This window comes from Pezoporus wallicus, unplaced genomic scaffold (genome assembly GCF_028554395.1).
Source record: "Pezoporus wallicus isolate ANWC-B61680 ecotype Strahan unplaced genomic scaffold, APGP_CSIRO_Pwel_v1 contig_2870, whole genome shotgun sequence".
Lineage (NCBI taxonomy): Eukaryota > Metazoa > Chordata > Aves > Psittaciformes > Psittacidae > Pezoporus > Pezoporus wallicus.
In genome coordinates, this window is record NW_026636990.1 from 1764917 (window position 1) to 2053274 (window position 288358).

General features: G+C 38.7%; 1 protein-coding gene across 2 annotated transcripts; it reads right to left on the minus strand.

The window, feature by feature from the left end:
• Nucleotides 1-38229: 38229 nt before the first annotated feature.
• Nucleotides 38230-179461, minus strand: LOC130595706 (cAMP-specific 3',5'-cyclic phosphodiesterase 4D). Of its 2 annotated transcripts, XM_057402688.1 has the most exons (15): nt 179257-179461; nt 158965-159156; nt 143170-143206; nt 138128-138201; nt 136944-136993; nt 84630-84742; nt 50647-50740; nt 47160-47332; nt 46060-46158; nt 45814-45978; nt 45393-45492; nt 40558-40712; nt 39937-40059; nt 39284-39466; nt 38230-38674 (listed from the first exon to the last, which is right to left on the minus strand). In XM_057402688.1, the coding sequence occupies exons 1-15, from the start codon at nt 179382-179384 to the stop codon at nt 38264-38266; spliced, it is 2097 nt and encodes a 698-aa protein (XP_057258671.1). In that variant the 5' UTR covers nt 179385-179461; the 3' UTR covers nt 38230-38263. The 2 variants fall into 2 exon arrangements, with proteins under 2 accessions (XP_057258671.1, XP_057258672.1); XM_057402689.1 differs by lacking the exons at nt 84630-84742; nt 136944-136993; nt 138128-138201; ... (1 more) ...; nt 158965-159156; nt 179257-179461 and adding an exon at nt 57347-57961.
• Between the last annotated feature and the right edge of the window lie 108897 nt (nt 179462-288358).

Here is a 288358-nt window from a genome sequence, read left to right on the forward strand (position 1 = left end):
AACAAGGAAAAAAGACTCCAAGATGCATCTTGCTACAGCCACACCTTGCTTATACTGCATTGCAGTGAATTCCAGACCCCACCTGGTGACCATGCAATGAATTCTGGGACATCCATGCCTCTTTATGACCCTGTAGTCTCTAATTAGTGATGGCAATAGCCGTGTTAGCATGTATCTTTTTAAACAATTTGAGTAATAGATAAATAGCTCTTAAATAGGATGAATTAACTGCTTTAATTTTGCATCAAGAGCCTGGGCAGAAGAGGATCAGCAAACTCAAGCAGGGAGAATCTCTCCTTTGCATTTCTGAGACAACCAGCCTTCAACATGTCTCCTGCATGGGATGGGGAAAGCAGCTGCTGGAGTAAAACTGTTCATTAGAGTGCCAGCCATGTGTTGTAAAGAAAAGGCTCATCTGAAGTACAATAGCAGAACCAGTCAGTATTTAAAAACTCCTAGGATCTTTGTATTGGCATTCAGACATGTCATAGACTTCAGAATTAGTCAGATTAACTTGTTAAGTGTTCACATCAAATCCTGGGAGGTTTTCAAGACCAGACTGGCTGAAGCCCTGGGCAAACTGCTCAGACCTCTTAGATGACACTGTTTTGAGCAGGGGGTTGAGGAGGATGACCTGCTGATGTCCCATCAAACACAATTTATCCTATTATCTCTTCATCTGTAATTGAAAAAGTTGGAAGTTTAACTAGAACTTTTCTTAACAATCAGGGTTACCTACTGAAAAGTAGGCTTTGATTTCTGTTACAGGTTGGCTTTTGCAGCCATGTGTCTCACAGCAATATTGAGATTTCTGCTAAAAAATCTGCTCACATGTAGATCATGTACCTCTCAGATGGCCATTGCAGAAACAAAAAAAGACAGGCTTTTAAGTAACTTACTATTCCTTCCCCAGATATTTTAAAGTCTAGTTTGAATGCTGAGGAAACTAGCAGGATTGGGATTTTCATTCTATTAAAAATGGTGTCTTGGCCTTTTTATCAAATGCAAAAGGCCAAAAGCAGCCTGTGCCAGTCTACGCTGGCTTCTCTTGGCTTATGTGGTAGAACTGCAATTTTCTTAAATGCAAGTGAAGTTAGGCTGAATACTTTTGGAAATCCCATCTCTAATCAAGGACCAAAATTTAGTCAATCAATGGCACATTATTTACACATATCTAGTAGTCACTGATTATGAATTTTTGGAGGAGACAAGCAGGATTTGGCTAGAACCCTGATTTATCCACTGGTGCAGCATAGCTCCATCAAGAGAAAGTAACAGGCTAAAAAGCATTGTATTCTAGCAATGGAAGAGGACTGTATGATCAAATTGAAAACGGGGATAAAATAACCAAAACTACTTTCAATCTCATCACAATTCTTGGTGAAAACATACTTGCACACTGTACTAATTTGTTGTCACTCTCAGGACAGAAATAACACTGAATGTGGTGGAACCTTGGTCCAGACACAGACAGCCTCTTCAGATTTAGGCCAAATGGTGAGATATAGTGGGTGACACACCAACCACGTTAAATTTCCGATTGATTAGATGCCTTTGGGCAGAGGCTTCAGAGCTCCATAGTTCCAGCTGAATTAATACTACGCAACCCATTTTATGAGTTATGACCTGGACTAAAGCTTTTAGCAGCAGGCTAATCCAGTGCATGAGTAATGCACCACCCGTATGCTCTGACAGTGTCTTGCTTGCTGCATGGTCAGCCTAGGGCTCAGGAAATGCTTCAGGAGCACAGAAGCACATGGGACGTGACTGATTCCTGCAGTGCCTCCTGGCACTGATCGATGTGCCGAACAGCTAGCAAGCCGTGCTGTTTGAACCTTCAGATGCATGGTTTATTTCTGATAAGGGTTCATGTTCACAAGTGTTCTGGTCCTTATAGTGTAACTGACTGTATCTTTTGTTGCTGTTGTTTTGTTTTGTGTTTGAAATACATATAAGCTAGCCTGACTTTCTGTCAAAAAATCACTCCTTCTCTCTGAACAGCTGTGTGACTGTTACCTGAAACTGTTTGTTCCTTCTTGCTTATACTTAATATAATGCCTAGAGGAACTACCTGATCAACTGCATCTATGTGGCCTTTCCAGAGCACCAGTCTGAAGGATTAGGTTTTCTGTCCAGTCTGCTCAACTCTGTATATTCAGCCATACCACCTGCATCTTCTTTATTTTAGGAGCTACTTCAGGGTGCACAAAATCTGCTGGAATTTGTTCCTAACTTTGAGAATGCTTTATCATTTTTAGGAAAAAAAAAAAAGGGGCACAAATTCTACATATGGTGATGATGCCTTTGTTTCTCCAATAGCAGATGAATGATGCTGCAGCTGCATTCTAAAAGAAGCCTCCCTCTCAAATTCCACCCGTCCCCAGCTACCCGTTTCAGTATTTCTGAGAAGCAAGTTTTAATACTTGCATTTTTAAGGGCATCAACCAAATTACTGTTCTGCTGATGGGCAGATTCCTCCTTGGCCTGTTTCATATAGACAGACACATGCTGCATGAGCCTAGTTCTTCTTTAGGATAACAGATTTGGGAATATGAGACCATGAGTATGTAGATCCTCATAGATAATTCCTCAAGTGATACAAAGCAACATGTCTTCACTTATGCCAGCAGAGGAGTGAGTTGTGTTGATTTGCACCATTTAATTTTTACCTTCTAATTCTAGATTTTCCAAGGTTCATTGTTTGTCAAGTCTGATTTAAAAAGGCAATTTGTTTCAATTATTTGAATGATTTCTACCAGTTTTCTTTATAAGGGGTGAATGTATTTGACCTTTGCAATATGAGCTTTCTTTTCTTATTTTTTTTTTTAAATTTTTTTTTTTTTTTAATTTGTTTATCAATGGATGTTCATTGAAGCAGAAATTGCAACTACACGTGTATAGTATACATATATACACAGCAGTGCAACTTTGGCGCTTATTCAGTTCCCACTGTTACTTATTTGTGTTCAGTGCAGACTTTCCTAAATGCCACAGTGGAATTCATCTATTTATCTATATTTATTTATAAATTCACATTAGCACCAGAAACCACCTGGGTAACATCTGCAGACCCAAATTAGGTTTATTATCAGTGGTTCCAGCAGATGTAGATGACTTGTCATTTGTAGAATAAGGTACCTCGTATTTGAATGGGGGAGGAAACAAAAGTCCTAATCTTTCAGTGACTTCAGGATCATGCATAACATGCAAAAAAGAAAGCTAGTAATAGCTCACCACTTCTGGTGATAAATTTCCTCAAGTAATTCTGACATGTACCTGCAACTCATGTTAAATGAAATGTTTGTGCTGTAACTCCTGTTTAATATTTTGTCAGTAATGTCAGATGTGTTGTGGCTCAGTTGTACTGTCAGAATGTGTAACCTATATACTAGTGCTTGTGGAATTCACGTCTTAAATGTTGCATGAAAATGTGTTATAAAAATAGTTATGTTTTCTATTTGTTAATACCTCAAAACTGAGGAATTATGGGCCAATAAGTGCAATATTTAACTATTTACTCAGTGTATATAAACTTGTGTGAATGGGAGAAGTGTCATGTCTGTGTGATGAGCTGTTGATGATGTCTGTGTGACTTAAGATTTCCAGTAGATATACATGTCTTGTAGTAAAATTTGTATAGTAAACACTTTACAAGTGCAGTGTAAAAATAACCTTAAGTCATTTAAACTATTTTCCATATATGAGCCAGCGGTTAAAGATATTTCTATGTTTACTGCAAGTGCATGTCAATTTTACTTTTAGAGTTGTGTCCTGTTTGAATATTACCATGTTATACCAACACAACTGGGGATAGCTCTTTCAGTAAGGAGATGGCTGTAAACTCTCTACCTATATTTTTAAAGCATGCTCTCTAGAAGCATTAGAAGAACCTTCTATAGCTCAGCAATTATGATGAGTTATTTATTCTTAAAGAATCACTTATATTTTCCTCTGATGGTATTTCATATCTTGTAGCATGTATTCTCTAAACTGACACAGTTAACTCATAATAATTTCCTGAAATATTAAATAGGGGTACTCAGTGCTCTTGCAGATGACTCACAAAACTTCAGTTGATGCCCTGAGTTAATATTTTTAGGAACAGCTTAAAGGTCACAGTGAAAATGGGCCATCACAGTGTACAGTGACCTTAATCAGTCACTTCTGACAGTTAAATTTCTTTACTTTTCTAAAAAAAAAAACTTAACTTATTCCTAAAGATGGAAGATATATCCTTAAATATATTGACCCAGACTCTTCACACAGCTGTTCAGTAGCCCTCAATGTTGAAGAACTCTGCTGTTAGCAGTAAACTCTACTGTTAGCAGTAAAGCTGAGGTATAAGCTCTGCAGCCCAGAATCTAGCCATAAAATTAAAAGGAGACACCCCATCATTTCTTTTTCCTTCCCTGTTATCCTTGCATATTTGTAATAGTTCTCTAAGTACGTTACTGTTCAGCAAAATCCTTGGGTACATGTGTCACCTTAAACCCTGACTCACTGATCTGCTATGGGTTCCCAGCTGTGCCCACTGACCCTGCAGAAGGGCAGCTCATTCTGATAATTCTTGCTACATCTCTGGTTTCAAAGGAAAGTGTTATTCGCCTTGGGACTTTGCTAAGTAGAGATGTGCCACTGAGTCAAGGCCAAGGGGCGCAACTCGTTTTGCTTAACAATCCTGACATCAAATTATTTTTGTTAGTACCATATTAAAGGGTACATAAGTAGATTTTCAGTTTTATCTGATGCATTTATATGACAATGTACAAGGTTGATTTAGGTTTGTTTGGGGTTTTTTTAGATTATCTTGGTCAGGAAAAGAATTAAACTCTTAAGGCTCACTGGAAACTAGTACAATGGGTTTCCTTTCCTGTCATCACATAGTTTCTCCGAGAAAGAATAGCCAGATTGCATTAAGTAGCGCAGGATGGTACTTGGAGTAACCTGAGCAGCCCATAAAATTCTCCCCGGTTTTGTATCTTCTGCCATGAAAACTGCAAAATTAGACAGACCAGAGTGAAATCAAAATGTGGAGAGAAATTTGGGATTGCCTAATAAAAAAAAAAAAGTAATTCTTGGTATCTTTGTAGCTGAGCAGCAGACAAGTAACAGTCACAATAGGATGTGCCACTTAAATACAGATATGCAGACTGCTACAGGGCTGATGATGCCTAACCTAAACTTTCTATTGCTAACTGACCTGAGTGTTCAAGGGCTGGCAGATTATTTTACCTAGCATTTTTATTATTCCTTACAGACATGTGATTACATACGCAAAGAAAAATGCTTGCCTTGAAAATATGTAGCTGTTCTGGCTCCCTCAAGCTAGGTTGCTTACTGACTTGTTCTTGAAGAAAAGTTGAAGTACTTGCTTAGGATACATTGTGAGGGGGTGAGACTCAATCTGTCCCTCCTCCCCCGACCCTTACTGCAATATAGTTACTGTGTTTCTAAAAAATATATTAGTTTAAAATGCTGCTGGGTGACAAATTTTGTGAATCTTCCACATACATCCACGGGAGCTCTTGTCTGAATGTGAAGTACAAGTTTTATCCATGTGCAGAGTTTTAATTCTATGTGGAACTAGAGACCATGTGTATTCCATTGGATATTCTGTTTGTATGTGACTTCTGTATACCAAGTGGATTTTGTTTGTTTAATTTTTTGTTGGAAGTTTTATTTCTTTTTGTGATTACAATAAATATTCAAGAGACTATATTCATGAATATCTCAATCGTGCTGACATGGTCTTACCCCCCCCTTCCCCATCTATTTCCTTTCACTTACTAAAACCCAGAGAGAATAACTTCAGTTTTGAAAAAATAAAGGACAACAATACTACATCTGCCATAATTAGTTTCATTAATACCCTCTCAGTAGCACTGTTGAGTCGTAGTTCTATCTGAATCCCGCAGAACTCACTAGGAACTTTGCCCTAGAAGACTTTTCCCTAGGAGAAATGCAAGAGAAAGCATTTCCCCACCAAAAGTACACTTGTCTCAGCCTATACAATGACACCTTAAAATGGAGTGAAATTTTTTCTTTTGATGTTTCACTGTATAAACTGTTGAATAGTGTCTGTGCCTTTTGGATGCTGTTACTAGTTGGTCAAGTGATCTTAGCCTGAATGAGCCATTTCAGTCGTGGTGGGTGGTATTTCACACAAACTGTGATGTATCACTGTCCAGGTGCTGCTTTTTTCTAGGTGCAAATACACACCTTTGTGCTAGTTTGAACCCTGCTGTGACTCCTGAATTTATCTTCCTTGCACACACTGTCCTCTGTGCCCCCAGTTCCTGCTCACAGGAGTCCCACAGCTAACTCCTTTAATGCACGTTCCCTCTGATAGCTCTTCTCTGTCTCAGTCAAGTCCCCTGTTCTTCTAGTGTATTTACATGTCATTTACAGAGTAAACATTTCCTGATTAATGGCTAGTTCTCACGCAATACCAAGTGCTTCCTATCTTATTGCTTATGATCCTGTATCTCTTGGCAGGTTTCTGTGCAGCTCACTGCCCTCAAACATTAAACTTCTTTCTGACTCTTGTCATCAAATCACCTCTGAGTATGAAATGCTGTCGTTCCTTCCAGCTTCCAGCAAATGTAGTGTCTTTTCCATCCACCTTCCTTATGCCAGTGCTTTGTGAGATTGGCCCTGATGTACTTGCTGTGCACACAGAAGACAAAAGAATGAAGGATAAGAGGGGGAGGATAAACAGGGAAGAAACATGATTTCTGACAGATAGCTTGGAACAGAAAACTTTTGAATTACTGTAATTTTTAATATATTTGGGCTTCTAACGCATAGGACTAGAGTAGAGAAAAATCACAGATGGCTAGATGAGAATGATGATCTAGGATAAAACATGTCTCAACAGCAGGTGTTTCTTACTCAAAAAAAAAACATTTTTATCTTACTTCCAGTCAGAAGTCTGGAGACAGAGACAGGCAGTTCCTAAATAGCAAAGAAAAAGACGTCAGAAAAGATGCAACAAAGGGGAGATGTAAAATGGCACCGAAAAGATTCCCAACTTTCAAGTATGAAAGGGCAAACAGGCAAAAATATTCCAATGAGGTGAAGGTGGATGACTCAGCAATGTGGTCCACCAAAATCAAGAAAGAAACTGTGGGTTTACACCTGATTAATGGGATTCTGTAAGTGGCTGAGAAAACTGAGGCAGTTAAGTGAGAGGAGTTTTAACTGGGTTTTGTGCAGATCTGTACAGCTCTCAAGCTGTAAAATTGATGACAAAGATACCTTCAAAAATCTTACGAGCTCTCATGCAAGATCTTGAAGAATGAAACTGTAAGTCAAAAGATTTACAGCTTAACTGGTTGACATCAGGAAAAGATGTGCTTTAAGCCATGGTGAGCTCAGGTAATTGGTGGCAGGCACAGGCAATGTGAAGCTGGTGTGAGGTCCTGTCCTCTGTAATGTCCTAGCCAAGAGGCCTGCCTAAGGTCTGGTTGCAGTGCTTCACTGGAGCTGGAGGAGATGGAGATGCTGGTGAAGTGGTAGGATGAGGAGATCCCCCAGCCAAGTGAGTAACCAAGCCTGAGAGTGGTCTCAAGCAGCTCTGTAATCTGCCACAGTGGGGTGAAAAATGAGATCAAGCATCATAAAAAAAAAAGCCATGGAAGGGCCAAAGCCCACCCAAACCTAATGTTGCGAAGATAAAAACCATCATCTTGGAGAGTTAGAACCTCCAGTATTACACTCTTCACTTTCTAACAGCTGCCCCAAGGGAGGGTATCTGGGGTTTTCCCTAAGCGGGAGCATACTGTCTCAATGATACACTGTCTTTTCTTCATACCCAAGCACATAAAAACAGTTACCTTGGGCAGGCAAATTATCATCACTAATGACTCAGTGCAGCTAGCCCTATACAACTTGGCCATGTATAACATGTGCAAACAGAAGCATGTTCATAGCAGAGCAGCCTTCCTCTGTGACCCGTGGTGGGTTTTCTGAGGCCCCAGGAAGTGCATATGCGCTTGATTCAAACCAATGCCTGTGGTTAGAAAATAAGCATACACGTAGCTGTAGAGCATCTGAGGATGCCACACAGGATGTCTGCCTCTCACCAGCCGCTTAAAGTTTTAAAGCTTCAGTAAGGTTTTAGGAATATAATGTCAGGCAGCCAGCAGCTTGGCCTGCTTCTCTTTCAAGAATTTGTACACAAAGAGATACAGCACATGTTCATTTTTACTGTTTTCTGTGACACTCAACAAAGCAAATGAAAGCTCAGACCCTGACCCAACACTAGCAGATGCCTCATGGGTCAGCATAGTGCAGCTTGAGCTGCTCCCCACACTCCCAGCCAGCCTTGCCCTGCAGCAGCTCAGGCAGCATCTGGTGTATGTCTCAGGTGGAACTTGCCTTTGGGCCATCTCTTTATTTCTGTTGTGAGACAACACCAGAAACTGTGTAGAAAATAAAGCCCATTTCAAACTACAGTTTCTCTCTTCAGTGAGCAACAATAGGAAGACAAGTTTTATGATGTCTTCCCAGCATGAGGGCACATAACCCTCAACATGCCACCTGGCAAACCAGAACAGAACCAAGTTTTTACTATGTAACTATAGTAAACATGCAACAAATGATACCTTGCATCTGTACAGGATAGAAACACCTGCAAAAGCATTACTGACAAGCTGGTTAAATGGCCTCCTTTCACCTTGAAAGGAGTGGGGACCATCTGTCAGGACGGACGGAGGTAACTGGTGGCCATTTCAAGGCTACAGGAGGTCCCTTAACCCAGCACATACTTAGGATTTCGGACACAGCCTTTCATTTCTTGATTCCTGTGCTTTTGGTCAATAGGCTGGCTGCTATCTACTTTTTTAATACAAGTGCTTTCCATGCCATGGTATTACAGCACATAAGCACCTTGCCCTGGGATGAGAATTCCCCTTCTGCATGTAACTCCCAGTTTTCTTCTATTAATTACTTTCTTGAAATATGAAAGCAGGGATTTTTCCTACTACATTAGGAGATAAGGTCTTCACCATTACATTTTGGGGGGAGCCAGAAAGACAACTTATTAGCCTTCTAAGCCTTCTCTCTTGCATTACCAGTCTTGGCTAAAGGTAGTTCACACCTGCACAGTCCCATAATGCAAAAATCACTAACTCAAAGTGCAGGTGCCTGGCAATTGCTTCCAAAGCAAAATGGAGAAAACATGTTTTGGGAATGTGCTAGCATCCCCCTGCTAGCATCCCATGTTTTGGGAATGTGCTAGACTTTCCCCCTGCTTTGAGCTCACTAGCTGGCTAATTCTAAGTGAACTTTAAGCAGCCTTTGTGTCTCAGTTCTGGGGAGGCAGATGCTTTTTCCTCTATTCACCACTTTTATTCCAAAGAGAAACTGTGACCTTTTAATGCTTGGATTCTCGGAAACAAGCCTTATTTTTTGAAAATCATGTTACATAACCAGAAAAGCCATTCACTGTACCAGGAAAGGTGTGGGTAAATGATGCTCTCAAACAATAAGTCACAGCATATGTGCATGATGATGATTGTGAGAGACAAGCCACAGCAGGAAAAAGCAGCTGGGCCTGGATGGTTTTGACAACCACAGATACTGTGCAAATCCACTTCCAAGTATGAGCAATGGAAACTAAGATCTCGTGGGCAGCCTCTTTTGTTGTTCTCTGTTTGCCTTCAGCCACCCTTTTACGACCCAGCCATGAAGTTTCTGAGCATTGCATTTGTTTGGAAGTTGCTGCTCCAACCCAGAAAGTGGAGAGTCACACAGTTCAGCTAATGATTTCACCTCATAGTGCTGAAAGAAGGTGTGGGAAAAGGGAAAGAGAAAGGTGGGTCTACGAGACCTTCACAGAATCTTGGTGTAAAAACAATACTCTTCAGAAACAGGAGTAAAATGAGTAAATCTGGAATAGCCTACTCCCTTTGCCCATTTTGAGGTGCTAGGGCTTCTGGCAAGTCAGAGCCACGATGTGTGCAGTTGGTAAAGATTGACACGGGTCTTACACCCTGGGCTATACATGACTGGGTACAGAGATCACAGGGGTTAGTCACCAGGACTTGCTGCTGCAGCCCCACACTGCTGTGGTCAGCGCGGCCAATCCCCAAATTGGTTAGCTTAATTCAGCATAACATTGAACAAGGCAGAAAGGAAAATTTTGCATGAACCCATCAGCACTCATCAGCACCATGAGGGATGGGCCCAACTCTCATGGTGCTGATGGGTGCTGATGAGCTCATGCAAAATTTTCCTTTCCCCCTTGTCCCTGTGTACTTTTCTTTGCACTGAAATGAAAATCAGATGCCAGAAATGCATTTTAATTGACTGTCACTTCTGGTCTAACAGCAAAAACCTGCCCTTGTGTTACCCAACACCCCATACAGGTGCTACAGCTCAAATCTCTCCCGGCTTCTTCCCAGCCCTTTTTTCCCCAGGTCCCTTGGGACAGAGCAGCAAGTGCCTTTCTGCTCTGCGGTTTTTAATTGCGTTAGATAGCCCTCTAATGTGTGTGTGCCGCAAGCGCACCTAACTGCGCATTGCAGCGGCTCAGGCACCCATTCTGGGACCTGTCACCTGCCAGACAGCAGAGGGCACACACGAGGGGAAAAGTAGCCTTTTAGTGTTGAATTGCCTAAGAGAAGGCAGTTGAGAGCAATCTGAATCAGGAAGTGACATTCCTGACTGCGCCTTCAGGCTAAGGGGTTGCTGCTGGCCTGCTTGTTAGAGTGGCGGTTGTTGCTACCTTTGTACTTGCTATGGGTATTACTGTGATCACCAGACCCCCCACCCACATCCCCACCTTATTCTTGCATACCTGAGTGGAAGACACTTCAAAAGGAGCTGGCCCAGAAACTGCGACTCTAAGTGTCATGTTTGGGGTTTTTAGAAACACCACAGAGACCTGTACTAGAAGGATTCAGGGCAGAGGGTAGAGGGCAGAGGCTGAGGCTGAGGCATGCATGGGGCAAAGTGGTCACCAGAGGGGACCCTGGGCACAGACAAGAGGCCACTCTGGGATATGGAGCTGGAGCTGGGCAGCAGCAGGACAGGTGGCACAGGCATGCAGAGCTGGTAAACACCAAATCAGGAGAACGTGGACTTTAGGAAATACCTGACAAAGAGAGGACAGCAAAGAGGAGGAAAGACATGGAGGAGCTAGCAGAGTGCCCTGCTGATGAGAAGCAAGAGTAGAGTCTCATGACAGAGCTGCTCAGGACACTGCAGCTGCAAGTGGCTCTGAAGCTGAATGTCACATTGAGATGTTGATAGGGGTGTCTGATTTGATTAAGCAAATGTGTGTAAAATGCTTTCATTAAGACATGACTTTTTAAATTTTACTTAAAAATGAGGACAAAAGAAGCCAAAACACTGTAATCCTTTACAAAGGCTGGGTCTGGGGAAGAAACAATCTGAACCTCATTTGTTCAGTGAAGAAATTTCTTTCTTCAAACACAAATCTTGATTTTTCAGAGCATTTTGCCTTGGGAGCAGTTTTTATCGTGTCAGCTTTCATGGGAAGTAGTTTCCATTTTTAAGCCACTGGCTCCACACCAGGCTGCCACTCAGCCTGGTCGATACATCGAGCTGCCCCACGATGTGAAATTCTCTTTTCCCACCGCTTTGATCTCTGTAGTTGGGCATCAAGCCTGAGCACCAGGGCAGGCTCCATTTTCTGGCTCTGCACTACCCCATTGTTTGCTGCAAGCTGCAGGCCAAGCCGGCATGTGACACGGTCCCTCAGTACAGGATAGAGTGATGCTGAAGAGCATCACTTCATCAAAGGGGCTCAGCGAGCCTGCAGTGCACACTGCTGTGCCAGTGACCACATATAGCTGCTTTCACCTCTCCCCTCTGCCTCAGCGCACAGCTTTGTGGTACAGAGGGTATGCATTACATACTCCAGGAGCAGCCCAGCTCTAAACCCAGAAGGGATTGTGCCCGGTGAACGCTCATTTTGGCCCAGCCCTGTTCCGGTGTTTGCTGCCTCTCGGGCAGCGTGTCGGGGCTAATTCACACCCTCCGAGCTGGCCCGATGCGGGCACCAGAGGGAGCGTCGGAGCTGCTCATCGCCCCAGACCTCAACGGGGCATGGCCGCACCAGGACGGACCCGCAAACCCTTTCCGCCGGCAGGGCTGCTATCCCTCTGTTCTTTGCTGCTGCTTTCATCTGTAATTCCCTGCAGCTTGCCCTCAGGCGTGAGCGCCGCGCTTTGTCTTCCCTCCTTTCTCAGGAGCAGAGGGAGAAGGGCCGAGCTCCGCACGTCGCAAGTGAGCGGCCTCTCTTGGCCACGATGTGGCGACAAGGCTTTTCCTTTAAAGCTTGCAGACATCCGTGTCTGATACCCTTTACCTGTCCGGATCCAAGCCTGGGAAAGGTTTCTTCTGCCCCTTCCCCTTTCCCACGCGGACCCCTTCCTGCTTCGACCGCAGCACGCATTTTGACGGCAGCTGCTAACGCTTTTCAATTCTGTCTTTAATTATAGATTTCAATATTGTTATTCCCCTCATTTCCCAAACTATGAGTCTGACTCCAGGAAAACTGTGAGATAGGCGCCTAGAAGCTATATAATATATTGGCTTCATTCCTTCTATTGTCTGGTGTGTAGGGTTTTTTGTCTGTACTCCAAGTGCGTCTGTGGTGTGTGTTTAGTGCGTTAAAGAGTTGCTGCTTGGGTGAAGGGAAGCAAGAGCAAGGAAAAGAAATAATTTATGCTGTCAGCTCTCCTGTATACATAAAGAAAATTGATCAAAGATGCTCTCCCACCATCCTTCATGGGCACGTTTCTGCCTCTCATGGGAGTCTCTGCCTTCCCATTCAAGCTCAGCACCGCATCACTCCATCTGCCCTGATGGAGACCCCCATATTACTAGCCTTGCTCTGAGCACCGAGGGCTAGAAACTCCCAGGAGAGTTCATGCCAAGAGACTCTTTAATCATTTCCTACCAGCTTCAAGACAAAACATTATGGTTCCACTGACAGAAGCACCTTAGCTTTGACAAGCTTTGAGGTTTACCCAAAATTCTGTATTTTTTCAGACAGCAAGGTTAGTTGTGCAGTTGCCAACTGTTCCAGGTGGGCTCACAGGGACACCCAGACAGGCTTTCCTGTTCAGGTTCTGCAACACAGCCAGAAGGACAGGATGCTGCTACATGGCACCCACAGCCTGTGGTGGCTCAGGCAGGGGCCTGGAAGGCAGAGAAAGCTTCCCACCCACAGCTGCAGAGAGGGGGAAACACACAGCTTTAGAGTGGGTCTGTGATGCACAGTGTACTGTTTGTATGTGCAGAGGTTTCATGTCTGTCTCCACCATTTCTTGTCCCCCTTCTGACCCCGGGGATGGGAGTGGACAGTCAACTTGGTCCCAGTGGGGACATAGGAAACACCTTACTACCCTTGCTTGTAACCTAATGCATCCCACTCTTCAGTGGAGAAAGCATTCTGACATGCCATGGGAAGGGGGTTTGCCAAGATAGCAAACCAAAGAAACCTTACACAGTGTATCAGAAATGCCTTTATCACACTACAAATGGTCTCTTGCCACCTTTGCTTTGGCACATGGCAGGCATGCCCTGCACGAGGCTACAGACTGCAGAAATGGTGCGCTCCAGTGCTAATTCGTATGGTATTATTGCAGTTCACACACTTCCTAGGGTTTCTCTTAAAAGCCTAGCCCTAAGACTACCTCATCAGGATATCTGTGTAGTTTTTACAAACCTGTCACCCAGAAGAAGCCGGGTCCCCTTTGAGCTGTGGTCCTCCACGTGGGCAGTACAGTGCATGGGGATGTGGAGCAATCAAGGACAGAGCAGCACTACCCTGCACTGAGCAACGGCTATGAATGTCTCAGTTCTCCGCATTCTTCCATCTGCCCCAAAGATGTGGGCCACCAGGTTTGGAGGCTTTGAACTGGCATTTAAACTAGCTGGAGGTTTACAACTTTGAGAGAAAGAGCAGATGCTCCTAAATCACAGACCTCCTCCTAAGATACCAGAGCAACTTGTTCCATTCCTGTATGGCAGAAGATGCTGCTTCTCTCCTTGCATCCACCACACCTAAAATATCACACCCTACTGATCCAGAAGGCAGGGTGAGGTCAGATGCTTGATGCTCCTGCCTTCACGAGAGAGCCATGTGGGTTCCCCAGCCCCAGTCTCATGGTGTTGGTAGGGCGGGTGGCCAGGAGCACAAAGGCAGGCTTCATGCAGTGCCTGGTCTTGTCCCATCTTAACCTCTTTTGCAAGCAACACAGAAATATTTCTCAGCAGGGACAGACACAGGGCATGAATCCCAGTGCTGCCTTATGACTCCAGACAGGATGATGATCTAATTTCAGAAGACTTTTGGGGGAAGAACATGTGCTCTCGCTCTTTGTGTGCCAAAGTGGCCAGGAAGGATGGCTGAAGATGCCCTCATGGAGGGCTAAAGGAGGGGAGGATTTATGTTCCATATAAAAATCTACTAAAACTATGGTTTTCTCCCTCCCAGTCTTCCCCATTACTTTATATTTAAAGTTGTGACTCCTTTGTACTCCTTTTTCCCAAGGGAGACAGCCTGGCCCAGCACACAACCACAGACAGCTCTGCCAATGTCTAGATCTGCTGGGGCTGTGCTCCCAGATCTCAACATCCTGCCTTCATATGCCTGCAGCCAGTAATTAGGAGAAATAGTGCAGCTCTAATTTATACAGCAATGACAGCAATCATTGCCCATGAGAGAATGAAGCATTAAAAAATGGAAAGGCAAAACCTAGGAAATGATGGTGGAACAGAGCAACTCACTTGAGGCATGAATTCACTGTGCAGCGGCTTCTCCTGGGGAAGACTGCTGTGACCAGAACAGCCAAGGGACTTGCCATGTCCACTTGCGCCCTCTTATGACCCTGCTGCATCTTGGCCATCAGTTGGTTTTAGTACCAGTCAACGATTTTTTCTCTCTAGGAAAGAGAGCTGTGTTGTAAAAACCTTGCTTCCCTGGTGGGCCAAGAGCATCCTGGGAGAACTCATCCCTGCTCCCAGCATCATTCTGGTTCTGCTTCCCCTTCAGTTTCCACCCACAATCAGTTTCTTGGCTTAAACTAAGACTGAAGACTACTGGTGAGGCCCAAGGAAGCACAGCGGGGCATCAACACAGAGCAGGGCGGAAAAGGTCACAGGTACCTGACAGAGAGAGGCACTTGCAAGTGTAAGGGGTAGCATGGCAGAGGTTGCAAACTTAGACCTTACTGAGATATGCAGCAGTGAACAAAGCCATGTGAGAATTAGGAATTAGCAGGTGCAGAGCAGGTTTTGAAAGTTTGCAGATACTGTGTGACGAGTACCAACAGTAAGAAAAAAGGAAAGAGAAAATGGGAGCTGCTTCAGACCATGAAGTCATCTTAATTTTTGTACAAGGCACCTCTGTAAATACTCCTTTTTGACTGAGAGGAGATGCTGCCCTGCTGATCTTCTGCAAAGGGAAATACAGCTTTTGCAGTCCAGGGAGGGCAGAGTGATAAAGACTGCACACTGCATGACCTGTCATCATCCACGGTCATGTCCTGTGGCTGTCTCAATAGTCCCTACAACAGAACAGACCCCCAGGGATGACACCATGCTCTCATGAGGTCAGCTGCTCCCCTGCTGCTTGCTCTAACACTGAGTGATGGCTAACATAATCCAGGTCCAGGAATCCCAGTAGCCCAGGAGTGACTTTGCACAAAACTCTGCAGCAGAATCCAGCAGTCCCAAGGAGTTAGAGGGCCAAAAATACCTTCTGGAGATCGTAACTACATCCGCAAAGGGAGCATAATCTGCTTCTGCTGTAATGTCTCTGCAGAGAGCCAAAGGGCACAGATGAAATCGTGTAGTGTCCTCAGCAGCAGTCCCTCCCAGGGAAACCCTGAATGGAGAAGAGCCTTACAGGGTGAGAAAGACATTTCGTATCATTTTAGTGGAAAATCACTTCCTTGGGCTCATGGGTTCTGACTGTTAGCTCTCCCACATTCCTTTAAAGCTAGAACACACACTGACATAGAAAGGAAAAAAGAAATGTCTTGGATTTGCCATGACATAATGCTGATTATTTTGCCGGAGCCTTCCAGTTCTTGATGCCCTAACAGATTCCTCCATAACACACCACTTCCAGCAGGTAGTGGTTTCTCACAGAGTTCCAAGTGACCATGATCTCATGACAACTAGAGCATAACTCTCAAAATATAAATTATTTATTTCAAACATCTGATTGCGATCTTCTAAATATTCTACAGTCTCTTTGATTCTCCAGTACATAGGCTGAAGCCTCTTTTTTATTTTGTAGTTTAGGCTTTTGGAGATTCAAGTTTTACCTGTTATATAGCCAGTGTTCACCAACAAATGACACTTTTTTCAGGTTTAAAACAGAAGGAAGTCTTCAGTGAAGATAGCTGTGTTTTTGCTATCAGTTATCATGATGTCTGTCTCTGGAGCAAGTTCACAGTGTGTAACATTTTCACTTTTCAGCAAAGCAAAAAGCCTCCCGAGAGAGGCAGCCTCCTCTCTGCTCTGCTCCTCTGGCTGATCAAACACTTTTCATATAGTCATGGTGGAAACAGAAGTTTCCAGAAAGAGCAATTCTTAGCATAATCTGATGAAGCCAAGTTATTTTCCAAATTTTTAACATTCTTACATGACTTTTTGCTCAATTTGTTGGTTTGGGTTGTTGTTTTTATTAAATTTTGAGTCATCAAAGCAGCACTAATTAAAGTCTACTGTCATTATGTGCTAACAAAGGTTGCCTTGCTCCTGTAAACAGGTCAGAAACTACATGAAAAGAAAAACAGCAGAGTGTATAAATAGAGGTGTTCAGTACAAGACACTGGTAATTATCTAACATAGCACAGCATACCAATGAGTGCATATTAAATATGTGAAGTTTGATTCACCTTTCATGCTCATGTTAAACAAGAACTTTTCAGTAAAATTGCAAAATTTCCTACTGCAAGGTTATTGGCTTGCAGTGCTTTATTTCCAGAAAGGGCTTTTTAATGCTGCTGCATGTAGAATGAAGGCAGGAGTGTGATGACCAGTAGGTGTGTTACTTGCTTTGGGATAATAGTGGTATAATGGTTAACCACAAAATGCTTATTAATGTAAATGCTGAAGAGTACTTTGACCTCTTGATTTGCCTGCATCGAGATCTGTGGGTGTGCCTTTGTTGAAGATTTAGGAAAACAAGCGTGCACGGGGGAGAGGAAAGAAGATTAAAAGCTAAGCCCTGAGGAAGAAGCACTGCCAAAGTCTGTGTAAAAACAAATGCACAGAGAGAGAGACCAGTGCAGGTGGGTCTGATGTTATCATATGTGGTTTTGCTTGGTTTGGAGAGGAAGAGGGACTTGAGCAATAGTGAGGAATCACTGCAAGAAGGAGTCTGCAGTGTATGTATTCATAGAATCATAGAATAGTTAGGGTTGGAAAGGACCTTAAGATTCTTTAGTTCCAACTGCCCTGACATGGACAGGGACACCTCACACTAAACCATGTCACCCAAGGCTCTGTCCAGCCTGGTCTTGAGCACTGCCAGGGATGGAGCATTCACAACTTCCTTGGGCAACCCATTCCAGTGCCTCATTGCCCTCACAGTAAAGAACTTCCTTCTTGTATCTAATCTAAATTTTCCCTGTTTAAGTTTTAACCCATTACCCCTTGTCCTACCACTACAGTCTCTAATGAAGAATCCCTCCCCACCATCCTTATAGGCCCCCTTCAGATACTGGAAGGCTGCTATTCAGAGCCTTCAGCTGCTCCTGCTTAGACCAAGGACATTGATATCAGGTCTGCAGCTGTCCAGAGGAGTATCCATGCACCATAACTTCACAAAAGGCTGAAACTATTTGTGTTCTGATATTGTCTCTCCAGTCAACCCAGAGCAACCACAAAAGTACTGCTTTTCAAAGATCAGCTTAGTGTATGTATCAGCTCTACTTTGTCACACAGATAGGATCAGGTACCTCCACCAATCACTTCCTTCCCAAGACCACTTGTATGTATAATTGCCTGTATGTGCTTCACTGTGTTCTTCCCAAGCTCTAACAAGGCTTTCTAAAAACCCACATTGTCACCATGCTGTCCTTTAGGGTCCTCAAAGATCTTTTCCCCATAGAAATGCCCTGTTAGATGTAGGGAAGGTGTTGACCATGCATATATACTCTTTATACAAATAAACCCTGCTGTTATCAGGCAGAACCATGATAGCTGTACTGAGCGATTCCTCACTCCACATGAAAGCCTGAACATTTGTCCAATGTAGAGACCTTAGGGTTGGGTTTCCTAGTCCTCAGCAGTGTCCTTGTGCCCTTGCTCAGACACCCACAGCTCTCCTGTCATCCCAGCTCAGACAGGGCTTGTGCATATAAGCAAATTTCACTTCTGAAGATGAATAGTAAGAGAATGATTCATAGTGCATCTGGGAAGCCTGTCAGTCCATTTCTGACAAAAAAAAAATACCCTCTAGAGAAAGAAGAGTCTTCAGAAGAGTCAGTTCTCCAAAAGAAAGATAAAACACTTCAGCATAAGAGAGTACAAGAAAAGTCTTCCAGCTACTTCAATATCACACTGAAAGATTTTTTTTTAAGTCAAACACCACTTTGAGTAATCACATGTGATTCCAAGAGCTGAAAAGGTCAGGTTGCATGATCTAATTACTATCTTCAAGGTCTGTGTGTGGATAAGTTAATGAGGAGGGAGGTGGGAATTTTAGCTCTTTTTAGGTGGATGACTTCAAAGTTGAAACTGCAAAAAATTCCTGCCTCCACTTTTGGTATCTATAACATTTCTGTCACCAGGAATGAGTTTCTTCCCCACGAGATCATGTCACTGGCTTTCACCGGAGGATTCACACATCGTCTGGTTCGTATGTGCCACACTAACTACAGCCTGTCTTTAAAATAGGCATTTATGAGTCACCTGTCATTCCACTGTGCTCCGCAAAAACCACACTTTAAAGACGTAAGACAAGGGCAGGAAGAAGCATACTCAAAGCCCCTGAATCATTTCCTCCGATGTTATCATTGTCAGGGAGCCCAAAGGTGCTGCACATTCCTGGAGCAGTGCAGCCTGGTTTAAACACTGTGACCACACCTGAGCGTGGGTCAGGGCTACTTTACTTTCCTTTGGGACAACAATTTTGCTCAGAACCTCTGGAAGCAAGAGTCAGATCTCAGGGCAACGTGCCCAGATTCCCACTGCTGCCTGCCGGGCTGGAAAGCCTCACATGTTTTCCTACTGCAGCAGCTGCTAAAACATGGAAATATCTGAAGGGGGATTGGAGGGGAAGAGGGAGAAGAAATCCCCTCATGTGCCCACAAATGTGCAATTTTGTTTCACTGTTCTGTGAAATCCTTCTGGCTTTTAGCTTGTTTTCACATGGTAACATGTTAGAGCACACGCTTTCAGTACTGAGAGAAAAAAAAATCGTGAATGAATTTACTGCCTCAGCTTCCCAAAAGCATGCCTCAATCAGTTTTCCATTGCATGCATTTAAAGCTCTCCATGTTTCCAAAGAGGCCTGCTAGCTTCAGATGGAAGAAAAGCCATGCTTTGGGGGTCTATAACTTTTCTACACATGCCCCCTAGGGCCTGTATAGCAAGATTTTTACTTTAAATTGATGGAATTATGTTAGGATCAGGTGACACTGCCATGCATTATTGCAATGCAATACTGGTGGTGTTGGAGGTGATTCAATAGAAGCAGTGAGCTTACAGTATAATATTCACTCTCTAGTTCCTGTCATTTTCATTAGGAGCCCGGATTTCAAAGGCACATTTATCAGTCTAGTTACAAGACAGTGTGATGAAATTTGCACCTGCATGTGTGGTCCAGGAAGACCAGTGCTTCACTTACACTCTACTTGTAAGCAGTGTTTTGAACAGCTTAGTAATTTGTATTGATTTTGGGGAAGAATCACACCCGTCTTTGATATCAATCAGAAGTGAAGCCACTGTACACATGGTGGTTTACAGTTATCCTGCCAGGTCACAGCATGGATTCAGCCCTAGCCATGGCCTCCTTGGGAATGTCATGAAGATGTCAGCTTCAGATCCCTTTCAGTTTCTGACATCCTAAATGTGCTGGGTGGAGGACAGGGTGCAGGTCAAGCTGAAGAGCTCAAGCTTTTGCAGGAAAATGAACACATAAAACCAAAACATCTTCTTGCTTATGCTTTTTTATAGCATTGAGCCATGCAGAGAGCAAACAGACACTTATGGCTGTGTATTACCTTGACCCTTTTCACCTTTCCCCTCCCCAAAAATCTTTACGGTGCTGGAAGTTGTCAATAGAGCAGCCCCAGGAACAATTTTTGTTTTCATACCAGGATCTTCTCTGTGTGGCTGAATAAGAATCTGGGTAAAGATGCAACACTGCTACAGGAAGTGAAGTCTGGGGCTGTTGGGGAAAATTATTAGTGAAGTTGGGAATTGGATTTCAGTCCAGAAACCTTAGGAGTTAATTTTATCACACAGAACAAGGGAGCTGGGTCTGGCCAACACTAAGTGTTGCTAACATAAGCAATCCAGGATTATGCTTTGCCTTGGTCAGACTGATAACCATATGTTGTGGAAAAATGGGGCAAGGGAGTATTGTAATTCTGCCTTGGACAGGCTGGCACAGCTCCCGCTGCTTTATTGGGCACTGCACACATACACCTGAGATCCTCGCATGACCTTGTGCAGGCTAAAGAAGCTATCCATGCTTGCCTCGCCCTGCCACTGCTGCTTCTATTCACAGGTATTTGTATCATTAGGTGTCACAGTGAGAACGCAGACAACCAAACACTGTCTTTTTTTTTAATCCCTATAAAAACTTATCATTTCATGAGCCCCCTTTCTTGACGAACTACACATACCTGACCAGAAGATACAGGTGAGAAAAGGGGTGGGGGACATAGCAGTCATTGCTTCACATGGTTTAGCATCAGCATGTCACCAACACGTCAGGGGACTCAGCAGAGGCAGCAATAGCAGGTGACTCACAGGCGCTGTGTCTGTGCTATTGTACATCCTTGGTTCAGGTAGCATGTTTGCTCATAAGATTTTATGTGTTATGCAAGTGAGATGGGGGATTTGTCAAGGATGAATCTAACTGGGGTTGGCTGTCAGCATGGGATCTCCACCACTTGGTTCACAATCTGCTTCCCTCACTTATTGCTGGGGCTGGGTACAGAGCAGAGAGGCTCTGCATGGGCAGTTCCCTGAAATGATGGAGCCCAGAGGTGGAAGTCCTATTTGCAGGTCTGTACAGCTGCATCCATGACAGAGAAGGGCAGATGCCACAGTGTGCATCACCCCTGGAGGAGCACCTGCGCTGGTGTGCGGCTCACTGCATACACATGCCCCAAGGAGCTTGTTTGGCAGTCCATGCCACACAATTCACATCTTAATACATGGACTCTGATCTAGGTCAGCAGTCTTGCTCATTAGGGCACTAGCTGACACAGGCTGCAGGGAGAACTACTTTGCAGTCATTGCTTTTCTACATCCCTAAAGGCAAATAGGTCTTATGACCATCTTCCCCCCTTCCCCCTTTTGCTTTTCATTCCAGCGCAGCAGAAGGAATCTTTTAAGACACAGGATTTCCCAAGGAGTGTCCTCCTCTCTGTCAGGTGTTTTTCTACAGAGTGAGTCACGAGTGTCCTGGACATCTGGTGGCATGATCTCTGCTAGGTTGGTAGCCCCCTGTTCATTTCATCAGTAGAGAACAGCATGCTATTTTCATTACTGTCTCTAATTAAATACTGGCAGGATATCCAGGAGTAGCACTGAGGCACCAAGCCAAATTTGGCTACTAGCACATGTTTTCCCATGTTCCAAGGGAACTCGGGCCGCAGAAGAAGTTTCTTTGGTTGGGAGATGCCTCTATGAGGAGGCATCTCTTACTTCTCCAGGGCCTTTTAGGTCCTCTTCCCTTGCGATGTAGAGATTCCTGTAGGAGCCTACAGCCCTGCTGCCAAGCCAGCCAGTGTCCTGGGTCTCCATTTTCTGCTTGAAGTTCAGACACTTGAAAGTGATTTCTGCAGTTATTCAGTTGGCCTCATCTGCATTTTGTCTTGGTGTCCATGTAACACTACTTGCCCAGACACAGTCCATGGACCATTTTGCCAGGCCAGAGGGCTTATCTGACTGCCTGTAGACAGTGCCTTCCCCACAGCACTTCTAAGGAGTCCAAGCTACCTGCCTTAATGACCACATTCCTGGTGCCAGCAGGGCCGGGCTCAGAGCTCACACCCAGACAGTCCACAGTAAGGCATGGTGTCTGAATGAACGCCTCTTCTTTGCCACTCAACCCCATCTGGTTGGAGCTATCTCTCCAAATACAGTATAAGGAGAGGTAGAATCAATCAGGATTTTGGAATATGGTCCAAGTCTATAGCCTTAGTTTTAATACGTCTCTTTGCAGTTAGTGGTAAACCTCTGCCCTGTCCCTCTTCCAGGCCAAAGCAAACAGCTTTAATGCAGGCAGAAGATGCTGTTGCCCCACCAAACAGATGCAGGCCAGAAAACAGGCTTGAGCTCAGGTTTCACCCCTTTCCAAGTGGACCACCAGCTTCTTGTTCACTTAGAGCCAGCCTTGACAAATTTAGACACTGCTGGGCCTCCTTGAGCCATCCCATAGTTACACCTGGGCACTTTGGGCTGTACTACTTTTTTGTTTGTTTTCACCTTACTCCTATGCTGACATCTGCCAAGACCATCCCTCTATTTTTTGTTCTGGTTGAATTTCTCCAGGTAACAGAGAAGGCTTCTGGGTGTTTCAATGCAGTGTTGTCCTTTGCACTGATGGACCACAGCCCTGTGTTCAGTGAACAACAGAGAGCCCATGTGCATGCACAGTGAACCAATCCCCTCCATCCTGTATGGAGCTGTGGATAGAGTCAGTGTGACCACAGCTACACCCATCTGGGTGGGTAGGAGCATACAACGACAGCATGATATTTACACTGGGCAGGCTTCTATATTCTCTGATGACCATCCTCTCCGCTGTTTGAGAAGCTGCCTGCCCATTTCCTCTCCAGACACAGGGGAAGGGAACGGGACCCAAACGTTAGTCATTTCAGTGCACATTTCCATGTCTTTGTGCAAATACATGTTCAGTAGTGGTGTCATCAGTGATGCTGGGTTTTGCATTGCAGTGATTGAGTCATGGGCAATGTTCCCTGCAGGTGACTGTGCTGTGGGAGAGGCACATTCCCCAGGGTTACAGCAAGCTGGTCAGGAATCCAACATGCTCAGTACCTACTTCATCCAGTCACCAAAGGGAACCTTGAACCTCCTGGTACCTGGAGTAACCAGCTTATGCTCTGATGGGAGAATGGGGCCAAAATCTTTTTGCATAAATGCTGCAAGGGTTTATTTCTAATGCAGCATCAAAGATACGCTTTATGGTTGAAAATGCTTGCTATTGAATTGTTTACCAGGCAGAAATGTCTGAGGAGGATGTTTCTGGGAGAGTGAGTGCCATGAGAAATTTGCTTAGTATGTATTTATTTACCTATATCACTCACTATATGTGTCCATTCCAAACTAGGTAATATGGTAGAGGTGAGTTGCCACATCCTAGCAACAGTAAAAAGAGCAGAACAACATCCTTTGCAGTGCTTAAGCAAGAAAGTTGAAGGTATGAGAGTATCGAGGTGGTGACATCTGAAGTACAAAGAACAAAACCTTCCGAGACCATGGAAAACAAGAACAATTGAATGTCCCAGCCTCAAAGGAAAAGACTCATGTGCACAGCAAAATTGTGAGAGTGAAGGGAGTTATTCAGAGAAAAGGTGAGAGAAGTGATAATGAAATATCATGAATATGATGAAATGCAGTTGAAATACGGATGACAAGCGTATTAGTTCTGCACAGCTGCAAGACAAATAGTTTTGGAGGGAGGGCAGACTAAGGCTGAAGCTCCTCTGGCTCTGCAGATACTTTCAGCCCCTTTCCTCCTCACAGAGGCCAAGTGTTGCTCTGGGGAAGTGATTTTGTTGCAGCCTAGCTACTGGAAGAGGAGGTTATTTAATCCCTTTATGAGTGCCCAACAGGAAAAGGAGTGAAGGTTGGACGGGTAACATGTTTGGGGGAGAGTGCAGAAGCTAGGAAAACGCATATGCTGCCAACAGAGCCACAGACCTTTGTCCATAGAAGAGCCTTGGTGGTACAAAAAAAAGCACTGACACTAAAAGTGCTCCAGCTAATGTGCATTATTTGAGCTAAAGGGAGTTGGAGTCAACAAGGCCTTGAGCTAAAGGGGGTTGAAGTCAACAAGGCCTTGAGCAGCAATACTGGCAGTGAATCCCAGGACAGCAGTGGTAGAGGAGTGTCAGTCCCTTTTACCACAGCCCCTGCAGTAAGTTCCAAGCTCACATGGTGTCCCTACTGACAACCCAGGAATGCACTGATGATTTCAGATGAGCACAGGATTAATTCACTTTTGTCTTTTGACTCATTTGGTAGTTTTTAAGGTGGCCCTATTAAAACTTACTGCCAATGACTTTGTTACGAACAAAAACCAGACATAATCAATGATAGAGTTCTGCAATTCCGTTTTAATCAGATCCTTCTCTGCTCTCCTTCTTTTAATTTAAATTTAAATTAAAAAAAAAAAAAGAAAGAAAGAAAAGATGACACATTATTTTATCGCTCACTCTAGCCCGCATAGCCAGCCTCTGTGCCACTTTGACACTTCTTCTGCAGCTAGGATGAACACACAAACAACGGGACTGTGAGCTTGCTCCATTCCTCTCAACTGAGTGTTAAATTCAATCTACTTTAATCACTAAAATGCCATCACCTGTTTGATCCTTGAGACTTTCCTGACCACCCCCATATGCAATGTATGAGATCCTTTTAAAGTTCAAGGCAGAGTTAGTTCTGCTGAATGATTTCCCCATGGCTCTGTGATTGTGCGCCATTTTAAGGAGCTGTGTCTGAGCTGTGTTCTCAGGTAAAATGAAAGAACATCTTAGCTTGTGTGCACATGTGTATGTGTAACTCCTTAAGGGTCTTAAATCCTTCTTCTAAGGCATGAGCATTTTGCTGCTTGTGTCTGGAGCAAGGGGGATCATGGCTCAGGACTGTGTTCATCCCCCTGCCCCTTTGCAGCAGAGCTGGAGGAGTGAGATCAGCCACAGCAGTGCAGGGTCCTCCACTAGATCTTGCAGAGGTGACAGGCAGAGGTAGTGGGCAGAGGTGAGTTCAGTCAAAGCCTGCAATTTTGTGTTGTAGCTCTCAATAAACACTCATATGTTCCTTCTCGTTGATGCCTTTGCAAGGATGGTCTCTTCTTATAGACAGCCTGACCAGATGTTCGCTCCAAGTACCAGCTTGAATTGCTCCAGGTAGACTCCCTACCCTTGGCACTAATGATCTGTGCAGGGCATCTGTTTTCTGCTTTGTGCAATTGCTCCACAAGAGAAACATGTTCACCTATACACCCATGGAGACCTTCACCTTCCCAGCAGGTAACAAAGGGATATATGTATTCCTTTACATATATATGCTTTTTCACACCAAACATAGATTATTTCATATGTGTTTCACTGATAGAAACGTAATTAGCTTACCTAAGATACTAGTTTAAAGAGCTCTGTAAGCAATAGTGATTTCTGTACTGTAAAAGCCTTTTGGAAAGCTTTAGCACACAGACATGCACAACAAACTCCATGCTCAACTAAAGCTTGCTAGCTGATGCCAAACATCAACCCACTACCTTGACATGGACATTTGCTCAAAGTAAGCAGACATTAACTTCCCTCTGGATTGGCAGAAGTTGCTACTTTAGTCTTGGTGAGAAGAGATGATAAAACAAGTTGTAGAGGGACTAAAATAGGATCCAATCTGCCATGCCCACGGTGAAGCTGTTCACAACTGCTGTTCACCAGAGCATGACTCATTCTATGCAAGCTGTCCGGTAGACATTCCTCCAAGAAATTTTTCCCTCAACATCCCAGAACCATAAGAGTAGGAGGTCCCTCCCTTGCACTATGAACAAGGCATGACCCCTCTCTCAACCTTGCTGAACACGGAGCTTTACCCCTACTTTAAGGGTGCTCCCAGCATCCCTTAGTCTACTGTCTCCCTCTCTGCTCATACACAACCTGGGAAATGATTCCTCAGCCAGGATTATGCCCACCCTGCACTGCTTTGCCCCTTCCATCAGCCCTCTCCAGGAGGTGGCCAGGTTGGAGGTGACAACCAGGCAAGCATTAGACACTAGAAATTCTTCACTATGAGGGTAGTCAGACACTGGCACAGGTTGCCCAGAGAAGCTGCAGCTGCCCCATCCCTGGCAGTGTTCAAGGCCGGGTTGGATGGGGCATTGAGTAATCTGGTATAGTGGAAGATGTCTGCCTATGGCAGGGGATTGGAAATGGATGATATTTAAGGTCCCTTCCAACCCAAACCATTCTATGATTGTACAATTCCATGAAGCAACAGAGCCAGGCACCTTCACAAAGCAGGTCTGGGATGTTGCAGAGTGCCAGGGCTGGGCACTTCATCTTGCTGTAGCCTGCTTCATGAACAAAACTCAGGCTTTTTCAGCTGATAATTAAGGGATCCTCAGAGGCCTCGTGCTTCTCTCTTCTCTAACAAGCATGGTTATGTTACTGCGAAAACCTCGCTGCAGATGTCAAGGTTGTCTTTTCTATCATGTGCTTGTTTTCTCCTCTTAGGGAACATTTGTTTCACCTTACATGGTAGGCCCACCTTTTCTCACACTTCTGGCTACAGCAAGAGGCACAGATTCCGTTTACTTCTTTCACACTCAGCTGTCCTTTACAGACCTTTGGTGTAAGAGCTGCTGTGCGGATCTGCAGACGTGCTCTCCCCTTTGGCTGTGACAGAAAACAATGCAGCCCAGCACCACTTCCCCCCTGTATTAATTATTAATAAAGCTGAACACTGGAGCAGTTCAGCTGAAGCAGCACAAAGGAGAAAGGCATGATTCATGCCCGCTCTCTCTAATGCCTTCAGAGTAATTCCCTGGATTCCCAGTGACCCACAATTAAATCCCCTTTCCCCCCCCCCCCCCCCCCTTTTTTTTTTTTAAATCAGAAACAAAACTCTTGCCTGAGAAAATTTTTATTTAGCAGTAGCAGAATGGTCTGTTTATGACTCCATCAGGCCACAGACAAACCAGCCCCACTGTGATACCTGAAATGCAGTATATAAATGTAATATAAAGCCTGCTTCAAAGGTGATTTTTTTCATGTGTTGATCTATTTTTCACAATAATACGTTGCTTTATATTGCATAGAATACGTAGAGACTAGCATGTGCCCAAACCAGCATCACCATCAGCACACAAAATACCATTGTGACAGCTGGAGACCAGCCCAGCAGCTCCTTCATGGCAGTGGGCTATGCAGCCCATGGTCATTGTGCAGCCCATGGTCATGGTGCAGCCAGCAGCACCCCTGCAGTGAGAGTGGGAGCCCACTTCATGCTTCTGTGTAGCTGCTGAGAGGGAAAAAGGGGAAGAACTGGAGTTTCATCTCTATTCTTCCTGAGTCCAGTACAGCAGAGGAAAGCTTGGGTACCACCATGAAGATACCTTATGCCAAAAGGAGCCAAACCCTAATGTCTGTTCCCCAGGAAAAAAGACACCATTAGTGCTGCCAGGGAGGGCTGTAACTACAAAGGAGAGCTGCAGGACTCCACAGAGGCGGCAGAAAACTGTTCAAGCATACCTAAAATAAACCTCCAGGCTTTTCAGATTGTCTGAGAGTAGAGTACCTGTCAAGGGCTTTGGGTTACCTGTCATGAGCACAGATAGCCCAAAGCCTCACCCTGCTCTCCACGCCAATCCCCCCTCCTCACTGCAGCATCGCCATTGCACTCATGGTGATATTTGCTGCTCACCAGGCACGAAGCCCTGAGGATTTTGCCAGACTATCAACCTGCCAGAGAAACATCCTGCATCACCACACACACTTCCTCCAACCTGGCAGCTCATGCAAACAGCCCATCTGGAGCAGATCAGCTCCAGCACTGCCACCGCAGGTGTCCCACAGGAAACAACACTGGGGCCTTGACACCATCCCCACTCGTGGAGCTCCAGGACCAGCAGATCCAACAAAGCAGAAGACCTGAGGCTTGGAACCACCTGAATAAGACACGAAGGCAGAGTCAATCTGCAACAACATATTTTAAAAGGGCATCCCTACTAGTCTCTCTGGACAGTTGCAGGCAGTGAGAAGCGCTGGCAGGTTTTAATACTTATGAAAGTGGGGCTTGCACAGGGAATTTTGGTGGGGATAAAAGGGATAATGCTATCAAATGCTTCTAATGAAGCCCGAATTTGAGGGTGGCTTTGCCGACCCGCAGGAATAAGAAAACAACCATGACCAGTTCAGTCACAAGTCATGCTGCTGGAGGCTTTTTCAGCTTAGACAGTCTAATGGATAAATTGTTTGTACACTAATGGTGTTCACTAATACTAATTACTGACTGTGGAGGAGGGCACTAGGCAACAGCCTGGGTCTTATGGCTCCCGCAGGACGGCTCCTACAGCCCTGCTGGGGACACTGCCTGGCACCATGTCTGGCCTGGCCTTGCAGTGCTGTCAAAGGCTGCAGATCAGAGGCTGCAGTTTGGTGCAAACAGCATAGCATCTTCCTCCCATTTTGGGAGACTCTTTGAATTTACAGACTGCTCAATCCAATGCTGCCTGGCTTCAAGTGAGGGGCAGTGATGCTCCACAGCAACCCATAGGAGCACAGCAGGTTTCCCTCCTGCTGGCACCACCTGGGAGACTTTTAGGGGTGCATTTCAGCCTCAGGGCACTGGCAGTTTCAGGGGAACCTGTCCCTTTGATGACTGCAGAGCAGCTGGCACCCACCCCGTGTGCTGCATTCAGCAATGAGCAGCTGCTCTGGATAGGTCCAAGCAAGTCTGCTGCAGCACTGTGAGCAAGAGAGCAACTGTGCAGCCCAAACAGGTACATAACTGCCTCAGAACACAGTGGAGTGTTTTTGTTGAGATTTGTAGTTCTTCTATCCTCCCCAGAGCAGCAGAGCGCCTGTGGTTGAGACATTCCTTGAGGGAAGCTTTCTTCCTCCATTCCTCCCATTTCTCCCTCTCTGTCCTCAGTCCTTCCAGCCCCTCCGCTACTTTTCAGCACAAAGGCCCAGGTACCTACAGTAGTGAGGGACTTCAGAGATCAGAGGACACAGCAGGAGGTTGTGTCTCTGCTAAGAAGGGTCAAAACCCTGGGCCAGATTGCAATAACTCCTTTCCAAGCTGTTTCCCTTTTTTCCTATAAATTTTCTTGAAACCTTTTCCTTTTCTCCGATGTGTTTCCCTGAAGGTTTCATACCTGACTTCAAGGCAATCACAGACAGAGGTTTGAAGGGTTTCAGTGAGATCTCATTAGCTAATTGCACCTGAAGGTGACTTACATGAATAATCTTCAGCAAAGCCGGTCGTGTTACAGAAAGAACTTCTAAACAAAACCCCACTAGCACAAATAAAAGAATAAAGCAACCCCCAGCAGACACCCACTGTGAGCTAAGCACGCTCCTACACACAGACACTAATCTGTTCAATTAAATGTAAGTGTACTGGAAGGTGGCACTCACTACCTGCACTTCTCCTCCTTCCACATAGCACCTTGACCCTTTCCACAGGCAGCAGGAGGGCGGGAGGCAGAGCCCCGAAGAAGGGCATCTGCCACTCATTTTATATTTGGAACGCATTGAGCCATCATGCTTCTCTGATTGACAGTACTCACCAGGGAAATGATGCCTCTGGCAAGGACACTTTTCCCTCTGTGGTCCAGGAGAGAGCTGTTAATTGTAAGCGGTGGAGTCCCCGTAGCCCCCCGCCACCACAAAACATAGCGCACTTATCAGCTGCCTGCATGGCTGATCTCTAACTCTGGAACCTATGAGCCAAATTTTACAACATCTAGGGGCCTAAATTTCTAGTAGTTTCACGAAATAAAACCCAGCCAGCTGGAGGAGGAGAACCCCACACGTGCATCTACCCATGCAGGGGGAGGCTCAGCTCGGGTTTTTGACTTTAGGAAACACACCAGCGCTCTGGCATGTGTCCAAAGAACTGCCTCTCCCTCCGGGCAGGGAGCGTTTCTTGCAGCACCGGCAACACAGTGCTCCCTGCTGCAGGGGTTTCAGCATGGGGTCACCCAGGGAGCAAGAAATTGAGGGAAGAGGCCAGGCCTCCCTCCAGTTATTGTTTGTGGGGAGTGTCTAAACACTAAGCACAGGAGGGCAGCTTTGCAGCTCCTGCCTTCCTTAGGGATGGGGGAAAGGTGATACGTGAAACACAAGCTCCAGGAGCTTGTGAGGTCATCCAAGTGCAAAGTATAGCAAATAGCTGTGTGTGGACCTGCAAGACACATGTTTGAAAAGGGACACACACATCTGTGTGCAGCTTAGTTATGCCACAGAGCAGAAAGCAGGAGCCTGACTACATGAACTGCACCCACTCCTTTCTGAGGCAGAGGCATCCCCTGAGGCAGAGGCATCCTCTCTCCTAGCTGGGCACAGCCACACTGACCAACACAGTGAACCATCCCCATCACACTCAGCTATGTGGTGATGGGAGAAGGAAACCAAAACCCAAGCGTATTTTGGAGTAAGAGAAAGAAGCAGACTAGCCCAGTCCTTTTAGATGTCCTCACCCCTCCGGCAGCCTAGTTGATGAAGGCTATTAAAAAAATGGGGTGAGACACACATGCAATTACACCCTGCTGCATTAGTTCAGCTGAGGAAAACAGGGCCAGTTCTGTACTGCTAATGCAGGATGACACTCAAACTGCTGTCATGAACAGCACAATGCAATGGTCAGAGCACTGCAGCCCCATTTCTGCTTCCTGCGTGGCTGAAAGACCAAACCCCCACATTGGCATTAGGAAGGACATAACTGCCAGCACCCCTAAATCCAGAGTGTCCTTTCCCTCCTGCAAGCATGTGGGGAAGGACAGTGCAGAAGGTTAACAGAGAATATCAGCTCAGACCGGAGGCTGTTACTAGAAATAGAGACAGACAGAAAGCTTTTTGCCTGCAAATACTTGGCTATTTTGCAATAAATAGCCCTACTGCTTTACGGTTTGACAATTACTGTAATAGGAAACGCACTTTGAAATAGCACTTCCCTCTTTCACCCCACACCCAAATCCCGTCATTTGCAGAAAGGACCAGCTCATTCTCAGGCAGAGCTAAACCAAAGTGGAATGCACAAATCATTAAATACCCTTAAGGGTAGGACCTGTGGCTGTAAGCAGTGTGTGGCTCCCAGCACACACAGCACACTGCTTACTTGTAACAATGATGTGTCCCCGGGTCCTGCTCCCCAGTGAGGTACCTTCAAGCATAAAGAATGAATGAAGACAGCTGATGCAGCTGCTCGGTCCTGCAGCCTGAATTTGTCACACATCAGCATCCACTGAGTTGGCTCCTTTGACAGCAGCTGGCTTTGCTGGCTAGACAAAAAGATAGACTGAGGGACTATGAGATTCCTACCCCCACACGGTCAAACCTTCTCTTGGGTAAGATCTTAACCTGATCTTAACCTTCTCTTGGGTAAGAAAGATAAATAGGTCATGTTCCTGGGATCCTGCTAGACAGCAAGAGTCCAGGTTGTTAATATATTTTTCCATGGCATTTTTTTTCCCCATCAAACTGAATCCCCAAGCATCACTGCCAATCCTGAACACCGTGATTCCAACAAGATCCTTAGCAGTACTGAAGTTTGTTTAGACAGACTTCCATTTACTGCTTTTCAAGCGTTTTTTTTTAGCCCTTTTACAGGCACAGATTTGTAAACAACATTTCTCTGTGGCTGCCATCAGCACAGCATCATTGCACATGCACTGTTTCACTTACTCCTTTGGCTAGGACTGCTTCTTTGCTTGCTGCAAGCTTTGTCTTTGTGATATATGCAATAAACAAACACATACAATTTTAAAACCTCACAGAGTGCTTCTGCTCTCCTTCCATGCCATGGCAAAGATCCTAAAACCGAGACTGCTTGATGTGGGACCCTGTAACAAACCCAGGAGATCTGCAGTCAGCTGGATTTTAAAGGTATCTCTACATCAGCTAGTCCTGCTCTTTTCATCAGAGGGGCACGTCTCTGCACTTAAGCTATCCCCTGTATCAAACAGGCTTTGTAGCAGCATTCAAACCAACACCACAGTTTAGGAGGTCTACCCCTAGCCACGGCTGGGACAGTCAATGCAAGCCACTAACCATAGGCTGAGAATGTGATGGGCTATGCACAGTTCTTAGTCTGTTCAACACTTCAGCCAGTCAAAGTTTTGAAAACCGAAGTTCATAAGAGATTTGGAGTATTAGTTTTATGGGAAGTTTCAACCACCAGAAGGGACTGAAGTTTTTAAGCCACCTTTGACTCTGCCTAGCTCCATGTAATGATGGCTTATTGGCATTTGCCATAAGCCAAGTCCTACATGCGTGCAACATGTGCCAGCTGTACTTTGATTACTATGTGCTGCATAACCTGTGCTTTCTTTTCCAGCTTCTTCAGATAAAAAATGGTCTCCAATGACAATGAGTATAAATATTGATACTGTACTGAACCTTATGAAATGAGACAGAATCAAACTCCAGGCCCAGGGCTGCCTTTAATGTTATTTTAGTTGGAGGTTATTTCCCTCTGCCCAGGTTTTGTTCCCAATTTGTCACTGATTTCTGACTGGACTTCCTATCCCCCTTTATTGTCTCTGCAGACAGCTCAACTAGTTTGACAGGAGGAACCTGGGTATTTTCTTCACCCTGCAAGCTGAACTCAACTGAACTAACTAAAGGCTTTTAAGGCTTTTACAACACCTCTGAGCAATTTTTTTTTTTCTTTTTTTCCTGGGAAATTAAGCAAAGTTATTCTCAGCTGGTAGAGAAACTGGGCTGGTCATTTCAGTGAACACAGCGTGTCCTAGCAGCTGTGACTTTTGCTTGATCTCTCTGCTGCATTGAAAACAAAAGAAACTCCAGCTATTTAGACTATTTCTCTCATTAGGAAATAGAGGAGTCATTTGTTCAAAAATGCATTCAATTCCTAGAGCAGCATCTGGCTGCAGTGAAACACAGGATTCATTTTGGCTTTGCTCTGAAACTTGCCGATTCTGACGCATTTTTGCCATGCACAAAGACTGCTGCCTGAGGATGTAGGAAGCAGCGAGTTAATCTTGCTAGTTTTAGGCTTACCATGTGCGCAGCTGTGGTACCTGAGCTGCTTACTGAAAAGGTTGTAGTACTGCCAACACAAATCTGAGATTTCTTCTTCCCTTTATAATAGCCATGATGTATGTAAATCATTTTCCCATTAGGTCTGCTGGGAATACGTGAGGATGAGCCTGCCAAGAGTGACAGGCACTACCCAGTTTATCTGCCTTCCTGTGCCCAGCAAAGCATTCATCAGCCTCTTCTGCCACCACGGTGTGATTAAAAAGGGTTCTAAGGATGGGTATTCCTTGCAAACTAACTCCAAATCAAAAGAAGGCTCTAAGCAACTTGAGGAAAAAATTGACATAATCTTTTTTGTATTCAATCAGAAACTATTTTCAGTTAAGCAAACAAACAACAAAACCCTCACTCCTCTCACAAGGAGACGTGCATGAAACTCACTTCAGCAGCTGGACCTGCATTAAGACCACTTTCTTACTCAAGACAACTATAATTTATTAACTTTATTTTAAAAAATAATTTATCACCAACTTACTTAGAACCAAGGTTGTCTGGTCAATATTTAACTATGGTACTGGTGGGGTTTTTTTTGGTACCCCAGAGTATTGCTCCTCTAGGCAATCTGTACTCTTTCAATTTCTTTAAACCTGAAGTTTTATTCTCTCAGGGTAGTCTGCTTTTGCCACTGAAGACAATGGTAAAATTTCATGAAAACTGAGACCATATGCCTTTCTTTATAACTATACAGCAGCTTTATGGATCAGACTTCTTTATGAAATACTACATTTAATTGACTTTGCTGATTTGCCCCTACATTTATTTTGTATTATCTATGCAAAACAGTATGATGACAATTATTCTGGAAATATGCTGTCTCTTCAGATGTCACAACTATGCAATGTATGTAAAAAATATTTCACTTGCAAAAGAAAAATCAATAAAGTAACTAGGCAGAATCAAACCATGCTTTTATTTCCATTGCATATAAAATTTCATATGAAGGTACTGATGTACATTACTATCCCCTATGCAGTAGAGAGGCTAAGAAACGAGTGAAAGAATAGTCATGTGCAATGTTCACACAAGTTGCCACTCTCAAGACATCCCCAAAGAAGAATGAAATTCTAAGAGTAACAAAAAAAAAAAAAAAATTGTTCAGGACTTCTGTTGTTGCAGTATCCATTTTATACCATTATAAACATAAGCAATCAATTTCCTTTGGGCCAGGGCTGCTAAAATCTACAGTTTGTGTCCAATGGGAGGCTTTGTTTTTCACTGAAAAAGACTTTTTCCTTTCCCAGAGAAGTTGCATGCTACAAGGGCTGGGCATCGCTGGAACGGAGGAGAGGTGTTAACCTCACTCTGACGAAGTCATCAGCTCCAAGTACTCTGGAGCAACATGACAAGTCAAACAAACAGCAAAAGATGCTCAGTCCAACCCGCAAACTTAATTCTAGTGTTATTGAAAGATATAAAGGTTTACCACACTCCTGTAGATCTAAGTGCATTATGCTCTACACACCTGAACAAAGCCTTATATATATTTATATATAATAAAACTTCAGCTGTTTTAACACTAATATTGGTGTTGGAAAGTATTTCGAAAATTAAAGCTGTCTTTTGTTCTGCTTTATGGATTCTGTATATATGTGATAATTTGTGCTACTGAATAAAAAGGGATATTACAGATGACTGTAAAAGTGTACGAGTTATACCCTTATGCATTAAAATCAAGTGCTTATTAGAGATGCTTTCCAAAGCTGTTTCTGTGAAATTCAGTACCGAATACAGCATCAATTTTTATTTTTTTTAAGGAGCAAAAAATGGCTGCAATTATCCCCAGTGATAGGCTGTAAAAGGATAATTGGAGAAGCAATACAATCACATTGCCAGGTGTCTGGAAAACCTTGAACTTCCAGTAGGCTCTTGAATTAAAGCTCATTGTAGTATCATGCATATTAGCTTGTACAGGTAACCCCATCAGTCAGGAACTAAAAATATGGTAGAAATGCCCAGCCCTAGCCCCATGGCTACCTTACTTTCAAATGCAGCAAACAGAAGGAAAATAGTTTTTAAAGTTAAGGCACAGCCCTGGGACCAAAGACCTGCAGCTTTTTTAATCAATACATCTTTACATACTTTATACTTTTCTTGAATCTTCCATAAACAAGCTCTAAGGTGACACTGAATATATTAAGAAGAAACAAACAAAAAAAAGGGAATATGTATAACACAATCATCATTCTCTCGCCAAGAGTTTCCAAAGATAGCAACACCATCCGGAGAAGGATGATGTTATAGTAAGAACTGATAATTTACAGTTAACATTACAGTATATACATTACAATAAATACATGGTTGTAAACAGACAAACAAGACTGTATTACAGGTAAGGTCATTTGGTGAGAAAAACTCATGGCACAAATAAAATAAATAATGGGTTTAGAAAGAACTGTCAAAGCTTTCTGTAAAATCCATTTCAGTCAAGTGTTTTAAACTTCTGAATGCTATTTGTTCTATTTATATTCTTTCATTATCATTTTAATAACACAAAACAATTTAAGAATTCAAATACAGCATTATTAAGTACAGTAACTTGCAAGCTAAAGTGTACTGTTACAAGCAAGGTGAATTTTCTTCCCACACACACATTCAATAGCTACTCACTGCATTTTTTTTTATGGCAAAAATATTCAAAACACATAAAGCCACTTGTAAATTGTTTTGTTTTAAAGCAGTGTACAATGCTAAAACACACTTTGGCAAAAGAGGAAAAAGATTGTACAATGCATTATATCCCCAGTTCTAAGAAACGTTATCTTTTCTCCGATTGTCCGTATACATGGATGCATTTCTCACAATATAATGTCATTCTCTTCATTTACTTTCAATTAGTGCAGATACAAAACGTCTTCAAAAAAACCCTATTGGTATTTCAGAATTCATATTGCTTTTCCATTATTAAGGTTCCAGGCACTCTTGGGGACTGAAAGGACTTTTAAATGGATCAGGTTTAGGAAGAAATGATGGAGAAAAGTCAAAAACTGAGAAAAAAAGCATGAGTTCTCTATATTCTCTTTCCTCCTTCAGTATCTTCTGTGCTAAAGCCCTGTGAGGGCTAAAAAAACTATGATCTGGATATAGAAGAATGCAAAATACATTTAAAAACTAAATTATTAACCAATCACTTTTATTCTAGATCTCAGACACTTAACCGCCCTTCCCCCATATTCGTATCTGCTAACTTATTACAAAATGAATCCAAAGGAGAAATAATGGCTGTTGCTATCTTCTTTTGTTAAGAAATCATCTTCACATTAACATTTTACAAAAATTTTAAAGAGTAGGAGTCTGCTAGCTTCCCTAAGCTACTATTTCCCGTCTTATATGTTCAAACCTGCAAGCAGAGGAAATGACAAATATGAACTCCTACCTCTCTTTAACTTTTCAAGTTACAGAAGCTTTCAGTACCCACCAAACTGAAAAGCAGGATTCCCAGCACAAGCTGGGTAAAGGATGAAAAGGTCTGAGATTGAAATAATGTGGAGTAAACAACTCTCCTGATGCATTACTCATTATTTAAAAACATAAAAAGACAAGACTGACCTGGCTCTTCTTGCAAGACAGACATGAAAAAATAATGCTATCATTACTATTATGTTATACACAGATTAGCAAATGGTTTACTAGATTATTAACACATAAGAAGTCAAGAACGAAACAAAATTTGAAATATTACACTAATGCGCTTTTTTTGCCAGAATAAATATCCCATACATTATATTAGCCTGTTCTGATTTAGCAGTCTACAGATCCCAGCCAAAAACAGTCTGGTAATCACTTTTCAGAGGGAGAAAAATTTTACAGCAGAAGAACTGCTTTTTTATTAAGATGACAATTCATTACCTTTCTTTTCTAAGTCCTTGACTGCAGGACTAGAGCTCTAGTCCTGCAAATCCTAGTCTTAGTGGTCCAACATGGTTTTGGTGGGACCACTTGTTGCAATAAGACAGAATTGGCAGGATCAGGCCACTACAAGGGCAAAATCAAAACATAAGTTCCTGTAATACATTTGGGAAAATTGTGATGAAAAGCAAACACACAAAACAAACTATCATCCTGCAAAAGTTTTATGTAACAAAGGATATTAATGGAATTCACTAATATATAAAATACTTTTACAGCTGAATATTACCGTGAGATTCTAAGGTGCAAAAAATATAAGGAAAGGAGAAAAAGTATCATCCAGTGTAGCACAGATTTGTACTGAAAACTCGCAAGTTACTCTTTGTGAAAAAAAACAAAACAAAACAAACAAAAATGAAACCAAAAAAGAAACCAAAAGAAGCCCAACAAAACAAAACAAACAACAACAACAAAAAAGTGGCAGATGAAGTCTGAAAGTGTTTTTCTTTAAATATAATACCTCAGTATAATTAATAATAAAAGCTCTACAAAAGGCCTCTCTTCTACATAATATACAAAATGCAGAGGTTAGTGCAACCCACTGGGCACACTTTTTTCAATCACAATCAGGAAGATTCAAAATCACAAAATTAAAATTTTGCAATTTTCATAGCTCATCTTCCTGTTGGTAACAGAATCATGTTGTGTCTCGTTATTTATGACATTTGTTTTCCAGTAGGAACCTCAGTTTATTTTTGTCTGTTTCCTTTCATGACAAACATCCAATGCTTTGCTTGAATTCAAAAATTATCAAAGCATATTAGCATTCGGTTGACAGCTGCTACTCCTCTGAAAACATTTGCTTTATTTAATCCTACCTGACAAATGGAGAGCTTATGAAGATGTAGTTTATGGATGTTCCCACTCCTGCTTTCTGATGCCATGCAGGTGAAAATTTCTTTTTCAATATTCCTGAGTGCCAAACTGAATCATCAACATCAGTTTTGATCAACAAACATCCCTGGAGATGACACTGAGTTGTGACTACGATTGTAGTCTATGTCATATGACATAGGCTACTGATGACATTCCAAAATCCATTACCCAATTAAAAAAAAAATAAAAAGAGAAAAATGAAAATAAAAAGAGAAAGAAAAGAAAAGAGAAGGGAGAGAGCAAGAGAGAAAGAGACTGCATCCTCCTTGCTACGTGTTAGGAGTATGGTCTTCTACCACACAAGGTTCTGTCTGGTTCTCCTCCTCTTCTACTTCTTCCCCTACTTGCTCATCAAGAGGAATTTCAGTGGATTCTGAATCCTGGGTGCAAAGAGTCTTGGAGTCACTGCAGCTGGTGTCTTCTTCTACTTGACTTCCACTGTCCTTTTCTGTGTCTGACTCACCATCTTCCTCCAGTGTTAGTTCAAACTGGAATTTTTCAGTTTGAGTCTGCTTACTCTCTTCCTGGTCATCAGCTGCAGGAGAAGGACTTTGAGGGATTGTGCTCTGGTACCATTCTCGATTGTCCTCCAGTGTATCTAAGATTTCCTGGGCATCTGGGTGAACAAGATCTGCCCATGTCTCCCACAGAGGATGAACAATATAGTCTATAAAACCCACCTGTTTCAAATAATACAAAATGAGGATAAGCTCTTATTCACAACCGTGCTTTTAAATCACATAAAATATGAGAAATACAGCACTAGTAAGGCACACTAGATATGCTACCCTAAGGTGGCTGAAAGGAAATCATGCTGGTTTTACGTAGTAAATAGGGTCTTTTACATTTACGTTTACATTTTACATTTACATTTCACATTCAAAAGTCTGATTCAGGATATTGGAAAAGGACTTGGAAAGCATTTGCTCTCAAATGAACTGTTCATTCCAAACAACTCCACTGCATTTACTGAGCCAAACTGTTTTGTATTTAATTCTGTTTCTGAAGGAAATCTTAATGAGTGGCTGTACAACAGTCTTTTGACATGTATACTACATTTGACTTATGACAGTGATGGAATCTCTTCAGCAAGGGCACTGTGATGCATTATATTTTCATAGTAAAAAAATCTCAGCTCCCCTTTCTTACTATTCAGGAGCTGAATTAATTTACTAGGAAGAAAAAAAGGATATAGTGCATTCAGAAATCAATCAAAACAAGGCTACAGACCATGATTTTCTGTTAAAATGTCATACTGTGTTATTTAACTACCTACTCAAACCAATTACCTGTGATTTTTCTACAGATGCATTGTGCTTATCACACATGGGACTTATCTCCATTCCCCTCTCTCTTTCCCGATCTCCTTGCCGAAAAAATTCCTCCATAATTCTGTCTGTCCATTGGCGGTAGAGATCAAGTGGCTTAGTTGGATTGCTTAGATCTGCACAGTGCACCATATTCTGAAGAACCTAAAAAAGATTGAACACTGTGGTGTTATTACACTGGAAAAAGAAACAGCTCCATTTACACTTTTGGTGCCTGTGAAACAGAATCTTGAAAATATATGTAGTGCAATATTTATTCTAAACAGCAAAAACTTGGGTATTTAGCTATTTTTCACACTTGCAGTAATAGTCACGAATGACCTCATTTCTGTTGCTTCTGCCTGTATAAGGCACAGAAAATCTTTGAGAAAACAACCAGTCAAGTGCCAATAATTTGAATAGAAGGCCAAAGCCTCATTTAGTCCAGAATTACTCTAGTACCTCATTACTCTCTCAGAGTCACACTACAGGGAGGAGTCACTGTCAAAGGGAGTACAGGGAGTCATGGTGTAAGAAAAGACAGCTGATCTAATCCATGCTGGAGAATGGGCAGGCCAATGTTAACTGAGGATGTAAACTGATATAAGTGACCATTTGCAGGTGAACTTTCTTACCTGAATTCTGTCTGAATAGTTATCAAGAAGTAGGACACCAGAACTGGTCACTTTTTTGGTTTCAACCATGGTTTTTAAATCAGCCAACAGATTCATATGCTTAGACATGTCTGTTGCAAGTACCTTGAAGGAAAAAAACAAATAAACATTACATAAATTACTGATTTTTAAAAATATCTTTAAACACTTAAACAGTTCTGGGGTGAACCCATATTTCCTGTGTCTTCATAGACTATAAAAGTGAGCCATGTATGCCACCAGTGTTGAAAACAGTAAGTTTTCATTTTGGTTATTTCAACAATACGACAATATGATTGTTCAGAATGATGTGATCAGCCTAAATTCATCATCAGATCAGCAGTAAATTTCTGTGGTGGTGAAAGAGTATACATGTCAGAACAAAATCAGCTTGAAGGAGGATAGTGTACGTTCTGAAAAGGTATAGATAGTTGTTGAAACTGAAAACAGAACACACTATTCATGTTAGGATAAGACAATATATAACTTCAAACTTTTACTCGATTGGCTATGGGTCTAATGACATGCAATTTGTCATAAAAGCTTCTGTGCTTTATTCAATTTGCTAGCACTATGCAAGAGGGACTCTCAAACAGAACTCACAATGTCAATGACCATTTTCCTCAATGATTGCCTCTGTTTTTTGCTCAAATTCTGGAAAATGTCACAATTTTCTTCCTGCAGCAGCTTGAAGCCCACAGCTAAATGATGATTCTCCAGTACCGATGAGTCATTGTACATCAAGGCGAGTTCAGAATCTGCAATAACAATTGCAGGGCAGAAAGTTACTATAGTCTGTGCTTCTCTGCAGCCCCTTAAGATTTTTCAAATTTATTACATTCATAAAGATTTACAGAAGAACTTTTAGAAACAGAGTTCTTGTAGTTCACACAGTATCAAAACTTACAGATTAGTAACTGAACATCTCAACAAATAAAGGCAAAGTACTTTGAGGAAAATAGAGAAAACTCTTTGCAGTGAAGCATGTATACATGTCTGGAGTAGCAATAAAAAATACAAGGAAGGTATTTTTCAGAATGCATTTTTATATCTGCATGAGGTCACATGGAAAATATATGCTTAACTACACCTGAACTAAAACAGATACTGAAGTTTTCTCTTCTCATGCCTTTCTCCACCCCAACTACTAAAATTCCATTGTTTAAGACAAGTTGCAGCTATCCAGCACGCAGACCCAGAAATACACAGCTAAGGCCTTGCTGCAGGTCAGGCACAGAGCACACATCTAGGTTTTCAAACCACATTTTTCTGCAGTTAGCGAGGGCACTCAGATGCCTCACCAATTAAGCCAATGGGTCATCAGTCCATGACAACTGGATATTTTGAGAGGAGGTTGGTAGGATGGTAACAGCTATGCTTTTTGTCTTTTTCTTGGAAGGTCATGTGGCTTGAAAATGCAAGTAGTGGCCTTGCCTACTGCCACATATTTGAGTGTGGTCAGCACAAGACACTGTGATGCTGCCTTCTCCAATAGAGTATTCTTAACTCAGGATGTTATGAGAATAACATACATCTTCCTAGCAATGCTTACGCTAGGCACACAGAGAAGGTCTGCATTGGTCTTCTAGACCTGCTGAAGATCTAGCTCTAACAAATAAAAGCAGCTACAACAACTTTCTGCACAGCTTTGGTTTATACCCAGGGATACCAAAATGTCAGCTTACATATGTTTTAAAACACAGCTTGCAAATGAATCTGCCATAGAAACCAAATACTTTCAATGCAATCACACTTGTCATTTGTGAAACTAATTTCTATTTATTACAGCTGTTCTATTCTAAATCTAGCCATATGTCAGTCTATTCTACTCTGTCCTCTTCTTCAACAGCTTTGTTTTAAAATCCCTCTGGCTCAATGGGGTGCCTCTAAAAGCTCTACTCTTCAGATTTCATTAGTCTCATTATCCATTCTCCTGCTGTCTTAGATCGATCTTTTGAATTAGGAAACCTTTCCTCTACCTTTCCTTATCCTGATGGCAGCAAAACCATAACAGCAAAAGGAAAAAGAAAGTGAATTTGTCAAATGATCTTTCATTTTTCACAGAACATTTACAAAGCTTGCCTACTTACAAATATGTCAGACACCAGTTTATTTTCCTCTCAAAACAGCCTTCTGATGAGCCCCAACTGCAAAACACTAGACACTGCCAAAATACTTTGGAAGAGCTGGAGCTACAGTCAAGAGCTAAAATGTGCCCAACCTTGTAATGGAGGTGAAAATCAAAGAAAATTCCCCCTTAGTAATCTCTGTAACACATTACAAGCTTTTCAAGAGTATTTGTCTGGAAGGTCAGAGTCACACTGATCATATAAGCATCACCTCTGATGCTAATATCTTTGTTTATTCTTTAATACCATTCAAGAGAGATCTGCTTTTCAGACAATTGCATAACAGACTAAATCCTTAAATAGGGAAATAATATTCAGAAATCACATGCAAGCAATTATAAAAAATAAGCAGAAATATGACAAAATGTACATACTTTAAAGTACCTGTAAGTCTTTCATGCTTTCTAAAAACATATTCTTAATGAAACATCAATACATTGTGTGGTTCACTGGAAAACAAAACTCATTGGAAGCAAATTATCTTCTACAAGTTAGGAAATCTAGCATTTAAGAGACCTAGGTGGTCTTTATCGGTGTCCCTACAGTTTCCTCCTTGCACACAGGACTCAAAAGGGATAAAATCCCTTTGTCTTTCAGCCTGGCAACAGCAGTTCCAGTTAGTGATGTTACCTGATTAACCGAGAAGCCTTCTCTATCAAAAGCTGAATTGAGAAAAACAAGGCATTTCTTCTAAGGCATTAAATGAGTAGCATCAGAATCATCCCTAACATAGCTGAAGTTCAACTGTCTTCATAGAAGTGAAAGCTTTATGTACCACTACTTGTTCCTTCCAATAGTCGGTCATCCTGCTTAAACTTAAAAAGCTCTGCTGTTTCCTCACAGCACCTCAGAGCCACCAATATATCCCAGTATTCAATCTGTGATTAAACAAATAAAACTTTACTCAAACATTTAGGTATTACACACTTTCATGCACAAGGCTTGATTCACCTCTCTTCCTAGACAATGCTGTTGAACTGTACTGGTTACCAAGAAATCTAAAGTCAATCCCAAGCCTTCTCCATGCAGGTGAGTCATCAAATCGAATTTCACTATAGGGTGGCCCTTAGGCCATTAAGGGAAATAAAATTAGATGCCAGCTAAACTGGAGTAAAGATCTCATTTGAACGTAGAGCAGCAATGAGTCAGAAGAGGAGCTCCCTTCAAACTATACCACTGATTCAGGTCATGTTATTTTAGGACCAGGGCAATAGATTCACCCAAGTGCTGAAATAACAGTATCTAAGAATGTGCAACCAGATGGGCCAAATACACAACCCTAGGTATGCTTCCATTTCTGTAGTTTTTTCTTCTTATGTGCTTGGATTATTAGTATCCAACTTTTTTAATTCTGGGTCAGTTATAAAAGGAGTTGTCAGACAGCAAAAGTAACATCATATGACAGAACTTGCACTGACCTACAATGTGTTACCCACTTACACTAGTAATATACACCACTGCAACCAAATCAGGTTGCACTGGGGCAAGAAGCCCTTCAGTGTGCCATGGCCAGGTTCAATGAAGCTATAAGTGTTTTCTTCTAATAGAAGACTAAAGAGGTAGGGAGGTTCCTGTAATGCTGCAGAGAACAGCCTTGAGGAATGCAGAACAAGTACACTGGTTTTCAACTTCAGAGATGACATTAGGGTCTCATTTCATTAGGGCTTTTTCCCTGCACATACAGAGTGCCAGCAAGAGACTCACAAAAGAATAAAAATTAAAAAATAAGTTTGCAGGGACAGGCTGAGAAAATTCAGTCCACAACACATGAGTATGTAGACATCAGAAACTAAGTACAGCAGCCAGGGAGAGACAGAGATGCATCTGCCAGTCTGCTTGCTTCTGAATTTCTTAAAAATGTATGGCTATCCTTGGCTGTATTATATAATTCCAATATAAACACAAACTGTTGTCTTCCTTTTTGGATTTTTATTTAATTGCCCCGCATTTTTCTCCCATTTCTCTCCTGTGTGCAAAGCATTCGACACTGACCCACATGACATCCTTGTCTCTAAATTGGAGAGACATCAATTTGATAGGTGGACCACTCAGTGGACAAAGAACTGGCTGGATGGCCACACACACAGAGTTGTGGTCAATGGCTCAATGTCCAGCTGGAGACCAGTGACAAGTTGCGTCCCTCAGGGATTGGTGTTGGGACCGGTCTTGTTCAACATCTTTGTCGCTGACATGGACAGTGGGATTGAGTGCGCCCTCAGCAAGTTTGCCGATGACACCAAGCTGTGTGGTTCAGTTGATACGCTGGAGGGAAGGAATGCCATCCAGAGGGACCTTGACACGCTTGTGAGGTGGGCTGATGCCAACTTCATGAAGTTTAACCATGCCAAGTGCAAGGTCCTACACCTGGGTTGGAGCAATCCCAGGCACAGCTACAGGTTGGGCAGAGAAGAGATTCAGAGCAGCCCTGCAGAGAAGGACTTGGGGGTGTTGGCTGATGAGAAATTTCACATGAGCCAGCTTCAGTGTGCACTCACAGCCCAAAAAGCCAACTGTGTGCTGGGCTGCATCAAAAGGAACGTGACCAGCAGGTCGAAGGAGGTTATCCTGCCCCGCTGCTCTTGTGAGACCTCACGAGAAGAGAGCAGAATTTGGAGCACTGTGTGCAGTTCTGGTGTCCTCAACATAAAAAGGTCATGCTGCATGAAGAAGGCTGCATGGAGACCTCATAGCAGCCTTCCAGTATCTGAAGGGGGCCTATAAGGATGCTGGGGAGGAACTCTTCATTACAGACTGAAGTGATAGGACAAGGGGTAACGGGTTAAAACTTAAACAGGGGAAGTTTAGGTTGGATATAAGGAAGAAGTTCTTTACTGTAAGGGTGGTGAGGCACCGGAATGAGCTGCCAAGGGAAGCTGTGAATGCTCCAACCCTGGTGGTGTTCAAGGCCAGGCTGGACAGAGCCTTGCGTGACATGATTTAGTGTGAGGTGCCCCTGCCCATGACAGGGGTGTTGGAATTAGATGATCTTAAGGTCCTTTCCAACCCTAACTATTCTATGATTCTATGATTTAATGTAAGCCAACTAATTTCCAGGAGAGAGCACATCCAATACACCGGAACAGACCCAGGCTTATAGTTCATATCTTAGTAATTCTTGTTGTAGTGTACTATGTTAATCCTTCATAAAGTTACAAAAAATGAAAATAATATCCAGTTTAAAATACAAACACGTATCTATTTACTAGTAAAGTAACAGCAGCAAACAAGGACTGAACTATGTATTTTTTAGGTGCTATGTGCAGATCTTGCAGCAAATTTTTGAGAAAAATCAATGGACATCAAACTTACTTGTATTGATAAGAAACTGGTTTGAAACCCCGGGATGATCTACATCATGTATCGCACTCGCAAAAATGGCTGCAAGAATCTCCAAATCAGTGAACACTGCCTAGAAAATCATGAAACATAAATGGCAATCACTAATCAATGAAAAAAGTGTTTTCAATCTGTACTATTGATCCCTATATTGAGGGAATCCCATTTTAACACTATCTTTCATGAGAAATCTACTAACTGTGGTTAGTGAGAATCCCCCATGGGAAATAATGACAGAACAGGATGTAAATATCTTTAAGAGAACAGAATTCATGACAAAGTGTTAAGATTTAAAAAAAAAAAAAATATTGCAGAAACTAAGATCTATAATATTTAGTTTAGAAGAGTCTCAGTATGTCCCTTTTTCTCATGCCTGCGTCTTTCCCACTTTTACCTCTAATGCTGGCGTTGACAGCAGGACATGGGTTGACTGAACAACATCTGCAGCATGTATGTTGTTGTGATATGCCACATCTGAATGGTAATGGTCTTCCAGGGTCATTAAGTAAGTTATTAATGTGTCCACTGGAATCTTAAATGTTTTTAGCAAGTCCCGCTCCTAGAAAAAGAGAGACAATTAAGATTTCAAAGAACAGGAAAATCACTGAGATAAGCAAAAAGCAGCACATCTGCTACTTGCCTGAAAAATGGTATGCATGATGACTGTCAAAGGTCTGTTTCCAGATAACTCAGCTACTCTGAAAACCTGGAGGCCCCATTTATTCACATCTTCTAGTTCCTAGGGCAGAATCAAGCAACAAACACGTTGAAACGTAACACAGATTCGAATGATTTTTGATTGAAGCAGCTACAAACAGCAGACCCATCAATATTCAGACCTTGTTACTGTGGAAGTCATATGCTAAAGCTTGGATAGGAGGAAAAGCTGATGCTACTAATTTTGTAATACTGGAACCCACAGCTACTAACTTTTCAGCTTTTAATTCACAGGCAAGACTGACTCGTAAGTGGATTGTATCAGGAGTTAAAACACCACACTATCTTGAGTGAGCTGAACTGACACACTTTGCTATCTCACTGCCCAGTGACAACAGAGTTCAGAGAGGAAGATGCGGTTCTGCTGCTGCCTCCCTGGTTCTCAGAAACACCCTTCAAATAAAGGTGAGATTCCTGAAAATACAGGGATAGGCATATTCCAAAATGTTCTAAAATTAAATGAATAATCACTTTATGCCAGTTTTAGATTACTGCCAAATACTTAGCTGCTGGTGCAAAAGTCACAGGGAATGTCACTAAAAATAAAATCAATAAAAACCAAATGAACAGAAAAATACAGCTAAAGAATGAACAATAAAAACCAAATGAACAGAAAAATACAGCTAAAGACCAGACCTTTAAGAATAGCTTTAATTCTATACACCAGTTGTGCCTTTTCAAAAAACATGGGCCTACCATGTATTTTCATTCCTGTAACAGTACATGGTGGTTTTACTCTTCATTCTTCAGATATTATTATGGATAAGCAGCTTTAATAATGCATACACAAATGCTAACTTACATTCCAGATGTAATTCTGTTCATGTGGAAACTAACCTTTATGGCCTAATTCTGATTTTACTTATTATTATTATACTTCACCCAATTTATATTACTTAAAGTAAGGCCTTTGGTGCTACAGGTAGAAATCAATGGTTATAAGCAGAGGATAGAATAATACTGACAAGTTCACCCTCCATTTTAATTCAGCCATTTAAATTCAAGGTTTTATATATTCTCTACCTTGGCAAGACTCTCTTCATGATCTGTTTTAACTCCAAATCGGGGAATACTAGAATTAGTTAGGCTGGTGCTGTGCATGAGCTTTTTGACTCCACTGATCTGGGACATCGGCCTCTTCTTTTTCTCTTTCTCCTTCTGTGCCGGAGATGGGATTTCAACTTCATGTTGTTTGTCTTAAAGAATGACAAATAATAATATTTAAAGCAAGTACAAATATGTCTGAGTTCACCACTGAGTTGTATCTTACGGATATTTTAATTCTTACGAAAACTTTTTTTATGTTTGGAGATTTTGCAACAGGTATTTCACATCAAGAGCAGTAAAACCATGAACAGATAAACAAGACCTATACCTCAGTAAAAGCAGATCTCAATTTCATTAATTGCTTCATTATTTCTGAACTGGCTTTAAATTGGCTGATTTCCACTTCTCCTGTATCCCCCCTAGCACTGTAGGGAGGGTCAAACTTTTCATGATAAAAATGTTACTGCAACTAAACAGAAATCTAAGTACCCGTTTTGCAAGGAGATTCAAAATGTTTTCTTTTCCAGGAAAAATATTCTCTGCAGACCTATTTCAAAACCAATGAAAACAGTATTTCATGTAAACCTTTAGAAAACTTCTTCAGGACTCAAAGGACCCAATATTTGGGGACTGGTCCTGATTGTGCTAAGACTATACAGCTTGGAAAGCCTTTTGCCAGCCACATGTACAAGCACTCTGCATGCAGATGCAGTTTGCGCCAGCAGCACAGTGCATTTCTTCACCTCCCAGCCAGAGTAAGTAATAACAACAAAAGGACTGCTTCCCTAAAACCCAGTGCAATTGCTGTGAGCTTTTGCTTCCATAGCAGTGTCAGCAGCACCACTCCATACACCTCATCAATGTACGTGCCAGCAAAACTTTAGACAAGGATTAAACTGAGAATACATTTAGAATGTTTAGGGAATTGCCTGCTGTTTGCTGCAGAAACAGTACAGGGGTACAGACCACTGCAGATATCTGTAGTCCCCAAAGAAACCCAGGAGAGTGCAACAAAGGACTCTCCTGCCAAACCTCCTAGGAATTTGCATTAATTTGGTTCTTATTCATACTACATTTCAACATAAAAGTTTTAATGACTCCCTCCAAATGATCTCTTCTTTGCTGAGATGCATCAGCATCTTTTCTGGTCCTCAGGAAATAGTCTAGAAAAAAAACAGGAAAATCCAGAAAAGATGTTTCTAATGTAGAAGCCAAGAAAAAACTAAGACTTAAAAAAAATACCTTAGACCAAAAGGAGTACATCTTAAATTAAAAAAAAAAAAAAATTGGTGTCTTTAAAACATGTCTATTTTTTCCTCCTGCAAATACTAATTTTTAATAAAGACACTGAAACCAGACAAAGGTAGCAAGTCCATCCCTAATTACCAGACTGCTATTGTGTTTGCTTCTTCACGTTTTCTTTTTTTCCACCTTTATTTTTTTTTTTTAAATTACCCTTCAGCAGTCTCATTTACTGGGCACTCCAATCCCAAAGAAATCACAGTGAACAAGAGACTGCGGAAATGTCATCAAGCTTTAGCCTGCAGCACTAAGTTTCCTGATTGCCCCCACCAAGCTCTCCTCGCACAGACAATCAAGAAAAGGGGGAGGCGGAGTGCTGCAGCTCTTGGCTGGTGCAAACGGCCAGCAGATGAGGATCAGTGACTCGTGTTCATGCTTTGATGTTTATGGTTTCAGTCATATTCACAAAGTTTAGGCCCATCAAAGGGAGGTTCATAAGCTGAGCTGTCAGACCAACTCAAGTGAAAGGAAGTGTCTGTCTGAATGACTTTAGATCTCCAGAGGAATTCCATGGGACTGCCTCTGCTTTTGTAACTATGAGCACAGAGGGGAAAGGATTGTTCACCCGTCTGAACATCTGGGAAAGACAGCTTGCCATTTTGACCCCAGTTGCGCTATGCTCATTGGAAGGTTCTCTTACATTTGCCATTCATAGGAAAACAGATTAATTACCTGAAAAAAAAACTTATATATTATTATAGTCAGTGTAGGATCCTTAGTTCTTACACAAGGAATATATTTGTTGTCATTATTAATAACTTCATACATGTCATATAGCCCCCTACTTGGGAAAACAGTTGGGTTGTGGGGTTTTTTTGAAGAACAGAAAAACCTGTTTTCTCATAATGTTACTAACTTCCAAATGTCAGCAAGTCTGTAGATGTTCAGGAGATAAATTATGTATTTAAAAAAACAGCTAACTTGACTCTACAGTTTTCTATGGAAAGAATGTTTTCCCTCTTCACATTGTGGCTCAGAACTTACGTACTTTGCATATATTGAAAATACTCTATTTAAACAATAACTCTGTAGATGAGGTGTTTTTCCACATTGTATTCCTCTTGTACCTACCATTCTAAGTATCCTATTTTTTTCACATAGCCTCAAAACAGTACCCATAGCTCAGTAACTTAGAAGTGACTGCCTTCCGGGCCTTTTTCTGCTCAAGGCTGATGTCTCATGTGAAAGGCTGACAGATGCATTTCATTACCATGTCAAAATAAGCCTTAAGCTTTCAAGCAAAGGCAAGCAGAAACTGGTATCTCAGGCTTTCCAGCTTAAGTGTGTCATCTTCTAAGGCAGCTGTACACTGTGACTTTCAGGATTCCTGAAAGTGAGCAATAGTGGTTCTCCATGATGGAGGCTAACCCCTTCCTTATTGTCTGAAACCCTGCTGTGCCACAGTGCTCAGGCATGCCACTGCAGTCATGGGTAAATTCAACAGACACAGTAAGTGATCCATTTAGGATACAGTAACAAGCAGGGGGTAAAATGTAGTTTAAAATAACTTCTTATTAAGAGAAAAAAAACGCAAAAATAAGGAGATAAATAAACATGATGTATCTTAACATGTATGACTGGCACTTTTTAAAGTACTTGTTATCCTAATTTAGATGTACTTTTTAAATGCTCATGAGCCACACAGATTCTCCTGGCAGCAGTCTGTTCAGATGTTGACTTAGTCATATTTATCTACCTGTTTATGGGCAAGCATGGAACACCAAAGCATCAGAACTGAGTGCTACAAGATTTTATGAGGTTACTTGTGCTTGTGTGCTTCCAGCACACTGAAACCTCTTTGCAGTAACTTCCATAAGGGAAACAGAGTGGAAGAATTCTTTTAAATATACAATTAAATCATTATAAATTCATTTCTTAATGCAGTAGCAATATAGTAGCTGTAAAATGAAAATACGTATCTGAATATTTATCTAATTACACACACAGAGAAACCACATATACAAACTAATTGAGCTGTAGGGAAATGGATCTAATATGATCTTTCTGCTCAAACACTGAACAATGAAACACACAGTCTCTGAAAAGAGAAATTAATATGGAAAGCTACTTGCTTTTAAGCTCTACCCCAGCCCAGATATTTAAACAAAAAAAGAAAAAAAAAGAAAAAGGGACAAAATATTAACTTCCCTTATAGTCTTACCTAAGAAAGTGTTTGATATATATTCTGAGACCTGGTTGCCTGATCTGCTCATTTCAGATAGGTGGGTTAGCTCCCGGTTCAGCATTCTCTTGAACTGGAAAACAAAACATAGCAAAAAAGCATGAAGTTAGTGATCAAGATGCATTTCAGTCAGGATGGGAAAACACAGTCAATTTGTAATTGGGGAAACGACATGACATGAAGAATACATTCTACATGAAGAGAACTATGAAAGCAGAAAAATAACATGCAGAATTGTTCTACCCTACTAATTATTCAGGAGTTGGACAACATAATTTTATACCTCCTAAAATACTCTACAGTGATTCAATTAGGCACAGGATCCTTCTAGTAACTGAAAACTATAAGACATATGTATACACAAATAATTAACTTTACTGTCTCACAAGTTTCTTATTTTAATTTGGAGAGAAAATACAAACATACTTACATAGGACCATTTCTTTACTATCATTTTCTTATTGTATTTGTAAATTAATTTATTTGTGCATTTTTTTGCTACTCATTTTGTAATTTTTTCAAGTTTGTTTTATCTCTCATCATTAACCTATTCAAATATATTTGACAGCACTGCTCAAAACAATCAAAATATCTTACCGATTACCTACATATCAATATGAATAGAGGTAGGTTTTGTTGCATCTGACTTAAAATTATTACACTGGATCAGCTCAACAACTTGAGCATTGCACAATCTCAGAAAATTGTGAGTATTTTTATGAGGCACTGAAGTATAAAACACCCATCTATGGAAACACCATCCCTTCTAAGTCTGCAGTTCACTCTAGGCACTCTATAGGATAGAAGTGGACATGAAGGTTCGCTGAAACATGTAACTGGATTAGGTACTCATTACTGAGCCTTTCTTGATTCCTCCTAGATTTCAGAGTTAAAGAATATTTTGTGGCATCATGTTAGACAGGTTAATTGCATAATACAGTTCTAGTTATCTTACATGCATTTTCATTTACTATAGCTTCACCTTGGTTATTAATAAATAGAACTCAGCCCTACTTACTAACTTTCAAACAACTACTGCCAGTATAAAGAGTATCCATCACTACTGAATTTCACCTCCCATTATGCTATTCTTTCATTTTGTTATTAACAGTTCTGTCACCTTTTTTTCTCTTAACAAAGCCAAATGATTTGTGCTATTTTCAGAGTCATCTTTCACCTTGTTCACCCAGTTATGACTATTCATTACATCAAGCAATAGCTATGCTTAGTATATACCCCTGTAAAAATTCCTCTATGTTGAAAACTGGTAATTTATTCTTCTTCAAAGGAGATAAAGCAGTAGACTAAACATTAACCACCCCCTTTCCATCCCACTGGAATCATCAAAGCCCTTTCTTCAAAGAGGTCTTGCATAGTGAAAGGTGTTATTTTCTTCACAATGTCTTTGTAAGTCACCAATTACCGTATTGCTCACAGTGTGCCAAATAAAAAATACCTTTAATATAACACTCTAACCATTATCCACTGCGTTTTCCTGCCATCTTGACACGCCATCAGCTCAGGAAGCTCCTGAGCTACAAAGACTGAATCCTACTTTAGTCACAAGCCAAAGGCTCAGCTTTGATCTTGGATATAACTGTGCTAGCAAGTGCTCAACACATTTCTGAAAATTAGAACCATACCGCAAATACAGCTATACATACTATGAACTATAGGGCTATACATTCCGCATGAAACCAGCATTAACCTATATACTGAGACCTAATGTTTGTCACCAACGTCAAATGTTAAAAAAAGTCAAGCTTGCCAAATAGTAAAGTGACTGGTCCAAAAATCGTATTTTTAAAAGCCCATCTTTAAACTTTTAACACATACTTAAGTCACTCTTGCATGCTTTTTCTCCTGATCCACAATGGTGAGAAACTGAATTATTTAAGGCAAAAACTGAAGATCTCACAGAATGACTCGTCTCCAGATGGTATGCAGAAGTGTCAGCTTTAAATTAAATATTGTGCATACAAATCTTAATATAATGTAAGAAGTTGATGAAATTGCATTAACTTCCACACGTCATCAGTATATCCATTACCACTCCAATGTTCTCTCTTTCTTAATTTCATACAGCTAGTTCACTGGATACCAACTGAGCAGTCTTGTCTGGCTGTTTCCTAGTAAGCCATTTTAGATGATGCCCAACTTTGCCATGCTGGTTTTGCTGCACAGCAACACCCCTGGGTCATGTACCAGACTTTGGAAAAAGACCATCTAGCCACCAGTGATATGTACTCTTCAGGAAATATCCTTACAAGTTTACAAACTTTGAAAGGAGAACAAATTCATGTTTGTTTGCAGCTACTCAACACAAAAAACAGGAAGGATTTTTTTTCTTTTTTCCCCTCTTCCAAATCACAAATTTCACTGCGGGGACAAAGCAGGTTTGTTATTGCATACTGGGAATCATCTCTGGGAATCATCTTATGAACTTCTTGAATTCTTCAAGATTTTCCAACTAAGTACGTATTTTACGGATGTCCACAACAAGTGGAAGATGCACGTCAGTTTCTTGTAACGCTATGATCCCCACTAGTCTGATGCAAACCCTTGACTTTCCATCTCCCATCACTCCTTAAGTCACCAGAACAGAAAAGCTCAACCATCATTACAAAACCTGCAGAACAGTCTGTGCTGTTGATGAATATGGGTGCAGAGCGGAACAAGTCCTCCAGCTTTTGCAAGGCCTTCCTGCTAACAGCAAATTCAACAGAAGTCTTTGCCTTCAAAGAAATACAGCAGCATGATTTCCTCACCCTCTTGCACATGTTGCTGATGCCACAGCACCAAGACTTTGACATTTATTTTGAAAGAAAATCTGGACTAAGCAGGAGTTTAGAGAATTTTAATTTTCTAATTATCTGACAAAGCCTTACTACTCTCATACACACTGAAACAGAGGAAGTTGAAGACCAGACAGCAGTTCCTGATGCAGAACACTGATGCTCTTTGAGAACACAAAAAAACACCCAAAAGACATAAACAGTGATCAAGATATTGAGACATTTTTATTGATTATACCCTACTTCAGTGCATGTGTATGTTACTTAACCATCTGATGTTTAATAATTTGGCCTTTGGGGGAAAAAAGTATCTTTTTTGCTAAGAACCTCCCCCCAAAAATAAAACAACCAAAAAACAAAATCAATACCAAAAAACACAATAGAACCAAACCTGAAGCCCTACTTCTTCTTGATTTATTTCTCAAAAACTTCATTTGGGCTCAAGTGCACCTACATATAGTTTCTGCTTCAAAGAGTGTCAACTCTTCACAACTACTTTGTAATGAAATTCTGCCTGTCACATGGGTCTCACAAGACCTTGCAGCAAATCACAGAGAAACTTGTTACATCTGTGAATCAACCTTGCTTCAGTTATCCAGCAAGCACGTTTTAAGTTCTTAAATTTGGCACTTAAATACTTATAATACTGATAATTACTCTTATTATTTATCCTCTCTTTGCACTTTATTCAAAAACATATCAAAGAAGACATGAAACCACCTTCTTGCTAACTGTAAATGTAAAGATGGTATTTTAAAAAAGAACTAAAATAAACCACCCCAAAACCCAAACAAAACAAAAAAAAAAAACCAAAACTAATCACAATACATGAAAATTCTTGATAATAATAAGATTTATACCATACTTTATTTATTGATATCAGCAGCTCAGCATGGGGAGGAAGCAGGTATTTTTGGTGGATCTGTGCATATACTGTATTCTTCCTCAGAAAGAAATATGTTCCCACATTAAGACTAGGCATTGTTAGATTGAAAATGACATATATATCCCTTTGGAATATCACAGTCCTTGACTACAGTCTAGGAAATCCCCCCCCTGGAATTTAAGAGGCTATAAAATGTCCATTAAAGCAATCACACAGCTCTTCGCTGATGAATACTGATGTCACAGCAACACAGCAGCAAAGTATTGTCTAAAAAAGAATCCTAAAAACATTTCCTTAAGCACAATTTTTTTATTCAGTTTGACTCCATCTGGAGTCAATTCATGGCCATGAAAAAGCTTGGACTACATGCTTAATATAAATGAGGTTTACTGATTACACTGTACACACAAAAAAAAAAGTAGAATGTTCTTAAGTTTTTGACTCAGTAACAAGAAGCAGAAGTAAATATGCAGCCCGCAGTCGTGTTGTGAGACAAAGCATGCAGAACCATTTTGTCATGGATGCCCCACCCTGGCAGGGCCTCTTCCACCTAGGCTGCCTGTTCCTGAATGTCTGATGTGCTTCATTCCAAAGACACTCCCACTACAACCTTTGGCACCAGCACAGAAGGTGAAGCTAAGGCTAAAAGATACACCATGGACCAAAAGGCCCCATCTGGTCTGTCCTTCAGTCTGGGTATTGATCAAGCTCCAAGGCCATGCAGGCTGGAACCACAATGGTCAAGAGCATCTGAGCCTTTCATTGTACCAGCTCCCAAACTCACATGGTGATAAAATTCCAGTTTCTGGCTGCCTCTTCTAGGTAACATTTCTAAAAGCTTACATAAATAGAAAACATCCATGGAACATTCATTCAACACCTGGAACATTAAACTTACATGACTGTATTTTGTCATTGCTATATACCTATCAATGTGATTTGAAAAAGATGTTTTGTAACTCAAAAAACAAATAAACTATTATTTTACTGGATGTGAAAAGTTTTGTATTCTACAAAACCAAGAAACTTAAAATAGGACAGCCTTACAAATGAATGTAAGGCTTCTGTCTATATTGCTTATCAATGCAAAGCTTTTTTATTTTAGCATCATTCCTGCTATATAAACAGCAGTCTTGACTGAAGATCTGAGTTGGAAGCTTATATATTTAATTAATATCAAGCTCATGCACTAGTTTTTATACATAAGCCATTGCAAGGTACATTATCTCTAAGCTTTGCATTGTGATAGTGGTGCTTCAAGGAAAGTTAGTGAAAGACAGGGATAAATGTTCCATATGACAACCATTCTCCAAGACATAATTAGACTAAGAGCAAATAAAGTACAGCCTGTATCATACAGAAATATATGTATGGTAAGGGATGTAAACATCTATAATGATCCCTCAGACTAATATATTTCATTATTTCTTAAGAATAAATACTCTAAGGCATTGTTTTGAATGTCACAAAAGGCAGATATTTGCCTCTCAAGAGTTTTTCTATAATGCGTATACTGTGAACTCAAAATGCACTGTACTAAAATTGTGTTAACTAAATTCATTGTGTATAGACAATATCAGAAACTGATATAGAAAACATTTTACCCATGTGTAATCAATTTAAGCTACCATGCTCTCTTCTGAACTTCAATTGGGAAAAATCTATCCATTTTAAAGGCTGAACTGTAAGAGTGAACATTTTTTGAAGATTGCTGATTGAATTTCTCTAATTTAGTAAGTAGGAACATGACACAAGCTGCCTGGAAATGCAGAAAATACTCCATGGTAAATTACAATAAATACCTCACTTTTAACTGAATGGAAAGTAATTTCATCTTATTTTTTGGTAAATGACAAAGAAATCCACCTAGCTAGCATATTGGGATTCAATTCTTTCTCAAATGACTGATCAAAATCCTTAGGAATATAATGTAACAATTCTGCATTAGCAGATAATGGTCACAATGACCTAATTGGATACAATGACCTAATGAGGTGGGGTTATTTCTATTAAGAAAAAATAAAATAAAATTATAAAAGTAGATATTAATACAAAAATGCATACGAGATTGAGTTGTGTTAATATAATTTTTGCATTATTTTTAGTCATTCAATTCAATACTCCCATTATTAGTTCAGGAGAAATCAAAATTATCTTTTAAACGGGATGACTTGGAACAATTATTGCACGTCAAGCATAGGATGATGTTTCTTTTTCCCTCTTTACACACTTGAAGCAGTTATAAAGGCAACATAATTTTTTAAGTACAAGCACTTAACTAGGGCTAAACCCCAAACATGGTTTGGTATTAAGTAAATTTCAGTTCTGTATGTTGACATATTAATTCCTTGGTGCAAAACTTTTCCACGGAAGAAATAAAAGCTTATTTAACTCCATTTTCTAGCACTATTGCAGTTTCAAGCTAGTTCAAAGATGCTCTATATAATAATGTAGATCAATATTAGAAGATTACAGTTTCCAGTGTTTTAATCAATACGGTGTCAGAGAGGCTACAAAAAATGCTGCTGGAACATACTGTTGACAATTGCACATTTCTTCAGCTATTAAAACCAGTATGACTCATGCTTTCACTCATTATCCTCAGCCTCTTTACCCATGCTGTCCCCTATTGCATAGTATTGCAGTTTTGAGGTTTTGTCATTTTTTTTTTCTTTTTTTTAATCTTTTAATGTCTAGAAATACAAATTTGCAGCAGCCTTTTTCTAAAAGCAGTTCTAAAACTTTTGAATTTATTTGGCTTTAGACTTGGTCTGATTACCCAGTGAAGCAACATTTTTTTAAAGTCCCAGCACAATTTCTAAGGAAGACTGTGTACTGTGCAGTTCATTCTCATTGCTGATCAAAGGCTTGCTTTTGTTTTTGATTTTTTACTTTACGTTCATAGGACTCATATTGCCCACAAATAATCATGCTATCCAGTGACCATGCAATCATGCACTGTAAATCAAGGTTCTTAAAAGGTAAAACAAAATCCTACCTTTATGTAGCCCCAGGAAACTGAGAGCAAATAGTTTGCCTCAGGCATTTTTTTTTGTTTGTTTTTTTCGATACTACCAATCTAAGCTAATCAGTTCTTTGCTGATACTGCAAAAGACTTCCAAGAAGAAAGATTCCTTCTTTTCTCTCTAATTCTCGTTGCTGATTTTCAGGTTCTCAGCAACTGTGTGCACAGGAGGCGCACCGAAATGAAATCCAACCGCGTGGTCTTCCGATTGTACAAATGCCATTTGTAAAACTCCAAGCATTCAGAGGCAACGCTGAAGAGACATATTGTATGAGCTGAAGAAATATCTGAAGAGCTAGGGATATGCATATTTCCTGAACACCAGCACTTAATGAATAATGTATGTCAAGATGCTCAGCTGCTGGAAAGACTTGCTCTATCAACAGCTACCAAATAAGGACCTGAAGGGGAAGCCACAAACGGTGCCAGTAATCCCTCCCATAGAGCCTAACTAGCAGCCAATAGTATGTCACCCTAAAAGATATAAATCCAAGCCGCTGGCGACATGATGTATGGTAATTTCCCATTGGCCAGCGCTGGGGAGTCTCCTGGGCATAGGGTATTTTTTTATTAAACAGCAAATGCCATTTAATAATGGCATCCCCGCCTGCAGCATTCACACGCCATTCAAAAATAATTGGGTTAAGGTCTCCTCAATTCCAACAGCATTTACCAGCTCTTTTCAACAGTTTCACCATCCAAGCAGTGCGGGGGGGCGGGGGGGAACTAGATGATCTTTAAAGTCCCTTCCAACCCAAACCATTCTATGATTCTATACATGTGGATTGCCTAGCAGTTTAAATTTTTCATATGGAAGTGCTTTGGTTTTTTTCTGTTTGTTTGTTTCTTGGGGGAGGGGGTTGTGTTTTTTTTCGGTTTTCTGTTTTGTGGGTTTTTTTTGTGAGGAAAACCCAGCAGAAATGGAGCTATCATGTTTCTTGAGCAGTCTGTGAGGTAGTTAAATGTTTTTGGCTTTTAGATGAAAATGTTTTGGCCATCTGGATTAAAAAAATACCTAGTTAGATCACTGGGCAAGTCTGTCAGTTTCTACTGCTTTTTTATTTTAGGAGATAAAAGCAGTTATTATTAAGACAAAGTCATTCATGTGTCTTAGTACCCAGTAAACAATTTTATATGGAAAAGCGAAATGAGTCCTCAAATCCTCTCTGTATTTATTTAATTTTTGCTCTTTCTTGGCAGGCTAATATAATCAATTAAAGCTATACTTCATAAAAAAAAAAGATTAATTGAAAGCACAGTGTGTCAGTGAGCTGACTCAGAGCCTTAAATAAAATATCCCACCGTCTGCCATTCAGAGACCAAAACTTACAAAGAACGTGTTATCTTGTACCACTTTATGCAAAGCACATATACAATGGCAGCAAATTTCTAAGTCTTTGTTGCATCAAAAGGGAAAGCTTCCCAATACGATAATGGGCAAACATCTATGGACAAGCTGAATGAGGTGTGGCATTCAGGATTAGCCCACACTTCTGATTCATTAGAAGATGCTGACTGACAGCGGTCATAAAGTAGGTTTGGCTGAAGTGGTTTGTACTTCTCTGGGTGATGCTACACAGCAGTGTCAGCAGTGCCAGTGCTTGAAAAAAAATAGAACCTGCAAAAATCAATAGGGCAAAATATGATATTAACACATTTCTTCCTTACAGGAGAGAAATGTATAGCAATGTGACAAGTCGATACAGTCAACAGATCATCTGCAATTATGTATTTTCATACAGAAAGCATACTGGTTTGCTTAGAATGGGTAACATAAAAACGTCATGAATAAACACATTACTGATGCATTTTCTTTATAATATGCACCCTGGATCTATACAGGTAGATGAATACAGAACAATTACATTTTTAAAACAGACATGGGTGATTAGAGAGCAGGTAGCCAAAAAGGTAGTTCTGGAAAGCTTTTCTCCTGACTCTTCCAGCTCAGCTTTGTAACATTGAGCAAAGCTTGTCTATACCTGCGTTGCATTGTTTTCTGGTCATCTGCAAGACAGCACGGCTGCCACTTACACAGCATCTGAACCAATAACTGAAAATGTGCTGCCTTCCTTCACAAGGCAATTTCAAACACAATGTAGAAACTGGTGAAATAAGAGCCCTTACATTTCTGGCTACTTAAGAAGTGAAGCATGTCGATATGAAAGTTTGGTTGCAGTAGGTACTACAAACAGATATTGGAAAGCCAAGTTTTTAACTACTTCTCTTTGTTCCTTTAAAGGCAGGTTCCTCCTTGAATTTTAACTGTCCCCAAAAGCACAGAACTTGTTTCAGGTAACGAACATTCAAAATGGCTGCTATGTAAATCACAGTGGTTGTTTAGCATGCATATAAAAAAATCTTCCTAGATTACTTTTTATTCCCCACCACTGTATGAGACAGACACATTCACAAGAATGACTGAATTACAGTTCATTAGTTCAAAGATGGTATTTACAGAGCTATTAGCTAGATAATTTTGATGTAAAAACATTTTCTTCCCGTGTATGATATTTTAGCTGCATATTAACTACACTGATAATAGGAAATTACACCTGATATTGACAATCTATTATTAATTTATATGATTTTTCAAGGACCCACAGCCTCAACCTCATAAAACTAACATTTGCTGTGATACAATTTACTAGTCTGACTTCACTGACTCAGAAAGCAGCCCTCTGACTCCAACTACATATAGAAGTATGACCACAGAAATTTATAGTTGGGAAATTCACACCAGCTCTGATCTACAGGAATAACTTTGGCTGATTTTCATCTTCAATTCCCAGATTGGAATAAGTGAATAATTGGCTTTAGAGAAGGTTATGCTGGATGAGTGCATAGCAAACAGCTGCCATGCACAACTAAATACCTAAAGTAATTAAAATAAGAAAAAAAACAAGATAGAGATAAGTGGAAATCCAGCAATGTGAAAGAGAAGTTCTTGTTTTCATACACACATCACCCATGAAGATAAACATGGGTAAAGAAGAGAGTAATGGCATTTTCTACAATAGTTCCAATCAAGAGACAAATATGGAAATAAAAATGGTATAATTTTAAATTACAGTAACTGAGAAATGAAATAATTCAGAAACAGGGAAGTTTTTTTATGAGCAATTTTGGGTGTTTTGAAAGAATCAAGACAATGACCTTGAAAGGCAGAAAGATGATAAAGTCTCTCTTAATACCCACAGGAAATCTTAGCCATTATTTAATCAACAAGGCTGGACAACTTTCTCCAAAGGAGTTGTGAAAAGAGGTGGCAGAGATCCCAGAAGCTGTGCTGCTCAGCTTCAGTAAAATTTGGAAGACTGCAAAAATTGTTAATTTTGTGCCAATTGAAGTTTGCAAGTAGGAGGGCTCAGTAACTTCAGGTCACCTCACAGAGTATCAGTCCTGGGTAAAATAACAAAAAAGCTAAATGCAAATACTGTGGTCATTTGCTTGATACAGAAGTAAGACATGAGAATGTAATTAATGCCAGTCAGTATTGGTTTATGTCTTTGAACATGTAATATTCTTGGACTGTTGCAGGGCATTTAATTTAGTACCATATAATATTCTGCCACATCACTCCCAGTGTTGAGAGAGGACACATTAAATGGGTTAAGAACCTGACTATCAACCCATTTCTAATAAACATCAATAGGCTGTCTTCATCTAAAGGGGCTGTTTCAAGTCAGGCTCTGAAAGACCTGAGACCACTTTATGAACAGCCCCAACTTTCTCAGCCTGTCTTCATACAGGAGGTGCTCCAGTCCCCTGATCATCCTCGTGGCCTCCTCTGGACTTGTTCCAACAGTTCTATGTCCTTTTCTGGTGTCCTCAACATAAAACGTTGACCTACAGTGACCCCCCAAAATTGGCATCTTCTGTAATGCTAAGTTAAAAGAGAGATACTCTAAACATACCATTCTGGCCACTCTGGTGATGGAACAGGGCATACAGATCTAGTGTGTCTCTTCTCCTAAATGTTACTATATATAGCACATACAAAAGAAGAGATGAAATCCACTGGTGGCTGAGAATGGATAGCTATAATCAGAACACATGCCTAATTCTTTTGAAGGAGCCTTAGCTTTAAGGATCCTAACTGTAGTATAATTATGCTGCTTTAAAAAGGCTTTAAGGTAGCCTCTTACTCGTCAGAATTACATTCATTAAACACACTGGAATACCCTAACTGTACCATTTTACAGTTCTTTTTATTTGGGAATATAAAATTCTCATGTATCAAATGTGAGAACTCTATGTTCCTGAAAAGACTGAAATGACAATGTTCATCAGAACTATTTTAGGGAAAATACATAGTAAAACCCAGGAGCTGAGCTGTTTATTAAAGAATTAGGCTCCTTTACTAGTTAAAGGGAAAAAACCCCAACCAAGAAAAACACAACAAACCAACCAACCAAACAAAACAACAACAACAACAAAAAACCCACACAAAACAAAAAAGTACTTTCTGGTAAAATACCTACTTCAGTGTTTGTATTTACTGCCCTCTAGCGATGATAGAAGCAGTAGCTATAAATATCTAGGAACGTATCAAACTTTCTTTAGACAAGAAATTCCACAATGTGATCCTCTCATTTTCAACCACACCACAGCAGGGCTTTTATAGGTATCCTCTGCAACTGCAGTATTTTCAATAGATACTCCTGAGCAATTGCACAAGCAACAAAAATTACACCCTATTTCAACCCTTGTTTTGGAGACCACTTGCAATCTTTAAAGACACAATAATCACCGACAGTTTTCTTAAAGGAATGCTTCTGCATAATGATAGAATTGTATGCATATACTGGTTTCTAAAAAAAAACTGCAGTAAATGGAAGATGAATTTCAACAAATGCTTTGCTGTTTGTAATATTCTGGTATTTATTAATATTCTCTTTAATTCAATGCTGTCAAAATTACATAAATCTCAAAAAAAAAGCTACCATTAAAAGCTAATTTAGATCAGAGCAAAGTGGATTTGTGTGATGACTCCTGCAGATTTGACAGCAGATTTGAGGCAGCAGTCACCCTAGCACAAAGCAGTAGTGAAGTGTAGCTCACTACGTTCTCTCTCTATACTGCCTGGCAACCAACAAAATCAAATGTGTAACCACAATCCTATTTCATCTGTTAAATTACTATTGTGAACTTGATATGAACAGAAGGCTTCCTAAGTTTTGAGTTTTGCCCTAAAAATATTGATAAAAAAACACCACCTTTACATGGAGATATATATACTTAAAACACCACCATAAAAACACAATACATAACATGTTTTTATGCATGTGTAAATATCTACAGAATACTGATACAAACATACAACACACCTGCATCACAAAGGGAGCTGTGAAACAAGACCAGAGTTGTTTAGATTTCCAGCCTGGAGATGTTTCAAATAAATATCCTGGGTTAAGGCAGTATTTTTTAAATTTAAAATCATGCCTAGATAACTGCAATGTTAGTAGAAATACCTACTCCATTCAGTTAATTCACCGTATCAGCATATTTCAACAGACATGAAACTGATTTGCTCAACATTTCTCTCTCCATATATAAAAGATGCTGGCACACAAATCAAATGTGTGCTCAGCCTGCACTGGACATGAGCTCGGGAAACTTGGAGCAAAACATGATATTCATATTTTTTATATCTATTTGATATGCACAAGTTTACTGCAATTATGCAAGCTATTTTAATGGCACACATCTCTTACTATTACTCCTCCTACCACCTTTGCAGGGAACAATCTAAACCAAATCTTTCAAAACAGCTCCTGGAAGAAACCACAAAATACCACCATAAAGGGCCCTAACTTGGATTCTTTGTAATGATCAGTTCCCTTACAATACCCAGGCAGCAATTTATTTGTTTTAGAATAATGCACATATTTTATAGAAAATATAATTTGGATGGAAAAAAAATGAAAAGAGAAGTTAGTTAATTGCTATTTTGCTTCCAGCCTGCTCAGACTTTAGTGCGACCAAATCTCAAAACCAAGTAGTTCCATACTTCATCAGTATACCAACTCTAAACCATGCCAGACTCCTTTTAGGAAAAGTTCTCTCTTGGAGAAGCAGAACTAAGACTGGTTACATATAGAAGGGTAAAAACATTTACTCCCCTTCCATTGTTATGTATGTATGTTACTTATCTAGGGCGACATACAGGAGAGTGAGTTAGTCATAACAACTCCCAAAATAAAGAAAAAAACAACCCTAAGAGAAAAATAAAACAGACGTGGGACAAACTAAAAAGATTAGACTTCCTCAAAGCTGCATCCACATCCATTCCTCAGTCACATACTTTTGTCCGTATTTGTCTTAGAGATTGCTGCTGGGGTGGATCTGCTACTGCCATGTCTGGTCTTTACCCTCAATTCTTTCCATTACAAACATCCATTCGAGTATTGGGTGTAACACAGCATAACAGCCAATCCACTGCTATTGCCTTCACTTCTTCCCCTTACCCACCAAAAAGTCTCATCTTTCCTCTTCACCTCCTTCAGGCAAAGTGCAGTGAGAAAGCTGGGTGGAAACCTCAGCCTCAGATCCAGCTGCACATTTTAACTTATACCACAGTTTGTGTTTCACTGAGCTGCCACTTTTTTGTCATGCTTTGAATCTGGACATTTTCAAACAACATACTGATACCCACGCCCCAATTCCTGAAGTGCAGCATCAGACAAGTTTTGTCAGGGCGATTAATGTATAAAACCAGTTAAGTTTTGCTGTAAGTGGAGTCTCAGAGCTGCTCCTATGCTCCTCAGGAGTAAGCTCCTACACTTGATAGACTCTTTAACATGCCTCACAAAAAGCAAAGAAAAAAATAATCTAACTTGAAAGACCAGTGTGATCTAGTATATACACCTCCTTCACATGGCTGTGCCTACTTCAATGCAGCTGGGCTGAGACTCACAGTCCAAAGGCATTTAAGTAAATGTGTCAGAGGTACTGCAGAGAGACAACACTTCAATAATGGACCTAAAATTATGCAATACCAATGTTGAAGGAATGCTACTGTTAATAAAAACTACTGTGCCATGGAGATACATGTGCACTTAGCTCCAGCTAACCAACCATGCCCTGTGGTACAGAAGTTCTGACAACCTGTGTTACCCCAGCTATCGCAACTACAAATGCCTTTTCCGTAGCTTATTTGCGTTAAGTAAGCTACATCAGTGTTAATGCCTTAAAGGATGCTTGTATTACAGCATAATAACACAGTTTAAGCCTTTTCCAAGACAACTTGTGCTAAATCCATAAAGGTATTCACACTAGAGAAAAGATAAAGGTGATTTCTTCTAATATCAAAATGTTCCTCTGTAAGCAAGTATTTTATCATGTAAGTATCTTGAAAAATGAAATGGATTTTATTTTTAAAATCTAAATTCTAATAATTCACTTCTTAATGCATGGAAAAGATTAGGCTTTAAACCTATCTGACAGTTTTTTATCCCTTTTCCTAGCTCATACCCAGTTAACATTTGCCTAGTTAACACTGGCAGTGACATCTTACAGACTCAGTAGGCAAAAAGTAGAAGTAAAAAATTCCAGCTTGCCACCAATTACAGAGGAATACTGCACTTATTCTGTGATCACTCTGCAGATCTCATGCAATTCTTAGGCTGTTACTCGCAAAAAATTCAAAGATACCCAGAAAGAAAAACTTTTGCAGTTTTCCCCTCCTTTTGTCCTTCATGAGGGTGTTTTGTTTCAACATAAGTGTCCATTTGGGCTAAGAAATAGGCTTGTAATAAAAGGAATATAAAAAGTAGAACAATCTGTATAACTTGTTTATATGTATAGAGGTATGTATATGTACCCTGCAAGTAAATACCTACCCTGTAAGTATCTGCCACAGCACAGCCACAAAAGGAGTTTGTCTCATGTTACTCATTTTTGCAGACAGCTATGTCTAACAAATGTGCAAATGGTAGCAATATTTCACTCACAGAGCTGTGTAGCACATCCACCCTAAGACTGATATGGTTATACCAGCAAAAACTGAGCTTTATGGGTATTGCCTGTTTCACACAGAATACTGGATTGCTATGTAAGGACAAAAAACTGCTTCACTGGTATCCTGGATTAATCATACTTCTATTGTAATGTGACATTATTTTAATGAGGTGTTCCTCCTGCAGACCTGGCCATACACGTGCTTTAACAGTTCATCAGAAATCTTGTTGAACGGTTGCCATTTCATACTAAAAAGAAATGAGCCTTTTAATCATCTATTTTAAAGCTCCAGACATGCTTAACACACATACTGTTCTTGTGAAAAAGCAAAAATTAAGTATTACTTTTCTTCTTATATGAAAACCAAATATGAGCCAAATTATTTTCTATACTATTGCTCCATTAAAAAAAAAAAAACAAACCCAAAACACCAAAAAAACCCCCCCCCCCCCCAAAAAAAAACAAACAGAAAAACAACAACAAAAAAAACAAACAACCACCAAAAAAACCAAACAAACCCAGAGGGTAAAAGCCATCCTGTGAAACAAAAGCAATGATACCAACAGACAAAGCCAGAGAACTATGGACCGCAAATTAACAGTGCAGTGAGCTCGGTACAGCTCAGATATAAACACACCCTAACAAGTGCCTGTAAATCATCCATAGATACTAACCTTTCAAAAGCAGACTGCAAGTTGTCTCACACAATTTTACTGGTTCAGGCTCCAGTTTTTATTAAACCATGGCTGTTGTACTTCTAACTGAAGCGCATGTGTCATTGATAGTGTCATAGTGTCACTGTTACTTCAAGGAAGAAACTCAGCAAGGGTTATTCACCAAGTAATATTCCTTCCAATGTGTCCCCCATACCTTTCACTTAGATGCTCTAAACATGCTCTAAATCTACGCAGATTCACAAAAAAAAAAAAATTACGAAGATCTATCCATCCAGAACAGGAGAAACAGCAGCCTCATCCATTTTAACCTTGTCTCATGCATACAGGGGAAGCACACAAAAATTAATGCTTCTGGGTTTGTCCAAGTGAGCTTCTGGTTTTGTTCAAGTGAGCACTTCATGCAAGTGCCCCTAGGTCAAATTAAGCAAACAGTCACTTAACCCAAGTGGTTCCTCGATTAGACATAGACAGGTGTACTGTGAGGTTGCATTTGTGGGTACACATGAGGGAGATGGAGACAAGATAACAAATCCAGGCCAAAGGCAGCTCTGTAGTTTCCTGAACTGCATACTTATTGTCTGTGTGATTTAAACCTCTCTCACAAGAAGTCTCAGTGTTTGCATGAGGAACCTCGTGGTATATTCATGTCTATCAATACTAGTGATTTGCCTCTTACCCCACTTGGTTGGAGAGCCGTAGATGTCTGCATTCCTGGCTGGGGTTTGGCAGGTTCAGACCTGGCCTCTCTGGGGAGGTGCTGACCAAGTGCTGGTAAGGGCGAGCAACACACCCAGGCCCGGCAGCATATGCTCCTTGCTGTCCCATGCCAACACGGAGGAGTTCCTTTGGGTTTGGCAACCCTGTTTAACTTTGTGCTGGAGCAGCACGGCAAGTGCTCTGACTGTCTCAGCTGAGTCTCAGCTGGGCAGCAACCAACAACTGAAAGGCAGCTGAGTAAACAGACTGTTAGCAATCTTCATCTCTAGCTACCAGAGTTCCCACATAGCCTATCATCCATAATGAATGTAGACAGGAAGGAATATAGAAAGTATTGGACTTGCTCAGGAGAGCATGCTCTTGGAAACAGAGCAGCAAGAACAATGACTGAGAGTCAGGTGATGCAACTGGATGCCTGGTTCTTCCACAAGTGCCTGCTTTTTCCGAGCTCAAGATCGGAGCATCCCGACACGTAGGAAGTCAAGGAAGAGGGCCAGGACACCTGCAGGGCTAAATAGGGAATTGCTGGGTATGCTCAAGTGGAAGAGGAGAGGTTACAGGTCATGGAAGGAGGGGCTGGCCACTTGGGAGGAATATAAGGCTGCTGCTAGAGGATGTAGGAAGGCACCGAGGATGACTAAGGCCTCCTTAGAATTAAACCTGGTGAGAAGGGTCAAGGACAGCAAAAAGAGCTTTTTCAAATACATGGCAGACAAAACTAACACCAGAGGCAATGCAGGCCCACTGATGAACGGGATGGGTGCCCTGGTGACAGAAGATACAGAGATGGCAGAGTTACTGAATGCCTTCTTTGTCTCTGTCTACTCTGCTGCAGGCAGTCCTGAAGAGCCCTGTACCCCTGAAACCTTAGATGAAGTCAGGTCAACGGAGCGGTTTGCCTTAGTCGATGAGGAATGGGTTAGAGACCAGTTGAGCAATCCGGACATCCATAAATCCATGGGTCCAGATGGGATGCACCTGCGGGTGCTGAGGGAACTGGCGGAAGTCATTGCTAGACCACTCTCCATCATCTTTACCAAGTCTTGGGAAACGGGAGAGGTGCCTGAGGACTGGAGGAAAGCAAATGTCACTCCAGTCTTCAAAAAGGGCAAGAAGGAGGACCCGCGTAACTATAGACCGGTCAGCCTCACCTACATCCCTGGGAAAGTGATGGAACACCTTATCCTTGGTGCCATCTTAAGGCATATCAAGGATAATAGGGTTATGAGGGGCAGTCAACATGGCTTCACCAAGGGGAAATCATGCTTGACCAATCTCTTAGCCTTTTATGAGGAAATAACACGGTGGATGGATGATGGCAGAGTGGTGGATGTGGTCTACCTTGACTTCAACAAAGCATTTGACACAGTCTCCCACAGCATCCTCACAGCTAAATTGAGGAAGTGTGGGCTGGATGATCAGGTAGTGAGGTGGACTGTGAACTGGCTGAAGGAGAGAAGCCAGAGAGCTGTAGTCTATGGGGCGGAGTCTAGTTGGAGGCCTGTAACTAGTGGAGTGCCTCAAGGGTCAGTACTGGGACCGGTATTCAATATATTAATCAACGATTTAGATGAGGGAATTGAGTGTACTATCAGCAAGTTTGCTGATGACACTAAGCTGGGAGGAGTGGCTGACACGCCAGAAGGCTGTGCTGCCATCCAGCGAGACCTGGACAGGCTGGAGAGTTGGGCAGGGAATAACTTGATGAAATATAACAAGGGAAAGTGTAGAGTCCTGCATCTGGGCAGGAACAACCCCAGGTTCCAGTATAGGTTGGGGAACGACCTGTTAGAGAGCAGTGTAGGGGAGAGGGACCTGGGGGTCCTAGTGGACGACAGGATGACCATGAGCCAACACTGTGCCCTTGTGGCCAAGAAGGCCAATGGCATCCTGGGGTGTATTAGAAGGGGGTGGTTAGTAGGTGGAGAGAGGTCCTCCTTCCCCTCTACTCTGCCCTGGTGAGACCCCATCTGGAATATTGTGTCCAGTTCTGGGCCCCTCAGTTCAAGAAGGACAGGGAGCTGCTGGAGAGAGTCCAGTGCAGGGCAACGAAGATGATTAAGGGAGTGGAGCATCTCCCTTATGAGGAAAGACTGAGGGAGCTGGGTCTCTATAGTTTGGAGAAGAGGAGACTGAGGGATGACCTTATTAGTGTATATAAATATATAAAGGGGGAGTGTCACGAGGATGGAGCCAGGCTCTACTCAGTGACAAACAATGATAGGACAAGGGGTAATGGGTACAAACTGGAACACAAGAGGTTCCACTTAAACTTGAGAAGAAACTTCTTCTCAGTGAGGGTGACAGAGCACTGGAACAGGCTGCCCAGGGAGGTTGTGGAGTCTCCTTCCCTGGAAACATTCAAAACCCGCCTGGACACATTCCTGTGTAACATTATCTAGGTGTTCCTGCTCTGGCAGGGGGATTGGACTAGATGATCTTTTGAGGTCCCTTCCAATCTCTAGCATACTGTGATACTCTGTCCTCTGTCTACTCTGTCACTCTGTCCTGTGAACATTGTTCCTTCCCACCCCACACCATGGACAGTTGTAAGATGGGGGCATTAACCCAGAACCACTCTCATGCTATGTGGCTCACCTAACCTTCAGGCTGGAGCTGCCTCTCACCTTGCCAGCTCAGAGATCGCAGGCTACAGCCAGGAACCCTACCAACAGCCAGTTTTGCACTATGTTTTAGGAAGGTAGGGAGCTGCTGAAGCACAACTCCTATGCCTATTAGTCTCCAACGCAGTCTCATCACATTAGCTGGAAGGGTTTGTAGAAGCCCTTGCACCTGGGTGAATCTCACTTCTTATGGAATTAAACTATCACCGAACAGAGCAGCAGGATTATCTCTAGTATAAACATATGCATTTTTCATTATCTTTGCATAACTGGCTATCAGGTGAGAGGTATCCTTTAAGTAATTGTCCACCTCTTCTTTTTTCCTTTTATACATTTTTTGCATTATTCACAACTGATTTTTCAAATACAGAAAATGTTTTTTAAGCCAACTTTTCTAGAAGAACAAATAGTACAGAATATACAAAGAGTTATCAAAGTTTTCTTGACACATCAATGAACTCACCCTTCAGTAATGTTACTGTGAGCTGCCCCTCAGAAATCCCAGTTGGACAGAGGGGCAATAAATTGACATTTACAAAGAAACATTTTCATTGCTACATCAGTATTTTTTTTTGAAAATGCTCAAATGCATCTTGTATTTAGCACTTACAGTATGTACTGTAACACCATACAGTAATCACCTTCTGTAAACACTGCTTTTACTCAGGGTTTGTAATTGTCGTGGTTTAAACCCACCCAAATTTAAACTAATATTTTATATTCATCAAGACTTAAATGTACATTAGTAATGAATTAATTAATATGCTTTAGCTTTGATAATTTATGTTACTTGTAATCTTAGATAGCAAAGCATTAAGGATAATTTTGTTTGAAAAGTAAGATCTCTGTTTGACCAATGTTTAATCCACCGTCAATCATTTTCTTTTCTGAATCCTAAAGTGCAACAAATCCTGCCACTCATGCAAAATTTGAAACCAAAGGTAGACTAATAAAAAGAAATCATGAAAATAACATCACATACTGGAAACTAATTAGGTTCCACTTAACAGAAGTACCTCATTAGATTGGTATATATTCTCTGAAGAGCTTGTAATATGGATAAAACATATGAAGACATTATTCAAATAAAGGATTATCTACTAACATTTCATTATTACTAGATATTTTATCAAGAAACAAGGTAATTTTTGTATTTCAATCCTCTTAAATAGATACTTTTAAGTCTCCACAAAAAAAAAATCATTATCTCATGGTTTGAAAAACATGTTAAAAATCAAACAAAATCAATAAGCTCTAAATAGATATGGCAACATCTTAATTTCTGGCTTGCATTTTTATCAGTAAGAAAAAGCTGGGAAATTCTGGCTGCTTTTTGCCCATTTACATACACTGTTTGGAGCAGCTGGAGAAGCTCTGAACAGTACATGAAACACTGGAGGGACCTCTGCAGATGCAAGAAGAACATTGGTCTATTCATTTATGTGGGGGCTTACACATATATAAAAACCCATTTCTGAAGTCTGGACAGAAACATTAAAAAGGCTCACAGTCCACAACAAATTAAACTTCCTCCAGGCCTCCAAAGCCTGTGCTTAACAGTCAGTTCTACTAACTCTTTATCAAAGTGATAACAATGCTAATAAAATGAGCTATGGGATCCATCCATAGCATGATGAAGTACTTGTAAAGTTCTCACTAGCTCCAGTAGGCATTAATTAGATCAAGTTCCAGTTGAATACGAACAAACTGTTCCACATGCTTCAGGCAACGGGAGTAATGCTCTACCTTCCAGCCCCTACAATGCCATACTTTTGCTCAATCACCAAGCCAAGAGAACAAAACTGAAAGGGTTTAACAAGTGTAGTTCACCTGTTTAGGACTGCACAGTTAACAAGGGCATTCATGTATTGCCTCAGCCAATTTCTACTAAAAATGAGATATGATGCAACCTTTGATAACTTCAGTGATTTTAATTTTCATACTCCAAAAGACTGAAATGCCTATTTATATATGCTTAATTTGCTGGTACATGTGTAAAAAAGTGTATTCTTTTTATTCCTGCAGTTCTATTTTATCCCATCAGCACAGTTATATTTTGTATCGTTATACTATTCTTATAACCAATCTAACTTTCACACCTTTGTGAAATAAGTATCTGAATACTTGTTATATTCATGACCACCAAAGAAAAATCATTATTCCCAGATGCCAAGATTTGTTTCTGCACAAGTTTTCCAGAGCACTTTGTCTTCTTGTACTTAAAATTTATTCATTCCATTTTAAAACTCAAGTTCTGTAAGCAGGGATGTACTGAAAGCTGTGCTAGAAATGCCAACCTCTATGTAACAATCAACTGCATTATCTTCACAATGGTGAGTTTTAAAAGTTTTCCTGTAATACCTTCTGAAACCTTCTCAGAAACAACCAAAAAAAGCTGCAGAAAATACCCCAGCTAGAAAATGTGCATATTTGCTTTTACTGATGCAAAGAAAAGAGGAAAAAGCAACTAATGACCAAATTATGAAATGCAATCTTATATGGGTCCAGTATTCAGACATACAAAACTTTGGCTATGCTTCATAGTACAAGAAAAATACAGTCATTTTACTGAGAAATCTGAGCTCTGGGCTTTAAAGTTCATGCAGCCTAAGATATTTTCTATGATTTGGCAAATAATTCATCACATTATTTCAGGAGTGAATGTGATTATTAATTTTCCATATAAACTTTCCAATGCAAGGGAAAAATAATTTAATTTAAAGATGCTCTCACATAATTTAAGATTTTGGGTTTGTTTGTTTGTTGTAAACTGTCTTCTTGCAAGTAGTGCATTTCAGAAAACCTCTGATATGCACATACAGAATAGCTTTGTAAATCCAGCAAAGATACTTTCTGGTTTCTTGTTGAACCACGCTATCCTGCACTGACTCTAAAATGCCACCCTCATCTCTACTTGTTGCTATGGACACTCCATACGTCAGGCTTGCATTTTTTTGCCCCAGACATGTTTGTTTATGACAGGCCTACGTGCTTCCTATTACGGTGCCTGCATCAGCACGGCATGCATTCACAGCAGCAACAGGAGCTGGCTGTGATCAGCATGCAACACAGGACAGAGATACTGAGAAATCTGAGCATGCTTCCTCCAACACCACAAGGGGGTTGCTTTGATACACATTACATGACATGCAAACAACACAGCCAGAGTTGGCTGAAGTCCTTTTAACTCTGGTTTTCTGTGGCAGGAAAAGCTCAATACAGATAAGCTCATGCTAAAGAGAGAATCCCAGGGAACCACATATTTAGAAAACAAAATATATACTGCATTTTGCAATGTCTCAGGTAGCACTTCTCTGTTGCCCTAGCTCTGTGATGCTGCTATTGAGTATCAAAGAGGCAATCATTCTAACTCATATAACGAAGTTAAACAGATCTTTACAAACCTGCTCATCATTAACTTTCAAATGTAATGCTAGTATTTTATAGCTTGTTTCATTAATTTTACACACTAAACTGAAAACTTTTTGTCTGTTTCATGTGTATTTGTAGGGGAGGTCAGTCCCTTTGTGCACAGGGAAAACATGGCCAAAACCAAAGGTGTGGGAACTCATACTACCCACATATCTCTTCTAAGGTATCAGGGCTTACCCACCATACAGTAGGAAACAAGGTCACCAATGCCACATTTGTGGCAATAAAGCTTACCAACAATAACCAAAGATTCATGATACTACTCACATAGCCAAGAATACAAGCCACCTGAAACCCAGCAGTAGCAATATCATTTGCAGAAGTTCCCAACTAAGCAAAACTTTCTTCTCAAAAAACAAAAACAAAAACAAAAACAAAAACAACAAACCCACAAAGAAAGAAAAAAGAATTACTAAATCTTTAAAAAATAAAAATTCAAATGTTCTTTGTGTTTGCCATTACACAGTTCAATGAAGTTTCGCAAATTCCAAGCACAAGAAAAATAAGTTAACTGCTCAAACAATTGCATGAATAAAAAGTCCATTTTTCTAGTCCATCTTGTCCAGTTTTCATTAAAACATACTCAAATCCACATTGTCTACTTGGCAGCCTACTTTCTAGTTGTTTCTGTTCTGCAAACTCTTGCTCTATTAATGAAACAATACTATCTTGCTATTTCTTTCATTCTTACACTAACCCTTATTGTGCCTTCTGCTCACCACTCTTTTCTGCTGGAGCTGGATTACTTTTTCAGTAAACACTGCTAAAGAGCACAGCCACAATGTCACCTTGCTGTTTAAGCCTTCTTTGTTCAGATTGCCTCTGAAAACTAACAACTGCTTCCATATGTCAGTGAGTACACACGAATCATATCCTCACTTAGCGAAAGTTACACTGTATTTAGACCACACTTTGAAGCTCTAATGTATTATGAAAATCATTGTTTCTACATATAAGAAACCTTCACGGAGAGCTACCTTTCAGTTTATATTTTACAGCATCTGCTATACACTGATACCTTGAGAAAGAGTAAGAAAAAAGAAACTTCATTTCTAGGCTCTGCAGTTACAGTAACTTTCAGTGCCAACTGTTGCAGTGCTGCCTTCCTGAATATACTCACTGGTTTTAGCATACAACAAGAGAAGAGTATTTTATGATAAAATTCTACCTATCCACTTGGTGGTCCTCCTCTTAAAATCTGAAATGATAATTAAAATATCAGTATTGTTAACCATTCTGTTCTTGGCCGTTACAGTAGGTATGTCTGTTACAACTGTTCATTCTGAATCACAAAAATCAAGTTTATGAGAACAGCAGCAGCTCAACTGGCAGCATAAGGTGGTCTGTAATTCTGGGTGAAACTATTGCATTAAGGCTGCACAGCCAACCTTGGCCATAAGAAGATCAGATGGTCTGGCTTAAATACATTAACACCTGCTTGAACAGGTCCTTTCAATTATGTAAACTAATTCAATTAAAACCCACACATCATTACATCCATCAAAAATGTTCCTGGCCTTATGTATCTGAGGAATTGTTACAAGGTTGTCATTAACCTTGTAATAAATATTAATTTCCTCTACATGTACATATACTTTTTGTTTAAGGTTTAGTTGTTTATTCCAGAACAAAATGAACACTGACTTTGTTTTGATTACTTTATGTGCCTGAAAAACTTGCTTGTGAATTTCTTCAAAAAGGCAAACTTCAGCAGGAAAGAAGATTTCACTGGTTTGCATATGGTGCTTTATGAACACAGGCAAGTAAAAGTTACCATTAATACACGAGGCAGAATAGTAGAGGTGCTTGAAAGCCAGCCTGGACGCATGCATATTAAAGTAATTGCTGCCTCATTAACTTTTTTGCCAGTGTCTAGTGTTAATGAGAGTGGACTGCATTCTGATGTTCATGAAACCTGCTAACGATCTTTCCACCTGGAAAAACCTAACTTGCTTTCTCTCCCAAAACAAAACCAACAGCAAAATTGCACAAAAGAGCAGCCTTTTCTATAGCAGGTATGAGTGGAGCATTTATTTAAATGTTGTCTTGCTGAGGGATCTTAAAGAGGCATTCAGTCAGCTCAATCTCATTAGCTAATCATGTATCAGTGGGTTACAACTTAATTAATAGAAGTAGCAAGCTCTTTAAATTTTATTTGTGGATAATCTTGTAAACAGGCCCTGCACATCAGCTTAATTCAGTGTTGCTCTGCTGCTTGTGATTTACAGCATTTTGTCGGCGCAGCTCCGTCTCAACACTCAGAGCAGGCAAGCCGAGCCAACAATAGGCAGAGCTTGCTCTAGCCCAACAGCGTCCCTCTTGGTTGGAGACAAAGCGGCAGTCTCCATCGCAGCACAGCTCCACCACCAGGCACCTAGCAGAGGAGCCACAAGGAAGCTGCAGGTGAACTGCTCAGAAGCGAGCCCCCAGCTCAACAGCGGGTGCTGGCCGCTGTCCTACTCACACGGTTTCAAGGCAGGATGAGTAGCATCACTTTCCATCACGCCTTAGTTTGCTTACATTCTGTTTTGTAGCTACACAGCGGACTTGCTGCAGTTAACTAGAACTAGGACTGATCACTTTCTACTGAGATATGCTCTATTTCTGGGACAGATCCAGGACATATCCATCCATTGCACATGTAATTCTATGCTAGGTCTCCTAAACATGGAAAGTTTTGGCAGATGATACCAAAACCCCTACTTACATAACTGAGACAGGAGAACAGTTTCTTAGCACAGTTTCTTTATGACACAGTGGCTTTTCAGTGAACACCACATTCATTGCACCAGCACTTCATATAATAGCAAAGGCTTCCTCCTATTGGAAAGAAAACTTAGAAAAAAGAAAAAATGGCTACTACTCTCCCAAATGCTTTTTATCTTGCTGCATAACCTTGACTACAGCATGACCTTACAGCATGACCTTGATAATCTTACAACCTTGATTACAGTAGCATGCTACTGTACACACACTGCATGAGTTCTTGGGTCTGAATACTGTCACAAGCAGTCATAAGTATTTAGACAGTTAACATGCCTTTCAGTGGCCATGAATTTCATCTTTATTACTGAGCACAGACTTAAGAAATACTCAGGTCCTTGAATCCTTTTTGAAATAAAACCTTTGGAAAAAGGAAAATTAGGGGTTTTTGTAAATGCCACAAATAGGCACATCTATGTTTGCATTTTAATTTCAAATAATTCAACTACTGGAAAAAAAAGTTGTAATTTACAAATTCTCTATTGACGGTTGAAAGTAAAGTTATTTTCCCCACAGCAAGTCCTAGATACTTACTCCGCAACATTTTGTCCATACTATACGACTATGCTAGAAGAAAAGAATCTTTCATACTGTAGCATTTCCTATAATTAAAGAGCCTACAAAAAGGGCTGTTTGTGAGTTGGTATGGAGCATTTGCTTATACTGATGGAAAAACTTATTCAGTAATTAGTGACTGGAAAGCTATGCACTCCTAGAAGTATCTGCAAAGCTGGAAAGTGTTAAATTGTAGCAACTCTTAGAGAGGCATCATTCCACTTTATGCAGCTCTCACATAAGGACTTTTTAAGCAGCAGGAAATGAGAGATGTAGAAATCAATTATTTAAAAAAAAAAAAATTAATTACAGAATGAATCTGTGAGATTAAGGGCTGCAAACTTGTTTTCGGTCCTTGAAATGACAATGTTCTTTGCATTGACCAGTATGGGTCAACTTTAGGCTCCTTTCCACTGACACAGAGCAGGATGGCCCGTGTTGTGTACTTCCAACTGAGAACAGTGACAACAAACAGAACAGCCTTAGTCTACCACCCAGTTTCGATGTTTCCAAAGCACAAATGCCCGCTCATCATGGCCCAGGGAGGCAAACGTCTGCCATCATTTACCCACACAAGGAGACAGTGCTGCTCACAAAAGAACACCTTGACCCTCATCCACCATGTTTGCTTCTTTCTTAGCAACAGACCTACAGCTCTATCATACCACCAAACTCCCCACTTAATATCTTGGAATCATAGAATGGTTGGGGTTGGAAAGCACCTTAGGATCATCAAGTTCCAACCCCCTGCTATGGGCAGGGATACCACACACTAGATAGACCATGTCACTCAGGGCTCTGTCCAATCTGGTGTTGAACACTGCCACGGATGAAGCATTCACAACCTCCCTGGGCAACCCATTCCAGTGCCTCACCACCCTCACAGTAAAGAACTTCTTCCTTGTATCTAACCTGAACTTCCCCTGTTTAAGCTTAAGCTCATTACCCCTTGTCCTATCACTACAGTCTCTGATGAAGAGTCCCACTCTGGCATCCTTTGGGCCCCCTTCAGATATTGGTAGGCTGCTTAAGAGGTCTCCATGCAGCCTTCTTTTGTCCAGGCTGAACAGCCCCAACTTTCTCAGCCTGTCTTCATACAGGAGGTGCTCCAGCCCCCTGATCATCCTCGTGGCACCAGAACTGCACACAGTGCCCCCAGGTCTCACGAGAGCAGAATAGAGGGGCAGGATCACCTCCTTCGACCTGCTGGTCACGCTCCTTTTGATGCAGCCCAGGATACAGTTGGCTTTCTGGGCTGCAAGCGCACACTGAAGCTGGCTCACATTAAGTTTCTCATTGACCAACAACCCTAAGTCCTTCTCTGCAGGGCTGCTTTGAATCTCTTCTCTGCCCAACCTGTAGCTGTGCCTGGGATTGCCCTTACCCAGGTGTAGGACCTTGCAGTTTGCTTTGTTGAATATTATGAGGTTGACATGGGCCACCTCTCAAGCATGTCAAGGTCCCTCAGGATGCCATCCCTCCATATGCTTTTTCTCATTTAGCAGCAACCAAACAGTGCCTATGGAAGTAGCACACATTTACACAAAACAGATTCAGCCACTGTCAAAATGGCACTAAGACTTCATACACTTGTTTCTGGGAAGATGGAAGTGTTCATAAGCAGTAAAGAGGGGTTTGTGTAAGCCATCTGCACAAGAGCAAGTTCTACACATTATCTCGCTGCAGCATGTCCTTGTGTAATACAGCCAGCAAAGTGCCATGTCCTGGTTATATACATACACACCTCAGTCACCACTGTGGTAACCCGAGGGCAAGTCTGCTGTTCTCCGAAGCATGACTAGTCTTACATGGGAGAAAGTAACGTTAGCATAGGGCACTGCACTCCAGTCCAGAGGTCCTTTTGGGCTGGCTTCAATGCACAAAAAGGGAGAAGTGTGCTTTGGAAGGCAGTCCTTCCTTACCTCCACAATTTTCTTTTCCTTTTCTCTTGTTATGAAGGACAAGAAAAGCAGAGAACCTGCACAAATATGCATGAATTCTAATTCAGGGTCACCAAGTACCAATATCCCTTTACTCAGTATAAACTAATCCTCAATGAATAAAAAAAAAAAATCCTGATGCTGCACTCTCTTTTTCTTACCAACAGCTGCCCCTTAATTATAATCTTCACCAAAAGCAGCACTCTAAACAGCTAACAAAATCCTCGTATTTTCCTAGAAAGATCTGGGAACACAAGAACCAATTAAACCATCACACCAGCCAGCCAAGTGGAAGGCATTGCCAAATGTTATGTAACAGGACTGTCACACAGCAAACTCCAGGTTTTTCATCTGGCTATCCAAACTCTTCAAACCTGACAAGCAAAAGAGAGATGCTGCTTGCTCTGCAACAATTTACTCACAACTAATTTCTCTTTCCTACTGTTACGTTTTCAGCACGTATTTCTCATATGCAACAGGTGAAACCCAAGAGAATGACTAATGTTTAAATCCTCTTAAATGGATATGACAACGTTATCCTGTTTTTTAATGGGAAACAGGTCACTAATCACCGGCTATGGCAGAAGAGGATACAGTTTTACTCTGGCTGAGCTTCCACATTTGGAAAAAATATTGCAAAATTTATGCTCTTTTTGTGTAATTTCTGAAGACAAACTCCTAACCATGCGATGAACCTGTCCCCAAAGGTGGCAGCAAGATCTAAAAAAAAGACAATGCTAAAAACTAGTCTGTTAATAAAACACTGAGCCAGTGTCATGAGCCATGTTTATCAGTTCTAGACTCAGCCTACCTCAGCTCCTGCAAAATCACTAACTACTGCAACAACTGATCTTTTCCAGAGAGAAGGCAAAGATAAAACAGATGAATGGACTCAATTAGGGGTCAGAGCCTGCCGTCAGCTCCATATATTCTGGGCACAGGGAAACCCGGAATGCTGCTGTCAGCCTGAAAGGCTGGAACTGTCTTCTGGCCCCACTCCTGTCACCCCAGTGAGGGTCACATGGGAATGCGGGCAGCAGGACTCTCCCCTGTCCCTCAGAAAACCCAAAGGTAACTCACTACTACTGTTCAAAGCTTGTTAGGGAATTTATAACATGATCTATTATTTGAACTAAAAAATTACTTTAGCCTCATTCTTTTCCCAGATAGCACATTAGTCAGTCCCCCCTTGCCTGTCTGAGCTTTTTAGAACCACAAAGAAGTAAAGGAAAAAATACTTTTTAGCATGGGAAAAAGTGATCACAATAAAGCTTAAACTGGCAAGGGACTTCCAAGAGTGAATGTGAAAGTAACTGAACAGATTTCAAGTTGTCTTTGTTTCCGTCAAATGTGATTTTAGTTTACATTGAATATTTACAGGTAGGTAATTAAAATAAAGTAGCATTAAGATTATTGTTTGAGTGTATGTAATGGGTGACAAGTACAGGACCATAAACACAAACCAAAATCCTGCTAACATTTGTGCAGAGTGTTACATTAGCATTCTTTGGAAGTTAGTTAGTTGATAACATTGATAGTTTGGGCATCTTAAAAGCACTCAAGCTCAGAAAGGTTTTTTAATAGTAACCAGAACTAATGACTGTTTGTAAATACTTCTGCTTTAACCAGTGAGCATTTGCACATACTGGCATGCAAGCTGGATAACCAAAGTTAGTTTATACTTAGGAAATTCCACAGTTAACATGGTCTAACTGGATAAAACCTGATTTTCTTACCTTTGATACAAAAAAAAAAAAGAAAGCTTTCTGGCTAACAGGCGTTCACCTAAGTTTGTGGTGGGAAATAAATACCCCATACTTTTTCCAAATTCTTCCTCATTACTGTTTTTCAGCAAACCCTGCAAAAATGCAGTCATCTGCAGTAGACTTAAAACCAAAACAAAAGCAAGATGGAATTGAAACTTTTTGCATGTCTAAAATCAGATACTCAGACACACAAAAGCAACACACTAGAGATGTTTGCACATGATGACAGAAGTGAAAACATACTCTTGCACATCGGTTTCATTATAAGTATGCCTTCATGTTTGACTAATCTACAATTAATGTTGTCCAGCAGAAAGTGGTTGCTACTTCTTTATTATTGGCATTCTTCATTTATTGTCTGCCTAAGAATAGCTCTCCGATCCAGAATCAGGGACTTAAACTTGGTACTGTCAAACGACATATTAGAAGAAGATAGTCATTATCCCAGACAACTTAAAATCTATTCATTTTTACTTTAATCTTGTTTGATAGGAAAGAGAAAGGGGGAGGAGGGAATGTTAGTCATTAAAAAAGGCAAATTATTTAAAAAATGCAAAACATTACTCTGCAGCCTCAATATCTTCAGAAAATCTTTGTGCAAGTGTATCAATGGGTACCTATGTTAGAAATCACAATCAGCAAGCTAGGACCCACTTAAAATCTGTTTTTCAACTACACACAATTCAGTTTAGCAGAAACTGATACGAGTTAGCATCTCTGGAAATCACAACTGTTAAACAGAGGCATACAATTATGCCTTGGAATCTTATATTTTCCCAACATGAATTTATTTCTGCTCAAGTAAACATCAGGCAGAAAAACACAATAAAGCTACAGTCCACTGATGTTAGACTATACTAGCAGTACATGGTATAGAAAAATCATAAAGTTTTCAGAAACTTCTGCTTCTAAAAAGAAGCCAGGATTCTCTTGTAAATACCCAATTCGAGAAGCTGGTAATTTAAGAAAACACCAAGTATTACAAATATAACAATATTATAACAAATTCTAATACTTTTAAATACTATGTCTTTTTGAAATCAGATTTGTTTATGAGCTATGCCAACAGGTGCATCACAGACCTATCCACCATTTACTACACTTGCAATGGTTTCACACACTTTGAAATCTTATCAGAGGGATGGCTGGGAAAGGGGACATCATTTGGATATTGCAGTTATCCTGGTATAAATTCAGTAGCTAAGCACTGTGGCTTGCTTCCCACAGTACCAACCTAGGGCATGTTTTCAAATGATTTTGGGGTTTTACTTAATGTCACAACATGCTGGGGCTTATCCAGAGGCTGCTAAGAGTACCCCAAGCCTACTGCTTCAAGCAAGCAATTTTAAATGGGGAAAAGAAGGATCTTCTTGTGTACCTGCTTCATCCCACTTGTCATGTAAAGCTTTGAGCTGACATGTCAGACTACTGCTAACTGAGAGCAAGGGGCATTTAAACAAAATAAATACCCTTCAACTGGGATATGCTAACGCAAGTCCTATGCAGGCATTACTAACAGTAAGGGGATTCCACACAGATGCAGTCAATGGCTCATACTGCCTACTCACTGCACAGAGAGGAACTGGAGATAGGGATCACTCCCTAGCCTACTTCAGGTGTTCAGGACACCCAGTCCTGTTTCCTCCCTGGATTTTTTTTTCCCTGTACTATGGCAGCCTTTGCATAAGGGGCAAAAGATCTTACCTAGTGCAGAGCTGAATTCTGGCATCACCCCTTATGCCTCTCACCTATTCACATCTATAAGGAAAACTAACACTAATTAAAATGTTGTTATACATAAATAAAAGGAGGGGGAGATAAATAAGGGAAGTACCTGAGAGGATGGGCTGGGAAACAAAACAAGAAAATCCTCAATGATGCAGGCTAGTTCTTAGTGAAACCCAGAGAAAGGGAATGGGGGAGACAAGGCGAGAAGCCATGTTCTAGACCAATAACACCACTTTTCCTGCTTTTCTTATCTGATTTAACAAGACTTTCTCTGAGGATAGAGAACTGGGTACTCTGGAATATTCACTGCCGTACTGAAGTCTATGTCCTCATTCTTTACCAAAGTTTCTCTCCTTCAGTTTCTCTATAAACTAAAATAATATAGTTTATACATATGCCTCACTGAGATGTCACAGTTCACATTTATATTACAACACGAGGTGTTGTATTAATACCAGGTCAGAACAACCAGAAATAAAATCATTTAGAACAACCTGTTACACACCTACAATTAACATCCTCTGGCATTAAATTCTCTCACATTAGTATACAGACTTGATGGTTTATATTCAGGACTGCTCACAGTAGGTTACTGGCACTGGTTTACTTCTCCTAATTTCTTAAAAAAATCCCAAACAAACAAAACCACTGAAAAATGTCACAGATTTATATACAAGGGTACAGACTCCCCCAAACAGGGGGGTAAAAGTTTACCTTAAGAAGTAAGTATGACCTGCAAAACCAAACAGCAGCTATTACTTTCCAATATTGTAATTCCGTGCTCTTCCTAAATATTGCAACACGAAACACTAAATAACAATGAAGTGCTTTAGACATATACATCCATATTTGATACATCAAGCAGACTGAGGCAATATAAAAGTTACTGCAATGCAAAAAAAAAAAAAAAAGTTCAGTTCCAATGTAAAGCTTGGCATCATTCTTATTTGCCTTTAAATTAACTACGACAACTAGGCTTGCTGTGCATCCCGCGTCGATCCCTTGTCTGCATGATCTTATGTTGGAAACAAGATGAAAAGCTTTTTTTGAATCACATTTTCTTTTTCATTTGAATAAACGTGTGAAGAATGTTTATCTTGTAACCTATGGCAAAACAATTCTTTAACTAGTTCAAACAAATACAAACAAAACATAGTATCAGATGTAGCACCTTTGTGTTTATTTTACGATGCAAAGCAGTTGCCATGTTTTATTCTAAAAACAGATCCTCTTCAGGTAAAAATCTGAATATACTTGGCAAAACTTAAGACACATAGATTTGTGATTAGTTTATCTTACCTAAAACCAGCTCGCCTTCATTGTTCATAAAACGGACTACCTATCTGTTATACAGACATAATAAATAAACCCTTGAAAAAAAGTTCTTGTGAAATAATGGCTTCACAGACACCACAAGTGAGGGAACTGATAGGCGTTAAACTTGTTAGCAAGGAAAGATCAGGCTCTACATGTAGGTCTGATCTCACTCCATTTGAAAACAAAGTCCCTAGATTCAAACAGTGCTAAAAACAGAGAGACTCCTAAATTCTTGACTTTGTAACTTGCAGGTACATATACAATATGCCCTGAATAATGAAATTTTTCAACCTGGCAATAAAAACTGAGAACACAGTTCTGAGAAGAGGCCAGTGCCAGGTAGGTAAGTCTTAAAGCAGCAATTTAATTGCTGCTAAATGTTTCTAAATAGAAGAAAAGCAGAAGGGTTATTATATTATGGTACTAAACCAAACAAAAGGGCAAACACCTCACATCTTTCTCACATAGTTAAACATGGACTTAAAACAGTAGATATTTGGTAAGGGCAGTCAAAGCAAGATAGCAGAATTTTATGAAGGCATAAACTGAGACAAAACTATCTATTATTTAGATTAGATAATAAGAATAAATTTTTGACCATGAGGGTGTTAAGACACTGGAACAGGCTTCCTGGAGAAGCTGTGGCTGCCCCCTCCCTGACAGTGTTCAAGTCCAGGTTAGACGGGGCTTTTGAGCAACCTAGTATAGTGGAAGATGCCATTGCCTGTGGCAGGGGCTTGGAACTAGGTGAGTTTTAAGGTCCCTTCCAACCGGAACTTTTTTACGATTTTATGATTATTTTCTGACTTTACAAAACATACTAATCGGAACCAAAATGGTTAAAAGGTTCTAAAATATAGATTATCGGCTGCTTCTGCAGACTTAAGACAGGCAAAACCAGCCTATTAAAACTTTCTTTTTGGCTCTTATTGAGCATGTAGCTCCACAAATACTCAGTTGACGACAAATAAAAATTAAATTATGAAGCAAGGCACCAGGTTTATTAGTTCAGCTTTAAAAATTACCTTCAGGAACATAGCAACATATGGTTTGCAAACCAAAATCAAGAAATAAAGTGTACTTACGAATGGACCACGTGCAAATTCATATTTCAGACTGCAAAACACAGAGATCACAGCAGATACCAGCACACAGTCCCTGGCTAGCACGCACCCTCAGCTGACAGCAAAGGCGCACTCTCAGAAACACACCTCTGGGTCTGGGCACCTATCGTGACTACTGTGATGGCCTGTCGTTTCTGAGCGTGTTCTTTTACAGCAAATACTGTTAACATTACTGTTTGCAGCTAAGACTTAGCCTGAAGCTCCCCTTGGATCAAGAACTATCTTTATCACCTTTTTGATGCTACTTTCTACACCGTTTTCTAGGAGCAATCCCTAGTTATGAATGGGATGCAGTGAAAAGAAAGAGCAAGTGACAGGATTACCACAAGCCCCCCAAAACGATGTCCTCCTGGTTTTAAATCGAGACACAGAGGGGAACGGTGCATCTTGTCACGATCTGCATCACAACTTGTTTCACAACTTGTGAAACTGGAGAAAACTGCATAAAGCACAGCAAAAGCCCGCCCTGCACCCGGCTGCGCACAGGGAGCCTGTCACCTCCCGCGGCAAGCTCCTCAGCTCGGTGCTGCCCCGTTTAACGAGCCCCCTCCTGCCGACCCGGGCTGCGCGACGGGGACCCCCTGGGCTGCATCTGCGGTCCGCCTTCCCCCCCACCCCGCACACGGAACAGCCGGGGCCGGGGGCTCCCACCTTGTTCGAAGCCATTTCGCTGACGGAGTGCCTGGTCTGCAGGGTCTCCAGCTGGTCGAGGCACCAGTCCAGTTCCTCCAGGGTCTCGCTGGCCAGTTTTTGGTAGGCCTCCTCTGCGAAGAGACAGGGAAAGGCGCACTGAGCTCGCAAGCGTTTCACTGGGCTAACAGCTAGCTCTAGTGGGTCCATGCTCCGCTGCCTGGTGCCCACACACGAGAGCTGCTCCCTCATACTGTCAGCCCGGGCAGCGAGCAGAGCGGCGCAGCGCTCCGTCTCGGAGCCACCGAATCGGCGAGCACCTGCGCAGGCAGAAACTTTGCTCCGGCCGCGCTCGCCGCCCGCCTCCCTTCCCTTCCCTTCCTACCCTCCCTTCTCTTCCTTTCCCTCTCCCGCCCCGGGGCTGCTTCGCCGCCCCCTCGCGGGCAGCGCCAAGCGCCGAGCTCCGCGGGCGCGCACGGCTCCGCGGGTTGGGGTAGGTGAATGAGCGCAGCCAAGAGTCTGCGACCACTGCGACCACCGCGCCCCCTGCTTCGGCTGCTTCGGCTGCTCCGGCTGCTTCGCCGCTGGCACAGCTGGCGGGACCCACCGCCTTCCCCGGCACCCCAGGTTTATAGCGAGTCGCCGTCCTTGCACTTGTTTACATACCCTCCCACCGGGGTATCATGGGAATTAATTGGTCCGCATTTACAAAGCGTGGTGAAGATGCAACAACACGTGAGCGCCTGGGATAAGGATGACCCACGAGGTACCAGCTGTTTGCGGAGTGCTCTAGTAACTGCTCTAACCCATGAGTCTCTCTGTATTACTGACTGTATGCACGAAGTATCATATGCTGGCTGCAAGATAAAAAAAGTGCCGACAAAAGTTTTATACCTGGACCCCCCCAGCAACACAATAGGGGATGTGGACCCAATACAAGAAATCATAGTTTAACAAAAATCACTGGAGCTAACGATCTTAAAATCTGCTTTAGTTTCACTTACATTCACTTACAGAAAGACATTCCCATCTTCAACAACTTTTCAACAGTAGGAGATCTGCTGTTGAATAAAATCCCATTTTGCATCTCCAGGGTGCAAGCTTCACCTACAAAGCCTGGCTTTTTTTCTTTTATTTGATTTTTCTGGTGCAGATCAAATGAGGAGAATGCTTCTCCACACTGAACTCAGAGCAAAGTGATTTTCAGCTGTCTTGTAAGCTGGGTACCTGAAACATCAAGTTCTGAAACTCCTGGCATGGATGCTTCTGGATCAGCTGAGTGAAACATAATTCCCAGGTAGAGAAAAGTTCATTCAGTGGGCTTGTTACTGTCATCTGAAACATCTCCCTTACCTTGTTTCACATCAAAGTAACCTGATTTTCCAAATGTCAGATAAACAAAAAATCAGGCAAATTAGCTAGAACTCCTTTTAAAAACACCCCAGCATGGACTACTATCTAATAGCTCAGTGCATTACTATTCAGCGTTCAGTATACTAGATTTGTATCTGCTCAAAAACTTTGGGATCCTTCAGAGCTGTTAAAATTTGCATATTTGTGGTTATTGGAAAAACGCATCACAATTTTGCATAATGTCCATTCACCCCTGGGAAGAAAGGCAATGCAAGAACAAGAAATCTGTATTGAGATTAATTGGCAGAAAGATTTAAAGACAATTTTGCAGTGCCTGCCTGTATCATGGTTAACCTGTCACTTCAGCACAGACACTAACCGATACTCAACAAAAAAACATCCTCACTGAATTGTGAACACTGTCCTTCAGATGTGTCATACTTACTATAAACAGTATCTGATCCAAAAGAATTCCCTTGGCAAATAAAGTCAGGCTTTTCCAGCCTGTTTATCCATCAAAAGAGAATATGCAACGTTCTGCAACACAGCAGACATCACAGCTCACTAGTTCTTGAACATGGCTAGTTCACTGAAGTCACAGTGTAGATTTCATCAAAATCAGTACTGGAAATAGAAATAACTTTGCTTATAATATGTTTGTAAGTGTACCATGTTAAATGTGGTTAATGTATGCATAGCTATCTTGATGACCTTATAAAACGATTTCATTGAGGATAAAACACATAATAAAGTGAGGTGAAATGAATCTGCATGATGTTATTATGCTGCTAGCCTGCAGCCTGCCCTTCAGCAGTTCTTGAAAATCAGATATGGGATACCTGTGTTTTTATTCACAAGTAAACTTCATCCCTTCTAGTACTTCAGAGAGTAAGAGGATAAGGTTTTTCCAAGAAGTATGAAAACAACAAAATAAACTTGAGGAATACCATAATTAGGTAAAAGTAATATAGGTCTCCAATTATTATTTAGTCTAAAACTTATTTTTCTTGTTATCCATGTAACAATAATCTGTATCTACCAACAGCATCTTCCATTCAGAAATCCTTACCTACTATGCACCTTCCCAGTACATCTCAAAACACATTAGAAAGCAGAATAAATAACTCACAAAGAAGTCCCATCAGTCTTAGGACAACCTGTTTCTCACAATCCATCATTTCCAAATCCCACATTTTCACAGTCTGTGGCTGCTGTGGGGACCCCACTTACCACTCTTACCAAGTAAGCTTCTGACGACCAATGCTAGGGTAAAGCCTTGCTGGACTCAGCCTCTCCTGCTCTTCCGAGAGTTCTGTGGTGGAAGAGCTTGTCAGACCAGCTTAAATAGTGTATTAGATAGCTACCTGGTGTTGTGGAAGGTGTCCCTGACCATGGCAAGGGGGTTGGAACTAAATGATCTTTAAGGTCCCTTCCAAATCAAACCATTTTATGATTCTATGAAATGGAAATTAAAGAGTTTCTAACTGGTGACAAAGTACCCATCAAACAAGCACACCACTTTGCTCCTGCAGTTCTGAATGGCAGAACAACCACAGGAAAGCTTTTTTCTCAACAGTACTGAACTAAATTTGGGCCACACTTTTGTTGTTAACACAGTATGGTAGAAAATGTTGTCGAGGTAACATCTTTTCCAGTATAACACTTGGTCACCTAAGCTAAGAATCAAAAAATAATTATCGACAGTGCAGCCTTGACAGCTTCACAACACTATTCCTGACCTCTGTTATCTCTAAGGTAGCACCCTGTAATTATTCCCAGCCAAGACTCACCTACTGATCAGTTTTTATGGTATAGGTACCTGATGGAAGTTCCCTCCAACCCTCCAGTGATGAAGTCCTAAATCAGATTTATTTCTATTAATAAGAGGGGTTTTTAAAGGTTCTTTTTCTATCTCATTAGGCTTTAATAACAGGTAAATACAGTTTAACACCAGTTACTTTAACAATGTGCATGCTATTTCATATCTGATTTTTACAAAAAAAAGAAGATATAGCAAATGTTCTCCTTACAGTTCACAGATCAGTACAAACAATTCCACCACATGTAGCTTTTAAGTACAGTGCATAGAGAAAAAAAAAAAAAAAAAAGCAAATGAAAGGCTAGCAGAAAGAAAAAGCTCAGCCATAATCACCTGGCACTGCACACTTATTTTTATTTTAAAGGGTGTTCTACTGTCTGTTCTTATAATAGACTTGATTCTTATCACAGTTCCTAACACAGCCTTCACACCCTTATTCACGAACAATTTCTGTTAAAAATTTTACATGGGGAAAATTACTATATGGCAAGAATTAGGAAGAGTTCCTTCTTACAGGTTCATAATGATTTTCATATATGGTGTCCTATTATTCCCAGAGAACAAAAAGCAATACTAGACTTTTCTACTAAAACTCAAGTGTATTTGTACTAACTTAGCAGCACTTCAAGGAATTTCAGCACAGCAGAAAGAAATAAGTACAGATTCTTCAATGTTGTCTGATCAGTTGATATTATCTGAGTGATGTGAAGCAGCTGAAGAAAAGTTGACTCAGCACATGCACAGCCAAGGCCTTTGATCACTGTGTTGCCTTAAAATTGGATTTTGTTGGGGATAAGACAAGGCCACTGCTGAGCAATGGCATGATCCAGACAGATAGGATTGGCATGTGTTTTATCTTTTGGGGGACAGGCAGCTGGAGGAAGCTCTGGAAATCTCCACCCTACTGAAGGTCTACTGTGAGACTTGGACCCTGGATATTTTCCCTGAATTTTTTGACTGTATTTTTGCTCTTTACCCAGTGTAAAACTCAGAGTTTGGAGTAACAGAATTGCGGGGTGAGGAGTTTCAGTTTATCTTACTACTACAGCATTTAAAAAAAAATCCTCTGCGGTTTAAACTAAGAATTTTTCTCTAAATGAGGATGTTCCTACTTACAGCCTTAACTGATGGCCTATTGAAGTGACTGACATTTTAGTCAATGCTGGCACCTTCTATTAAACGTAGCCATATTAACAGTAATTCAGTGCAGAAATAGCATCTGTTTTCTCAATCACCCATTTTACAACTGAAAAAAAAATCATTTTTTTTTTTTAGGTTTTACTGAGGAAAACATACACATTGTGATTTAAAGGCTATCTATGTCTTACTACTGATAAAATGTGATTATGAACGACATTTTTGTTTAACCTGTAGAGATTTGCAGACATCCCTCCACAATCAAAAGTAAAGCAGAATACTCTTGATCAGATTTGGAATGAGCGTCTGCGAAGAGAACTCAGCTGCAGCAGATTTCTCAGAAACTGTTTTGATGGTCCCATTCTGAACATCACTTTCTTCCAGGAAATCTCTCCAAGCTTCCACTTTAGTGAAGAAAAATCCTTTGTACTGTAAGGTTAGTATTAGTAGCCTTGTGCATAGACAGACTGTGTACAAATGACCAGGACTACTCTCCTTCCAGGATGTGATGAGCTGCAGGACTCCCCCCACATATTGTTTTATACAATGCCAGTAGCACTAGCATTAGGCTATGGAAACTGCTTTATCTCCTTGAACAGAGAATGTAGGAACTTCCAGGAAATAATAGGAGCAAAATGATAAAGTCCAGTTATGCACAACTTGTCAAAATACTTGATTACACTTCTGCTATAGAAAAGGACTGTTTAAAGATACACAGAGGCAAAACACACATTAAAAGAGGATCTAGGAAAAAAGGTAGGCTTTTCCCCCAACATTTTGTATTTCTCTCGTGGCCTCAGAGAAATCCACATATGCCATATAACAATGTTTCTATACCCGAAGACTGTACTTCAAGGGCCAAGGTATGAACAACATGCTCATACTCTTACAAAACAAAGTAACAGGAAGACTGCAAATATCTGTGAAGAAGTTGTTGGGGCTCTTGGAATACATCTATTACAGTTAATTCAGAGTAAATAAAGCATTTTCACTCTTTTAAATGTAGAGGAACTGTAGCATTAGGCTCTGAATATGTAGTTCAGTTTCGCTGCTTGGGGAGAAGGATGTTACTTGTGCTGGCTTCCTGTTTTTTCTCTGCTAAAAATTTGGTTTACTTCTTGGAAAACACTTTGGTACAAAGTTACATCCTGATATAATTTGTTCTATAGTCTAGAAGTATTTCTGTATTAAGTACTTGCAAACTCAACCATGAAACAGTCTTTTAATGCCGAAGTAGTACAGCAGACTATCAGAGAAGTATCCTTCATTGAAGCCAAGCAGTAAAACACATATTCAGTACATACAGTGTATGCTTTAATGACAGGGCACATTAAAATGGTTGCAGTGTGAATGTTAAAAACCACTCTTTGCTCTTATCAAATATCCAGCAAGGCCAAATGAATGCTGTTCTGCTAGCACACATCCCTACCAAGTGCTGCTCCCTTCCCCTCTGACCACTTTGGCAAAGACTAATACATTCCTTACTCCACTGCCTGTAAGAATCTGCCAGAAGGACCGCTGTCTCTCCCTCACTGTTGAAAGGAAGTAGCCCCTTCCATCAAGCAGTCTAGCTCAAAATAAAGAAAAAGAGGAAAGCTCTTGATTTTCAAGTAGCTCTTGATTTTCAAGTAAAATTGCATGCAATTTTATTGCTTTCTTTTAATGAACAAACTCTGTTTTGAGAAAAGGTCTGTTTCTTTTTTAAATCACTTTTTTACCCCCAGCAGTTGTACTTGCGTTGATTCTACATTCCAAGGCTTGTGAGCAAGGAGTTCAATAATGGATTCATTGCTCAAACTGCTTTCTTACCCTATTTCTTGTACCATAAAAAAAATATTTTTCTAGGATAGATGATGCATCCTCAAGATCAGTTCCCCCGGTAGCTGTAAAACATTTTGTGAGGATACTCCTATCGATTCAACATAATGACAGAAGTGATTGATTTTCAAAATAGAACAAAACTAGAGGCAGTGGGCACAAAGTGAAAGACAGGAGGTTCCCGCTGAACATCAGGAAACACTTCTTTATTGCAAGGGTGACAGAGCACTGTCACAGATTGTCCTGAGAGGTTGTGGACTGTCCATCCTTAGAGATGTCCAAAAGCCCTCTAGACATGGTCCTGGGCAATTCAGTCTGGGTGGCCCTGCTTGAGCAGGCGCATGGTACCAGATGACCTCCAGAGGTCCCTGCCAGCTTCCAACAGTCTGTGATTCTGTGATTAAATGAGCAGTTGAAAAAAAATAAAAGACATTTTGGCAAAAAGTGGGTCATTCAAATAGCCACACGGTCATATTTGCTATTCTGTAACAGTTTCTGACCCTAGTAGAAGGGCTTACGTTGTCCACATCAGGATTCTGCTGAAGAGCTCAACTCATAAATATTATTCTGGGCATTATGATGAAAACAAGAAACATATCATTGAATTTATATGTGTAAAACTTTGCTGTTAAAAAGAACTATTAACAATTTTGTTTTCCTACATTCTTGGAACATACGATCAATACACAAGTAGCTCAAGTTGTCAAAAACCACTATACGAGCCCATTAAAAATGATTAACCTCACTTTTAAGTAGATAATGCTGGTTTAGTCTGAGATGCCATTAGCTGCTAGACTCAGAGGCTCTGTCACAATACCTTCATTACCAGCTGAAAATTGTTTAGATTAGGCCAAAATGTGAAAATTGGAGACAAACCTGGGAAAGAATTTCACAATCCCCGGTTTTGAGGTCCTCAAAAAATTTATAAATGCATATTCAGAAATCACAGCAGAATAAAATAAAAATAAAGATGTCTACAAGTACCAGAACTAACAAAGTCTGTTTCCCTAAGCATTTGTGTCTCCTGTCTGATTTGGAATCTGAACTTCACAACACCCAGCAGTGCAGCCTGAACAAACACTATATTAAAAAATTCTAAACACCAAAGTTTAGAAAATGCTTCAGTTAGTTTTTGCCAAGGAAACCTCAATAGAATTCCTGGTGTTTGATAAAATGGGAAAGCTGAATGAGAGCTTTCCAAGAGATGAGGCATACATATTGGCTCTTTTCCATCTAGATCCTCTGGTGTCGAAAAAGAAACTACAAGGTTTTTCTCTTAAAAGCGTTTTCCCTAAAACAGAGTTAGGCTCCTCTATGAAAGCTGCCCATTTTAAATAATTTCTATTTGATAAATTTCGTAAATCTCTACCTCTCTATCAGATTTAAGGGTACAAGTCCAACGGATCTGACAAGATGCACCCGTGGATCTGGAGGGAACAGGTAGATGTAGTTGCCAAGCCATCATCCATCATATTTGAGAGGCCAGGGTAGCCTGGAGAAGTTCCTGGTGACTAGAGAAGGGGAAATATAGCCCCCATTTTTAAAAAGGGAAAGAAGGAAGACCTGGGGAACTACAGACCAGTGTCACCTCAGTGCCCAACAAGATCATAGAACAGATCTTCCTGGAAACTGTTTTAAGGCATATGGACCATAAGTGGGTGATTTGTGACAGCCAGCATTTCTTCACTAAGGGCAAATCATGCCTGACCAATTTGGTGGCCTTCTATGATGGGGCCACAGCATTAGTGGATAAGGGAAGAACAACTGATGTCATCTACCTTGACTTGTGCAAGGCACTGCCCCACATGACTTCCTTGTATCTAAACTGGAGAGGCATTGATTTGATGGATGGACCACTCAGTGGGTAAGGAATTGGCTGGATGGTCACACTCAGAGAGTTGTGGTTAATGGCTCAATGTCCAGTTGGATTCCAGTAACATGTGGTGTCCCTCAGAGGTCAGTGTTGGAACTGATCCTGCTTAACATTTTTGTCAGTGACATGAACAGTGGGATTGAGTGTGCCCTCAGCAAGCTGTGGGGTTCAGTCTACACGCTGTGGAGAAGGAATGTTATTCAGAGGGAGAGGAGGCCACTGTCAACCTCAAGAAGTTCAACAAGGCCAAATGCAAGGCCTGCAACTGCGTCAGAGCAATCCCAAGCACAACTACAGGCTAGGGGAGACTGGATTCAAAGCAGCCTTGAGGAGAAGGACATAGGGGTGTTGGCTGATGAAAAGCTCAGCATGAGCCGGCAGAAAGCCAACTGCATTCTGGGCTGCATCAAAAGGAGTGTGGCCAGCAGGTCAAGGCAGGCGATTCTTGCTTGATCAAGTCCAGAGGAGGCCACAAAGATGATCAGAGGGCTGGAGCACCTCTCCTATAAAGACAAGATGAAAGAGTTTGGCTTGTTCAGCCTGGAGAAGAGAAGGCTCAGGGAAGACCTTGTAATTGCATCTTTCAATACCTAAACGGGGCCTGTAAGAAATCTGAAGATGGACTTTTTACAAGGGCATGTAGTGATAGGACAAGGGGGAATGGCTTTGAATTGAAAGAGAGGAGATTCAGATGAGATATTAGGAAGAAATTCCTTGTCATGATCATGGTGAGACACTGGAACAGGTTGCCCAGAGAAGCTGTGGCTGCCCCATCCCTGGCACTGTTCAAGGCCAGGTTGGATGTGGATTTGAGCAACCTGATCTAGTGGAAGGTGTCCCTGCCTGTGGTAGGAGTGCTGGAACTAGATGGTCTTTAAGGTAATTAATTTATTCTTTGTAACAGGATGTTAGAAGTTCGGCTTGCCCTGTTAGATTTTCTCAGTGGTATATAACCTATTTGCTCCCCTAATGTTATCTTTTCTGTCATTTCAACCAAGGCTTGGTTGCTCCAACCTGAAATTCTTTGTCTAACCAAATTCTTCTATATCTCTTTTTTTCTCCTATTTTTGTCTGGCTTCTGCCTGTCCAGCCACATGCCCCAGCTGCCTCTTTGCCACTTACTATGTAAAGTTCTACACATTTCTTAGGGGTTGTTGAAGAAATAGCTACTTCTCCCGTATCTTAGAGTGGGCTGGAGAAAGCACTTGCTTAACAGTGGTGGAGGGTGTTTTTCAGGGAGCCTTATCTGCAGGTTGTCCTGTCCATTTCACACCCACTTACCTGTGGTGTATTTACATGGCACAAATGGGCTGCAGTTTTCACACTTCCCCTCTTCCCTAAACTAAGAACACGGGCAACCAAGATGCATCACTTTTAGCTTAAATATTTACTTAGATTTTGATGCTTTTTCTCCAGTCAAGTGATGTTTGAATCAGCCTTTGGGCTAGCAGCACACTCTATATCACTGGACTCTTGTGTCTTAATAAATACAATGAAAAATGTGAATCTGCTGTCTGAATGGATACTTTTGATGGATTATTTACAGCAAGTATGTACTGAATCAGACTCTCACTACACAAAATCTACAGATCACCTACTGCATCTCCTGTAAAATTCCATGCTTATCTCTGACACTGCTGAAGTGCATAATCTTTTTGCCTACAAACTGTAAGACTAAGGAGGTGGATACAGTTAATTTGGTTTTAGTAAAGATAACTATAAAGAGCCTTACTGCTATCATAAATACTTTTATAATCTCTTTTGGTTTAGTGCCACTGCTTGGTAATATATTCAAAATATTATTATAGTAGTGCCCAAGAGCCCCGTTCAGTATTAGATCTCACTAAATAACAGATAGTCCATATAGACCAAAACTCTGGGTCTCCTGCTCTAGTTTGTTAAGCACAATCTCACTGCCTATATATGCTTGGTTTTAAGATAATACTGTTTCCACTGGTTTGATTTTTTGGCCTTTGCAGAGGAAAACACTCCTTTAAGGTACACTTCACTTATTAGATTTATGTGATAGATAAGAAACCTACAGTTGAAACTGAATGAACAGTGTTAGTCACACAATTTCTTTACACTGGACAATGAGTCAATAATTATTACTACTACGCTTCTGTGTCACATTGCCTCAGGATATTATCCTGGAGGCTACTAACCCTTGAGTTGACATCAGAAGTATCAGTGACTGTTTTTGTGGCTGTGAAAAGGACAAGCTGGTAGACAGTTTGTTTTGGATGACAGGTAGGCAACAGACAAATGTCATCCAGCAAAACCACAAGACAGCTCAACCTGCTCCTCCATGTGTCAAGTTGAAAACCTGACACTATGTTAGTCTTCACAGCAAATTTCAGCTCTTTCACAATATGCATTAACAGTTCATTTCCCTAAAACCCACAGAAGGATTTTTTCCCTCATATTTTCTTTTAGAAGTCCTGCGCTAAACGCTTGACATTGGTTTATGCTGTGCCACCCTCTTTCATATTAACTGATGACCTGCTCTTAATTTTTAGGTAGATGAAACAAAAGAGATCAAAAGTAGGGTAAGAACAAAAAGGTTGATGTGAGATACACTACAATAATGATTAATCCACCTCATTCTGGGGCTTTTTTTCTGTTTGTTTTTTTTTTTTTTTTGAGAAAGATTGCCCAACGTGTTCTTTTCTCCTTCCATGGATAGATGTCTAAATTAGAAATTATAGGAATTTTTTTTTTCCAGTCTAGAAAATTTTTGAGATTAAAAAACCCCCCAATCAAACCATATATATATCTTATTCTACTGAAGGGTAATGCCAAACTGATTCAAAGCTTTGAGGGTTTTTGTGTTTTGGTTTGTTTTGGTTTGTTGGTTTGTTGTTTGGTTTTGTTTTTTTTTTTTCTGAAATGTAGTAAAAGGAAATATTACCCTAAAATATCCTGATTTTTATGCACCTGTTCTGGAACACAGAGAGTTCAAAATTTCATGCTAGTCAATGCAGGGCTGTTGACTGTTTCTGAAGTGGATCTGTGTCTTGGGTTGGTTGGTTCTTTGGTTTTTTGGTTTGGGGTTTGTTTTTTTTTGTTCTGTTGGTTGGTTTTTTCCCCCTGCTCAAGTTCTTCTGGTAGGTATAAATAATAAAAAAGGAAACTTCTCCCCTCCTAGCTCTGCAAATGATCAGTATCTCGGTGTTTCAACTCTACTTACTTACATAAAGTGCATCTCCAAGAGAAGATGCTGAGATGCATACCACAACCACATTGTTTGAGATCCTGATTCTTCCTCATTACCATGAGGACGGGGGAATATTTCATCCTGGGAATGCCCTTCTATTGCTATTCTCTTAACACTCTCTAAGGGACCTCAGAAATTTTGCTTCAGCGACATTGGTACACTTCCACAAAAGTTTTTTTTTGTTTTGAAAATGATTATTTTCTAGTGAAAAAAAAAACACAACAAGATTTCTGAACCTCTGAAGACAGTCACCCACCTGGGGGGCTTGTGCAAATTTCCCTTGAGAATGAAGGAGCCTTACCAAGTTCACTAATGATTCCTCATCAGTGCTGCAAAAGGAAACTTGGCACAGTAAAGAATCAAAAACTTGTTTCCCAAAATGTTGGATTTCCTAACAGCAAGAAAAACATTGTGGAATAAAGATCTGTACTTTGTGACTCAATTAATCATTGAAAGCACATCACCCTTCATCCTAGAACACTCATGTATGCAGACACAATTTCAACATGTGAACAGGTTGTCCTCCTGCCAAAGATGAAGTTTGTTAATCATCTTTTAAGGCTATATCTTTACCAGGTGAGCTAGAGTTGTCCCCATTTCAAAACATTATTTCTATAAGACTTTCTCATCTGCATGGGTTTCAAAGAAATACCAGAACATACTTAAAGAAACACAAATAACTGCATTTTTCACTATGATAAATTCTTCCCTCTTTGTACACAAACCTGTGCCTGTCCCAATATCCTACGCAAGAACTGCACTGCCTGTCACAGGATACAAAACCAATCAGAAATCCAAAGAGCTAAGTGAAAAAACATTAAAGTTCTGCAACTCAAAGTATGAATATGAAGCAGCAGAAATATACAGGCATTGCAGTAAAAGAGTAATCAGTTGCCCAATCCTGGGAGATCTTGTAAAAATAACCTGTGGGTTTTCTGCCAGCAGGAGGAGTTTAATCAAAAGAAATGTCTGTTAAACATAGTCAGAAAAAAAAACAGCTTTTCCCTGGTCTCTACTTTTTTATTCTGTTCCATCTTCTACTAATAACCTCTCTAAACAGGTGTTCTTCCAGTAATTACAAAAAATTTCCTAATTAGTAATTTAAAGGACAACTTCTAATTTTGTACATTTATGTAACAGTATTTATCAACATCTACTATAGCAAGCTTGACCTTAATAAAGAATATTGTTGAAAGTAAAAAAAGAGTCATTCAGGACAGCTGCTTATTACCCAGGACATGATAGTCTGGACTGTTGCAGTTGACAGCAAGCCCTTGACAGAAGCACTGTGCAGCATTCTCTGTTTTAAGAGCAACTGGAAACGGACCATTATTACATTTTGAAAGAGGAGCAAAATGCATTTTTTTTAAATACATAATAATAGTGTTGAATCTAATAAGAACGTTAATGCATTAGCTTCCTTTAATAGTGTAAGAGTGGATTAACAAACCATATCTAAATGATATCCATTTGTATTACATTCATTTTGCTCAACACTGACACACAGGAGTGGTGGCATGGCATGTACAGATTGGTACAGTGCACTGCACAACTGCTAACCAAAAGCTATATATAACTGATAACCAAAAGCTTATAGAACCTATCTGAAACTACCAATGTAGTTTAACCATGAATATTTTTTCCCAGGCAAGCCAGCCATGTCTACAACCAACTTCACATCTTGACAAATATATCATAGTAATTTAAACTGCCAGCCATGTGATCGCCTACTAACTACTGTAGCTTAGTGTTGATGTAGACGAGAAGACAACAACTCCTGTTGGTTGTACATTTCCTTTGAGACCAGACAAGTTAAAAATTTGTGGTAAATGGTTTTATTGTGCTTGGCAAAGCTTGCTTAGTCATAAGTTAGAAACAGTTTCAAAAGTACTGGTTGTTTCTTTGCAGCATTAAAGACAATTTTAAATTAATTAAACTTATGTGTGTAATTTGATAAAGTGATGCTGTGCCCAGGCAAGTCACCACTGGCTTTTTTGCTGGCTTTTTTTTTTTTGGCTTGATTTTTTTTGCTTGCTTGTTTGTGGGGTTTTTTGCTTGTTTGTTTCAGAATATACTTAACAACTTTCCATGCTATGGAAAGTTCTCTATGATATTGTGCTTAAGTCACAATTTTTGCTCAGGTCTCAATTTTATTCTTGCTTAGGAACAAAGGAAGCTCACAAAACAACAAGAAAAAGCCTCAAAAAAGAGGCACACAGCAGGCAGCTGTCAAGAGTAAGTAATAGCAGTCAATGCTAAACAGGCTCTCAGAAACTTACATTTATTATACCTTCATTGGTATTTTTGTATTTTGTAATATTTGTTCATTAGTTTTAATTCACAAGCATTTTTGCATTTAACTATATATATATATTTATGTTTTTTTTCCCATGCTAGTCATACTTTCAGAGAACTTTATCATGTGTGATAAAACATTTTTATGCACCTGAGCACATCTGTCCTTCCAAAGCCTGTATCCAGTTAACTGGTGCTCAAACATGGGGCATGGAAAAATGTCCTCAGATTCCGTCTCAGCTCAAATCTGTTCAGTAATAGCTCCTGTCTATAAACTACTAATGTCACCACACTGCTGGCAGAAAAGGTTTAAATTGCTAACATGCTTGAGCTAAGACAGCTCCAGCTGTTCAAATTGCCAATCTGAGCTAAATTAGCTGACTTTGTCTGGAGCATATTAAGAAGCATACACAGAAATTACTTCACTGGGAAACAAATCTGGGCAGTAACTTTTAGCAGCCTTTAGTAACCTCCCTGACAAGAACCTGAAAGAAGACATCTGCCTATGACTTTAAATGCTTATACTTCACTAAAAGCTCAAAAAGAAAATAAAGACCTGTGTTGCTCCTCAATTCTCAAGTGTCAAGGCTTCAGTTTGAGAACAACTATGTTTGTTTCTTATTTATTCAACAGAAAAATAGTTACTTCTCAAAAGTTCACACAGTGAACATCAGTAACTTTACTATAAAGTTGTTCCTGCGACCCCATAAAAACGTTTCTTTTCTTGCATATTTCGTCTATATTGATAGAACAATTCTTGGTTATATCTGAGACTAGATAGAAACAGTGAACCTCTTTTTTTTTTTTTCAGCAGAATTACTTTTAAAATTCAAAATATTTGTTTGACAAATAATCTCTATGATCCAGAAGAAAAGCATAAAAAACAGGAAATGAAACTTTCTGAGAACTCATCCATGCACTAGACCTTTAGCTACACACAAGGACACATCCTCCATTAGTATAAACGACTGGAAGCAATTCACAAAATACTTTTGGTTTTGGTTGTCTGCCTACATTTAAATCTTTTGGTCAACCTCAACCAAACTTAGCAGAGGAGCAGAGATTTCAAATACTAGATTCTGGCAAGTTGCTTGAAAATAAGTCAACAAATAAAAGATCTTCATTAATGTTTCTACTGAGTAAAGTGGTGTAGAGTGAGTGTACCTGTACAGAATAAAGAAGCTGTAAAGGAGAGAGGGCTATGCATTGGTGGGGAAAACTTTCACTGGAAGTTGTGTATGTTAGAAACAAAAGAACCTAAGAGTTAGAAATAAATCCACAGGAAACCAAGCATTGCTAAGCCTGCTGCTCGCAGAACTATCTGCTTTCTAAAAAAAAAAAGAAAAAGTCTAATTAAAGGTTTTTTTATCTGATCATTTCATATGGTCACTGGAGTCATAAAGATTCTGGATTTTTTTTTCATTTTTTTTGCCAAATGAAATCAGTAAGAGTCCTGAATAACCCTTCTTTTTCTCTCTTCTCCTTATAAAATCCAGCTTCAGTATCTTACATGTATATGCCTGCTTCTGTGATAATGTTGGCCATGGTGGTGATACACACATAGTAGGTGCCCAGCTTTCCTCCGAGTTCCAGTGACTTCCTTCACAAAAGAAGGAAGGCAGTCAGGAGGGAAAATGATCTTGTTATTTACAAGCTAACAAAATACAGTAAAGGAAAACATGAGAAAACATGGAACACAGCAGCAGCATTTTCATTTCCATGAGGAAAAGAATTCCTTAGCAGATAAGGTATTTTTTTCATGTACTAGTGCATTTGGTGTTGGAGATGAGCAGCTATGATACAACTCAATTCTTTTAAGTAATAGATACAATAAAACGCAGGAGCTGGCTGTACTTTCTGTACAAAACTGACTGCGCAAGCCATTTCTGTAGTGCTGGTGCTAAGAAGCCAAAAACCAGTGGTAAAGAACAGATGGTATAGCTATCGTATGAAACATAGCCTTTATTTTAAAAAACAAACCCGAATATCTTACTTAAGTGCTAATTTAAGGTATGAGTGAAGGTAGCTTCTAACAGATCTTCTCATCTGACAATAAAAAGTGGAATAAATTGGAATTTTTAAAACAGTTGTAAAAGGCAGAAAGGAATGGCTTGCCTCTCCCAACAGTTTCTGGGAGAGGCACAGAGAGGCAAGCCATTCCTTTGTATATAAGTATAAAAAAAATGGTATAAAAATATAAAAAGTAAAAGAAAAAAAAAGTATAAATAGTATAAAAGAACACGAAGTTTGTATAGAACCAGAATGTTTTGGGTTGAAAGGGACCTTAAAGGTCATCTGGTGCCAATCCCCTGCCATGGGCAGGGACACCTTCCACTAGACCAGGCTGCTCAAAGCCCCATCCAACCTGGCCTTGAACACTGCCATAAAGACCACAGAAAAAAAATCGAGTACCTTGGCCTTCTCCATATCCCAGCTGACCAGGTCTCCTGCTTCCTTCAGAGGGGGCCTACATTTTCCCTTGTCTTACTTTTATTCCCAATGTATGTATAGATGTTTTTCCCATTGCCCTTAATTTCTGTGGCCAGATTGAGTTCTGTCAGGGCTTTAGCTTTCCTATCCTGATCCCTGGCTGCTTTGATTTTTTTCTCTGTATTCCTCCCAGGCTACCTGTCCTTGCTTCCATCCTCTGTAGACCTCCTTTTTATGCTGGAGTTTGTTTCCAAGAATGGATCAAAGTACTTTGCAGAGGATAGTATAAAGAGAAAAAACCTCTAGTAAGTAAAGATCAAAGCAGAAATGGAAAATAAACAATACAATGTAAAAAAACAAACATAAAACTGAACCATGGAAGCAATCTATAATGTTTCAGTTTTAGTTTGTTTTTTTTTAAGAAGGAAAAAAAACAAATAACAGTTTTAGTCCTGGTAACAAAGTTCACATATGGCCTTCAACATTCCCAATGGTTGCATTTTAAAAACAAAATAAAATGTCTTGAGTTCTGGCAGTCAACACTGTATTTCTCCTGCAGGAATTAGAGCATCAACAGCTGAAGGCAGCTTTACATTTTATTAATGAAATCTGCCCATATAAGGGAAACACACATCTTTCAACTTTTCCCTGCTGAAGAAGAGATACTTTAAAATATTTTTAGTTAAAATGCAGGTGTTGGAAACTAAGATAAATATATTTTTTAAACTATATTATGTGTCCTTTATATTTTAGGGACTGTAGTTTGTTGTTAAACTTCGGCAAAAATGCACTATTGCCAATTTTTCTTTGAGGGAAGAGAGACTGTGTAATGATAGTGATAGTTTAAAATCACCTATTGCGTGAGTTACCAGATACTTTTTAATAGCAGTTATGAAAACAGTGAAATAACAGATTAACAAGGACACAAGAGGATGGGTGAGCGACATTCTTCCAGAGAGAGGCAAATTCAAGCAACTTCCAGTGAGGGCAATCCAAGCTCACAGTATGCTTTTAATTGCAAGGGAAGCTCATGCAGTACACAAAGGACAGAAAGACCTGCAGTCAGTGTACCTCCAAAAGGAAAAGGAAGTGGAAGCTCCAAGGAAAACATGTGAATCCCTTCATTTCCACCTGCTTTGTATCTGCTGGGTATCTGTGCAATAAAGAGTTCATGCTAAAGGTCCTTAAGAGAAAGTACCTGTTGGTTTTGTTGGCAGCATATTCCCAAGCTTCCTTTATGTACTAGAGGCAAGCCTCCCAGAAAAGAGGTTAAAACATACCAAATACAGTTTATGATGAACATTTTATTTGACAGTTTTTAAAACTGTTGTAGTTAATGAAATTCAAATAAGTATATATGAACTGATTGAAAAAGAGTAAGATTAGCTATAAAACAAGAACACAGCTTGGCCCAGCTCAAGAATGAGACAATGGATTTTCAGAAAAAGAAGAAAAAGAGGGAAAGTTAAAAACTGAAAAATACCCATTAGACAATAAAATTTTTCAACAAGAAAAGAACAATAGTTAAAGCCCCAACTTGAGTGAATTCTTGCACAAAAGTCCCACTGACTGCAACAGACCAGACTTTCACTGAAGTGCCACTGCACAGAATTGTCAGGAGTGATATCAGGAGTGATGAAAAGAGGTGTGAAAATGACAGAGGTGGTTGTGTTTTCTTTTTTTAAGACTTTAAAAATAAGCTGCTACTACCTGACCATTTGTTTACATGTTAAACGACCTTCTTTTTACTGTTTCCAACAACTGCCATCCAGCATGCAACCAATGTTAGCTATGGTTTGATGTAACTCTTTTTTTTTTTTTTTTTCCTAAAAGATATTTAAAAAATACTGTTTTAAAGGCTGGTTTTGGAAAACATACCGTGAGAACTACAGTGTACAGTGTATATTAGTGTGCAGAGCTGCTTCTTGTACCATCTGGAAAATAGCATATCAAACCTTTGTGGCGAGTTTTAGACTTTTGACAATCAAAATTGATTATTTCAAATGGCATGTTTACATAGTAGAAACAAACTTGCAGCAAGCTAGTACAAGTAAAGTAGCTGAACCTTCTGCCATGAGAAATACTAAATCAGGCTTTGATCATTAGGTAAACTCTTTTAACCTCTGTGACATAACCAATGTAGCACTCCAAATTGCATCTTTATCTTAATGGATTTTGTAACCTGTTTCAACCTTGAAGACAGAACAGTGTTCTGCTTTAAATTCCATCTGGCCTAGTGTAAAGGACATTGTTTTTTTTGAGGCAAGAAGAGTGTTTTATACTCGTGGGTATAGTTTTAACACCTTATCCTTTAAGCACAGTAAATCTCTGCAATGGAAAGCAACAGAAAAACAAAGGGCTCCTTCCTAGCTAATAGGTAGGTATCACTTATTGTAATTGTGGCACACTGATTTACTACAGCTGAGGATAGGACCCACAGCTTCATTTGTTTAAACAAATGTAGCAAAATAAACAATCATGAGTAAGAATCTAAATAAATAGGTAAAATTAGTTAAGCAAACATGACAAGCCATGTGTTCCTGTGAGACAAGTGGTCAAGGTAATGAAATGTGCAAGGCAAAATGAGTGTTTTACATAATCTAGTAAATTATCTTGTAATAATACAAATCTTAAAACAGTTCATCCTAAACACAAAATGAGTTTGACAAAGAGAAATGATAGAATATTGGTGGTTTTTAAGAGAAATAATACTTTTTTCCCAAATTGCTTTATTATTATTAATTATTATCATTATTTCCTTAGGAGATCATTTATTTCAACTCAAATGGAGCTGTAGTTCTGAATTTAAAAAAAAAAAAAAGTTCTATACTGTATACACCAAGTCCTAATAAGTTGAATCTTGTATATAGCAAGCTCTAATAAGTCGAATCTTGTACATAGCAAGCCCTAATATAGGAGGTATTGTGCATATTTGACCTCCTCGCTTTATGAAAAGCCATGCACTGGGTCATGCAGTAATTTCCCCGCTTTGTGAGAACAGTACATCCAGCATGCTGAGGCACACATAATCCACATCCTTGCACCTAATTTTGGGTATGTCATGATGTACAATTAGTCGGAAAAGACATAATATTTGCTACCAGCTTGGCAGAATGCCTGTCCTTGGTTCAAGCACTAGTGGCCCTGCTTGATGTGTGTAGGTGGGCAGTGAAATGCTGCTCAGGCTGCCTCGGCGCATCTGGTATGTGGAGACACAGGGTGGGAGAGACTGCGGTGGTCTGCTGGGGAGCTCACAGAGGAGGGTATGTGCAGTGTACAAAATCGCCAATCCGATTTCTTCCTCTGGTCAGGTTCGGTGAAGCCAGACCACGTGCATATCCCAGTCATCAGTGTTGCGCATTTTTTTCCCTCCTGTCAGAGGTGTTTCTCCCACAGAAATCCTGTCCTGGAAAATACTGGACAAAACTCTGGATTTCTTTTGAGGTCAGCTGTTTCATGACCAAATAAAAATGTACTGTGAAAATTGTACTGGAATCACCATTTGCCTTATTCAGAGCTTAGGCCAATTAATAACATGGCTAAATATTTTTTAAAATAAGTAATTTTTTATTTAAGCTTATCAGTCAACTCATGCTGGGTCAACTCTGATAGTATATTATCACCAACAACTTGAACATCACTCAAATAACACTTGAACATCAGGGAAATTAAAAGTGCAGGACTGAAGGGAAGGTTTCATGCTATGGGCTATAGTGGAGATGCTGGCTTAGGTTGTTCTGTTCTTGCTCTGATGACTGTGGTCACTGTTAGCCATAGTCTGAGGAAACATGGCGATGTAGACCAGAGGACCAAACTTGTTACAATTAACTGCAAAACCCTGTTATTTTTAAACTGGCTGAGTTCTCACCAGTTTTTAATGTGCCTTCATAAAGGAATAGCACTGGCACAGGTGAGAAGACAGCTCCAGGGTATGAAAGAACAGCCTGGGACAGAGTATAGATCTCTTGATGGTGACAGTGGCTATAGTTTCATTAGTATTTAAAAATACATATTTTAACTGATAACATACTAATAACAATCATCTTGTTTGCAGGCTTGTAAAAAGAAAGAGTTTGCTATCAAAATACAACTCTGCACCTTCAATGAAATGTACAACACTGAGGGCGCATTTGCTAAGCACTAGGCTCTTGTTTGCCATTGGAATAGTTTTCTAATAAATGGAAACTAGTCAATCCTTATATTAAAAAGTTATCTGTACTCAGACTGATTCTTTAAATGCTAACCCTTTTAGACAGATGCCAATAAATCTTGATATTTAAAGGTGATGTAGCTTAAACAATTATCTTAGGTAAATACCTAAGTAGTTTAAAGGGACTAGGAGAAATAAACTATCCCATAACATATCACAGCACAGTCTAAAAGAATACGCATGGATCAACTGTGGAAGAAGCACATAAAAACTGTTTGAAGACAAGAAGACAAGACAGATTCAAGTAACCAAAGAACTCTCATGTCTCTACGTATTACAGACCTCAGATCTGACCTGGCACAAGCCTGCTTTTGAGGACACTGCTAAAGTTTAATAAACAGCCTGTAGATCAGGATCTATCACTTCTTTAAGCAATCCACACAGTGCACCACAATCACTCTTGCCATCAACCTCCATGTGCCAGGAAACAGATTTTTAGATTTAACAGGAAGCCACAAGAATGATTGGCAGAATACGACAATCATTAGAAAAGCAAATCGAAAGAAAAATTATTCATATTAATTTCCATCTATTCCAAAGAAACCCAAGACTATAGCTGGAAATTATGATCTCTTTCTTAAATGCTGCATGTAGCTCCTTTAATGAATGTACAAGGAGCCAGCCAACAGGAAGCTCAGCTTGCCACTGTAGACTAATGAAATGCTTTGAACTACAGGCATAAGAACACCCAAATTACACACTGCAATACTCACAATATTTGAGCTGCTCCACAATGCAGAAGCCAATTATTCTTGGCAAGCATCCCCATCATGCCTTCCAGCTCCCCATCGTTCACATGTGGAGTAGTGCCACATCAAAAGAACCTAGCTATAAATTCCATAAACCCTTAGACATGAAGACCAAGTGGGAAAAATACTAAACCTCTTGGAGCAAATAAGATTTCAAATAGAGTAAAGTTCATTTGCTCAGAGGTTTTATCAGTAGAGCTCTTTGCAAGAAAGAATAGCTAAAAATTCAGTTCACATAAACTTATGATGCTTATCAGTCTAATGACTTTTTGTTACACTATAGAGCACTAAAAGTGAGGCAATACGAAATACGAATTACGTTAAATGAAAAAAATCTAACTTCTTATGGACTTTTCTTGTACATTTGTATAGAAGCTTGGTCACTAGCTGCTATCAGCTGGATTAATTACACACACTATAAAATTCTTATGAAATTCACAGATGAACTTGAAGTCTCCAGTGTTAGTTACCACAGAACACTTCATTAAGAGACAGTCCGTGACCTAAAATATCCATATTGCAACAGACAGAAAAGCAAAATGGGGTAGAGGGACAAAATGAGTTGTTTGTCTATACTACATACCTTGTTTGTCCCAGAACTGTGGCCAGAAGGTAGGTCTCTGAAGCGCAGTCCTGGATTCCACCCAAGAATCACACTGCCTCAGAAGCAATTAAAAGTGGTTCACAGATTCACTTTCAAAATCTTCTATTTTCCTTCACAAAACAGGAATCATTTTGGGGCACAATTTGACTTCCAGGTCCAGTTACATGAGAATAATTTTAGGGCAAAATTTGACTTGCATCTCAAGTTAATCTAGTAGTGATTATGAGCTTTTGGAGAAAATAAAAGACATGTCTAACTCAAGTGCTCCATAACACTGCACCACCAAGAGCTGTGATACTTAAATGACAGTCTTCAATGTACTCAAAAGACCAAAATATTATGCGTCAGAAGGGAGGAAGTGTTCCATTTATACCTGCTACAATATATAGGAATATAGGAGCCTTCCAGTTAAGGTAGCTACAGAATCAAAGAATTAAGATCTGCTTGCTTATCATAAAAAAAAAAAAGCCTTATTTTTAACAAAACAGTTAAGTTGAAGAAATAATTCTTGAAGGAAGAGAATATCAAAAGAAATACAATCTCCATGGCAATCAGAAGGAACATAAGATTCTTGTTGGCCTGCCTGTGTGCTTACAAAGGCCACAACTTGGTGATACAAATACAATTAGTGGCTCACAAAGGAGTCATCAGCCAGCAGGCCTGCATCAGGCCTGAAAAAAGCTAAGTTTGGGCAAAGTAAAGAAACACATTGGTGCAACATAGATCATTTTAGAGGGGACTGTGCAATTAGCTCTGTCAGAAAATGAAACTTATAATTGGAAAAGCAAGGAAATCCAGATTATAAACTTTTAATCAATAAAACCAACACAACATAAAGCCTCAGATGCTTGGGCTATGAAGCCAAATGTGACACAGAAGGTAGATGATGAAACGCATTCCTAACAGAAACTTATTCTCTGTTGTTGAATGGAGAAATTCAAAGTGCAAGAAAGCAGTCGATTTTCTGTTTTCTTTTCCTTAAGCTCTAAATTAGCATTTTGTGAGAAATGGATTAAACTCGTTGCAGCAAAATTCCTAATGTTTGCTAATATCTGATTTTATACTTAAATAAACCCCCCAAAACTTCTAGAATACATCACTTCAGCAGGGATTTGCTGTTGGATGGGGTGAGGGCACATTGAAATCAACAGTAAAGCATGAGGCAAAACCCCAGGAGTTTCTTGGAACTGGGCACTGTATCCAGCTAATCCACCACAAATGCAGATCTACCAACTGAAACTGGTCCTGATTCAAATAATTTGCGATAGAAAGTTTTATTATCCTGTTACAGACTGCCAAATTATTCAGTCCTAACACACTAGGGCATACCTAAAGCACATTCCATAGGATTAGTAATTCATATTTTGAATGCTTCTGGAAATTTACAGATAACTGATACCCAGAGCAAAAGGCTGTCATGGGGCAGCACAGAACCACTGCATTTGACATCTTAAGTCCCACAGATGACAGAAGCAATGAAGTATGTCCTTAGTTCCTCACACTCGGTAATGTCCTGACACAAATCAAAGGTTAATCTTCCCAGACTCTTGAATTCACTCACAGGTTCTCTCCCACTTTAATACAAATAAGAGACATTTTGTTTCAGTTATGATTTGAAATAATTCAGATTACTTCTATTTACTATTTTAGATAAAGAAATTCAGCTACTGTCTTTAACAGTCGTTTTTCTTAACATTACACTGAAATTACACCTCTGCTTGCTCCCAAAATTCAGCAGTGAGTTTAGGATTCTCTCACCATATTTTGTTCCTGCTTTTTATGTAGACCATTGTTTTATACTTCCTACACATAAATGACAAAGTATTTCACTGCAGTACTCTTGCCAATCCACATTGAGAAGCACTGCAAAGTCTGCCCAGATTAACATCTTTTTATCACTATAAATACACTGGTATAATGACTCAGTTGAAGTCTCCCATATGCATAAACATTCAGAACCACTCACCAAAATTCATCCCCTATCTGCAGCAACAAAGTGTGTCAAGCCAGTCAATGGTGGGACACTGGAAAAGAATCGACCCCCTTCTTCAGGCTGTTATTTAAAGATCTGATGCCACAAAGTGGTTTACCACTATGCACCTGCATGAATAAATTCAGTCTGCCCTGTCATGTCTTACCAATTCAGTATACAAGCCTCCTTTACACAAACACCTAATTACAAATTTCCATGAACATCCATAAGTAGTTCCTGGCTGAGTTGAACAGTAATTTCTCTTTTGCCTCAATTATTCTCTTCCTTTTAAAAGCATTGTAACTCCCAATTTTTAACCCTTCTTTTGATAAAAGACTGAAATACAAATTCTCACCGAAGAAGTACAAACTATTCTTCAAGTTCCTGCACTCCACCCATATCATGTGCATTAAGGCTTTCATGGAAGGCTATTTCTGCTTATTTGTTAACCGACCATAATTAATCAGACAGAAACTATAGCACAAATATACTTTTCTGATCCCACATGGTGCCTCCTCCACTCTGTGAAAAGATTCCTAACAAACCACTGCATGCTGCAATATAATTAAAATTAAAAATCCCACAACAACTATTATGACACTAATGAGATAAAGAATAAGTCAGCCAACATCCTCTGGTAAGAAAGTTGAAAGAGTAAGAAAGAGGATAATGTCAATAGACTTCAAAGAGAGTGCCAGGTTCAAATGTAAACAAATGTAAAGCAACAGCAATAAAATTTAAATTAGCGGTTTGCACTGATGTCATCTAGCAGTCTGATGTCAGGCCTGAAAGAAAACAAGATGCAGGCAGTGAAGTATGTGTGTCCAAAGTCCGCAAAAGAGGACTGTGTTTTCCGCCCCCCAAAGAAAAAAACAACAAAAAACCAATCAACCAAACAAAAAAAAAAAAACAAAACAAAACAAAACACAACAAAACCAACATATCAATCAACCGAATCAAACCAAACCAAAAAAATAAAAGCAGTACACAGGGCAGGATGCTTGTTAATTTTTTAAAGGCTATTATTTTTTAAGTGGCAGTAATTTCAAATATTTTTTTTCTGATTTGTCAATTGGATCTCACCAACACAAAGGGACATTTTTGTTACAGTTAACATAACCCTATGAACATAATGTTAATGGAACAAAGAGCTATTCCTGATTTTATGTTTTCTTTCGGTTGCATTTTTAATGTTCAGTTGAAGTACCTAGAGAAAAAGAATGTTTTATTATTTTATTACAAAGTTGAACAGAAAAGTGACCTTTAAAAACGATAACAACTCTAACAGATGCCTAGCAATTTTTCATTTTTGAAAGTTTTCGGAGCTCTTCAATTATCTTACTGAAAATTCTTAGTAAATCTGTATACTATACTTCTACTTCATACTTCATACCCTGTTTGCTGCTTTTATTTTTGCTGGAAATTATGCAAAAAGTAGAACGACTTACTTGATAAATCTAGTGTTGCACTGCTATCAGAAGTGACAAATAAAAAACAGACATGGAGGCTTTATTCTTACAGTTTTCTTAAATTCAGGGAGAGCGCCACTTAATGACAGCACAGACCTGTTCATTGCTAAACCTTAAAAAAGTCACCAAAGAACCTTAAATTGTACAGCTGGCTAACAACGGGGCATGGGCTTTCTAATTTCCCTCAAAATATTGCCAAAAAGACCCTACATATTATTGTTTATATCGATTAAGTGTAACTCACTTCAGGCTTTAAAACCTACTGCTTTTGCTTCTTATGTTGTTAGCATTGATTTGCAGAATCTAATAGTTCAGGCTTGCGCAGGCAAATCTGGAAAATAAATAGTTCCTGCAATGAACATGTGTTAACCTGTTCCAAGAACATCTACAGCATACAACTTGCCTACTTTGCCTTCCTTGTCTCAGTAGGAGAGCTGTAAAAATCAATCCAATTGCAGTAATGTAAGAGCATCCTTAAGGTACAAAGAAACATTCTTATTAGATGCTGCTAAGAAACAATTTCAGAGCTTGAGAAAGAAGATACCCAGCAGGTGCTGCATGGCAGCAGGAGCTGGTAGCTGAAGTGACCCAGATGATGACTTCCATCAAGACAATTCATAACATAATAAATGTAAAACTCTGGGAAAATATGGATATAGTTCTAAATTTTGCAACTTGTTCCATCTCTGTATGCTCACATTATTCATGACACTTCTCTTCTGGCTATTTCTTTTCCAGTGTGTCAAAAATAAGCTATTTACATTAGGTTTTAAGTACTTTAAAAGCTGTCTCCTCCCGATCTCATTCCTCATTCAGCCCTGAGACATTAATTTCCCTCACTGATCAGGTCACTATGCCTTTGAACTGACAAATCTTCAGTTTTCCTAACTTTTTTTTCACACATGCAGTATCTTGTCTATAAGTTAGCAAAGCTGCTCATCATTTTAATTGAAATCATGCCCCTAAATTCTCCATTGCCACGGTGCATCCAAAATCTTGACGAGAATGAGACTGTTGCTGTTTTGGGTTCATGGTTTCTCATGTGAAATAATGCTGTTATTGTTTTGCCCACCCTCATAATCCATCACTTCATTCTTTTCTTCTAAACCTACCCATCTCTAGCCTTCTGCCTTTACATTATAAACAAAAACATCTTTGAGACATATAACACCAATTACAGATTATCAGTTTAAGCCCTAGCCTTGGCTTGCGGGCTCCTTGGAGGTACCGATAATGAAACGACAATGAAATGTTGGTATTTTCCTCAAGTTTGGTAATGATGAGATATCAGTGTAGACACAATCACCTTCAGAAACACTGAATAATCCCATTTTACAAAGTGTGTCATAAGATGCAACTTGTAAACTCTTCTGATACTAAAATATTTACTGCACTTCAGGCTTTAGCCAGTATCAGTGAACTCTGACCCTGCAGACTTTAGTCAGAGGATTAAAATATGACAGCCTAACATCTTTGGTATTTTGATATATTTATACAGAAGGTCAACCTGACCTCACTGCATCTGGCTTTGTAATTCTAATTGTGTAACAGAGGATAAATATTCAATATCCAAATTTAAAAACAGATCTTCTAGGACACTTCTTAAAGTGTCAAGGATGTTTTAGATTTAAGAATCTGCACAAGAAAGAATTGGTGAAGGAAATAATGTTCTGAAATCATGTACATGCCCATTATTTGCCAAAGTTTTCTATGCCAAGAATCTTTTTTTTACAGGGTATTTTAAAAATAGTATGTAGATCATTCACTATAAATGTTAATCCTTTAAGAAAAACTGGGTGTTCTTCTATGAGACTGATTCTGAAAGACCACAAAACAGCATCACGCTGCTGTCTTTTATAACAACATTGATAACAGAGTTGTTGCATCACAAAAAAACATCCAGGATACTTGCAAGAGTCACCAGTTGCAAGAAAGCTGCTCTGCAAACTTCCCTGAAGGTGACTGTGCTACATGTGCTGCCCAGAATGGCCACTGCTTCATGCAGCAGCTCAGGCTGGGGCCAGCAGACCACCAAAGGCCATGCGAAAGGAATAATCTTGTACACCTGATTAATGTTGGCTGACTAGTCCTGTGAAACACAGTCAGGCCTCTGCTTCTGTGACTCATGCCTTTATTACAGTATATATTTCCTGCTTAAATTGATTAGGCTGCAGCATACATACTACCTCATGTATTAATAATGTCCATTTAATCTGCAACTTTATCACTGGGGTGCATTTTATTACATGAAGTGATGTAAATACAACCACTCCCATTCCTGGTAGCTGTTATACCTTTGCGATAGTCACAAAATATACACCTGCATTGTGACATTTTGAGAAAATGTATCAGAAATATGAAACATAAAAGCCAATAATGAATTAATGCTTTGCTATCTAATTCAATAATGCACAAACAACCCACAGTAAATATCACAAACCAAGGCATAATCACTCTAGATTCATTTCAAGAACAGCTCAATTATAGGAACACTACTGTAACAACTGATGTACATTGCAATAGTTCTGATACAGTCTAAGCATTTTACATGGTAAATAAAATAAGATTATCCACCAAATAAAGGAATATGGGTAATTCTGCTTGTAGCTGAGTTATTTCATGGAGCAAAACATCTATGTGAAGGAAATTTGCTGTTAGAGGGTTTAAGGCAAATCTTTTTGGAGAAATACAGAAAGTATCACTGTATTTTTTTTTTTTTTTACATCTGTCTTGTTTCCAAGGGATATTATGGACTACTGAGCAAACAGTATGATATTCATACAGTATCAGATACATGATGTATAGGGTTAAGATGCAAAAAGCTATACAAGAAATTAGGAAGACAGGAAATAAACAAGCTCAAGAGTGTTTTACAATGAGTTATGTGTCCTTAGCAAACATGGTCACATTCTGATTTCAGGGCAACCACTGTTCTCTGAGAAATCAGTTAATTGTTTAAGTGAACTCACCCCTACATCCATAAGGCTGTGGAAGTTCAGGCCTCTTGAGTAGCATTCATTTATAATCCAGTTATAGATTGCCACAGTTATACAGGCACAGACAATTTCTTTTAGCTATGTTTTATAGACTATCTCATAATGCACCCACTTTTCTTTCTGAAAATGGAAACTCTCATATCAGTAATATGTGGATTTTCAGAGGTCATAGTGACACATCCAATGTCAACAGAGAGAAAGCATATTAGTTAAAAGATTTTCTAATCAGATTGCTGACCCTGAGGCTTAGGAGGAGAAATTTTCCTCTTTCCTGAACCTATTGCTGTATATCCCCCTAATTAATGTTTCTCTGGAGCAGTTGAAGGACAGAATTCTCACTCACTGCACAGACTCACAAAATCTTTAGAAATGTAGAACACCTTATGCACCTTTATACAGTGCAGTACATAATCTCAGCCTAAAACAGAGAAATGTGCTAGTTTAAAGATGCTATCTCACTTGAAGCCTACTTTAAGCATGTATTGGGGAGGGCATTACAATTACCCAACATCAACAAAGGGATAAAAGCCATACATAAGATTAAATAGAACAGCTGCAAATTCGTTGAAGTTATGTCAGAGATGCTGAGATTTGTTTGCAGATAGAAAACCACAACTGATTTTGATTTGGGGATACAAATGAGTTAGGCAAGATTCAGATACAGTAAATACAATATTACTTCTACTGTATGTGAGAGACATCAATCTACTTTCACAACCACAGAGGATTTTTAAGGCGACTCCACCAGGAACACAACTTCACAGGAGCGTTTAAAACTACTCTCTCCGTTAAGGATCTAAGTAGCTCCAGAAAACCAGTCCACCACCACGATCACACCGTTATGCACTGGACAACGGGGCTGCAAAACGTAGTGGACCGTACACGTAACACCGTTACTAGTTTTGGTGGTTTGTTTTTTTTTTCCCTGGAAACCTGCTTTCCACACCCGTTTTGTATTACACGTGGTTTAACTGTCCTGTTAAGCGTGGTTGTACCGTCCAGTTCGGCTCGGTGCAACTGCCCACCCTAGCTACAGCAAGGTACCGGGCCACACACCGTGCAGTGAGTGCACTTTGCCGGGTGGCCCGGCGCGGCAGCGCTGCGCTAAGGTGGAGCGGTTCCGCCCGCTGAGGCGAGCGATGCGCGTGTCTCACTTTGAACGCCGCCGCTCGGAGCTGCAGCTCCCCCGCGGCACGGCGGCACTTCTGCTGCTCCGCAGAAGCGGCTCTGCCCTGGCCCCCTCAACCTCACAGTAGCCGCGCAGCCCACCGGCCGGGCCCGGCCCGGCACCACCCCTACGTCGCTCTCCGCTGTTCCTCCCCAGGGCGCTGCAGGCTCGCTGACGTCAATGGCAGGCTTATCGCACCGCCTGCGACTACAGCGCAGCCGGCGAAGGCCGCTCGCGCTGCCGGTCCGGCCGCCGGCAAGATGCGGAATGGAGCCGGTAGCAGACCCGGAGAGCGCCCGCCGCGGGCGCTGGGTAGGGGTTTCTTGTGCCGTGCGCGGTCTTCCCCTCGCCCCCGGCCGGCGGCAGGCGCCACGTCCCGGCTTCTCTCCATCCTGCGCCCCGGCCCGGGAACGGCCCTGCTCAGCTCGCAGCGCTGCGGTCCGGCGGGACACCCCGCGTTTCACTCGGGCACACCACGACAGACCGAGGCGAGCCGGATGACAGCGGCCTCGCAGAGTGCTACTGCCGGCTTCCACACCCCGCTCCCAGCGGAGCCTCGCCAGGGGGAGCCAGGAGGCTGAGGAGAGGGACCCTTCTGGAAGACGGCAGTAACACGGTGAACGCGGCCCGGAGACAGGAGAGGGCTGTTTTCCTAAAGACAGGGAAGGTTTTATAATATGCGGCTTCCAGCTGAAGCGCCAAGTGTAAATCATTAACCCTGAGGTGTCGGTGCCTATCTCATGCCCATCTAAGCGTTGTTCTCAGCACTTTCGTTCTCCTCCGCATTAACACACAATCGCAGCAGGAGGGCGAACAAGACTCGGTGCCTCAAGTTTCTTTTTGCACCGCAGGTGGTGAGTTTTGAGAAATGGCATTCCTACTGGAATGTTTCACTCGGGAACCTAACACTGAGTGCTGAGCTGTGAAAACCTCGTGGAAAGACCTAGCATTTAAAGTACGCATGGCAACGAGGAAGTCCTGCAAAGGCAGGATATGACATTAAACTGCAGATTGTTGTAGAAAACAAAATACACTTTCAGATATTTTAGGAGCTTAAATCCATTCCAAGCCTGGGCTGGTGGGAAGGCAGTCGTGGAGAGGGACAGCAATTAGTTTGTCAGGCTGGTTTGGTGATGACAGGTTAACTGGATTTATACTGAAATCTGCAGCATCCCTGTATTTGAGTGTATTTGGTGTAGCATGTCAGTCTGGCCTGTGCCTCATCAGTGACGATTAATAGTTATCCTCATCAACTGACACAAATGGCTCAAAACGTGTGTCCTCACAAACCGCCTTCTCCTGTCTTCATCCCTACTATATATCCATGCATTATCTGTATCTGTATGTACATACACGCATCTGAGCTATTCTATGTATACATACACCAAATCTACAATATCCAACAAATTAACTTTTACAAAATTATCACAGTTTATGACCTTGTCTCTAAAGCAAAATTCCCTTTTGAATTAAATACATTAGCATCATTTACACTGTGTTTTTTGTACATGCCGGTATCAATCCCCAGATTGTTTCCTTTTTTACAGGTACATGCTTACGTAGTGTTTGAGCACCTATACAGTGTTACTATGCATGACACAAAGCAGTAAGACTCCGCCTTCCCCCCTCGCCCCCCCAAAGAAGCGACTGCCAAACCACATTTAGCCGTAGAAAAAAATTGTTAAAACTCCGTTACTTTTCAGATTTACAGCTGTTGGCCCTGTGTATGAATTTGGCCCATGAAGTGGGAAGCAGTACCTTGATGGGTTTGCAGAGGCAAAGGGTAACAGACTGAAGACCTGCAGACACAGCTGCTATTTGAGGTTTTTCTGCTGTTAATATTGTAAAACGTATACTACACCAATACAGTTACTTTTGCTCTGAAAATCTTATCTTCCAATGGATGCTTATGCACAGATAACGGAATAGAAAAACTGTATGAAGACTATACTGTTCCTTTCCTACTCACAAAGAGCATCGCTCATTTCAGATTTTTTTTTTTTTTTTTTTTGCAATTACATGAATAATTTCTGCAGAAGCCAATAGGACTCAAACAGGTAAGAGAAGTGAACGGAAATCTAGTCACATTTTCTTAATCTGATAATCATATTCCTGGTCATGGTGACAGCTGTCTTTTGCAACAATGGAAGAAAAGGAAAAAATAGAGTGGAGAGTCTGTCCCATATCTACATTATTCAAAACAGGTGATTCTCCTTCAGGAGATCAGACATGTTATAAACATGTCTTGCTGCACCAACAGGTTTAAGCCACAGTTGGTCTTTGCTGACAAATGACCGAAGTGTTACAAATGGTTTGCAACAACCAGGTTTAATCTGTTCACAGACAGCTCCGTAAAGCCAGGACTAAATTCTGTATTTTCTTAAAATTGGCCTGTTGTTGTCCCTATTCCAGATGTACCAATAAAGGTGCAAGTACAGACAGCATCAGATCTGTCAGTGGAAATAACTGCTACAACACCAAATGGGATGTTGTGGCAGGACTTCTGTCATTCATTCCACCTATATAGCCAGGTCAAAATCCAGTGGTAGCAAAACTGAGAAACTAAGTCTGTGCCAGACCTGAAAAGGTTTAATCAATCCTACGCGCTGAAGTTGGACAGTCTTATCCAGTCTTGAGACTGGACAGTCTAACCAAGGAAGCAACTGAGATGACTGAAATGGAACCCACCTTTCTACTAATTAAAATACATTTTTAAAAAATGATTAAACTTCATGCCTATTGGCTAGTTACAGAATCTTAGAAAGCAATTTTGCCTGAAATGTGGTTATATTGAATGCAATAGTTTTAAGATCCAGTAGAACTGGTAGCTTTGAATGGTGAGCTTTATGCTAGCAGTTCATCACTATAGCTTATGATAAACTCAAATTTGGTGCCAGGAAAATAATATTTTGCTCTTTGTGTACAGATTTAGATTGAAATTCAACAGCTATTGTGAGATCTCTGAGTCTAAACTTATTAAAAAAACATTTTTGATTTAACTTTTTAAAAAGGAGTAAGAATTGTATTTGTCTAGGTTCCAGTTAAGACCATTAGCATAACAGCAAAGCCTGCCAGAAAAGAATTTCTGCACCATAAAAAGTGCCTTGTCTCTGCACTGGTAAGAGTAAATAAAATCCCAATGATTGTGATATTTAGAAAGGTATTCTGAGACCATCTGAAAAGATTATAAAATTTGCCCTTCTTCTTAGTGTATTTTAAAAAAATAGACTTCTAATGCTTTTCTGAGTCTAATCTGAAGTTATTAGAACATTACTGATCTGGCAGATACCTGTGTGGACAAAGTTACTATATGCAGTGTGCCAGGATGTGATATCAATCTATTAAAACATGGAAGTCCAGCAGTTTTAAAGTTTAAAAGCCAGATTTTTTTCTAAGGATTAGTAGCTAGAGTATATGTATTTCCTCAAGTCTAAATTTTTTAGCTGGCTATTTTTGATACATCAAACTATCAGATCCATGCACAAAAACAACCACTGATCCATGCTCTTCACTTGAGGAGTACCTGAAAAATTCCACTCCCATTTACTGTTGTGAGGGACTACAGTCTGCTGTGCTAATATTTCTACTTGATAGGACAGCCTGACATTTATTCTCAGCTACACATTTCAAAATTATTAGTAATACTGAAGCCATTCTTTTGCATTGCAGGAGTTTCTGTAATGGCAAGTGGAAATTGCATTCTTAAAATGTTGCCACATATAGACATAGTGGCCATGAAAGTATATTGAAGAACATTCTCTTCATGGAGAAAGCTTTTACAGAGAAACACAAAAAGCAGAACCTCCAGCCATCTCCCTCTAAAGAACAATTTCTATTTCCAGCCTCAGTTAACAGAACAGACTGCTTAGAAAGAATAAATTTAAGAACACCATCTCCTGAATCCTTTTCCTCTGCTAAATAACTTCACATATTAAATGACTGACTGGATGTGGGTAGCTATCTTTTCTATGAAACACTTCATAGGAAAGATTTAGTTTACTATGCCAATTACATAGACTACAGCCTTCTATAATGAACCTGACTGCCATCTGGTAACAGTCCATCCTCTAGCAACACAACACATAGCCAAGTTGGCTATGGATGGCTGCACACAAAGAGTTGTGATCAACAGCTCAATATCCAACTGGAGAGCAGTAATGAGTGGTGTCCCTCAGGGATCGGTGTTGGGACCGGTCTTGTTCAACATCTTCGTCACTGACATGGACAGTGGGATTGAGTGCCGCCCTTAAGCAAGTTTGCCGATGACACCAAGCTGTGTGGTTCGGTTGACACGCTGGAGGGAAAGAATGCCATCCAGAGGGACCTTGACACGCTTGTGAGGTGGGCTGAAGCCAACCTTATGAAATTTAACCATGGTTAAGGTCCTACACCTGAGTCAGGGCAATCCCAGCCACAGCTATTCAAGGATCACCTGCTACAAACTCAGGAGTATTGCATCCCAACTAGAAAGAAGTGCAGCAGGAGGGCCAGGAGACCTCCTTGGATGGATAAGGAGCTGCTGAGGAAAATTTGAATGAAAAAATAGGCTTATAAAAGGTGGAAGCAAGGACAGGAGGCCTGGGAAGAGTACAGGGATGTTGTCTGAGAAGCTAGGGACCAGGTTAGGAAAGCTAAGGCCCAGTTAGAATTAAACTTGACTAGGGACATGAAAGATAACAGGAAGGGATTCTATAGGTACATAGCGAATAAAAGACAGACTAGGGTCAATGTAGGCCGCTGCCGGAAGCTAGCAGGAGAACTGGCTACCCTGGATTTGGAGAAGGCTGAGGTTCTTAATGACTTCTTTGCCTCAGTCTTCCCTGGCAAATGCTCTGACCACACCACCCAAGTCTTGGAAGGCAGACACAGGGACTGTGAGAATGAAGACCCTAGGCCCGCTGTAGGAGAGGATCTGGTCTGAGACCATCTTAAGAACCTGAATGTACACAAGTCCATGGGACCTGATGAAATCCTTCCGCGGATCCTGAAGGAGCTGGCAAATGAAGTTGCTAAGCCGCTGGCCACCATATTTGAGAAATCATGGCAGTCAGGTGAAGTTCCCAACGACTGGAAAAAGGGAAATATAGCCCCCATTTTCAAGAAGGGGGAACGGATGACCCGGGGAATTACAGACCAATCAGTCTCACCTCTGTGCCTGGCAAAATCTTGGAGCAGATTCTCCTGGAAGGCATGCTAAGGCACATGAAAAACAACAAGGTGGTTGGTGACAGCCAGCATGGCTTCACTAAGGGGAAATCCTGCCTGACCAATCTGGTGGCCTTCTATGATGGGGCTACAGAACTGATGGACAGGGGTAGAGCAGTTGATGTCATCTACCTGGACTTGTGCAAAGCATTCGACACTGTCCCACATGACATCCTTGTCTCTAAATTGGAGAGACATCAATTTGATAGATGGACCACTCAGTGGATAAAGAACTGGCTGGATGGCCGCACACAAAGAGTTGTGGTCAATGGCTCAATGTCCGGCTGGAGACCAGTAATGAGTCTCAGGGATCGGTGTTGGGACTGGTCTTGTTTAACATCTTCATCGCTGACATGGACAGTGGGATTGAGTGCGCCCTCAGCAAGTTTGCCAATGACACCAAGCTGTGTGGTTCGGTTGATATGCTGGAGGGAAGGAATGCCATCCAGAGGGACCTTGACACGCTTGTGAGGTGGGCTGATGCCAACCTCATGAAGTTTAACCATGTCAAGCTCAAGGTCCTACACCTGGGTCAGAGCAATCCCAGGCACAGTTACAGGCTGGGCAAAGAAGAGATTCAGAGCAGCCCTGCGGAGAAGGACTTGCGGGTGTTGGTTGATGAGGAAATGAACATGAGCTGGCTCCAATGTGCGCTTGCAGCCCAGAAAGTCAACTGTGTGCTGGGCTGCATCAAAAGAAGCGCGATCAGCAGGTCGAAGGAGGTGATCCTGCCCCTCTACTCTGCTCTTGTGAGACCTCACCTGGAGTATTGTGTGCAGTTCTGGTGTCCTCAACATAGAAAGGACATGGAACTGTTGGAACAAGTCCAGAGAAGAGCCACAAGGATGATCAGGGGACTGGAGCACCTCCCGTATGAAGACAGGCTGAGGAAGTTGGGGCTGTTCAGCCTGGAGAAGAGAAGGCTGCATGGAGACCTCATAGCAGCCTTCCAGTATCTGAAGGGGGCCTGTAGGGATGCTGGGGAGGGACTCTTCATTAGGGACTGTAGTGACAGGACAAGGGGTAACGGGTTAAAACTTAAACAGGGGAAGTTTAGATTGGATATAAGGAGGAAATTCTTTTCCTGTTAGGGTGGTGAGGCACTGGAATGGGTTGCCCAGGGAGGTTGTGAATGCTCCGTCCCTGGCAGTGTTTAAGGCCAGGTTGGACGAAGCCTTGGGTGAGATGGTTTAGTGTGAGGTGTCCCTGCCCATGGCAGGGGGGTTGGAACTTGATGATCTTAAGGTCCTTTCCAACCATAACTATTCTATGATTCTACTAATTCTACATTTTATACTTAGGAATGATTAAATTAAAGCACTGCACACAAGGCAAAACCCCAGAATGTTCTAAGTGAGTCTGTTACCCAACAGATAAAAACATTCCTTGATAAACAACAGTTACGAAAGTATTAAAAAGACTGTAGTGCAAAAAGTTGATTTGAGAACTGTTGCTATTTAATGGAGTAAAAGGCATTGAAACATAACTGAACTCAGTATTATAAGTTAAAGGTGCAAAGGTGCTTGGGTCCAGTTCTGCTTTTATAAATGCTTATATATAATCTATTTTTTCAAGTTTTTTCATGTAGCTCTAGAAGTACTCTAATCTCTCTAAGCCTTTGCATCTGCAATTCTTTTTTGTTTTTTTTTTTTCTGCTGCTGCTGTTGTTTTGTAAAGAGGATGTGAAGGACTATTGTCCTTCGTAAGAATACAAATAACAGTTAATAGATCATAAAGGTATGATCACACATTGCAAGACTGCATTTAAAGAAAGACATGAAAACATTTAAGTAGGAGAAAGCAGGACAGATCATAAGTCATAAGAGGAGTAGAATTAAAACTGAATAGACAAAAAACAGGCATAAGGAGAAGAAAGCACAATAGGGACTTTGTTTTAAGGGAATAAACTGAAGGAAAAAAATGGAAAATAAGAAAGTACAGACATTCATTTTTTAGCAAATTTCTCTGTGGTAACAGAAGCCTTTTCCACCCTCTACAACAGGCTGAACAAATGTAAAAAAAGATATTACATCTTTAATATACCTAGCAGACTATTTCAAGACATATTCAGTCTTCCTGCTTTCCTCATTCCAGTCCAGACTATTATGAGCACACTACGAAGAGTTACTCCATGTGTCACTCTCTGAAATTGGATTTTTAAATGGCTAATCATCAGTGTCAAGAGTATCTTGCAGATGTTAATGGATTTGTCCTCACAGTGAGGTAGGGAGCATGAGGGAGGAAGCCACAAGTGCGTGTGTGATCATGCAAGAAAGTTTAGAACTAATTCCAGGTTTTAGTCTCAGTGCAACACTGATGGTTGTACAACTGATGTGCAACTGATGGTTGTCTGTACAACCATCTTCTAAGGTGCCTTATGTTGCAGCCAAAGGCTTTACTGCTGCTGGCCATAGGCAACCTCTGTCATGCAATTGTGGCAGCACAGTTTCAGAATCATGAAGTCCTGCTGAAGGTGCAGAACTCCCAGCTGTGTGCTGAGCTCCATGCTCAGCATCCTGCATCCTGCTGTTTTGACTAAATTGTCTAAGCTTTCCTCTGTGGCCAGACTTAGACAGCAGCCCCAAACAACTTAGCCTACAACCAACAACCCATGAAAATATTTTTCAAGTCCTTTGACTGTTTTGTCTTCTGGGAAACATTACTCTGAATCTTGTACCTTTTTCCTAATAAGAAGATAGAAAACTTTCCAAAACAATTCCAAAACATTATGTCTAAAGTGAAAAATAATTTTGCTTGATAATGCATTAAAAATTGCTTGATAATGTTGAGTTACTGAACTTGAATATATTAACAACTGATCGTGTTTATTACATTTTGAAATGCAGATAATAAGCACTGTTAATCTTCACTAGGTTCCTTTTTAACAAGCTGTGGATACTTATGACATAGTAATCTTCTCAGCTAAAGGAAGATGAAACTGGCTCAGCAAACTCCTCCACATATTAAGTATTTTGGACAACAACGTCATTGTTTATTTCAGTTTTTAACACACTTTGCTTATACTCACTGTCCAGTAGAGTCTGTACAGTTAGATCTTTGGGAATTTTCTGTTTAGTAATAATGTCTTCTCAGCTACAATATGTGTTAGAATTGATGGGGGATTGGTTTGTTTTCTCAGAGACATGAACTTGCTGTGCTGTGCATCTGAGTTTCATGTCTGAATGTAACATCCAAATAGCAATCTGCACTTTGATGTGCAAGACTGTTTCACATGCATGAGAAAACAGCAGCTAAATCTTTAAAATGAATCACTGTTGTTTCAGAAAGGAATCCACCTGAGATAAAGAGGTTAAAAAAAAGTAAAAAGACATTCTGGAGGCATGAAAGCTGAATGTGTGCTTCTGCATTTTAAGTGTTAGGTAGATGAGGGAAATGACATCTGTGTGATATTTTGTGTAATTTTGATTTCTAAGTGTTTTTGAAAGACTCTAAATCCCAAGGTCCATGTATCTGTTTAACTGAGATTCCGATAAAACTAGTTTTGCTGGATGAACTCTACTTCCATATTTCAGTCTATAGTTTCATTTTCAGTAATTCTGATTGGCACTTTGTGGGGATTAGATGATGCCAGCATGATGAAAGGCAAGCTCATGAGTTCATATACTTCTTCCCAGTTCCTTAATTTATTTTACAAGTGTGGCTACTGACAAATCTCTTAATCTGTGTATCCTTTTATATGAGATTAAATTACTTCATCATATGGAGGTGTTCCGCTGTAACCTGGGCCATCTTTCTGCCAGTTAAATAACAGGTTTATTTTTGTTGAAACTCGCCAGTTCTGGAATGCAGTGTACCATATGCCTGCTAAGGGTTTTAATGGAAGCTAATGGCCTTAGGCAACATTTAATACTTCCATGTCTTCAGAAGCCTGTATAAACCCGGCACTACTCTCTTCTGGTTGTGCTGCTTAAGGTAATTTCAAATTCCCAAGGTATCCCACCATTTGGTGCTTAATTCTATCCTTGCAGAAGCCCATTCGTTTTCAGACAAGTATTTAAATAGTGAATCAAGTGGAAAACTTATGGACTGAAAAGAAATAAAAGGAATAATAATATAGGTTATTTTTCAGTCTGTTGGGCTTCTTAATTGTTTCACCCTGTGTGTACATAGGCAACTTGATATAGCATATTGCAGCGAGTAGTGAGTGGAAAGAAAGGGGTGATGGGCTTCAGGAATTACATGAACTGACCCTTTTGTTAAAAAATACATGTTGAATTTCTACAGAAGTGTAGACACAAAATCTGTAGGCTTTCAGGAAAAAAAAAAAAAAAGCTCCTGAGGAGTATAAAGATTAAATACAGATACTGCACATGTTTCTGTCAGTTGATTTTCTAGTAGGTGTTACAGAGTTTTTATGGTAGGCTTGTATACTTTTAAATGATGATTTAACTCATACCTGTTTCATACCATCAATGTTTGCAAAGGAAATTATATCAATCTAGTTTTAGGAACACTTTTTCTGACATAATCACCAAAGTTTGCTTGAAAGTGGGATTCATGTCCTTTTGCATGATCACTTTTCATTTACCTCTTTAAAACTGAGAAGTGTTTCCAGAACCTTGCAGTAGCAATCAACATCTTGAAATATTGCCTTTGGAAGATGTAATCCAACATCTTCTTAGGAAAAAAGTGGATATTTTTATGGTGTATTTTAACTTTTTGGCTGGATGGAATTGTTATTTTTAGTCAAAGAGCTATAAGCTAATGTGAAAACTTCTATTACATTTTGATTTTGTTCTATGGAATTTTATTCTTTAGAATACTGATGTCAACATTTTTTATATTGCAAAATGAAATGTGGCTCTGGTAGATGTTTTACAATCTGGATCTGCAGGATTGAGCTGTGCTTGGAAAGAATGCTTATAGTACTGGCCTCTCACATCATAACATACAGTTTTCAAAATCAGTGTGTATTAGTAAACCTATGTATACTATGAAGCAGAAATACATATTTATTTTAACAACCAATCTTAAAAGAAATTCTTTGAAAATCTGTGCTGTATTTATAGCCTGCATTTTATAGACAAGACTAACAACATCTTTGGAGCAAAGAGATTTCAAGATAGAACTGGCAAGTATTTCAGCACACCAGGTGTTACCAGGAACACGTATTACTTGGTGAAGCAACGTTTAATCCTTGGAGCATCAACTCCTGTGTTCCAGTGGCCATGTTTAGACAATAGCATTTGTAGAACAGAATTGTACCTTTTTTTTTTTTTTTTTGGAATGTGTACTTAGGCTACAAGAATCCTTTGTCTTCCTAATGTCTTCTCCCACTATGGCTTACCACTGTACTACATCATACTGCTTACCTGTGACTTCTAAAGAACAAATTGCTTTAGGACTAATACTTCTCTGCCTGTCTCCTTTGTGTCACAGATTTTCAATGCTGAAGATTGAATGGGGAATGACTATATTCAAACAGCCTTTATATCTGAGAAGTCAATTGAGTTTGAGATTCACAAAAAAAGAAACAAAAACAACAAAAAAAAAACCAAACCAAACAAAAAACAGCCAATAAAAAATAAAAAAAAAAAGCCCCTACTTGAGAAGAAAAGTATTTTTGCAGCTGAAATAGATCATACAGATCCCTTTTTGTCTAGGAAACAGAGAGGAGAATAGAAAAAACAGTTAGTGGGTGGGGTTCATTTGCCATTGCTAATGCTTCTACTTGCCAAGCTCCAATTAAAAAGAAACAAACCTATCCAAAATTCTGGTTCTGCTTTTTTCGTTAAGAAGTGGGACTCAGAACCAGTAATATTAATAGTAACAACATCCACATAAACAATAATAGTATTAAAGAGTCTTCCTCAAACAAATGTTGATTTCTTTCCCACTATCTGCCTCCCATCATCTGTCAGACCTTTCTGCATCCCATTGATAATACTTAGCTCAGGAATCCAGAGTATGTCAAACTGTTTTCTGATTTTCTCCTTCATTTGTTTGGCAATGACTTCTTCCTGGGCTTTTATTTCTAGTCATATTTGCAGTCCTTCAATTAAAGACTAGTTATTCAACGGCTCCTACAGCCACTAGCATATGGCTTATTTAATAGAAGGGAAATTTTAAAATGCTTGCTAATCCAGTAATCACTTCTGTAATATATTCTGGAGTTATTACCTGTTTCTTTAGCATAGTAATATGTTCTTTAATGGCAAAATTTGCTCATTCAGTTCTAATCCTATGTTGTTGATTATTACCAAGGAAAGAAGCCCTTTATTTTTATATCATCCTATGATTTAAAACATACTACCTTAATTTACTGTCTATCATTTTTTATCCAATTTAGAATTAGTTCATATTTAATTTACACTTTTAAAGATAAATATCAGTTACAGAAATTAATTTAAAATACTGTATGGGAAAAGAATAATGAATTAGATTGGCAATTTGTTACTAGCATTTTAGTGTAAATATTTGGGAATAATTTTTAATTTTAGTATCAACTAAACATTTATGCATGTGGCCACAGCTGCTTCATTAATTCAGAATACCATCATAATGGGATTAAAAGCAAGACATTCCCAGTTAAAAAAAAAGTCTGCTTCTACATAAGATGGAGCTGAATCTTCTTAACTGTGAGCTGATCAAGGAGTACAATTAAAACAAACCCTAAACAATTTTTTCCAATTTTATTAACAGAAAGCAAGAATAATAGAGCTGTGCAAACCCACCTGCGTACTGTGGCTTGGATTTGATTAGGAAATTCTGGAGAAGTGGTAACTTGGTCTTGAATGTTAAACATCTCAAGCAAAAGCTGTCCAGTAAGAACTGCTGGCTCTTTTAGTGTCTCTTATCATTTCCCCATTTTTGCAATACCCAAAGCAGTCTGGTAAACTCCTTGTTTCAGCTACCGCCTGGCAGGTTTTTTGCTATGAAAGACCTTACAATATTTGGGACTGTTAGGCTGTGTACTGCTGATGTCTCTTTTATGAATAGTGACATCAAAGTAATGTCTATTTTATGACTCTTAAGGTCTTACCTAGGTGTCTGGAGGGCTAGGGCCTCCGCAGAGCACTCAAATTGCCTGACCCATCTGCATGCCTCCCCTGACTGTAAAGAAAGCCCATGGCTGTTCAGAGGGATTTTGTGAGGTGTCCCTGCCCGTGGCAGGATGGTTGGAATTACATGATCTTTAAGGTCACTTCCAACCCAAACCATTCGGTGACTCTATGATATAGTGAGCCAGCCAACTGGAAGCATGAAACGGAGGAGCATGTCTAAATATGTGACTAAGCCGTGCCCACCAGTTACTTCCATATTTCCCAGTTCCCACCACCAAAGATCTTCTCAGGTGAGTTGGCTAATATAGGAAAAAAAAAAAAGTATTTTTGCATGACAATGGTAGAACTCCTTCCGGGCCTGAGAGCAGATGCCTGAGTTTTAGGCATTCTGATTCTTGAATTTTTTGGCCCTGGTTCCTGAGAAAGTGCAGGTGGCACAAGTGAGTCTTCCTACTGCCAGACCTACGCCTTCCAGCTGAAGATGAGTCACTTTACGAAATGTAATGCAAAATGCATTAGGTCAGAGAATGGGAAAAAGAGGCTGTCTCTGTTGTATGGTGATGAGGTCACTCCTCAAAAAGATTTTGTGTAGGGGGAGGTTCTAAACTGTGAGTACTACTCCTAGGGTAATGTATTGATTTTATCTGAACATGGACTAAAGACTATGTGGAGAAACCTACAGAACTTTGTCTACAAGAGAAGAGCTGTTATTCTTGCTTTTCTCTAGGGTTGTCTGACCCTGGCTTGTGACTGCTCTGATTCACTGCTTTTTCAGGCTCCATACTCAGAAGCCTGCATATAATAGAAGCCAAATTTAGGCACTTTAATGGGTGGTCTCAGTGTAGCCCTTTTTAAATGAACACTCACAAAGTGAATAGGCTTTAATGGACCAGTTTCTTGGTAACCTGTTAATGGAAGAGAGATCTACTTTCAAATCTACCTTTTCAATTGGACAGATGATAATACATCACTGATCAGAGATGTCAGAAGCTGGACGAAGTGTGGAACGAAGGTGCCCTCAGACTGCATCAAATGGTCATACCAGAAGCCACATCTGCACAGTTTTATTTTCTGTATTCATCAACCAACAGGCTGCATTCATAACAAGAATGAAAAGAATGACATAGACAAGAGTTCTATTTTTCTTTCTGATTTTTCTTACCTCAGTCCTACAAACCGAATCACCTTTCACTCTTTTCAGTTTTTCTGCTGTTTTTTACCCATACAGAAAATGCAGTTTGGGGTCACATACAGTCCTCAGCTACCAGTGACCGTAAGTGACATAGCTGAGCTGAAAGGAGAAGAGGAAGCACATGGAGCTTGTCATCCTGTCTATCTTTCCAGTAAAACAGACAGTTTGAGTGAATATAGCAACTTCTGTTGATGCAGAAAAATATGAGACCAATTTAAAGGTGAGAAGAGGAGATCTATGTTGGGTTGCATATCAGATTTTTGATGTGGAGATTGATAATACCTCTCATGTTAGTTTGCTTGTTTTAAACTGATCACTATTCTGACTCCAAAATGCGTAAGTCTATTTCCAAATCAAGGCTGTGCTATGCTGTAGTCCTAAGGAAGAGTAACCTGAAGTGCTGAATAAAGAGAACAAGCAGAGGTCAGCCCTATGCTGCCTTCCAGTCTATATGCAACTTTGATAACGTAACCATATGTTTCCACTGATACAGACTGTTAAGAAATTAAAAATCATACACTTTAGTACTAGTATAGTGACAGTAAATCATTCTTTAAACTGTCTAGGTGATCCTAAGAACTCTTAGGTTTCACATACTTTCACTATACAGAAAGTCTGAATTTTTCAGATTTTTCTGTGGTACTGTAAAGTAATCAAATGTAGAGAGTATTTGTTTTGTATCTCAGTTTTAATCACTTCCTTGAATGTGAGATGATACATGAACAGCTTAAGTTGTCCAAAACCATGTCAATCCTCTTCCTGTTGTTCTGCTTTGAGAAAGTTAATTACTGTTTAACAAACCCACAGAACTTCAAGAAGCATTAGGTAAAGATTTCATTTGGAGTCTCTCATACAGTTAGAAGAATTTTACAACATTAATTAAGGATCTGAAAATCACAGAATCATGAGGGTTGTAAGGAACCTCTGGAGATCACCCAGTCCACTTGCCTGCCACAGCAGGGCCACACAGAGCAGGTTACACAGCAGCAAGTCCAGGTGGGTTTTGAATGTCTTCAGAGAGTGGGACCTCACAACCTCCCTGGGCAGCCTGTACCAGGGCTCTGCCACCCTCAACATAGAGAAGCTCTTCCTCATGTTGAGGTGAAACTTCTTGTGTTTCAATTTATGGCCACTGCACCTCATCCTGTCGCTGGGCACCAGTAAAAAGAGTCTGGCACCATCCTTCAGAGATGGTGCAGAAGAGTCTGGCACCCTCCTTTGAGATATATGTATACATTAATGAGATCTCTCAGTCATCTCTTCTCTAGACTAAACAGGCCCAGCTCCCACAGTCTCCCCTCACAAGAGAAATGCTCCAGACCCCTGATCATCTTTGTGGCCTCCGCTGGACCCTCTCCAGTAGCTCCTTGTCTTTCTTGTACTGAGGAGCCCAGAACTGGACACCGCTTCAAATGAGGCCTCACTAGGGTCAGTAGAGGGGAAGGATCACCTACCTCGACCTGCTGGCCACACTCCTCCTGATGCACCCAGAATACTATGGGCCCTCCTGGCCACAAGGGCGCACTGCTGGCTCACAGTCAATTTATCATCTACCAGTACTCCCAGGTACTTCTCATCTGAACAGCTGTCTCGTAGGTCAGCCCCCAACCTGTACTGGTACTTGGGGTTCTTCCTCCCAGGTGCAGTACCTTACACGTGCCCTTGTTGAACCTCATTGTGTTTCTCTCCACCCAGTTCTCCAGCCCATCAAGGTCCTGCTGAATGGCTGCAGCTCCTTCAGGTGCATCAGTCACTCCCCCCAGCTCCGTATCATCAGCAAACGTGCTGAGGGTACATTCTAGCCCTTCATCCAGGTCATTGATGAACAAGTTGAATAGGACCAGACCCAATATTGATCCCTGGGGAACACCACTGACTACAGGCCTCCAACCGGATTCCACTTTGCTGATCACAACCCTCTGAGATCTGCCATTCAGACAGTTTTCAATCCCCCTCGCTGTCCGTTAATCTAACCCACGTTTCCTAAGCTTACCTACAAGGATGTCATGGGAGACATCAAGGTAGAGAGAACATTCAGCAAACCTTCACAGATATATCTGTATCTTGTCAATAACAACCTCTTCCCTAAATCAAGAAAGGGGCCTGAACTGGGGACACAAATACTACTCCCTTTAAGGCAAATACAATTTTATAGTTTTTTTTTTAACTACCCATTTTAAGCAGGTGTTTTTTCATTATAGCACATGAGAGTGCTGCACAAACTGTGACATACAGAGCTAGTTTTTCATAGAATATAAGCAAATATAGCTTCTATTTCTGAATATCAAATGCCCACAAACTCTGTATATGCAAGAAAAGAAGCAGCTACTTTACCCCTGAAGATGATAAAGTGACTGTGAAAGACTGGGTGGGGAGCAGACTTCTGTCTCTCTGTTTGCCTGCCTTTTTGCTGCACACATTTACTATCGGCAGGATCCACATGAATGAACACCAGGCTGAATGTATGTTGTGTCTTCTATCTCACAGAGCAATATAATCTTGTTTTTATTGTGGAAAAGAAGGTTGTAAATCAGATCATTGTCCTTTTTGCTGACATGACCTAGATAAGGCCTTTAATGATTAATTGAAAAGAGTAGCTGATGTAAATACCTCTGTTTTCCAGATCTGTAATTTTTTTAATACAAAATATTATTGATCATTTAAGAAAACCATATACAGGCCTCTTTTTTTTTTAAAAAAAAAAAAAGTACTTTTTACAATAGTAATGGGGGAGGGTTGATTCAACTTCACTGAAGCTGATGATGGTCAGCCCTTTATTCTGAATGTTTGTTGGAAAATTGGACATTGTTTGTAAACAGAATAGCCAAAACTAGAAAAAAAAAAAAAAGGTCATCTACATTGCTAATTGGTTGCTGAACTACAGGGACCAACTGGAGGGATTTCACTGGAAGCTAAATCTTTATTTGCTTTGGGTTGCACAATACAAAGCTGTTTATCTGCTATCTGAATTCATGAAATCATAGAATCAGAGAGTGATATTGGTTGGAAGGGACCTTAAAGATCAGCTAGTTCCAACCCTTCTATTCAGGAAGGCACTGTACACCACGTAGACCAGTCATTTAGCTTTTAATCTTAATTTTAATTTCAACTGTCTGTTGCTGTTTCAGCAGTAAAGCCCTGAGATCAATACTTTATGATAACTCTAAAACTGAACATGGATGCAGACCATAAATAAAATTTAATATTATATAACAACAGCTTAATGAAAAATCGCAAAGCCTTTTGAAATTCCATCCCATATGAAAGACTCCTGTTCTTCTGATTGCATTCTTATTTTAGCTATTAGCAAAAAATTTAGAGTGATTATTCCAAAGAGTGGATTACAGACCAATGTTAATTGTTCCAAGTTATGATAAAATATTTTTTGGGGGGAGCAAAAGTTTTTCATAACCATTTTTCTCTATGCTTTCAGATTGCCTATCGAGTTTCAAAACCTGGTGCCACTGTGGATGCTTAAAGGCTGTCAGAAGTACGAGCAGCATGAGAAAGTAACAGCTGAAGAGAACAGTTGTCCTTTCACATGGGTCTGTGCCATACAGATGTCTACATAACACAAGCAAAAATTTACTTTTTTTTAAAATATATTACTTCTTTATAGAGGACAGATAAATTCTGAAATGATGTTATCGACATGAAAGAGCAATAGGGTTGCATACATAATAATTAAATTAGTAGCCATGAAAGCAACTAGGATAAATAAGTCAACTCTGAATGCTACAATGTGTCAAGTACTCCAATTTAATATTAAATAGAATATTAGGCCTGTGATGTTATTTCGCAAAAGGCTTTTTGTTTTTGTTTTTTTTTTTTTTTTTAGGGCAGGAGTTGAGTTGGATCAGAATAACAAAATTATAAATACTTATCTAATTGACAGTGACAAATAGTCCTTACTTGTATGTGCTGTGGTTATCTTCCAAAAAAAAACCAAACAAACATTTTCAGGACTTCAGTAATATGAACTGCTTAATATATAACCTTCTGCAGAGTTTTTCCTCTCAATTTGTCAGTTCCTCTCTCTTGTTCTACTACTCTTCACATCGCATAAAATCCACATCAAACAACACAATATGCTAATTTTAAGGTCTATCTGAGAAAACAGTTGTAATGAATATGGCTGTCTTCACATAGTTCACATAAAGGGTGAATTTCAAAAGCATTCACAGAAGTTAAAAGGACACATTTAACTGACTCTTAGTAAGAACTCTGTTCCTAAATGCAAGTACTGCACATATTCGCCTAGGAAGTAAACTGAGGTGAACCAAGATGTGTGTGCCATTGATTTCCATGCATACAAAGCACTTGTAATCCTTTAATTCAAGCACTGGTAATGTAAACTGTTGACTGCGAGTCTGCAGATATACATCTGCCAATTTATGAAATAATAAAAGGCATTTACCACAGACTGAAAGATGTGAAAATACTACAGATCACTTTCAAACTTGAAAATGTCTGTGGTATTTACCCTGAAATTAAAATAATCATCTGAGGTGTGTTAAATTTATTCAAAATACCATAGGCGTATGGGTATAAGCACAAGTACAAAGAACAGAATACTTACCTGTCATTCAACATACTGCACAAAGGCCATTTTATCCAAAAATCCCCGTTTAAAACCAGGGATTTAGTTTTTTTCCAGTGCCTTAGGATAGCACCTTTTGCTCAATAAACTTAAGTCAGGATTTCAGAGCATTTTATCTAACCTCTGACAAAAGTTTGGCAGTGCAGTTTACCATAGGAATATTTCTCTGTAATAAGATAAAAATATATTCTGTGGGAAAATTGAGAGTGGGAAGTTCTCATTATAAATGTAATCCTGCTGACTAAATCTAGAGTAGTGACATGTATACTGCAATTACATCTTTAATAGAGCAAGTTTTGTACATCTGCCTAAATCTGGATATGAAATCACATAATCATAAGGTTGGAAAAGGCCTTCAAGATCATTAAGTCCAACCTTTACCCCAGGACTGCCAAGTCCACCACTAAACCATGACACTAAGGGCCTCATCTACATGATTTTTAACACTTCCATGAACAGTGATTCCACCATTCCCTGGGCAGCCTGTTCCAATGCCTGACCACCCTCTCAGTGAAGAAATTTTTCCTAATATCCAGTCAAAACCTCCCCTGGTGCAGTTTGAGTCTGTTTCCTCTTGTCCTATCACTTGTTACTTGTGAGAAGAGACTGAACCCCACCTTGCTGCAACCTCCTTTCAGGTAGTTGTAGAGAGTAATTAAGGTCCCCCTTGAGCCTGGCCACAGCCCACCAACCCAGCCTGTCCAGATCCCTCTGCATAGCCTCCCTGCCCTTCAGCAGATCAACACTCCCACCCAACTTGGTGTTGTCTGCAAATTTACTGATGGTGCTCTCAATCCCCTCATCCACATCATCACTAAAGATATTAAGTAACACTGGTCCTGACATCGAGCCCTGAGGGACACCACTAGTGACCGGTCACCAACTCAGTATGACAACATTTACCACCACTCTTTGGACTCAACCATCCAGCTGGTGAAGAATCCATATATCCAGGCCACGAGCAGCCAGTTTCTCCACTGCTGTAGGAGACAGTGTCAAATGCTTTACTTAAGTCCAAATAAGACAATGTCCACAGCCTTTCCCTCATCAGCCAGACGGGTCACGTTATTGCAGAAGACCAGGTTGGTTAAGCAGGACCTGCCCTTCATGAACCCATGCTGACCGGGCCTGATCCCCCTGTTTTCCTTCATGCGCTGTGTGAACACTCTTAGGATCATCTGCTCCATTCCTTGCCACTGAGCTCAGGCTGATAGGCTTGTAGTTTCTGGGGTCTTCCTTCCTCCCCTTTTTGTAGGGAGGTGTCACACTGGCCAACTCCCAGTCCTCTGGGACCTGCCCACTAGACAAGGGCTGCTGAAAAAATCTAAGGTCTTTAGCACTTTGTGACACTGATAGTGCATTATAAGTTTACTTTTGTTAAAAGTTAAAATATTTTTTATTTTTAAGCTTGTGGTTTTGTAGGCATTAGGATCCCCTTAATCCCATATACCCCCTCCCAAGCTAGTGGCAATTACCCCAGTATTACATGAATTAACATCTGTAATGCACATGCATTTTTTTTTTGTCAGCTCATGTTCTCATGTTTACTTTATCCCCTCCTATGCTCTGGCAGAATCCAAGCCACAGTAAAGAATAAAAGAAATTGGGACATCTATCAGTTTTAAATCTGACACATATCAAGAAAGACTATATGGTTCCTTCTTAGTTCAAATTATTCTGAGTTAGAAATGCAGATATTAGAACTGTAATAACTGAAAGATATCTAATCTTTTAGTAAAAAAGCTTGTTTACTTTTTTTTTACCTTAATCCCTATGTCACAGTTTCATTTTTTTTAAATTTATTTATAATTATATTATTTATAATTCACTTATTTAAAGAAAATTATTATCAACTTGAAATAAAACATCATTCATATCACTGTGTGGAAAGTATGCCTTGTTGTGAGAGGAACCTCTCTTCTGATTGAAATACAGACCACCACGCATGGAAGTACTGTGCAGTGTAAGCAGGGAGTTCTCGCAGGTTGGATTCAGTCATGGCACCTTCAGGGAGCAATTAATCTCCCTCAAAAGAAAACATCTAACATACATTATGTCAGCTTATTCACTCTGACTATAGAGAAAATAGATATCTTAGATGTCTAAAGCAAGTAGGAAAAGTATCATCTAGTCTGTTGTTACATTAAATGCTCTGACTTCCTATCTAATTTGTCTGCAAAAGAACACTCAGCATGCTATAGCATACATGGCTGATACTGAAGATCAAGTATGCCATTGATAATCATTGGCTTTTTTCCACGCAGTTTCCAGAAGAGATTTATGTGGATATACTGAATATAACAGACCATATTCTGATCATCAATATCTACATACTTATTTGAAAAATCACTGTGAATTTTAAGGACACCATGGTTGCCATTGCTTCTAAGAATTTGAACATTTAATTCCGATACTGCTTTACTTCTCAATTCCACAATTTCTTACTTGTTTGCTAATGGATTTTCTCCTTTATGTCTCAGGGCAAATTCTTAAAATAGTAAATGGAAGAATTTTGCTCTTGCTGCTTTAGTCACTTAGCTTTACCAAACCCCTTATTTTCCCTTATGACTTTCCCCGTCTTCTGCAGAAGTTCCCTTTTGCTACATTTTTGCTTTCTGTGATCCTCACTTTCCCCATTTAGAGTCTTCCGAAACACGTTTCTGTTGTTACACAGTTTGTTACAATGGTGATCAGTTCTCCCAGAGATCGCTAGCTGAGCCATCTGGATAATGTGATAGAGCTCTACCTGTCTGGTGTACTGTTCCAGATATTCCGTGACATGAACAGCACGACCAGGAGGATTTCTCAGCAGGAAGGATCTGCACAAGCTACATTTCAAACATCCCCCAGAATGCAGAAAGCTTAGTTGCACCTGTAAGTGTTTTCAGTCATTATGTCAAGAGGAGGGGAAATATTAGTAATACCTCTTCCTTCTTAACACAGTGCTGGAGTGCAACATGTTTTACTAGGATTTTACATGCATCAGAAAAAGCCTCATACTTCTGTGCTTATGCCATGAAATTTGTTGCTATGAAAATATCAAAAACAGTCTATTACTAAGAATGGCCAATGCTCTTCAGACAAAATAGTATCTAGCCTCAATCTCAACTATCAAAATGAATTGTAGCCATTTTCATGCTTTATAGGGCTTAATATCTTTTTTGTATCATTAAAGTCTTTTAGCCACTTATATCCAATGCACACAGGCCTCAGCTCAACCAGTTCAATGGACAATTTGAGCACAGCTATTCCAGCAGTATCTCTGAGAAATCAGATTAAACTACATTACATTGAATTATCTTTACTATTATTTGCCTTCTCTAGCTTCCTTTAAATTTCTTGGCACAGAAACATTTTCAAGATTAATCACAGCACTGGCGGCACCACCTTTCTTCTAAACTAAAATTTCAGATGATTTATTGCTTCTAACAGATAGAGTGCACTCTGAGAATTAACTGAAACCTTCAGATCAGGGGGAATTTAAAGAGAGCAGCAGCGTCTTCCAGCAGAGTGTTTCTTGGGTCCCGCTGCCTGAGAAGCTTCTCTGGCTGGAGAGAAGAAGCTGAACTCAGGCAAACAACTGTGGGAAAGCATGTAAGGTAGGCTAGCTGTGTGTTCACATGCATGCATATCTTCTCTCCTGGATATCACATTTTCTTTTACTGTTGGGGATTTTACTGTGTTATAGGCTTTCCAAAGTTAGTCCCCTGGAGTCGAAGAAAGAGCTGTATTTTCCAGTATCTCTATTTCCAGTTAAGGTAACATACTTCTGAATTACTGTGTTGTATGAGACAAATACCATGATTAGAAGAAATAGGCATAACATCTATCAATAACTGAAATGTCTCATGTAAAGCAATTTGAAACTAACGCTCGAAATTACCTGTTAAAGGAATACATTAACAAAGGATTATGATTTTAATTGATCTAAGTATTTATCTGTCTCACGTTCCTATTTATTTAATTACCATGAATTTAAGTATGATTGCAGAACATTCTTAACTAAGGATGCTTTTCTGTTTATAGAACAGATTTAAAGATTTAATTTTCTGTTCCCTGATGAGCCCTACACAAAAATGCTCAGATTACATGATGGGTTTCTAGGAGAATAAAATTGTACAGAACTGCCAAGATGGGGTCTTCTAGAAGAAAATATGGATATTGTATGAATCTAGATGAAAAAAAAAAAACAACAAACCTAACAACCCAACAACAAAAACTAACAATGTTAACATTCCAGAGCCTAAAGACAAAAAATACTGAACATGACAAAGCCACATTTTTCCTCAAAACAGCTGAAGTACTATTTCTTTCTTCTATTATACAGTTAGAAAGATAAGAACTATTTCAAAATTCTGGAAACATTAAGTTTTTGGTTTAAATGATGTTGCCTTTTTAGTCAATATCTATATACTTTCAGCAAGGGTCAAAGCAAATGCTCTTTCACTCTGCCAACATAGAGAATGTAACTACCTGGAACACTACATAGTGTATTAATGCATGGATTAACAGGATGTGAAAAATATGAGGTCAAAAAAAGTGTATTCTCATGCAGATTTCCAAGATCTTCATAATAATAACCAGAAGTGCCACAGGCTATGTAGGTTACGTTTACACTTTCAGAAGTGTTAACATAACCTACAAAGCCAGTCCTGTTTCCAATTTTTTTCTTTATAAATAATAGTGTCTTTTACAAAGGAATTATTTGTCTCTTACACATCTACAAATGTTACAGAGATAAAATTCACAATCCTAAATCAGAAAAGTCAGTTCAGGAAATTTTTCCTTATTGCCTAAGGGCTCATAATACAAGACTTTGCCTCAATATAGCTACAGGACTGTATGACCCAAAAGAAAGATCAATTAATTCCTCATGCCAGTTATTTCTACTACATTTCATTACAAAAACTTACTAATGAAGGTAATCATGACACAGTCACATACTGGTATATAAGGAAAAAGAATTTGGAAAGGATCTAAATTAAAACAAGCATAATAAGACAGAAATCAGAAAATTAATATGATGCAATGTCGAAAGTCACCATGACTAAAATCTTATTTGAAAAAACAGATACAAGGGTATGAAATAACACAAGGTTAGTATTACAAAATACAGTTTTCAGTAAGATTTTTTATAAGTAAATATTAAATTTAGAAACCCATGATGGTTTCACAGAGGAATTTTAGTCATACTAATTCTTACCTGTCAAGCTTGCTTTGTTAATAGATGGCTGGTTACACATTGGTGAACGTCTGTTTAAAAGAAAAAAAGGGTATATGCCTGATAAACACAGAGATGACTGAATCCTTGAAGAATATAATAGAAAATACATTTCCTTGGGAAATTATTTGGGACTGGAATACCCTGGCATTGAAAAAAAAGGGAAAAAAAGTTCTCAGCAGTATTTTAGGAATTTACAAGTTAAAAAACCTACTTTATCATACTTAGAGTTTATACTTAACTTTAAGTTTGATTTACATAGATAGTTATCATTATTCTAACATGGCTTGCACTTGCCACATTCTCTTTCTTGAAATGCCTTTCCTATTATTATTTTTCATTTTATTATTTTGCATATACATTTCACATGTTATTTTGCACATACCTGTCACAACAATCTTTAGGGCAAACAGCTCAGTGGAGTGCTTTGCTCACTGAAGAAAGCTAAAAGTTGCTGGACTGACACAGCTGTGTAGGGATGTGTGGATGACTGCAAGCAGGGTCTACATAGGGTCTGCGTACTCCAGCCAAAGGGGCTGGAAATATCTTTTAGGGGCACTGCATATGCAATGGTGGGAAGTTGATTTTGGAATGCTAAATACTTCTAAGTTCCAGAGGCGCACATTTTGGGTGAGGTAAATGACTACACTACAAAATTTAACAGTGTAACTAATGTTAATGTTAAGTGTGATTCTGTAACATCCTTGGAGAAAGAGCGTATTTATAACATCTCATTTATAATCATGAACCACTGTGAATAGTGGAATGTCATTATTTTGGATAAATTAGGCAGAGCTCTAGGTTCAGATCATGCAAGTAGCTCACAATGAGTGTAGTTGTCTGCTCACTTTGGTTCATTTGCAAGACTCAGACTCTGTCCGAATGATCATCTTTGAATGATCTTTGACATATGACTAATTTATTGAAAATCATGCAAATTGCACAAAACCACTTGCAAGTTTATGCAAGGACAGCAATGCAAGAGCAATTAGTAGGCAAGGGGCCTATTGTCTCAGCTATCAAGAGATTAATAAATTTTACTCATCCACATGTTTTATGCAGGTTTGGTGGCACAGACTGAAATCCCTAACATCAAGTTGTTATTCTTAGTTTACATTCAAACAGTATCACTGCAAAAAGTTCAGTGGCCAAGAATAGACACTCACTTGCTAGGTGCCCGATCTTGTAAATTGGTTAATGCAGCAAAGTTATTCCGTACGGTACGCAGGCTGGCCAGCACCTGGAACAAACAAACCAGTTTCAGTCTACAGTTTATGCATAGGTGAGACTGACATACCTCTGCTGAGCTGTGCTGAAAATAAAAGGAAAGGACATTGCAAAAAAAACTGTAAATTGTTTTCAGAACTGATTTGTCCGAAGTCTTTGATCATTACTTAACAATAACAGGTCTTTAATACAAGGGCAGTATTTTATTTCTTTTTCCCCCATGAACAACTCATAATTTTGTGTAAAGGCAAGCTTACTTGAAGAGGAGGAAAGTTTTTCACAGAATACTACTTAGTTCTTTAAAATTACCATAAAAGCATTCATGTTGGGAAAATAATAGCCCATTCAAGACTACTACTTCATGCATAAGAAATGATTACAAAATCTCCATTTGCAGTTCAGCCCACACAGACCTTAAAGGACAAAGGAATAAGATTGTCTAGACTGCCAGGAAAAATAAAAACTGCTCCTTTAAATGGTGCAGTTGATTTGGGTACTTAGTCAGAAGACCAGAGTTAAGAGGAAGGTAGCATCTGAGCAGGCACAAAAGCCTACAAGCTTTTACAAACTTTGCACACTGGAAAGGTAGTATAAATGAGCTACTTCTTTTCTGGGCTTAATTTCATCCAAGACAGCACCTAGTGGAAGCAGCAGATGACTGTCTTCTCATTGTAAGTGGCATAGGCACTCTCTTCTGAAGCTAGCTGGATAAATGCAACAAATTTTGTGCCATGTAAGGATAGTAAGATGCACCTCTCCAACTAGGGAGAGGTAGTTCAGCTTATGTCAGAGAGGAACCACAAGTTGTCTGGAACCAGACTGGGAATGGAAGGAAGCAGCAACACTCTTTAATGATGTGCCTTTGCGGGAGTTGCTCATTGTTGTTTCTCAGCCGAAACTAGGCTGGTTCCCTGGTGAACCCACTGTAGGAATAGCAAAGGTGGAAATGGGAATTTGGGTTCCAGAGCTAGGAGTTGAGGAGGATACAACCATCTTTCCATAGCTGCTTAAGTTTACACATGAGGTAGGAAGGAAGCAGGGGGCTGAAAAGAAAAGAAGTATTTAGTGAAAGCTTGTAACAGACAGAAAATATTCAGGAGATAATAGTGACTGGAAGTGTTCAAGCTACTGTAGGTAGTTCTCAAATGACTTAAGATAATCAAAATACATTTGTTGCATAATTAGACTATTAATTTCATTATGTTTTTCTTTCCAAATATCAGGAGGTAAGCTCACATATTTCTCATTCACCATGAAATAAAAATAATTATATATGCCATCAAATTTGAATGTCCAGGATACACTGACACTACTAAATGTTGTATTTAGGTGTTCAATATACACAGATGGAAATCAGGGATGAACTGATCAGAAGGGGAAAGAAGATCCTGGAGTTCAAAAGTTCAAAAATTAATGCACAAAATACAAAGCAAAACTGCTGCAGTATGGAAAGTATGAAGTAAAAGGACAGGATGAATTGAAGGAGGAAGGAAAGCATAAATGGAATAAAGTTGGAAAGCTGGGCCTATTAAGGTAAGACACACATTTTTAGTTACTGCAGTCCATTTTCAGTTATCTTTGGTCAATCTGCCTGGATTCAGTTTACATGTAGCAGAATGATGAGATGGCTTGCTGTGCTAGTATTATGAGAGAAACATATCTATGTGGCTCCCAGAACAGTCTCAGGCCATGAAAATATGCAGTTGGTTTTCCTGGCTGCAAGTTCCTACTCAGTAAGCCCTGTTGTACTCAAATTTGCTGTATATTTTTTTCAGGTGCATTGAAAACTGGGAACATGTATGAAGGTAACTAACTGACTCCTTGGTGAGTGATCTCAGGTACAGCCATGCCTATTAGCTCTGCTTCTGCTGGACTCTGGAATGAACAACTCAGCACATGCTGTACAGGGCTGTTTCAGAAAGGGTAGCCAGCTAGGTACAATGCCACCTGAAAATATGAACCCTGAGGTATGTGCTGGATCTGAAATCACAGGACACTTAGTATGTGAGGTGCTGGGGCAAGAAGGGTGCAGAGCTGTAAGGTTGTTCAGGGCCACCTATGAGTGGAGGTTAATGAGCTTTGCTGGACCCATGCTTTGGTCCCTGAAGAGCTAAGGGGCAGTCTCTTTAGCCCGCCCGCTACTATGCACATTGAACAGATTTTTCCCCTGTCTGAGGTATTATGAATCTCTCCTTTTTCAGAAAGCAGAGATTCAACTGTTTGGTGTGTATGTCCTTCGATTTGTTCTTCTGGCAGGTGAGATAACTGTAAGTTCAAGGGTGAAATGTCTAGTATCTGCTCAGCATTCCAGCTGCTTTAGCATTCATGCATATATTTTCACAGTTCTGCAAGTGTAAGGCATCCCCACATGCATATCATTGCGGCAACAAAAACATAGGCCATTGGCTACAGTGGAGCTAAACCACTTGATTTATTGCATACAGATATTAAAATTTATAAAGCTACTATACTATAAGTACATAATATTTCAATTTTTCATTATCATTTGCTTTACGTAAGTTTCTCTGTTCACAGAGGTTTTACTTGTGCTTGACGTTTCTCGAGTTACGATTTGTGAGCAAAAAGCAACCAGTCACCTGCAAACCACTACAGGTTTAATTTCTAAGTAAATAATATTATTCTCAAAATCATTATATACAAGTAATTGAAAGTGAATTAAAAAATCAAACCTTTTTAATGATAAAAAACCTAGAGAATTCATCTTTAAATTTTAAATCACCCAAATGATTTTATTTTGAAAAGCTAAATTCTATGAGTAATTAAATTACAGCAGTTGCTGTGTTATTACAATCTAGGGAAGTGCAACTAATAATATCCTTGTGATAGATTTTTTTAATTTCAGCTTATAAAATTCCCTTTCTGGTAAAAATAACAAAGTAACTTAGTCCTCAGGCTGGATTCTATGTGGGGGACACATCATGCCAGCCTGCCTCCAGTTTTCAAATGCAGCCACACTGACTAGAAAAAAAGCTAAAACTGGAACTATTACCACCAGGGGGCTCATGATCAGATGAAACAATTCTCCTGATCGATTGAAGTAAATACAGATGGTTTGAAGTAACTGGAACCTGTATTCTGCGTGTCATGATTTACTGCCACCAGGAAGCCCTAAACAGATTAAAACAGCACTTTTGCTGCTTACAACATAAAAATGCATCTTCATGGTGAAGTATTGCTCTAGGAAGATATTAAAAGTGTAGTTTGTAAGATGCTTAGAGACTGGCACATGGGATCCAGTTTCTGAAGTTCTGACTGAGATCGTAACACTGGTAAACATAAGTCAAAGGGATGGGTCCTGTGCTTAGCTGCATATGCAGTCTGTGAGCAGGCCCCACTGGGAGATGGGATATTGCATATTCAAGTAACTTTAAGGGAAGGGCTACGTTTTTCCTAAGAGTCAGTCAGCTGTCATTTCCCCTCTATTGGGCAGTCTCTCAACTGCATCTCAACTCCTCCTGTCAGGGAATGTGACATGGGATAACCCACCCTCTGAGTGCTCTTTCTCCTGTTCAATACAAATGAAAACAGGTTCATTTAAAACAGTGCTAGCAGGGCTTTGCACTGAAATACTAAAAGCTCTCAAATAATCAGTTATGGCACTTGGGTGCAAATAGCAGTAACATTCAGGTGCTCCTGCTATAATTGCTGAAGCACATCCATCAACACCAATAAGAATATGAAACTGCCCTTGAAACAAATAGGGTGTATTGTCCCAGGGAAAAAAAAAATAAATGGGAGTGTAATATTTGCTGGTTTTCTAGGCATCCTATAACCTACCCTATCTATGTGGCATAATCAGTAATAAAAATTCAGATGACAATGAATATGAACTCATCTATAGTAGATATTATTGGATTGCTTGACCACTATACTATTTGTGGTTTTTTCTGTGCTCAAGATTTAGGGTTATTATGTTTTCTGAGGAACTAAAACCAGAAATGGTTTTATTTTACTTTTTTACTTGCTTTTTCTGTAATTTATTCATTTCCATAACTGTTAAAGTATGGTTACCGTTTGAGAGATCTTAAAGTATTCTTAGAAAAGGCTCTGGCTTAATATTTACTCTGTTCATATATGATGAAGGTATTCTTCATATTAAGGGTTTGATCATAGAGTTTTATAAAGGGTATGTGTTTAAAATATAATTAAATATAAACTATTAAATTAATGTTAATAATTTTAACAACTTTTCACTAGACTAAATCAACCTGCATATTCAGACTGAAGTTGGATACCTTTTTAACAGTTAAGACTGCTTTGTGACCCAAACTTTCTCTTTCCATTTATGTTCAATCACATACAATTTCCAGATTTATTTTTACCCCTGTAGTTACAATATATTAACTTTCATTCCTATTACAGGTTAAAACTCACTATTATGAGTTCAGGAATTTTAACTTTTCATACACAGTAAGACAGCTGTATTGCTAAAAATTGTGGAGTTTTGATCTAAATTATGTAGAATTTTGAACGGATATGTTATAAAACAGAATCTGAATGTAAAAATCAAACAGAGATGGTTTTGCAAAGCAGTGTAAGTATTCTGGGTTATATATATAGTATATAACCCTATTCTGGGTAAAATTTATCTTGCATCTAAAAATTATGTTGCATTGAATGCATAAAAGATGTTCAAAAAGAGAACTTGTAATTACAAAAACTAGGGGAATAACAGAGAACACAGATTCTATGATTCTATGATTCTGTGATTCATCATGGCTGTCTGCTACAGCATTTGAAAAGGTATCAGAGGTGTTTATTTTGTTGTTGCACTTCAACATTTCAGATAATTAAAAAGCATTAAGCAAGAGATAACAAGAGTGGGAGGTTTATGGCTTCTGCTTAGACAGATTTTTACCTATTTCAAACAAACATGTTATGTAATATTAACAATGGAAAACAATGTATTTGTCTTTTGAATTACAAGATTATATGAGAAATATGGCAGAATTGTGCCTACCTGGGCAAATGGTGTCACAATCAAGTCATCTCCATGTCTGAAAAAAATGAGCAGAGTTGTAAGTTAGGTACTACTGGAAACTTAAGTGACTGCTTTTAACAGAAAGATCAGGTTATACAATGCATCATAGGTAATTCCAGTTTTATTCTTCTGCAGTTTACTCTCTACCCCTGCTTTACGCATTCTTTGAAAAGTAAATATCAACTTAGTTATAGCCCAGCTGCCTGGTGTGTCAGTGGGATGGCCGATGAACCAGAGGGTTTCTACAAGTGCGGGTTGGGCTGGTGATCGACTGCCCAGGATTGATCTGCAGAGATTTCATCCCGAAGGATGGAGGTAAAAACACCAAAAGCAACCCCATGAAGGGCTACCAGCAGATCTGTGAGTGCAGAACGTACAACTGCAGATGGCTGGGCAGTGCATTGCAGTCAAATGAAAACCTTGTAAAACTTTAAAACTGACTCACACTTCTGTAGCTATCGGGGGACGGGGTGTGTGTGACCAAGTGTGTGCCGTTGCTGTGGCAACCTCACCCTCACCACGGATGACGTATGGACAAGGTTCTAGGATGACGCACTGTAGGGCAGAAGCGAGGAAGGCAAAGAGAGGTTCCTTCACTTCAGCACGGAAACCTGCCACTTGAAATGGTTTCCAAAAAATACAGCCTTGAAAATACAAGTAGGCTTGAAGGGCTGTTGAGCTTAAGAGCAGCATCTGTAACACTGAGGATATGGAGTTACATCTCTCCAGGGGACCACATTGATAAAGAAAACGTAAGACTTTTCAGTCACAATATCTAGTATATGGCAGCAATCAAGCTGAAAAGAAATTTTCTGAAAACAAAAATGTCTGTGTTTTTAATTCACCTGTATTTTCCTACAGTAAATTTATTGTGATGAGTTACAAGTTGCAGCTTTCAGCAGATATTACCATTGCTTTGGTGCTATTTCGATGATATTTAAGCATAATGATGCATTTAACAACAGATTTCAAGTCCATGAAAATTTGAACAGAAAAAGGCTTTCTGATAAACAAAGAAATATCATTTGTGTTTGAGCTGCTATACCATCATTCTCATAATCTATATACTGTCCACAAGACAATAACGTTTTTGCAGGTTTTGGAAGAACCTAATAAAAAAGTAGTATGTACAGCCAAAGAGTATGTAAGGACAAAACAAAACTCCCCAGTATTCAAAATTATCATAATGCTTAAATATCTGTGTAACTTTTTATTACCATCTCTTTTATTCCTTTTAGTGGAAATACAAAAGTGGATTTTTACAGATCCTATGGAAGAAGACTGTACTTTTAACACCTTTGCAGGAGTGGTTGGAATAAGGTATTGTTTCAGGTGAAACCACAGTCCCACCCTGGTTGGAAAGTATGTATGCCTGATTCTCACATCAAATTGAAAGAAACGTAGCACCATTGGAGGAACTCAGAGGCTTTAATTGCCCAATGAAGCCAAATCCAATTGGCTGTTGTAGATATCATGAATCAGCCCAGGGCATTAACAGGAGAATTAATGACCACCTGGGTTTAGTACTTCATGCTTTCATTGGCTCATGCAGACATCAGGAAATGCCCATGACTATTATTTCTCATCAGGATTGCTTGATGATTTAGACAGCTACACAAAGGCTTCAGCAGAAGATAAGCCATATCCATCTTTTCCTTTTGTCTCTCACTTATGCAGCCATAGTATGAATATGCATGCTACCTCACTTCAGAAAAATTATGCTGTCTTCAAATTCTGTGAAATGGTATTATCTACTGTGTTGCACCTTGCTTGCCTGTTCCTCAGTAAAATCTGTTACTTTCTTCCCTTTTATAATGAATATTTTTACTTTTTGTGTATAGCTACTCCATTTTCTCTTCTGTTTTGACACTTAAAAGAGGCACAGCTGTCTAGAGCAAGGAATACTGTGTTAATCATCTGACTGACTTCTGCAAAGGTGGAAGAGCCTAAAGCCTCAAGTGAATTGTCAGCCGTCCTCATGCCTTCCCACTCTATCTGTTACTCAGGTTGTTTAGCCAAAAAGCAAACAAAGGATTTCTTAGAAATGAGTTTGTTTTTTGAGCAATCAAATTATACACAGAAACTGTATTTAAAATCAATATGAAAACCCATGTTTTACTGATGCAGTCTAATTCCCACAACTGGAAATTATGAAGGGACAGAAGAGGAAAGGAAAGGGACCTGGAGAGGTAAAGGTTTACATGTAGCAGCAGCACTGGACAAGGAACAAATATGCTATATTGTTTCTACCTGTAAATAAGCTAGATAGAGAAGAGCTAGTTCTTTTTTAGAATTATAAGCATCTGTCAGTGACAAACACTCTTAATGCTCAGCATATGACACAAATGCACCTAGAATTCATCAGCGCTTCAAATTCCCAGGCAATTACTACAACACAGTTATTAACTGTCGAAGTGCAGATTGACAAAATCATGAAAACAGGATGATTCTTAAAATCTCTTCTGTGCTTCCTTATGGGACGTGGTACTTTCTTGCTCTTCTTATTCAGTGCTCCTGTTTGCTACCTCTGGAGTGCTGATGCACTTGTAAGAGGCAACAAGTACATGTTTCTGTGCTTTCTGCTCTGGCATTTGTTTTTGTTTTTTTCTTTTCTATAAAATAACATGACCCCACTCCTTTAATGTTCAACCTTCATTCTACTTGAGCTCTTGCTGGACTGCATTTCATTGGAGAACGCTGATAAAATAGCGTACCTTGTTATTTTTTAGAGGAAACATTATGAAATACTAATTTAATGTACTGAAATCAACCAAGGATTTAATTTTCACTTTTCAAATGCCCCTTATTGTCAAGAGCAACATTTCCAGAAATTATCATTATTTCAGTGAAAGTGTGATACTGAAAGTACGGATATCCACAGCTTTCACAAAGCAGTTTAGCACGCAGCAGACCCACTTGAACAGAAAAGCAATTGCATAACATAGTGAGTAATCTTTAATCCACATTGGGTCAGAAAATCTGGAGAGTGCTCAAAAAGGGTGCAGACATGTCTAAAGTGTCTGTGTTATTTTTTGTATGGAAAAGCAAAAAAAAAGTATGATTCAATCAAAATGCCACTAATTGACAGTGTATTACAGTGTAGTAAACACTGTAATGTAAGAATGTCCTGTTTTATTTTCAGATGATAAAGAAACTGATAGACAATTTTGTCTGGATCCTGGATAGGATAGTGCCACACATCTATATGATGAAGAAGTAAGCGGGAATGTAAACCCTGTGCAATATATCGCAAACTTCTAAATGTACTCAAAGCTGTTAAACTTTAAGGTTAGAAGAAATCACTCATAATGTTAAGACTAACTAGAATGCTTGGGATACTTGTTTATATCTTCATTTTTTCAGAGGAAAGACAGATTTGAAAGCAGACTAATTTTCACATGACCCCAAAATTTAAAATTATCAAATTCCACCATCACCAAGAAAGGCTGCTAAAGCACACAACAGTCCACCTGAGATGAGTCACTGTTACATAAAACACAGGCTAAATTGCCATTAGCAGACCAAGGATTATATAATTCATCACAAGTTATTTACCACATTAAAATGGTGAAGCCTGGCCACTTGCAAATTTTCTCTTTTTTTTCTTCCTAACCTTCCCTATAGAACATGTGTGAACTCACCCCACAGAACCTGTGATGGTCCCCACCCTGGAGAAGAGATCAAAGTGCTATGCTAAGTCACAAGTCAGATGAACATGTTCAGCTGTCGGTTGTCAAATAAAAAGTACAAAGATTCTGCTTCTTTTCCTCAAGACTGTCATTAATTTGTCTCTTCTATCCCAATTTACATTACCTAATTAACTTTGCCCCCACTTAAAGGGAATTTAGAGATTTATGCATGGACCCACAGAGAAGCCCACAGGATGATTAACACAAGGGTAGACAGGGTGACAGCATAACCCATATTTCTTAATTAAGTTGGCATAATTTAATATAATCATATAATAAGTGGACTTCTAGAGAGATATTCTGCAGACCTGCTAGGATACAGTTAAAAAAGAGAGGACATTTTTTTTTCATGTGGTCAGAAAAAGTCAAGATATCCATTAAGGAGAAGTGAGTCCCAGACCTTAGAGATCACTAAAATGTTGAGTCTGCACTTGTCAGTGTATGACTTTGCAGGTAAGCTACTGAATAAGATTTGTCTTCCTAAATGCCAGAGTAAACTCACATAGAGACTTTCTAGACATGTAAAGAATACCAAGTGAGTGATCTTGAGAACACATATTGCACATATTGCATGTGGGTGACTTAAACAGGATAAATAGGAGCTCTGTCTAAACAGAAGGGGGAAACTGCACAAAACATATTCACACCAAATTGACACATATTTCCTCATGAACAAGATGCAGACAAAATAGGATTCCTAGTTAAATTTGATACAATTTTTTATAACATAAATTATAAGATTAGTGGAAAAAATCTTGATGCTTTCTTAAAAGTTTAAAACATGATCAAATTGGTTTGCACACTCCTCCATTTGAATGAAAATCTCACTTACCTCCCCAGGATAAGTATTGGCTGAGGATGCTGGCCAGGCTTTAAATCAAACTGGCATAGTCTATGTTGGATTCTCTGGCTACAAACTTGGGAGATGGCCTATCTGAAAGAAAGTCTTGCCCCTGGGTAAACACAATCTAAGAGTGCAGCACAGGCTGGGATCTACCCAGCTGGGGAACAGCTCCATGGAAAGGGACCTGGGGCTTCTGGTGGACAATAAGATCAATACAAGTGAACAGTGGGCTGCTGTAACAAAGAAAGCCAACAGGATGCTGGTTTATATCAACAAGGGGACTACCAGCAGAGGTAGATATTATCCCACTCCACTCTTAACTTGCCAGGTCACACCTGGAATACTGCGTTCAGTTTTGTCCCTGCTATACAAAATAGATGTGGACAGGCTGGAGAGGGATGAAAGGAGGGCCACTGAGATGATCCAAGGACTGGGAAGCCTGGCTTATGAGGGCAGACTGAGAGAAGTGGGTTTGTTCAGCCTTGAGAAAAGAAGGCTCAGGGGAGACCTTCCCACCATGTTCCACTATTTAAAGGGTGTCTGCAAAGAAGATGGGGGCTCCCTTTTTACAAGGAGTCACATGGAAAAGATGAGGGGTAATGGGTACAAGTTAATCCTGGGGAGATTCCGGTTGGACACTAAAGGAAAATTTTTCACAGTGAGAACAATCAACCTCAGGAACAATCTCCTCATGGAAGTGGTGGGTTCACCAGCACTGGACACTGTTAAGATTCAGCTGGACAGGATGCGGAGCCATGTCATCTAGACCATGCATTTGCCAAGAAAGTTTGAACCAGATCGTCATTAAAGCCCTTCCAACATGGTACTCTGTGATTCTATGACAAAACTGCCAAATTACTTTGAAAAGCCCTCGGGGACAGTGACTCTTTGGAATCCCTGAACTGTGCTGTACAGTAAGAAATAAGCCTTTTGTCACATTGTCACAAGAATTAACTCCATTTTTACAGAGTTGTATTTGGGCATTTTTTTTATTTTTTTTTTAATGTAGAAACATAGCAAAAATAAAAGCGAGGTAAAATCCATCCAAAGATGAAGATTAGTCACCTCTTTGAATCATAAAAACTATTGCAGCTTCCTTTTCAGTGTAAACATCTAAATTTGGATTAAACATGACATCCACTCATTTCTGTATACAAGGCTGGCTTACCACCCAATAACATACTACAAATACAGCTTAGATAAGACATGTGTTTTGCTTGCACAGATGATGGAACACAAACATGCCATGCAAAAAACACAAATGGAAAAGCAGAGTGAGGTGGTCATTTACCCTAATTGCTTGTTTGGGGTGTTTTGTGGGTTTTGATGTTGGTTTTTATCGTGCCTCAAAAATGTTTTATAGGTGAAGCCAAATAAACACACAATAAATATATGAATTAGGTATGCTGAAAATATATGCACTGCTCATATTCAGATTTTAGCAGGAATGAAAACTGTTTCAAACTGCACTCTGACAAGAGAAATGGAAACATCATATAATGTACTATTCAGCAGAAGCTGTGTCCTAAGGACAGCAAGCAGGAGGGGTGGTTGGCTGCTTCACACAGCTTGCACTTCATCATCATCATCTCCATATGCAGAATCCAAATGGACTGGTTTACAATATTGGGAGTCAGAAATTGCAGTGCTTCAAATAAGCACTCTTCCTGCATAATAAACTGCTTAAGTCATGTCATCTTAATTTCCAAAGACTTCAAAACCAGTTTTCTAGCCCTGATATGGGATAGTTCAGGACTGGCTCCAAAAGCTAAGGCTGACTAGGGGCAAGAGGCACCTCTTAATGTTGTGCCCACATTATAGGGTGTGACAGAAACCAGAAACTGGCTTACAGCTTTGCCTAGATAGGCACTGGGTTCTCAGTGGTTTGCATCTCATTGAAAAGCTGACTGCCATTTGGGGGATGATGAGGCATCTAAGGGAGGGAGTGGGGACTGTGGCACTGTGGGCAGGCTGGGATTTATGGTTGAGAGAGCAAGCAATTGAAATTGTTGTTTGAGTCATGGACTACGGAGGAGGGGGCTGTTTTTCCCAGAGCATTTCTTTATTTCTGAGAACATGTACCTTAAAGGATTTTTACGAAGAGCTACTTGAAACCACTTGTTCTACCACATGGTAGGCAGAAATTAGAAGCCAAATAAAGTAGCGTCTTTATTTAGCGTCTAAACTATTGTCTTAGTGTTCCTTAACACCACATTTTTCTCTTCCTGGTTCTTCTAAACAGCAAAGAGTTTTCCCTAATTAGTCAAAAGTATTTCTGTAATATTGGAAGTTCTGGAGAGTTCAATCTCCTTAATTTCAATTGAGCTTAACCAGATGGAAGAGGATTGGCTCAGAAAAGCTACAGTCCCTGGTAAGTCCATTATTACAGACACAAGAAAGGCTGGTTATTGTCCTCCTTGGACTACCTAACTAAGCAAGTTAGACTTAGGAAGACACAGCAAAGGGAAAAAAAAAATAAAAAATTCTCCAGCATAAATCTTACTAGCAAGTATTTCAGGTGTGTTTCCAAATACCCCAATTATCTTCATATGGTAACAAATCAAGTTATTCCATTATGGCATGTTGATAAAGAAAACAATACTTGGCTGTCCTATGATAAGAGATCAAAAAGACAGCTCAAAACAAGTGTGGATTACTATACATAGCTAATGCACACCAAGATATGCTCTGCATTAATATACCTGGAGCTTTCCAGCTATAGTGGCTATTTTGTACCAGAAAGTACTTTATTATTTTGTGCCAACTTTTCAGCATCTCAGTTCCTGGACATACATTTTATTAGGTTTGAAAGAAGCCTTTGAATACTTAAGAGTCTGCTCTGTTGAAGTCACCTGCCCAGATTACAATATTCCTTCTGTTTGAAATGCATTAGAACCCAAGGTGAGGTGCTTTCAAGACTTGGAAAGACAGAATCACGATAACCATTGCAGAATAAAGGGTGGGAAATGAACAGTGAATACCAAGGTTTTGGTATTGATTTTTAAATCAGTATTTTCAATTTTAATCCAGGCAGTATTTAGAGGTACTACCTGATTACCTGTGTATCTTGCTGTGCATCGTATCACAGTGCCTGTGCTTTCTGAGCAAACTAGAAACAAGATATTTTGCTGTGTGACAAGGGTAGCTAACTGTGTATTAATGATGGTGATCTGAACCAAGACCCATTGAATCCAGAAACTTCATTCAGGTTTGTTGCATGGGCTAGAACCAGAATCAGCTGACTAACTCAAGGAATGGGAAGCATTACTGTTTTTCCATATTCCCCATAAATATGCTATAGGAATACTATCAGGCTTTTCCCACCTCCCATGAAAGTATCACAGCACCTTTGGAAGGGCTCAAGTAAGATCAGGACTTCTTGTGACAGACCTAGGTACTTACCTGCTCAGCAAGCTTAAATGTTTTCCAGAGACTGAACTCACACATCTAACGTGGGTAATGTGCCTGAGGAAATTGCATAGATACTGATGCAGTGGGACATCACAGGATGCCAACAGGATGCGCAAAATATAGAAACACAGGACAACTCAAGAAATCATCTGTATCGTATTGCCCCAAACAACCACCAAGCTTCAATTTTTTATCCTACTATAACATAGCAGACAATTTAGATGACAGAATAATAGTGGACAACTGAGCAACTGGCCTGCATTAGGTCTGACAGAATTCAGTCCTAAAGAAAAACAAGAGTATGGATTGGCCACAGTGTTACTCTGTGGTTTTCTGGTTTTCCTCCTAAGATTAGGCAGTCTGACTGTGGGTCACTGCGACAATGGCAAGGGAAAAGAATCTACTGCAGTGCAGCGACTTGGTTTGTGCGTTGAAGGAAGGGCTGGGTTAAGTCAGAAGGATGTAGGACTTCGAACCAGACAAGAGCTTAACTCAGTCAGAAGAGTCCAGAACAATTTAGCAGGGCCATTGTTGGACTTTTCATACAACATGAATCATTATTTAGCTCTAAGCAAGGCTGTAAAACAAACAAGCATCAGTGACTAAGGAATAGGTCTGTCTTCTGCTCAGCTTAGAGAATATTAGTGAGTGGGTGTGCACACATGACTGGAAACAATCAAGTTAGTGAAGCTTAATGAGCTACTATTAATTAGTTTTGACTGCATTAGCTGACACATATAAACTCTTAGCTTGTTGCAAGTGAAAATAAAATGTATTACCTTGAACTCTTTTTAAGCAGCAGACACTTGGCTGCTTGCCTTTCCTTGCCCCATATGCTTAAACACTGAGAACTGATATGATTGTGTTATTTCTGAAGAATAAGAACACATAACTTTCCATGTGAACCTCATACTCATGCAGGTTGAAAGATTTCCTTTCTTTCAAATGAGAGCAGAACTGCTGAGGACAGCTCCTATGCAAGTTAACTTCCCAGCCCGAGTGAGCTTGCTCTCAGCTAGCCACGGAAAGATTGTCTCAGCTTCAACATTTAGAAAAAAGGGTCCAAAAACAAAATCCAAAGATGCCCATATGTATATAAGAATAAATAAGAAGACTTCAAGAAAAACAAGGCAAAACCCACCAGAATTTTGGATTGTCCTTTTTCAAGGGGATGAACTCTACAGCTAACACAACATAAGCACCACTGCAAGCATACAGAGCATTGTTTGTGCCCTGAGGGGTGAAAGGACTAATGTTCTTTTGAGTTATGAAATAAATTCAGCCTGTGCATGCAGGTGATCACTGACCTGGAAAAACAGTGTAAACGGCATCCCCAAAACCATTAAAGTCCCTTTCTCCAAACTCCTCCCATCCTTCAGTATTGTGTGCACACATATGCACACACAAAACACACTTATCCTCCTTTCTATCCACTACAGATCTGTGTAGCAAGCCCAGAGATGAATGGTGTGTGGTGTAGCTGAAATTCCAGCTGAGAATCGGTTTTCGCATCATGTTTTTAATAAGATGCCACCATTGACTGAAGAGGTTTAGTAACCCAGTCTGCTCTGTTTAGCACAGGAGCAGTAGCTTGCCATTTCATTTCCAACAGCCATTATTTCCAGAAGAGGGGGAAAAATAGCCTGACACATTAAAAGTGTTTGAAGGGGAAGTGATGTGCTTAACAACTGAGAGTTATATTTGGAAAATTATTATGTTTCAGCATTTGGACATAAAGCCAATAATGATACTGTATTGTCTGAACATAGATGAAATCAATTTGCATTTCGTTAAAAAAAATCCTGATTCAATTCAATAATAAAAAGGCATATTAGAACACCTCAGAATTTCCTGAGTTAAAAAGCAGATCAAAAGAAGCCTTCTCAATCCAAAAATGTTCTCTTTTTGTTTATAGCATAACTGCTTTCTTGATCAACAAATTAAGTTAATGCAAACTCTGTATACTTAAATTTAAGCAAAATGGATATTACTGAAGTCTTTGTTTTGTATTCCATTTGTAAAACATCCTAAGCAATTGGAAAGGACACAGTAGTCTTTTTTTAAAATGTTTACAACTTAAAAAGAATTTTGAGGAACTTAGCAATTACTTAGCTTAGTTTAAGCTGCAACCTGGAGATTTATTCAATTTAAAATATCTTAAGACCAAAAAAGCATGAAGCAACCCATGAAGCAAAATATTTTCTTATTTTTCCTAAAGCCATGTAAGTACATTTCTTTCCATAGACAAATACATGTTTCAAGAAATTTTCATTAAAAAAAAATTGTTTCTGAGCTGAAACCAACATTGAAAATGCATCTTCAGAGATTTTTTTTTTAAAGCAGGTAGACTTTGAAGTTTAAATCATAGGATCATAGAATAGTTACAGTTGGAAAGGACATAAAGATCATCTAGTTCCAAACCCCTTGCCATGGGCAGGGGTGCCTCACATTAGACCATGTTGGCCAAGGCTCTGTCTAACCTGGCCTTGAACACTGAATAGTTCTTTTCATCCAGTAATATCTGTGACATGCAATATCACAGATTCTGAGAAATCATCAGGAATTTCCACAGCAGTTTATATAGAAAGAAAGGCAATTATTTCTAATTTTTTAAACTGAGGTCCAAATGAGTCTGCCTAATAATTGCACATCTTTTCTGCTCTCCTAGACTTGATGAGAAGCCTTGAGAGAAAAGGGTTTTTGCTCTGTAACTTCAGATGTGCACAGCATTTTATTAGTAAATCAAAGTCTTCCTGGCTCAGAAAGGATAAACTGTATCATTAATAATTTGGCTTCCTGTAGTGGATAAGAAAACATACCTTCATTTCATGATGGTATATTAAAGGCTCAGGTGAACCTTGTTAACTGTCCAGGCTTGCCCTCTTTGCCTGGAGTACATTTTGAAGTACATTTTGCTTATGAATCTGATCCAGATTGAATAGAATGCAATTTTTAAAAAGCTGAGCAGACCGTTGAGAACTGGGAAACATTTGAGCTAGTTTACCTCAAAAATTCTCTTCTCTGGCAGCCCTTTCTCATGCCAGCTAAAGGGGTATTTCATCCTACTTGTAGCTTCAGGTTGGTATCAGACCTGTCAGTTACTGAGAAATTAGGGAACTCTCTACCTTGGAATTTCCCTTTATTTAAGGTAATTTTGCAGCCAGAATAATTCCATTATTCTTTACTCTTTGCAAAATTACAGATTATTTCCTTTTCTTTTGAAAAAAGAAAAAAAAACACACAAATTATAAATCCCACAATTATTTCTCCAGCAATTGAAGAAGGGGATAATTCATCCTGACAAAACCAGCCAAATCTCTGTATGTCAGTATCTATGTTTATCAAATTACAGAGGCTCTTTTCATTGCAACATAATCCGCATTTAGGTTTTATTATTCAAAGAGATGATTGTTTGTTTGTTTATTTGTTTAATGTAGAGCCAAAGTTTACAGGTACATTCAGGTACAGTCTACAAAGCAGTACATCCTCTAGGAGAAGGCAGGATAATACTGTATTTACTGGGGAAAAATCCTAGGGTAAATTGCATCCTCCTGACATTTCTTTTACCATGGACAGCAGAAGACGGATGCTGCTACCTGTAAAAGGTATTAGCAGAACAGCAGTAGGTTGGCAAGTCTGGGGAATGGGTGTACTGGTGGCCATTCGGCTATTTGGCCGATCACCAGGCCAGTGACACTTCAGTCAGTGTTCTCTAGTGGGCTCTGGTGCTTAAAATATAGAAGCAAGGTCTAATAGAAATTACCAGATTTTATGTAATTATATTAATTAAAGCTTATAGGGGCATTTCATCTGACTGAGGAAACAATGCTGAGCCTCTCTGAAGCCCGTAAGACTTCCCACACCACCTACTGAGTGAGGTACAGTTGGCCAAATCCTAGAAAGACCAGGATGTTACATCTGAGCTGTGTTCTGTGGCCTAGTAGAAATGGGGAAAGCGTAGACTTCCCAAACCTTTTTTCCTTATGTACATTCAGAAGACCTAGTGGAGCTCAGACAGGCTGCTGTAACTGGATTGTTTTGGTCCTCTGGTCTGGTCTGCTACACTCTTGTCTGCTTCGTCAGGATCACAGGGGGGACTAACATGGTTTTCTCCCTTTATAGTGGCAGTTAAAACATGCCCCAGGTAGTGAAATGCTTATTGGCTTCCTTCTAGTGTTCATGAGATTGCTAATGGTCTCATTGAAGAATCCATTCTTAACCTGGTTAGAGACCTGGGTTTTGCTAAAACAGAGATTCTCTGCTAATTCAATCTCCTGCTCCATTAATCAGGGCAGAGATCCCTTAGCAAGAAAGGCATAAAAAGTGTTACTACTTCAGCTTCTGTGCATTTGCAAGTTCTGAGATGCAATAGGACTTCAAGCAGGTGAGTATTATGTAATCAGGCCTCCTCTGCAAGACATCTGCAAAGTTCCCTGCTTTACTGATGTCTTCAAATGTAGACCTGACAATTCTTCCAACACAGCGCTGATGATTTTGCTCATCTTTCAGCTAGTTTGTTCCCTTTGTTGCAATAGTGCTGTTGGGGACTTCAAAGTTTCTATTCTTTATTCTCCTTCCCTTTAAACTTATTTTCCTGTCTCTCATCACAGATCCTGCCCTGTAATTCCTTATAGGGGCTTACTCATCCCCAGTGTATCACTCATTCACTTCTTTTTCTCTTGCACATTGTCATCTCTCTGCTGGAAACCCATTGTCATGCTTCACACACATCTGTGCCCTCCTGCCTTGGACCTTGCATCTTACTGTCTAAACCACCTGCCTCTCTGGTTCACAGCCTTGAACCTCCTCATATCATCTCCATGTCCTGCTTTTTTTCCACTAGGACTGTACTATTGTTTCCAAGAAATAATAATAATAATAATAATAATAAAGCTATTGATCCCACTCCTTAATTTGTTTTTCTTTTCTTACTATATGTCTGCTTCTGCCTCTTCTAATGCCATAACTGCACCCACATTTGTCCAACTAACCTCCTCTCATATCAGTGGCCTTGCGCTCATCCCTTTATTCTTTCCAATAGCTAATCTGGTGCCTCACTTTAAAATATACTCAGTATCTCTGATTTTAAAAACTTTCGACCTCCCTCTTCTCTGCCTTTGTTTCTGCTACTTTCCTCACTGAATGCTACTTTCCTCACTTTCAGCTCACTGAATGAAAATCCCTTTGGTTGCTCTGTGAGGTTTACTACTTTGGGCACAGGGACTCATGCTGTCCCTTTGCCTGGGGATAGTGTCTAACTATATTAGTTTCTTGGTTATTATCTTATGCTTCATCTTGTTGTTTGTGGCAGAGTCCATCTTTTCGTCTTGGGTTCGCAAAGAATTGAGCACGACCGTGTTCCCTTCCTTGGCTGGAACTGCGCAAATAAATGACACAAGGATGACTTTGGTACTTTAGCACTGCCATCTGCTGGCTGTCTTTTATCACAACATTCCGCATTTGACTAAACTTCAAGTTCTGTTTCATCTGCTGCTACTGAAGTGGAATGTATTACTGTAAATGCCAGAAATCATCATGTTATATTCCTTACAAATACAAGATGCATGCCTTCTGCTTTCTGTTTTGCTTTACAAAGTGAAATATAGAGGTTGGTAACGCAAGCACTGAAGAATGGGGGCTTTCCAGGTTAGACTGTTGTGTAATATTAACTCACCTGCATTACCTGGATGATGTGTATGTTTTGTAATATTTTGTAGCTCATGCTCAACCAACATGCAATACTGAAAATTAACCATGTAGGGAATATGCTAGAGAGAAATAGAATAATTTGTGAGTAATCTAAAATTTGTGTGATACTTGCCCTGATAACTTCCAGCCTCTGTGTCATTTAGGAATGTCCTGAACCAGAGTGGCTTCTCTATTTTAATAATTTTCAGTGGGTTTCCTTTCTATGAGCACATCCAGTTTCTCCTCTTAAAAAAACTTCATTTTTTTTTTTTTTTTTTTCCTACCTACTTTTCCCTCTTTCATTCCTTGGTTTTCTTTTACTTCATTTCTGTGAGATAATGAGGCTTATTATAATTAGGCTTACTGATATATGATTAATATTCCATTGTTAAAACAACTTGCCTCTTACATTTCCTAATGTGCTCCCATCCTAAGCAATAGGAGGAATACTTTACCTTCTTAGAACAACAGCTCCTTTGTGACAGGAGACTGTGAATACTTATCCAGACATAAGGAAAAGAATGTTATACACAGATGTGTTTTAAGAAAAAACTGAAAGGAAGAATAGATACAAATATCCAAAGGAAGAAGTATGCTTAGTGTTTCAGGAATTCAATTGTTTATTCAATTTACTGCCATGTGCTGAAATATTACCCAGAATTCTAGGAAATGCAGAAGTGGATTATGAGTTCAAGGATGGAGCACTAATTGAATTCTTAATTGAAATGACTCATCTAAGCAGCACAATGACCTGGATTGTCCCCCTGAAGGTAAAAATTTTTCCAAATGGTATCCTGGCACAGGTGCCGCACTAAAAGCTTCACTGTGGTCCTTCTAAAAGAAAGGCTATTTGTCAGTGGAGAATTTTCTGGGAGGGGGTCACTATTTCCACGTAAAATGCATTTTTATTTATGGCAAAGCAAGATAGATTGGCCATTTTCTTACTCATTTTGTCTCATCCAAAATCAGTCACACTGTGCACAAAGCTTAAAAAGTTCTTCAGTCTACATGCTTAACTGAGGTATGGTCCTAACACAAACCCTCTGTAAAGGCATGAATCTTTCTCATCTTGACACTTACACAGAAAGAGAGCTATAATTAGATGTTCTTATCAACATTTCTAAAAATTATATGTAAGCTGAAAATAGGAGTGTTCATATATAATGACTGCAAATTAAATATCAGGTGAAATTTCACTCATTATAATGAAAAACTTTTTCCTTTGCTGTTTGTACTCTTATTTTTTACAGAGCATATTGATTGGGTGTTGCCTCATTAAAAAAATCAGCTTTTAACTTAATACTGAATTTTCTAAACATTTTAGACCTCCTTGCCCCTTGGGGACTCTTACAAGCCTGGTCCTTTATTTTAGTGATTTGTAATTGAACCATAAATTCCTACTTGGCAGTGAAATTTGGAGCAGATAAGGTAAACAAAAAACAAATCTGTTATTCTTAATTTCTACTACTTAGAAGCGTCTAGAAGCTATTATCTAGCATGTTTTCCATGTCTTACAAAAAAACAGAGATTTGCAATTGACTTCCACTACCCATGCAACTTGGGGTACACACATACTTCAAAAATACGACCCACCAGCAGAAAATACACACAACAGAGAAGAACAGTCAGAAAGAATAACTTTCCAAAAGCCTTTTGTTAAAATTTTGCCTTTTACTTAAAAGGGTATCTGAAGTAACCTTTGCTTCTCTCGGATTTTTTAATTTCTGCCATCTGGTAAATCTTTTCTCCAAAAACATAAAAATACCTGGTGAAAATAAATGGAATTGTTTCTAAGAACATTAAGAAGCAGAAATTGAGTTTATATCACTTCTCTTGAAAAGAACTTACTAGCCAGGAAATCAGAGCCCTCCTTAGTGTTTGGACACCATAGTATTAACTGTTTTCACTATTCTGTCAAAGCTAATAAAGTGTGTAAACACACCAAGTACACCCTCATGATATCCTTAGTTTCAGAAAACTGCAAAACCAAGTACAAGCTTCAGTAAAGAAATAAACAAGCAATTATCCATTACTTCAATAGCATAAGTGATTACTGTCTTTGATTTTTAAAGGAAATTTCTGGTGGCTGGAAAAATCACATGACAGGACAAAACATAGGCTAAAAGTATTTTATGTACTTACATATCACTGGCAATGGAGGAGTTCCTGGACATGGACTTTGGAGACAGGTCATAGTCACTGTCTGACCGGTAAAGGAAAGACTCCCTGCGTTGACTATGGACAAAATTTGCCTGAAGAATTAGCCCTGATCCAGGGCTTGTCATGGGATCCAAGGGACTTCGTCCCGATGACGTACCATTGTCTACATCAAAACTGCAAAAAGAAAGAATAAAAAGATTTATGCCATTGACATAAGAATTTTGAAAGTAATAAAAACTTTTCTGACAAATTTATCATTAGGTAATTGCTTCTTGATAAAAATTTGTAAATAAAGACCTGGTCAAGTCCACTGCTAAACCAAAATACACTTTAAAATTGCTGACAACAAAAAAAGAAGAACTCTGAAGGAAAATAAATTTTGTAGAGAAAAATCACTATTAGGAGTACAGGAAACATTATGGATCTCTGCATGCAGAGATCTGTGAGCTCTGCACTTGAAGGAATATGAAGTTTCGTTGTTTTCTTCCTTGGGCCTCAAGTCTCTTGAGCTGGACCCTCCTTATCCTGTCTCCCACTGTTGAGGCAATTAACGGCTCTCTTGTTATTGAGTACCTGACCCTAATATTTCATTAATACCCAAATATTTCAAGAATATATTTTGTCTATCTCAATAAATGAAACTCTGGGGTGGGATTAAGATGTATGTGTGTGCTTGAGCATGTCTGCATGTATTACAGTTGCTATTTTACAAACATATAGAAGAAAAGAATTCTTTGCTCACTGCCAAGCAGCACAACTCCTGTGCCCATTCATGCTTTTGAACTAGGCAGTTTAGATCCAACACTTCTAGTTATTGTGTTTGGTATTAAGAGAGGTAAACAGGCTTATCATTCTGAGGGAACACCGCCGTCATGAGAGGCTGAAGGGCAAGGGGAGAGAGAGAAGGAGAGAGAAGATGCTCTTTCATGTAGTCTGTAATGTTTCCACAAAGGGCTTTTTAAAATCAGTGTAAAGACCTTGAATGGGAGTTTGCAATCAATTAGAAACTATCTTAGGGTTGGCTGTGCTGAGAGGACGTGCTCATGGCAATCCACGTTGCCTAGCAGCCCGACAGCTGCATTTGGTACCATATGGAGTCTTTTCGGAGCATGTGGCTCCGCTTTTAGACTTCATGTGTTGTGGTATGCAATCCCAGAGGTTACAGATGTGTGGATTAGCAAGGTTATGTCTCCATCTGGTGGGATGGAGCACATTTTATCCAGGCAGAAGCAGATTATTTCTGTTTCCCTAGTTGGTTGTGTCTCTCTAAAACCAAAGATCAGTTTAGCTTTACAGCACAGTAGGAAAGATGTGCATGAGACCTTGGCTTCTAACTACTTGGGCTTGTTTGCCATACTAATGGGAACTTAAATAATACTGCTACAGCATTTAGGAATGAGGAATAAATAGAGCATCTTTCACACTATTTTTTAAACATGGATCAGTGTTAGCATCACAGTATGCATACATTGAACGCATCTAAAGTACTCATTTTGAAACCAGTATTTTTGTGAAGGACATCCACCAGTTTTCAGTTCTATCTAATGACAGCAGAAGAGAAAATATTCAATATTTGTCAGCTGTTGATTAGACTTCAGACTAGTGCAGGAGTCACAGCAGGTACATGCTGCTTTCCACACCAGCTTGTTTCTTTCTGTTATCTATTAGGGACCCAAGGCTGCAGTGAGGTTGAAGCTTTATGTTTTACTGGTAGCATTCCAATGGCCTTTTTTCCTTTGTTAAATGAACCAATCAAAGAAACATTTATTGCTTATTTTGACAGAGATGTACATTGCCTGGCACAGAATGGACCTTGGTTTCATGTTTTATTCCATTGTTTCATTGTTACTTTGCACATATTCCTGAAACTGCAATCTTTCTGCTGCTCTCGGATGACATAATTTATTATGTATTCACTTTTCACAGTCTGAATGTAGAAAAGCAAAATTTTAACTGTTTAGAAAATGGAATTAGAAAGAAATCAACCAAGCTTAGCAGTTTAATCCTATTTTCACTGTTGTTTCCAGAAAAATTCACTGTCAGCAAATCCTAACACATACACTTCTTCCCAAGTTTGATTTCTTTTGATTATGTCTAAATATTTTTTCTGTGTCCTCAAATGTGCTACTACATAACATGATCTATCTTAAACTAGCAAAGCTAACCCATAAGACATCAAATGAGAGTTCTGCCACAGCCTGTGGGGTGCTCTCGGAAAACATTTTCCCTAATTATTATTGCATCTTTGTGATCATTGTGAGATCTGCTCACAAAAACAAAAAAAAAGAAAAAAGAAAGAAAACATACTGGAAATGGCATGATACCATGGATACTACTAAAACATCCTTGCAGCTTCTGCTTTTAATAACCATATTGCCATTACTACTAGCATGACTACTATTATTCATTAGCAAACAGTATCTTTTGACTTTGAATGCCTGACTGTTCCAGGAACACAAAATACAGTATCAATGAAGGGTTTGCAACATCTGTGAGCTCACTTTATCAAATTTTCCTGACACTCCTATTTCATTGCCTAATTATTTCTTTTTTCTTTAAACAGTTGTGAGACTATTCAGACTCCTAAACAATACACAGTTTGTATGTTTTGCTTTTCTATTGAATGCAGGTCTTTCATGCAATTTTAGGTAAAACAGCAGAGGATTGTTTAGTCCTGTGCTCAATAAGACTAACTTCTGCAATGCCAGTATCATTTCAGACATATGTAAAGTACTCTGAAACGTCTAAAGCAAAAATTAAAAGTGGAAGATAAATGAAGGTAAATGTAAGTCTCTAGTACAACAGGAAAATTTTGAATAAGCAGTAACTAATGATTTCATTTAAATTAGACTTAATTATTCATCTGATCATAAGGTATTTTATCGGATTAAAGAAATACATGGTTTGTTTTTTTTTTTCAGGTTTGTTTATTTTTTTTCACCCACCCGTTGTGGACATGATATGAATATCTTATGATCAGTGTTATTTCTCCCAGTCAGAACTTAAGGTTTCTATGAATGCTATCACCGTCAGATTATAAAATAATGATTGATTTTTTTTTTTTTAATTGAAAGTCTATTAGCTGAAACTGCAGTTTCATCAGCTAGGAGAGTCCCTGTGGCTTGCACCAACAAATAACTACAGGTATGTGCAAGACGTGCACATCGGGGTCGTGACAGGAAATTTATCCTGTGGTACTGGTTGTGTCCACTAGATGGGTGTAGAAAGTAACGAGAAAGATCCAAAGCCACTAGGACTTGGCTCATTCTGCTCAACGAGAATGTCTTTTATGTAAATACGTATCAAGAAAAAAGAAAGTTCAGTTCTACAGTCAAAGGGGGAATGTGAATACGGCACTGGTTTGCCAGAAAAGTATGTTTATATTGAAATGTTTCTAAAATGTTACAGCAGTTAAGTGTCTTGGTTAGCTCCTACTTTCTGAGAACATTGCCTGCATTTTTACATAGAACAATTTAGTAAAAAATCTAAATGAACAATGTGTTATTGCACTGAAAAGCAAATAAATTGTTTCTTTGGCCGATTTTTTTTTTTTTTTTTTTGCAAGAAATGGAGCTGCTGAGCACACTGCATTAAATGAGGATCAAAATGGGGAATTGAAGAACACGAGTTGTTCTTTCTTGCTGCATACACTGGAAAAAAAAACAAACACACAAACTTTAAGGTACAAGATAAGATAGACTCTTTGATGAGCCTGGGCAGAAATATCAGAAAGTCACCTTTGGTTGATTCGTATTTACCTTTCCACAGCAAGAATATGTTGTGAATTAAAAAGGGCATGTTCACTTACAAAACAAAAGTTGCTCTCTCACTAGTGTGTGTTCCTCAGCCTTCTTCCACTTTGGTGGATGGTGGTCTTTAGAAAGGAAAAAGGAGCATGGAAATTGTTACTTGAAGGCATAGAAACTTATGTTATTGTTTCACAGGCAGAAATTGCCCATTTAGAGACAGGATTTTCCACCGTTGTTTTGCAGCTAGTTTCAGGCACTTTGCACAACACATGCAAACTGAAGCTGCTTTTAGTGACAGGAGCAATTTGACACAGCACTCCGCAGAATTTTCTGTGTTCAAAGAGCTTTGCTGCAACTCCACAGATGACAAAGCTATGAAAAGCCAGTGCTAATTCAGCAACATTTGTGTCTGCATTTTGACAAAATGTTTTATGACATTAGTGGATACTGTTTATCTTTAGAGCCTGCCTTATTCAGTGTTCAGTGATGACAAACATGACATGGGATGAAAGTTCAACCTTTTTTCCTTTTTTGGCTACATATTGTGTTTGCATGTCTTGCCCACTGTGCATCATCCAGACTCTGGATGGAGATGGGGATAAAGGTGTTGAACTCTCTTGAGCAACTTATCTTCCCTGTGCTCCAAACAGGACAAGAAGTAATAACACCACAAACAACCCTTAGGAAGATTATTAGTGATTCACTTCAGACAGTAGTAGGAATCTGTGGCAAGGACAGGAGAGGTTTTGTATCCCAGATCTCTGCAGTACTTCATTGTTCATCAGTTCACAGCTTCTTTACACAGTGAAAGAAACTCTCTGTGGACATGCTTCTGAGTCCTTAAGTAATGCTCTCCTACTCTCTAAAAGAAAAAGGGGAAGATCTGTGTACAAAACATAGCTTTTAGTTACATAAGGAATAATGCTATCATAATGAATATGCACAAGAATTTACAATTAAGCCAGCATAGAAAATCTTAATGTTGGTCTTCCTTGTTACTGAGAGATCAGCAATTTAATCCGGTAGCATCTTGCTGGGGATTTTTGTTTTGTTTTTAGAGAAGTGAGCAAAAGTAGAAAAAGGAAAAAAATAACTTCCACTCCAAAGAGTTTATTAGACTTTTTTAACAACATTAACAGCACTCCTGATATCTCCCTTTCTTTCCATCTTCAGCCTATCCTATATTGGAAACTATGGGGAGGGAGAGTTAGGAGCCAAATTAATTCATCCTCTGGGGACATTGTATCTTTTAAGGCTATCTTTAAGCATTACAGAGAGGCAATCAAGTTTTAGAGGAGTAAATTTTGGCCCCCTTCAAAGGATTCCATTGTCCTAGCGTCAAGCAGTTATCTCCTAGGGTCAAGCAGTATCTCCAGCCATCTGTAAGTACTATGATCTACCTATGCATCTCAATGCCCTGACTTCCCTGAAGTCCCTTCAGGGAAGTTTTCACCTGGAAGCACAATGCCACACCATCACACAGAATGAGCTTATTTGGCGTAGCGGTTGTAATTCACTGACGTTATAACTGAAGAGCTGCCCTGTAGCTACTGCCTTTGGGCAGATTCTAATAGAGCAAAGGAAGGTAATAAAACTTTATTTACACCTCAAAGGAAAAAGAAAGCTCTTTGTGGCTTGTACCCCGGGGCAGGAGCCCACCCTGGAAAAGGCAGCCTGTAGGTTCTGGGGAAAGGGGAGGATCGAGCCGACGGTCCCTTCAAATGAAGATTAAAGAGGATAAAAAAGGCAGTGGGCCACGTCAGGTCGTGGGACCTACCTTGGAGGTAGAGAATTACAGGGTGCCTGTTTCTAGGATGGTTCGGTATGAAAGCCCAGAGTAGGGGAAGCTCATTCGCTGTCAGATGTGATGCAACAGGCAGAGCGTAGTGTGCTCGTAGAGCAATTAAGCAATTAACTGCATTAATTACGGTGTGTCCTGGAGATGTGTGTGTCTCCAGTCAAAGCAGGACAGTTTACAATTTTGTTCTTAGATGTGATGGATTTATCCTGCATTAGTTGGTTTGTTTTTTTGTTTCGTTTTGTTTGTATTTTTGTGGTTTTGTTTTTGTTTCGTTGTGTTTTTTTTAATAAGGACAGACCATTTCAGTTATTGTGGAAATCACAGTCATTATGACCCAATTCTTCAAAAACTATAGAGACTCCTGAAGTCCTATGCCACCAGAAAGCATCTTCTGTGAGGTAGACACAAATTCTATTATATTAATTTACAGTTCTTAGAGTCTTTTGCAGTGAAAGGAATAAATGAAGACAGAGACAAAAATCTTTTCCTTTGGGAGATTATTTTGATTGATGCATTTTGGTTTATTTTATATGCTAAATATATTCATTGAATTCAGCTGTAAATCTGTCCACAGATTCGGCAGTACACCAAATAATTATAAAATTTTCTTTGTGAAATACTAATTTTAGATACACTTTACATTCATCAAGTAGACGCAACAAGCACTTTTGTTATGTCTTTATTGCCTATCAAGAAATTAATCATTAAATTGAGCCAACAGCTGACTTGGGTATCCCCTTTTTTGTTAGACATAGTTACCTCCAGGTTTAATAAAAAATGATCTAGAATTTTCTTTATCAGAAAGAAACAAGTTGTCACTAATCAACCCCTCCCATAGGCTTCTACTGAAGTTCAGTTGTTAAACAAGTTCATATGCAGCATCAGAAAAAAAACTGCAAAAATAAATGAGGAGTGGGGTTGATTGAAGAATAAGGTGGATTGAAGAATGGGGTTGATTGAAGAATAGGGTTGTAAATAAGTAATCTCAAGAATGTTAGGCTTTGTTAGCAACTATAGAGAAAACAAAATTACTAAAATAAGCTCTGCCAGAACCACCTGGTGGTTACTGATATGACAATGATCCTAAAACAAGGTGATGAAGAAATAACCACTGGGGGTCCGAAAGCCCACTGCCACATTTTTGTATGCATACAGGAGGCATTGTCTAAGAAGTATGATGTAATGTATGCAATCTAATGAATATGTATGTTTAAGGGCAATATAATCACAGCCTGGTTGATGCCTGGGAGAGACACGCTTGGAGGAGCTATCCCCCCTGTCTCCTGGTGCTGGAATAAAGAATACCTGCTTGTCAACTTAAACTTTTTTGGCAAGTTTGTTCCTGGAGTTTTCTCCGAATCAATCTGGCACCCCAGATGGGACCGTCTCTGCTCGACTGCAGGACCCTCTGCTGAGGACAGGGCTCCCTAGGGCCCTCGGGAATTTTTCCCGGAGGGACCCCTCGACTCATTTGGACCACTGCAGGAGCAGACAAGAACCATCTCATAAAAGGTATTCTTTTCGTTTATATAGTCTGTAAGGTGCAGGGGGCATCTTGCATAAAGTCTAAATTGGTAATTGGAGATTGATAATGAAAAATCAGCAGAGTGAAGAGATCTTGAAATCGAGTCCTTTGGGTACATTTTGGCACACTGGAAAGCACTTGGAGGGTCTGCTGGGGGGTCGGTAAATAAGAAAACATTGGCAAAATATTGTAACCGATGGTGGCCTTTGTATACTTTGGAAGATCAGGAAAAATGGCCTAAAAATGGAACTCTGAACTATAGTACATTGTTACAATTAATGTTGTTTTGAGGTGGCAAGGGTTGAAGTAATGTATGCAGATATGTTTTTTATTTTAAGAAATCATGCGGAGTGACAGGCCGAATACAAAATTAATATAGCTCCGCCAGATTCCTTAATTTTGGCTTTGGAAAAGGACAGGGAAAAACTGAAAGTTAAGCTGGATATGTTCAGCCTGTGATATTGGGGAAAGATGTTTAAAGTTAAAAAAACAGTAATCAGGAAGATAGGTTGGAAAATCATGTCTCACAGGTACTTCCGAGAGGATCACCCTCTGCATCTGTCCTATCTGATATTGATAAGGAGGAAGAGATTGCCGTCACTGGCAACAAGCGGCACATTCACATTCAGAGTTACGAAGGGGTTAAACCATAAGTGCTGTTGCAGAGGCAGGCATCTGCAGCCTCTGCAGAGCAGGGTGAGCAGCTGCGAAAAAAAAAAAAAAGGGAAAACCAAGGGGGAAAGGTGGGGAGCTCGGGCAGCTCCTGTGTTTGAGCATGGGGGGAGGGATGTCGTGCTGAGGTGGGGGAGAGAGCTCGTCTGTGGAACTGGATCGGTGTGCGTGCTATGGGGAAGTGAGACTGCCCGGGGGGGGGGGGGGGGGGGGGGCAGTGCCATGGGGTGGCTCCGGTAACTGAATTGGAACTGGACTGAGAGGGACCTGGGGAATCTACCCGAGCAGATCCACTGGTTAAATTAAAATGAGGAACTAGAGGAAATAAAGTGGAATTTTAGTGGATACAGGAGCAACTTATTCAACGTTAAATCAGAGGAAAAGAATTTGTTACAGATGTGGGAGCTACTGGCCACCAAGAAAAAAAATTAAAAAAAATAAGGAAACAAAAACAAAAGCATTCTTTCTGAAACCTTTAGAGTATAAATTGGGAAAACAAATAGGAATGCATAAATTTTTATACATACCAAATCCTCCAAAAAGCTTTATTAGGGCGAGAAGCAACATTTAAAGAAGGCAAAATGGAATTAAGAGTCAAAAATGAACAATTAATTAAAGTTTTGAGTTTATCTTTAATTCAACAGAAAAGCAAACAGGAGGACCTCCCTGAAATAGAAGAAATCTTTAATCGGGTATATCTGGGGGTATGGGCATCTGAAGTTCCAGGTAAGGCAAAAAAATGCTTTGCCTGTTGAAGTAGAAATAAAAGGGGGGCCTGCCCAATTACAATTAAACAATACCCCTTAAAATTGGAGGATCAAAAGGGAAACAAAGAAATAATTAAAAAAAATATGGATTATTCATTGAATGTGAATTAGAATATAACACTCCTATCTTGCCATTAAAGAAATCTGATGGGAAAAGTTACAGATTAGTTCAAGATCTCAGAGCAATCAATAAAATTCTGGAGGACATTCATCCAGTAGTATCTAATCTGTATACCTTATTGACTAAATTGAATACTAATCAGGAGTGGTTTACCGTTCTGGACTTAAAGGATGCATTTTTCTGTCTGCCTCTGGCCAAAGAAAGTCAACATTTATTTGCTTTTGAATGGGAAAACCCTGAAACAGGAAGAAGGACACAGCTCACATGGACGGTGTTACCTCAGGGATTTAAGAACAGTCCAACCATTTTTGAAAATCAATTGGCACTAGAATTAGAATTATGGGGAGCACCCACCCAGACAGGAACTTTACTACAGTATGTGGATGACCTGTTAACTGCTACCAAAACTGAGAAAGAATGTGTTCAATGGACTGTAGAACTGTTAAACTTTCTGGGGCTAAATGGATAATGGGTATCTAAATTGAAGGCTCAACTAATTCTAACTCGTGTATCTTATTTAGGATGCAAAATAACAGGAGGACAACCAGAACTTGGAGCAGCTAAGGAGGAAGCAATCTGCCAAACACCGTGACCATCTACAGTTAAAGATATCCAGGCATTTCTGTGAATGACAGGATGGTGTCAACTCTGGACCCATGATTATGGTGTTCTGGAAACCCCTACGGAACCATTGACTCACGATTGCTTGGCCACTATAGAGACAGTATATTTGAGCTGACTAGATCTGAAGGAGGAGCCTCTGGAGGGTGCAGATTCCTGGTTCACCGATGACAGCAGCTTTGTTAAAGATGGTAAACAAAGAGCAGGATACGCCATAACTACAACTCATTAACCTCTAACACCTCAGCACAAAATGCATAAATAAAAGCCTTGACTAGAGCCTTGGAGTTGGCAAAGGACAAGTGGATAAAGGTATGAACTGATTCTAAATATGCCTTTGGTGTAGATCATTCACACGGAACAATTTGGAAAGAACGAGGCCTTTTAAATACCCAGGGAAGACAAATTAAACATGCAGTGGAAATTCTACGATTGTTAGAAGCTGTACAATTACCCAATGAAGTGGCTATCATACATTGTAAAGGATATCAAAGAGTAACTCTGATCAAGAGATTGGAAATAATTTGGCTGATCGTGAGGCTAAATGGGCAGCAGAAAGGGTTGAGGTGATGTCCTTAATTCCTGACAGTAAACTGGTAATTGAGCAAAATAAACTTAGGTAGAAGATATGAAACTAACTGAAGACTTGGGAGGACAGGAAAATGAAAAGGGTTGGATAAAAATAGCTGATGGGCAAGTAGTGATCCCCTATAATCAATTATGGAAGTTGATACAAGAAGAAGATAACAAAACACACTGGGGAAGTAATGCCTTCTATGAACATTTAAACAAACAGCTCATAGGAAGAAGTTTCTATACCATAGTGCAATTAGTGACAAAACAATGTCAACTATGTCTGAAAAATAACCCTATGACTGAAAACAGGAATCATGTAGGGACAATTGGAAAAGTGAATTATCTGGGACAACAGTGGCAAATAGATTTTTCTGAATTACCTAGAAAAGGAGGTTATCGATATTTGTTGGTATTGACAGATACCTTTTCAGGGTGGTCAGAAGCATTCCCTTGTGGAAAAAATAATGCAACACAAGTAATTGGAACATTGTTAAACGATATAATACCTTGTTTTGGAGTACCAGAAGCAATTTCTTCTGACCGAGGCTCACACTTTAGCACAAAATAGTTACAAGAAATTAGCAGAAAAATTAGAAATTGATTGGCAACTACATGTTCCATGCAGGCCTCAGGCCAGTGGGCAAGTAGAAAAGATGGTTCATCGGATCAAACAACAGACTGATAAAAGATGTCAGGAAATTAATTAATATTGGTACCAAGGTTTACCACTGGCTCTATTAAGAATTCGAACTAAACCTCGGTCAAAAGAGGCTATGCCATGTAAAATTTTATATGGAAGACCATATCAGCCCCAGTTTAAAGGAGAAAGTCTTCTGGAAGTGGGAGAAGGCTATCTCTGAGAGATTCTGGTCAATCTGCGAAAACAATTAAAAGAAAGAAGAGAATACTGGGGACAAGAGCGAGAAGCGTGAATTATCCAACTCACCCTTTTAGATCCAGAGACTGGGTTTATATTAAGAATTTTTCAGGAGATTCTCTACAGGAGAAGTGGAGCAGACCGTACCAGATAATACTGACCACCTTTACAGCAGTGAAGATAAAGGAACAACTTGCTTGGACACATTATTCAAGCACCAGAAACACATCAGAACCAAGAAGAAGTATGGCGCATCGAGTCTTCAGGACCCACACATATCACAGTATCACAGTATCACAGTATGCTAGAGATTGGAAGGGACCTCAAAAGATCATCTAGTCCAATCCCCCTGCCGGAGCAGGAACACCTAGATAATGTTACACAGGAATGTGTCCAGGCGGGTTTTGAATGTCTCCAGGGAAGGAGACTCCACAACCTCCCCAACAGGGCAGCCTGTTCCAGTGTTCCGTCACCCTCACTGAGAAGAAGTTTCTTCTCAAGTTTAAGTGGAACCTCTTGTGTTCCAGTTTGTACCCATTACCCCTTGTCCTATCATTGTTTGCCACTGAGTAGAGCCTGGCTCCATCCTCGTGACACTCCCCCTTTATATATTTATATACACTAATAAGGTCACCCCTCAGTCTCCTCTTCTCCAAACTATAGAGACCCAGCTCCTTCAGTCTTTCCTCATAAGGGAGATGCTCCACTCCCTTAATCATCTTCGTTGCCCTGCACTGGACTCTCTCCAGCAGGTCCCTGTCCTTCTTGAACTGAGGGGCCCAGAACTGGACACAATATTCCAGATGGGGTCTCACCAGGGCAGAGTAGAGGGGAAGGAGGACCTCTCTCGACCTACTAACCACCCCCCTTCTAATACACCCCAGGATGCCATTGGCCTTCTTGGCCACAAGGGCACAGTGTTGGCTCATGGTCATCCTGTCGTCCACTAGGACCCCCAGGTCCCTCTCCCCTACACTGCTCTCTAACAGGTCGTTCCCCAACCTATACTGGAACCTGGGGTTGTTCCTGCCCAGATGCAGGACTCTACACTTTCCCTTGTTATATTTCATCAAGTTATTCCCTGCCCAACTCTCCAGCCTGTCCAGGTCTCGCTGGATGGCGGCACAGCCTTCTGGCGTGTCAGCCACTCCTCCCAGCTTCGTGTCATCAGCAAACTTGCTGATAGTACACTCAATTCCCTCATCTAAATCGTTGATGAATATATTAAATAATACCGGTCCCAGTACTGACCCTTGAGGCACTCCACTAGTTACAGGCCTCCAACTAGACTCCGCCCCATAGACTACAGCTCTCTGGCTTCTCTCCTTCAGCCAGTTCACAGTCCACCTCACTACCTGATCACCCAGACCGCACTTCCTCAATTTAGCTGTGAGGATGCTGTGGGAGACTGTGTCAAATGCTTTGCTGAAGTCAAGGTAGACCACATCCACCGCTCTGCCATCATCCATCCACCGTGTTATTTCCTCATAAAAGGCTAAGAGATTGGTCAAGCATGATTTCCCCTTGGTGAAGCCATGTTGACTGCCCCTCATAACCCTCTTATCCTTGATATGCCTTAAGATGGCACCAAGGATAAGGTGTTCCATCACTTTCCCAGGGATGGAGGTGAGGCTGACCGGTCTATAGTTATGCGGGTCCTCCTTCTTGCCCTTTTTGAAGACTGGAGTGACATTTGCTTTCCTCCAGTCCTCAGGCACCTCTCCCGTTTCCCAAGACTTGGTAAAGATGATGGAGAGTGGTCTAGCCATGACTTCCGCCAGTTCCCTCAGCACCCGCGGGTGCATCCCATCTGGACCCATGGATTTATGGATGTCCGGATTGCTCAACTGGTCTCTAACCCATTCCTCATCGACTAAGGCAAACCACTCCGTTGACCTGATTTCATCTAAGGTCTCAGGGGTACAGGGCTCTTCAGGACTGCCTGCAGCAGAGTAGACAGAGACAAAGAAGGCATTCAGTAATTCTGCCATCTCTGTGTCTTCTGTCACCAGGGCACCCATCCCGTTCATCAGTGGGCCTACATTGCCTCTGGTGTTAGTTTTATCTGCCATGTATTTGAAAAAGCTCTTTTTGCTGTCCTTGACCCTTCTCGCCAGGTTTAATTATAAGGAGGCCTTAGTCATCCTCGGTGCCTTCCTACATCCTCTAGCAGCAGCCTTATATTCCTCCCAAGTGGCCAGCCCCTCCTTCCATGACCTGTAACCTCTCCTCTTCCACTTGAGCATACCCAGCAATTCCCTATTTAGCCATGCAGGCCTCCTGGCTCTCTTCCTTGACTTCCTACGTGTCGGGATGCTCCGATCTTGAGCTCAGAAAAAGCAATCCTTGAATGCCAACCATCTTGGGCCCCTTTACCTTCAAGCAGCCTTGCCCATGGGATTTCCCCTAGCAATTGCTTGAAAAGGACAAAGTTTGCCCTGCTATAGTCCAGGGTTGCAATTCTACTTGCTATTCTACTAGTCCTACCACACAAGATCCTGAACTCCACCATCTCGTGGTCGCTGCAACCAAGGCAGCCCTCAACCCTTACTGCTTCGACCAGATCCTCCTTGTTAGTGAGGATGAGATCCAGCAGCGCTCCTCTCCTGGTCGGCTCATCCACCATTTGCAGGAGGAAGTTATCATCCATACACTGGAGGAACCTCCTGGCCTGTGGCTGGGTTGCCGAGTGGTCCTTCCAGCAAACATCAGGGAAGTTAAAATCCCCCACGACGACCACGGCCTGTGACTGTGAGGCCGCTCTCAGCTGCCTGTAGAAGGCCTCGTCAACTTCCTCACCCTGATCTGGTGGTCTGTAACAGACACCCACAACAGTATCACCCCTGCCAGCCTGCCCCTTAATTCTCACCCACAGACTCTCAACTCGCTCGTCATCTGCCCCTGGACAGAACTCGGTGCATTGTAGTTGCTCCCGCACATAAAGAGCAACCCCACCACCCCTCCTGGCTGGCCTGCCTGTCCTGAAAAGGACATAGCCCTCCATGACTATATTCCAGTCATGTGAGCTGTCCCACCACGTCTCTGTAACTGCCACCAGATCATAGTCTCCTGACTTAACACAGGTTTCCAACTCCTCCTGCTTATTTCCCATGCTGCGCGCATTGGTGTACAGACATTCCAGGGAGCGAGCTGAGAAAAAAAAAGAAAAACAAAAAAAATCATTTGTGTCATTTCCACTGAAGTCATTTCCACTGGATCCACTGCTCATTTCAATATCTTCCTGAAGAACTTCATGAGAGACTACATCGATCATAATTTGGACTTGAATAATAATAGGTGTAGAAGCATGGAATCAAAATCTATATCTGAGATTGATAAAAAATGTTACTAATGTCTTAAACAAGCGTGATTGTTGGATCTGTACTCAGCTACCTAAATCAGGAGAGAGACTGGGTATTCCTTTAATTGGCCTCCCTATCCCATTTAAGACAAATTGGAATAGATTGTTCCTGTATAGATCGAAGTGGAAGAATTACTACTGATCTAAAGCAAATGTGGAAACAAGTTAAAATATTTCGTGAGGTGGCTCAGGACAACACCTCATGGGGATTTGAGGAAATTTGGGAAAAATTAACATCATGGGTACCCAATCTCTCCTGGTTGAGACAGCTGTTTTTTTACTATATTTGTAATAATTGGAATGGTTGTAATTACATGCATAACGGTCCAATGCTCCTTTTGGTGTTGCAAACAACCCATGATGAACTATGACAAATGGAAGAGAAACAAAATTAAGCATCAAATAGAAACAGGGAAATACTTCAGGAAACTTTAAATAAAAATGAAATAACTCAGTTGCAAAAGAATTTGCAATTGGACAAGAAAAAAGGGGGATTGAGGACAAAAGGTTTGTAATAATTAGTCTGCTCAAACATGTTAGCAAAGGAACTCCAACTAGATATTTAGCTTCTATCTCATGATTTTCTAGCAAGAATATTGGGAAATGTAACCTATCTCTCAAAACAAACTGCTTCATGTTTTGTCATGAAGTTTCCAAGCAGGAAGTTTCTCATGACAACTCTTACATATCTGGGATTTTTGCTTTGAACAATCTCTTCATACTCAAATCAAGGTGTACTTTTCATAATAGCACCTCATTATTCTTAATTATACCTTAGTGGTTTATCCATTTGGCGTGCAAGCCTTTGTTGCACCTACTAAATCAATTTGCTTGCTATGCTTAGCCATACCGGGATTCTTTTTCTGATGCCTTTTATTCTTTCCTTGGAGGGGATAATCCCTCACTTGTCAATTTTTATTCTCCGAACTTGGATCTTGCAAATGAATATCCTCCTACTAATGTGATGTTCAGATAACAATGCCAGATTCCAGATCCTCTTACATGAATTTGATGTCTTGATATTTCTTTGAAGCTGAAATAACTGTCTTATTGCAGTATAATAAAAATGCAAAAAAAACTGCAAGAGAAACAAAATGCAAAATATTTTCAAATAAATGTGGTAATCTTTGCAGCCTTCTACTAGGTTTAAGTCACTTTGTATGGTTCTATTGATCTAATAATCCTACCGGGACTAATATCCCCATTTTTAGACAATAAAAAAAGGCCAGTGAAACTGTTCTCCCAGAGATGTCTGGTAAAATCTGTTGCAGGTTGAGGTCTGAATTAGGAACTCTGCATAAAATAATGAAGAATCAGAACTATTTTGAATAATCTGAGGTGAAGAAAGCTGGAAAATAGAGCAAATTAATGCAGACATGAGAAGGGGTATGCAGCAAACCCAGGGGTGCTCCTGAACAGCTGACCAGCCACCTGAGAGCTCCCACTGCTGCAGGCACCTGCCAGACACACTGCAGTTCTGGAAGTGCAGACTCAGATGAACCACTGGTGGTTCTCCACTTTGTTATTGTCATTACTTAATTACAGACTATCTGTCCCCATTCACTTAAATAATTCCATAATGTTGTCTGCACTTATTTTCCCTAAAGTACCCTTTTTTTTCTGTGCCCTAAATATGGAAGTACCTTCAAACTCATTAAAAAAAAACAAAACAAAACCAAAAAACCACCTAATTTCTTCAAGAAATTCTAGAACAACACTGGTTTTCCTTCCAGGGTAAGTTTTGATCCAAGTATCCCCACTATTTTTTTTGTTTTCTGCAGCACTACCTTCTGAGCAGTACTTGGACACTGGGGTGCAAAACCAACTTGCACTGAGTTTGACTATATAGCATGTATTAACTGTAATTCACAGTACTACTGCTTTTCTCTTATTTTAAATTCACAGTACTACTGCTTTTCTCTTATTTTAAATGCATTTGAATCAAATATCAAAGCATTTCAAAATGTTTATTTAGGAATTTATAAAAATATGCAAACCATCTATCAAACATCCTGACTGATCCTAAGTAAAATGCAGCTCCCTTAAGATATTAGGGGAACACCTTTCTTTCAGAAAAAACTAGAATATAAAAATGAATGTAAGACCACAGTTGAGAAGCAGACTGCTGTCAGAGAAGGAAAATCCAATACGCTCTAAGAGCTTAGCCTCCTCCTTCTGTGAATTCACCCAGATGCCATTACCAGAAATGGCTAAATTGCTCATGTATTTCTTTGAATTGGTGGTGTGATAAAGCGAGTATTTGGAAAAAGAGGTAGCTTCTCAGACCTGTAATATTTAAATCAATACCGTAAAGTACTCATGGATAGACCCCACAGGATACAGAAAATAGGTATAAATGTTCCCCAGCGCTAACACTAGTATGCATTAGGAAGCTTCCTGGCAAACACATCCTGCTGAAGACTCATCACTTATATCTACAATGACAATGAACACTCAACACTGTCATAGAAGATATGGTTATGCTTACCCTGTGCTTAGTGGCTGAGATCCTTGGCAAAGAGTGCCCCAGTCAGACACTGACAGGAAAAAACAGTGGTGTTTACTCCTGGCTAACCTCCCATCCCAGAGAATACAGCACGGAAAATACAGAGTTTGAAAGAGCCAGGAGGTGTGACACTCATGACAAAAGGAGGTTGCATCCCTCAGCATTATGCAGGTTATAATTTTTTTTCACAGTCTTTTGCACAACTGAGCTAAAGCCAACCTGTCTTCATAAAGTGTGTCTCCCAGAAAATAGATAAAGGTTGTGGATAGAAAAGTCTAAAACCAAGAAGGCCTATAGCCCAAACTATAACAACCCTGTCCACAGAAGATAAGATTGTTTCACCAGTACGATGCGCACACACAGATACCTACTAGAAATTAAGGCCAACTTCAGAGGAATGTGGACAGGAGGCAGCTGGACAAGAAACTGCAGTTGTCTCTTTAGGCAAAGAAGTGTTTGCAAACAAGAGCAAAAGTGTTGCTCTAGATTCCCTATGCTAGTGAAAGCTTCATTAAAAGGAGACATAATTGTATTTGACAAGCAAAATTTTTTCTCACTCTGTTGTAACATTCCTGTATTTGCAATAAACAATTGCTGGCAATAAATCACATATGAATTCTACTTCCACAAAAATTCATGTTGGGATATGTTAGCAGCAATTACCACTTAAATCATGGCATGTATTGTTTAAAGCTTAAAAGCTCAAGGTATTAAGAACTTCAGAGATCTAAAATGTTTACACTTTGCTTTTTCAAAATTGTTTCTTTCAAATCGTTTCCACTTCAGTTCTTTCCATTCCAGTTCCTTACATTCTGGGTGTTTGGATTTTTTTTCTTTTTATTGTATTTTTTTTTTATTTTTTATTGTATTTTTGTACTTAGTTTATGAAATTTAATAAATTTTTAGTTGTTTCCACTTCCCTAGACTTCTACTAAATGTATCAATGTCCACTCTGTGATTTGGGTTCTGGAAATGCCTCCTACAGCTTTGTCACATACAAGCAACAACCTCTAAAGCAAAACAAAAAGGACAGGATCTTGCATTGCAAGAGTGACGAGATTGGAGTATCTTGAGTGTACATGCTCATACTGTATTTTATTTTATGCTTATTGTAGACTCTGAGCACATTCACTGAATACCTGGTACGTCAAGAAATATAATTCTCACCACTAGTGCAGAGCAAATGATAATCTACAATAATGGAACATTTGGACCTTATTTTTTTCAGGTTTTATTGCATTATTTTAATGCTATAACTAATAACATTACTTAAGATAGCTGCCTGATGCTTCCCATTGTAAGACTGTTTTCTTTTACCATTACTAAATTCTGTCCACTGGTGCTGAAATTTTCTTTCTTTTTTCTTTTTTCTTTTTTTTTTTTTTTGAGGGAAAATGGTACAACTGTTGATGAGAAAGTGGCAAAGAAATTTGTATTATTTTCATATTTCAAAAAGATCTGGGAGCTATTTTATGAGACATTCTAGTGACTCATCTTTTGCAGCAGAAAATGGAATTTAGCCAAGTGTCTGCAAAATGCATTTTTTGCCTATTCTGTGAAAATCTTCGTAAATTTCAAGAAGTTAGAAGCTTAGGCCAACCTTGAGGAAATTGCCTCAGAAATGTGCATTATGAAAACAAATATTGAGTGATACTGTATTATTTTTAAAAAACCTCCTGCCTTGTTCAGGGTCTAAGAGGTCTCCGCAGAACAAGCCACTGTCAGTGGTATACTTATTCACTACAGAAGACGGGTAGTGAATCAGGCAAAGGTCAACAGAAAGGTAAAAGTGCTTTTATCATCAGGAACTCGAAATAATATTTGCCAAAGCTGCAGAGCACCTGGTACTGAACTAGTCATGCCAACTCTATCACGTCACTAATTACATGTTCATCATTCTTGAGGTATATGCTTTGAAATGCTATTGCTTGAGCTATGTGGGCATCAGTAGATAAAAATAGAGATTAATTCAAAACATCTGAGAAGCTACTGAATGGATTGAAGACTCATCAGATCCACAATTCTGTCTCTAGTACTGGCCAAAAGCAAATGCCTGTGGAAGAGAGTAAGAAGAAGCGTGTCGTAATGGTATAACCACAGTGTATGCCAGCCCTTCATCAACCCTTCATCAACTCTTTATCAAATTATTTATGAACAGGACTAAACCAAGATTCCTAAGTCAGTAGTAATGTTGGCACTTCCTTCTTTTCTGCTTGAATTTTTAATTGTTACATGGACACGAGGTTAATGTGTATATCTTTGTGTCCATGTTAGAGAGATGGTCTAATCTGTCTAAACTCTTATATCTGCTATTGTCCTCTGATTCTCTTTTTCAGCCTGCTGTCACTATCAGCAGACATTAGTAGCAGACAATCAGAAATTTCAGACAAATGCAGTATTGCAGATTTGCTTTCTAGTGGTTAATATATAGATGAACACACAATGACACCTCTACTGGACAAAATCTGAAAGAAATGAAAAAGTAGGGAAAAAGAAAAAAGGTGAAAGTGATAAAGCACATCTGTTTGCGTAAGTGCAGCAAGGATCACCCAATAAACTACATGATCGTTTACAAGATAACTATAATTACAATATTAGATATTAAGCAGAAATTCTTCCCTGTGAGGGTGGTGAGGCCCTGGCACAGGTTGCCCAGAAAAGCTGTGGATGCCCCATCCCTGGCAGTGCTCAAGGCCAGGCTGGATGGGGCCTTGAGCAACTTGGTCTGGTGGGGAGTGTCCCTGCTCCTGGCACAGGGTTGGAGCTGGATGATCTTTAGGGTCCCTTCCAACCCAAACCATTCTATGATTCTATAATTTTGGTTACAATTCCTGTGAAATTAACTTCATCTTTTGCAAATTCAAGATTATTGGAACATTTCATCCCTAGTCTCATTATGATTAACTAAAACCACTTGTACTCCTGTATCATCTATGAAATTCCTGTAAGTCACTGTAAGATCCCTGTTACGCATGACTGTTGGATTCTGGAAGCAAAAGCTATGAAGCAAAAGCTATAAAACTATAAATCCAGTACTTTGACTATTAACAAAATAAAGAACATATTATAAAGTGTAAAATTACCATACCTATTATGCAACTCTGATTTGGTAGAATACCTAAACAACCAGAAGTTGTTTAGTTCTGGAGTTCTCAAGAACGATTCAAAAATTAACTAGAAACAGAAAAAAACCCACCAGCTGCTACAGTTTTGAAATGCCACACAAACAGCTAGGCTACGCATGTCTCACCAGAAATAAGTCTTTCTCTGTGGAGGAATGTGGTAATAGAAATATCAGTTTTCACTCTTTATTTGTAACAAGACATTTTTTCCAATATTAAGCAAACTTGGAAGCAGATTTGATGTACTGGGTTGAAACAGGAACTGAAAAAAAAAAAAACCAACCCAAACTTTTTTATAAATGTGAGTGGTTTGGTAAACCAAAACTTGTAACTGTATTTCAAAACAAGAGCAAACATTCTCCTCCTAAAGCAATACCAAGATGTTCCACTAAATTTATTACTCGTTCTGCCCTATAAGGAAATATGTATCTATAGGACTATCAGTACCTTCAAGGACAGCTCAGGCTTTTCTCATCAACTACAGACTTATCTGTAAGCACAAGATGATTCCAGGGAATGAACTTTGTGCTCCCGTTCGAATTGTGGATTTGGGAGCAGAGCAGACTGATCACTTACTGCTGTGTTTGTCCATCAACCATCCTCCCTGCTGGAACTGTTTCTCTGCTGACATCTCCACTATGCAAAACATGCTGCCTTTTCTCACCCCTTCTGCAAGCCTTCCCTCTGACAACAAAGCATGACATGTTTAAATTATCAAAAGAATTGCAAAGTTTGATCAAATCATAAAAACTGAATGATAGACTTTCTTAGGGTAAAATTATTAAAATCCACCTGTTTACAACTACAAAAAAAAAAAAGGAAAAAGAAAAGAAAACAAACACCTAAGTGCATCTTTTGAATTAAGTAATTTCCCACATTCAGGAAAAAAATGTGTATTATTTATTTTACTTCGTGCAAAAAAAGCAGTTTGGCAACTTGACTACAAAAGTCTATTTTCTTGATACCAGTGTCATTACTAAAACTGAGACAGGACATGCCATAATTGCTGGTGCCAAAGAGGTGATTATACCACTCTGAAACACTACAAAATGTGCAATCCGGAAGACCTAGAAGGAGAAATTACAGCACTTATCACCAGTCCTTACAGCTTAAAAAATGTCACTGTTAACACTTGCTTTTGGAACAAGCTTTGTCTCTGACTATTTTCCCCTGACATTTGGCTATTTCATCCTGTTGATTCCAAGAATCAACAATTTTGATAAAAGGTACTTTTCAAGCAGGTGTTTTCAGCAAAACCCAACCTACATGTCCAAAACTCTGCTAAGCTGATCACACACGTGGCTGTATGTTTATGTGCCCTCCCAGCTGGCACCATCGTAGATGCACCATCCATCACTGTGCCTAACCTCTAATTCTGTAGTAGAACTCACTGTCAAAAGTTTTTGGCTCACATAGAGAAACCTGAAGCAGACATGGGGCCCCCTGGCAGCTGAGGGAGGGACACTGCTGTTTTACTGTATAAGCTAATCAGGAAATCCTTTGTTTTGTTCTTTACTTTTGCAGGAATGAATTTGGATAAGAGGGTACAAAAACCTGTTCTTTCACTGGATGAGTCATCCAGAGTGATGAATCATTTTATCCCCTTCTGTGTTTCCATTTCCCTACCTGCAAAATGGGTACTTTGTAAAGTACTAACAGCTCTGGCCATTAAAAAGAAAACATTTCAGAAGAGCTAAAATTGCTATTACAGGGGTAGTATTAAAAGCAATAGAACTACCAGAAACATTGCTTTTCAAGAAACTATCAAACTATCAAAAAAAAGATTTGTGTAGGAAAAAGAGACATTTAGAAATTTTACTGGTTTTCTTCAAAGTAAACATGAAAAAATGAGAAGAACAGAAGAAAAGAAAGACTTGCTTAGTTACTTGTTTTGGTAAATACACTTTTCAAGACTTTCTCATCATAAAAAACTGAGTGAAAGAAGATATTAGACCTGGTATTTCTGTAACATTTGGAAGAAAAATGGAGGGAATAATAGCAACCCTTTTCTCCACCAGTCTCCACTCCCCCCCCCCACCTTCCCCCACCAAAAACCAGAAAAAAACACTACACCAAAAATTTATTATTAAAAAATATTATGAAAAAAAGTTTGTAAAAGAAAAAAAGAAAATCTTTCTCACTTCAGGCAAGAAGTTGGTTAGATTCTTGTTAAAATGTGGCTTTATTTTCTGTCCACTCTATGTTGGACTTCTCTATCATAATTATGAATTCTCCATTCAGGCAGAAAGGGATGACTTTTTTGTTATTTTTTCCAGAACAAAGAAAAGGAAGAGAAGAAGAAGGGAAAAAAAAAAAAAAAAAGACTACAGCATTAAAAGAAAGGAAAAGAAAAATAAAAGAGAAAGAGAAAGAAAAAAGAAAAAAAGAAAAAGAAAAATAAAAGAGAAAGAAAAAGAAAGAAAAAGAAAAAAAGACAAAAAGAGAAATAAAATAAAGAAAAGAAAAGAAAAGAAAAAAGAGAAAAAAAAGAAAAGAAAAGAAAAGGAAAAGAGAAAAAATATTTCAACCGAAGAAACATTACCGAGGTCTAAAGGAGAGAAACCTGACAGTGGCCAAATACATGCTTGGCATACCCCACTATACAGCCCTGCCAGGACAGCACGTGTGTGAGCGTCTCCTCCTGGTAAGCTCGTTGGTACTTCTGCCTTAAGGAAGCCTGGACAGTACATATTTTCCTGTACTTTTCTTTCTTTACCACTTCCAGCCATGTCTCTTTGCCAGCTGACCAGAACCTGCCCATCCACGAGAAAGACATGCCATTAAAAAGGCAGTCAGCCAAGAAGGCATGTGTACTATTATCTATCTTCTTTGGAATTTTTCTTTGAGGCTAAAAGTTCAGGCAATAAAGACAGAACTTTGTTTATATCTGACCTCCCTAATGAATAACTGAAGTATCACTACTAAAATACCAATGCAGTTTTTGCTAATAAACTTAAATGTCAACATGTAAGAGCAACTTAGAAAGAGTAAGTATAATTTGCAGAATATTTATGAGTTTGTACAATTTCAGAGATTTATAAAAGGATGCTTGAGACATGAAGTTTTTGATTAAAACTAAAAAAATCCTCCAGGAGTATTTAAAATAGAGAAGAAAGGAGGGAATATATGTGTTTATACTTCAAACATAAAAGTTGCTACAATTCCCTGACACCTGAGGAAGTGAAATAACCAATGAGAGTATTTATATTTTTTTAATCTTCATGCACTACTATGTTACACAGTAATGTTTGTGATTGTTGCTATTTTCCGTCCTTTATGGAAAGCTGGATTTAATCTATTTTCCGAGCAGCTGCAATGAAGAATATTGCACAAGACCTGACTCTGCAAAGCTGAATTACAGGAAACAGGTCCTTTTCATTTGCTTCAATGAATACAGTGTCTGAGGCTAATTTAACATCAAAAGAAAAGAGGTAACTTTGAAACCAGGTACTGGTCCTGAGCGCACCAGCATACTCTGTACACAGAGATGATACAGCAGTGTCAAAGAGGTTCAGAAGGCTGCTCTCAAAATTGTTGTTCAGCAGAATTATTAAGATAAAATCCATAACCTGATAAGAGAATATATGCACACTTGAAGAGTGGCAAAAGGTGGAATGGACTGTGTGGAGAAACAGGAAGAAACAAAATAAAGAATCTTTATCCTCCAAGCTTATCCTTTTTGACACATAAATATCTATAGCTAACAAAACCCTATTTGCCAATACTTTTCATTAAAGATTGGAGAAAAGGGATGTAGTAATGAACAAAAGTACATTCCAAGAGCTGCTAGCCTTTAGATTTTCTTTTTCAGTTAAAACACTGCAGTGGCTTTTTAATTAAAATTATGATTTTATTATTATTCTATTTTAATAGTCTCTTCCAAGGAGCTCTGAAAGTAACTAGAAAGTCACTTGAAAAAAAACTTTTTCTCAACTTTCTTAGTCTGGATTTCCAATTGGCAATGAATATGCATGCTTTCTACTCATCTAAAAACATGTAATGATACTGAGAGAATAAATATGATGTTATATTTTACTGTTGAAATAAATGTGAGAAAGTTGCAAAGGCAAAATATCAGTAAGACATAAGTTCATCTGACACAGGTGGGACTGCATTTCTGAGGTGGAAAAGCTGTTTGAACAAGATGACAAGCTGTGATAGCTTTACAAAATGTCATTTCCTAGTTATTAATTTCCAGCTTTTTCCAAGAATGGAAATTCCAAGAAGAAAAACACATCGCTTCACAGCTGTGAATGGCCTGCTTGCCAAAAATGCAAATGTAATCACCGCCTGTGAATCAAAGAGAAGTGGTGGCACTGCTGATAAATATAAGTAAGGACTTCATGGAAACATAGATCTCTAGAGCCGAAAGTCAGATTTGGAAAGGCTATCAGTGCATGTGCATAACAGCAAGGACATCTGTAATAAACTGGCCAGTACAAAGAAGAACGTAGGTGTAAAACAGAAAATCCTTTTAAGAGGCAATTGTGGCATTTGAGTTGCTACAAATGCTAAGGCTTTATAAAGGCTGCTGCCACTACTAGGGGTTCAAAGAATGGTTCCTAAAATTTTTCCAGCTCAAATCTCTGTCCCTCAAATAACAGAAAACACACATCAGAGATTAAGTCACTAATCATAGTGTTAAGAAGCTTAAAAAGAGTGCCTGCATCAATATCAACTGAGTCACTTTGTTGTTTTTTTTTTCAAATTTCCTGGACCCTACATGGCTTTAAATGGACATTTCAGTCATACTGAAACCTAGGCAAATATGGGTCTTCCCTTAATAGTATATAATTCAGAGCAGATGGCACTAGAGGCATTAAAAGAGATTGGCTTGACCAGTTTTTTTTAAGGGGATAAACCAAATAATAAACTCCTGCAGACTAGGCTGGAAAGAGCATAGCTTCTATACCACTAGGCCAGCCACCATTATCTCCATGCTCATTAAATGAAGGACACCTGAACAACTTGCTTTAGAACTGGCATGAAATAGGTTGAACAAGTTATTAATTATACAGCTGTAGTGACTAGCACTGATCACCAGCAAGCTCTGAGCCAGGAGTCCCATTGGCTTGATCCATGTGTTCTCTTACCATGCATTCCAAAAATATTTTATCTTTTAAAAGATCTCTTACGCTGCGTATATTTCCACTCAAACACTGTTTTGGTTTTTTTTCCTGTGTCTATTACTCCTTGATTCTTGTCAGATTTCCTCTATATGTGGGTAGAAATGAAAGATTAATGTCACCAGGATTTGCTGTGATAACAAGAGGGGTAACAGCCTAGTAAACAGCTTTTCTGTTCTTGGGTTCTAAATCACTGATTTCTTTCTCTTGTTTAGCTTATCAGTACATTCTGAACTGCTAGCAACTTAAGGCAGACAAAAGCATCAAATCAGGACTTAGACATAATAAAGAGGGAGAGAAAGTAACTATGTAGTCAGCTTTTTGGATACTGACTGTCAGAGATAGTAGGGTTGCTATCAAAATGTGTACTGAAATATGAGCAGTAATACTGAAACTTTGTTTTTTGGGATACTTTATGTATTATGAGCTGCTGAGAAGGGAAATATTACATTTAAAATTTTACAGGTCTGTTTGTTAAAGCACAAGAAAAGAAATGAAAATTATGAAAGGCGATGTAAAAGTGGATATACAGTACTGAAGATTTTTGTGGACAAAACAGCCACAATGCTCACCATGCAAGATATAAACCAAAGAACAGCCAGACGGACTTAAGTAGAGGGCCTTTTTCCTTGTCAAAGAAAAGGCACACATCTACTATCTCATTATCTGATACATACAGAGGTTTATAATGTAGAATAATGTCAGAAAAGAAGTCAGGGAAACAGACCACAATGGCTCCTGACACACATCCAATTCCTTTTTTCAGCCCTGATTTATAGAAAGAACACAATCGGGTCTGGTCTGACATTTTCACTAATCTCCAAAAAAATAAATTGTGAAACAGTGGGTATTAAAGAATAGATAAATCCAAACAAACTTAAATATGAAACAAGAGCCAAAATACGAGCCAGGCAGGAAAATGCAATTGCTGTAAATAAGCATTTGCTTAATTTATGGTATAAATTTCTTCCATGTAAGTTAACAGAGGACTTGTTTCCAAGTAAACAAGATGCCACGAATGGTCTAAGCAGAGTCTATTTGAAACAGCAGCTTGTAATCCATGAATTGTTAGACTGCCAGGTGGTTGAATGATTGGCAAGATATAATATTAATAGTAGGAAATGAAATTATTAGAGAATTATAGGATATTTCAACCTCTGTATTCAGTAGTGGCTTAAGAGTAAAATAATGTAAAATTCAAGAAAACAACAAGAAAACCTGAAACTCATTTGGAAGCACTAGCAACCTCTCCCTTAATGTTCCTTTCAGCCTAGCTGCCTAGCTACCAACTAATTTCAAGATGTACTTTACAGAAGCATGTTCAAGTGGAGCAGTCCCTTGTATATTTTCAATTGCTTTCACATCACTGAACATGCTTAGAAGAAAACTTGTGTTACAATGGAAATGGGTAAAGACTTGGGACTTTGGAATCAGCAAGGGATCTCTCCAGGGCCTTAGTTCAATTTACAGTCCAAAAGAATGTACAGCGGGCTTTTTTTCCCTTTCCATTACTGACCTTTTTAGGGTAACTTTGTGTGTTTCTTTTCAGTAGCCAAAATATTGTGCAATAACAGTAATAAGGGACTAATAAGGCCTCTACTCCTGAAAAATGTCTGCTGATGAGTATAACCAGAATAGCTATCAGCAGATATACTGATCTTACCTTTGCTCTTTTGCGACTTTGCATCTTCATTTGTTGCAAATTTTCATTTGTCATAAGTGAACATGCTCCACTTTACCATTATTGACTCTGTCAGAGCTAGCTTAAGTAGTGGTCTTCCAATCTTACTGTAAGAGAAGACCTGCTAATTTTTAAACATGCACATTTATTTCATCATATTTCTGAATACAAAATGGGGCTATACCTGCCTACAATTCTTTTACACAGCTTCAGACTTACCAGACTGAAAATGATGAAAAAATATACACAGGAATTGGAAGAGATCTATCTAGCATTTGTGGAATGGCATTTCAGGCAGACGTCCTTCCTTCATATTTCCTTTTTCCTACGTACTTGCAACCCCAGCAGATAAAGGCTATTACCCTAACATCTTTATGCAAAGCATGAAAAATAAATATACACATGAATCCAGAATAAGAAGTAAATATACAAAACAAAATGATGGGTTTTGTTTTTAAAAAAGTTGCCAACGTCACTTGGCAAAACTTGAAAACCCCATTTGTTTATAGATCACTCTGGGAAGATTTACAGCACAGATTTGCACAGATGTCTGAACATGGAGAGGCTCCCTAACAGTCCCTAGGGAGAGAGCTCAGAGGAAACTGGGAGCACTGGTGTGTCTTAGGATGTCACTCCTGATTTTCTGAACAGCCGTCCAGGCCTATACTGTTTCCTCTGTTGACTACACAGCTCTTTAAAAAACAGATAGCAGATCTTTTTCTCATCTTTTAATTTCTGAAACTTTGAAACAAATTTGTAACTTTTTCTATCATCATTGTCTTTTAAATGTAGTAGCTGAGAATTTCATGACTGTAAGTGATTCATTTATGTAAAAATTACTAGATCTATGCCAAGTCGAAAATAATAGAATCATAGAATAGTTAGGGTTGGAAAGGACCTTAAGATCATCTAGTTCTAACCCCCCTGCCATAGGCAGGGACACCTCACACTAAATCATATCACCCAAGGCCTCGTCCAACCTGGTCTTGAACACTGCCAGGGATGGAGCATTCACAACCTCCCTGGGCAACCTATTCCAGTGCCTCACCACCCTAACAGGAAAGAATTTCCTCCTTATACCCAATCTAAACTTCCCCTGTTTGAGTTTGAACCCATTAACCCTTGTCCTATCACTACAGTCCCTAATCAATAGTACATCCCCCAGCATCCCTATAGCCCCGGATTTGTGATACAGCAATAAGGATATCAAACCTGTAGAAGATGAAAGCTGCAGTAACACAATTATGTGATTGCTCAGTTTCACGCATTTTATATCTGGATGTTTTGAAGGCAAAAACTGAAACCTAGTGATTTTTTTTCCCAATGAAATGAAGTTAACGTTATGAAAATAACAGATTTGTTGCAGTCTCACAGGGGCAAATTTTCATGACATTCAAATGAGGAAGGCTATTTCAAACTCTACTGGAAATGAAGATTTAAAGGCAAATAAGGAGAACACAAAAAATGCAAAAGAAAAACGAGGAGAAGTAAAAGTAAACTAGCTGTGGAATCAGGCCCTAGATAGTAAGGCAAATGTACAGAGGTATGATAAAAGGAAAACAGATGTTGGCTAAGTCAAGGAAACATCACATGTCAAATGACAGCACTGCTCACAAGCTAACTACAGACTTTTCTGAGACTATAAAGATAATTACGAATATAAAGCTCTAAGAAGGATGCCCTTGCACTGTACCTATGTAGGATCCGTGAACTTTCTTTGAAACATGTTATGTGTACATGTTATGTCTTATACAATTACATGTGGGAATTTTTTCAAAATATTGATAATTAAAAAATACAATTTCACCAAAACTAAAACTTCTTTCTCACACACAAATTATTACTATTATTATTATTATGGATAAATTTCAGAATTATCAAAACTTTCTTCATCAAAATAAACCCTTTTTTCCTAGTCTAACATGATTTTTCTTCAAATATTTGATTGGAAAAATAATTTTAAATTATGAAATTGAACTAAAGCATAATAAAACTACTGAAAAGAGATTTTTCAACTGATCTTCGCAGAATTTGAAGTCTCTGACAAAATAAAAGACAGTTATGCATACTTCTCAAGTAATCTCCCTTTTTTTTTTTAAATGCTTAACATTTTCATAGAAGGGGAAACTTCTTCCTTAATTATCTATACAGGAATGTATTTTGACTTAGTACTTGAGGTTCTGAGTTTCTAAAACAGCACCATGAGGTGCTGTTATAAAACTAGCAAATGAAATGGACAAGAAACAAATATAAGTAATGAGTTCCTCTGTGCTTCTTGAATCTTCAAAACTGAGGTCATAAGCAAAATCAGTTTCTGCCATTTAGTTTCTAAAGCTGAGCAATGTTCTACCTTTTCACACATAACAAGTTTGAAAATGTTTCCTAATTTTCGATGAAAAACATTTAAAAGATCATTTCATGCTATGCCCATGTCATGCACTTATTTAAGTCACACACACATCTTCAAAATATCACCAATGACAACAACTAGAGGAGGTTAGAAATCTACTTACACTTTTTGTAATGTTCTAGTGCCTATTAGTCTGAATTAAAACCTACAGTAGCTGAAATCTTGTGGGAATCTCAGTAATAAAGTTGAGTCATTTGTGCTGTCATTAGAATGATAATGATGACATCACTGTTTAGTGACTTCATGTGTGTCAACTGACCAAAAGTTTCTTTTAATATTACATTCAGCCTAAGCAGTTAGTTTGTTCTTGCTGTTGTGTTTTAAAACATTATATTCTGTACTGGACTGCCTTTGCTTTGTATCAATATTCTCATATTATAAAATATTAAAGTATGTATTCCGCATAAGCTAAGTTAGTTGCATTAGAATGAATTAATCTGGTTAAATGTGCACACTGCAGGTGCCCATTTACAAGTTAGATTCCATTTATATGTAAATTTATATATATTATGTATTGTTAATAAACAGTGGAGCTTTTGTTGGTAAGTTCAGTGACCTCAAAAGCACATCTCCTCCTGAGACAGCCATCTCAAATATGTGATGTAAGTCATACCCAGAAAGAAATTCTCTCCACTGACAGCCAGAGGTTACTACCTAAGGTATGGCAGACATCTGTCCTTAGGTGAGCTGAATTCTGTCTGTTGTGCCTTACACTGTAATTGTGCTCAGGAAATTGTGTCAGAAGAATGGTGCCTCTCATCTTGGAAAAAAAACCCATAAAGGAACATTTCAGCCAAGATAAGGGAAGGGAATAAAGGGAGAGGATTTCGATCAAGGCATTTCAACAGTGATCCAGATTTGGGTTACCTCCTGTCCTCAGTTGAATAAGCTGTAAATGGGCTTTTAGTCCTTAAAGCTGAGCTCCCCATGAAGCTTGCTGCCCTTCTTGCTTATGTTATGCTTGGGATAGACACTGAAGTGCCTTGTCTCCACTGACCTCAGTGTCCAGTTACATTTGAATGGAACTTTGTCCATAACAAGATAATCTACAGATTTGCACAGGGAGGTGTGAGAATAAATTGTGCTTTAAAGACAAGATTATATCTTCAGGAAAATTTGGAGAAGATCGTTTGAACACTAAAGTGAGGGGCAGAGAAATACACTGTGTGCTTGCACGTGGTGGAGGAGGGGGAACAACGTATGTTTTTCTGAATACAGCTTGAAAGAGAATGTCTCTGAGGAAGTACCCTTTTCCTGAGTCAAAATTTGCCATTTGTCCTGTTTGGCATGGTTTGCAATATTTTTGTTTATTTAAAGAAACACTGATTATTTTAAGACAGCATTTCCTATCACACTCATGTTAAAGTACTTGGATTTAATGTTTGCAAGTCTAATTAATACTCTCCAAAAAAAAAAATTGCAGAGATAAGACTATGCCAAAAGACTGTTTAGGCCAGAAAAAATAGTAAAACTTCTCTGAAATTGCTGACTCAACTTGAAATGGAAGTCAAAAAAACTAGCAGTATACCGGGCATCACCAAGGAAGGTACTGAGAAAAAAAGCAGGTGTAATTTTACTACTGTATAAAAACCTTAGTGTGTCCATGTTGTAAGTAATGGATACTGTTTGGTCTATATATTGCAAGAACACAGTAGTGTTTGAGGAAATCCAATGAACAACAGGTAAAATGATCAAGGGATGGGGCAGAAGCCTATTTAGGAAAATCTAAGGAGGCTAAAATTTTCAGTTGCTATAGGAAAAGTCTGAGGAAGTTATGACCAAGCTCTACAAAATCATGAAGCTGGTGGATAAAGTGAATGCAGAATCTTTCAGCAAACCCCACAGTGACAGAACTAAGAGACACTTGTTGAAACCAGCAGTACATCCATGAAGAAAGTGCTTTCCTACGTAAAATGGTTCTCAGAAGGCTGTGGGAGAAGACAGAATCATCAAATTAAAAGAAGAGACTAGACAAATCACAGGCAACAGGTCCTTAGATGGACTTCGGAGGGAACAGGCAAAGCTGAACCATCTAACACTATGACACTAGTAGATGCTGGTCAATATGATGGAAATGGACCGCAGAAATTGAACAGGCTTTCATTTTTTCCTGTTGCTGAAGATGAAGACAGAATCCTAGGTTAAGCAGGCCATTGGTCAGGGCCAGCAGGACATGTCTTGTTAGAAAATACAATATTTGATCACCTCGAACTCTACCCTTAATTCACTAGATAAAAGAACATTTGTTCCCATTTCATTTTGTAAAAAGAGCACTGTTTAATATATCACACTCTGGTAAGTAGTGTAATGTTGACTATACAGGCTTTATCAGTATCACTAACACTGGCAGAGCAAATAAAAGCATACATACCACCTTGAATTTCTATGGTCATCGTGATTTACGGCCCACACCTCTTATGAAAGCCTCTTTTGCTAAATGAAGTCACATATGAATTACAACAAAGTCAGACTTCATGGACGAAAGGTCATCTCTAACTTGCAGGCTTTGTTCAGCATTCAGAATCCCCCCAATTATACATGTGCTGTTTGCTACTTCAGTGTCTTCATGAGTCTGCACACTGTGCAGCCTTCACAGAACTTTCCCAATGGACTGTATTCAGCATCTCCAACTATTAAAAGGGTAATTGGAAATTATGTGAGGATACAACCTTCTTTTGTTCAAGAATAGTCTCATAAGCTACAGCAACAGGGGACAGGTAATACTGCCAGCACTGACAACAGGCACTTGCCTCCCACAGACAATATTAATACTGGAGAGGAAAAAAGATTAATGCAGTACAGGAATAAAAAGTGGTATGAATGCTGTTAATACTATTCACAGTAATATTTACATGCTGTTCTCTGCCCTGTAGATAAAGATTCCTTCAAAGAACAAGCTGGTTTTGTTCATGATCTACCCTGCACTGGGATTCTAAGTCTGAAAGTCAGCAGATACTTCAAATACAGCTGTGATGCCATTAACTGATAGGTATATGACTCATTCAATAGCATTTATTACATATATCATCTTTACACTGGCAATATGCTTGATAGCACCAAGCAATTAACCAAGGAACTGTTTTGGGATGGCAGTGTGAAGTAGCCACAGCTACCTCCTTGCAGATATTGGCATCAAAAATTTGCGTCACCCTCATGGCAGACTTCTACTTTGTGGTAGTGTTAAGTCAGGAAACCAGTGCAGTTATGTTAGGTTAGCACAGTTGGATCTCATCTCATCCTTCTGTCCTACCTTTTCTGCCGCAGAACAACACTATCTACTGATGTTAAGCCACAAGCATTTTTTTCTCTTCATTCAATAAATGCTTTATTTAGCAGCTGTATTTTGATCTACATATGAAGGGAACAGTCATGAAAAGTTAATCAAATAGATCAGTTTTGTTCCCCTTACCTATAAATGTGTTACATACTGCGAAAGTCGTACTTGACAACATCCTTCAGCAATTTCCAATCTACTAAACTTCACGATATCCCGGGCAAGGGATATTACCCACTGTTGGAATTAAATAAGAACAGGTGCATTGGTCTACAGAATACCATAATCTGAACCATTGAAGGCCTTTGCTCTTAGGGCACTGGGGAGACTAGGATGTGCCATTTGCAGATCAGCCAACCCTAAGTTCCAAAAAACAGGAAAGCCTGAATTGGCATATGTTACAAAATATAAGTAAAGACATAAGAAGACCAACCCACAAAGTAAACAGATAACTATCAACTCTAGACAGGGCACGCAGCAGGAACTGTGGCAAAAAGCTGACTGTGGTCCTGAGGCTTATTAGTTCTTTGGGCTAATTATCTGTACCGTGAAAAAACAAAGATATCTAGAATCTGATCAGCTACTCCTTTTACAGCCAGTAACCTGTTGTCCAACAGCCCTGGCTGATGGCTCTACTTGCCAACAATTCTCCACCTAAACTTCCTCCAAAACAGCGTTTTTTCTGTACGTTCAAATTTTCCTTTCATTACAGAAGGCAAAAAACAAAATAAAATTAAAAAAATCCAAACCGAAACAAACAAAACCAAACCAACACAACAGAAATACGACATGTTCTGTGGAACACTGCTGCCCTACTGTCCAGTGACAGTCAAGGAATTGGAGACACTGAAATGCACATATTCCTGTCTCAGCTAAGGTTTCACCTTTCAGTAGGTTTCCTTGTTACTACCTTGTTACTACCTTGTTATTTCTTCTTACGAATAACTAGACAAATCAATTATCTTCACTGAAAATTCTGTACCATCATTTATCCCTTTCAGACTATTCCCCAGAAATGTTCTCATTCACAATCACACTTCACAATCACATTCTGAATTTAAGGAATGCGTAGGAATGAGTGGCAGAAATGAGCAGCATTAATGTAACAGGTAGTAATCCTTAAATAAGTCACCCTTTTATTTTGCATAAATAACAACCATCTGCTTTTACTTCAGTCACTATAACTGTCAGGAAAAATATTGCAAAGTGCATCAGAAAGAGGTTTGCCTACAGGCCCTACCTACTGTTATGCTAAGCAGCAGCAGCCAGACCCGACTAAGACAATTTTGCAAGGGGAAGCACCAGCACAGCATGGGCTCACCCGCACCTCCTCAAAGCCAGCTGGTGAATTCCTGCACACTACCAGCAGGTGATACCTTTTGGATGCTTTATAATACTGGTATTGAAAAGACTATCATGCTTACACCACGTACCCTGAAGTTACTGCACTTTTAGACAGAGGGTGCTCAGGGAACTGAGAGTAGAGGTTTCTTTGCCTTAAGCCTCTCCCATCCTCTCAGAGGTCTCCATGTATTGGGAGCCTTGTTTCCGTTCTTCATGGGAACTTTGTTCCCACGGGAAACTACACTGCAAGGACATCCTGGGACCTTTTCTCTCCAACTCTCGGAAGAATTGTATGAATTATATCCATACTTCAGTACAAGCCTCTCACTCAAGTAAGGGAGTTACTCTTGAGTTACTCAAGAGAGTACCCTGTGCTCTCTCACGAGCTCTGTGAGAAAAAATTCTTGAGAATTTTCTCACATTCTCCCATCTTCTCCTTCCTCCCAGTTACTCCTACTCCTCCAAAACACAAGAAGATATCTGGGTTAACAGATAAAGAAAGGAGAATTACAAGCAGTATCTCTCCCTGAACATCCTGAACATCCATCAGTGCTCCTGACTTCATCACGTTCCTACACATTTTGGTGCTAATACTGCTGTGAGACTGCAGTGTTGCTATCCTGTCCCACAGAACCGCACTGAGCAGCACTGAGACAAACTGGGACAAACTGAGACAAGACTGGGACAAACATACAGAGTCCTGAGTCTGCTGGTTAAGAACACCTATCAAAATCATTCCAGATTTGGAAACCAGTCCTCCTCAGCCCCAACGTAAACGGTTGCTCTGTTGGGCAGCGTCAGTAGGATGGGCTGGCCTGAGCTTCCACCTCGCCCGAGGCAGCAGAAGCTGAGCTCATACAGGACAGCCACCGGCTCCCTCCCTTTCTCTCCTCCCTCTGCACTCCAGTTTTCTCTGGCGTCTGGCTGGGGCAGGGCTTGCCTGGCTTTGCTATCTGCCTCTGGAGAACAACATGTACCTAGTCTAGTCAGCCCCCAAGGATCTCCCCAGGAGCCACCTCCAGCCTCAGGTAGCGTCTGCAAATGTCATGGTGGCAGAAGACTCTCAATTCATGATTAGCAAAACAGGCATTCTCACCTATCACATCAACATTATGACGAAATGCACCAGCAATGAAAGGGAGGCAGGCAGGTATTTTAAACAGAATGCTTGGTAGTCAATCAGCATGCACATACAGTCTATGAGGATTTTTTTCTTTGAAATTATTTCTTTTTCCTTGCAAGTATCAGTGGAAGCAGTAATAAAAGAAATAACTGAAAGTCAGAAGACTTAATCAGAAAGATACTGATTTATTTGCACAGTTATACGTAGTTATTAAGGTATGTAGCTCACTATCTCGGAGACACCCTGCAGATTGTAACACTTTAGCAATATATATTACACTGACATGGTATTACTTTATTATATTTTAAAAAACATAGAGAGCCACTACTTAGTGCAGTTATTTCAGCAAAAGTCTTAGTGGTTTCTGAGAGCAAGTGGGACTACTCTTTAGCTTGAGTAGTGCAGTTATTTTCTTATACTACAAAATGGTGTTAGTAAAGGTAACTGGAAAAAATTAACAACAGCTTTAATGGTAGTACTGACAGGGCTTTAATTCAGAACCAGGACTATTTGAAACATGAACTTTTTAATAGGCAAATGTTCAATTAACTTGATGTATTTCCTCACAAAGGAGCGTCCTTAGTTACTAGTCTATACCACAGTAACACAGAAGCCATTCATTTCTAAGCAAAGGCTATATTTTAAATACATCATTTTATACCAGTTAAATATAGCCCTGAACAATTAGTCTATTACGTGTTTATTAAAATGATGGTGGTTTTGTTGAAAACACAGAGGAAAAAAATGTGGGAGACATGAAAAGAGAAGAGGGAATTTATTTTGAATACCTAATAGAAACCTGTCATGTTGGTGCCTTTTAAGCTATATAAAGCATTAAGTTCTCACAAGAAAAAATAATTAATCTAGAGACAAAACTTTGCTGACTGCTAACTGAAAAAAAATCTGCAAGAAAATCATATGCACAAGTTACTAATACAGACTGCTTCTATTCCTCTGAGCCTCCGAGAGGAGGGGAATGCATGAAGCATTGCACAGCGCAGTCTTACACATGCTACTATAAAGTCTGTCTCCTCCCCGGACACTCATCTCTAACAGTCAGTCTATTTATGCAGCAAAACTACATGTAAGTATCCCAAAATAGCTCACACAAACTATAGCTTCATTTTACCCTCCAGCCTCTAGAACTAGAAGCTTTATATTACAACTTTGCTCCTGAAATAAATACTGAAGATAAAGGTACCTGTAAGTGCAAGGACTGAACCTGACTGGTGAATGGGAAAAATGTGTGTAATGGGTTAAAAAAATGTATGTAATGAGTTCTCATTTAAAGAATGCTATGCCAGTGTTGCACAAGGAAAAGCTGATCTTTTTTTTTCCTTACTATTAGTTGTGAAACTCAGCAGCTGAACATCTGTAATAGCCATGCAAAATCTAAGTCAAAATTAAACCCTGTGACTTTCTTGGGACATGCCTTTGTGTCATAATAGGAAGGGGAGTTTGAAAGAAACAAACCAAACGCATTACCACATTGTGTCGGCAGTCCTTAAGGAGCTGGTAGATCGGGATCTTGGCTTCATAACAATGCTCATTTTGAAAAACTCCTTCAGTAGTTCTAGAAGTCAAACATCAGTTGTCCTGAGAAAGCTTTTTCTCAAAGTACTCCATTTTGAACAAATTTTTAAAATCCTCTGCTTTTTAAACCCCTTGAAGTCCGTCTCCTGTAATAATCCAGGTTGTGAAGGAAGAATTCCAGCACACTGCAACTCCTTCCTTTTTCACGCTGACTTTACTCTAGCTCTGTGCTGTTCGGAAATGACAGTGCTTTTCTCCTCTGTCTTGTATTGCCCTGGGAGGAACTAGTCTATTTTGAATCTATTCTCCCTGCAGGTCACATGGGAGTGAAGGCAGCTGAAAAGAGTCTCTATCTCTTTCTTGCAGTGTGATAACAGGTTTAAAGGTCAAGCTCCCCTTCTTTTTTTTTTTTCCCCTCTTTTTTTTTTTTTTAAAAACAAAAGAACAATACTGATGCGTAATAAATGAAAGGGAAGGATGAATGTAAGCTACAGTAACATTAGTGAGTTTGCAGGGAATTTCCACTTAGAGACATGCTAGATAAATTAGTCTCTGTGGAGTAAAGAAAGGATCTTTCATTCCAAGTTAATTAAAAGTCTTACCTAGAAACGTAATTCTTCTTTTTTTTTTTTTTCTTTTTCCTCTTGATCCCTGCCTAAATACTGTGAATAAGTACTATTATCTAACTTCACAAAACAGAACATATTCCCTGTCTGAAAGACATTCAAAATACTGTGGGGAAGTTAAAAATAAAATTCCTTGTTGACTGTTGAACACATACAGACAGTTATTGTTATAAATCACTGAAGGAAAAAATACCTCAGCTAAAGTACTCTAACATGACATCCTCTGTAATTCAGAAAGAGATCTTTTCCTGTTACAATAAATACATTAATAATTTATACATTACAAGCAAACTTGCATTTAATTTCTAGCAAAAAAATGTATTTTTTTTTTTTTTAATCAAAAAACTTATAAAAGCTTTGAGAGTTTATTCCCTTTAGGAAATATTAGTGTAAGCATATTTGGCAATTACAGCAGTAGAAGAGGAAAAAAATGCAGAGAAATGGATAGTGAATATACCATTTAAATTATACATTTTGAATTTTCTATGAACTGTTAGAATTGTTTTTTAAATTAAAAGAGCAAAGTTACTGCTCAACAAGTGGTTACATGCATAATAGCCATTCCTTTGTACAGTCTTTACAAGTGTTGCTGTATATTTCTTTTGATGGTAGTGCAACTAGGTTCATAATGAAAGCAAGCACAAAAATTGTATTTATAAAATTTATATAGACTTGACAAAAGGAAGGAAAACATGATAAATATTCTATGTGTTAAAATATAAAAAAACCCACCCAAATAAGAATGAGCATAAATTGTGTAAAGCTCTCTAGAACCTTTGCACTTTATAACTGTACAATAAAATGCATTACCAACTACATTGCGTATCAACAGGAAATATCCTAACTACCCTGGAGGCTTGTGTCTGCCATCTGAATATAAAGTGCTCCACAGGAATGTTAATAAGGTTTCTTGCTAAGTATTCTGTTCTTTGTGTTTCCTGGCACCTATCTCCAAATATCACCTAGTGGTTAATGCAGGACCTTTTGTAAGAGTCCTGTGGAACTATAGAAGTTAACCTCCAAGAGTGGAAAAAGCATCTGTGGTAAATTTAGCTCAAAGTGTCATACAGTCATGGGACCTCTGGTAACAGTTGGATCTGTCACTGTGCAGGTCACACGTCTGTAGGAGTAAACATAAATCAGGCACCATGTTGTGAAACATCTTTATTCCTTAAACAGATGGAATAGGTCATGTAAAAAAACCCAAAATCATATGAAATAGAGGTACTGGTCTATTACAGAATAGCTGGCCATTTTAAAGGTTTTTTATTAAAGATTGCTGGATTAATTATTATGCATAAATATGAACACTATTCCCATACCAATGAAGGAACACAAAGTGAAAGAAAATAAAGCTTTTGACTAAGTGGTTTCACAATAACATGGTGGACTGGAATGTTCAAGTACTACTTCTGCTGTGCCAGACAGTAAATATCTCAGGATTGAGACATCTACTGTATGGCATGGTAAATATCTCAATCCTGAGAACAGTTTGTTCTCAAAAACATATCAGTCCAGATGCTGCCTCTTACATGTAGTTACCAGCAATATAACTAGAAATATAAGTATTCTATATAAATATAAATATACTGTATTCTATATAATAAATATTAGCATTAAATTAGCATTACAGGTTCTTATGTAATTAAGGTGATGTCTTTCAAGGCAGATTCAGAAAAAAAGTCTCCTGGAGATGCAAATCACGAACAGGGGTAGATACTAACACTTACTGCTAAAAATGCTTTCCTTTTTCGTCTTCTTTACCAGCTCCTTAGAAATAAAACCCTGCCCTCCAAGTGCCTGTCAGCTTCGGTTGCTATTATGAAATATGCGTTAATTAGCGACAAGATGACTGCAGTATTGTAGCCATATTCCAATCAGTCAAATCAGAGCCAGTCCTCAGATAGCAACCTTAGAAACACAGGCTTCCTCCAAAAGGAGGGAGAGAGAGCTTAATAGTTGTCCAGGGAATGTTAGTTTTATGTGAAATTCAAAATTTTACATTGGTGAAGCTAAAAAAAGAAAGGACAGTTTGAGAAAATGAGGCATAAAAAGGAGAAACAATAAGCAATCAAAACAACCCTTAATTTTTCATCTGGATTGGTATCTTTCAAGCCATGTGCAAAGCAAAAACCATTTGTCAGTGATTTCTCAGCTCTACTAGTAGGAAAATTTTTTTTTGAGGGAACCTAGGGATTTGACAGTATGGGAAGGACAAACCTTTTCTAGAAAAGTTTCTGGGGAAAGTATTAGATGAACTTTGGCAGTTAGCAGTAGCTTTTAATTCATAGGAAAACCTGCCGTGCTACCATTAGTATCAACGGCAGTTTTATCTAAGATTTAAATAAAGATAAGAGCATACCAGTCCACTGTGCTCATGGAAGATGACGCAGTATTTATTTTAGGCCCCAGGTCTTGGTATAGAGTCAGATAATGTAAACTCTCAATTTCTCATAACTTGAGGAATTAAAAGGGGAGAAATTAAGAGAAATAAAGAGAATAAAGTGTGAAGTGGTCATTCCACTCTGATAGCAATGGAAAATTATGATATCAAGCAATCATTTAAATAGCCCTTAAGAAGTCATCAACAAGAGAAGTAAATGAAACATCTCAAAGACAGAATAAATCACAGTATCAGATCCAACATCATTATAAGAGGTAATTTACATATCAGAAGATGAAAATGTATCTCTGTTAATTGGAAACATTCTTTTTCCCCAGAAAAATATTTTATGAGTGATAGCTACTGCATTTTATATTATTAAATCCAAAATGAAAAGATGAAAATTATGCACAGATATATATCTAAGTCCTATCAAAAAAGATAATATAAGCATATTCATTATTGTACACTACCTGTGTACATGGCTTCATAGATGCACATACAATATAGATAGTACATGAATACAAACATTTATTTGAGATGTGCAACAGACATCTGTGGCATCTGATTTTCACATGTCATTCTGTAACTTCATAAATATTGTATTTCTTTTCCTTTTTGGAATCTTTTCTTTTTCGGGCTGTAGGAATAAAGGCTCTCAAACACAGCTTTTATTAGTATGCCATCATAGTTAAGACAAGTGTTGACTGCATAATGAAAATGAAGAAGAAAAGATTTTAAATTCATGAAAATACTAAAAGATTAAGCCATTCAGTAATGCTAAATACCCTAATGATAAAAAGGAGCAAGAAACACAACAATATTTTTTTATCTGCGTATATGCATCAACTGAGGTTTTGGCTGTATGGTTAAGCTGTTTAATGAAGAAAAGATATAGAAGTAATTAAAACACAAATATCAAAATGTGTGCAGGATTCAACCCACATTGAAGATGTTAGTTACCTTCAAATTAGTAACTAATTTAATTAAACAAGTGTTACATTACACAAAATTGAAAATTAAAATGAAGTAAAAGTATGGCTTAGGCAAAGAGGTGCAGAACTGTCTGTTCTATTCCATTCTTGAGAACATCTTTGTCTTGAGAGTATGGAAAATTTGCTTAAGCATTCTGAGTATTCATACTCATTCATACTGGTCTCCTTGTTAGTAAAACAGGAATAATACCGATCATGGTGCTTGAAAAGCCCCTGGACGTCAAAGGGCAATGTATGCCAGGTTATTGTTGCTGTATGCAAGCTGAAGAAAGATTCACCATCTTCCTTTTTAAGACAAAGTGAAAAGTCCCTGTAGTCTGGTAAGACTTGAGTTTAACACTGAAAGTTAAACCTGCAACAGCTGCTACCACTTGTTTACTGGGGTGAAAAATTCAGGAATTTCTAGCAAATATGCATTGCTTTAGGACACACAGGGACACTGGCAATGTAAGAACAGAAACAGAATCCTGGAAGCCTAACATCAAGCCTTAACATGTCAAGAATGACTGGGCTCTTAAGTATGTTGCTTGGAATGCACAGTAGCAAATGAAAGGTATACAAGAGGCTGCTGCTTCTTCATATGCAATCTTAGTTTCATCATTAATTTATTCCAGATTGGATTATTAAAGTATCTCTAAAAACCTGAGTTGGGCTCATTCACTCAGGATTATCCCTGGCATTGTTTAGCTACTATTGCATCTGGTCTTGTGCACACTTTGTATTTTTATTGTCTTCATATATGCTTGCTAGTTGACTATATGAAATATAGTTTTCCATATGCAAAGAATATCCACTGAGATGCAAACCCAACCTTTCCAATCTGTAGAAGCACATACTCCACAACAGGAAACATTTTCCCACAGCTAAACACCATACCATTTCATTTTGCTAAACTGTGAGTTGCTCAGTTCATCCTAGTTCATCCACAGCACTAGTTTATCCTCTTACATCCTGTACTGCACAAGACTGAAGGACAGAAAAGATTAACACAATGTTCTTATCTCACCTGCATGGGTTTAAGAACTAGTTAATGCAGGTGTAGGTTCAGCAGAGACATCTTTCAGTAACAAGCATTATGCGCATGAATTAGAGAAGGAAATTTTTGACCCAGCAGACGATTTGATTTTGCCACTGCACACAGTAGGAAATTATTTTAAAAATATTTTGTAGGGTGTTGGGGGAATGCCAGTCAGTTAAACTCTGATGTTTATTTCTAGGTAACAGCATATTCCCTTTTGCCAGGAGTGACTTTATCAAAGAGGAAAAAGGCACACATAACTGTATAAAGTAAAATAACTGCAAAAATATAATAACAATTATAGTCTAGAATTATCAAGAATGGAAAAAAGCAAACCAAAGGGCACAGAAGAAATACAACATATTCCACTACTGTTTCCTTTCTATATTCATCTACATTTAGCTGCCTGGATCAAGCTACCTGACTTATGAATAAATATGGTTTATTTGCTCAGTGATTACAGTGTAAATAAAGTTACAGTGTGCTCTACAGAGGCTTTACCCAGTCTCAAGCACGAAAAACTCCTCATAAGTAGCATGGTAAAGAGGGCCTTATGTGAGGATACCCTATTCTGAAGTGCTTTTTCTGATGATACTCAGTCTTACTGCCCCTTTGAAAATGTCAGGTGCTGCTGCACAAGCTGTACCATGAGCAGCAAACAAGGAATGTATCAGAGAGAGGCCTTACAGTGCCCCACTCCCTCACATAGCAAAGCCAGGTTCTTGATAAATGCTGGGCTTCATACATGTCCTTCTGCCTTTATTCTGGACCAGTTTTCCCTTGATTTGGTCAGTTATGCAGTTAGGGGTTAGCAAATGCAGTACTAACTGACAGTTGCTGGTCCACATAAACTTAGTTGCAGAAATAAAGCTTTATCACAATAGACCTAGTACCTGTGTAAAGCTTCATTGCTAAAGATTCAAAAACAAATATAAAGGAGTAATTTTTGTGAGTAGGAGAATGTTTTTTTTCTGACAAAATTATATTCTTGGCAAACAGTGACAGCTCTTGATATCAGCTATGGATGTGGTCTGTGGTTACATCTAGCATTAAGGATAGACTAAAAGGTACCTGATAATGTTGGACTAATACTGGGTAACAGTGAATAGCCTAAAAATGAATACCACCCCACCGGAAGACTTTGGACTTGAGCTGAGCTAAGGCTACATAGTGTATTGGGCTGGTAAATAAGACATAAAAAATCCTTCCAGATACTCAGCCATGTCTGTCTTTATATATATATATATATTTATATGTACACGTATATGTATATAAAACTATAAATATATAGTTTGTATTATAAAACATGGACAAAAATCTATCATTAATAGCAAAACTGTATTCTCCAGCCATACATAGTCTAAAATGAGTATGTTGAGTATGTTTCATTAACGCTTTTGTCTTTTTGGAAGCAGTGAAGCAATCAACCTTTACTATCAGAAGGCCTGTATGAGAACAAATCTTGAGCGTGTATTTGCATCATTGTAATGGTACAGCTCCCTACAAAACCAGAGAGTGGATATCGTCATGTTCTTCACTGGAAACTTGGCATCCACAGGTATTGCACCATGACCCAAATAAGTCAGACACAGATAAGACTCTTGTTTGGGAGAATGACATCATCCATAATTTTAAGTCCTTCAGAAAAAAATGAGTAAGTAAAATTAAATCTATATTATTCACTATGCTACCATCCCTGTCATGAAGAGAAACTACATCTCCAGGGCATTTGTGTTTCAAAAAATCCACTTGTGTTTGTATAAAATTCTCTTTTTTTTACCTCCTGTTTGGGTTTGAGGTATGAAAAACTCAATAAACTTTATCTAGCTGGTACAGGGAGAAGAAAGAAAAATCAAGCATTTTATATGAGCACTCAGAAGTATGAAATTTGCTTCATTTTTAACACAAAACTGTAATTAAAAGAGAAAAGCTATGTGTATAAAAATGCGGCAACTTACTAGACAACATTCTATGAGCACAAATGAAGGTTAAATTGAGAGTACATTACTTGCCATGAATTATTCACTGAGAGCTAAACAGGGCATGCTACGAAAAGAGTTTTGTCACTAGCTTTGAGCTGTTGGAAGGTTGATTGCTGATTTAAACTGATCAGCTAGGCTCCTACAATAGACCACTCTAGTAGATACTTGTTAGGGTAGTCTATTTCCATGATTCAGACATCTATTTTAAGATTGAGAGAAACTGCTCCTCACAGCTGTCTGTTTTTCTGTGGAATATGTCTTCCTGCCTGTTTCATATTAGAAAACTAAATTATGGGCTATGCAAGATGTATTTGATATCTCTTATGGTACCAGACTAAAAACTACAAGCTTCTATAATGTGATTTTTTTCCTCATCATTCTCTTGTACTAGCTGAACTGCTTTTATAGAAATGTAAATTTGAAAACATTTTCATATTTAGCCTAGCATCATACTTGGATTGTGTCCAAGTGAACACAGATGAACACTGTCAAGACATCACCTCTCCAGTCCATAACTAATGTAGTAACTACTGTGATTAAAAAAAGCTACACTTCTGATCTCTTCTTCCTTCTCAGACAGGAGAAAAGTAAAGAGATCAAAGGAATAGACAGTGTATCAGCTATGCCTACCAGATAAAACTTATGTAAGAATAACTTCTGAATACCCAGATATCTGGAAGGGGAGACAGAATGTGTTCTCATGTTCACTCATTCTGAATTATTCCCCAGTTTAGGGCTAATTTATTAGTTTTGTCTTAACTCTTTATTTCATTTTTATCTGTTTGAATTTCTCCTTTTAGATTGACAACATACCAGATATAAGAAAAGCATGTTTCAGAATGAATCTCAAACCAATAGCTACAGTGACTGTTAAATACCACTAGAGATAGCAACAGTCAGAAACTTCATGTTGTTATGGATGTATAAATTGCATAAATTGCACGCAAGCATGTCAGTATTACCAACACAATGCAATACTGGACATGGACAATCTGCATCTTTCCTCTTCGCCCTTCTGTGGGTGAAACAGATACTTTGTGTGTCATAGCTCAACAAATTATATGTTTTTTTTAATAAGAAGCATATTTACATGTCCGACAGCAATTCTGAAACCAGCAAAGTTTTACTTAACACTTACCTAGTGTTTTCCTTTCACATACTCTAATGACAGCTTTCTAATATAGCAACTCAAGCTATTCTCTTTTCTTTATGCTCTCCTTCAGCAGTTGATTAGCAAAGCTATCTCTATTTTTAACCATTGAATTCAATCCAGCTAACTTCCTTCTAGTTGTTTGCTGCTGTGTTAAATGCAGAAGAAAGAATCTTTAATTAGAAAAAGAGGAAAAGCATCAAATCTTTCTTACAGCACCACATTTCATAAAAAATAATTTAATAAAATTAATTTAATAAAAAATAATAAAATAAAAATAAATAAAAAAAAATCAATGTGAAATTGGAATGGAAAGTCCTACCTGTTCATTTCCCTTCTGTGATTGACATGTTTGCCAGTCCCCTACTGATGTACTACTTCAGGTAATTTCCAGCGATCAGGGAAAGCAGTTGAAATTGACAAAGAGGCCTAGACATTCCTTTTTGTGCGAAACAGTACCTCTAAAAAAATACAGATAACTAGGCGCCTTTCAACTTGGTATCTTTTTAAAATACCACTTTCTCAAACAGAATAAACCCTAAATATTAAATAGTCACTTCTTTGAAGACATACGAAACTTTCCACTCTTATATATCAAACAACTCATTGAAAGTAACTTTTCCTATAAATAAATTTTCCTTTAGAGGAATATGCTTTTTCAAATAGCATGAAAGCTTTTTAGAAAGGTTAGATTTACACATTCCTTATAAGAAGAGCTATGTGGTCCTGATTGTTACCTGTTGTAAAATAAATTATGTCTCAGTTGTAAAGCAGAAAAGTTAAAAATGTCAATTATGAGTCTTGTCCTCTAAACAGCTATAATTGGGTGGGTATAAACTTCACAGATTTTCAGTATTAATTTCTCTTATATCAATCAATGCTTCAAATCTTGGCCAAATTTCTTTGTTGGTTTTTTTTTCATTCTCCTTGAGCTCTGACTGATTTTGAAGCCAGAAGCTACTCCCTGACTCTTAAGACTTCTTTCACACTCAGCATCCTCTCTTCTTGTATTTCAACTCTGCTGCCCCAACCTAGCTCTTATTTTCTCCTCTCAGTTTTACCCTTTATCATCTCTGAAGCTAATTCCATAGACCTCTGTCTTTGACATCTTCTTATCCACTCTCTTAAATCTATTCTTATATAGTTTTAATCACCAGATTTATGTTGAGGAGCCATTTTGTAGCCTTCTGTATCAAATTCTTGCCTCATTTTACCTAGTCAGGCTTCTCATACCATTTTCTGATATCCCTGTACAAGCAAAATGTTAACTCTGAGCTTTAAATGAGCATTATAGCATAGGGTTTTCTGCAACATTGATAGCACTCTCACTTACTCATGCTGTCCTAAAATGTTTTCAGCCTTGATCCTTCATTTTGGCCAAATGTTGCTAAATATATATATATAAAATTTGCTATAACTGAGTTTCATTACTTTCACTCAGGTAATATTTCCAAGAATTATTCTGTCCAGAGTCCTAAAACATGATCAGACCCTTACTACCTGTTCCTCACCAGACTTGACTATTACCACCACTTCCTACACAAAAAGACTGCTATGTCTTTGTGGCTCACTACTTCAACAGTCTAATTCTATTTGTATGCTCCTACATATGGCTCCTTTTTATATGAAATTTGTATTTTCTACCTAAATTCAGTTTTCTTTGCTCTAAGACATTTTCATCTCCACTGTATCTATTAGTTTGTTAAACAGCTGCCTTCAGTCTGGCAAAAAAGACTGTTTCAGTAACGGATTTTTGCTTTTTTCTCAAGCATTTTTTGCTTTTCATGCAGACTCTGTGTGCAGGTAAAAAGATCCCATCAAATTTCATAAACCCTCAACCTTCTTTTTTAAACTACTCCTCAAAACATGCTCTTCCTAGAATGGCCACAGACCAGACATGTTTGACAGTGGCTAGAGAACAAAAACTTAAAACTTCTGTTTTGGATAAGCGCCAGTAAAATCCTTGTCTTGCTGTGGTCACAGAGATTTTGCTATTTCAGTATATGCAGAGTTACATTATTTACATTTAGAGTGACTCCAAACACAGCTGAAGTTGCATGTTTACGATTGCATCATATTTCTGACAGAAATCATGAAGTTCTTGGAAGAACATGACTGTGCCACACCTTGAGTCTGTTTTGCACATGCCTGAAATTTGAGACTATTCAAGAAATTAAGAAACAGTTATGCAAGGAGTAATTTACTTGCTTTTTATAAATAATGACCTTGTGCCAATAGAGGTTTATAGTATGCTGTATTGCAAAGGTATATTCAGTAATTTCATAGAAAATTACACTAAAGATAAGTCTTAATTGCAGCAGTTATTATTTGAAATTACTGAAGTATCACACATAACCAATGTGCTCACTACTGGTTGCTCTAGAGACCATCTGGGCTGTATTTCAGTGTGTTAGCATGAAACCTAGAAAAACTAGAGTCAGCCTTTTCATTCTACTGTCAGCATTTTACATGTAACTCTGAAAGGTGGTTTGTTTGGGTTCTGTTACATGGCCAAGGGAAGGTTAAAAACTAAAGCATAACGGCTGCAAAGAGCCTTCTGACTTCTAATTCCCACCTTAAATTACCCATGAAAGTACCACAAAAAAGAAACTTCTCTAAGAATATGTGAAAGTTTACATGAAAAATAATTGATTCATCCATGGAAAAATTCATAAATACTTAGCTAAAAATATTTTAATAGAGAAGTTTTTTCTCTGATATTCATAAACAGTTCAGAAAACTGTGTTATATTTGATATTGCAAACATTAAAAGCTACTACTGGCACTAAATACTGGCTGTAATAATATCCTTTAAAAAGTTCCATGCTCACAGGCACATATTTCATAACTCTTCTAACTTGAGCTAATATTCAAAATATACTGCCAGTTTTACAAATCACAGCAAGAAGCACATTTCTGTCTCTGGAATATGAAGTTATAAAATGTTGAAATTTATTTCTGCAGTTTTAGCAACTTGTATATATTTAATAAATTCAGTCCTGTGAAGCCATGTCCAGCTGATCAACACCCGGATAAGGTGACATTTAAGAAGAGAAAAAAGGGCTAAGATTTCTTTGCCCTCTTGTTTCCATCATGTTCTGTTATTTTGAACACAAACACAAATAAATGATTCACTTTTGCCTTTTACAGCTGAAAAAAGGTCTTGGCATGTAAAACATTTCTCGGTTAGGATGCCATTCTTGCAAAGATAAGCATGAGCTACTAGGATGTTTTACCTAAAAAGTTCTCAGTCTAATACATATTGCACTGATGGCAGTTGAAAAACTGACTTCTTCAATGTTTATTTTTAATTGTACTTAGCAGTGTAAATGAATTTAATAACTTTATGATAATTTGAAGCTTTCTTGCCAAAAGAAAGTCCTCTGAAGAGTGCATTGGAACACATGGTTGCAACTGCACTATTTTTCCTTCTAGTATAATGGCTTCCAACTCAAGCCCTCTACTGATTACTTGCTTTACGATCCTTGGCCAGATGGTTCAAAAAGTTGTCATTTTGGAGAAAGCACTGGGCAGAAATATTTCTTCTGAAAAGGTTTACACAGAAAGAGATTAAAACACCACTAATTCTGCCAATATTCTTTCTCAGATACTAAGCACAATAAAGACTCAAGAAGTTTTCTAATCTTTAATAAATGTTTAACTATCTAGAAAAAGAGAATAACTGACTTAGAAACAAAAAACCATTCTTTTAACTCAAATGAGAAACCCATTTAAAAGCCATAGTTACTGAAATCATTATTTGAGTCCTCAGTTTTGTACTTCATAAAGGATTCTATGATTCATGTCCATTATCTGAGGATATGTGTATTTCTTTTAATACAGGAGCCCCTGCATGCACAGTACTAGTGAATGAAGCAGTAAGATCTCTGGGTGCCATGCCTGACACAGGCATATGCCAGGCTGCACACCACTGGAGGCTCAGATGTCTCAGGGAGGAGGCTGAGCTCTCAGGAGGGCACAGAGTACCTTCATGTATGCTCATTCACAGCCTTACATTGTTAGGGACAACTGTGTATTTCCAAAATACGGGCCAGCAACTATTTGTTCCAAAACATTGTCTGCTCTTAGCTTCTAAATGGGCAAGGATATCAGAGCAGTTTGTGTACACAATCCTTTCATCTAAATCAATAATAAAACACTAATATGAATTAGAATGATATGTGTTCTTAATCTAATTCTGTCATTAATTAAACATAGAGGAAAAAAAAAAAATAGTACCTGTGAAGAATAAAAGGGAAACTGTAAAGTGAACAAATAGCAGATCCACAGAGAGCAAAAACAGAGAAATGGCATCTATAACATAGAAGGAGGCCAGTGAGAGAGTAGGGAAAATATGAGATTAAAAAAAAAACAATGACTCTGTGTATTCAAAGAATCATAGAATCATAGAATGGTTTGGGTTGGAAAGGACCTTAAGACCATCCAGTTCCAATCCCCTCAAATGGGCAGGGACACCTCACACTAGACCATGAATCCCAAAGTTCTGTCCAACCTGGCCTTGAACTCTGCCAGAGATGGAGCACTTACCACTTCTTTGGGCAGTCTGTTCCAGTGCCTCACCCCTCACAGTAAAGAACTTCTTCCTTGTATTCTATCCAATACAGTGTCCAGTAAAATGATAGTTTTAATTCCTAGGCTTTTCTTTTTAAGATATTGCTAGGTACCTTTTGTTTGATCTGCTGAAGGATGATCCAAGATGGCTGCTGTTTTGTCTGACATTCCTCTATAAAGATGATTCTAGATTGTAGAACTTGTGTGTTTTGACTCGCACGGTTTCTACGACAACATCCAGTGCATGGGACAAAGTATATTACACTGATGAGAAACAAATGTAGGATCTATGGATTTTGATATTTCTGTTGTGAAAGATATCGATTATGGTGGCTCTTGGGATGTGTTGGCTTTCTTAATATATGAAAACACTAAAACTCTGCTTGTCGGCCTGAGAATTTTGCCCATTTCAGCTTTTTTAAAATAAGCTGGAGCAGCTACAATGGAGTAACACAGTATGTTGCTCTTCCCTTGGTAGGTATAAAACTCAAAGAAAACAAATACTACTAGTACTGGGGGGAAAAAAAAAAGACTTCAGATCTCAGTTCTGGCTCTATTGTTTATTTTCTTAACCATATATTAAATCATCTTGGATCTCTTTCAGGCTCAGCTGATGGACCATTATTTCTGAAGGACTAAGTGCTGCTACAGCAGATGCACCTATTAAGTAAATAAAGTGATATTTAACAGCTCAATACATTTAGTTTGTGCGGCAGATTTTAGATAAATACACCGATTTTACTCCTTTGCAACTGATCTATAAATTCAAGTTGATGATTGCTAATACTGCTTTCCTATGCTACCTGGTCTAGTGTGAGATGTTCCTGCCCATGCCAGCAGGATTCAAACTAGATGATCTTAAGGTCATTTCCAACCCAAACCATTCTATGATTCTATGATTCTATGATTTTGCATTATAACTTCAGCAAATACGATATTTATGTTCTAGGAAAAGAACAAGGCACAGTAAACTGGGTGGTTATTTACACTTGTAGCGAAAAAAAAACACCACCAATAGTATATTGTGCTACTCTTTAAATAAAAATGTCAGTCTGAAGGAAGGCTAAGATAGAAACTTCATGTAGCAAACACAGCCCTATAGTTTTACTTAAAAAATACGATCATCATCACCAACAAAAATAAAATAAACAACGAAGAATGAGCCAAAGCATCTTAATTAACCACGTTTGTATTTGAGTGGACAACTGGAGACCCTCTTCCCATTTCAGGGGAATATCTTTGTTTACATGTGCTTGGCTGTCACTTTTCTCTCCCAACATATAAAACTTGCAGTCAAGATATTTCCATTGATTTTAACAGATCTGGATAATTTATCATACTACGTCACTTCCTTAACAGTCATCTCTGCAAAATAAGTTTAGTTCAGTTAATATGGTTTCACATAACTCTTGGAAAGCATTTTTCCTTCTAAATTTGCTGGTAAAATTAGCAGGAAATTGAATTTTATCACCATTCTTTTTTTTTTCCCCTGAGCACTATTTCATGATTTTTTGCTACTTTATATAAAAAAACCTCACAAAACATGCAAGTCCCAAAGTTGAACCAAATTAAATAGATGTCCAACCAAATTAAAAAGAGTCCATTTCTGAAAAATTTCCCCTGTACTTTGGTCTGACACACTGGAGTGTAACTATAGCGTGCCACAGAAAAGCGTTCATGTACTTGAGTGTGTACCAGATTACAAGTAAAATGTATAGGTCTTTTTTATAGTATATTTGGTTTCTGTCTATTAAACATTGAACAGAGTCCTACACTTGCACTGCACTCTCTGGTTTAACTAAGCCTCCAGAATTTTTCTTTTTTGGAAAAAACAAATTAAGTACAAGTTTTCTATATGTGCTAAAAATAGAAAGCAGCAATGACAAAACCTTGGCTTCCTCACAGCAAGAATCACAGAATCCCAAGGGTTGGAAGGGACTTCAAAAGATCATCTAGTCCAAACCCCCTGCAAGAGCAGGGTAACCTAGGGTACATCACACAGGAACTTGTCCAGGCAGGCCTTGAATATTTCCAATATAGGAGACTCCACAACCCCCCTGGGCAACCCATTCCAGTGCTCTGTCACTCTCACAGTTAAAAAGTTTTTTCCTGATGTTCACATGGAACCTCCTATGCTCCAGTTTACACCCATTGCCCCTTGTCCTGTCACTGGACATCACTGAAAAAAAAACCTAGCTCCATCATCCTGACACTCACCCTTTACATATTTCTAAACACTGATGAGGTCACCCCTCAGTCTCCTCTTCTCCAAGCTAAAGAGACCCAGGTCCCTCAGCCTCTCCTCATAAGGGAGATGTTCCACTCCCTTAATCATCTTTGTGGCGCTGCGCTGGACTCTTTCAAGCAATTCCCTGTCCTTCTTGAACTGAGGGGCCCAGAACTGGACACAGTATTCCAGATGCGGCCTCACCAAGGCAGAGTAGAGGGGGAGGAGAACCTGTCTTGACCTACTAACCACACCCTTTCTAATGCATCCTAGGATGCCATTGGCCTTCTTGGCCACAAGGGCACATTGCTGGCTCATGGTCATCCTCCTATCCACCAGGACCCCCAGGTCCCTTTCCCCTTCACTACTGTCCAGCAGGTCAGCCCCCAACCTGTACTGGTACATGGGGTTGTTCTTCCCCAGATGCAAGACTCTACACTTGCCCTTGTTGAATTTCATCAAGTTATTCCCTGCCCAACTCTCCAGCCTGTCCAGGTCTCGCTGAATGGCAACACAGCCCTCTGGTGTGTCAGCCACTCCTCCCAGTTTAGTATCATCAGCGAACTTGCTGAGGGTACATTCAGTTCCCTCATCCAGGTCGTTGATGAAAATATTAAACAGCACTGGTCCCAGCACCGACCCCTGAGGGACTCCACTAGTCACAGACCTCCAGCTGGATTCTGCCCCTTAACCACAACTCTCTGCCTTCTTCCTTTCAATCAGTTCTTGATCCACCTCACTACCTGATCATCAAGCCCACACTTCCTTAGCTTATCTATGAGGATGCTGTGGGAGACAGTATCAAATGCCTTACTGAAATCAAGAAAAACCACATCTACCGCTCTACCATCATCCAGCCACCTAGTTGCTTCCTCATAGAAGGATGTAAAGTTGGTCAAACATGACTTCCCCTTGGTAAAGCCATGTTGGCTGCTCTTAATGACCCCCTCATCCTTGATATGTCTAGAGATGGCACCAAGGATAAGGTGTTCCATCACCTTTCCAGGGATGGAGGTAAGGCTGACCGGTCTATAATTACCCGGGTCCTCCTTCTTGCCCTTCTTATAGACTGGCATGACATTTGCCATCCTCCAATCCTCAGGCACCTCTCCCATTTCCCACGACTTGCCAAAGATGATGGAGAGTGGCCCAGCAATGACCTCCGCCAGCTCCCTCAGGACCCGTGGGTGTATTCCATCCGGACCTATCGATTTATAGATGTCCAGATTGCTTAACTGATCCCTAACCCAATCCTCATCTGCCAAAGCAAACTCCTCCTTTATCCTGACTCCTTCTGGGGCTATAAGAATGTGGGTCCCCAGGGGAAAGTCTGCAGGAGTAAAGACAGAGGCAAAGAAGGCAAGAACTAGCTTTCCAAACCATCTCAGAAGGATTTAAGATCAAATGCAAGGTTTCAAGTTGGTATTTTAAATGACCTAAATTTAATACCATTGACTAGATCACTGTGAAGCAGTTAAGAGAAGGAGAAGCTCCAGTAGTACTGGTTTAGAAGTGCCTACTGCTTTAAAGTGTACAGACCTAAGGGTACGTGTGGAGCAGAAATTCTGTTTTGGTCTTATAAGTTGATATTCTAACGAATGTCAGCATTTGTAGGCCACTTTGATGATCTGGATAAGGTTGTAAATTAAATTGGTAAATTCAGTTTCCAGTAGCATTAATGGAATTATTATTAAGTGGTATTTCTTTCATTACAAAGGTGGTGTTTAGAGAGCCTTCAAGTTTTTGCATATTTTTTATTTCAATTAATTGATGGAAGCATTAACACATAGCTTACAAATTGTGAATATCAATCAACAAGAATCACAAACAAATCTTTGCTTTTATATTAAATTCACCATGGTAGCGTTGCTTTGAAAACTAAGTTAAATAAACCCTTCTTCAATTACAGTGGCTGTGAGAGATACAAAGCTGATAAGCCACAATGTGAAAGTTTTATGAATATTCTGTGGCACAGAATAAGAATTTTCAGCATTGATCTGCTGTGTTTATCTACAAAACAGCTAGGGTTTTGCCATAAAAATCTTGCCTTGAAAACTGTAATGAAGCTGTTACATGATTCTAATCTAAATCTGCATCAAGATGCTTCTTGTCACTGGCAATTTGGGATGGCTCTGACCTATGCCTAGCCACTACATAAATTATAGGTTATTATATTAACAATTATAATAGGTCAATTTATATTCAGGAAAGGGGAATTTATATCTTGATCTCTTGAGGTCAGTAAGGTGTATCCATGAAGATAACTTAATAGGGCAGACTTTCACTTCCAGGAACTCCTGTTACTAAGGAGCTGAAAATCTTGTTTTGCTAAAGACAGGTATTACAGATCAAAAGGTTCTAGGCATCTGAAATTTCAGCCCTGAAAAAGGGTGAAATAAAAGAACTGAGCTGCAACATGTAACCAAATCAAAGTTGGATATTAAAGCTACAAAAGTTAATTCTGTGACACCTCTGAATTTTCTGCAATTACCCATTTCTTAATTTCCATCTCTCGATCCACAGGTGTTGTAACGCCACTGTGTAACCCAACACTTGTAGATGAAAAATAGTATCAGACTATTTTTAGTTTTAACTTAAAGAGATATTGACAAAGCCTAAGCAAATCACTACATTACTAGAAATACACAAAATAAAGACATTTTCTTTACTTTCCTGACAAGTATGAAAATAAAATATTTTCCATAAATAATGTATGAACAAAAGTGTTACTCTACTAATGGCAAATCAAATTATAGTGCTATTATATATACTTAGTGAGTGACACAACAACAAAAGAAGGTAACTAAAGCAGGCAATTTATTTGCCACAAATAAATTTCCCAAACATGGCAGAAATTCTGCAATGACTTCAGTTAAGGAATAGATAATAGCTGTAATGAAAAAGTTATTTAGGTTATACATAATAGAGTATATACACAATAGAATATAAAAATATATACTCTATATATACTCTCTATATAAGAATAGATGCATAATAGAAAATAAAAACTTTCTTAAATTACAGATATAAAATTTATTGATGAAAAAAACCTCTTCCCTTAATTATGTAGAGCTGTAGTATCTTTCTAACAGTATACTCATACCTCACTTTCCTAAGATGTCCAGTATAAATCTAAAAATCATGATGCACCGAAGTTTGGATACAAGCTGTAGGGCTTTAAATGCAGATGCCTAAGAATGCTTTAGATTGCTGCCACAAATTGCTTTACAGTGCTTTACATTATTACCATAACTCCTAAACCAGCTATTTTAAGGCAAGCGACTTTGTAAACCCGAGCCAGCATGAAGAAGCTCTTGTCTTACTGAAACAGTGTGTACTTCAATGCAGTTTTATCCTTTTATAGTAACAGAGTGGATGACATGGAAGTGTGAATTAAATTTTCCAGGACCAAGAAAATATATTGTACCAAAAGGAAATGTTACCTAAACTGCTTAGAAGTACCCTATTAGATAATATTTACAAAAATAATTGTGAACAACTTCCATTTATTTCTCTTTATAAAAGTTAAGAAACTGGCAAACTGCAGCTCCATCAGACAGTTCTGCACTGTAATAAATAATTTTTACTGACATTCACTGACTGCTTTTTATTCTCCTTTATTTAAACTTCTATTAGCTATTTATAACCTGAATCAAAACAACAAATAAATTTAAAATGAATGGACCAAATTATTAAGTATCTACTTGGTCAAAGAACGACTCTTCTTTTGAAAGAGTGAAGAGAGAAAATTTAGCAAATCTGTCAGTGGAAAGAGAGAGCATAGCTTTTCCAAGATTGTCTGCTGCTTTCCTTACATCTTAAAACAGTCCCATTTTACAGCTTGGAAAGCTACATCTTCAAAGAATATCAGAGAATATGAGGCTGGTGAGTTTTGCATGTTAATAGGAGGTTAATATTTGGTGTATTTAGGAATCCAGACTGAAAACTACGCATGGCATAATTAAAATTTTGTTTCTTTTTATGGTATGGTAGTAGGGATAGCCAAGCAGGAAGAACTGTGACAGAAAAACTTAAGCTCTTGGTGGATCACAGAGGATGAAATTTGGCCTGTATCTTGAAACAGACTTTTAATGAGATCACACTACATTTTGCTAGTGGGCCCAAGTATAATTAGTATACCATCTGAGTCACATCATTAATATTATCTATTAACAGTATTATTCTGACATTAATATGTGGTTGTATTTGCATTATAAAACCATTCTGGCTAGAATTCTTTCTGTTTTCTATGATTCCGAGCAGAGTTTATCAGAAAACAGAACTACGTGTATTTTTATGCCAAATTTGGATAAGCCTTAAAATATGCCATGTTCTAGTATACACTCTATTGTATCATGTGGGAGAGAACTTAGACACTGTGGCCAAGAGGAAACATGGAACAAATAGTTTGCAACTTAAATGCTCATTAAAGCTGCATGATTCCCTCATTAAGGGAACCATGGATGCTGGGGTTAATGCTATCAAATTACATGAACATCTTTATTTTTATTGTTCCTTGCTATTTGAAATAGAAAAATATCTGCAAAAATCAATATTTTGTTTCATAAACCTTACGTGATTAACCACGCATGCAAGTATAATGCAAACTTCTTCCTGAATTTCAGGTGCCAATGATGTTTCTGTTCAGGAGCCCAACACTTCTAGATATCTCACATCTCCAATTCAAAGGACTGTTTTCCTTATACAGTGTTTAAAGAAACTTAATTTTCTTCTCTGCCATGAGCAAAAGTGGATTTCACTTCTGCTGTTTTACAGACATACCCCGGTTTTCAAATTACATATTTTCTGACTGTTCAGCCCCTGGTTCAGTGGAGTGCAAATGATGTTGAAACATTTGGCTTGGCTTCCAAAGCACGATATAAAGCAAATGAACTTTGTTGCTTAAAACAGCTGACTTCTCTGCTTTTCTCATATAATTTTGGTATGACAGTATTTCCATTTTCTTTTTATTTATGAGTAAATGGAGCAAAATGCAGGGAAAAATTATGCACCTGGATAGTCACCTAGAAGATGAAACATACTTCACACACTTGAAGAAAACCAAGGAAATATAAGAAAATGTCCACAGCTATTAGTGTCATATGCATGAAGTTAAAAAAACGCATCATTTGCACAGGGCTACATGATACTTTTGCCTTATACCAGAGCTGTCTGAGAAGCAGATTCTGCTCAATATGCAATATTTTATTGGCAATGTTGAGTTCCATGTATTGCCTCATTTCTGCTTGTTAGAAGGAAAACTGAATTTAAATCAAACAGAAGAGACTAGAGGGTTTCTAATTTGGAAAAAAAACAACCCAACCAAACAACAAACACCCAAACTCAAACCTAACCACAAAACAAACCAACCTTATGTACTGTTCCCTAGACATGCATTCCCTTTAGAAGGGATGAAAGCCTTAGCCATCTATCCATCCTACTTGTGCTCTTTACACCTAAAATGGTCATATACAGAAGCGGATTCACCACTTAAGAAACTGGCAAACTTTTCAACTCCCTGTGTTTTCTCTGTGGGTGAGAGGCTTCCCACAGGAGATCACAGAATTCCCAACAAAGTGGAAAGTCACTGAAGAGTGTCAACCTGCCCAAGTACTTTTGTCTGGTACTAGTACTTCTGTAGCAGCTTATAACAAGGGTTGCCGGAGCAGTCTGGAAAGGGCTTGAGTAAGGAAAAGGTGCCTCCAGATGAAGTGCTATGAGGACACTGAAGTATCTGGTAGTGCTTACTTCTTGGTAACTTCAGATTAAGTTGTATTCCCAGGGTTCCCAGATTAAGTTGTATTCATAGGGTATATTAGAGTAAATACAGACATAGCTCAAGCTGGAGTTATTTTTCTTTTTATATTTGGCTTTTTGCTTCACCTACATCTGTTATAACCAAGAAAATATGATGTCTCCTATTCTCCATCTGGAGGCAATTATATCCCATTTAAGTAGTTTTGCTTTCTTCCATTTTTGGTTTCTTCACTAGCTAAATAACTTCAGCTAGTGTTAACAGGAATTTATCTGACCCTGCCTGGGAGAGACGATAGATATTCTTAGGCTTTGCTGTTGTTTGCTCTGCTGTGTCATTTTGCTTTTACAACTTCAACAGAAATTTGTACCAAAGCCTGTGAAAGCTAAGCCACTAAATAGCTAAGGATTGACTGGAAATGTTGCAAAGGCAAAATAAATAAATGAAAGCCAAGTTCATGTGGGCAAACAATAACGTGAGTACTGCGTATTCAGCTTCTTCCTCTCAAACTTCTGACAGTTTGCTCACTTTAATGTAGGATACACATATACACTCACATGTGCATACTGTATGTATAATATACATAAATATAATGAGCAACTGTATGAGTATGTTGATAGGAAGCAACTGTACATTAACGGGAAGTATCTGTCTCTTCCTTTTGCTGAGTCCTCCAGTTTCTGTGGTTGCCTGAATTCTGGCAGCTTGCCTGAAGGACTTTCTAACCTCCTAACAAGTGAGGAATCTTGGAGAAGCTATAAAATCCTAAATTGCATTTTATATTTCAGTATCTTTAAAAAAAAAAAAAAAAAATTCTTCCGATGGAATATTATGTAAAACTGCTATTCACCAAGAAGGATTTTTTTTTTCTTTTAGAAAGGGGAAATTTCAGTGAGATTGAAATTCTGCTTCTTGGAATGATCCCTGTTGCCTTCACTCGATACTGTGTCCTTGTAAACTTCTCTCAGAGGAAAGAGAATATGCAGACATGGAACAAGAGAAAAAGTACATAGTAATGGAAGTAAAACCTTTCTAACAGGGTTAAAACCACAGAATACTTAGTCTGGCCAGATGTTTAATGGAATGGAAGGCTTTTGCTCATGACTCAAAATTAGTTAATCAGCAAATCTGTTCAATTACATCGGGGTAATAATAGAAATATTTTTTAAATTGTATTTCCATGAGAATAGGAATATTAGAATTCACCTAGACCATGTGTACTCATCAGAAGCTCTGGGTTTACTTCTAGTCACTACATTAGAAGGAACACTGCAATAGGAGGAGAGGTTAAAAGGTCTGCAACATGAATGATAACACAAAATCTTTTCATGTGAAAGAGGCACTGAATATATTAGAATATATTATTTAGAAAGCTGATGCATGGGAGTGGTATATAAATATTTAAAACAACAGCTAACCCTTTAGCAAAATAAGGTCACAATACTACTTAAAACCTTCCAAGGCAAAAGACAGTAACAGAATGAAGAAACTCCTGCACATCACAGTGAGCTCACCTGGGGAAGTGAGTATCAAAAGATATTGCTGAAGCCAGAAATTCAGCAATTTTTAAACCAAAAAACTATCAAAATTTGGTGTGAATAGATAAAATATCCAGACTTATTAGAGTAAGAAATACACACAGTAAGGAGAATTCTGGATTCACACATAGGGAACTAGTGAAGATGTTGAGGAGATTCTACCTCAAGGAAGATTCTACTGCAGCCACCAATTTTTTTATGGTTCTCTCTCAAACTTTTGTTACTGGCTGCTGTCACAGACCAGGAGCTGGGTTACTCTGCATGACCAGCTCTGACATGAAAAATAACAATGCCCCTGCAGCTAAGGACACCAGGCTGGTGTGTGTGCTGGACCCTTTCTAGGTGGGTAGGATTATTTCCCCCCACCCCCAGATCCATGATGGGCGTAAACATATTCTTCAGTGACATAAAATAAGCATTGGTAGGTTAACCCTGCACTGCTTTTCTTCTCTTTAAATGCAGTATCTAGAAATTAATTACAACATTTTGACATGGTACATGCTGAACTAGTGTCAGCTTGTCCCTGATGCATTCGGTATGGGACTGAATGATAGATCTATTTATAGTGCTCCTAGAATTTGTTATACATCAGGGAATTGCAAGTCAGTTATTCCTGACATTAACATAAATATCCATGGGCATCTGAAATTTATAAATCAGAGTATTTTCTGGTGTTAATGGTTAGTGTGATCTTTTTCTGCATCCCAAGGGATGATAATGTCTGCTTTCAGCCCAATCTCAGAGGCCAGCTTTCTGTGGAGATTGTTTCAGCCACAAACAGCAAAGCCCAGGCATTTATTTATTGTAAACTGTACCAAGACATCAAAATTCACTTCACTGTGTATAACCTAACAGTTCTTCATACAGGTTCTGGCTTACATTGTTAGAACTTACTTAAGCATAAATTGAAAAAAACGTGTTGATAAAATCCCAATAGATATACTTCAGTTTTCTTCTTATTTCACACTAGCGAAATCACTTCCAAGACAGCAGCAACAGCAAAAAAAATCCCACATAATATCTGTGGCATTGCCAGGAACTCTGGTAATGCTAGACTAAAACTGAAGTAAGAAACTGACAGACTGAATCTGTCCCACTGTGACAGACTCACTCAGCCTATCTGAGGATCAACTATATGTGAGACATTTAAGGAAAAGCTGAAACATTTGAACATGTGTCCTGGTTTCGGCTGGGGTAGAGTTAGTTTTCTTCCTAGCAGCTGGTGCAGTGCTGTGTTTTGACTTTAGTCTGAAAACAATCCTGATTGATAACACACTGATGTTTTACTTGTTGCTAAGTAGCGCTTACCCTGATCAAGGACTTCTCAGTCTTTCATGCTCTGCCAGTCACACCTGACCTAAACTAGGCAAAGGGATATCCCACACCATAGAACATCATGCTCAGTACATAAACTGGGGGAAGCTGGTTGAGAGGAGATGACTGCTGTTTGGGGCTGACTTGAGCATTGGCCAGCGGGTGGTGAGCAATTGTTTTGTGCATTGTGAGCAGTGGTATTATGCATCCCTTGTCTTTCTTGGGGTTTACTAGTCTCTTTTCACTGTTATTGTTATTATTGTTGTTGTTACTGTTGTTATTATTATTCTAATAATATTTTTCCTCATTTCAGTTATTGCACTGTTCTTATCTCAAGCCATGGCTTTTACCTTCTTTCAGACTCTCTTCCCTGTCCCATCCAAGGACTCTCTAAGCAGTTTTGTCAAGGATGTAAATCTGCAGCAACAACAAGAGTCAATTATGATTCACTTGCACCTGGCTTCCTAGTGCTGCTTAACCTGACTTAACCTACTTAATATGACTTGCTATTTTGCCACTTTGCCGAAGATTTCAAATTAACACCACCAAATGTCTGAATTGGGTATGATGATGTTTTGGCATGCAGATTTGTCTAAAACAAGTCTGAGTGAGACTCAAAACATCATTTTAATGGTGAAAGAGACATGGCATATTCTGAATTACAGAATTTCTGATCTGAATATGAAATAAACCATGTGACTCATCATGTTCACTAAAAAAGTTCACACTTATGCACTCAAATATTTTACTTCCAAAACAGTGTTGAATAACTAATCAAAAAAAATAATCCAGTTCCAGCCTGTGGTATTCTAATTCCTAATAAATAAAATGATAAACTTTAACCCATTTTCTATTCCCATTTCATGAAAAGGCTTATAATAACAAAAAACCTCAAACACTACACTCTGCTCACTAAGAAAGCTTTGACATCATTAAGAAATCCCTCTTAGAGAAGGGATTCCTGAAAATTGCACTTTGAGACAAAGATTCCACTTTCCAGCCCAGCTCCCAAGAGCTTAGTGACTTGGAGTACAATTATCTGGCAGGAGGGAATCTGCCTCCTTATGTACTAAATGCCATGAGCAGCTGGCTGCAGAAGCTGTGGCTGTCTTGGCAGTAGCTTCAGCCACATGACCATGCCTCTGGTCCAGGGAAATATGCCAAATGGCAGCCAGAGAAGAAAAACAGACAGAAAACAGAGGAAGGAACAAAAGAAGCTCACATAAAACAACAAAGAACCTTTCTTTCTTTTCCCTATGGAGAGGAAAGTTTCATGGTTACTGTCTCAGGAAATGTATCTTTGTAGGTAACCAAACAAAGAGGTAGTTCTGACACTGCAGTAATTTGACTAACTGATTAATTTTTTGATTACCCATTTAATGCATGTTATTGCCAGTGTAATTTCTCCGTAACTTTACTTTGGAGCTTACACTCTCTACAAAATTGTCTCCACAAACAGGTTTTACCCAGCAGAGTTTCACTCTGAGTTATTCACAAATCTTTCATTTTAAAAAAACTTAAGGACCAGCCAGCCAATTAGGGCACACCCTGCTGCCTCCAACAGATCTTCTAAGTGGTCCTGAGGACCTGTCATTAAGTCAGTGGTAGGTATGAGTTTAACATCTAGCAGAATTGAGTGTCATATAACATGTTCTTATTCATACATCTCAGTTATGTGCAGGAAATTTTGATACGTGCTTTAGTTCTTCATCCATGTGTGACAGGATTTAGAAGTCACAAAGAAAGCTTGTGTCTCCATCCACTCTTCAGAGGTCTCAGGAGGCTCTGAAGTGTAACTATGCTACTATTAGGACTCAGTCATATATATACATAGATATAGTGGTATTTTCCTGAGCAAAGGCAAATGCAGGAGGAAACATGATTCCTATCTGCATTTCAGGAAATGATGTGTGCGTCAGTTTAGAGAGACTCAAGGCTTTAAAGAGGGGGAAAAAAAAAAAAACAAGGAAAAAAATAAACCACCAAAGGAAAAGAGGTGAGCTTGTCTGTGGGCTCTGGAAGCATAATAAAGATTACATTTTGTTTGTATTGGATTTGAAGAATGTTCATGTAGCAGAGAGTGGGATGAGCACACTTCCCTACAAAACTAAACGGTCCTCTTCCAGCCTGCAAAAATATAATGAAATTGTGAAATGGTTTGGCGGTTTCCTGAGTTTCCTTATCTGGGAAGTACCCACTCATGGCCTTGGCTCTACATCTAATACTGTGAATACTTGCACTTCTGGTGTATAGTGAATCATCAGTGAATTGCTAGTAGTTCTTTTGGTCTGCTTTCCTGGTTTTGCTCAGTCCAATTTGCTGCGGCTGTAAGCTATGGTTTAGTTGATGGGAAGAGCAGAGGAGGAGGGACTCTAAAGTGACTGCACTGCATTCTAGCTTTCCATAGAGAAATTGAATTGTCTCAAGGAATACTTTTTTCCTACTCTGGGAAAACTTGCTTTAGCCTGCCTCTTCCACCTTCTGAACAATGCAAACCTCAGCACTTGCTGATCAGCAAAGAAACTCAAATAACTCTTTGGCTATAAGGGGGCATCAGTGTATCACAAAATCTCCCAGAAATGAAATGTGGAAATTAAAACATAATGATCCATTTAATCAATAGATTCTGAATATCCCACTGAAGAAACATAATGTTTTTGCCTAAAATGTAGCAAAAAAAAAAAAAAAATTAAAAATCATGGCAAACATCACAATTTAAAATAAGATTATGAAGTAGAAAAGCATGGTTTGCTAAACAGTGTTCATCATGGAAAGCCTGGATGGCACTACGAGGTATTCAGTTTTAGAAACCAAAGCTCCTTAACATCACACAGTTGAGTAACGTGAGCAGAACTGTCAGTTGACATAAACAAGGTTATTAAATTACATAGGGACTGAGTACTGTAAAATTCTGTAGTGGATTTCTAAATATAACCTACATTGTGAATGGAGCCATAGCAGTGACATGGCAATATGTATATCAAGGAGTTTTAATCCTCTTCTATCAGAACTTGTTAAATTAAATAGTGACAACAAAAACGGCTTGCATTTAATAACACAACTATGACCCAGTTTTTATAAAATCATCCTCAACCTCATGCTAAAGCTCCTGAAAAACAAACATGCAACATTTTCTCTATGATAAGACAGAATTCACTCACACCTCTGGATTTTAGATGAAAGGTCCTTGCCTTTTTTTTTTATTAACAAATTTTAAGACAATTATCACTTTGTTAGATTCCAACATTAGACAATTATATTTACATAAATTAATGATAAAAATAATCATATCCTATGCTACTTGAAATGCTACATATCCACATGCTACTTGAAAAATTTTTCCAATCACACAGAAACAATTCCTACTTTCCTGATAAATATTTTCAGCAAAACCTTTAGCAACTCAGAGTCACAATTGATACATTTCCAAATATTTATGTACTATAATCCTACAGAAGAGTAAAAAAGAGCCACAGTTGCAACTGTTATCACTGTCAATTGCACCATAAGCCAGTGGATGAGGTACCTGTAGGACTTCAAAAAGCGAAATCTCATCTTATTTCTTGGAGATGGACGAGGGATATAGGCTCCAAAAGGATCCCACAGGAAGGCCATTGGCAAAATCAGTTCTAAAATGGTCTAAGAAGTATATCCCTGAGGGGAAGCAGGACAGTTGTGCTGGAGGTGCCCTGCAGTAGTCATGAAGCACTTGTAACAGTGTAAGGGAACGTCCTTTTCCTATGGTATGCTTTGGCAGAGATGTGGCTGGCTGAGAGCACAGGCTAGAAGGGATAACTGGGATTTCCTGCTGCATGAGACTTGTCCTTTGCATGAACGTTTTCTATATTCAGGGCTCTTATCGCATTATTCAAGTGAGAACTCTTATGGTAAACCCTTGGATAGTTATAGCAACTACTAAAGAGCAGAACTGTAAAGCTAAGACAGACTAGAAATAGCCAATGCTCTGATTATTCACTGCTGCCCAGACAAAAGCCTTCAAACCCTTAACAGTCTGTTGAAAGTACTTAAGTATTGTGACATGAACAAACTGCTTTAGCTGACATCAGACAGCTAAGGAATATAAAAAAAAAAACAAAACAAAAAAAAACATAAAAAAGACACACCCCCCAAAAAGACACCCCCCCCCCCAAAAAAAAAGAAGCCCAAACCAATATCTACTATGTCCCCCAATGTGTCCCCCCAGCACAGGAAGCAGCTAGTAAACAGGGAATATAATGGCTACTGAAAACACAGCCACAAACCCCTCAATTGTCTCTTTAATTCTTAACTCTCTTTGAGTGTGTCTTCCTTCCTCATAGTTTCTGAAGAGAATCAATTTATAACTTTAAGTAGCTTTTCTGAAAGGGCCTAATCATCTATGAGAGATTAGCCACTCTAAGAAAGTATGTCTCAGACTTGCAGATAATTTTCAGGCTTCTTTGCAGCTTTTCTCAAAGACATCACTGCCTGTACTGAATTATGGCCAGTGACTTTGAGAACTGACTTCAGTTCCCTGCTAACTGGGGTCATTCCAGTTTGTTGTCTTTTGTTGATTCCTTTGCTGTTCTGGGATTTTTGTTGGGTTTTGTTTGTTTTGTTTTGTTTTGTTTTTTCTTAATCTTTAATCCAAGCCCCCACTCTTGCATGCATCTGTTTCAGTCTAGAGCTAGCAGCACGGGAGGCAAGCACGAGCTTACAATTCAATACTGACACCAACTGAGGTCATGCCACAAGAAGCCACCATTATTTCCTCTACCAACTCTGAATGTGGCTATGATTTCCCAGCAGTATTAAGCAGAGGATTCTCTTGTTCAGGTTATCTTTGAAACAAAGCTAACCCAGATAGTTTTATTCATAAGGAAGTTGATGAATGAGAAATTGAATATTCACCCAGAGCAAGGTTACAACTGAAAATTTAGTATTACTCAGGGCTCTACTGAAAAAGGTCAGAGAATTAGAAAAGTAGATTTCCAGGCATAAAATATGTCTATCAGTCAATTATCTGATGAAATGTATTATTTTCATGGTAAAGGATAGTATGAGAAACTACATTATTCAGAAAAATTATAAATATACTATAACTGGTTATATTTTCTCTCTGAAGAAACCATTTCTCTTCTGTTACACTGACGAACTACAGGGTCAAATGACAGTAAGTCTCTTGACAACATGAAATGAGTTTTGCATATATGGGATTCATAACTGAAGTCACTGTTTCCAGGAAAAAAAGTCACATTAGTTTTGAGCAGTTTAGAGAATAAACTATATAATTAAATTACAAGAATATAGCATCTGATTTCCACAGCAATAGAATTCTGATGACTCCAACAATGACAATGATCATGCCACCAAGTAAGGTGGACCCTGGGTATCGTAAGATACAGTGATCTTCACAATCACGATATCATTAAAATTTGAGTGGCAAAACAGATCAATTTAAAACATACCTAAATGATAATACTGAATGTGTGCATTGCCAAAAATCACTATTTCTTTTCTGGCAAATAAAACCAAGATAGGCTGCATTTTTAAAATTGCATCTTAAACAACTTAATATTGCCAGGTATACTTCTTTTTCACATTCTATTTCTAAAACAGATTTTGTACAACACATTAATATAGAAACAACATTTGGTTTTATTACTATTTTTTTTTTTTAGAAAAAAACCTGAACCAAACATGGTTAATATGAGCTCTCTTTCCTCCTCCTAAGTGCCCTTCTTTCACTATTGCACTAAACCTTCTAATGCAGCCAACCACAATAAGGTCACAGAAATAAGCTTCTTACAAGATTACTAAAGACTAAATTTGTACCTTGATATCAAAAACACTTACTGTCACTATACACTTCCATGCAGTAGATCACTGTATCATGACAAATCACAGTGTTTGTTGAAATTCAAGGAAATGAAAGAGAAGACAACTATAATACACCTTGAGTTTTACACAGAAGTTACTAGGCTCTTCCTGCATTTTTTCAGAGAAAAAGAAAAAAACATTTCTAAAAGCACTCAAAGGACATAAAATGATTTGAAGTTGTTATTTTCAGGCAGTATTTTTTTTCAAAATAGCTCAATAGTGTAAGTAAAGTATATAAAGTTTTATATGAAAGAGGTAAAATCAATAACTGCACTCGGTGATAACCCAGACCTCTTATAGAAATGCATACTGTAATAAACAATTATTAACATTATAAATCTATTCAGTGTTGTGATTGCAAATTTTGCTCTACATTTTTGACAGATATTGGGATATCAGCATTTACACTGTTAGCTGGTCAGTGGCACCACTATATCATATCATTATTGATGGCTTCAGGTTTACAGCATGTAGAGTGAAGTATTAAAGAAACATTTCTTTTACTGTTCTCCCAGGTATGTAAACTACACTATCCCAGATAATGTAAATAAACTGTTTTTTTTTCAAACGGTTCATATAAATGAATAGCACAATAATATTTTATGTAATTAAAAATGTGAAACAAACGAATAGTTAACCCACAAAGTCACATGAAATTAGACTCTTCTTTTTTTCAGTTGAAGTCATGTAAGTGTAAAATCTCTTGTAACTAAGCAGGTCTGTTGATAAACAGAAATATCTTTACAGACATGGTTCACTTTCCCAGCTATGTACTGACACATTTTAGAACTCAAAGGGCTAAATTTTATCCCTAAGTAAGTTCCTCTCAACGTGTCCAAAGTTCAAACAATTGCGGCTTTCACGGGGCTGCAGCCAGGAGGCAGTGGTGGCAGTGGTGTTTTTGCAGATATCTCCACTGTACTCCAACCCTGCTCCACACTTTAGGTCATATGATAGGAACTCTCTACAGCATCGGGATGCATGATAGATCATGCTGTTCAACAGCATATGACAGAAGTATAGCCTGGACCCGGGTGCTATGACTCCTAAGAAAGTTTCTTTACATAGCCTCCCCATCATGCCTTGATCTCATTAGTCAGGTGCAACTTCTGACAAACTCCTAGGTCAGCTCCATCAACTGCATTTGACATGTGCCATCCTAAGCAGGTCATGGGATAGATGTTACACTTGTTAGACCATTATGCCAGTGGGCACAGGGTCTGCATCTCAACCAACTGCCTCTTGAGCAACATGGGAAAGTGGACAGGACCATTGGTTCCTGTTTTGACAGATGAATTAACAGTAGATGTAGGAAAAAGGAAAAAATACACTTGAGGTTACTACTCTGTAAGTTATGGAAAGCGATGGGTCTTTCCTGCATGCTCCCTTTGTGATTCCTGCATAGTGCATCTGTGCTCCAGGCAGCTTTCCCAAATCCACTGCCCTGTTCTACTGTATGCAGTGTTCTACTTTGAGAAAAAGTATGTTACAGGTAGTATGGTGACAATAGCAATATGTTAACTTTGTGGTTTAATTATCAGCAATTGGAGGCTCTGAAAGAGTTCAAACAGGGGTCATTACAGAGGATGGAATGGTTTGTATTAGTATAAGGCATTTTACAGATGCTTCTCCCAGAGCTACTCTTCCTGTTTTCAAACACTGCCTGATGGTTTAGTTGGACATTTCTAAACAAAATGCCGCTAAATATTATGTAGCTAAAATCAAATATTTACTCACTATTTCAAAGAGATGGCTTGCACAATCTGAATTCTAAACAGTTTAATAATATTTATGCAGATTTTATTACAAGATGTTTTTCCAGCTTTCCCCCCCCCCCCCCCCCCCCCCCCCCCCCCCCCTCCCCCCACCATTACCAAGACACGAATGAAAGACAACTGACAAAACAAGAGTTAGGAGTAAATCATTTAAATAAAGGATAAACTTGCATTTTAATTTTTCCCTAGTAGCATTATAGAGTTTCATATGGAGCTACTTCAGTAAAAGTTTACGCTGGAAGGCTAAAAATTCAAAACAACTAGAATTAAATATAATTATTTTCCACTTTTTATTTAGTTGTTAGATGACTTGAAATTGATTTTTGTCAAATTTCTTCTAACTTGTATTTTTCAGATTTTCTGTTCAGAATGTTATACTTCCATAACACAGGTATTTATCGTGAAAGAAGTACCCTGAACACTGAAGTATTCCTTTTCCACCTGAAAAACAGAATCACCCTAGCAGAAAACATCACACCTAATTCTGACTTTGAGTATTAAAAACTGCAGTATGAACTTTCAAACCCTCAAAAGGCAAGTACATTTTGTTCAGTCCTTCATAAGCATCAAAAAAATGAGTGTTCTGACTATTTTGTTAAGCTTAAATAAGATTCCACAAGGACTATTATCTGTCTGCACTGCAAATTCTTTCTGACTGATATTACTTATCATCCCTTGTTGTCTTTATTAATTAATTCTGCATGCCTTGTTTCTGTTTAAAAATATGGCTGCTTTATAGGTGGCTAAATGGGAGTATTTCTGTAAGATCTTTTCACTTGAACAAGTTTCTGAAGTGGTTTGTAGCACTGATAACTATTTCTGAGATTGGACCATTCCTAAGAATACTCTCCTGTAAGAATTTTTTGATGAGCAATAAAGACTGAGTATTGCCTGCACCCCTTCTGTCAAAAGAGAAGCTCTACAGTGTTTTTCCAATCTATTCTACTACAATTGTGAATTTGCAACAGTTTAATTATCTCCCAGATTCTTATAAAACCATTCAATTTCATGGATGTCATACAGGGTTAAAAGTTATTTAGAAGGAAGACATACAAATACATACACAAAAGCACTCACTCACACATGGATTCTGTAAATAGGAAATAAAAAAAAAAAAAAAAGAGCTAAAAACATCATGAAGTATCTGAGTTTTGCTCTTCCAGGAACTTTATAGTAATGTAATTTTTTGCTAGCGCTAGTTTTACAGATTATAACATAACCTGATTTGAGATGCACATAGGACTTTTACTCATCAGTCGTGACCTATTTGTGGCTTCTTATGCATCTGTTGTGTGGAAACTATATTGAAAAGTGCTGGATAATTGAAAGTGAGAGAAAGTTTGGTGCTCTGTTCATTGCTACTAAAGCCATGCAATGAGGCACCAAGCTTTTGCTCAGAAAGTAAAATGAATGTGTCTCTGCTGGGAGCAAATCACATGGATTGCTAAATGTATGTAAGATAAAAAATGTCTGAAAATTTTTCCTAGAGAGTAAAGTACTAATACCAGAGAGCAAGAAGAGAGATGTCAAAACTGTACTGGCCTAAACAGATAGCTCTTTCTTTAACGTACATATAGACAGTACCTACTACAGGTGACAGCATCAAGAAGAGAATATCAGAATTAAAGCCAGGAGAGGCCTGAGCTTAGAATAAGTTGGTTTAGTCATGAAGGAAAGGAAGCTGCTAGATCAGGCAGGAATATTAAGGCTATTGAATTGCATCTAGTCAGGTTTTCCATGGAGTTTGCACAAAGAGATTTTACTGAGGAAGTTTTTTTCTTTGAATTCATTGGGAACTCCTGCAGCCTCTGCAGGCAGATGTTATCCTTGGTGCAGAATTATACGTTCATCTCTGGCCATTACACAAGCACTGCACACTGACCTGCAGCTTAATGAGTTATAAACTACAAAATCCTGCGAAAGCCACAGTTGAAAGTATTGGTTTTTTTAAAAGGTAGCCAGAGTAAATAACACGTGGTATAGAAATTCCTGATAATTTTCCAATAAATTATATGACCTGTTTTTATTCCCCACATGTTCCCCACCCCCCACCCCCCCTCCCCCCAAAAAAAATAAAATAGTCTGACAAAGCAAAGAGATACTACTATCCTAATACAGGTTGTGGTCATTACACTGCTTAAGTCAAAGCTCTTTCATTTGTCTATTCTTTCAAAGGATGCTAATATACTTCAAGGACAACCGGTGCCTTAGGAATTACTAAGGAACCTAATTTTAGTGCAAATGAAATTGAAGAGCTTCTGTAAACGATTACTATGCACCTCTGACTCATGTTTGGAGCTTGCTTATTGATAGGTGATTTCACAAATAAGCAAAATGTATATTCAGCAAATTACCTAGGAGAGGTTTCAGTTGTTCCTAGGGACAATCAGTCCTCTGATTCCTCAAAGACCTGTCAGAGAATCATGAATTAGAGTAATTCCTTGCCCTGAACACTTCCAATACTATGTTTTCAGAGGGATTTCAAGAACTGTTTGGCAGGAACCCATTTTATGTCTAGCTGACTGCAACAGAAGTGCCATCAGAGCCACTTAGATTGGAGCTAATTTGAGAAGTCCTGCGTCAGAACAAGGGCAGAAAAGGGACAGCTCTGGATAGCACTGAAATGTGAAAGAATCAAGCTAAGCTTTATAGTCTACATTTTAATTTACTGAATTTACTGTTAACACATATAAGCAATCCTGTTTGCATCCTACATAGTAGCAAGTGATCTTTTGTAAAGATGGAAATAAGGATCCTACTTTAATGCCTGAGCACAAGAAGACAGAATTAACATTGCTAGCATGACTTGGGAAATCTGAGTGTTGAAGTCTTTGCAACTCTGCCTTGCTTGTCAGTGTGACAGTTAAAAGCATTTCTCAATTCTCTTGATGCTCAGATAGGCAAGTTAATCTGTCTTTCAAAGATGACAGACAATATTTATAGTAAGTTCTTAAATACAGACATTTGTGTTACGCATTAAAGTCTTATTCAAAAGAAAGGAATAATTAGAAGAAAGGCATTACAGCTGCCCAGGACCTATGCTAGAGAATTGCCAAACTGTGGATTTGTTTTAGCCTCCATGAAAAATACACCCCATGAAAATGAGTAGAGTGGAATGGTAGCCAACATACCAGACAACAACACTGGAAAACCTGTAAGTGTCAACTGCAAGAAAAGAGTAGAGGTAACTTTCTTGTCTAAAATATGTAAACATTGATTTAAAAAGTAAGCTTCCTCTGAAGTGCCATCATTTTCTTGCATAAATTAACTGAATTTACAAACTACACATTTTGTATTCAAAGAGAACTTCATATGTGAAAATACTTATTATCCAGCTGGATGTAAAAAGAATTTTCTTATTTAACAAAATAGAAGCTGAAGTAGAGAACTTAGCTATTTAACCCAAAACAAAAAGGAAATCAGTACCTGAACTAGGACTGGAATCTTGCTTAACACATGACTCTAATGTAATCAAAGCCTGTCATATCAATAGAATCTTTTAAACAAGGAATTTTACTGTAGTTAGGAAAAAGTATTATATCTTTTATTATTCTTTCAGTATAATTATACACATTAATTTTCTCCTTAGGTCTATGAAAATTAAAATCATAATAATTTATTCCTTTAGCTTTAGTGACTTATTTAATTCCACAATCCTAGCACAAGAATGGCAATATAAGATGACAAGAACAGTTTAATTTAGATTTTGTATACAAAGTACTATCATAAAGTTCCTCACATAAATAATGAGAATTACCTCACGGAAGAGGATGAAATAAAGAAGTGATGCTTGTCACTGCAAGTTACTAAAAAAAAGCTGAGTAGATCCAAAACTAATATTAGATCATTCGTTGTTGCCGGTGACTGAAGAAAATTCAGTATGATGAATTTAGTGAAGATTTTCTTACTCTAATAAAAAATTACACAATACAGAAGCATAATTTTTTTGGTCACTTCATGTTCAGAACCCATCAAATCTACAAATAAAGCTGTAAAGTTATCAAGCAACACAGTCTTGGACCACCTGCTCCAGGAGTCCTTGGTGGAACAGGAGGTTGGTATCAGAGGTGCCTTCCTGCCTGATTCTGAGATGCTGTAAACCTATCCAGCTTCCCATAGGTTTTGGGATCATGAAAGCTATGGGATTTCGGAAGTGCTTTAACTTAACTTGCAAAGCATCCCTCTCTCTCTGAAAACATGCTTTCATGCCCTCTAGTGTTCAAAATAATAAAACCTTTTTCTCTCAGAAAATACATCTAAAATAAAAACACATCCTTAACTAGGTCATTCTTCTGATAAAAGAAATAGTTCAGATTCTGATCAAAAGAGAGACAAAGGGATCTGTTTGTTAGATTAGTTGAACTTTTAGTACGACAAAATAAGTAGTACATTCTAACATATAATGGTTTAATGTTTTTTGCTAAAGTAGTGAGCAAAATGCAGCAGTATACTGAGGCAGCTGTTTCTAAATGAAGCAACTACTGGGTATCTTGCAAGAGAAAATTCACTTGAAATATGCAGTAAGTTGCTTATCCATCAGGAAATTTACAACACACAAGGAATTGAAGCTATAATTCAATGACAAACTACCATAAATGCTTCATTTGCTAAATATAAAGAAAAGAATTCTAAATATTTCTATGAAAATGTCTATGAAATAATTTGTGTACTTTAATAGGACTCAACACTATAAGACTTATTCACAGAAGAGGGTGAACTTTCACATATAGAGGTAAATGATAAAATATCAAACTCTAGATTTACCATCTTGTTTTGTATGATCTCTTAGGGAATACTAGTGACCTATTAAATGCTTTGAAACACTAATTCAGACCCCATTTTAATTGGAAAAAGTGTAATGGTAAGAAAACACGTAAAGAAGAGATACTTATCATAGCTGTCTTCTGTCAAAAAATGAAGAGAAAATCCTTACTGCCACAGAACTATTTTGTCATTCTGATCTAGGGTTCTTTAGCTTGTTTTATCTGTATTTCTGCTTTTGCTCCTCTTTGAATAAATAATTTAAATAATTGCTGGAGCAGGCACAATGAGCTACAGGCTCCTAAGCTAGTACTTGCATTTTCAGTAGTTTGAAGAATTACTCTTCCACTGACTCAGTTATTCAGTTAATATTTAAATATGTTAACCAGATTAGACCAAATCTAGTAGAAGACAACCTTAAACAGAAAACATAAATGCACAAGGTTTATTAGTGTCTAAGAAATCTAAACACAGCGATTCAATTTATTTGAGCAGGAAGACATGGGATTCCCACAAACTGAACTATCTAATCACTAGGGAATTACTTAAGCAGGTCTAACAAACACTAGCTTTGAAGTATTACCAAATATAGACAGAATTTCACACAAAATATACATATAAAATAATCTCTTCTACACCACCAAAAGGTTCATTCAGTGTATGTCTCATCTCTGTCAGTGGCCAAAAGCAGATGACTTTCAAAGAGACTTTTAGAGTAGATAGCACATGGCAATTCTTCCTCTCCATATACTTTTAAAGGACAGTGCATCTGTGTAGAAAGATGCTGAATTACCTGCATTTTGAAAGAAGTATGTTCTCATCTCTCAGAACAAAACACATACAGTCCTTTTCGTACCCAAAATGCCTTAGAACTCTGTAGATATTAAACACTATATCATGTTTGGTCATCCTTTAAATCTGCAGGCTGGTGCAACAGAAGGTTAAAAGGCTCAACTAACTGAAGCTACACTTACTGTGCACTAAAAGCACACAGACCGACACTGCAGATTAGATGTCAGTAATACATTCCTTTTTTATTCCTTTGAAATGGTTTGTTCTCCTAGCCATCACCAGCTATCTGTAGGGTGAGCTCAATTGATCTTCAAGTTACCCTGACAGTATTGACTAGCCTGTTGACTTCAGTAGCTCCAACACCTGTCATACATGCATATATCACTTCTTTATACAGACAGTTGTCCTAACCTGGAACCAAGTCCTTTCCCCTGAATCTCAAGGGCTTAAATCCCTCAGAAAATAGAGCTTAGACTACATTTTTAAGGGAGCAAAATGTCTAGATAGCTTTAAAATTAAGCTGTGTACATCCTAAAATCCTTAACATACTATTCTGTCTCAAATATACGTGATTTTAAGGCAGGAGATATAGCAATAACATACAACAATAGAGGTGATTCCAGAAGCAAAGCTGATTTACCCCTTGTTTTCCCAAATGAAGACTCTTAGTAACTGGGTTTGAAATACAACTTTTTTAAACAGCAAGCATCTGAACTTTATATACACATACCTCTGCAATACTCTGAATTATGAAGAAGGATATTGGGATCATATCCAATACATAATTCTCACCCCAAACACTGACACAAATCCTCATCATGAGTCATAATTCAGAAATCAATTCAGCAGCTTGGGAATCAGTCCACCAGTAACAGCTCTCGCCCATTAAGAAAGAATCAAATCCTGGGTGCACTAAAGCAAAAATGTATATTTCCAAGTTATTTCACGGCACACAGTTTGGCGGTGTTTTGTGCAAGGGCAGCCGTTTGTCTGTGGCCACTCAATGTCCCTGGGCGTGCAGTATCCTCATCCCAGTGGCATGAGGCATGCTGCCACCTCCCAGCTCCACGAAGTCAGCCCATTATTCCACCAGCCAGGACTGAGAATTTCACTTGCCATGGGGAAAAAAAAAAAAAAAAAAAGGAGAAAAATCCTCAAAATCAACTAAATTCTTTAAAAAAAAAAACCAAAAAAAAGCACATATAGAAATGATGTTTCATGGGAGGTGATACCATTTCAGCCAGTCTGTTATTAAAAAATGAGTGGAAACTGAAGGTTATTTTAAAACAAATACCAGTTTTAGAAAAGGTCCTGAAGTGGACTCAGTCCCTACCTCTCGTGCCCTCACTGAATTGAAGAAAAATACCATCATGCTGTTTTTCATATATTTCCAACAAATATTCAGGATAGTTCTTTTGATAACGAAAATAAGAACTACCACCATTTGGCATGTTACAAGGTCACAAGACAGAGACTACCTGTAGAGAAGTCCGATACAAATATGCATCCGTAATGGACATTTGCTTTTACAGGAACATGTAAACAATGGGTTTGTATGAACATTGTTTTTACTCCAAAAGTTTGGTGTAGAAAGTTGGAGTAGATACAAGAGAAGGATCTCACCAGAATATATTTTTTCTTTCCAGAAAGAAAATATGAGAAAGCACAAATGAGAACACAAGGGGAAAAGGATAAGTAGTACACATTCCCTGAACAGAAAAATATAGTTGATGTACTGGGTAATCTTTGTGAAGAAGCTATTAACCTAGTGCCTGTTTGCATTGTACTTCAGGTTATAAAAACAGATCATATTGTTTTGCATTATGCTGTCTTTTACTTAGTGGTAAAGCAAATTGTGACTTTATAGTAAACATGTTTGTTCCTTAGTTTCACAAGTGAAATTATATAAAATACAGTACATTTGCTGAAGCAGATAAATACAGCCTCCTTGTTCAGAAGCGATTTAGCAGTACTCTTTCATAAGAAGTCAAGGCCCTAGAGAAAAGTAGCATATCAGCCCTGGAGCCAGGTGCATCTGGGTGACCTTTTGAGCACATTGAAGTTTTAATTAAAGCCATGGGAAAAGAGAAGAAAAGGGCTTCACAGAGAATATCATAGAATTCTGAGAAAGTAAGGAAAGGTGGAAATCTACTAGAACTGCAAAACCAGGCAGGAGTTAGGGGACAAGGATGGAGGAAGCAATCTTAAAAAAAAGATGTTAAAAAATGATAAAGAGATGAAAGAGGAAATATGACTAAAGAGAGCTCCAGTTTTAATCCACAAGAAAAAATATATGGGGAAGAGACAGGGGTGATTTCTAGTGATTTTTTTTTTCATCCTCTTTTTTTTTTTTCTTTCCTAATCATGGAAGAAACTGCTTTATTGCCATGTGCATATTTGAGTCAGAGATAGATGATGTTCTGTATATCCAACACTTTCAGTCAAAAATTACTTTTCTCTCATAAGAAGAGCAGTCTTGGTGAAAACCCATACAAAAAGCTGAGCTCTTTGGCGTGATTTACTGGTGATACGCTATGTGACTTCCGCTGTACTAGCTTTGGAATTAGAGCTAGGATTTTACAACTACATTAACTGTTAAAGGAAATCCTAAGTTTCTATTTTACTCATACTAAAATAGAACAAAACTACCAATACTCTTAAAAACAAAAGTAAAAGGAAAATGCAGATCTGAAAGTTCCCAGCAGTGATCTTCAACTTGGTTTCATAACAGGATTTCTTTTTGCCCTATATGCAAGGTAAGTCAGAACTTTTGTTGCTCAATATTCTGAAGCTATGTAGAAGTTGTGATTATAGTGATTATACAGTGTATTGCAAGGTTACATTTGAATAAAATGTTAAGCACTGTGCTGATTTGCAACATTAGTTGCCGGTACACTAGATCATTTTTACCAGCTCCACAGTTCTGGAGAACAGACAATATTTAGTTGAATGAAAAAAAGATATTTTGGAAATTACTTCAATGATATTTCTGTAAAATGACAGTTGACTGTAACAGATGAAGCTGAGTCATCAGTCAGTCACGGCTGAAATCAGGAAGTGCAGCTGTAGAGTGCATTGATTTCATGTCTGTTAGGCTGTTAAGAAACCTTCAAGACTTTTTACCCTTTCAGATCAGGTTTTGACTCAGTATAGATCATCCAGTATCATTTAATAATTTGATATTCCTTATATGAAAAGGCTTGAATAAGTTCAGATAGCAGGACTCTTGTTTTTTATTAACTCTTCTGCTCATTAGACGCTTAGCTATTTTAAATATTTTCAACCATAAACTTTTCTGATGGATTTGCTTTAAGAATCAGTAGAAATGCATCTGCTGTAATGGACATAAGTAAACAAAGTGTTATTTTCCTAAAATACTCTGTAGAGTTCTTTCCAAAATGTAGGTAGATTTGCTATGTCTATGTACACTATATATTCACTACCTTATTCTAGGAAAAATCTCAAATCTAATAAATTGTCACCACTGTTAGTATTTTGGAGATGTCATGGATTATCCCGACTGTCTGCTATGGGACAGACAATGTCACCACAAGAACAGGTGAAAGCAGAATGGCCCACTGCAGTTTATCAGGACCTAGCCACTTGGCAACTGATGAGACTGCCGAATGAAACTAATCCTGTAAATTCTACTGAGTTTTACCCCACAGCTGTATTGGTATAGCCATTTCTTAACACGAGTAATACTTTTCAACTAACTTCAAAGCTAAAGAGGAAATTAAACTGTCAATTGAGTAGTAATACTGCAAAATCTCACTAGCTTCTCTTACAGCATCTTGTAAAAAAAGCAACATATTCTGTACAGGACGGTTCTTCTTGATTTGAGTGCTACCTTCTTGATTTGAGTTTTGAAGCCTCTAGTATTGTATACCAGAATAGAGCGTATTTAAAAGATTCTCTTATTTAATTTGTCATATAGTGAAAATGCTTTCAAGAACAGCCATTAGAAGAGTGCCCTGGCTTTTCAAAGTCAAACATACCTGCACTTTTGCATGTGGTTTACCTCCTATAGTCTGGTAACTATGACTGATATTAATTCTTCTATTTTGACAATGATATTACAGTCCATCAGCAAAAGCTTCTTATTTAGATGTAATAATAAATACTATCTTTTAACATAATTGCCTCCACTAATGAATAATTTACATTGAACAATTTAAATGTTCATGAAGAACCACACTGCAAAATATTTCATTAAAATCATCAAACCAGGATAAGAAAAAATACCTTCTTTTCCAAGATTATACTTAGATAAATACTTAAGAGTCAAATTTAATACAATACAGAAATGTTAGTAATATCAGTCAATTGGTTTCTGTGCGGAGAGCAGCACATTACAACCACTTGATGTTTGAAGTCTGATTTCTGGTCTTTTAATTCACCATGCTTTGCATAGCTTTATTTTACAGCCTTACCATTATATCCTTTTCTTCGTAATAGACTACTTTTCACTTAATCAGAACGATGATGTAATACTCACATAAAGTGTTCAGGCAGACCAAATAATTTTATCAGACATTTAGTTTATGTAGTTAATGTATTTTCAAAACTGCCTGCACATGACAGACTGAAGAAAGTATTTCTCATCACACTGGTGTCCCAGACCCTTCACCAGCTTTGTTGCCCTTCTCTGGACACGCTCCAGCACCTCAGTGTCTCCCTTGTAGTGAGTGGCCTGGAACTGAACACAGGATTTGAGGTGAGGTCTCAGCAGTGCCCAGTACAGGGGACAATCGTGACTATTTTCCAAATAATAATCTTGTTGACCAGTTTATCACCCATGTTCAAATTCTTGGTACATCCAGTTCTCAGCCATTCCTTGCACATAAGGGAGTGGGGATAAGGGTTGTTTGGTTTTTGGTTTTTGAAGGGGGGGGAAGGGAATTGGCCTAGGAAGTCTCTGGTTGTTCTAGTTCTGAAATGCAACAGCATGATGGCAGAGACTAATACTGCACTTGAGACTTAGGATGGACCTATACCAGACTAATTAGCATAAAGTTTGCTCTTTCTTATTCAGACAGCATATCCTCGTTGCTGTGATAGACCAGCAGGATAGGCCCCATTACAGCTGTCAGCTTAACGATGGCATGTTTAGTGACGCTCCTGGTATTTCTATGTTTTTGATGATATTTCCTTTGTTATTTTGTGATAGACCCCACACTTCTAACAATTTTATTTTGTGATGCTTAACGGTATTTCTATAAAACCTTAAAAATGCACTTTACAGAAATTCATATCTAGCTTCTCTTTGATAAGTAGCATTTCTTCAAACGACCTTTTTATTTCAGAGAGCTGTCATATTACATGTTTCAGCAAACATCAGTACTAGGCATGTCTACCCCTCTGCACTTAATTTCTCATCAGTCAGATAAGAACTTATCTCAACGTTCAACAACTGTGATTGTTATTATCACTAGTTATTAGCTGAGTCACCATAGTACCTTGGAGCCTTCAAAATTAACTAGGACTCCAGTTAGCTATGAAACAAGCATATTCAAATTACAGACAGGTTTTGTACTAATTCAGAGAATTCCAGTGGTCATATCAATCCATATTGATGGCAAAAAGTTGTCTGTATTTATTAAGGTTGATATATATTTTTTCCTTCTTTCTTTTTCTTTTTTTCAGAAAAATATTGCCTTTTTTGAAGTGTCTTTATGTACGCCTTGAAATTCAACAGAAAATCTTCAGGTTTCTAAACTTTCTTGGTTTGCCAAGTTCATAGTTCAGAATTATCTATTTTTGCAGTATCACAGAGGCATAAAATACATTGATAACTGTTTTACAAGTCCATGAAGATATATTAATGATCTATTCTAATATCAGCAACATTTTAGGAACCACTGTTGACAAGTATCAGAACAATATATCTGAGTGATGCTTAAGTGACAAGAAAAAGTTCACTATTTCATTAAAAAACAGTTTGAAGAGAGCATCAAATCATCATCCTATATGCCATTTAGATATTGTTTTGACTAATTACTAGAGCACTTGAGCCAAAGCAAATGAAAGATGCATCTAAGCAGCTGCTGTAATAGAGGATTGCATTTTTTAAGTGAAGTTTTAAGTCCTGCACAAGTTTAGTGAACTAGCAAAGCATAAAACCCTCTTTTTCTTCAAATTATTGTATCACAAAAAAAACCAAATGTGATAATTTACCTATGAAAGAGAGAGGAAAAATATAGTAGGAAAACGGAGCAGCCTCATTAAAAGTGACTGTAATTACAAGCAATCATATGACTTAGAAATTGAATAGGATAGTATTGAAAATCCACTTGAAAATAAAATCCTGCCTTTAAAAAAAACCCACAACACTGCTGTTCTGGTTTTGTTTTCTTTTTTTAAAGGCAACTTAGCAAAATCTTGTCTGTAAGGAGATGAAAAGAAAATTCATTTCCATTTTAGGGCTACTTAAGATAGTCAAAGCAATGTAAGGCAGATTGCAAAGAAGAATGCCTGCAAGAAGTAGTGACACAAGGTTCTGAAGAGTGAAAAAAGATTTAAAAATTTACATTGGAGAAACTAATTTTCTCTATGAACAGAGAAAGCCATGACAGAATGAGCAAATACGACTGAAAGTATCTGTATGGCATAAGAAGCACATCAATATAATTCCCTGAAAATACAGGAGTAAACCAGCAACTGCTGAAGTTAGATTTGTGGCCCAGTATTACTAGTCCTTAATAGCCATTAGTTTGTAACATGAAACCTCACACCCAGGCATCTCAGCAAAGCTGACCTTGTTCCTGAAGCACAGAAGGGCAAATACATATGGAAAGTGTCCTCACATTGTCTTAATACTTCTACTCAAGATGCCAAGAACATATGGATGCAGAATTGGGCAGCTGCAAGCTCAGAGGAGTGTATGTGAAAAAAAAAAATTGGTATATTGTCCAGTCTTCGATTTTGCACATATGCAACTCCTGCAATGTTATTGGGTGATATTTACCCTTATCAAGTCATGAACATGCCCCAAAATGTGAGCATCTGCTTCAGATTTCCTGGCTTTTGTTGATTTGACTCAGTCATAAAGCTATCTAAAGGTACATTTCCATTACTAAATAAAAAAGATAATGACGATGCAGTTGCTGTGCTTATCTGTTTGCCAACATCTGTTGCTTTGTGGCTCCTTCTTATTATTTACTTTTTTGCCAGACATTTGTTAGTTGACATCCAATAAGCTTTTCTAATAGCTATTTGTGCTATCTTTTATTGGAAAGTAATGAAAGATTAACAAAAATACACAATTGTGATACCGTTTACACAAGCCATACATCTTATGATTTATCAGGACTCTCACCAATTAAGGATCTCAGTGGAAAGCTTCCTACCATTTTTACTTCTTGCCAGTGATTTCATTAAAATTGTAAGTGCATTATTTGAGAAAAATATTATGATGGATATTCGCCAGATGACTAGGATAGGATCATATCCTATCTTTTCCATGTGAAGGAAGTTGCAGCTATACAACTGAGTATTGTATCATGTAGAAAATCTTAGCTGGGTTTTTGCATAGTATAAAGGGAAATAAAGGGACAAACTCACAACCACTACTCAGCTCAACCACTTTTTGAAAGCTTGCATCAGCTTTGGCCAAACTTCTAGCCTGAAAAATTAAATGTATTATACAGTGGGCAAACTTTTGATTATTCTGATGCAAGCACTATATACAGTGGTTGCAAACACTACCATCTCTAATTAGTAGAAAGACGTAAAAATTAACTTCCTTCGGAATTTCTTTGGAATTTTGCAGCTAGATTTATGTTACTTAATGCCTCTGCACTGCTTCCTTTAACAAAAGTGTTAGTAGCTGGAAAAAAAAAAAAAAACAAACAAAAAACCAGTTATCTCTTAGACAAGATTGAGGTGAAATTTGGTTACGTATGTGTAATGTGCTTGGTGGACATAGAGGTAACCTTCCCCATAGCAGTGCTCCTAGTGCTGTGCTCTGTACTGGTAGCTAGAGAGGTACTGATAACACACCAGTGTTTAGGTTACTGCAGAGCAGTATTCGCTCAGCGTCAAGGCTGTCTCTCCTAAATTAACCCCTCACCAAGTAGACCTGGGTGGGCAAGACCTTGGGTTCCATACCATCTGAGATCTGTTCAGCAATAGTAGATAAGAGAAAGGAGGAGGATTTGGAGGAATTTATTATTATGACATTTGCCTTCTGGAACAATCTTTATGGTACTGAAGCCTTATTTCCTGGAAAGTAGTTGGATATTGATGCTGATGGGAAGTAGAGAGTAAAATCTTTTGCTTTCCTTTGCTTCTACACACAACTTCTGCATTTGCTTTATTAAACTGCCTTTATTTTGACCCACAAGGTTTTTTTCCTTCTTATTTTCTCCCCTCCTGTCCAGCTGAGGAGGGGAGTGATAGAATGGCTTGGTGGGCAGCTGGCATCCAGCCAGGGTCAACCCATCACTGTGTGTTAGAAAGGAGATTCTAATGATCTGATTCTAATTGTCCAGAATGGCCTTAGCTCCAGGAAGCTCTGAAAATCTTTTATCAACCATCTACTTGGATTATATATTAATATTAATTAATTTAAAAGATGTTTTCCTACTAATTTCATGAATACATCCAATTGCTTTTTTGACTCATGCAAACTGTCAAAGTCATAATGTCCTTTGAAAAGGATTTCTATAGCTTATGTACATGTTTCAGTTCATAGAAAGGTGCATTCCTTGATCTGTTATAGAACTGTTCCCCAACTTTTTCTGAATGGTGCTTTGTCGCTGACCTGAAGGAGATGCTGAAGAGTCATTATCCAGCCATACCCATCACATTCTTTCTCATACTTGCCATGTTTTGTGTTTGGTTTGTTTTCCTAGGCTGAAATGCCCTAACCTTTGTCCAGTTCCTCAGATTTTCATAAATCTGATAATGCTTGCTATCTTTCTCTGCAGCTTTTTCAACTACACTGCTTTTGAAATTGAGAGAAATCAGAGTAGTTAGGATTCAAAACATGGCCATAACAACAGCTATAGATAATAAAATAGTTTTGGCTGCTTATTCCTTTCCTCATAATCCCTAAGACAATTTTTTTTTTTCTCTGTCTGGTGGTTCTGAGTGCTGAGATAATGTTTTCAGAGAAATATCCATTAAAATACCAAAATTTTGTTCCTGAATGGAACTTGGTAGTCCAGAGCTCTAAAGTTCAAGTTCTTTTTGCTATATGCCTTACTCTGTGTTTAGTTAAATCTGCTACTTTATTAGATATTCAGCACACTGAAATCCTTCCTGAGCCTGTTTCTGTTGGTACAGGAGTAACATAACCACCGTGTTGTCATTTACCAGCCTACAGGTTCTCCCCTAATAGCTGCCTGCACAGCTGCTAACCTATTTAAATTTACACAGTCTATTCCTCCTTTCTAAGCTGTCTGTGCTTATCTGTACTGAATTTCATCTAGGTTTGATCTTGGCTATCTTGCCAAGCCTTTGGAGCTCCCCTCAGATTGTCATTTTGCAAGTACTTCCTATTTCATCACTTCAATCAAGATCTTCACACAAGCTCACTTAATTCACTCTACTTGACATTAAATGTTTGCTCTTTTATGAAAAATCTGTTTAAACCAGCTGGATTGTCAGACTGTACTAATTTAATCTAAAACACATTTAACCAGTTTGCTTGCAAGACTGTCATGGGACAGTGCCATAAGCTTTCCTACAGCTACACAAAATCCTCTGTGTTATCCCTAATACTTGTACAGTTTTCCTGCTAAAGGACAGTATCACAGGGTTGGCCATAATTTTTGTTAATCTACACTGGCTGTCAGGGTTCTTTTCCACTTAATCGTCTACTGGTCACATATAAACTGATTGTATGATAAATCATTAACTACCCTTTTCACAACGAAAACTAAAGGCTCAAATATGTGACCAAGCTCAAAAAGTGTCCATTCTTCTGCAAAGCCACAAGGACTAATGTTGTGCATGCTCCTAGGCTATCACAAGCCCCAGGCACAATATTTTAGATTTGATTTCTGACAGACAAAAGACAATGTATTAAATCAGCTAAAAGTTGGAAATAGCAGGAAGTATTTATGCCCAGTAAATTGGAGAGTATGATAATACACAGGGCCAAAACAAGGCAAGGCTGGTTCAGGAATTGATTCACAAATAGATAAAGCATCAATTTAAGTAGACTCATAGAACAGTTAGGGTTGGAAAGGACCTTAAGATCATCAAGTTCCAACCCCCCTGCCATGGGCAGGGACACCTCACACTAATCCATGACACCCAAGGCTCTGTCCAACCTGGTCTTGAACACTGCCAGGGATGGAGCATTCACAGCTTCCCTGGGCAACCTATTCCAGTGCCTCACCACCCTCACAGGAAAGAATTTCCTCCTTATACCCAATCTAAACTTCCCCTGTTTGAGTTTGAACCCGTTAACCCTTGTCCTATCACTACAGTCCCTAATGAATAGTACATCCCCCAGCATCCCTATAGTCCCCCTTCCGACACTGGAAGGCTGCTATGAGGTCTCCACGCAGCCTTCTCTTCTCCAGGCTGAATAGCCCCAAATTTCTCAGCCTGTCTTCATACAGGAGGTGCTCCAGCGCCCTGATAATCCTCGTGGCCCTTCTCTGGACTTGTTCCAACAGTTCCATGTCCTTTTTATGTTGAGGACACCTCCAAGTGAGGTCTCACAAGAGCAGAGTAAAGGGGCAGGATCACCTCCTTTGACCTGCTGGTCACATTCCTTTTGATGCAGCCCAGCACACAGTTGGCTTTCTGGGCTGCGAGTGCACACTGAACCTGGCTCATGTTCATTTTCTCATCAACCAACACCCCCAAGTCCTTCTCTGCAGGGCTGCTCTGAATCTCTTCTTTGCCCAACCTGTAGCTGTGCCTGGGATTGCTCCGACATGGGTGTAGGACTTTGAGCTTGGCATGGTTAAACTTCATAAGGTTGGCATCAGCCCACCTCACACGTGTGTTGAGGTCCCTCTGGATGGTGTTCCTTCCCTCCAGCATATCAACCAAACCACACAGCTTGATGTCATCGGCAAACTTGCTGAGGGCCCACTCAATCCCACTGTCCATGTCAGTGACAAAGATGTTGAACAAGACCTGTCCCAACACCAATCCCCGAGGGACACCACTTGTTACTGGTCTCCAGCTGGACATTGAGCCATTGACCACAACTCTTTGTGTGCGGCCATCCAGCCAGTTCTTTATCCACTGAGTGGTCCATCCATCAAATTGATGTCGCTCCAATTTAGAGACAAGGATGTCATGTGGGACAGTGTCGAACGCTTTGCACAAGTCCACGTAGATGACATCAACTGCTCTACCCCTGTCCATCAGTTCTGTAGCCCCATCACAGAAGGCCACCAAATTGATCAGGCAGGATTTCCCCTTAGTGAAGCCATGCTGGCTGTCACCAAGCACCTTGTTGATTTTCATGTGCCTTAGCATGCCTTCCAGGAGAATCTGCTCCAAGATTTTGCCAGGCACAGAGGTGAGACTGACTGGTCTGTAGTTCCCCAGGTCACCCATTATCCCCTTCTTGAAAATGGGGGTTATATTTCCCTTTCTCCAGTCGTCAGGAACTTCACCTGACTGCCAGGATTTTTCAAATATGATGGACAGTGGCTTAGCAACTTCATTCACCAGCTCCTTCAGGACGTGGATGGATTTCATCAGCTCCCATGGACTTGTGTACATACAGGTTCTTAAGATGGTCTCGAACCAGATCCTCTCCTACAGTGGGCCCAAGGTCTTCAATCTCACAATCCCTGCATCTGCCTTCCAAGACTTGGGTGGTGTGGTCAGAGCATTTGCAAGCGAAGACTGAAGCAAAGAAGTCATTAAGAACCTCAGCCTTCTCCAAATCCAGGGTAGCCAGTTCTCCTTATAGCTTCTGGAAAGGGCCTCCGTTATCCCTCGTTTGTCTTTTATTTGCAATGTACCTATAGAATCCCTTCCTTTTTTCTTTAATATCTTAAAATATCTTAAATATCTTAACTATCAAGAACACAATAGCTGCCTGAAAGCACTGAGATCTTGAGTTATCTGGATTTATTTTGTGACGGCACATCTGTCCAAGCTCTCAGATCTCACTACTGGAGACTGAAGCTAGGGTATTTTTTCTTCATACAAGGCTAAACGGTTGTTACCAAAGATCAGCTGAAACTCAGCCCTGTGCCTCAGACATCAAGATGACTACTGTACAGTTTCTTCGCCTAGCTTTTCCCCCAACCTTTAAGGATAGACCCTTGTTTGCCTTCAGTATTTCTCTTGATCTATTCTACTGCATGAAAATATAGAAAATACTTATAGTTATTTAGCTAGTTTCTTAGGTATTTTCATTTAAAGACACTAAGAAGCATGGCTGTCAACAGTATAAAACTGTATGTTTCTTATAAGCGCTGCTTTCGTTAATGACAGAATTGCCCTAAATGAACCATAATTTTACATTCCTGCTGGTAAAAATGAGAGACTTCAAGTTTCAGCACTTTTGCTGGTGCATCCCCTAGTATGTAACTCTACCATTGGTGTGTTTCCTGTAAAACAAAAGAAGCTAATGAAAACTGGTAGTATGACTTCAGTCATCTTTTTAGTGTCTATATTTGCCTAGTAGTGTTGACAGCTGTAACAATTCACTTTATTGTTGTACTTTGAGATCCTTATCTCTAAAATATATTTCAGAATCTTATTCAGGCTTCTTTCCAAAACAGAATTGATGTAACTTTCAATTTTTAAGTAAATTTTTTTTTTTTACTCCATTGTATGTGAATATTTACTGCAGTTCATTTTATCTTACAAAAATCTTAAAAATTTCTCTAACTTTGCATATATTGCTTTATTAAAAGTATACAGAGACACATAAATCTATATGAAAGACGTCTATTTAATTTTTTAGATTATGAAAGTTATAAATACCTTGCCAGTGTCCTCTAGTCATGCCTTCTTGTCCCAATTACAAAATTAACCCAATGAAAGAGAGAAACAAATCCATTAGATGAAATAATTAAAACTGAACTGAAATTTGTACACTTTAACTGGACAATATTATTAAAGTAAATTGTTTTGCTTTTTTGGTTTTATTTTGTCTGTATTTGCACAATATTTTCATAATTTTTTTCCAAGCTAACAGGTATAAAAAACTTCAAAATAAACCTAAAGATTCTACCATTACAATTTGTCATAGGCAATTAGAGTTGAAAAACATACACTAAAAAGCATTCCAGCTAATAAAAGACTATGATGTAAATGTTCTTTTAGTCACAGTTAGATTAAACCTCAATTCAGATACACCACTTTCTAAAGAAGAAACAACAAACAAAACCACAGTAATTAGAGTCTTAGGGACCTCTATACAGCAGCAGTCAATCATCCATGGTTTTTATTTTAAAAGAAATTAGTAAGAACATTTTTAATGATACAAGTTAAGTAGCAGACATGTAATAACATTTTGTTCAAGCCTGTGAGAAGAAAAGCCAGAAGGAATAAAATGCATGGCTTAATGTTTCGGGTTTTATTGGTCTTTGGTCCAGGTTTTTTTTTCCTAGGTTTTCTGCTGTTGGAAATTGGCTACATAATAAATGTTCTAACTAAATTATTATTCTAAATCTATGCCAGTACTGCTCACAGAGAAGCAAATAACACAAATACAAAGCACTTTATTAGCCTCCACATGGAAGTTTATATTGCAGGGATGCAAGGGGAGTGGGTGTCCAGAGAAATAGTTGAGATAACCTGACATTCACAGTGGGAAAGAATGTGTCTTTAACAGAAAGTAGAAAGAACAGCATGGGCAATAAGCAAATTATTGCAGGCACTTTGCCCAGAGAAAGATTACATACTAGGAAGAGGACAAAAGGGATAGAAATCTGAAGGTACTACAAGAGAGGAGTGTGCCAGTGCTCTATGTATAATGTAGTTATGCATCTCCTCTATACAGAAAGGCCAGGAGGTAAGAAGTAAACTCTTGTGCCAGCTGAAAATCATCCGTGATGATGGAAGATGAGGTATGAAAGGGAATGCAAATTTTACCATAAGGAACAGTCTCATAAGTCAGTTGAGATCTTTCTCAGTGCATCACTACAGAATGATATAAGCTGATTTGAAAACACCATCACCTACTGAAGCAGCACTTATTTCAAGCATCCTAGAAGTGTTGGAAGTTACAATTTTCAAAATAATCTACCCAATGGAGATCTACAACAGGGCAGACTGAAAGTACATGATACGGTTTTCGTATGATGAAATGACATACAGCAAAACAAAAAGCAGTTTTCAGAGACCATTTTGGACAGAAAGAGCTACTAAAATATTGCACTGCAGCACCTTCTTGTGAAGTGAAGTTGCTCACAGCAACCACAGAACAGAACAGAAATAAATCAAATAGCTAGTCAGGTCCCTGTTTCAGGTAAGCTTGTGCCACAGGTGAAGAAACATTAATGATGGGTTTTAATAAGCAAGTTTCACATTAATACTAGACTAGCCAAGTCTATCAGTCCACCTAATCATTGCACAAGCAGCACATTCTATATATTGTACTTAAAAAAGTTCCCCCCCCCCCCCCCCCCCCCCGCCTATTAGATATAATTTCCCTCAGTATTCTTTTTTCAGAAGAAAAAGCAGGGGTTTATATCTCAATTAGAATAAATATCTTTTCCCCCCACCAATTAGTTTCCAATCAAACCGATTTTCCTTGGAACACAACGTGCTTTGTGGCACGGTTCACCATATATTGGGGGTCACTGATTGTTTCATTCTGTTTTTACGGACATGAAGATGTAACTAATAAATACAGGAACATTAGACCAAGTCCTAACTCCCACCAGTGTCATTGCAATTGAAGCATTTCCATATACTTGTTATAAAACTGACTCTCTTGGTGATTTGACAAAAAAACCTACTTGTACTCAGATGCAGGCTTATATGAGACACAGGCTTCTTCTTGCTTTTATCAGTAGTATTGCAGTTCTGAAATTTCATCCTATTCCAGAATAGAATCCTAGTGCACAGTGGAAATTTCAAGTGACACAACATTTTAAAATGCTTGCATTTCAGATTAATTGAAATGTATTTGGTTTTAAAAATGTGAAATGATAATTTCTAATTTTTTCTTCTACTAGCCTTTGAAAGCCTCATGATATAAAAATCTAAACCCCAAAATCTCCTTTGAAACAGAAATCTGGCACATTTCTTCCTAAAGACAAAATAGAACCATTGCATAGTCTAATTCAGGTTCTGCCTCTGAAGTTCCAATAATTTCTTTCATTTCCACTATATGAATACTTCCGTGAATTTTAACCCTTTAAAATATTTTAATTATGAGTTCTCTCAAGAGCTCCTGAATAATACCTGTCACTACAAAATTAATAATTTTTTTCTGCTTAGAAATTATTTATCTACTATATTTTGCATGTTCTGCCTTAAATTAATGCACTGAAAAATATGATACATGAACATTTTGTGTGTATTTGAAATTAACTTGTGTGTAGCACCTTTCCTCCCTGAAAAAGACAGCAAGGACTTCCAGCAGCATGGAGTACAATCCTGCACTATTGCTTGCGTAGTGAAATGCAGGTAAAGAGCTCTGGAATTGCTTGCTATGTGGAAGATCTTCAATTCCTAATACTATTTTTAATGACTGTATATTTTAACTGATTTGTGCTTGAGTTTGCATGAAAGAAAGGAGAAGAACATACAGCAACAAAATGCATCCCCTTTTATGAAGACCCTGAGACTGAAGTGTCACATGGACTGTAAAAGAGGTTACAATCTACAAAAGACTAATTATTAAACAAGAGAGTCTTCTGTCTGAAAGGCAGTAATACAGTGGCCTCAGACTAGTACGATGTCTTAGAAAGGTCTTGGAGACGGATGTATTACATCCTATTTGGCAGACGCCAGCATTAGGCTCTAAGTTCTTCAAAGACTGTATTACATTCGCCGCTGATAAGACAGTATAAAGGAGAAAATTTCTCTGGCTTATACACAAATGAATCAGTATCGGTAAAAATCAAGAAATCACGTTATTTGTACAACAGCATTTGAATTTCACAGGGTTGTTTTTTTTTTATTTTTTTATTTTTTTTCTCCCCAGTATAGCCACCACCTGTGATGAAGTTACACTGATGTGAACTCACCAAAGACTGGAGTCTACATAATGGCAAACCATTTACAGAACAGAGCAATGTGCTGTTCTAATACTGAAAAACACTGGTTTTTCAAACTATGAACAATTATCAGCATATTCAAGAGGAAAGCAGACTTTGCAAAAATCATGGAGCTCTCTACGCATTTTATATTAAATCAATGAAACCCTAATATTTTAAAAATAGGAAGTTTTCTTGAAATAGTACTCAAAATTTTATTAGTTTGATTAGTTTTTAAATAGCATATTATTTTTAAATTACATTTTCAGAAATATTGTGAAAGGCTTTTTTTTTTTTTTTTTTTGATTGGAGAGAGAAAGGTTTTATTGAGGGTTTCACATTATTTTTTTTTTTTTTCATTCTCCATCTCAAAATTTGGCTTTTTTAATTTAAAGTCTACATTTAAGCTTGTCATTTCAGTAAAAAGCATTACTTACCATAAAACACATACAGGACTTCAGTTTATAAATATTCATTTAACCTAAAACTACTTTTGAGAAGGCAGCTGGAATTAATCATTTTTCTTAAGATCAGTTATTTTTTTTTAGAATCTCACTAGTTTACCTCCTACTTGAAAGAGTCTCTACTAAAAACTAATAAAACTAGTAAAACAATAATGATGTATCAGCAGTTTTCTGATCCAACATGGAACTTTACATCTGTTTTTTACACTATGACAGAATTAAGGGAGATTGGAGTTTTTTTGTTTTGTTTTGGTTTGGTTTGGTTTGGTTTTTTTTAATACAAGAAGTTTCAGTAAGACTTTCAATTCCATACATAAAGGAAGCTTCCTTTCATGGCACAGTTTAATAAAATTGAAGAGAAAGAAATTCTACCACACTGAACAATATGCAAAAAGCTGTATCAGCTCTTTTGTTAAAATATGAAACAAATATATTCCAGATAAAAAGAGAGAAAATATTCCACGTAATGCCTAACATCTGACAAATAGGATTAAGAAATGATTTGTGACTAATTGAACCTCCTAGATATTTTTTTTGCTTGAATATTAGAGATAATAGCCGTAGTTTTCTTGTATTAAAAAAGTTAAGTAACATTTCTTCCCTGAAAAAGTGTCTAATTATTTGTAACTGCAGATACATACATTATTGTCCTGTATGTAAGGTAAATACGCTGTTCATATATTTGTGTAAAACAAACATAACTTTGTGCTGCTGTATTTATTGCTGTTACCTGGTACTGTATTTTTTCCTTTTTTTTCACTAAACTGTTCTTCCATGATTCAATGCTGAATACAAACACAGCGAAACGGTTCTTTATAGCATGCCCCTTCTCCCCCATCTCTATACACCAGCACAGGTTTAAAGGCAGCAAGCTGTAAACAATGCAAACACTGCTGAAGAATAATAAAGTCTCATACCGTCTCCTCTGTTGTTTAATATCAATTGGCTTGTTAATAGCATAAGGTGATCCGTGAATGTTGGCACTCTGGAATCTAGACACTTTCTCCTGAGTCAGGTGCTCACAGCTAGCTGGTAAACTCATTTTATCCCAGCAGAAGCAGGGTAAGGCTAACAGCCAAAAGATGCATTCCTGAGAAAAGCGGAAACAAAATGCTACATAATTGACTTTGTTGAAGTGTGCCGCTACAAAACAGCCAAACACTCCTGTCACTGGAAAGCAACTGCTCCTCATCTCAGCTGCAGCTGCCACCCTCATGGATGCAGGAAGTTGGCTGCTAATTTCCAACCAGTCATATTCCAAGCAATTACTGATTAAACAAGTGGAAAGTCACTCAGGAACAGGTTCCCCACCCCCGTGGGCACTAATCTTTACTGGTCAAGACAGACCACAAGTGCAGCCTTATCAATTAGGACAAATGTCTAAAAAAGCAACAGACTGAAGTTACTTTGAAGCAGCAGTTGGGCCAGGACAGATACTTTTGCATGTAACAAAAGACCACTGCAGGAGAAGGATCTGCCAAAAAAAGGTTAACTAACTTCTCAGATTCACAGTATGAACTCAGGCTGATTAGATCTGTTCTACCAGTTACTTCAGGATTCAATTCATGTAAAGACATTGATTAACATATATTTTAGGCATTTTTATATTCTGTGCCATGTTTCTTATTGCATACTCCGCAGTTACAAAACAGTAACATGTTACTACTATCAGATTGCAATGCTTTATGCTGGATAGCCTCAGCCAATACCATGGGCTTTGATAGACTACAGAACAATATAAGAAAAAGACAGGTGTTCCTTACATTCACAGCCCAAGCAATTGAAAAGAATTTTCTTGGTCTATATACTGTCAGTTCATCTACTAACTAGACCTTGTGTGTGTGTGTGTGTGTGTGTGTGTGTGTGTAGAGTTTCTTCCCAAAAATATCCTGAATGAGAGAAAATTGACAGATTGCATGAAAATTGTTTGGCAACGTGACAATTTTTTCTGATGAAGATATGGTCTGTCCATAATAAAGAAGTAGTTAAGAATATTCTTTTTATATCCATGGATTGGACAAATCTCCCTCCCTTTTCCCCCTGAATTGTTTTGAAGATAATCCCTTTAGATAGATTTGTTTAACTAACTCTTCTAAATCTTGCTGTTGAGCATTCCCTGACTGCTGAATATCGACAACTATTTATCTCTCAGCAGATAATCAAAAGGATTTAGGGAATATACGTGTTATTTCAATTCTTCTCTCCTTGACTGGTGAATATTTGACTGTCCTTCCTTACCTTCCAGAGGGTAAATTTCTCCAAAATTTACTGCCAGTTTACTCATAAAAAAGATTATTGCAGGAACGATGAAAAAATTTGCTCACATATTTTTATTAAGTGCTGACTGTACTCTGACTGACTGGCCTGAGAAAGTATGATATGTGTCTCAACAAGGGTCAGCAAAACAAACGCACAAACAGAAGTCCCTAATGTAAGGGTCATATAATAAAGTTGTGAATAAGAACAAGCTCTTTAAACCACTGCATAGACATATTATGAGTCCATCTGTCACATATGGATATAACAAAAATGTTTTTATACAGTACACATCAAACACACATGCTGGAAAGACCCCAAGTCCAAAGAAGTGAGACAAATACTCGCTAACGGTGTATGCTTGGCTTGACTTTGTAATGTTTTGTCATATTCTATCCTTAAATTTGCCTTACAAAGATGAATCTGTTTTTAACATACATTCTTTTAACTCAGCCAATAGACACTTTTGCTAATGAAATGTGGGACTTTATCATGCTGCACTTGAGGACCCTTTTTTTTTTAATTGACTCCTACAGATTTTTCTTCCCTTTATTTCATGAAATGACCCACAGAATCCTTCATGAAAATTATCTATTCTCTCATAAAGCCATTAGAACAGCTGCACTCGGTCCATTCAGCTCAGCACCCCATTTGCAACACTGGCCAAGAACCTTATCATTTATTTGGCATATATACATCCTACTGACAAAACTAGAAAGGTTGTACAGATTGAATTTCAATAATCATATTGTAAGTCTGACATAAAAAATATTTAAGGGCATGAAGTACCTTATAAATGGAAGCAATAAAAAAATCAGGAATTCTTATTAATTTCTGTCTCCAATCATAGATAGTCATTGTCACTTTATATAATGTTACTTATTAAAATACAATAATGACATACTGCTGTAGTTACACAGAATGCTGCTTATTCATCTCTCCAAATGAACATCTTCCTTGAACATCAGCTGCTATTACTATATTTAGAATGCAAGCTAGCAATGCCAATGTTGTTCATTAAACAGGCAAAATATAGACATTTTAGAAATGTTAGGTGCTCTTAATATGCATTACTTCTGTAGCATACTGACTACCAATTTGGCTGTTTAGGATTAGATTTGTATACTCTGTACAGGTTAATAACTTATTTCTGAATCCATTTCACAGAATCATAGAATAGTTAGGGTTGGAAAGGACCTTAAGATCATCTAGTTCCAAACCCCCTGCCATGGGCAGGGACACCTTACACTAATCCATGACACCCAAGGCTCTGTCCAACCTGGTCTTGAACACTGCCAGGGATGGAGCATTCACAGCTTCCCTGGGCAACCTATTCCAGTGCCTCACCACCCTAACAGGAAAGAACTTCCTCCTTATACCCAATCTAAACTTCCCCTGTTTGAGTTTGAACCCGTTAACCCTTGTCCTATCACTACAGTCCCTAATGAACAGTCCATCCCCAGCATCCCTATCGTCCCCCTTCCAACACTGGAAGGCTGCTATGAGGTCTCCACACAGCCTTCTCTTCTCCAGGCTGAACAGCCCCAACTTTCTCAGACTATCTTCATACAGGAGGTGCTCCAGCGCCCTGATCATCCTCGTGGTCCTTTTCTGGACTTGCTCCAACAGTTCCATGTCCTTTTTACACTGAGGACACCTCCAAGTGAGGTCTCACAAGAGCAGAGTAGAGGGGCAGGATCACCTCCTTCAATCTGCTGGTCACATTCCTTTTGACGCAGCCCAGCACACGGTTGGCTTTCTGGGCTACGAGTGCACATGGCAGCTGTCTCATGCCCATTTTCTCATCAACCAACACCCCCAAGTCCTTCTCCGCAGGGCTGCTCTGAATCTCTTCTCTGCCCAACCTGTAACTGTGCCTGGGATTGCTCTGATCCAGGTGTAGGACCTCGCACTTGTCATGGTTAAACTTCATGAGGTTGGCATCAGCCCACCTCACAAGTGTGTTGAGGTCCCTCTGGATGGCATTCCTTCCCTCCAGCATATCAACTGAACTGCACAGCTTGGTGTGGTTCTACATTTCTTAGGTGTGTACCTATGTTCTTTTTATGTGATACTACCTTCATTTATTTCTTATTTTGCCAAAACAAATGTGTATGATGCATTTGCACACTATTCATCAAGGCTAAATTAAAATTTACAATGTGCAGGTGAAAAACTATGTAATCCATAACAGGTTTCCACGGACAACTAATTTTCCAGAAAGACATTTTCAATTAGAAAATGTCAGTTTACAAAGGTTATAATTTCTGGTTAATTTTCAACTTTCATTTGTTGTTTTATCAATAGCTCCATGAATAAACCAAAGAACTATGCTGTCCTCTTTTGCACTGCTATTATCAATATTTTGATTCCCACTGAAACACTACAAAGAGTAGACATCTCACCTCTGCATAAGCTGACCTCCACATTCTGGGGAATTTAAAAATGTACAATATTGATCAAGTAGCATTCATTATCTATTCCCAACTTGATATAATCAGGCTTTCTTAAAACCTTCCTTTAAAACAAAATCCCCACAAATATTGTCCACATGGCTCTCATGCTCCACACAAATCACCCAGGAGAGAAAGAGGAGAGGGAGGTGTTTCCATATTAGTCTAACTAAGGTTATATCGTTTTCTGAAGGCAAAGGAGTCTGAAGTCCCACACTGTCCAGGAAACAGGAGGAGCTTTTGCTCTAAAAAATAGGGTGATGTAACATAATTATGGCACATAGATTGCTGCTGGTCCTATCAAGCTGAGTTCTTGCTCTGAAGAATTTTCACAGTACTTTCTTTACAATGCAGTTTAATATGATCTACCACTCTAAAGTCTTAAGGGTTTCTCTAAGAACCAAAACTTAAACATCTTTTCCTTATGTTTCAATTAGATTCACTTTTAAGGTCCTTAATATTTCACAGTAATCTTGAAGTTAAAGCAGCCTCTCAGAGTTCAGTGTGTGTTATAGTTTTAGCCCAGCCAGCAACTAAGTACCACACAGCTGCTCACTCACTCCTCCCTCCACACCCCCAGTGGGATGCAGAAGGGAATTCAAAAGTAAAATCTGTGGGTTGAGATAAGAATAAAGCATAATAATAACAACAATAATAATAATAGTAGTAATGAAAAGAGATAACAAAAAGAGGGAGGAATAAAACTCAAGAAACAACAACAATAACAATAATAATAGTAGTAGTAGTAGTAATAACAAGAAACCCAAGAAATACTGACAATATTAGTAGCAGCAGTAACGAAAAGGGATATAACACAGGAGAAATAAAACCCGAGAAGCAAAACCAATGCACAATACAATTGCTCCACCTGCTGACCGATGACCAGCCAGTCCCTGAGCAGCGGTCGGCCCTTTCTGGCCGGCTCTCCTCAATTTATACAGTAAGCATGGTGTCAGTACGAAAGGTAAAACCACAGGGTACACCATGGTGTGTATCTTCTATATACTCTTCTTTAGTGAAAGACTGCTCACTGTTAATAGCTGAGATGCTGGCTCATACCAGTGAGGAGTAGGACCTTCTTTCTTTTTGTTGCTGGAACTTCTGGAGCAGTTTTTCTCACTTTTTGGGCAGTTTTTCCACAGCCAAGACACACGTCTGTAGTCTGTAGAGATTTTCTCTGTATTGCCAGAGTTGGTAAGACACCTTATCTAGTGTTAGGGGTGCTTCACTTCCTGAGCTCCTTACTGACAATAAGTTAGCATACAATGATGTGGTGCTCCACACAAATTGCTGCCGCATGGTTGTGTATACTGGATTTCATCCAGTGGATGACTGCACATAGTTCATGTTATTAAAAATTATCTCTAGCATAACTAATTCCCTCTGATAGTGGATACCTCCCTCTGTTGCGGTCCACTTGCCTGGGTGACATAAACATCTTCCTTGAAGGGATTCCTTTCTTTCATGCCTGACAGGAATCACCTCCAGAGGCTGAGGGCTTGTGTCCCTTTTCCAATCACCTTGTCACTCATTTTTCAATCTCTTTCTTAGAAAGGGATCCCAGCTGCTTGACTTCTCTACCCTCTAATTCCAAGCTACTGACCCCAATATCCTAGCACTGAAGCATCCAGGTAATGATGTGCTCACCTGAATGACAGCTGAAATCTTTTTGCTTATCCCACAGCTCACTTAGGGATAGGGATCAAGAGGTGGCCTGACTTGTTCCTGTGATGGTGCTGCTTCATCCTACTAAACAAGCTGATTTTTGTGTCTGTTTTTTTCTTGTGTTTAGGGGCAACTGATACTGGCATGAGTTTCCTCTCTGGTTTAGCTGCAGTACCTGTTGCAGGGGTTGGAACAGCCACAGTTCCTCTCTTTTTTGCCAGATCTAGAGATCTTCTTTCACCCTTGAGGGTACCAAACAATGTTGAACAGGGCTTGGTAGGTATTTGCCCATACTATCCCCCATACACTGCCACACATATCTATCCAGCCTTTGGGCAGATCCCTGGGTGGCATTCTTAAATAGTTGTTTAACCATAAACAAGACATGGAACATATTCAGCAATATGCTTGTTCCTAGAAATAGGACCATGCTGGTTTTGATACCACAGTGATATTAAAAATATTTTAAATTCTCAAATGTTGCTGTAACTAGCCTGGTGGAGAAGGGGAAGATGTGGGAAGATGCCTCTTCCACAGACTGGATCTCCAAGGAGAAAAGGTTAAAGGTGTGATTATTAGAACCACAGAATGGTTTGCATTGGAAAAGACCTTAAGATCATTTAGTTCCAACCCCTCAAATGGGCAGGGACACCTCCCACTAGACTATGTGGCCCAAGGCTCTGCCCAACCTGTAACAGTTTCTGTAGATGGCTCCTGAAGTATAGAGATGATGGCAGTGTTGAGTACAAATACCAGATTAATTTCATGACAAGCAACTCTATCTTATCATAAGCCAGGGCTACAAAGTACAATATGACAACCTTGGTCCAGTTCCCATGGGTGACAAACATCACAACAGGGAACACACACAGCAAGTAAAGTATTGCATGATGTAACTTGAAGAACAAGCACACAAACTGCAAGAGCAAATAAATCATTGTGACTAGGAACTATTAAACTAATATAATGAAAGCTCAGAACAAATTTGTTCTAACATGTCTTAGTCAGATTTGTCATTATCTCAACGACATGCCCCATGCTGGGTGCCACAAAGGACTGTTGTGTTTTAAACCCAACCAGCAACTAAGTACCACACAGCAGCTCTCTCACTCCCTTCTCCCCCGGTGACAATCTGCTTTCGCACATGGGGGCACAACTCCTGCATTACTTCATATGGCTTTGTGACAGGTATGCTATTATGATTTTATTTTGAAATGGGTTTATTTCTCTTGCAGGAAGTGTTGGGTAGGCTTTCCTTTCCCTTTTCAAACCACTGAAAATAATTAGTAGTTAGTGGTCCCCTCTTCCTATGTAATGGATGTACCTGTTTTTGTTCTATGCCTACTACGGATAAGTTCTGATTTCTATCAAGATAAAACACAACCCACCAACATCTCATAGGAAATCATTCTCTACAAAATGGCTTCATTGTATGAAATGAGTCATCTCTTTCCAGCAGGGTAAGCTGCAGAGCAAGAATTAGGGAAAACTGTAATAAGTATTTGCAAAAATTGCTTCAAAGCCCTCTCAAATTTTATGACAGGTGTTGAAGGTAACAATAATAATGAGGAGAAAAATAAAAATCAAGCCATTATCTCACTTTTGTATTGTAAATAGTCATTCACACATAATCATTTGAAGTGATGTGTAAGTCAATATCATCACAAAACTTTTGAAGCTTTGTAGCAAAGGCTGGTTTTCCCTTCAGCACCTTAATTTTAAAGTCCATTCAAAGCTGTTAAACATGACTTTGCTATAAACTACCAATACAGACTACTTCCTCCTGTGTTATCAGAGCCTTAAACTAGTGAAGAAAATTAATTCTGCTCTGTAGTGTTGATGCTAATCAGAATCTTAAAACTCTATACTTAAAATACTAGAAGTGACCCTTGTTGACATTTGAGTGTTCTCTGTGGCTTGAAGTTAAAACTGAACAGTCATTGATGACACATGATGCCATCTTAGGTATAACTGAAACAGTAAAAAGCCAGACAGAAGTTTCAGGAAAAGTGCATTGGAAGCCCTGAGGCAGAGGTAGGTAGGTTATTTCCTACTTGAATTTGGATGAACTGTAAAAGTCACAATTGCTCTTGTTTTCTGTGACAGTGTAGATCTCACTGTGGACAACTGAAAGACGCTACCCCCTCTGGATGGTGGACAGGAGAAGTGCTAGCATAATCAGTCAGAAAAGACTAATGGCACTCTTACACTTGTCATATGATCCTGTTAACTTTGTATATTTGACACAGCTGACATCATGTTGCTTGTGGGAAGGTTTTGAGAACTGCTCTATCTCGAAGTTGGCAGAGTCTTGCTTGAATGTATCTGGATCAAGCCTTCATGTCTGATGGGAGTGTTACCACAGCAGGACAGAACTCAAAAAAATCATGTGGAACTTAAAGTCTTTTTATCCATTCCCACAGACCTTGTCATCTTTGAATAATTCAGCTTTTTATCAGAGGCCACAAAGAGGACTCTGCAGAGTATTCTTCTTTTGATCTAATACAGAAAGGCTCAAAGTGAAATTCTGAAGATGTTAGCATTGAATGAGCACCTTGATTTCAGTGGAAATTTGAAGTTGCTTTAGTAACTGAATTCAGTTGATGTTGCTGTGAAGAGTCCTTTAGGGAGATATGGTTACTACTGCACATAATCCTTTGTACTCTTCCAGTTGAGGAAGGAGCCATCAGGAAAATAGGATAAAAATCTGCAGAGAGGAGTGATGTGAGGAGAATAGTCTGAACAGGGCCAAAACCAGACTGCTCATGACTCATGGGAGGTGACCCTAAGTCTAAGGCAGGAACACACTCTTTGGTGCAAGGAGAAACTCTTAGGTACAAAGTATGTAATAGTTATAGTAACTTTGCATTTGGATGATGCATCTGACCATAATAACATGAAATCAGACCTTGTAGACGGGCACAAGTTAAATGTCTACCCTCTGTAGTCTCTGAATGTCGTAGTTCCTTTCCAGTCCAAGTATATAGATCCACCGACAAAAACTGAGTGTGAAAGACGTGGCCTCATCCAAATACAGTTTTAGAATAGGAGCAGACTTTCTATTGAGAACCCTAGCAACTAAAAAGCACCAGAGCCATCACGGCTTATGTCAGTTCCATTTCAGCGCCAAACTCTTGAAGCAAAAAAGGCTAATATTGAGTAGTAACTAGAGCTTAACTTTGTAGTCAGTATCATGATATCGTATAACAGTGTACAACTACATAACAAAGACCTTAAAATATGATTTTTCACTTTTGAGAAGACTAAAATAATTTGCAGACACAGGACAAGTTTTTATTTTCTGGAAGCCTCCACTGAAAAGCAAGTACTCTCCTGAATATCATTTTTAAGCTTAAAAATATATGAACTATTCTACAATAAATCTCTATAGCAGGAATGAAAAAATATCCAACAGGTATTGCTGTTGTCACTCTGCCACTCTGCGGCCTAATAACAAAACCCATGCAAACATATTAATCACACTGAAGTCTAATAAAATGTACAGCTACACAAGAATAATAAAGAGATTTCTCAAACTAGCTTAGAATGCCTTTCTCTGAAATAAATAAAAATAAAATTAAAGCTGCACCAAGAATTTCATTCTTACCCTTGGCTAGTCTTGTAGCGCACAAGGCTGGGGAGGACAGACAGATTATGTTCTCAAAGGATGGCTGAAACAGGGGAAAAGATGAGGAATAGAGACATGCTGAGAAAACAGAGCAAGAAGGGATTGAGAGACAAGACAGAGATAGGACAGAGAGCAAAAGCAGGGAAGTCTATGGTTATGCCCAGCAATGATGATAGTTCCTGTGGACCTCTGGTGACAGGGTGCAGAGTGGCATGCTGGACTGTGCTTGTTAGTTCAAGGTCCAAACTGGAAGAGGGTAAAGCAGTAGACTGCTTTTCTGAACTCCACAAGGGGATATCCAAACATTTTAGTGAATGGTATCCAACAGCCATAGACATTTATTATGGAGAGTGTAGAAGATACAAAATGCCACAATCTCATTTGTGTTTTAGGTGAAAAAAAAATGTCGTCTTATTATTTACTCAGTGGAGTGATTTAGAAAAATCTATTACAGAATTACTACCTTCAGTCACAAACTCAAAATTAAATAGGAAACCCTAGGTCCCATAATTTTCCTTGAGATTCCTTGTATTTTCTATCTGTGAGAGAGTCACTGCACAAAAGTCAGCTAGCCCCATAGTCCCAACTTATTTGTATTGGTTTTTTTTCAGCAGTCTCTCTATATGGTACTAGGCGCTTTACTACATTCCAAATATGGCAAGTATGAATGTTACCTCATAAGTATCTGATATTATCTTAAACATGTGAGAGTACTTGCCTTCAAACTGAGATACGAACAAAGGTTTTGAGCTTATCGCAGCCGCAACAAGACAAGCCAGGTACATTTTCATTTCTGCTGTCTTCAGCTGTAGCACACACTACCTATGACTTCTCTTTTATTAGCACATTTGTTTCAATACTACAGTCTCTTACACTCCTGTCCCTGCGAGTACCCAGCTTTAATTCCTGGAACAGCCATTAGAAGATGTGTTATTTGCTCTTTTGGAGAAGTTAATAGTTAATTCTGTGTCTGCACCATAATGCAGCAAGTATGGAAATTACCTTCAGTGCATTCAAAATGCATTTGAATCCATTCAAAACCCAGCAGAAGTCCACTGTATAGTATCAACAAAAGTTTTACTTAAAAAATCTAATACTTAAGCTTGTAAGTCAGTAAGACTTTTGCTACTAAACACATGACTTGCTTCCATGCTTTCTCAAACAGAAAGAACAGATGAATATTAAATTGTTTTGACAAAACATGTTAACAAAATATTAGTAGAAGTGGTTAGAACTGTTCGAGGTAAAATGTCAGTATTTAGACCCCCCAAAAATAAATAAATAATAATTAAAAAAAAATCTAAACCAGGACTGCATTCTACTTCAGCTTGGTCTCCGTTTATGCTATTTCTCAGCACTTGTATGTGCATGAGATACTGTAAGATACTATGCACAGGATATTACCTAAATAATACTATTTGCACAGTTGAATAGCCCTTGCACAAATAAATGGAAGAACTTACCTGAAATATGACTGTTTCTTTATTTTGCATGGTACAAAAGAAACTCATTCTAGCCTCGATTCCTTTCCTTTTAGGGACCCCTTTCTGAATGGTTCCATTAACTGTGCTCTCAGAATGGTAATACAGGGATTGCATGAGCTAGTTCTCAACAGGCTCCTTGTCAAAGGACTCACAAAACTCAGATTCAACCTTGTTTTCTGTCAGAAAGCATGTGGCACTATGAAATGTGCTTGTGTAAGAAGTGAATGGTTTTCCAAACCTGTATCTCACAGTTGATTTTTACCATGTCATGGGCCTCACTCCTCTCCCCCAAAGAGTGTTTTGAATGAAGAGAAAGAAGTGTAAAGTTGTAGGAATGGATACATAGTTACAATCGTTTTTTTAAGAATGCATATATTTAAATGCACATTAAACCTTTCCCTTCACATGAAATGCATTACTTTGAAGGAAAATATTGTGGGACAGTAAATTTCTTCATGCATCAAAAACTTCATAAGACTGTGCTGATTATTAAAATGCGTTTGTTTGGTTTTTTTCTTTCTCGAATTACGGAGAAAAAAGATTTCTTTTATATCATTGAACAAGAGAGTTTCCATTCATTGAGAAGTCAGAATATGATACATTATTTTATTATCTTCATCAGCAAAATATAGTAATAGTAGATTTTTTTATGAACTTTTAATGAACTTTACTAATAACGAAGTCTTAAGGAGCTTTCTAAATACAGCCGCATAAATTTTGATATGTCAAGAGCACCATACTGCCCTCCACAGGTTGATTTAGTAAATGTACTCTGTACCAAACCTGTTTGCCTGAAGTGTATTATGCCCTACACCCCTGAACTATAACGCCTATTATGAAAAGCTTTAAAATTTGGGGTTTTGTTACAATATTAGACAGTATTTCTCTCCCTAATACACTCAGAATACAGAAGCTTTAAATTCCCAGTATAGAGAAGCTATAGATTCATCAAGAAATAAAACTACATCAAGAACCTCTAAAAAATACAAAATGTGAAAAGAAACAGCATGTGTGGCTTTTGATTTGTTATTGTTGTTCTTTTAAACGTATTTATTTTTTTTTCACTTGAAAGAATACTTGCTTTTAAGAGATGGGTTGAATAATTTAACTACTTATTATAGACAAAACCAAGCTGTATTAAAAATAGACATGACAATATCCTATCCTCAGAAAACAGTCATCTTTTAAGGCAATATTCCTCTATGTCTGAACATGTTTCATTATTGAAAGGCTGAACAAGCCATTCTTTACAATGAGGGAAATATTGCCCCTATAGTTTTTAGTTTTAGGCAAGAAAGCTCGTTATCCACCATTTCTATGATTGCAGTAAATATTGTCTAGTTTTTGTCTAGTTTTCTCCTATTTAGCCTTTCCATCCTTCTTCAGGTAAAATCTTTTCTAGAGAGCTATTTTAATTTCCATTTTCAAAACTCTGTCTAGCTCAAAAATAATCTTTTAAGTTTTTGTTAGTGTTTCAGATATGCATGTGCGCACCTTTGTGTGTGTGAATACAAGCACAGGGAAACCTAATTTAGACAGAATACATATATCTATATACTTATATATAGATATATGATATATCTAGATATATATCTATATCTATATATATTTATATATAACATATATAATTATATCTTTATATATAGATAAAGATAGAATATTTTGAGGCAAACTAAAATTCATTAAAGATTAAATGAATAATTATTTTTCAGTCGTGCCAGAAAATCTTTAACGGCTACCAAGCCCAAGTCTCGAGTTTTACAACAGAATGTGTACGGATTCCTATGCCACTACCAGCCTGGAGTGATTCACAATTTGACTCTAGTTGCTAGGAAAGACAGGCAGATGGATGAGATCCATCTCTGCCGGTATGGCAGCCTTTAGTGTCATTTCCAGGACCCCTGGGGTCCCCTATAGCACCATGAAGCTTTCAAACCTCACATTTAGAGAGTCCAGGGGTCCTTATCACATGACATCACCACTTCCAACATCTTTGGCCAGGTCCTGAAAAGCACTGAAGAGCAAGATTCATGTTTCTGCTGCAAAAACCTTCATTTGTGTAATTTCCCTTGTAATTATCTTGCTTTCATTCCCCCTACTCCTCTCTTCCTTTTTTGTCTCTTTGGCCTAGCTAACAACAGTCAATCCTAGCTGGATAAGGGTGCATCCTGCATTCCTGTGACCACAACTATAGTGGAAGATGTCAGTAATGTTGTAAATAGCTTCAGTTCAGCACAGGACAGCCAGATCTTGGAGAAGCTCAGAAGCCATCTGTTTTACCTGAGACTACTTCACCAAATAGTTGTGAGATAAACTATGAAGAACGACAGTTAGTGGCATTTTTTTCTGTCTTTTTCACTTTTTACTTCTGTTTGTTATGGCCTTTTCCTCCTTCAAGGAAAGGAAGATCACATTCTACTTAATAATAAGAGCATCACCACCACTGGAGATACCTTATGTAATCCTTTTCTCAAAAGGTCAATTTTTTCCATCTCTGGTATGATCCAAATAACTGTTAAACAAGAGATTTCTATCATCAGAATTCTCTGGCTATGCTCTGCTCCAACTCTTAAGGAACTAAGTCTTTGTATTAAGAATGTCACCCTGGACCAAGGTAAGGAGGCAGTGCCACCTGCAGTTCATCTGGGCAGCCTGAAAATTCAATAAGCATTTCATTAACAGTTGCTCTAATCAGCTTCTCTCCTCTCCGTAATCCTCTATGACAGTCACATGCCTCCAAAAATAAAGTAGAGGAGCATGCAAACCAAAGTGAATTATTACCAAGTGGCCCTTCATTTTTGTTGTTTTTTTACTTCTTTTCTTGCACCTCAAGACAGTTGAGAGGAATGTTTGTTAGGTTTTCTGTCAGATTGATGGAGAAGAATACAGAGTACTTACCTAGAATACAGAATATTAAGAAAGGAATTATCAGAACATGGAAGCTTACAATTTTTACTTACATCATTATCACATACAGGTATTTACAGAAGAAGTAGAAAAATAGATTGCTTCTATTTAGGTATCAATGCTAAATTCAGCAGTTCACAAAAAAAATCATGTTACGGTTTCTTTTTTTTCTGTTTTAATGCATTAAGACAGCATAGGAATGCACATCTTACTGGTGTAGTGTATAGCTAACTCTGCCAAGCAGCATAAGTAGCTTTAGATGCTTCTTCAGATCCAGAGGATCAAAACAAGACATACATCCCTCTATGTTACCCTAAAATAACACCATCTATTTCCTTCTCTCATACTTGCTTCAGCGATAAAATTGCTGCAAAACAATTTTTAGAAAAGGAAGAAGATTCCATACATCATACAACTAGTAAAGGGTTTTAGGATAACTGGTTTGACTTTAATTACGTCCTCCTTCCCTCTTTAGCTAAAGAAGCCACAGCTATTAAGTATAAAGCCAGAACATCTGCAATTTTCAAGTAGCCAGATGTTCAAAGGATAGCTTCTGACAAACAGTTGTAGGTTTGCTTGTTAAATTACAGCGCTCATAGCCCTCCACTTCTCCCACCTCAGTAGCAATAATTCATACACTCCTGGGTGTCATGCAGTGTCCCAGCTTTGGCTAGGGGCCCTAGCACTAGGAAGACACTAGAAAGTTGGGCTGCGTAATTGTGTTGGACAGAAGCAAGCCCGGGTTAATGTATTCTCTTTCTCAGTGGGGCTTATTAGCTTGTCTGCCAGGTTGGCTTACATCTCAGGTACTTCAGAGCATTAATGGAGAAGGCATAGGACTTTTCCATTAACACCAGAAAATGGAGGACTGTCTGACTGAGGCCATGGTGAGAAATGCTGAGGAAACTAGATGTGGGTAGCATGGATTAGGGGAGAGATAATTATTGTATTCAACTACCTATAGGGAGGGAGGATATAAGGAGGTAGAGCAAGACTCTTCTCAGTGATTCTAGGAGAAAAATGAAACAGTCACAATTTACATAAAGTACTATTTTGAGTGGATATAAGAAAAAAAAAGTCTTCACAATGATGCTGTTTAAGAACAGAAACCTGCTACCCAAAACTGCCAGGTGCCCAAGCTTATGGAATCTTCATTCCTGGAGATGCTCAAAGCTTCACTGATGAAGGCCCTGGGGAACAATCAAACTTCCAGCTTTCAGCAGAGGATTGCATGAGACAGCTTTGACAGAACCCTTCCAAGCTGTATTATTTTATGATTCAGTGATTCTAACTCTGTAGCTACAACTACAATACAGATTTATAGAATGAGAACAGAAATGAATTCTTTACACCTTCCCCTTTCCTTGACATGACACCATAAATCCATCAGCTGTAGACACCACTCTGTGCCCTCCTCACAACAGGACTGAATTTTGTTTTCTGTCCTTAAAATTAACTGCTTCCTTATTGCCATAATTTTTTGTGTAGCCAGACGCTCTGTAAATAATTGTCTACAATTACTCTACAAATGCATTGCTCTACCTAAGTATTGTTAAACATTTTCTGTTTCATTATGTACCATACTATAAAACAGTTTTGCAACTCAGGAAAGGGAATAAACACTTTCTAAGAAACAGACAGTGTTATCAGTATATTAGTTGTACCTGTTAGATATGTAAATTGATACTTGGTTTTCATAGAATCATAGAATAGTTAGGGTTGGAAAGGACCTTAAGATCACCTAGTTCCAACCCCCCTGCCGTGTGCAGAGACACCTCACACTAAACCATATCACCCAAGGCCTCGTCCAACCTGGTCTTGAACACTGCCAGGGATGGAGCATTCACAACCTCCCTGGGCAACCCATTCCAGTGCCTCACCACCCTAACAGGAAAGAATTTCCTCCTTATATCCAATCTAAACTTCCCCTGTTTAAGTTTTAACCCATCACCCCTTGTCCTATCACTACAGTCCCTAATGAAGAGTGCCCTTCCCAGCATCCCTATCTTTTCTAATACTATTCATTAGAGATTTACCTTTTTAATTCCTAGGAAAACTTTGAAATAGCTGTGCTTTTCTTGATCTGTTTTGTGTCTGTGGATTCTGGGCTAGACCATGTTCTTTCCTAACAGTGTCTGGTGAAAGGAACATTATGGATATGACACATAGGAAAAAACCCAGGGTATAATATTAACTATATTAATGGCAATAACATTTATGGCTGTATTAATTAGAAGAGATTAAGTATGTTATTTCATAATGTCTGTCTATCATTGCCTATTTTGTTTGCCAGCAGTGCTTCCTAATGTTGTATGAGAGGGACAAATACCCTGGAAACATCAGGTAGGGTTGTATTTGTATGTTTTCCAGTCTATAGGGGGAGGGTGGAAAAGATGAGCTTCTCTCATAGTTTAAATGAGCTTCTGTGACTGTTTAAATGTTACATGGACATCTTCATTAGGTCCAAAATTATGCACAACTTTGAAAACAAATTCCATCTTTGCAAATCTATTTTCTTCACATGCAAGACCAGTGTATGTTTGTAATGATCTAATCCTGGCATCGATGGATAGACTTTCAGTGGTGCTGTTGCAGAACTTCTAATTAAAGCCACAGCTGGAGGAAGAATTATGAGGACAAGAAGAAATCTGGAGCAATTTTAGTTCTTCCCCAAAAAACACATTCAAATCCTCTCAGCCTTTTTGTAGAAAGGCTCAATGCCAGATGAAGCAGCATAATTTGCTTCTCTCTAGACTGCAGAATAAAAAGGCTTGCATAATGAGTATTTGAAAAGTGACTGCTATATGGCACTGCCACCACACAGAACATTAGCTGTTCTTGTACTCTTTCCTTCGCTCTTCTTATGAAAAGAGATCAAAGATGCCCACTCTGAAAATAAGCTTTCTCAAATACTGATGTCACACATCAGACAGAGAATGTAGTATATGCATGCTTCTGCTTCAAATCTGGGACAGTGTAACACTGACAGGGGAACTGGCAACAGGGGAGACATTGATGGTCTAATGTCATAGGTGTTTTCATCATGAGAAGAAAATCTTAACTGCTGTCTACAACAGTATTTCTACCATGCAAAACTGTTTTCTTTCCTCTCTCCCTTCCCTTGTACCCTCTCTCCCCACCACCGCATCTTCCCCCCGCCCCCCACTTCTCTTTCCCATATACTTTTAGTTCCTTACTTTTTCATAAATTAACTGCCTTTGTACTTGTCCATTTGAGACTTAAAATATTTAGCACTCAAACATGCACATGTTTAGCAAATGTCTATGCCTTTTCGCTTGTTCAGTGGCCCATTTCCTCTACCCTGCCAGCTCACCTCCACAAGGTATCCTATCCTCCTGAGACAGATGATGTTTCCTGGGAGAAGCTGGTAAAATGGAATACCTGAATGCTACTGAGCTGCTTCAGCACAAAGACTCATTTCAATAGGTATTGAAGCAAGTGACTGGATTTTGGACTGAAGTAGCTAAGGAGTGCTCTCAGGCTTCCTCTCTGGCCAAGCTCCAGGTAATTCAGACATTATGAGGAGATGGTAATAAACGCATAGAGAGAGACACATGCCTGTAACTATTTGCAAAATGATCTCCAGCCAATCCTGAAAAAGAAACCAATGAAGATCCTGCAGCTGCAGGAAAGGCAACAAAGGCAAGGACCAAAGAGATTTCCCATCAAAAGAAGCGCAGCAGGGCAGCAGCCCTCCTGTCAAAAGAGCACCCTCAGTAACAACCCCCTGGAAAGCTACAGCAGGCTTCTGTCTTTCTTTGCAGTTGGTACTGCAGCTGCAGCAGATCTGTAGGGATCTGGTGTTACCATGGAGTGACTGAGAGTTTCAGTCTGGCCAACATCTGCTCATCCCACTTGCTCTGATGCCATGGAAATCAGGCCCTTTCAGAAAGACTGTTTCCTGTGACCACCAGGCAAAATAAAGCAGCAATGAGACATGTCTGAGTCTTAAATATGAGCATACCTTAATGCGCTCCCATTTGAAATTTATGCAGGTTTCTAAATCACATAATCTGGAACCATGATGGCCAGAAAATATGTTTTAAAAAGATCATTTAAAGGCTCTCAGAGCAGCTGTCATACTGAATTGCCTTCTTATTGAACCTACCGCTGCTCTGTCCTCTTCACCACTGCAATGTTTCTCCTCACATCCTCCCTAGTATTTAAAGAAAAAGTTTGATAGTTATAATTCCAATAAGCTTCCAATATTTCAATGAAAAACATACCTCTGGAAAACAAGTATCAGCCTGATCTGACAGCTCTTCTTTTAAGATTACATAATATTCATGCATAGCTATCATCAGAATAGCTGGAAGACATGACCAATGTGACATTTGTGATATACTTTGCAGTTTAAATGGGACTGCATTTCAAAGCAAAGCAATATGTGTTATATTTTAACGATTTCTAAGTTTCTATGAAAATGCACATGCTATATTATTCACAGAAGTTATGAAAAATGGTTAATGAAAACCACAAAAGATCAAGATACCACAAATTGCCTTACATTTATTAAAGGCAAAGAACACACACAGAAAGATATGGCTGATCAGGTAATGTTAAGTGTCATCCTCTTCCACTGACATCATCTTTTCTTATTATTACCTATTTATTGATAATGTCTGTATCCTTTTACTATTTACACAGGCAAAAGTAAGAAATTCTACATGAGAAACTGACAGTAATAACTGCTCATAATGGGTGCGGCAATAACTGTTCATAATGGGTCAGACAGCACTTCTCAGGAGTGTGCCTAGCAAGGTGCAAGCAGCTGCATTCAGTTCTAGAGACACTCAGCAAGAAATGACAGACACATAGAGAATCTCTTCCTGTAATTTCTCATTGAAACAATGATGATGATCCATGCTATTTAGCACAACAGACTAAACCTAACAACTGATAACCTAAAACTTCTTTACAATATGAGAAAAACCAACTCACTGTTTAACAAGCATTAACAAACACTTCAAAAGTTTAGGTCATTACACATGACAAGCATACTAGCTCTGCAATCAATATTCCCACCTGTGGCCAGTCAAGTCTTCTTTAAGCCACCCTGATTTCAAGCTGTTAGCAACTCCAGAAAGATTTGTGCCTTGAAGAGGACTGTATTATGGAGCCTTATTCATGTAAGAGCTGCTAAGCATTCTTTAGGATATTTGTAACTATAAATGAAGCACAATAAATTAGTCTGAATACTTTTACAGCACCAGTTTTTGTAGGTAACTATGCAAAAACATAAGCAGAATTCTAGCGGCTTACCACAGGCTTGCTTTTTTTTTTTCCCCCCCCCATTTGTTATGTTTGGTTTTTGGGGTTTTTTTTACATCTCCAGTACAAACTTTAGATTTTGTTAATTTTTCATGACTTAATAGTGCATCAAATTTATTCTCAGTAGCAAAATAACAAAATGTTCTGTTAAGATGCACAACCGTTTGCATAGAATCCAAAATTCATATTGCTTTACATGATGTAGCTATTCAGAGCATAAATCAGTAATATAGCCATACCGACTGGCAAGAAAACACTTACACCTGTATCTGCACCTAATTAATTCAACAGTGACATTCATCATTATCACTTTGGGTAGAGTTAATTATTAGCAACACAGCTATAAATATTTTAACAGCATGTTCTCTAAGAATATTAGAGTTTTGCATAATAAATGTCTTGTAAATACATCGCTTAGATTTATAACATAATAGTTATATTACCATTTATGATCTGTAGGATGACATAGTCTTTGGTGAATGTTACATCTGTATGCAGCATACATTAAAGAGATGCACATTTATGTCTAGATATACTGAATTCAATGAGAAACATGTATTGTTCTTCATCAACAAGATGATTAGTTAGTGCTATAAAAAATTCTGTAAGTTGACTTCTGAGTCCGACAACATACCAAAATTAAACTCTCTAGAGACTATCTAGTCTACAGTAAAGTCCTTTGCACCCTATTTTCTTCTTGGATCTGCAATATGCAAACAATTTGAAGTTATACGAAATACTAAGTAATTTGCTTAGAATGGGATAAGAACCAAAAATGTCTTTACACGAAAAAATGTCTATTATCCACATGATTAGTGTAAAGTTACTAATAATTATTATTGTGCCTCTTTACAGGTATACTTAGATAATTTTTAGTCATGCAGAAATCTTACAATGTATTAACAGAATGTAATAATGCATCTTCCCTCTTGATAACAGAATATTACATTGTATTACATTATAATGATGCATGAAGCTTGCCTTAGGCCACAACTGCATTCTATAGTTTTAAAATAAAAGTAAATAACATTTCTTCACCATTTAATCATAGGAGCAAATAATGTAAAATGTAGCATGCACATAGATATAGGCTTCAAAATAACACCACAAAGGACGAACTGAACTAGCAGAAACTACCTTTACATTGACATCTGATTCCTCAATACTTTAAAATTTGTTGTGAAAATAGTTAGATATCTATTTTCTTCTCTGGAGTGTGCTTTTCCTATGAAAGTCTGTGACCGTAAGCCAGAAAATCTGGGTTCAGGTCTTGTTTCTATCCAGCTGGATTGCATAACTTGGGGAAAATCACTCCACTTCCTTGTTCTTTAGTTTGCCCATAAGAGCCTGATAAAAGTATGTTTCTAACAGCTGGCACTTCATTATACAAAAAGGACAACAGTGCCCATTAAAATAAAATGCAGTACTGAAAATCATACAGAGGTTTTCTCTATCAAGTTTTGTCTATCAAGTTTTCTCTATCCACAATTCCCAGGGGAAAAGTGAGCAAACAGCTGGGTGTTACTCAATTGCTGACTGGGGTTAAAGTATGAGAGTTGTCTATTTCAACCCCCTGCAATGGGCAGGGACATATGTAACTAGACCAGGTTGCTCAGACCTGGGCTTGAATGTTTCCAGGGATGAGGCATCTACCACTACTCTGGGCAAATTGTTCACAAAAAATTTCTTCCTTACATCTAGTCTGAATCTCCCCTTTCAGTTTAAAACCATTACCTCTTGTCCTATCACTACAAGCCCTGATAAAATGTCTTCCCCATCTTTCTTAAAAGCTCCCTTTAAGTATTGAAACGCCACAATAATGTCTCCCCAGAGCATTCTCTTCTCCAGCTGACCCACCCCAAAGGCCTAGACAACATCTGTAGTTCTTCCCTTGTCCACTGACGTAGTCGTCTGATGTATATACTGTCCAGTAGTCTTATAGCACTGTATATTTACATACATTACACACATTTATATCAATATATCACTATACATGTGTCTATGTCATTCACTGTCTATATGCAGTAGTGTTTCTGCAATCAGTGTTTCTGACTGCCCCCAACTCCCACAGAACAGAGTGCTGTCTTTTCTTTCCAAGTTCCCTCCAATGAAATGAGCATGATTTGCTCCATTCCTCTGCTTTTTGAAACACTTTCTCCATGCTAAGTGGATGCATTAACAAAAAAAAAGACCTCCAAACCACAAAATCAGACAGGCTGTGTTTGAAAATGCTTGGTAAGATAGTAAGAGTTTTCTATGAAATTAACATTTATTTAATAGCATTTCACTTTCTCTCCCTCAGAGTCTGTGTGATTGCCTCATTGAGCAATCTTTACCATGTCAGGAGGAGCTTTACACAGACATGGCTCTGGCTAGCAGTGAAGGCAACAGCAAGTCCATGGTGGAAAGAAAGGGTCCTATGACATGATTGCTCTGCTGTCAGTAACTCTGCAGTTATCATTAATTTTTCTAGAAAAATCCTTATTTATGCTTCAGATTTACAAATACAAAAGGGTCAGAAATGTTTGAAAAAAATCTGCATTTCCAAAAAATAACAAAAAACAACAGTAATTTTTTTTTCATAGAAACATATTCATTTTGAATAGTGAAAGTTTGATCAAGAGGATTCCAGAGGTCCGTAACTGAATTTCCAGTCAAAATTCATACAGAAAAGTAGTCAAGATATCCCCACAGCAGTGTCTTCTCCAAATAACCCAAAAGTTAGAAAACCTTGCCACTCTTTAAGTTTTTTGAATGCCTGTTTCTCATTGCTTCATATGGTTGTGCTTGAAAAGACCTAAACTATTTATTTTTTTGTTAAAAATTGTCAAAGGCAAAGCTTTCACAAAGAAATAAACAACAAATGTAGATCCCTGAAATACATAGTGATTGGGTCCCTTTTTTCTAACCATTCTTTTTCATATTTCCCTTAGGCAGTGCAAAACAAACAAGTCTCCTAATATTGGTAGCCGCTTTTTTTCCAGGGTGACAAAGACAGTATTTATTTTACCCTCATAAGCTAAGAAGGGACTAACACACATGAGCAGAGTTACGCATGTTTTAACAGTCCACGGGACTAGCTTCTATAATGTTAGCAGAACAGATACAATGTAAAATGCTAACATGTTCAAGCTGATTTTCTTTGAGCAGCATAAGGTTTTTAGACTCTGCTGAAAGTCAGAGTATAAAATAATTTTAAGAAAAAGATATTTTATTTATTAATTTATATTCATTGATTTATAAATTATATACTTATAACTTTAGATGTATTCTTATAAGTATTATGTCAGTTTAAATTATGTAAGTATATACATTGAAATATAACTTACCTAAATATATAAGAATAAAGTTTAGAAATATATACTTGTATGTACATTTACAAATACAAATAATTATTTATGCAAACAAAGCCTGGGTTTTGTTTTAGAACACAACATTTGAGGCATATTTACAATTCAATGTTATAAAGCTGTATGAATTTCCAAATTGCATTATGATGACGCAAGAAAGGGCAGTGATGATGGGATACTTCAAAGAAAGGTAAAAAGTATTCATTTCAAGCATGAGGCTAGGCAATAATTACTTCATTTAAATGGAGGGAAGAATTACTTCCAGATCCTATCCTAGAGTAATAAGCAAAAATAAAAGAACGTATAGCCAAGATGACCTTATTTCTGGTATTATCAGATATATTATTTTTATTAAATAATTCCTTAATCTCGCTGATCCTTTTCTGCCCTTGGAGAGATGCCATTTTTTTCCTGAGAACACTGCCATTAAATGCTGCTTATTGTTTGGAGCAACCTCATCTAAATGCTGACAGCAGTTTTCTTTGAGCAGGGGTAAAAAAAAAATACATATATATATATATATATATATACACACTACTGGGAGTAACTGTAAATTATTTCTCACTTCAGCAATTTTTAAACATAAAAGGCCAGCAGAATTCCAGCACAATGAGGGGGATTCCTAGGTTCTGTTTTATCACTGCCATGAACCTCGTGTAGACATTAACTCATCTTTCAAATAAATGGAAGCCAAGTTAAATAGCTACGGTTCTGGTCTGTTGCTGTTTTATTCTCACCTCATCAGAAGTGAGAAACAGACTTATCCCTAGATTCTTAACAGACAAATGGAGTTCTTAATATATTATTTTTCTATTTTGGAATAAATAACATTATAAAATTACTTCTAATTCATGCACATAATTCCATCAACACTGGGCATGTTTGTACTTGTCAAAGCGTGGATAACCCTGATTTAAGGAGATGCAAATGAAACACCAGAAAAACACAACCAAAAAAGATTAGATACTACAGACAGTATGGTAGACTCATGTAGATAAAAAGTCTACAAGGCCATTACTTATTTTCTTTTTGTTGGCACTGGCTATATTTGCAGTGCCCACACACTGCTTCCATCTACCAACTTTGCCAATTTTTTTTTTTTTTGTCGTAACTGCTGCTATTCCAGCCATAACTGAGTGCACATATGCACAATTCAAGTTTCATCGCAGAAGTATTGTATCCAAAAAACTAAATGAAGACAAGCTGTCTCAAAGAATAGTCACAGAGAAAAGGATGTTGTTCACCTTAATTTATACCAAGTTGAACATGAATTTCATTCCTGTGTGTATATGTCTAGTGGAAGAATAGCAAAGTTAGGACAGAGCTTTAAGAGTTTTGTGATTTGAAAAACAGAACAGAATAGAGACTCAAAAATACATATTATACATTCTTCATTTTACATTGACTCTCAGGTTGCCTTTACAATTCATAAAATTATAAACGCAGACATCATCTTGACAGAAGAATGCCAACTTCCAAATTGCTTTCAGCATTCCCAGTGCCAGCACTGTCAGGTTTCATCAAAAGCTGTAACCTGCATACACAGCTCCTGACCTCTGTGAGAGCCACAGAATTATTCTTAACTTAAAGCTGACCACAGTAACTTTGTGTTATCAGCACCAGTGACTACCAGAATTCACTCATTTCTAAAATCTTTTCTTTGACCTTATTTTTCAAGGTAATAAAGACAAATTTGTATTCTTACTAATTTTTACTGAAATTCTCAACCAATAAGGCTGAGAATTTTTTTTTTCTTTTTTTTTTAAGTGTTTGGAGTTACTCAGTGCTGTTCAGGGAATTCTTCTCTTGCCACAGAAATGCTAAATATTGTTTTATATTTTTCTGCATACATTTTGTTTAACAGTCTTTAAGACAGATGCCACCTGTGCCCTGAGTAGCACAGTGCCTGTTGCCAAGGAAACAACATTCTCTTGCATCCCTTTCTCTTCCCTCCCCCTCTCCTTATTCCAGTGTCTCAGCATTCCTTGCATCAAGGACAAACAGAAGAAAGTTTCCATGACTGCTGACATACATGAAAAAATAACTTCCAATACTTGCATAATGTAGCATAATGCTCCAGTAATATCACAAATTTGGAAGAGTTGTTAGCAAGACTGCAAAATCATAAATTGTGACTTTTCATTAAAACTTTCTTTTGCCATGAATATGGCAATTCAAAAGAATAATCAATAATAAGGGTATTTATAAGCATCACACTACTGCTAAGAGCTGTAGCATACAGACTGTTGATCCTGCTCAGATGTATGCACAAGAGTTGTCTTGCTTGCTCTGAGGAAAAAAGGTCTTTACCGTTAAGTGCCTGCAGCCCAGTGGAAGAACTCATTACATGTATACACAGGTACAAAGATTTTCCTTAACAACATACAGACAAGTCTTAGTAGCCAATTACTTGCAACAAAAAACAAAACCCAATTTAAAGAATAAAGGCAGATCACAGAAAACTCTCCATTCTTATCATGCTGGGTTCTCTATAAAGCTCTTATTTCCTACAAGCTCACTTCTAGATGTCTGGGTACCTAAATGAGAGGTAAGGCAACCTGAGCTGGAGATGATGCTTTAATTCCCAGAGTTAGAGAAGAATACCTACACAATATTATCTGACAGCTTTTTCTTGGGAAACAAAACCAGTTCCATATTAATATAAAAAACAAAAACCAGAAGAGGAGTCCAGGCTCCATTTAGTCACAGAATAAAAGCCAAACACAGAAACAGACTCAGCAATGGGTACTGTTAATCAGCCGCTAGAGAAATCGTGGCTTAACTATTCTCAATATCAACTCAAACAAAAATTGCATCCATTTCTGGCTTCAGGAGACAGAATAGGAACTACAACAAGGTAGTAAATGTTACGTTTTCAAACCTTTCAATGCCATTAAAACATGGAAGGAGACAGAGGTGCCACCAGGTCCTTGGGTGCACCAAGCAGCCATGCCTGCTTTGCCCAGGCTCGCCTTCTCCCCAGCCACCTTCTGCCCTGGTCCTAGCCCCATCCCTGCTGTCCCCAACAATGCTTCCCACATGTGAAACCTCACACCCAGCTTGCCTTAATGACATGCAATACAGGACAGCAGTCTGCTGCTCCCCACCACTAATCAGAGACAAGGAAGGGACAGAAGAGTCTTTTAGTATGCAGAAAGGTGATGTTTTCCCAAAATTTTGCTGCAAATGCTTTTAGTACAGAACTGTGTACTTACTGTATTATCAACTTTGTAGAAAACAGATATAACTTACTGCTGTGCCACATATTATGCTCAGTATTTTGTACTTGCAGGTGAGTATACCTTCACTAAAAAAATACAGCATCCCAAATAAGAAAATGCTGCAGTCATGAGGGTCCTAGACCACAATGTCATAATGTGAATCCTTTAAAATAAACATTTAATGCAAATAATTTTTATTTTTGAGGGAATTCTTGAATACATAATAATCAAACTGGGCTACTAACCAAAGGCACATATATGACTCAGTAAAGAGCAGGCAGGTTCCAGAAAAATGGGCTTTGCTGCTCTCTTTCCCAGAAGATCAGTGATGCCTTGTAAGTGATACTCTCAGTGCACTTAATTTCATTGAAAATTTAAAAAATATTGCTCTTTCTGGCAATTATGTTTACAGATACCAGTGGAACCTGTGCAATAGCTAGCTACATAGTTATTTCACATATTGAAGGACATCACTGTACATAATTGTGCCTTGCATCTTGGATCATCATCTATATCACTGAAGAAAGTAAGATTTATATACACAGACTTCTCTAACCCCATTGCTAAAATTTAACTATGAGGGAAGCACTCCTATGTTTGAAGAAGACAGTCCTAATGACTTTCCTAAATTTTTAATAGAAATGATCCTGCATCATGTAACAGCCAAATTTATCACTGTTTTTGCAGGAAACATGCTAAAGCCAAAGTAAGCTACGGGGCTTGCTGTCCTTCAAGATAATGTATTTGAGTTAAAACACACTATTTTGAAGTCAACACATTCCACAGCGATGTAAATGTTTGTACTGAATTTTCAAAAAAATTATGTGCTCCAGAAAGATGTTAAAACCACCTCAGTTACTTCTATTTAGTGAAATAATAGAGAGGAGAAACCTATCATTTTCATTCAAAAATGTACCCTCAATGTACTCTGCTAGTCAAAAAAAACGACAGAATGCTTATTCTTATTGTAATTGTTGCTGAAATTAATTTTTACTATCAGGAAGAGAGTGAAATTGAAAGCTCTTTCTTGTGCCAGCTCTGGAAAATATAATTTCAACAGTGTTCAAATTTTCAAATTAAAATGAATACTTCTTTTACCCCAAAATTTTAATGGGATAACGTGCAAATACACTTAGAGAATGAAATCTCCAATACTTGAGATAGCCACATGCTTTTCAGCAAAGTTTCACATTGATCTAACCAACTCAAATTTAAGCACTTCTAAAAAGACTCAAAAGATGATGGTTATTTTAATATGGAAGAAGCCTCAACAGATCACAAACACCTTATTATAGTGTTAGCAGTGCATTACTACAAGAAAGTAATTTTATTCCCATTTTTGCCCTTTTCAGTACCAGGCAGAGACAATGAATGGATCACAGAGTGGCTGGAAAATATGCAAGTTAAAACTTCTAATGAATCAATGTAGATGCTCCCTGCATATGTTTGGAAATTTGATTATACAAACTGAATATTCTCTATGTTGATTATATTTTTAGTTTATAATATTTTATTCTAAAATGCACTAGGCAACCTAAATACACTTATCTAAGGTTTTTTTATGTCCTTCCATCATTTAAACCCTACAGATAGTCAATTAAAAGGCATTTCAATCTCTCTTACTTTGCAACAAAATCAGGTTACAGCAAAAAATAAACAAGATATTATCCAGCTTAAATTTATTCTTAAAGTCCTTAAAAAGGGCAAAGAACAGGATATTTCAATAATATTTTCATATAAAATAAGTACACATTAATATTTCAAAGAACACTATATTCATGAAGAGTTTCTGTGCTCATGTTTTAGCTAGTTTAAAATAACATGTGAGATCAACACACGTGAGTAAAATTAGCAGTCAGCTGGATTAGAAAAATAGAATACTGTGGTGTTCCTGTTGAATATTTCTACCTTTTTATAAAGTTTTAACAGTTAGGACTAGAATTAATATTTTCATACAGCTCCAGAATAATTAACTCATGCTTCTGTAAGAGGCATTTTGCTCATTTCGGGCAATATTTTTCACAGTCATAGATAACAGAATCATAGAATGAATAGGATTGGAAAGGACCTTAAGATCATCTAGTTCCAACCATGGGCAGGTATGTCTCACAACAGACCATGCTGCCCAAGATTCTGTCCGACCTGGCCTTGAACACTGCCAGGGATAAAGTATTTACCACTTCTCTGGGCAACCTATTCCAGTGCCTCACCACCCTAACAGGAAAGAACTTCTTCTTTATTCTTAACCTGAACTTCCTCTATTTTGGTTTGAAGTCACTAAACCCCTTGTCCTATCCCTACAGTCCTTGACAAATACTCCCTTTCCAGCATCCTTGTAGGCCCCCTTCAGATACTGGAAGGCTGCTCTGAGGTCTCCAAGCAGCTTCTCTTCTCCAGGCTGAACAGCCCCAACTTTCTCAGCCTGTCTTCATATGAGAGGTGCTCCAGCCCCTGATCATCCTTGTGGCCTCCTCTGGACGTGCTCCAACAGCTCCAAGTCCTTCTCATGCTGAGGACACCAGAACTGCACACAATACTGCAGGTGAGGTCTCACAAGAGCAGAGTAGAGGGGCAGGATCACCTCCTTCGACCTGCTGGTCACGCTCCTTTTGATGCAGCCCAGCACACGGTTGGCTTTCTGGGCTGCAAGCGCACACTGAAGCCAGCTCATGTTAAGTTTCCCACCAACCAGCACCCCCAAGTCCTTCTCTGCAGGGCTGCTCTGAATCTCTTCTCTGCCCAACCTGTAGCTGTGCCCGGGATTGCTCTGACCCAGGTGTAGGACCTTGCACTTGTCATGGTTAAACTTCATAAGGTTGGCATCAGCCCACCTCACAAGCATGTTGAAGTCCCTCTGGATGGCATTCCTTCCCTCCAGCGTATCAACCGAACCACACAGCTTGGTGTCATCAGCAAACTTGCTGAGGGCACACTCAATCCCACTGTCCATGTCAGTGATGAAGACAAGACCGGTCCCAACAGCGACCCCTGAGGGACACCACTCATTACTGGTCTCCAGCCAGACATTGAGCCATTGACCACAACTCTTTGTGTGCGGCCATCCAGCCAGTTCCTTATCCACCGAGTGGTCCATCCATCAAATTGATGTCTCTCCAGTTTAGAGACAAGGATGTCGTGTGGGACAGTATCGAACGGTTTGCACAAGTCCAGGTAGTACTTTAAAAATATTCAGTGCTCCAACTCTAGCTGCATAAAGGAAGCCCTGCTGTTCTTCTTAGTCTACATTCATATCACTGGTATTTCTTACCAGTAAGACATATTTTATAACATGTTTTACAACACTTAAACTGATGGACTGCTGCATCATGAAGGCATCTGCAGATAGGGTCCTAATGCTTAGTATGACTCAAAGGGCCTTAGGGATGATTCAAGGACATTCTAAGGTTTTCTTCTGTTTCGTTTTTCGGACATGGTGCAAAAAGTAGGTTTTATTCCTCATAATGAAGGCATAATCAAATCACCCCCTGAACAAAAGCTTTTTTATTTTAGATAACCATTATGTGAGATCTTACATCATCTTGACAACAGCCATACGTATCACAACATATGGAAACATATACTATCTGTACCTTAAGTAACATAGTTTCTTTAATTAATGGAAATAACACCAGAGATTGTGAAGTTTGAAGGGACTACTGATCACCTAAACGAACCTCTTGAATAATGCAGATTGTAAAACTGTCCTAAACTAATTTGTTTGAAACAGGACATATCTCTAAAACATGATATTGAAGAATTCATAGCAAACCTTAGTAAATTCACTTAGTAACCACCTATACTATTTAAAATGTAAATATTGTTTCTTCTCCAAATTTGCTAGCTTCAGCTTTCAGATATTCAAAGTTGTTTATTTTTAATATTTATGCCCTTATTAAACTGTTGTTCATTTGTCAGTATGTCTGTTCTGTCACTGGATTACCTTTCAGTTCTTTGTTGGAGAAATAAAATGGATTGAACTCCCTCATTTTGTCAGTACTCTATACTTTTTGCAATTTTAAAACTTTTTACTTTTTCGCGAACGGATTTCTGTCCTGCCTGCTTCTCCAACTAAAGAACAAAAATATTAATTAAATCCTTTTGCTTTCTTAAGATTATGAGGCTGAAAGCTTTAATTTCATACTGTATAAAGTGGATTGCTAAATTGATTTGTCTGATACTGAAAAAACACTTTTAATTCTCTTGGTTTTAGATTCCTCCTTGCATCCTTTCACTTTATTAATTTTCTTCACTGATTAGTTTTATTTTATATACATCGCTATTCACATCCTCTGTTCTTGTCACAATCCATGTACAGTTGTTTCAAATAAATATTTGTCTTGTTTGATCAAGATAATTTTGCTTCCCTTGACTGAATTTTATGGTTTTATTGTGCTAAAAGTAAAAAAAAACCACAACACTGCAGAAAGTTGTCCATACTCAAAGTTGATAATGCACAAGCAATGTCTGAATATAAGCTTTGTAATAAAGATCACTAAGGGTTTTCAGGGCAACTGAAAAGTAAAATATTTTTGCATAGGCTGTCCCTGTGCTAATACATTTAGGATCAAAGGTAGCAAACATCTTCCCTTATCTCAAGACATTTCTCCACTTCAAAGCCCTGGTGTCTTCCTGTTCCAGACATTACATAGTTCTGAAAATACAGGAGAATATAGGCAATACTCAGACAAGACTTGATAAAGGACAAATTATTATTTGGCAAATTAAAGTTGAGTGTGTTTTCTTTTAAAGTTTAATCCCTTTTCCTCCTTTTTCAGACCAGATTCTCGCATAAATCCTTGCTCTGCTACACAAGTTAAACTCTGTTGGACTTACAGAAACAAAGCTTCTTTTGAAATGGTCAGGATCACAGTCTCAGCCTTTCAACTCTCTGTGCACTATCAAGTATATAAACTAAATAAATACAACACTTTTTATCCACACTAACAATTTTTATTTTTTTTTTCAATCCTTCCCTGCAGTAATAAACCTTTTCAGTATAGTTTCTTTCCTTGGTACAGTTCCACATTCCTCAGTCTTGTGGGTTGATAGTAAAGATGTTTTCACAAAACAGCAAGTCTAGCAATTCCAGCAAACCTCGAACGGAAGAGAGATCATCAGGGCATTTAGCAATATCTATTATTGCAACAATACTAGAAAATGTCCACAAACCTAACTAAGAATTGATTTTGCCATCAACATTCTTCCTGGAATACGTTCAAGCAACATTATTAGCATTAGACTGCTGAAAGAGAGCAGGAAATTGCATTTCTTTGCTTCTTGATTGCCTCTTACAAATGTATTATGTAGGTGCGCATAGCATACACACCAATATTCACAGAAAATACCAATATTTACAGAAAGAAATCTAATAATGGGAAGAGAAGGCACAAATATTTAGTATATAAATCAACACATTTTTGAAAAAGGAAATGATTTAAATTGTCTTACATTTAAATTTTCAGGACTAAAGTATTTTCTTCCTTTTGACACATCATTTCTGTTACTAGATCCTTAGGTTAGGTACTAAGGATAACTGGATGTCTCTAAGTGTCTCAAAGGGAAGTTTCCCTTCCACTGGTTTAAAGTACAGACCAGTCCAGGTACTATGACAAGATTAAATAGAGAACTATGTTATTATGAAATGAGTCAGCTCCTGCAGTCAGCCAAGGACAAACTGTGTTGGTGTCTTAGCCTTTAACCACAATTGGTTTTAAATTATAAGGACATAACACCAACATATTATTTTTAAAAAGTAAAGAAATATAAATTCTAATTAATTCAACCTAGTGAAACCACTTCCTGAAATCTTCAATTTCATTTGTATTGACTCTAAGTGCAAAAGTTGCACCTACATCCTTTATAAAATCATTTCTACCATTTATTTTCTGAGCGGTTAGGGCCAAATTACTTTATCTTAATCACTTGCACATCTGTGAAATAGGTATAAAATTTCATAGAAAAAGCTTTATGATAAGGTTGTATTGTTTGCTGTACTCTGAACAAGACTGTCATCTCCTGAATTAGTGAAGACAAGCCTTACTCATAGGAGAAGGAAAACTCCTGTCTTCAAACCCAGGCAGATGTAGCTCGTCTGGCCTTGTAAGGTCTTCCATCTAAGAAAAAGACACTCTTACCAAATCTACGATCTGTGGACTTTGCTGTCACTGTCCTAGCTAGCTAGGCTGTGGCAGTTAAACCTCAGGTGTAAACGGTGGGGCCAGTTCTGCACACGCTGTGCCTCACCTAAAAAGTCCACTGCGCAGGCCCGAAGGGTTTACCCACACTTGTCTGTACGGACAGGTGAGGGTCTAAACGGCAGGTGACAAGGTGCATGGGAAGCTGCAGATCCAACCTTGTATGCAGGCGGACCAGCACAAGGGTAGCTTGAGATTGCCCAAGGAGATGACAGTCCTGGTCAGACACTTTCTGATTGCCTAAGCAGCCTTTTTTCCAGCCAGATTTTCCTATCCCACATGCTCTTGGTCATCGTGCTGTAGTAAGAGTGGGTAAAGCCCTTCCCAAATCTTCGCTCACGAAGCCAAGCCATCGTTTGCTGTAAATAACCACGCAGAATAAATCATCGGAGCATCCTACAGCAGGGGGAGCTCTACAACAAGCTGTATGATGTAAAATCGTACCGAAGTCAGAAACAAATTATAAATATACTAGAAGAAAGGAACGCATGGAGGATAGGGACTTGATGAGAGAAAAATGAAGCAAGGTCTGAAAACATTTTCAAAATATATCTGAGATACAGGCAGAAAATAATTGTAACTCAAAATATAATGCTAAATACAGAACATTATTGCATGAATTAAAATTTACTAGAGAATAGCATAAAAGCTGTAAGAGAGTTCCTACTTACAACTATGGCCAGAGGTGCGGAGGAAGTGAAAGTAAAGTCAGCAATAAACATGAAAATCTGTTTTACAGACCTTCTAAAATAAGAGTTTCAGGTAAACAAGCTCTTTCTTGAAAAGGAAAGAATGAATTCTTTCTTGCAAATGAAAAAAAAAAAGTATTTGAAGAGCAAGCATCTTCACTTTCCCAACATGCTTAACACACCATTTTTTTATATCAGTAAGCTACACTAGATTTTGTTGGTGTCTTCGCATTGATTTGCACTTTTAAAATTGGTAATTTAAACATTTATTTTCAAGACTCTTGGTAGCTTTTTTCCAAGCTGTTTTTTTTTTTTGTTGCTGTTGTGTTTACTGTCTTGCACACTAATCTTGGCCTCGGGGTCAGACAGTTAAAAACAAAAAGGCCATCTGAATGTTTGTTTGTACAATTAGGTAGATAAATGTGAAATGTGATCAAGTTCTCAAGTGCACAGTCTGGTGAAAGCAAATATTCTATGCAAATTGAAAGTGAGAGCAGCAAATTTGTCTTCAGAAGATGACCACATCTGTCCTACCACTGCAATGTCATCATCCCTGCTTATAGAGCTAAAAGCAATATAGACCTACTGAGAAACTGTATGTATCATACTGTCATAAAAGAAAGGGAAAAAAAAAAAACAACCAGAATTTTATCAATGCACCTTTTGAAATTAGCAAATACTCACTGGTAACAATTCATCTGCATCAGTATTTGTTTATTTTTCAAAAAACTGTGTGTACCGCACACGATTCTAAAACAGAAAGAAGAAAATGGGGACATGAAGATGAAAGAAATTCTAGAAACAACAGTAACAGAAGGCCTTAAGACTTTTTTATTTGAGAGACAAAGGAAAACAAAATCTGACCTAATGAAATTCCACTTTAACTAGGAAAAAAAACCTCATTTATACATTTCTGGGAAATAAGTAAAATGTACAAAATTGGTGAACTGTATGAACAGCAACAACAATTATGAATAGGAGACACTGTGAACATGTGTGTAAGAGGGTGATGCCATGCAGAATCTATTTACTAATCTTTCTCATCCTAAAAGTAGCATTTCCTAGCCTCAATAGCTGTTAAAACAGGCATGGCCACTAATTCTTTTTCCTTTGGCAAAGGCTGGAAATTATCAGGTATCTCTGAAAAGACCACTCTGTGAACTGCTTTGTGTATGTGGGTGAGGAAAGTCCTTGCATGGACTTTACAGCAAACCAGCTGGCATTTGGAAGCTTATCTGGGTATGCCTCTCCTGGTATGCTCAGCAGTAAAATGGTATCACTGGTTTCTAAAAATATTTGGCATCATTTGATATCCACTATTGCATTTGACTCCATAATAATCTGCAGCAGTGAACTACATAAAGTATGAAACTCCATTTCCTGAATTTATTTTACAATTTTCTTGAATCTGTAAGTATACAGTGGCTTTGTTTGCTGTTTCTCAAGGATAAGGTAATTGAAAGGCAGATTACATCCTCTGTAGTTTTTTTAATAACTCTGAAAATTACATTTAACTAGCAACCAGAGGCGGTGAGTGAACCCATAATGGTAGAGATTATGGTTTTCCCAATTTCAGAGATTGTAACTGATTTCTGCACAAATCCCAGCTACAAAATTATGACTTTGCAGTTGAGGCTGTAAAGCTTTAGCTTCCTTGATGGAGGTTTCTTCTGCCTGTATGTCCAGTGACTCAGGCAGGATAGCAGGTATCACACCAGGTCATATGTATACACGTTTTACACACTTCCGAAGTCATAGCTGTATTGAACTGCAGAGAGCAGTTCTGTCACTGAGAGATAAGCTACCGCTTTAAAATAGAGTCTACAGAGCCAAAAAGAGACATGACATGAACTATGGGGCTAATATGCAAAACACATGTATTTCCTCCTTAAGAAAGCATACAAAAAAAGCTGTTAATAAAATGAACAAAAAGTAGATACTGCAGGTGCTTAAGCTGACCTGCAGAGAACTTGCTGCGTGGGAGTAAAGGACACAGTTCACTGCTTAACTCTGACACAGAAGTGTGATTAGGGACTGGATTTCCTTAGTATCCTCCCATCTTCCTTCCCATCACCCAATCCCAGCTTCAAGAGAATAAATTCATTGTTTGGAGTAGACAAGTAAATTTGGCTATTAAAAGAATTTATCATCTCAAAAATTTCACATTAGAATAAGAGCAGAAACAATCCCAAAGAGCTACTAAAAATGAAATACTTTATTCCTGTACTGAAGATCAGGATATTCTGAAATTAAAAGCTGGTAAAGAAAGGTGTTACTGCTTGCAGAGCCATGGAGTTAAAGATATCAGAGGAATGGGTAAATTCTATGGGTAAATTCTATTTCCTCTTTTACATAGGGGTAAGAAAATCCTGGAAAAGCAGGATGAAAAAAAAAAAAACAAACAAAAAACAAAACCATGAAAAAGGCTCATGATACATATGTGCCTGAGAGTGCATGCACGTGAAAGAGAGAGAAATTACTACTTTAAAAATTGCATTTACACCTTTTCAGAACATCAAAGGCAAAGGTAAAAAGGAAAATAAACAAATAACACAACATACATCCTCAGTTGCTCAAGAAAGTTGTATCTGCTAAATAGGTTTAAGAGTGCACCTGAGATAACTTCTTGACCTAATTATCTTTGCTTTCAAGTTTTGGGCTATTTTTCACCAGCATTATTCCAATTAGTTGAATTGTACCAGTTTCTCTGAGATCTTAAATAGACATAAGTGGGAACTAAGACGAAAAACATTTTAATTCATTAGGTAATCCATCAAATGGAAATAAGATGGCCTGGTAAATTGCTAGAAGTTTAAGTTAAGGGTAGGAAATTAAATAATTGTATATTCTTTGGGCCCTTAAGTTCTGTCATAACAGATATTGCAGAGTAATTATGATTAGGCTTACACAAATCTGCTTTTTCATTCTGTCCCAAACAGAGCCCTTCACTGACTTACCTTCACATTAAACATCTAATGAATGCAGTGGCTTCAACGTATACCTTACGCTTTGGTAAAGGGTGCAATACACAGGAGTAACAGCAAGTTTACTTTCTGATCTAAGTTTAAACATCACTTCAGAATGTGATTCTGTGGATCTGACAAATATGAGCCGGTTTCAGATTTTCCTAGGTTTTCGTCTGAAAGTTTGTCTTAGTCTTCTAAGATGTACTGTATTCGAAAGTGACAATAACTTTTGTCACATTTGCCCATGCTTGTATTTATCTATTTTGAGAAGCCTTGTTCAGTTCTAATGAAGAAGCCTAAAATATATTTTATCTACTTACCTCAGCATCAAAGAGAATACTTATAATAAAAGCCATTAAATGCGGCAGAAAGGTAACTGTACATATTCTGAAGGCAGTTACCCTTTCCAGATCACCACCACCGTATATCTGAGCCTGCCAGATGCTACTGTATGCTTGAACCTGTTACCCCAAGCACACAGAATTGCTGGGGAGAGTACAGATACATGTGCTGCAGGATGCTGCAGGGATGACAGGTTTCCAAGTGGAAAACTGGCACTAAGCAGCATACTCAAAAAATGCCTAAGATCCACTACTGCTATCTTGTTTCAGAGTAGCATGACTTTGAGATGAAGGCCAAAGCTGGTTCACATTGGTTTATTAATTATTAATTATTAATTATCGCTGTTATTTTAAATATGCAAGGTTATTCACCTTTGATGCAGGCCTGAAACCACATCAGAGAAGACCTGTTCATAATCAACATAAATCTAAACATTAAATGTAAAATCTAATCAACCTGTCAGCTGAATCTTTATAAATTAGTGTTGAGAAATTCATTAGGTTGATCACAGTTCAAAATAAATCTACATCACAAATTGTGTACCAAATCTGTTTTTTTTTTCTCTATGCTTTTGAGAATATTTAGTTTCTCTGTTGATGTGAATCATTCATAAATAGATCTGTCCTACAGGTATTAGTATCAGAAGTTTAGGAGATTATTAGGAATGTTTTAAAATTCTGCTTCAGCAAGACAGTGAAACATATAAATCACTATCTGAATAATTAAAAAGTCTACTTAGTTTTAAAACTCTAAACACATTTTCTAGCCAAATTACGTAATGCTCTTCTAGCTGCTCTTTCTCAGAAAAGGAGTATGAAAAGACCTACCAAGTTGACACTGAGGAAAATACACAATACGCTGCTCAAACAGTTATCTCCCAGCCAAAGAGCATATTCACACAAGCATATAAAACTAGTACTTAGTGAATCTATCTCCTATATTCCCTAGGGATCAGTGCCAAGAACACAAGAGTCTAGTCTCATAATATTATTATATAGGCTAAAATTTGCTTGTAACACTTGCAGCAACCCAGGTACACATATTACACAAAATATCCGATGAAATCTCTTCATTGCCAGCATTGAAAGTTCTACAGCTAGAAATTACTAATATTTTTAAGATATTATGAACCAAAAGACAAGCAGACAAAAAAAGAAGATCTTGTTCACTCAACATAATTATAAAAAAATACAATACAGAGTTATTGTAAAAGCTTGTTAACAACTTTCACTGTTTTAATAACTACTTCAAAGCCCTTTCTCAAAATAATGGTAGGATATTCTATTCTCTCCTTCAATATAAATATAATAGAAGCAGTATCGTACCGTTAGGTATTAGGCCTAAGAATTAAAAAGTATTGGTCAAATAACAATACAGGAAATACTTGGTATAGAATTAGAAGGATCAAATAAAATTTAACCCAATGTGTTTGTGAAGCTAGCTGAAATAATATCTAAATTGGAAGTGACTTTTTTTGTTAACTGCAGAACAATGGTAAGAGCACAGAGTACTGGAGGGGGCACATAATGCCAATACGTAAAAGAGAAGATGCCAGCTTAACTTCAACAGTAAAGGCAAATTGCTAATGACTTGGTAAGAATTTAGAGGATAGGCTGATAATAAGCAGCCAAAAAAGCTTAAAACTTTGCCAGACCATTATAACTTTCTTTGACAAAGTAATTGGTCAGATACAGGTTGAAAGCAGAAGCTGTAAGTTTCATCTCTCTTGATTTTAGCAAAACTTTATGTACTGCTTTATGTGATGCACACAGAAAGGACATTGGGATATCTGAACAAGATTCAGCAGCATGTATTATGGACAAAAGTAAGAATAGTTAACAACTTCTATCAAGTTATAAAAGCACATATTACATCCATCAGTCCAGATTGTCTCATGCCAGATGTTTCCATTAGTGACTTGAAGCAAAGCACAAAGTGATAAAAAGTTGTTTTATAGGTAGAAAAGACATGAAGGCATTTAAGAGAGAAAAATTAGCATGTAAGTGACCTTGATAATGTGGACATTGAGAATAATCGCATTTAAGACACAAGCGCTGTGTAAAATGTTTTTGGAAAATAATCAGAACTACTTAATGCCAAAGAAGAAATTAATATAATGATACACTGGACTACAACTCAGTTTCATCCAGCAGCAGTCTCAGTGCTGTTGCAGAATAGGAAATTTCACTTTTGGAAATTATTAGCAGAAATTATTATCTACAAGAAATGAGCATTATTTAATTTGAACTGGGAAAGCCTCCAGATTAAACAATGTGCCAATTTGGGGCACAGAAATGTGTAGAACAGTAATTCCCCAACCACCTGGAGCCAGTGAGTCATCACCAACACTCAAAAACTCTGTTTACCACAATATAATTCTGTCACTCCACTTTACACTGGAAAATCTACATAAAACCTGTGTTCTGTGTTCTGTGAAGTCCTCTTAGGATAAACTTGTCTAGGCACTAATGTAAAGTGCCCCAATAAGCAAAGATGCTACCAAAATCTATACAGAAGAGCCATGATTAATCTCAGCAAGGAAAGACCAGGAAAAAAATGCAACAGCTTTTGATGGCTCCTCTGATAGAGCAAAAAAAAAAGCACCTATTGATTATGAGCTTAGACAAGAAGCCTGCTTAATTTGCAGCTAGGAGAATTTGGCCCGGATACCTTTTTAAAGGTAATGATGGCCAAAAACTGGAATAGATTATCCTGTTCATGGGATATTATATACAACAGGTCAGCTAGGTTACATAAAAATCTTCCTAAATTTGGCTGGGTAGATGTGCTCCTGCATCAAACTATCACATAATGACTACTTCAGATACCTCCATCCTTCTAATTCTGATAGAAATATTAATACCCGTTCCATTCAACTTTCAAAATTATTTTGCAGGCAGAATAGAAAAGTTAATTTCTGACTGATAACGTGGATCTATTAAAATCTTAAAGGAACATTTGTAAATTGGATGACAAATGGAGCAAATTATTTAGACAATCAGAAGTTATGGAAGGGGAAATAAATGCTGTTTTCAGATTTATGAATGACAACTATCAACACTTAGCATTCCTAAGGGATGTCATCAGCATCATTATTTTTCTGAGCTACTGCATACTTTTCTGACCATGCCTACTCTGCTAGCTGCTGAAGAGAACAGCAACAACAAACACAACCTCTATCTCAAAAACTTTAGACTCTAAAAGGAAAAAGGCAGACAGACAGACCCTGATGAATTAACATAGCCAGGAAAACAAAAAGATAATGAGATAGTACAGTTCAGCATGGGAGGGAGCAGGCATAGCATATCAGAAAGTCAAGTAACAGTTCAGATTTTCAGTATGTTGTGGCACAGAGTGGCATATAGACTTAACTAAGAACCTGTGCAA

Excerpts from the sequence above, each read along its gene's own strand:
- LOC130595706 (XM_057402688.1), bottom strand. The coding sequence starts at position 179,384 with ATGTCATGCTTTGTTGTCAGAGGGAAGGCTTGCAGAAGGGGTGAGAAA. Across the intron at positions 159,157-179,256 it reads GTTGATGGACAAACACAGCA|TTTTGATGTAGACAATGGTA; the intron begins GTAAGTGATCAG and ends TTCTTTTTGCAG. Across the intron at positions 136,994-138,127 it reads CAAGATCGGGCACCTAGCAA|ACGTTCACCAATGTGTAACC; the intron begins GTGAGTGTCTAT and ends TCTTTTAAACAG.